General features: G+C 46.5%; 4 protein-coding genes, 2 long non-coding RNA genes and 2 pseudogenes across 21 annotated transcripts in view; 5 read left to right on the top strand and 3 right to left on the bottom strand.

Moving 5' to 3' along the window:
• SPIDR (scaffold protein involved in DNA repair) overlaps positions 1-75,802 on the top strand; it is a 351,974-nt gene extending 276,172 nt beyond the window's left edge. Inside the window, exons 11-21 of one of the 10 annotated variants that reach the window (XM_027128161.1) lie at positions 32,992-33,132; positions 52,905-52,989; positions 53,936-54,079; positions 54,171-54,230; positions 55,586-55,790; positions 57,106-57,252; positions 69,948-70,041; positions 70,734-70,858; positions 71,108-71,161; positions 71,353-71,411; positions 75,326-75,802. In XM_027128161.1, coding sequence (XP_026983962.1) covers positions 32,992-33,132; positions 52,905-52,989; positions 53,936-54,079; positions 54,171-54,230; positions 55,586-55,790; positions 57,106-57,252; positions 69,948-70,041; positions 70,734-70,858; positions 71,108-71,161; positions 71,353-71,411; positions 75,326-75,490 — 1,279 coding nt within the window. In that variant the 3' untranslated portion in view covers positions 75,491-75,802. Of the gene's footprint in view, positions 1-32,991; positions 33,133-52,904; positions 52,990-53,935; positions 54,080-54,170; positions 54,231-55,585; positions 55,791-55,891; positions 56,035-57,105; positions 57,253-58,096; positions 58,992-59,782; positions 59,861-69,947; positions 70,053-70,733; positions 70,859-71,107; positions 71,162-71,352; positions 75,012-75,325 lie in introns of those variants that run through there. The other 9 variants (XM_027128160.1, XM_027128157.1, XM_027128158.1 and 6 more) reach the window with 9 other exon arrangements.
• LOC113631582 (uncharacterized) lies at positions 31,538-31,638 on the top strand (annotated as a pseudogene).
• LOC113631395 (mortality factor 4-like protein 1 pseudogene) lies at positions 48,306-50,222 on the bottom strand (annotated as a pseudogene).
• A 446-nt stretch (positions 75,803-76,248) lies between the features above and the next one.
• CEBPD (CCAAT enhancer binding protein delta) lies at positions 76,249-77,850 on the bottom strand. The gene has a single exon (XM_027128168.1). It carries the CDS (start codon positions 77,806-77,808, stop codon positions 77,038-77,040), a length of 771 nt encoding a protein of 256 aa, XP_026983969.1. The 5' UTR covers positions 77,809-77,850; the 3' UTR covers positions 76,249-77,037.
• An 18,163-nt stretch (positions 77,851-96,013) lies between these two features.
• Positions 96,014-123,097, top strand: LOC113631569 (uncharacterized). The gene is made up of 3 exons (XR_003437439.1): positions 96,014-96,311; positions 115,420-115,573; positions 122,477-123,097. It is a non-coding gene; the product is annotated as an uncharacterized LOC113631569 (long non-coding RNA).
• LOC113631568 (uncharacterized) lies at positions 96,453-105,264 on the top strand. Its single transcript, XR_003437438.1, has 2 exons — positions 96,453-96,798; positions 102,287-105,264. It is a non-coding gene; the product is annotated as an uncharacterized LOC113631568 (long non-coding RNA).
• PRKDC (protein kinase, DNA-activated, catalytic subunit) lies at positions 107,198-257,632 on the bottom strand. 7 transcript variants are annotated; one of them, XM_027128143.1, is made up of 86 exons: positions 257,461-257,629; positions 255,587-255,663; positions 255,392-255,484; positions 255,029-255,103; positions 254,173-254,281; positions 253,642-253,754; positions 253,451-253,550; positions 242,007-242,062; positions 241,895-241,925; positions 241,286-241,443; positions 237,980-238,126; positions 236,516-236,680; positions 235,680-235,848; positions 235,262-235,311; positions 234,530-234,655; positions 233,082-233,234; positions 231,570-231,685; positions 231,058-231,217; positions 230,273-230,359; positions 229,418-229,537; positions 228,891-229,050; positions 221,896-222,002; positions 219,967-220,057; positions 218,883-219,046; positions 218,072-218,224; positions 213,485-213,592; positions 210,862-211,088; positions 202,098-202,192; positions 200,620-200,719; positions 199,354-199,487; positions 195,478-195,729; positions 193,615-193,838; positions 192,840-193,048; positions 192,409-192,541; positions 191,827-191,985; positions 190,892-191,095; positions 184,846-185,031; positions 184,354-184,458; positions 183,380-183,547; positions 180,541-180,668; positions 177,189-177,396; positions 174,190-174,368; positions 172,796-172,964; positions 172,554-172,619; positions 171,434-171,506; positions 170,316-170,464; positions 168,632-168,766; positions 168,232-168,351; positions 166,213-166,356; positions 164,800-164,951; positions 164,167-164,298; positions 163,097-163,208; positions 161,210-161,334; positions 160,953-161,102; positions 159,714-159,887; positions 159,106-159,204; positions 157,896-158,103; positions 155,870-156,059; positions 154,837-155,055; positions 151,442-151,554; positions 149,467-149,598; positions 147,554-147,733; positions 144,995-145,200; positions 142,994-143,132; positions 141,993-142,181; positions 141,200-141,424; positions 140,331-140,439; positions 138,832-138,943; positions 128,876-129,050; positions 126,089-126,263; positions 124,682-124,875; positions 123,876-124,059; positions 123,104-123,264; positions 121,002-121,213; positions 119,984-120,071; positions 119,753-119,896; positions 116,137-116,341; positions 115,219-115,286; positions 114,513-114,733; positions 114,187-114,279; positions 112,086-112,175; positions 111,828-111,899; positions 111,546-111,747; positions 110,914-111,102; positions 110,178-110,317; positions 107,198-108,746 (listed from the first exon to the last, which is right to left on the bottom strand). In XM_027128143.1, the coding sequence occupies exons 1-86, from the start codon at positions 257,612-257,614 to the stop codon at positions 108,542-108,544; spliced, it is 12,393 nt and encodes a 4,130-aa protein (XP_026983944.1). In that variant the 5' UTR covers positions 257,615-257,629; the 3' UTR covers positions 107,198-108,541. The 7 variants fall into 7 exon arrangements, with proteins under 7 accessions (XP_026983944.1, XP_026983945.1, XP_026983946.1 ...); XM_027128144.1 differs by having other exon boundaries at positions 124,682-124,872; XM_027128145.1 differs by having other exon boundaries at positions 218,883-219,043.
• Positions 257,633-258,526: 894 nt separating this feature from the next.
• On the top strand, positions 258,527-270,557 carry MCM4 (minichromosome maintenance complex component 4). The gene is made up of 17 exons (XM_027128150.1): positions 258,527-258,558; positions 258,709-258,778; positions 258,903-258,992; positions 259,115-259,278; positions 259,365-259,466; positions 260,316-260,411; positions 260,494-260,589; positions 261,944-262,082; positions 263,040-263,260; positions 264,749-264,869; positions 265,306-265,565; positions 265,886-266,251; positions 266,703-266,830; positions 267,561-267,768; positions 268,595-268,823; positions 269,213-269,346; positions 269,966-270,557. Exons 2-17 carry the CDS (start codon positions 258,715-258,717, stop codon positions 270,056-270,058), a joined length of 2,511 nt encoding a protein of 836 aa, XP_026983951.1. The 5' UTR covers positions 258,527-258,558; positions 258,709-258,714; the 3' UTR covers positions 270,059-270,557.
• Positions 270,558-288,358: the final 17,801 nt, after the last annotated feature.

The following is a 288,358-nucleotide window of genomic DNA, read 5'->3' as shown; positions in this document are numbered from 1 at the left end:
ACCCCATCCCTTGTATTGTTGCTGTCATTCATTTCACTTATGTGTAAACACACATAGGCATGTGTGTGTATGCGTAAGAAATATACATAAGCATACATAATTGAATACATTGTTGCTATTATTATTTCAAACAAACTGTTATCTATTAGATCAATTAAGAGTTAATATAAAAGTCTTTATTTTTACCTTCACTTATTCCTTCTTCAGTCCTCTTCCTTCATGTAGATCCGAGTTTCTGATCTATATCGTTCTCCTTCTCTCTAAAGAACTTGTATCATTTCTTGCAAGGCAGGTCTACTGGCAACAGATTGCCCCAATTTTTGTTTGAGAAAGTCTTTATTTCTCCTTCACTTTTTAAGGATAATTTCACAGGGTACAGAATTCTGGGTTGGTGGGGCTTTTTTCTCTCAACACTTTCGATCTTTCACTCCACTCCCTTCTTGTTTGCATGGTTTCTTAGAAGTCAGGTATAATTCTTACCTTTTTTCCTCTATAGAGAAGGTGGTTTTTTCCTCTAGCTTCTTTTGGGTTTTTTGTTTATTGTTCAGTTTTTGGCATTTATTCCTGCTTGGTGTTCTCTGAACTTCCTGGATCTGTGATTTGGTGCCTGACGTTAATTTGAGTGAGTACGTCAACTGAACGTGGAAATGGAGGTGATGACGGGAGACCCTGGAGGGGTGTCACACAGGCAGATGGAGTGTGGGACTGGGGTTTGGGAGGGGTGGTGATGACATAACGACTCAGAGTCTGTACTGCAGGTTAACATCTCAGGCCCCTAGTGTCAGCCCTGCATGTCCAGGGCAAAAAACCCTTTCATCCAGCAGAATCGTGCATTGAATAACATTTTCAGGCTATTCAAGGACGTGAAAAAAAGGCCGGGGCAACACTCCTAAGTTGTCAGTTGACATTGCAAGTAACCTCATACATTAAAAGGCTGGGTTAGGTCAAAACCTATGATACTATGAAATAATCCAGGCACTGTTTGTTTTATTCTTGGCCATGTTCATTTAGCCACATCTAGCAAAGACGGAGTAGAGAAACAGTTGTGGGTGCCAGACACCCAGATTCTTTATGCCACCAGCCAATGTGGTCTGAGGCAAGCTAAGGATCCTCGGAGCCCCACACAAGTATCTGTGAGATGAAATGATGGAAGGCTTCACCACAGCCCCTTCTAGCACTAACTAAAAGTCTGGGCGTTTTTAGCCGTGTAAAGAATTAAAATAGTGAGCATTTCTTTTTTTTTTTTTTTGCGGTACGCAGGGCTCTCACAGTTGTGGCCTCTCCCGTTGTGGAGCACAGGCTCCGGACGCGCAGGCTCAGCGGCCATGGCTCACGGGCCCAGCCGCTCCGCGGCATGTGGGATCTTCCCGGACCGGGGCACGAACCCGTGTCCCCTGCATCGGCAGGCGGACTCTCAACCACTGCGCCACCAGGGAAGCCCTGTGAGCATTTCTTTATCAGATGATTGCTTCCTTTTGGAAAGCAGTCAGTAAGGAATTATTTACATTGAATTAAGAATTTAGAATATCTGATAAGGCATTAATTTATCTCAGATTTAATGATACATTTGCACGACAAAAACTTAAGTACTCAAAGTGTGTATGTGTGCTTAAGAAATTGCTCAGAGTACTCTAGCTCTGCTTTTGAAAGTTTTCTCTGCCTCCTATATGTTATAGAGCTAAATTAAAGATCATTCGGAAAATTGGCCTCATGCACTAATAGATCCTGTGGTCCTGCCCTCCCCACGTCTGCTCAGTGGTCCCTGCACACACATCTCTGCCCATGCTGTTCAGTAAACAACTGAGAGAACCAAGCTCAGCCGGTTCATTCACAGAGTATTTGGAAAGGGCTGTCTGAGCAGCCTTGACACACTGGCTGAAGTGGGGTGAGAGGCAGTGTTGGTGTTTTCATTAGTTCTTTTTATAGCACTGAACCAGCTGTAGCTGGTTAACTCAAGCCTGGGCTCCTATTAGTGTACAGGTCTCTTAGGCAGGATAAAGGGCTTCTGATGGAAACAGATTTTGTTACTCATGATACCACCGACTGTGTTTACATGAACTCACCCAGTCTGTCATGAGATGTGATTTAAAAGGGTTCCGTTAAAACACAGGAACTCCCTGAGTGCTCTTCAAATCACCCTTGAAAACAAAAATATAGATAGCTTTCCTTATTAAAGCAGCCATCCTTCCACAGATCATGCTTCCCTTGGATGACGCTTTTGAAGAGAGCTAGGATGTTTTCCCATCAGTGTTATAAAAATTGGGTGGAGAAAGTTGTTTCTCCTCTGCCCACAGCAAGGAATCATCATCTTATAGGGGGCAGAGAATAATTTACCCAAGCATTTCTGGATAAGTTAAATAGAAGTGTTTGTATTGCTGTAGCTTTTCAAGGGGTGAACTCTGACTGAAGGCAAAATCTAACTTTTTAGACATCATTAATAGCTAGATGGAAATAAATGTATGTACATATATATTCATTTCTATCTATAGGAGTGGAAATGGGAAATAAAAACATTTTGAATGGAGAGTGTTTATTGGATTCTTGTGTGGCTTGTTTTGGGGATTAAAGGATAAACCAATTTAGCCAGTGTTCCGAAGTAGCCAAGAATCTGTGAGGCTCAGCTACTTCCTGGATCAGTTTCACCAGAAATTAGAAAATATAGTGTTCTGTTAAACCTGATTTATTGGCAGAAGTGAGCTGAGGCATTTGACGTGACGAAGTCGTGAAAACACAAGGGCTGAGATTCTTCCTGTAACAGTTGTAGCAGCTGTTTGAGGAGACGCAGCCACCTCTCACAGGATCCAGAATTGTCCTTGATTCCTCCTGATGCTTTCTTTTTCCCCAGAACAAGGGTCTGACAGGCTCAGAGATTCAGTGGTTCCGTTTGTAGGGTGGTGCTAGGGGCTGGACTGTCATCCACCTCACAGGGTTGTTTAGGAGGTTAAATGAAGTAGCAGAGGTGAGGTGCCTGGCTCACGGTGGCGTTTCGTTTTGTTCTCATTTATAGAGCGGGGCTGGCAAGTGCAGTATTTTAGGCTGTCCCAGTCCCTCCCCTCAGCCTTTGTGGTGTGAAAGCAGCTCTGGGCAAGAACGCCTGAACAGATGGGCTGGTCCCAATGAAACTTTATTTACAAAGACAGGTGGCAGGAAGAATTTGGGCCACAGGCCATAGTTTGCCAACCCATGATCTATACAAAGAGGCGAATTTCTTTATGTCTCGTATTTCCTTTGAAGGATAAAAGAGAATTTTCAGCCAGTGTTTACTATAGTTGTAACTTCCCACAGTGCTCATCAAGATAACACGTGAAGGTGTAAGTATATGCTTACGTATTTTTGAACTACATACAGAAAGAATGTGTAAAGTGCTTAATGAAGTAATATATTAATTTTCAGATAAAATGGTTCCTGTCACATGTGGTGAAATGATGTGACTGTAGAAATATCGGGATTCCTCTGTGTACTTGGCCTTCAGACGTTGAATTACAAAATGATAGAGGCAGCATAGCAAACTTAGGAGCCAAAGTAAGGTAAAAAAACCAAACCTTTATACCAGGATTTATGATTTGCGAGTGAGAGAATGAACGCGGGAAAATAGAAAGCCCAAGGAAAAAATGTAAATCAGAGTGTGGGTGGAAGCAGGGCTAATGCAGATTCGGAGAGAAACAGTGGGGAGTGGGAAGGAGCCCAGGGTTTGTGCTTCCCGCGCCATCCGTGGCGCCCCGCGGTCTCCCGACCCGGGCAGGCGGAGGGCATCGCGGCTTCCTTGCCCTGTGGCGCGCGTGCGGTGTTTCTCGAGCTTCCGCGTCCGCCGGGCCAGGCCGCCGACTCACCTGGTCCACGGGTGGGCCGCGCCCTCCGGAGCACCGGGGCAGGGGGCCGCGCGGCCGCGCGCCACCCACACCGCGTCCGGGCTCACGCGCCGGGTGCGGGGCGGCGGCAGGTCGCAGAGAAGAGGCGCCCTCTCCTGCGCCTCGTTCTCGTCCCGGCGCTGTGGCCCGGCGCCTGGCCGAACGCTCGCAGCTGAGCCGGCACCACTGGTCCGCCCTTCCGGGGATGGAGATCAGCCCACCGCGTGTGCCCCGGGGGCTCAAAGGCAGGAGAGCAGCGGTCACCGCGTGGGAAGTCACCTGCCGCCCTCAGGGGTCGGCAGGGGTCGGAGCAAGCCTGGAGCCGACCCGGCGTCCGGAGGGGAGGGCCCGAGGCAGGGGAGGTGGGCCCGCGCATCCCCGGCAGCCTCTGCATGACCCACAGGCCTTGAAACAGTGGGGACAGCAAAGGCCGCGGCCCCTGGCTTCAGGCTTTGAACTTACTCATTACGGTAGATTTGAAGGGAGGTCTGTCCTGGGGTCATACAAACCGTTCTTGAAAATAAGAATTTAGGCTTTTGTCTACAATTACGTGGGTCTTACCTCCTCATAACTCCATATTTCATGTGCTAGTTAATGGATTTTTAAAACCACACAAATAGTACTGCATATTTTTAAACCAGAAAGTAGCACAGAAAAGCACTGGATTCAGGAATCGTCACAATAGATACAGCAGGGCAAACGGTGAAAGACTGCCTTTGTATCTCAAAAACAGGTTTAGATTTATTTGTTCCGATCATATGAAAAAGGAATGAAGGGCTGATGAAGAATTCTTACTTGATTTTTCAGGGTTCACAACTCATCAGAAATTCAGAGAATCAACATATGGTTTTCATTTATAATTGTACTTTATTTTCTGGAAGGCCAGTGAAATACAGCTCCTTGATTTATATGAAATTTACTCTGTGACAAGCTAAGTCTTTCTAGTGAGACCAGAATCCAGGATTCAGCCGTTACCTCAGGCTGATCTGAGAGAACTGAAGAGCCAAATGTTTTGTTGCTTTAGATTAGTTAAGTGATGATACCGTGAGCATTTATAATATTATTTTTAAATTGGCCTTGTGAGGTTTTAAGACACAGAACTGAATGTACTGCCAGATATTTTTGCAGGAGTCACAGATGTGAGAGAGAATTCTGCACACACAGCCCCCTCCCCAACACCCAAACAGAACATATTTTGCGTTAAACCCTTTGGAATGGACTATTTTTAGAAAAATGTCAGGGGGGTTAGGAAATGTTTTTTCACAACTTTTTTCATTACATCCCATTAACAAAGAAAAATTTACATTTTAATTTAATTGTGAGATGTCCTGTACTGTGATTGCTTCTACTGCTAGTGAAATGCCAAGTTGAACTACCACCCCATCTTCGTCAAACAAACAGCAGAGTTTTACCTACTCTGAAATTTGAGAGATAACACATGGTACCCAGGCGTGGGCCAGGCTTGGCAGGACTACACCACAAGCAGCATTGCTCAACATTGCACTCTGCACTGCTTGTGCTCACAGCCCATCTTGTGCATGAAATAATGTGACCATGGAAGTGACAGCCTGGTCCATTAATATTTTTGTGTAATTTTAACAGATAAAAGCAACATGGTGACATCTATAGAAAATTTCAAAATTTGCACTAATCGAAAAATTATTCTATTCACTGTATAATCATTTTGTATATTATCTTCTAGTCTTTTTTATAATACGTCTTTTAAGCTGAAGTTATGAAACATTTTGTTCTTAGCCCAAAGAATGTCAGCACACTGTAATCATTTTTACTGCCTCTGTGCAACATTTCAATTTGACTGTGTACACAAGGGAGAAGAAAGGAAACTTGTTTGAGAACCTACAGTATGCCAAGTGCTTGTGTTTTTGTTTGCTTGTTTGAGGGGCTAATTAAGCACATAAAATATCCATGCAGTACCTGCCAGTGGCACTCTGCTCAGCAGTGATGGAAAAGGCCAGCACCTGGGAGAGGTGGGTGTGAGTTTTCCCATTGCTCAGAGGAGACCGCTAACAGGGCAGGAGGCCGGAGACTTGTCTGGGGCAGAGCTGGAACTCAGAACCGAGTCTGTGTGCCTCTGAGCAATTTGCTGTTCTAAATGTAGCAGCCAAGGTATTTCACATTCTGTAGCTACCACTGGTTATAGCATAAGCATGGTTACTCTCACTCACTCTGGTGCAGCCTGCACTGGCACTGATAATAGAAAAACTACAGGTAATATTTTTATTTGAAGTGTGAGCAGTTACTGTCAGCTGTCGAAACAGGTGGCTATAATCTGGTATTTGGAAAATTAACGTTGATAACATTGTTTCTTGATGTCTAGAACATTTTTAAACAAAAAGCCGGTCACGTATGCAGTCATAAAATTGCGTAAACTCTTTGATGAAGAAAGAAAGTAAAAGTCCCTGAGCATTTCATGTCACCTCTTGCAGCTTCTGGCCGTGTGGGTGGCAGTGCTTTTCTTAGGAAAGGGACAATAACAGGGCTAACAGCACCATGAAAACAAGGCCAACGCTACTACCTGTTGCTGGACCTCCGTGCCATGCTACCAGATGTGTATGAGATGATTTGAAAGATGGTTTTTTTTTTTTTCCTTTTTAAGACTAGACAGGGACATGTTTCTTAAAAACACACACACACACACACACACACACGAACAGGTATAAAGATGTGGGAAAGTAGATTTCAAAGATGAAGGAAAAAGAGAGGGAAGAAACATCCCTTCTAGTCAGAGATCACTGTGTAGAACTATTTGTATATTAGGACTAAAATGTTACCACTTAGAGCAAACCCAGAAGAGAGAAAACATAGGCCTTGGCTTGAGTGTGCATGTCCTGTTTTGCCTCCGACGTGCGGATGCGTCTCCCTGACCTTCCTGGGCTGTGTGAATTAGAGGAGGATGTGGCTGGGAGGCCCGTGCTGTCCTGGGTGAACAGGCACCGTCCCCGGCGGGGGCAGGAAGGTGCTGGTGAGACAGATACTCGGCTTCAGGTCTCACTGCTTCTCGTGTCCTGTGGGTCAGGGTTTATGGTAGAAGTAATGGTCATTTTCCTTATTGTACAGCAGAGCCCACAGGTGTATTTGGGGAGTGAATGCTGTAATTATGTTCAGTAGAGTTTTTCACGTTGTGTTATCTCTGGTAGGTTTTTTGTTTTTTTCTTAATTAGAATTTTTGCTGAGATCATTGGAGAGTCACATGGAGTTATAAGAAGTGATGCAGTGTAGGTTCGTGTATGTTCCACACAGTTCCATCGCCACAAAATCCCTTCTGTTGCCCTTCCATAATCACACCCCCTTCCCTCTGTCCCACCTCCCTCCCGCCCCACCCCAGTGCCTGGCAGCCGCCCATCTGTTCTCCCTTTCTATCATGTTCTCCTTTCAAGAATATTATGTAAGTGTTGTATAGATGTACAGTGTGTAAGCTTTGAGGATTGGCCTTTTTCGCGCAGCATGGTTCCCTGGAGGTCCGCCTGAGTTGTCTCTGAGCCAGTGGTGTCCGTCCCCATCTGGTGCTGAGTGTGCTCCTGGCTCTGGATGCCCTGCAGTTTGACCTAGCGTCTCACTGTTGGAGGACTTCAGGGCTGTTATGAATAAAGCTTCTGTGAGCGTCTGTGTATACAGGCTTTTGTGTGAACCTGTTTTCGTTTCTCTGGGACAAACGCCCCCGAGTGCAGTTTCTGGGTGGTAGGTCAGTTACAGGTTCAGTTCGATGAGAAGCTGCCGCACTGTTCCAGAGTGGCTGCAGCATCTGCCTTCCCGCCAGCAGTGTGTGAGGGACCCAGTCTCTGAGCAGTGTCACCAGTGCTTGGCGCTGTCACTGTGTTGTATTCAGCCGTTTTGATTGGTGCTTCTGTGTTGAATTTTAAACCAAGAGTTTTGGATTTTTAATACCTTTTATTTTCCCATGTTGGGGCCTATCATGAACTACTTTAACAAATCTGAGTTTATCTTTCTGTGGGTCCCACTGGACTATAAAGCATCAATATAAGAAATTGTTTCATTCAGGTCTGCATCCCTCACATAGAAAGTGGGGCCAGGCTCAAGTGTGGCTGACGGGAGAGGAGAGGGGACAGAGAGAGCGAGCTGTCTACTGCCTGCATTCACCAGCACTATCAGCTAATATTCACTGAGCACGTTCAAAGTACACAGCAGCATCATGGCTTGAAAAAAGCATAGTGAACTTAAGTTAGAGATGATCACAGCTAGATTCTCAGCTAGATCCTAGATGCAAAAAACAAAGAAAAGAAACTTTTCCACGTACAAAAGTGAGAGAGAAAACTCTTCATGTTCTGAGTCTCTGTAACCCTCCAAGGGAAAACCTCTACTCCTTACCTACCTGAAGTCAGCAGAGGTGTTCACTGCAGGCACTGTTTCTCTTTGAGCGTCATGCTGCCTGCCTGGCACAGGAGAGCGTGCCCTCACCCGCCCGGGACCTGTGCTGGCAGTGCCAGCTGGATCCTGGTCCTGCAGCGTTGGCTGCCTCGTCTTTCACGAGGTATTATTTGTCGACAGGATTGCAGCCTCTGGTTTCTGCTTTGCAGTTTGTTAGCCACAGAAATGAAATAGCGGAGCATTCAATGGCTAGAGGAAAGTTTGCACCATCCATGGGGATAACTAGCAAGTTTCTAGTGAATCTCTTATATTTCTGGCTGTAAAAATTAAACACCTCGCCCCAGGAAAGCATATCTATCATCAGGTAACACTTTACTTGACAGTGGGACCCCAAAGTTTGCTGTGTCATCGGTTAAAAAGAGCTGTGGAAGAACTATAAGCAAGCATCAAATATTAAAAACCAGACTACCCTAAGAAGAGGCTACTTGAGCGAAGATGCCTCTGACCCCTGGGAGGGAGTTAGGAGGCCTGCATGCAGACCCACATCCCAGGGGGTGAAGATCCCAGCGGGGGCAGACACACTCGTGGGCTTTCTGTGCGGCCGCGGGCAAGGTAGCCCGTCCACAAAGGGAGCTGTTTCCCTGTGCGCGTGGAAATTGAGTCAGGAAAGCTTTCTAAGCAATTCGTGAATGCTGTACTGAGAAATGAGGTTAAATCTAAAACTGTAGCAATTTAGAAACATGTACTAGTAACAGAAGAGTAAAATAGTCATGCTAGTCAAGAAAAATATTATCCCATTTTGCTGTATGCTTTCAACTTACACAGTGCTGTATGTCAGTTGTATCTCAATAAAACTGGAAAAAATAAAGCTAAATAAAATGGAAAACTATTATTCCTTCCAGTGCAGCGCTGATCGCCAGATCTCTACTGAAGGCTTCAGCTTGAGGGCGAGGGGTCCTGGAATCCACATAACAGCTATCATTGTCTACATGGACTGAAATAATGTCTGCCACAGATATAAACTACTTTTTGAAAGTATGTAGATGTGACTTTTCTTTTTTTTAATTAACTGAAGTTCTTACTTTACTCACATTTCCTTCGATTTTTCCTTAATGTTTTTATTCTACCCCTGGACCCCATCCAGGGACCACATCACATTGAGTGGTCATGTCTCTTTAGCCTCCTCTGGGCTGTGATAGTTTTTCTCAGACTTTCCCAGTTTTTGATGCCTTGACAGTTTCGAGGGGCACTGGTCAGGTATTTTGTAGAATCCCCTGAACCGGAGGTTATCTGATTACTCAGGATTAGACTGGGGTTTGTGGGTTCAGGGGAGGAAGCGCGCATTTTCGTCACACCGTATCAGGGTGCCTGCCGTCTGCATGCCCTGTCACTGTTGGCCTCGATTGCTGGCTGAGGTGGTCTCCACTGGGAGGTTACACCTCTCCCCTGCTCGCCCTGAAGTCCTTGGAAGGAAGTCAGTCTGTACAGCCGCCCCCTAAGGCGCGAGTTCTGACGCCCTCCGTGCCAGGGGAGTAATGATTCCGAGTTCCTCTGCAGAGCAGGTTTCTCTTCTCCCTCACTTATTTTGTCAGTTATTTAGATCAGCATGGACTCATGAGTTTTTATTTTATATTTGGATTATAACCCAACACTGTTTTACTTCGTTTGCTCAGATTGCTCCAGCTTTGGCCACTGAAGCGCCTTGTGCTGACTCCTTGTCTCTTTGATGGACTCCTGTCATTGTGGGTTTTCGGTTTGGCTTTGCTTTGTTTTCAGCATTTTCTTACTTCCTGACATTACATGATGCTCCAGGCTCATCTTGTTTGTTTCCTGCCCCAGGCCTAGAATCAGCCATATCTCCAAGGAGTTCCTTTTGTTGGAGAATGGTTTTGAGCCACAAAACACAGGAAGATTAAGAAAATACAAGTTCATTTTAAAGCATTACGGGGTTGTGACCAGCTTCAGTAGTCATGGCCAGATAGAAGCTTCAGAAAGAGGAGTGCTCAGTTCTGGAATGTTTGATGTGTAGCTCTCACCACGGGCAGCATTGTCTGTAGCCCAAGGAAAAGGTCCTTCTCGCAAAATTGTTCTCTACATAGAGCTTTCTTTAGCTTTTGTCCTCATTTCTGTCTCTGAGACAGTTTTCAGTATCATCCTCGACCTCTCTTTCCGTAGACAACACTTTTCTCACTGCTGTCACAAGGGTTTCTGGAGGAGTCTCGGTGTCTCTGCTGCGGATCCCGGCAGCCCCCCTCCCTGGTCTGCTTTGCTGGGCCTCTTAGCTGCGTGCCAGCGTCACCACGTCCCCGAACCATTTCAGGGTATTTCTGCACAGTAAGTCTCCTCTGAATGGTTTACCGTTTGTTTTATGAGACTCTGGCGCCTAGATGCTATGGTTTCTATGATCTGTGACTATGGTATTAAAAGAATGTGCATTCTCAGATACTTTTTAAAATATTGTTTGGCTGGATAAAAACTAGGTATTTTAGCTACTGGTTGCCAAATAGTAAGAGTCTTTTTTTTTTAGCATCACAAATACTGTTTTCATGAAAATTTGGGATTCTTAGCTGAGATGTATTTAGTGGTGGTTGTCTAATGAAAATTGTAGTAAGCAATAAGTAGAAGGAAAGAAAAAATTATCTGGGTACACCCTTCCTTTGTTGTGTGTGTCACTCATTTTCTCAGGACGTGTTTCCATGTAGATATTCTATAGTTCTTGACACGTAAGTAATGTTTTCTTGTATATTTTCTCCTAAGTCATCCCAACAATTATATATTAAAAGGCCCAGGTCAAAAAAAATCACGGGGTCACTGCTCTCAAGGGACTCCTGGTCTAGATACGTGAACTGGTACAGTCCTGATCTCACCTGTCTCTCAGAAACTTACAGTATTCTACAACAGTGAACACAGGTTTGTTTTGTTCATGCTTTTGTTTTTGCCTTTTTGTTTTGCCTTTCTACAACAGTGAACACAGGTTTGTTTTGTTCATGCTTTTGTTTTTGCCTTTGTGATGGTCATTCATTTATCCAGGGAAGAGTGTATACCACTCCCTTCCCCCACGATCTACTTCTCGTTGGCATCTGCATAGTTGAAGGAGTTAGGCTCGGTGACAAAGGCATCTACTCAGCTTCACATAGACAGAAAGAGGTTTACCACAGGGTTTAGAAAGCTTATAGAAGCTTTGGGAAAAGTGAAGAAACAGACTCTGTGCTGGACCTTTAGGAAAGACTCTCAAAGCAATGCTGAAGAGCCAGGCCACCGTGAGAGCCGCTGCCCCTCCCGCAGCTGCACGTCTGTGCTCCAGCTCTCCACCAACTCCGCAGCCACTCCTGGTGGTGCCTCTTTTCTGCCTTTTGACCCTTCAGAGCAATTGCCCAGACCCTGAGATCTTTGTTAATGTCATGCTTGGCAGCAGAAGTGGCAAGATCAGACCCCTCTGCCTTGGCATCACTTCTGCCTTTGATTGACAGGTCCTAAGTTGCAGGAGGAACTCTAGCTGCAGGGAACTGGAGATGCATAGAGCTTTCTTCCAGCCTCTAGAGTCTAGGAAAGCCCAAAGAAGGCAATTGGAATCCTTCACATCTACCAAAGGAGTTGCAAAGAATCGAAAAGAGAGAAGTAAAAATGTGTGAAAGAAACACAGGCACACCTCGAAGACACTGAAGGTGCAGCTCCAGACCACCACAGTAAAGCAGATATCACAATAAAGCAAGTCACACGAATGTTTTGGTTTCCCAGTGCGTATAAAAGTTATGTTTACACTACACTGTTTATTAAGTGTGCAACAGCATTATATCTAAAAAGAAATGCACGTACCCTAATTAAAAGGCACTTTATTGCAGAAAAAATGCTAACCATCATCGGAGCCTTCATTCAGCAAGTCGTGTATTTTTGCTGGTGGAGGATCTCGCTTCAGTGTTGATGGCTACTCACTGAAGGCTGGGGTTGGTGTGGCAGTTTCTTGAAATGAGGCAACAATGAAGTTTGCTGCATCGATCGACTCTTTCTTTCATAAACGATTTCTCTGGAGCTTGCTATGCTGCTCGATAGCACTTTAGCCACAGGAGAACTTCTTTCAAAATTGAAGTCAGTCCTCTCAAACCTTGCTGCTGCTTTATCAACTAAGTTTTTGTAATGTTCTAAATCCCTCGTTGCCATTTCAACAGTCTTCACAGCCTCTTCACCAGGAGTAGATTCCATCTCAAGAAATCACTTTCTTTGCAGATCCATAAGCAGCAGCTCCTCACCTGTTAAGAGTTTTATCCTGAGCTTGCAGCAATTCAGTCACATCTTCAGGCTCCACTTCTAGTTCTACTTCTCTTGTTATTTTCACCACATCTGCAGTCCTTCCTCCACTGAAGTCTTGAACCCCTCAGAGTCATCCATGAGGGTCAGAATCCACTTCTTCCAAACTCCTGTTACTGTGGACATTTTGACCTTTTCCCTTGCATGGATCATGAATGTTCTTAATGGCATCTAGAATGGAGAGTCCTTTTCAGAAGGTTTGCAGGTGACTTTGCCCAGATCCATCAGAGGAATCACTGTCAGTAGCAGCTGTAGCCTTGCAAAATGAACTTCTTAAATAATAAAACTAGAAAGTTGAGATTATTCCTTGATCCATGGGCTGCAGAGTGGATGTTGTGTTAGCAGGCATGAAAACAACATTCATTCATTGTACAACATCTTCATGAGAGCTCTTGGGTGACCAGGTGCATTGTCAATGAATATTAATATTTTGAGAGGAGTCATTTTTTCTGAGGAGTAGGTCTCAACAGTGGACTTAAAATATTCAGTAGACTATGTTGTAAACAGATGTGCTGTCATCCAGACTTTGTTGTTCTGTTTATAGAGCACAGGCAGAGTAGATTTAGCATAATTCTTAAGCGCCTTAGGATTTTCAGAATGGTCGATGCGCATTGGCTTAACTTCAAGTCACCAGCTGTTTTAGCCCGTAACAAGACAGTCAGCCTGTCCTTTGTAGCTTTGAAGCCAGGCACTGATTTCTCCTCTTTAGCTGTGAATGTCCTAGATGGCATCTTCTTCTAGTAGAAGGCTGTTTCATCTGCATTAAAGATCTGTTATTTAGTGTAACCACCGTCATGAATTATCTTTGCTAGATCATCTGGATGACCTGGTGCAGCCTCTACATCAACAGTCACTGCTTGACCTTGCACTTTTATGTCATGGAGATGACTTCTCTCCTTAAGCCTCATGAACCAACCTCTGCTAGCTTTAAACTTTTCTTCTGCACCTTCCTCACCTGTATCAGCCTTCACAGAATTGAGGAGAGTTAAATCAGCAATAAGTCTGTTTCACTTTCTTACCATTTTGTGTGTTCACTGAAGTAGCACTTTTAATTTCCTTCAAGAACTTTTCCTTTGCATTCACAGTTTGGCTGTTTGGCTCAAGAGGCCCAGCTTCTGGCCTGTCTTGGCTTTCGACATGCCTTCCTCACTAAGTGTGATCACTTCTAGCTTTTGACTTGAAGTAAGAGATATGCAACTCTTCCTTTCACTTGAACACTTAGAGGACATTGTAGGGTTATTAACTGGCCTAATTTCAATATTGTTGTATCTCAGGGAAAAGAGAGGCGTAAAGAAGGTAGAGAGACCGGGGAAATGGCCGTTGGTGGAGCAGAGTCAGAACACACAACATTTGTTGAATTTTCCATCTCATGGGTGCAGTTCGTGGCACCCCAAAACAATTACGATAGTAACATCAATGACGACTGATCACAGATCACCATAGAATAATACAATAGTAAATGAAAAGTGTGAAATATTACGAGAATTACCAAAAAGTGACCCAGAGACACAAAGTGAGCAAATGCTGTTGGCAAGATGGCACTGATAGATTTGCTTGACACTGGGTTGCTACAGACCTTCAATTTGTTTAAAAAAACGCAATATCTGCAAAGCACAATAAAGGTCAATAAAACAAGGTCTCCCTGTAGAGGAGAATAACAAAGCCCCACAGTCCTAAAATTTCATTTTAGAATGCCATTGCCATGGAATGCAGGGTGGGCAAAAAAAATTCTGTCGTTTAACTTAATGTTCTATCTTTTTAAAAGAATTCAGAGTCCCCAAATTTCTGGATACATTACTTGATAACAAGTATTAAAACTATAAAAATTTGGGACTTCCCTGGTGGTCCAGTGGTTAAGAGTCCGCCTTCCAATGCAGGGGATGTGGGTTCGATCCCTGGTCGGGGAACTAAGATCCCACATGCTGCAGGGCAACTAAGCCCACGTGCTGCAAGTACTGAGCCCATGTGCTCTGGAGCCTGGGTGCCACAACTAAAGAGAAGCCCATGCGCTGCAACAAAGAGCCCGCATGCTGCAACAAAGAGCCTGTGTGCCGCAACTAAGACCCAATGCAGCCAAAAAATTAATAAATAAAATAAATCTTTAAAAAACTGAAATTTTATGCTATAGACTACAAATGTTGAGCTTTGATGTAAAAGGGGAATTTAATTAGTAGATGCTGTTAATGATAATGGTGGTATGCATAGTTGAGGTTCACTTTAAAATTTTTTTTGAAATAAGCAAATCTTAGTACAGACATATTTCATACATTAAGAAATTAAATAAATAAAATTAATCAATTCCCACTTTTCTCTGTGCTACTTGCTGCTCTGGTGCATAAACTTGTGTTATTTCTGAATGTGTTTTTAGTCCTGTGATGTCATAAAGATCATCATAGATTCTTTCCTGCTTTATATTTGAAGGAATATTCAGTGCAACAAATTTACTTGTGTGCCTGTTCTAGGTGAGACATTTTTAAAGATTTAATGCCCAATGGCAGTGGGATTATTAAATAGTTAGTGCTCCAGAGTAATAGTGTTAAGGTTTCATAGCTCTTGAAGCTCTAGACTAACATGTGGCGGCACTAAAGCAGACACAGTGGGTGCCGCATGTGACTGAGAGCTGCTAGTCAGTGTTTAGCCTCTGGGGGATAGAAACTAACCCTGCAGGGGAGGGACCACGGAAGTGGGAAATCCCAGCCCTGGGGCTGTCTCAGCCTCTGCCAGCCCAGCATGTGCAGGACCTGGGTGAGAAGAATGAATTCCCTAAACGGCTTCTAGTTCAGTGGTGAACAGAAATGGGACACCGGCCTGCACTTTTGGGAGATCAAATCCAACCTGACCACAGCCTTTGGGGCGTAAGATCAGTGGCAGGTCTGTGTGGCAGCGTCAGGCTCAGCGTGGTGGTGTGGCCTACGTGGCATGTGCGCGCACGGATCAGCTTCCGTGGCCCTGGCTGAGGAGGCCCCCGGGCGTGCCCGGGTGTGGTGAGCGGTGACCCTGGGGAGGGCCCTGTGCCCTGAGCCAGCCCCCTGCTCCACCACTCTCAGCACCTCCTGCAGGGCAGCGTTGTTGCATCCTCTGAGACTTCTCATGAACAGTAACTCTTGTAAAATGTTAATGCTTTTCTCATTTTAAAAAAGGTTATTAAGAGAGGAAATTCAGTGAAGGTTGAAAAAGCAGTTGTGAATATGTGAGTCTGTTCATGGAAAACTCTAAAAAAAAATGTAATTTGGTGGAAGGCAAATTGTACAAATATTCCCAGGCTTTGTAATTTGGGAAATTATAAAGGTCTTGGAATGTATCTTATTCATACATGAGGAATCTGGCATATCAAATCTAGAATAGTCTCATTTGTTCTACTTTGTTCTCCTGCAGTGAAAATAACTGCCACGGTGTCGGTCTTCTCAGCCTGCATCTAACAGAGAGATAGCTGTCAAGGTATATAAAGGCCTTAAAACGTGGGTACTATGTACACAACCTGTGGGGGCGCTCCTCCTAAACAGAGTGCATTATTAAGTCACATTCAGCCCATATATACTTACTTGTGATGGAAAATACTAATATGCAGATGATTAATAGATCAATACCCTTTATTTTCTGTTCTGCTTTATGTAGTGTTCTCCATGTTTTTATAAGTGTGATCTTCTGTTTTAGAGGAAGCTGCAACTCTGTAGTTGAAATGTGTTTAGTATATTATATACAGAAGAAAAGCATTTGCCATGAAAAAGCTTTGAACTGTGTATTCAAAACATTAATAATGAAGAGTGTTATTCGCAATGGAAAGACTTTCCTTCCTGCCCCAGATGGAATGGTTGGTCAGCTCTATGCTGTCATGACCTGGTGGAGCAATACCTAACACATCCTTTCGGTTTATGAAAGGTTGGTTTTTTCCATGATATGTTTTATTCAACTGTATAAATTTTGGGGGGTCCTTCATGATAGTCAGTGACATGCAGACGCTTGTTAATCACACTGTTTAAACTCTAAGCACAGTGTCCGTGGAGTTCACATTTCTGGAACCTGTGGGCTCCACCCTCAGTCTGTCCTGGCAGGTCCTTGGCAGTGACCCCTGATAACACCAGCGCTGAGTCATGGCCAAGCCAGTGCCATGGGGTCACCAGGGAGCCAGGACCCTGGGGATTAAGCCTCCACTGCTGGCCTCCCTGGCCACCTGCTGGCAGGAGGGAGAGAGCACAGCCAAGCGCAGTGTAGATCTGCATGGAGGCCGAGGTCGCTTCCCGCCTCTTTGTAGCTAAGGGCTCACAGCTGTTTGCTGTCCTTGCGGGAAGTGACACCGTGCTGTGTACGGAGGAACTTGGGTGGGGCATCAAGGTTACCTGGAGTGACTAGGACGGGAGGCCTAGGCAGAGCCCTTGGAGGAAGGGCCTGAATGAAGAGGCGGAGCCTGCCTGAAAAGCTTCCTGTGCCCCAGGAAGCAGAAAGGGAGCTGGCCTGGCGTGGCGGGGCTCTGCGGCCCCAGGGTCCTGACGGCAGAGCCGCCCTGAGGAGGCAGGCGGCTTCCGGTTCGGGCATGGGGTGGGTGGGCCTCGTCTGTGCTTAGAGAAGAGCGCTTTGGCTGCCCCGGGTCACAGGGCATGTGGCAGAGCAGGAACCCGAGGAGGTACAAGGCCATTTCAGGAATCCAGACAGGGGAGGCTGTGGTCTGGGCAAGTGTGCTGGTGAGGAAGTGGTGAAAAGTAGAGGGATCCAGGATCTGTTTCAAAGGTGCCGACGGCTGGATGTGCGATGATGGACGGGAGGGGAGTCGGGGATGACGGCGGGGCTGCTGGTTTGACGGCAGCTCGGTTACTGGGGTGGGTGACCCGGCAGGTGCTGGGTGGAAGTGGAGAGTCCCAGTGTGTCATTGGGATCAAGGTGCCCGTGAAACACTGGGCTGGAGAAAAACAGCTGGATGTGAGCACGCAGTGGGGGAGAGGTGAGGACATGAGAGCCAGGCCCTGTGCCCAGGAGGGAGCTATCTTCTTTATTCTTCACAAAAACACCATATGATAGGTAACATCTAGCTGTTAGAAGCAGATATTAATAAGCCACTTTCTAAAGGTAAAGGGGTTTTCGGGGACTTCCCTGGCAGTCCAGCAGTTAAGGCTCTGCGCTTCCACTGCAGGGGGCGCTGGTTCTATCCCTGGTTGGGGAACTAAGATCCTGCCTGATAAGCAGTGCAGCAAAAAAAAAAAATTATAGGGGTTTTCTCCTTTAATGTAACAGACCAATGAAACAGTAGAGAAAATCCCAAATATATGTGGGAATTTCATAAATAATATACATATCTCAAAGCAATGGGGAGAGGTGAACCATACAGTAAATGGTGTAAGGACAATAGATAAGTCATCTGGGGAAAAAAATTTCTTTCAGCCCCCACTAGAATAAATTACAAATGGAGCAAAGATTTTAAACATAAAAATTAAAACTGTAATAGTTCAAAAGAAATCGCAGGAAAATTATCTTCAAGTGGAAGTTTTCTAACTGTGACTTAACATCCAAAGGTCCCAAAAGAAAATAGTAATAAATCCTATTAAATCTGCATGGTAAAGTCAAAAGTTAAAGGGCAAACTGGGAACATGCTTTTGTAATCTGTAATACAGAGCGTCAGTCTCTCTGATAAACAAAGTGTGCACAGAAATTAATAGAGAAAAATCCTCCAACCCAAGAAGCAAAAGGATATGAACACACAGTTCACGGAAAACAAGAAGCAGATGAAAATATATTGTGTCTCATGATTAAAGAAATGCAGATTAACACTTTTATCAAATTCGCAGAAATCCAAAATTTTAGTGACATCTGTTTGGTGAGGCTGAGGGGAAATGTGCCTTTGCTCTAAATGGTGGAGGGAGAATAAGTTGTCACTACTCAGGGTAGAGAGGCCGTGGGGAGTGCGTGCATGTGAGTGTACGTGGTGTGCATGAGCAAAAGCATGGATTTTAAGCATGTTATGTCTTTAACCCAGCACTTCCTCTTCTTGGAATATATCCTACAGGTACACCTGCACGCGTATGGAGTACAAGGTTATTCTTTGCCCTGTTGTTTATGATAGCAAATGTGGAAATAGCCTAAGTGGTCAGCACTAGAGGGTTAAAATTAAATCACATACAGTGGGATACTTACTGCATAGCTGTCTATGCTGCTATAAAAAAAAGAATGAGGAAGCACTGTGATCTGATACACAAACATCTATGACATTGGTTAAATACAAAAAGTAAGGAGCAGGGCGGTGTTTAAAACGTGCTGTATTCCTTGGAGATATATATGGGGGGGGGCAGGGGGAGAGAGAGAGAAACTCTGAAAGGACATGTAAAAAACAACAGTTCATTATCTATGAACTAGGGGGATGGAGGACCAGAATGTGGGGGGAAACGGTCTCACACCTCTGTGTACTTTTAAATTTTTAATTACATATTAGGAAAATAATAGGACTTTTTATACACAGTTATTGCTCTTGGAATTTCTAAACATTACAGCTGTTTTGGAAAGCAGTACATAACATATAGCAATGAAGATATATTCTTTAACCCAATAATTCTTAGAAATTTAATCCATGAGAAACACAAAAAAATCACAGATGCACACACTATTCTTCATAGTAGCAATGCCTGTAAGAATGGAAAAATAGAAGCAACGTCAGTATTCAGTATGAGGAGGATTATTTAATTATGACATATTCCATGGTATAATATCAAGCCACTGCATAACATAACGAAGAAGCCCATGTGGAAACACTCATTCAACAAGTATTTTCGTGCCTCCTCTGTCACATGCCGTTCTGGGTGTTAGGGACACAGCAATACGTAAGGCCAAAAAAGAGGAAGTGTATGCACCAATGGAACTTACATTAGATTGGGGAAGACTGGCAGCAATATAAGAAGGTAATAGTGGTTCTGACTTCAAGTAAACCTGGACGAGGGGATGGTGAAGATGGAGCGGTTGCTACTTTTACATAAGAATTGAGGAGAGCCTCGCTGAGAAGATAATATTTGAGTGAAAATCCCAAAGGAGGTGAGAGAACAAGCCATGAGGTGTTTGGGGAGAGTGTCCCAGGCAGGGGGGCGCGCATGCAAGGCTGTGAGGCAGATGAGGCTGTGTGTTTGCCAGACGGGGGAGGCCAGTGCACGAAGGTCTGGGCGGGCGGATCCCGCGAGGGTCTGGTCACGAGAAGGTCTGGAGAGCTACAGCAGGGCCTTTGATTCTTTTGTTTTGTTTTTTTAATATATATATAAGGTGTTTTTGTTTATTTATTTATTTTAATATTTATTTTGGCTGTGCTGGGTCTTCGTTGTGGCACACGGGATCTTCATAGCGGCATGTTTAGTTGCGGTGTGCAGACTCTTAGCTATGGCATGCATGTGGAATCTAGTCCCCCAGGGATTGAGCCCGGGGCCTCCCTGCATTGGGAGTATGGAGTCTTACCCCCTGGACCACCAATGAATGAATTGAAAATTTGACAAGGAATAGGATATTTACATGGTTTGAAAGTATCTCCCACACAATGTTTTTTTAATTTCAAAAGGAAAAAGTAACTTACAGTTGAGAAGCCTGACAGGCATTGCCTCAATTAAGTAATAAAACTGAACATCGTCACTATTGGGACCTACTGAAATAGCATGCCAACTGCTTAGAAGAATACAGCACCACTTCTGTGTTATCCTTACCAGTAATACATGAGCTGGATCTCATTATGAGAAAATATCAGAGAAACCCAAAGTGAGAGTTTGTGTACCACAAAATTACTGGCCTGTGTCCTTGGAGAATGTCAAGGTCATGAAAGTCAAGGAAGCCAAGGAGCCTTCTGGATCGCAGAGGATTAGAGGGGATGGCAGCTAAATGCAGCACGCAGTTCTGAGTTGTCTTCTGCTGCAAAGGGTGCGATGGACACAAACGTGTGAAGCACAGACGGGCCTGAGAGCTAGGAGGAGGGTAGACAGTGTTCATTTCCTCCCCTTTGTGGTCGTGTAGCGGTTGTTTATGTAGGAGAATTACATACGTAAATAACCTGTTTATTTATTACATACACAAATAACCTACATAAATAGGTTATTTATGTAGGAGAAAGTCCTTGTTTGTAGGATTGACCCTCACTTGAGAGTGAGTTGGGGGATAAGTGAGAGAAACAAGACCACAGTCTGCCCAGGGCTGCTGAATTGATTTGGTACATTTTGAGTAAAAACTTTCTTGGCTAAGATCCCTCCTTCCCTTCATTTATCTTGTTCTAATTTAGAACTTCACTAAGACACTGATGATTCAGGGGGAAAAAATGCTTTGTACTGTATTTAGACTTTTAGTAAATTTGAGATTGTGAGGCCTGTACTTTCTCGAAGACGACAGGAAAGTGGGCTGCAGAGCAGCAGCTGGGAGGAGACCACGCTGCGCTTCCAGGGTGCTTGTCTGCTGGTCCACACGCGAGAGCTGGTGCATGGAGGCGGCATAGACGCAGGAGGGATGCTCATCAGGGTGGGGCTGGGCGGTGGGTGTCCTGGCGCCCCGCCAGGTGGGACACTGAGGCTGGGAGGAGAGCCAGGTGTGGCTCACAGTCCTGCCACGAGGTGGATTCATACCTGAGCACCTTCCTTCCCTCTGGTATAAAGTTGTCTTCTGAAAGTGATCCCTCGTCTGCTTTCTTGAGTACAGTAAACTGAATGTGGTTTAGTCTTTGAAATTGAAATGATGTCACTATCAAATATCCTAAAACAATTTTCTGTTGCTCAGTCATGGATGTTGTGTTCTTAGGATTGAGAACTTACAAAATCAACATTGATCTTTGAAAAACAAGAAAGCCTTTCATGGATGCCTTTTGCCGAGGTAGTTTGTGTTTTATTTGGTAAGGTCAGAGCAGGTAGAACATGTACCTCTGCTTCACAAACACAGATGATTTACAAGCTGCTGCATTAGACGGGACTGGTTTCTAGGCCAGTTAGTCAGCTTCTAGTGTGAAACCCTGACTCAGAAGCCCATCATCTAAGAATGAGTATGCTGCTCCTGCTGCGTCATGAGGCCCGATGCAGGTTGATGGACTCTCAGCTGGCTCCCTCACTTGAACCACAGAACCCTGAGGATATTCCAGACTCTTCTCTTTCCTCCCAAGTCTGCACGCAACTAGTGTCACCTAGATGCACAGGAGGGTCGGATCTGTTGCATACAGTGCGGTCTTAGAGTGTCAGGGCTTCGCCCCCCACAGAGAACCCAGGTTAAGAAAGGCTGTGATGACTCTTGGTTGGTCAACATGCCATATGGCGATCCAGGGAAAGCCGTAAGATATGTGACTTACCTCGGCACTCCCAAAGCATGTGCCCCACCTGGGCGCCTTCTTCCTTACTGTGCACTCAGTCACAGACCCTAGGCTGTTCAGGTTCAGTGGTGGATGGCCGTGGAAAAGTGGGAATACCAAATGACCCTCGTTTGAGAGTGATTAGGGGATAAATGAGAGAAAATGAGACCACAGTCTCCCCAGGGCTGTTCAGTTGATTTGGCACATTTTGAGTAAAAACTTTCTTAGCCAAGATCCCTTTTTCCCTTCGTATATCTTGTTCTAATTTAGAACTTGACCAGGACACTAAAACTCCTATCCTTTGTAGCAGTGTAAAGATCTCACCTTGTAAATTACCTGTATAAAGCATCTTAATACTGATTGTTGTCCATAAGAGTAGGAGCTACTTCTTATACCTTTTGTTCCTACAAAGCCTGAATAAATGCCTGTCAATTAATTCAACTTAGTGCACCAAGCACATATTGATCATCTATAATGCACAGCTAAGGGCTGCGATGGGTACATAGGGAATAAAAAGTATGATCCCATCCTCGAGAAACTTCCAGTCAAAAAGGAGAGAGAAGAGATCTACTCAAGTTTTTATAAGATAGAGTAGAATGTGATAGAAACTAAAATAAAGGCAAAAAATAAACCATTTTGCATACAAAGAAAAAGGAAGAATTGTTTACATTATGGAATGAGAAAAATCGTGAAAGAAATGGAATTTGAGTTTGACTTTGAAAAATGAGCGTCCTTAGACAAGTGGGGTGGTAGGGAACATCAGATTCGTTTAGAGGAAGGAATGGGAACCAGGTCTCAGGTGGGGCTGAGGCTGCAGGAGCTTGGTCTTGGACTCACACATGCATGCATCCGGAGACACGCAGGAATCACTGGGGTGCCCTGGAAGGCCCGTGACTAGTTGAGTGACATGACCAACTCTGTCCCTTAAGAAAGATTACTTTAGCAGCAACCTGCAGGAGTGGCCAGAGGGAAGAATGAGGTTAAAAGATGAGTTGGGAAACACCTGCCTAATCCATGTAATAAGCAGAACAAGACAGCAAAACAGGAATGAGAAGGATGGATGATGTTAAGAAGATAAATATGGAGCAGATGGATTGGCTGCAGCAACTGGATGTGGAAAAACGGAAATAAAGATCACTGTCAAGTTTTGGAAGAGAGTGACCAGGAGAATGGTGGGGCCCAGTTACACAAAGAGGGAACGCGCAGGAAGAGCCACAGGTTTGGGCCAGAAGATACAGAGCTTTAGGAGTCCTCTGCAGGATGATGGTAAAGTAATAGAACTAGATTAGAGGCAATTCTGGCCAGTTATGCTTGCTCAGTATTCATTGGACCTAAATAAATATAGCAGCAACTTTAGTCTGTATATCCTGGGAAGAATAGATGCATTTACACAACTCTTTGCTAATGATAGACCAAAACTCTGATTAAATCCTCTCGTTTGGTGAGTTCAGACTCTTTCTTTCTTTTTAAGACCTACACTCATATACTTCATTATTTTTTTAGATATCACTGGCATGATGTATATGTTCTTTTAAAATTTATAATACCTTATATTTGTGGTCAGCAGATTTTTGACAAGGGAGACAGACATTTCAACTGTAAAAGAATAGTAATTCCAACAGAAAGCACTGAGACAACTGGATATTCCCATTCAAAAGAGTTAAGTTGACCCCTGCCTCACACCATACACAAGAATTAATTCAAAATAGACCCTAGGCCTAAACCTAAGAACTAAAACTATGAAACTCAAAAGAAAACATAGGGATATCTTCATAAACATACATATTAGGTAATTGTTTCTTACCTATGGCACCAAAAGCATATATAACAAAAGAAAAAACCATAAATGGGGCTTCATCAAAACAAAAACTTCCATGCTTCAAAGGACATTGTCAAGAAAGTAATAGACGAGCCAGAGAACAGGAGAAACTTTTTTTTTTTTTTGGTGTTACGCGGGCCTCTCACTGCTGTGACCTCTCTGGTTGCGGAGCACAGGCTCCGGACGCGCAGGCTCAGCGGCCATGGCTCACGGGCCCAGCCGCTCCACGGCATGTGGGATCTTCCCAGACCCGGGCTCGAACCCGTGTCCCCTGCATCGGCAGGCGGACTCTCAACCACTGCACCACCAGGGAAGCCCAGGAGAAACTTTTTGCAAATCACATATCTGATAGGGGACTTGTATCCAGAGTATATAAAAACTAATACAACTCAATATAAAAAGATAACCCAAATTAAAAAAATAGAGGATTTGAATGGACACTTCTCCAAAGAAGATGGCCACGAATCACTTGGTAATCAACTTCATTAGCCATCTGAAAAATGCAAATCAAAACCACAGCGGCTACCACTTCACAGCACTAGGATGGCTGTAATAAAAAAGACAGACAATAATAAGTGTCGACAAGGATTTGGAGAAATTGGAGCCCCTCATACTGGCTGGTAAAATGGTACAGACACTTTGGAAAACAGCCTGGCAGTTCCTCAAAAAGCTAAACATAGCATTACCACATGATCCAGCAGTTCTACTCCTAGGTATAAACCCAAGAAAATTGAAAACATATATCTACATAACTTCTGCACTGACATTCATAGCAGTATTATTTATAAATGCAAAAAAGTGGAAACAACCCAAATGTTCATCACCTGATGGATGGATAAACAAAATGTGACATATCCATACAGTGGAATATTATTCAGCAACAAGCAGGAGTGCAGTGCTGGCACCTGCTACACCTTGGATGCAACTTGAAAATGTTATGCTGAGTAAAAGAAGCTAGTCTCAAAAGGCCACAACTTTCATGATTCCACTTATGTGACATATTCAGAACAGGCAAATCCGTAGAGACAGAAAGTAGATGGGTGTGTTGCCAGGTACGTGGGGGAGAGGAGAACAGGGAGGCTGCATAACAGGTTGGGGTTTCCTTTTAGGGAAATATTCTGGGACTAGATAGTGCTGGTGGTGGCAGAACACGTGCGTGTACTTAACGCCACCAAATTATACACTTGAAAATGGTGAAACTGGAAATTTTATGTGTATTTTGCCGCAGTATTTTTATTTGGATGAGTTTTATGGTATGTAAGTTAGGTCTCAAGCTGTTATAAAAATAAAAGGCATAGTAGCTTGATTATTACCAGGGAGCTATGCTGAGGGAAAAAATTCAAACCCAGAGATCATATACTAGATGATTCCATTTTTATAACATTTCAAAAGTGGCCACATTTAGAAATGGAAGACAGATTAGTGGCTTCTAGATGCTGGGGATGGAGGGTAGGGAGACAGAGGGAGGTGCGTGATAAAAGGCAGCCTGAGGGGTCCTTGTGGCGGTGGATACAGGATCCTCCACAGGTGATAAAACTTCACAGCACCACACACACACATACAGGCACCAGTGGGGTGGGTGAGACCTGAACCAGGTGGTGCTTGCAGCTGTGAGGTGTCTGGTGTGATGTCTTACTGTGCCAGTCAGGGCACAGTGTGCCACTGGGGGAAAGGGGCAGAGTGTGTGAGGGTCTCACACCTGCACGTGAATCTGCACTTCCCTCCGTCGAAATTTCAATTAACAAAAATGTGTAAGAGTAGCTATGTATCTTTGAAAACTTGTTCTGGAGGCAAACTTGTATGAATGTATAAAACGTCCTCTTCTGACCTGTCTCGGCCCAGTCAAGTCTTATCTCCAGGAGTGGTAAAACCACAGTCCGAGTGCAGGACGCCAGTTATGTCCACATTATTTGTGTCCTCCTCAAAAGACCACGCTTGCAGCAGGGTTTGTTGTTTGGTTAATTTCAGCAATGCAGTATTTTCCAAAAATAAAGAGGAAGTGTAAGTGTGGAAAAGGCCTTTCTCAGGCTTCTTGCCATCCTTTAGTTAAGTGAGTTTTAGCAAAGAACGACTGTTAACTCCTTCTTGTTCACTGGTATTAGAAAGTTTCCGTGTCACACTTTTATTTTAGCAAAGAGGAAATATGATTTTTTTAATGAATAAAAACCCCATTTCTGTGCAGTAGAGATCATCCTGCTAACATCTCATGTTAGAAAGATAAACAGCAGGATTAGCTGTTTACTTTAGGAGCGTGGTCTGCTTGTTTTTCAGGAGGACACAGTGTCCTGCTGTATCTGGTTTCCCGTCTGCGCGCGGCTTGGAGCTGGGAAAGGCCCTGCCCCCTCCGCGCACCCTGCTCTTCGCCCTCTCCTCCCCTTCGGGGTCAGGTCCAAGCTCCCCTCCCAGTCTCTCTTCCCCTTTCTCTCTCTCCTGCTTCTTTTTCTCACTTCATCCTCGAATTTCTTCTGTTTCTTCCTTAGATTAGGGCTTAGTAAGGGCTTATAACATGGAGAGAAAGATCCTTGTTGATCTTCAGAGGCTGCTTCGGTTGACACTGACCTAGAATAAAACAGCCAGGCCTGACTCTGATTCCGGGAATTCTTGGTGGACTGCTCAGAACTGCTTCCATGACTCGTGTAAACATCCCACATGTCACTTCGTCTGCTTTTCTCTCGGAACGCAAGCGTTCACAGACACACACGCACACATACCCATGTTCGCTGCTTCTTTCTTGCTTTTCTTAATTTATGTATCTATGATATTGAGCCAATGAATGAAAGGAGGGAAAGTAAATATTTTTGAAAAGTTGGGGAGGGGCATTTAAAGCTTCAAAGAGGGATTATCGTCTCACTAAAACCCCCTCTGTGAATCAACAGTTTTGTTTTCCTTATTTCCTGTGCTTTGTTCTGGTACTTTCACAGCCTAACAATACATGCATTTTTAGAATTTTTAAAATGTTCTTTAATTAGCATGATGAGGCGTTCAGCTGGTAAGAGAAGGAAGGAAGCATTCTTAAAGATAAACATTAACTGCACGATGGACTTTCTACTTCCATCGTGATGTGGCCGGATGGAACCGTGCACCTCTTATCTGTATTGTTTTATGCTGCTGGGCATGTGCTGCGGAGTGTGGCTTCACTTGGCATCAGTTTTAGTCAGTTCTTCCAGCCTCACCCTCGTGGCTCAGAAATGCACAGAGTCGGGGCGCTGCAGCCGAGGGCTCTGGGGCCACGCGAGGTGTTGGTGATTCTCCATCGCTTTACCCAGAGAGGAGCTTTACTTACCGTGACCCTGGGGAGCTGGGTGGTGAGGACGGCACCACGAGGCGGATCACAAGCTGGTGTCAGGAGTGACGACGTCACGTCTGTGGCGGTGGGCCCTCTGCTGCTTCGAGCACGTTCCTCTGAGCCCCTTCACGCAGGAGATCAGCCCTTTTACAGAGGTGCACACGCCTCCTACGGGCTCAGGAGAGCTGACAAGTGATGTGACGGGAAAAAACCACCTTCTTGTCGATTAAGTGTGTTTGTAACGAGGTGGATTTGCCTGGTGGGTGAAGGAAAGCACGACGCTGAGCGCAGATTAGGTGCAGGCTCTTCGCTAGGTGCCGAGCAGATAAAGTTGCCTGGATTTAAGGGTTCCAGAGCCGAAGCTCCCAGCAGCTGGCCACGTCCCCCAGCCGCAGAGCTGAGGCAGCCCCTCCCAGGCCGCTGCCGCCCAGCACCATGTGCTGAAAACCATGAACGTGGGTGAGGGGTTTTATTTGGTGACGGTCAGTGTTTTAGGCGTGGGTGGAACACTGATCTGAAATAAGTGGTGTTCGCCTGCCAGACTGTTAGTGCGAGAGGTTTGAGCGGCGAACTCTATCTCAGGGAGCGAAGTAGTTCTGAGGCTCTTACTCTTAACCACGGACATCCCCCTTCCTCCCTGGAGACGTTCTCTCTGTGCTGGTCTAGCGTTTACCTACGCTGACCACTTCTGAAGACAGCAGTGTCCCTGTCAGGCGAGGCATGGGACTCCCGGCACCAGGGCTCAGTATGTGTGGAAAGTCACCTGCAGCCAGAGCCCGAGGTTGGCCATCGCCAGCAGCCCGGGCTGTGGAGTTGCTGGGGATCCTTGGCATCCTGGCCGGAGGGCGAACGGACGCACCCAGCCTGCTTCCCCGAGCCGAGACCCCATCTTGTGAGCGCCGACCCCTGACGTGATCTTAAAATGTCGGGTCTCCTCGTCTCCATGTGGCTAGGCCGCAGCTCATCCAGTATTTCAGGGATACTTAGGGGCAGTGCTCGTGTCGGCTGCGTGTCCTGCTGGGCTCGGCCACTCTGCTACCTCAGGGCGGGGCCCGAGCGCCTCCCGTGTGGAACTGGAACCGTCTCACCTGGCGCAGACGAGGTAACTGACGTGGCGTCCAGAGCCGGCCCCCCGTGTCCACGGGGACGGGCAGCCAGGAGCTGGCTGGTGCTGGGGCAGGGCCAGGCCCAGCCCTCCGTGCCCTGCGGCGAGCCCTGTCCTCCCCCGGGCCCGTGTCGGTCAGCTCTGTCCGTGACCTCCCGGCTCAAGTCACTTGGCTGGTCTGGATTCCCTGGCTCCTCCGCTCTGAAATGAGACCCACGTCTGGGCTGCCCACACCCGGGGCTGCGCTTCATTCTCCACTCCACTCACCTCTTCAGAAATCTTAGGCCAGTGTAGACTCTTCCGGTCCCTTGTCCATCCCCCAAGACTGTGTGCTTCAGTCTCTGCCCTGAGATGTTGCCCTCACGCAGGCCCACCTGCTGACCGAGGCCAACGGGACGCACTCGCGTGACGGCTGGGGGGCGGGTGGGGCCACGTGATGACCGGACAGGCTGGTGCCTGACGATGAGTGTCAGCCACCCAGTACTGCCAGAGCCGCAGGCTTCTTAGGAAAACAGGAAACGAATTTTATATAAAATCCCTTAATTTTTAATATTTGCTGCTAATTTTTTAAAAAAATTTAACACTTTATAAACTAAAGAAAACACATGAGCCAGTGGAGCTCAGCCTGTGAGTAGCACTTTGCAGGCCCCCTGTTTCCATCGATTAGGGCAGCGAACTCACACGCGGACCGCCGAGGCTCTCTGAAAGTGCTCGGTTCAAGCCAGCCTCCTGCCTGTGCCAGCGGTTGTATCTCTGAAACGGAGCATTTGGTCTAACGCCTGTTAGTGTCCCCCATGACTCGCCCGTGGCGGGAGGCGGGGGTGCTGGCTGGACCGGGCCAGCGATTCACCACGTGGGCCCAGGCAGCCCCCCCCCCGCCCACAAACAGGGAGCCCCCGGCACGGGCCTTTGCGCACAGCACTCCACAGCAGAGGCGCCCCTCCAGGGAGATGCCCTTGCCTCCTCCCCGTTCCCCATCCCGCCCCTTTACAAGTGCCTCGAGTTTTTAATTTTTCATAAACATAACTTTGATTTTAAATCAGGAGCAATGCATGGAAATACCCACGTAGTACATAGTCTTTCCCCTTATTACCACTTTCCCCCTGTCTTCTTTTTCTTTCTTTTGTATTATTTTCCAGCCTTCTTTCAACTTCTCAAACATGGAAAAGCTCGTTGCCATCCCAGGTTCTGTGTGTGCTGTGCTCTCTGCTCTAAGTGTGCTTCTTTCAACCCTGTGCAGGGTGGGCTTCTCTTTCTTCAGGACACAGGTTAAAGATCACCTCTTGTAAGGAGCCTTCCCTAACCACCTGGCCAGGCCATTCCACCCCAGTGCTTTCTCACAGGCTCTCTGTTATTTCCGTCCTGTAATCCCACAGCCTGTGATTGTATGTTTACCTGTGCCAGGCCTGTTCCTAGGGAGGTTCAGAGGGCACCTGCACAGGCCTGGGCCCGCAGCAGTCCTGCTGTGTTTAGCACATAAATAGACACCCCTAAGGCCAGGGCACTGTTTGGGGTACATTGACAACCCCGTATGTGCCACTGTTACTCAAAATCTTGTGACACTGATTTTGAGGCTCTGCAGCCCTCTAGACCTCGCGACATCAAGCGCTTCTGTGTCTGACCCGGTAACTTTGTATTTGGCTCAGTTCTTGTGTTCAAGCAAATCAAGATGTCTTTTAAGAAAGAAAGAACAGCTCACACGTAAGTCTACAAACTCGGAGGGTTTCCAGATGCTCTCAGAACCTGGAAATAGCGGCTACAGAGCCATTGTATTTTCTTACACGGCGCATGCTAACTATCCAGAGGATCTCCGCTTACACAGTGGATTCTCCCCTTCGCGGAGTTTCAACTGGAGAAAGCTGTAAAAAACAGTCATGTGAAGCCTCTGGAAATTGTCCTAAGGGCATACAGCAAATGGGGAAACATTCCTTCAATGGGACCAAGAAAATCTGATAAATCTCACTAAGAACAGTGAGTCTGTGGCCCTTGAGCCCTGACCGCCCCCCCAACCACTGCTACTCTGAGGCTTTACTCCAGGGAGTGCAGTCAAGAAGACAACCCCCTCCCCTCAACTCCCAGTCCAGGGCACATTTCACTCTAGGAGGGCTGCCCACTAGCATCCCTTATCCTCAGGCCCCTGTTGCAGAAGCTCAACCCCAGGTGTGGTGGGCCAAGAATACTGGCCCAGTTGTCCTACCCCAGCCCGCCACAGGGTAGATGCACCACGCAGAGAGGCTAGCGTAGAAGACCAGCGCCACCCCCCCCCCGCACCCACTCTAGAGCAGAGGTGTCAGTCCAGGCAAAGGGGGCACTGCCCAGAGGGAGACAGGTTATGGCGAAGAAGAAGAGCTCTGTAGGGCTGCATGAGATGGCGGGAGAATTCCATGCCCATGAGTGTTGTTGAAAACAATGAGGATCTTGGTGGAGAGAGGTTCAGAGAGTGCTTGTAATTTCCTGACTCTTTATCAACAAGCAAAGGACAGAGCAATGAAAAGTTAGCAGAGAGAATCAGGGAAAAGAGACCACCAAGAGCCCTCCTGGAATCACAGTCAGACTTGAGAGACAGGAAGGGTGTGCTCTCAGGAGCACTGACGGCCCGCATGGGAAGGTTGGGGTACGAGCCTCACTTCCCTGAAGGCCTCAGGACCACCTCCAACCACACTAGATGAACAGTTGGCTGCTTTGAACCAGGGGCAGCTCTGGGAAGCCAGACTTTAAAATCGCACACAGGTCTGGCCGTCTGACCTGCCCAAGGCCACATCTTCACAGGTGTGATTAGGGAGGGGAAATATGAGCTCTGGCCAAAGGAGAGGGATGAGGACAAAAACCTGCACTCCTTGAACTATGAGATCAGCCTCCAAGACACACATGTCCAGTGGTAAAGATTAAAAGTCTGACTGGCTAAGGATGCTCAAGCACAGCCTCTCACTAATAAGTGGCTTCGCTGACCTAGGGGCAGCCTCTGGGTAGCCATGTGAAAAGATGAAAACAAGAAGACAATCTGAGCAGGACCATCAGAGACTGCAGCCTGCAGGGAAGAGCTGTGCAGACAGTCACTGAGCAAGTGAGTAAACTACATCATCAACCCTTGGCGGAGAGGAGTCAAGGATCCAGAGTTGCCGCAATTTACTATCCAGCACGCCCAGTTGTCAACCAAAAATTGCAAGGTTTGCAGAGAAACAGGGAAGCATGACCCATACATGAGGGAAAAAGCAGATGATAGAAGCCGCTTCTGAAGGGCCCAGTTGTTGGACTTAGCAGACAGAGATTTTAAAACAGCCATTATAAATACGTTCAAAGAGCAGAGGGAACCATGTCTCCAGACTACAGTGTGTAGATGACAGAGTCTAATCAAAAGGAGGATATCAGTAAAAAGACACAAACTGGAAAGAACCAAATGGAAACTCTGGAGTTGGAAAGTATAATAACTGATACGAAAAATTCACTAGATAGGCTCAACAGTAGATTTGAGCTGGAAGAAGAAAGAATCCACGGACTTGGATCTAGAATAATGGAGCTAGTGCAGCCCGAAGGAGAGACAAAATGAAAAGTGCTCACTTTGACAGCACTTACACCAAAATTGGAACATACAGAGAGTAGCATAGCCCCTGTGCACATGACATGCAGATTTGGGAAGCATTGCACATTTGTAAGCCCTTTGTCAAACTTAAAACTCTTCCCCAAGAAAAGAGGATTGTAATTTCAATACGATGTTAAAACTTAATCTCAAATTGATGACTGCAGAGTATTTTAGCAATTAAAAAAAATGCTTGTGAAGACTTTTTAATAACTTAGTCTTTATGAAGAATTAAAACATACCATGATTATCTCTGCACTATTATGGAAATCTCACAAATGACAAATAAATATTCTAAGGGGAGAAAAGAATGAAGAACCTCAGAAATGTGGAACACCATTAAGTGCACCAATACACATGTAATGGGAGCGCCAGAAGGGCAGGGGAGTGGGGGAGGGAACAGAAAAGATATTTGGAGTAATAATGGCTGAAGATGGGTCAAATTGGACTGGAAAACTTTACACATCCAAGAAACTCTATGAACTTGTAGTAGGATAAACCTAAAAAGACCCGTACCCAAATGCGTCATAGTCAAAATGTTGAAAGCCAAAGATAAAGTCTTGAAAGCAGCAAGTGAAAAGTGACTCCTCGTGTAACAAGGGACTTCTCGTTAGAAACAGTGGAAGACTAGAAGGCAGTGGGACAATATTCAGAATTCTGGAAGAAACAAATAACTTACATCCCACTTTCTTTTTGACCTTTAAATCCTGAGGTTAAGTCAGTAGGATTGAACATTAATTTTTCTACTTTAGGCAACTCAGCTCCTCATTTTTGTAAAATCCAAAGGCCACCATTGTTCATCTTCATTTTGAAGTATTCTAGCTTTTCACTTGTTTGATCCAGACCTAATTATAAGCCACAGAACCCTACTCTTTGTGTAAAATTTTCTTTTTCCAGTCAACCATGAGAAATGAGTTTGTACTATATAAATGTCTTATAGCTACAACATATTAAATAATGTCACACATATGGAAATGTTAAGACTAATATATTTAAGATAGATAGGACATTCTTCTGGGTACCACCTGCTACATATTGCTCCTGAACAGACTAAAACCATATGGGCATCAGGCGAGCAGTCAGGGATATTTCCTGGTGTTCTTGGGTATAAAATATCGTATTGCAAGAAGAATTGAACATAGTAATAATTGTATGTGATTTCAATGTATTTTTTTCTCCATAGATCTGATGAAGTAAATTTTAGAAAAGTTATTGCTAGCAACATTTTGGTGATAATTTTCAAGGAATACCTATTAATATCTTTGAATATTAGTGTTTGATAAAACATAATTTGAAATGTTTTAAATGGAAGTAGATTTCTACGGTGGATCTACAGTGGATTTCTAGTGAAGGAGAAGGAAATTCTGGTCTCTGTACTGAATCAAAAACTGTCTCCTAAAAGAGCAAATGTGGATCCTTTTTTGTAGAGTCTGCCTTCTCGTGCAAGATGCCCTTGGACTCTTCAGTGAGGTGCACTCGGAGGGCGCCGTCCTGAAGGACAGGGAGTTGGAGGGCAAGTCCTGCAGGCTGGCGGGAATGAAGGTTCTGCAAAAGGTCACCAGAGGAAGGTGAGGACACCACAGTAGCATCCAGTTTGCTACAGTAACATCTGTAATTTCATTTTTAAAGACAATAAACTAGGATCCTAGAGTCTGCCTCTAAGACAAGGCCACGAGTTGGGTGGAGCCCATAAAGTACTTATGGAAGAAAAATTATCATTGACAACAAAAATAATTATGCAGGTTTAGTGATTCACAATTTTATTAAAATTAGGATTAAAAATGTCATATATATGTATTTTAATTCTAAAGTTTTTTCTTTATTTTTCCTTATCTGTACTAATAAGGCAGCTTTGCATGAGTCAGTTATGTAAGTGAAAATATAACTGAGTGAAAAGGCATTTTATAAGTGTTAAGCAAAACTCTTAATTTGTCACGTTTTTTGCTTTCCATAGCAAGAAAGCTTGTTTTCTGTCACGTTTCGTGGCTCCTCGCGCTAGATGTTTTGGGTGGCGGTGGTACGTAGATCTGGCCCCAGCGTGGGTTGTTCCATTCCAGTGAGCATCTTAATCTATGAATTAGGGAGCAGAAGAAACCTTTTCGGTGGAACGATCCAGTCATATAGAGAATTAGTGTAAACGGTGAATTTGGGTTTCTCTCATCATAGCCTCTTTCCTCAAGCAGTGTGTAATTTTAGCTGTCTTAATGCTACTGTCTTACTTAGAGCAACGTCTGAGCTTGTAACAGTGCGGGTGGGAGGAGCCGTTGGGAGGCGCCTTGGGAGGCGCCTGTTGGGAGGAGCCCTTGGGAGGCTCTGTTGGGAGGCGCCGTTGGGCTGGGCGTATGCGCTGCTCCTAGTCCAGTGGTCTGCATACCGGCCCTTCCGGCCGTGCTCCGTCCAAACTGACTGGCAGCCCGCTTTCCCCGGCCCCGCCCTGTGCCGCATGTGTCTCTCACGTGCCGCTGAGTGGCGGCTCCACCCAGGACCCTGTTTTCCTGAAGGACAGGCCCCTGTGAGCCCTGCATTGATTCATGTACACTCGGCTCGTAACAAATGCTTCGTTTTGCTTACAGGGAGGCTGTGTTACAGTGTAACTGCCTTATGGATTAGGGAGGGAGCTGCCCAGATATTTGGAAAGCTTAAGTGGGTCACATGAACCTTATCGTTTCGAAGGCTGAACCCCATGTAGTCCTCAGTTTCAGAATCACAGGCATCTGGAAAGACCGTGTGTAGTGGTGGTAAGTGAGGTGCTGCTGTGGCATTGGCCTGACGGCGTTAACCCCACCGGGGCCGTGTAGACCTCCCTGACATACATTCGGCACCAGCCTCGCACCTGAGCACGCCGGGGTACTGGGGCTCCCCATCTCGGGCGCCTCAGTGGAGCCCCTCCAGCTGGCAGGTGTCCTGGTGTCCTGCAGGCCAGAGGAGTCCACTCCTGGGGACGTACTTCCTGCTGGCGACTGGGGGACCCAACTCCAGGGAAATACTCCTGGGGACTGACAGAGCCAGGAGGGGTCCAGGGGCTTTGCTCTAAAAAGTACATGCTTTGCTACCATGATGCTATACAGCCATATGTGTACCTAATGTTTAATCTGGTTTTTGTGGGTTACACTGGAAGCCTTGCTACTATCTACAACATTGCCATAGGAAATGTTTTTTCCACGGGAAATGCACTGACTATTCTGAATAATTCATTTACAAACTTTTGGAACCCATCCATTTTTAAGTTGGACTAAAATTTGACTAAGTATTGGATACTTTTTTAGGTTGGAGTTAATTTCTTTATCCTATGTGTTTAACTTTATTTTAGCATGCAACTATCCAAATAAATATTAAGATTGTCTTTTTGTTCTTTTGGAAGCTGTATTTCTTCAAAACAAATTATTAAATAGTTTTGGAATGCTGAATGTTATAATTGCCTATTAGTGACATCATCCACTGTCAGTCATCCATCCACGGCCCAGTAAACACAAATTGTCTCTTTTCTTCCCCCCCAATTATTGTGTTTCATAGCAACTCTCATAAACCTTAACAAAATATATTTCTGATAAACCTTAATGAAATACACTTAGTTCCCAGAATTCAAGCTAAAATGATTAATTATAATTATATAATTCCAATATCTAATATAGAAAATTATTTTTTGCCATTTGGAAGATAGTTTTACGTTTGGGCTGATCGTGGAGCCTTTGAAATCTTAACTCCCCGGTCTCATCTGGTCCACAGTCACAGTGACGGAAGTCACTGCTCCCTGTGGCGCTTTGGGTGGACTGGCGGCCTTGGGGCTGGGCCTGTGCAGGGCGTCCCACCCTGTTCACCTGCCGCCTTGGGAAGAGTTGCAGGAAAACAGCTGTCATGTCTGTCGCATTTCTCTGACCGCTTTTTGGAGTTGTGTGTCCATACTGACTCGTTAGGGTGAGAAGAGTCAGAAAAATACCCTGGATGTAAAGGAAAAGACCATTTTAAAACAACACTGCTGAGGCATGTGCCTCTCCCTGGCTCTCTGCGTCCCTGGAGGACTCCAGGCTGTTTGTCCAGGGGCTGAGGCGTGTCCCCTGACCTTTGTCCTCCCAGGTGGCCTCTGCAACAGTTTAGAGGTCAGACAGGCTGAAAACTCACTTTACTTTTGTGTCTTAGTTCTGTGTATGAGCTTTATCTTTTTATTGCTGATTATTATGTGCTCTTTTTTTTTATGTGATAGGGTAATACTGAGGGAAAAAAGATTTTCTGCAACATCTTAATCCTATAAGTATGGAAAATATAGTTAGCACATTTTTGGCGGGGGAGAGGAACCTCTTTCAATTCAAAGTCCTGCTAATACTTATGTTCCTACTTGTTAAAACAAAAGCCACTAATCTGTCTAAAATACATTATTAATGTATAAGTGACTATTTTATTTAGGTCTCTTTAAGAGTAATGTACTGGAGAAGACTGTTGCAGAGCATTTAGTCGGCACTCACCGTATACAGAGGGGTCTATCTGAGTGCTGAGAATGACAGGGAAGCAACTAACAAGATCTTTGACCATGAATTGCCTCCTTTTGAACTGGAGACTAGACCTGCCCAGGGATCCTGGGCGGTTGTTGCTTTAAGTGATGGGGCCTTAAATGGCTGGTCTTTTCCTCAAATTGGTAAGATGTTATCTGTGAAGACACAAAAGTAGGATTAGGAGAAAGTATAATTCAGTCATCTGTTCGTTAAATATTTAGGACCTCTTTGTGCTATGCCCCTGGCTGGTTGCTGCTGTGCTAGAGTTTTGGGATTTATCTGAAACCACAATATACTGAAATAAAAAGTCAGCTAGACAAAGCCTTAAATCCTATTATTAGGGATTCTGCATTGATCCAAGAGAAAATTAGGGCCCCTAGGAGTTTTTGAGAGAAGAAGAGGTAATAAAAATGAAAATAGAGTTAAGATTATTCTACTCTTGTACTTTTAATAGATTTGAAATAGAAGGAGGGATTGGGCAGGGGTGCAGATTTGGAAACTTCTGCAGCAGTTGAGGGCAGGAGAAGGAAGAACGCATCACCACTGATTTTTAACTTCCAGTAGCTTCGGGGGCCAGGGGGGTGGGTGGCGCTCTCCTGGGAGCTGTGGTGATGCCAGGAGTGTAAAATAGCCCCTTTCTCCCAGAGCTCATGGACCAGCAGGAGAGCCAGGAGGAGGTCTCGAAAGACACCAACCGGCGAGTGCCAGTTACAGAGCAGCCACTTTGCCCGGCTCAGAGGGCGGGTTCAGATTTGGGAACCCTGGAGAGAACGGGAGGGGCCTGGGGCTGAGGACAGGAGGGCGGGAGGACACGCCCCCTGATCTAGCCGTCCACTCACCCCCTGGAGCGGGTCCATCTGGTCAGCTTTGAGGATAGAGTGAGGGGTTGGGCACGTCGAGGGGGGTGTATTTCAGAGAATGGTCCGATTAATAGTTACTGTTTAAATGCCAGCTTTTGTTTTAAAGGTAACAGATTAAGTACTGATAAACTTTAAGTTAGAAGCCAGGCTTAGTTAGCATGATCACAAACTAACCCCATGGTCAGGAAACAGAAGGCCGTCGAAGCCCCCATGCTGCTCCCCAGCCCGGTGCCCTTAGGGCTGTTGGTCTGGCCCGGGGTTGGGGGGGGGCGGGGGGGGGACAGAGCACTCTCCCGTCTCCGGGTGGCGCCTTTGTCTCTTGCAGCCGCTGCTTTGGGTCCAGTGCTCAGGGCTGTGTGGGATTCTCAGGACCTGTGTCCCACCAGAGGGGTATATTGTCATGTAAACTTGAGTGACATTTTAGCAATAATACACAAGCGTTAACAGTGGTCTGAGGAGCCCTGGGATGGCTCCCCCAGCTGGCCTGTGCTGTGTCCCAGCTGCTCAGCTCTGAGTCCCAGCGGTTTCTTGACATGCAGACCTGGTCTTGCCCCTCTGCATGGTGTAGACCATTGTGGATTAGGACGCCTCGTGGCCAGTGTCTGAGGCTGGCCTTCCCATCATAACGCTCTGTTTCTCGCTCACCATTGTGTTTCCTGTATGTGGCTCAATTCCTGGCACTCGAGAGGCTCATAATAAGTATTTGTGGAATGCACATTCGTTGTCTGCTTGGGTTCATCTTAGATTCTCCTCAACGAGATTTGAATGTGTACACTTGTACTTTCTGAGCAGTAATTATTGGTGCTCAATTTTAGTGGGAAGAATAGAGACTAAGTTGGTCCCAAGACCAGTGTCCAGTGCAGGGTGAGGACCACGCCTTTTGTGCACCTTGGACTCAAGACCCTGGGTCCTCCTCACTAATAAGTCTAGTGGGTAACGCCTGAGGTTGTTGTGAAAGCACTTTATCCAGGATGGGATCCCATCTTATGGAGGAGGGCCTGGATCAGGTGAGGGTGACTGGTCAGAGGTCAGGCTCCACTGTGACTTTGGGCACCAGGGCGTTGGTCTCCTGGGAGACCCTGTGTGACCCACGTACATGGAGGTGCAGCAGAGGGAGTTTTTAGGGATCGTCCAGCACAAGTCGATGCGTGTGGGTTAGGGTCGTTGTGGAGGGATCATCTCAGTTGCTCCTTTAACAGGAAATAAGCAGTGGTGAGAGCTCTCCTGGGGAAAGAAACTTCAGTGGCAATTTCCTTCCTTTGATTTCCCCTCTTCAGAAAGGCTGCCTCTTAAAGAGACAGAATTCCCTTGGGGTTTGAGGTCCAGAATCTTTTTGCTCATTGCTGTGGTTGGAAATCCTCTTTTAAGGGGACATACTTGAGAATTCTTTCATCATTTTGAAAAATAAAATTGTTGCCGGTAGGTTCACCACCCAAGTTAATGGCAGGAGAGTAAAATGTCACCGAAAGAGAATGTACTAAATCCTGAAACCAGTGATGCTCGAAGAACTGCCCGAAAAGAACGAAGCACTGACCCGTGTGAAACATGGTGCTGAGTGAAAGAAGCCCACACAAAAGGCCACACATTGTAGGATCCCGTTTATATGAAACGAACAGAACAGACAAGCCCATGGTGACAGGACGCAGGTTGGTGGTGGCCAGGAGGAGGGGAGCAGGGAGTGACCGCTGACGGGCACAGGGTCTGATGGGGTGATGGCGACATTCTGGGGCTAGACAGCACTCTGCATGTGCTAAATGCCGCTGAACTGTGCACTTCAAAATGGTTAATTTTATGTTGAGTGAATTTCACCTCAGTCCTTAAAGGGCGCGGGGATGAACTGACTGCCTAAAAAGTGTTTACACCGAGTTATAAAAACAACTACAAATGTTTCATAAGTCCAGTTGGAGAAGAACTGTTTCTAAATGAAACATCTGGGCATAATTTCACATATCTCAAAAAGACCCAACTAGGGAATAGGGGCTCAGAAAGCAAATGCCGATTATTTAACCTTAACCATAAGGGTTATTTTGGGGAAATTAGGATATATGTTTAGTAAAATGGGCACCCCTCTAAATCAGTCATTACCTTTATTGTTCAATGAACAATCCTTAAGAAAACTATTGTATATCTATCTACCTAATCAGTGATAGAGACATTGACAAAGGGGAAAACCAGCAGATTACAAAAGGCCTGACACACCCACCAGGTTGATCACAGGAAGAGGAGGGAAGAGAACCGCAGACCTCCTGAAAGAGACCTTTGAGCTGTGTAGGCCAAGCGTTAACTGTTGTCAAGATTACTGATCTAATAGTGTTTCAAAAACTATCCAGTAAAAATAAATTCACCCTTCCCTCAGTTAGGTAAAGAAGTTCTGCTCTGACTGGTCCTTGCATGTCTCTCTCCATCAGTCATTCGTTAACACAGCACCTGGGTGTGGACGCAGGGATGAACTCACAGTTCAGTCTGACTTTCCAGTGGGGAAGCACTGACAGTCTAAGAAGATTTTTGCTGGAGTGGGTGGGGCTTCGCCGAGAAGACCTTCAGGGTGTGACTTGTAGGTTCATCTGGTTGCTAGGCAGACACCCATGGAAGAGCACGTTCCCACCCATAAGTTCATTCCTGTTATCTTTTGACCAAAAATAGACTGTCATGCTGGAGCCAAGTGTTATCTAGCCTGGTGTCCTCATGTCCTCCGTAGCAGTTAATAGAGCATTCAGTAAATACCTGACTAAGAAATGAGGTCTGAACCAAAGCAAACTGTGCCAGTAGTTCTTGGCCACATAAGAATTCTTTCAGTAGCAATCTCAGAAGTGGCTCAGGGCTACCCCCTTGCTCCACCACCTTCCCCCAGTGACTGGGGGACAGAGTAGAACCCAGTTCACTTGGCGTGATTTGGCTGTGTCGGTCTGGCTGACGCGAGGGGACTTGCTGTTCAGAAGCAAACCCAAAGCTTCTGGAGGGAGCGTCGCTGGTCACTGAACGGAGGCATCAGAGGGGAAGTTGGGGGCCTTGGAACCACTGCCCCTGAGTCGCATCTTGACCCTCAGTGGTCAGCAGGACGAGTAGCTCTGCCTCCCCCCGGGGTTGGGTGGTTTGATGAGCTCACACGCGGAAGCGGCCCTGCACACCCTAAAACATGCAGAAGTAGTGGTTCTTCCCTCCCTCCTCCTCCTCTGTTTCTCTTTTCTAATTAACTGAAAAGTAAAACTCTGGCCAACATTGATGTAAGTCTTTCTTGTCTTGTTTTTACAAATAAAACAGGAAGAGAAAGATGAGTAACTTAGAAGAACTATAACTAGAAGTTGGGAGTGTTCCATTTTTTTCCAGGAAAGAAAATAAATCCAGTTGGAAATTGCTGGCCTTGTCAATTATCTGATAATAATGGGAGAGAATGGGTAATGAAGCCAGTGGAGTTAAAAAGTACAGAGAGATTTAGTTAAAACAGGGATCAAAGAAACCAGAAGGAAGATCTGCTGATACAAGAACATAAAAGCAACTGCCCCCTGTCCCTCCAGGTTAGTAATTTATCTGGTGAATTCACCTGGCAGCACAGTAAGCCTGGAATTCAGCAAATGGGCAGGAATTTTTTTTTTTTTTTTTGCTTTTTCATTCATTCCTTCTCTTACAAATCTCAATACTCCCCCTCTCCCTGCACTATTCTCACAAAAATCATAATTACCTACCAGTAGGGGACCAGTAGTTTTAAAACTTTTGAACTTAAAAAAAATAGAATCCAAAGAGGAAGCTCGTGTTAATAACAAACCAATGTGGAGCTATTCTGTTCAAAATTGGGAGGTGGTGTGTCGGGCCACCCAGCCCCCAGCCAGCTCCTAGGGCCACGTGATTGGAAAGTAAGCATTGAGGACTGATTGCAGCTCTGAACATTGCACACATCAGTAAGGTTCTTTCTCTCCCTCTCTCAGGGTAACAGCCTGTGGCAGTAGCCGTTATTGTGAGGGCCCTGGGTCATGTGATTCAGAAGCTAAGTGGGGTGTTCCTTGTTAATCTCACATATGAAGTGCAAATACTTAATTATGCTTCATTAAGTGCCTTCTCAAATTTGCAGAATCTTATGCATTTTTATCATAGGTAGAATACTCTTAAATCTTTATAAGTTTGCCAGTGAAATGCCTGTCTTTTCATGTGGGACACGGAAGAGGAAAGAAAAGAAGTTTCACTGTCACTGTAGCCCCTCTTTCCTTTCCTTCAACTCTCCAACTAGATGGCAGATTAGGTGGTGGCATCGTTCACTATAGTTCACTACAGGCATCACCCGTGATGCCACCGCCAAATTCAGGACAAAATAAATTAGTCTTTATTGAAAAACAAATTATTGTGTTGTTAAATAAAGACCCTCAAGCTCCTGAAACTAAGTAATAACTTGGCTGCACGTCTGTGAGGTGGGCCTGGAGCCCGGTCCATCAGAGTCCAGCGCCTGCATCTTTGGTGCTACAGCCTACACGTAATTACTTACAGTTTTAGGGGAATTCATTTCTGTAAATTTCCCATTTGCTTTATAGTCATAATCCCCGGCCCTCAAGTCAGAAATCTGACCATTTCTTGTCAGGGGTGTTGATGTTAGATTCTTGGTGTTTTCCATTGTTTTTGTTAAACAACAGCAGTGAGCCGTCTGTGCTGGAATTATCTTGAGTGGCCAGGAGGAGCATCAGATCCGTAGGAAATAATGACACTGGGGGCCTCAGGTCCAGTTCGGCATTTTTCTTTTCTGTTTACTTAGGCACTTATTAATGAAAATACGACTTTTAAGAAAGATCATTTTCATTACTGTTTTTTTTTAAAGCAAGAGAATTTGCTCCTCTCCCTAGAATCACTGACAGTGGAGAGGATGGTCCCGAAGGCCCCTGGACCTGGACCGGGACTGCGTGTTGTGAGCAGCCTCAGATCAGGCACTTCAGCATTATGTGCAAGGGAGGTAGTAGGACAGCCGCTGCTTTCACTGGATGCTGCTGTAAAAATAAGTCACACGAAGAGTAAAGGGAATTTAATACTCCCCTCTCCACTGGTGTTCACTCCACATCTTTCTCATGAACGTAGGCATGTCTGTAAACAAAGAAGAATGGTTGCTTTTCCCTTTGGTATCTTTAAGGGTGTCCCTTTCCAGTTTCTGCCTCTTCGCAGCAACAGACGTCAGTGTGTGCGCTCCTGTCTCCTTCTTTACGGTTCTTTATGGGGAAACACGACAGACGTATGGGCGATCCCCAGTTGCAGAGTGCAGTGAACGACTGGTAGGGCCACCCATGAAGCCACCACCAAATTCAAGGAACAAAATGTGCTGGGTGTCCAGGCATCACCCCCAGCGTGCTCCTCCTGGTGACGCCCCGTCCCCCCAAGATCACTGCAGTCCTCTGGTTTCCTCCGTGGTTTTCTTTATAGTGTTCTCTATAGTGTATAGAGAAGACAGGTTTGTCTCAGGTATCAGAGCGCACTGGTGATCAGAAAACCTGGGCTGACAGATTTTATGTGGAATGTGGCTGTTCCTGCTTCCACACTGGTGAGTAGATCATGTGACACTTTTGAAATGATAAGGACCACCTGGGAATGAGACCAGCCTAAGAACTGTCTGCAGTTCCAGATAGCAGCATGCAGCAAGAATTCCTTCCTTCCCTTGTAGCTGAGTGTGTGTGTGTGTGTGTGTGTGTGTGTGTCATTTCCTGCCGAGGTAGAACAGAAATGTGCAAAGAACTTGTTTTATGGGCTTCCCTGGTGGCGCAGTGGTTGAGAGTCCGCCTGCCGATGCAGGGGACATGGGTTCGTGCCCCGGTCCGGGAAGATCCCACATGCCGCGGAGCGGCTGGGCCCGTGAGCCATGGCCGCTGAGCCTGCGCGTCCGGAGCCTGTGCTCCGCAACGGGAGAGGCCACAACGGTGAGAGGCCCACGTACCTCAAAAAAAAAAAGAACTTGTTTTATAATACAAAGTTGCACTAGTTAATATTTTTATATCCTAGATCTTGAGGAAAGAATCTAGATTAGGAAAGATATTTTTTAATATTACTAGCAGATAGCCTACAAAATGTGAGGCCTTCCAAAGTTACAAATTTATCTTTTATAGTTATATAATTTAAGCAGTGGTTCAAAGAAGTAGTGCAGAAGGCTTAATTTCAGGTGTGTGTCTTTAATTTCCTTTCTTCAGTTTCTCTATCTGTTGAATAAAATTTGAAAAATATTGTCCTGAAATTCATTGAACTAGCCTTGGAAAATGTTTAGTAATTCCCCACATCTATAAGGTATTTGTGGGATATTCTTAGCAGAGAGTGGTCTCTGAGGTCAGAATGCCTGACCGACATGATGCCATCACTGTCTAATTCAGAAACAGTGTCATCACCCCCAAAAGAAACGCCTTCCCCACGAGCAGTCACTCCCCACCCTCCAGCCCCTGGCAACCACTAATCTGCACTCTGTCTCTGTGAATTTGCATATACTGAACACTTCGTATAAAGGAATCATCCTGGCTTCTTCCACTGCGCATCATGTTTTCGAGGTTCATCCATGTTGTATCGTGTGTCAGTACTTCACTCCTTTTTATGGCTGCCTGATACTCTGTTGTATGGATGTACCAGACTTATTTATCCATTCATCAGTTGATGCACATTTGGGTTGCTTCCATGTTACTTTCTGGCTGTCATGAATAGTAATACTGCTATGAACATTCACGATGCACATATGGACATAAGTCTTCGGTTCTCTTGGGTAGATAGCTAGAAGTGGGATTGCTGGGTCGATGCCAAAGTGTTTTCCAAAGTGACTGCCCCATTTTCCTGTCTCACCAGCATAATGATGTAGTTTAGTCGCTGATTATCTAACCTCCTCAGGATCTCAAGGTTGCCATGGCTCCCATCAGTTTGCTCATGATCTCCTGGGCCATCTGGTAGTGTCTGCTCTGGCAGCCAAACCTCTGAAGGAAATGCATTTCAGTATCAAGGCAAAAGTTTGTTTAGTTGATTCGAGGTTGTCTCGTGTGTGTATGAGGGTGACATAAAAGGACGTAAGGTGACACAAGCTACCTTCTGGAAGACAGTCGAGGGCACAGAGGGAGACGGAGGGAGGGAGGCAGATGGTAGAGAGTGGATCTTGAGTGGCGCACTTCCGGGCTTCATGGTCTCCGGGACCCCTTAATACTCGTCAAAATTACTGAGACCCCCAAGGAGATTTTTTAAATGTGGTTATATTGATCAATAACTACTATATTAGAAAATAAAATGGAAAAAATTAAATATTTATTAGTTCACCTAAAAATCCTAAAAATAAACCCATTAAATAATAACAAATAGAATTTTTATGAAAAATATTTTCTAAACCAAGACAACCTTAGTGAGAAGAGTAGCCTTATTTTATGTTCTCTGCAGATCTCTTTAATGTCTGGACTAACAGAAAACGATGGATTGTCATCTCTGCTCTGCATTCAGTCAGTCCTGTATTGTACATAGTGTAGCCTCTAGAAGACTCCACTGTACACTCACGAGAGAAGGGGAAATAAGGTCTCAGGACATAGTTCTGGCCTTGCGGGTCCCTTGAAAGGGTCTTACAGACCCAGGGGTCTCCAGACCCCACTTTCAGAATCCCTGGTCTGAAATATTCCATCTCCAGGTAATCTGTCTTATTAGAAAGCCATGAGTACTACATAACAGTAGGTACAGAGAAATTAGCAACTGCACGGAAAAATTTTAGGAACATTTTACAACCAATATAAATGCTTCGTTTAAAAAAAATATTCTGAGATCTCTGAGGATGAATTAACTCAGTGAACAGGTTGCGTCCCATCTTGAGGGTGACGTCACCATTGTGGTTTAAATCTTCTGCAGCAAATTCCACCCCACCCACACCCAAAAGAAAGTGATTCAGGCAGTCTTAGATTATCCGGTGAAGATTTGGGAGTAGTTAGATGAGGCAGTATCAGATGGAAAAATAACTCTAAAATAACATAGAAAACAGGCCTGGTGAGCAGGCGTGTCGGGGAACAACCTGGTGAGCTCAGGGAGAGCTCTCCGCCGGGCTTCCTCCCCATGGGCTGCAGCCGGGGACCTGCTTCCAGGTGACACTGGCCGTCGCCCTCGGTACAGGGAGGCTGCGCCAGTCTATAAAATCAGTGTGAAATATGTACATTCAGCATCCTTTCGGGTAGTGGTGAGGCCAGAGCCCCTGCTCCTTCCCCGTCTATCTCTGATGTTCCTAAAACTCCTCTTGCTGTCGTCCTCAGGCACACTCTGTTCTCGTGGCCTCTTCTTTGCGCCAGGCAGCCCTGCCGTGGCTGCCCCAGGACTAGCCCCGGTCCTCTTCCTCTTGTCAGAGCAGTCGAGAGCGTCGGGTTAAGGGTTAGAGGCTGCCTTTCTCAGCCAGAAATTCAGCAGTTGATGTGGGGTCTCGGCTTGATCGTTTTCCCTGGAGGGCAAACCTGGGCTCTCGTCCGTCCAGGAGAGACACCTGCATGTGGGCATCATTTCAGACTCTTACGCTGAATTTGTGAGACTTTTTTCGGAGATGGCCTCAAGTCGGTCTCCTCCCTTTGTGACTCATTTGTGTATTTTCTACTTAGATTTTTACAGCTTCCAGAATATCCCACAAACAACAAAATGCAGGCAACAGAATGGGTTTTCTCATTCTAAGAAATCAGTAACTTTGCTCCAGGTAAGTATCTCTATCTGTGTACTAACACTTAATAATCTTTGCAGCACTTTTTTCTCTCTTAGGGAGCTGGTAATTATTAAAACAACAAATCAGGGCTTCCCTGGTGGCACAGTGGTTGGGAGTCCGCCTGCCGGTGCGGGGGACACGGGTTCGTGCCCCGGTCCGGGAAGATCCCACATGCCGCGGAGCGGCTGGACCCATGAGCCATGGCCGCTGGGCCTGCGCATCCGGCGCCTGTGCTCCGCAGCGGGAGGGGCCGCAGCAGTGAGAGGCCCGCGTACCACAAAAAAACAACAAAATAGAAAATGTTTTTGAAGTTAACTACAGTGCTCTGTATTTGTAATTTTTTTACTTGCAAATGAGTTGGAAAATGTTGTCTTGTTTTGTTTTAATCAATACCCCAAGGCCTTTGCGCATGAACAAGGTATTCAGCCAGCCAGGCTTGTGTCCCAGCCTGTAGAAGGCATGTGTCCCAGACGGCTGGCTGTTTCTAGCTACCTCGTGCTGCTGCACCCTCCCAGAAGGCCTGCGCTGCTCCCACCCGCCTCAGCCGCTGCAGGTTTAGAAGTGGGAGCATCAGAGTCCTGCAGGGAGCACAGCGGGGCCAGGAGGTTTCAGGACTCACCTGCAGTGCAGATGAAGGCGTCCGCTCTGCGCCCCATCAGGCTCCAGGCCCCCCAGAGCGAACACCCAGCTCCAGAAGCACGGGGAGTGGGAGCCCCGAGGCCTGGCCCTGAGGAGCAGTATTCCCGCTGACCCGCCACCTCTGCTGCGGTCCCAAGTCTCAAGCAGTCCGGTTAGATTCAAAGAGTGTGGTGCGGCCAGCCTCCTCCGGCTCTCCTGGGGGGTCTCCCCAAGTGAAGATGTGCGAGAAGGCACCTCTTAACACTTGCAGCAGCTGGTCACACTCAGAGGCGGCCTTTGCCTTGGAGAGAGTGGAAGAGCTGAGCCCGCCCTAGAGGAGGCCCTGGGTCCTGGGCCACAGGGACTGTCTGGGGGAGTGTGCTCGGCTCCCTCCAGGGCACTCCAGTCACCAGCCGCGTTTGCCTTCGCAAAGGTCACTTTTCAAGTTTACCCACCTTTCCCACTAGGAAAGTTCATCTTTAGGTAATTTTTCTAAAAGTCTAAGATTTAGTGAAGGCAGCTGCAGTAAAAGCCTGTTGGCAGATAGATTATGACCTGTTTCTTGAGGAAATTAAGGTATCCGTTCTCCATTATTTGCTCACAAGGTTATATGGAAGACAAAGAGTATTTGAAATTTAGACTTTCCCAGACTTAGCAAATAGATAATAAAAGTCTGACTCTCTCTCAGTAGTATTCTACCACTTTCCGAAGTCACCAAGACGGCCAGTCCAGTTGGTAAAAGCAGGCGTTTAGCTTCAAGCAGATGTGCAGAGAATGACAAGGGGGTGTGTTTGTTTTTTCTCTGCAAGTCCACCTGGATTAGTAGTTTTTGTTGTCCTGGCCCAGCTTTTCTTTGAGTAGTTTCATCATCGGGCTGGGGGGTGGGGAGAAAGACGGAAGAAATGAGAGAAATTGGTCTGCACGTGACCTTTAAGTGTCAGCCTTTTTCTCTTCATCCAGCTTTGCCAGCGTTCTGTCGCCAGCATCACACCCTGACACTCTTCACGTGCTGTTTATCGTATTTGCTGTCCTGGATGTCCTCTCAGAGTTTTTTTTCTATATCAGTGTGTTTGAAGTTAAATGTTAGATTCTGGTAGGGTACTTTAAAAGTACTAAATAGACTAACCATCGCAATAAGGCAAGGAAAAGGAAAAAGACAGAAAGGAAGAAATAAAACTGTCTCTACTTTGGATGACATGATGGTCTATGTCGAAAATCCCAAGGAATCTACAAAAGAAAAAAAAAAATCCTAAAACTAGTAAGTCAGTTCAGCAAAGTAGCAGCATACAAGATTAACATTCACAAGTCAGTCACATTTCTATATACTGGCAATGAACCCTTGAAAACCAAAATTAAAAATACAGCATTTACAGTTGCCCAAAAAGGAGTATTTAGGTATAAATCTAACAAAACATGTCAGGACTTGTATGCTGCAAACTACAAAACACTGATTAAAGAAATCAGAGAAGATCTAAATAAATGGAAAGGTGTCAATGTGCGTGGAGTGGAAGACTCAACATTGTAAAGATGCTATAGTTCTCCCCAAAAGATGGTATAGGCTTGACGCAAAACCCATTAAAGTCTCAGCAAAAATTTTCGTAGATATATCCAGGCCTATTCTAAACTTTTTTTTTCTTTTTGAAATTTAAGGAAAAAATTTATTGAAGATCTGAAAAACAATTTCTAAAATATTGACTTTTCCAGAAAACTAGCTACACAATGCATTGTGTCTATCATGTTAAAACGTGATTAGACACAAATATAAAAACCATGAAACAAGCCACCATTCTTTGACAATCTGAGCAAAGATAAAATGCCTAAGGAACAACATGAATGACTTGCAAAGGATGGGCTCTTCACTGTAAGCACCATGAAAAAGCGGGGAGCACAAATGGATGAGTGTTTTCAGTTATACACACTGAATTGAACTTTTGGCACTAGGAATCAGAGCATTTTGTCATATAGCATTAACACATATTGTAAAAGTGCGTAGTGTCAAAGGAATAGAACCACCAGCATTCAAACGCAGCTTTGGCAGCTAAGCAGTGAAACACTCTACAGTACGTCTCTCTGTTGTCCGTCATTGAAAACACTGGTAGCAACTTTGAAATAAAAAAAGAAAAAAAAAAAGAAAAAAAGGAGCTGTAACCCCTTTTATTTTCTGTTTAAAATCAAACAGAAAACAAACATCATTTCTGTTATACACTAACGTTTCCAAAGTACGTCATTTGTACAAGAGAAGGGCTGACAAAAATGTGTTTACAGAGATCCAAACATGAGGGCGTACAAGCACCTCACACAGGTTTCCACTCGTACTCAGGAGGAGCCACTTCATAATCACCGGCACTAAACAGAGTTCTTTGCCAGGTGTTCTAGGAAATCATGAAGATAATTCAGTAATAAAGCAAGGCTCTTCTCATCCAGAGGTGTGTAGGCCAGCATTGCTCCAACACGTACAAATAATCTCAGTAGATGTGGCGCTGCATGCACCTTGGACATGGCGCATCAGGGTGATCTGCAAGGATGTCAGCATACCGCGGTCTCTCATGTTTGCAGAGCAGCTGAGTGCCCAGCATTACACTGAAGTGTTCCTTGATCCCTGCCACAACTTCATTAACAGCATACTCCTTATTTTCTGTGTTTCTTCAAGATGTCTTGTAGTTTGCAGAATCCTCTAGAATGGAATCCACATTCTTCTTGTCAGGAAGATAAAAGAGCTCTTTTTGCCAGGTAATTAAGTCCCAGTCTTCAACAAGCCATGGTTTTAGTTCTTCAGGAATCTTTACTTTAACTTCAACTCTGTTCATGAATGTTTCCTCATTTTCAACAGTAGAAGCTACTCGGGCCCTTTCCTCGCGAGGAGACTGAGGTGTCTCACTCGTACTACCACCGTCTCCATTTCCAGGTGTTTTCTGTTTGTTCTTTTTTGTTTTCACGCCAACATTTTTCTGTTGCAAACCAGAAGTCTTCCTTCCGGGGCAGCCCCTCTCATCTTGCCCTCTGCGTACTGCTTCTGATTGGCTTTGCTTGGAAATGCAAAGGAACTAGAGTAGATAAAACAGCTTTGAAAACAGGATAAAGTGGGAGGAATCACACCCAATTTCAAAACTTATGATATGGCTACAAGAAACTGCGGCATTGGTGGAGGGATGACTCTCTGATCAGTGGAGAGAACTTGGGAAGCGGCCTGTGGGATTATGGCCAAATGATTCCTGACCGAGGTGCAAACAAAGCAATTTGGTGGAGGAAGGATAGTCTTCAACTAACTGGACATATATGGGCAAAAAATTAATCTCAGCCTAAATCTCATACCTCACAATAGATCTTAGGTTTAAATATAAAACATAAAACTATAAAGAAAACCTTTGGGACTTATCGAGTAAAGAGTTCTGAGATGTGACAGCAAAAGCAGGACAAACTACAGACCGTGAGAAACATTTGCAAACCGTGTGTCGTAGACGGTATAGTGAAGGCTCAGAACTCAACAGTAAACACACACACACACACAGCAGTCCAGTTAGAAAATGGGCAAAGGACATGAAGAGACATTTCCAAAGAGGACATCCCATGGCAGATAAACACATGGAAAGGTGTTCGACGTCACTGTTCTTAAGAAAAAGCACGTCAAGACCGTGGTGAGATGTTACCATGCTCCTAAACAACTAAATGTGAAAAACTAAAGTGAACAACAGTGAGAGCACCGGGTGCCAGTGAGGATGTGAAGAAACCATCTCTCACATGTTGCAGGTGGGCGTGGAAGGTGGTGTGGCCCCCCAGGAGCAGAGTTGGCAGTTCCTTTAAAAACTGAACATACTTATCAGAGCAGCTGCACTCCTGGGCATTTATCCAGAGAAACAAATATCTGCATTCACACAAAAATCTGTACCCAAGTGTTTGTAATAGCCACAAACTGGAAACAACCCAGATGTTCCTCAAAGGTGAATGGTAAACGAGCTGTGTCACGTCCACACCATGGATAGCGCTGAGCAGTAAAAAGGGACAAGCTGATGATGCCACAGCAGCTGGATGGATCTCAGATACATTGTGCTGAATGACAAAAGCCAACTCAACATGCCATGCACCACACGACTCTGTTTATGCAAGGTTCTCAGAAGTTGTGTGGGTGTGTATGAGACTGTATGAGTGCTGGTTATTCGTTCACCGAGTCTCCAACCCCTCATGTGGGCTGGCGCTTCGGTGCCTATCCTTCAGCGAGCTGTGTGGAAAGAAGCAGGATGTTCAGGGCAGGAGCGGGTGGATGATCCCCGGAAGAGAGGCGCAGCGGGCCCCCAGCGTCCACCCAGTGTCCAGCCAGCTGCCTCTGAACCTCAACTGGCCCTGGTCGCCCAGCCCTGTCCAGTCACCCACACAAACAGCTGCTGTCAGGAGAGGGAGAGAGTGAACTTCCCTCGTGTGTCCCCCTTCGCTTACCGCTTTTGTGCTTGATTTGGACCCAGAATCTTGGTGTTGGCTGTAGGCCACGCCCTGTGGGCCACAATTCTGTTGTGTTTGGTGTGAGGGGCTGAAAGACCGTGGGAAGCTTTGAGTCTTGTTCTCCGTGATGCTGAGACCCTCATTCTCAGTTCTGAGTGTTTCGACTTTGTTAACCGCTGGATCCTAAGCACTTAAAATAGTACTTGCTCTTAGGGCTTCCCTGGTGGCGCAGTGGTTGAGAGCCCGCCTGCCGATGCAGGGGACACAGGTTTGTGCCCCGGTCCCGGAGGATCCCGCATACCGCGGAGCGGCTGGGCCTGTGAGCCATGGCCGCTGAGCCTGCGCGTCTGGAGCCTGTGCTCCACAACGGGAGAGGCCACAGCAGTGAGAGGCCCGTGTACCACAAAAAAAAAAAATAGTACTTGCTCTTAAATGTTGAGAGAAATAAGAATATGTAACGTTAATTATTAAGGCCACAAGCTTTTTAAAAAGTAAACAACATTATTATATATAAACATTGTTAAGGGACTTCCCTGGTAGTGCAGTGGTTAAGAATCTGCCTGCCAATGCAGGGGACACGCGTTCGAGCCCAGGTCCAGGAAGATCCCACGTACCGCGGAGCAACTAAGCCTGTGTGCCACAACTACTGAGCCTGCACTCTAGAGCCCGCAAGCCACAACTACTGAGCCCACGTGCCTAGAGCCCGTGCTCCGCAACAAGAGAAGCCACTGCAATGAGAAGGCCGCGCACAACGAAGAGTAGCCCCCGCTCGCTGCAACCAGAGAAAGCCACGTGCAGCAACAAAGACCCAACGATGAAGACCCAGTGCAGCCAAAAATAAAAATAAATAAATAAATAAATTGATTAAACATTGCTGAAACTTAAGGCAAAGTCTAAGAAGTCTTTATGATGTATATTCTTTTTTTTTTTTTGCAACTAAAACAGGATTTTTAAAATTGTGGTAAAATGTACATTACATAAAATTTTCCACCTTAGCTATTTTTAAGTGGCACTAAGTACCTTCACATTGTTGTGCGACCGTCACTACCATCCACCTCCAGAACTTTCTCATCTTCCCAAAGTGAAGCTGTGTCCCCAGGAAACACTAGCTCCCCAGCCCGTTAACCACTGTCTGTCTCTGTGAATTTGTTTGGTGTAGGGACCTCGTATAAGTGGACTCATACACTATTTGTCTTTTTGTGTCTGGCTATATTCTTTATTTTAGATAACTTATTGATAACTTTTTTATTCTATGAGTGACACATATCTGTTTTGCAAAATATAGGAAATACATAAACCGAAGGAAGAAAATAGACGTCACCTTTAAGTTCTACTCAGATAGCCACTAACAACATTTTTTTATCTTTTAGAGAGAGAGAGACATTATAATTTGTTGTCTGCTTTTCACTTAGCAGGGTATCATGAATATGTTTCCGTGTCCTTAAATATTTTCTGTGTAACCATTTCTCTTCCGCCTCTCTTCCGGGTATCGCCTCATAATTTTTTATAGTTTTTTTAGTTGAAGTATAGTTGATTTACAGGTTTCAGGTGTACAGCAAAATGGTTCAGTTATACATGTACAGATATGTATATATTCTTTTTCAGATTTTTTCCATTATAGTTACTACAATATACTGAGTGTAGTTTCCTGTGCTATACCATAGGTCCTTGTTGTTTATTTTATATATAGTAGTGTGTGTCTGTCAGTCCCAAACTCCTAATTTATACCTCTCCCTTTCCTTTCTGGTAACCGTAAGCTTGTTGTCTATGTCTGTGAGTCTATTTCTGTTTTGTAAATAAGTTCATTTGTATCATTTTTTTACATTCCACATATAAGTGATATCATATGATATTTGTCCTTCTGTTTGTGACTTACTTCACTTAGTATGTTGATTTCTAGGTCCATCCACGTTGCTGCAAATGGCATTATTTCGTTCTTTTTTATGGCTGAGTAGTATTCCATTGTATATGAGCACCACAGCTTCTTTATCCACTCCTCCATCGATGGACATTTAAGTTGCTTCCATGTCTTGGCTATTGTAAATTGTGCTGCGGTGAACATTGGGATGCATGTGTCTTTTCAAATTAGAGTTTTCTCCAGGTATATCAGAGGCATCATAATTTAATGAACAGTCTCCTTCCTGTTCTCGTGCAGTCAGGTTCCAAGGTCTGTCTGTCTGTGTGCCCGACTTCACCGTCCTGAATGGTGGCTCCTTGACGTTTGGCCTGGTGTCTGTGGAGCAGGTCTGCCTGTGAGCAGCTCACTGACCAGGCATCTCTTCTTTTTCCAGGATGACAGAGCTTTTCAGTTTGATTGACACCATGTGGCCTCCAGTGGCGCCTCTGAAAGCACCAGGCCACGGGCCAGCCTTCGAGGTAAGCCCAGCATTGCAGCGTCCCCCAACCCCACACCCCCCATCGCACCTGCTCTGTGGCCACCAGGCGCTGAGCCAGTGCCAGCCCACAGTGCACATCCCCAAGAAGCCCAGGTCCAGAGGGTACGAGCCGGTACAGAGATCCAGACCCACTCGCCTCGCTCACAGGCTGCGGCCTGGCTGCCTTCCACACGGTGCCGCGCGCATGCCTCCTGAGGTTACTTTACGTGACGCCTCTCGACCCCCATCGTCGAGGGCCACTGTGCACTGAGGGTCTCAGCCTCGCACCGAATAAGAAGCAGGTGGCTTCCCCGCCACCTTCCTGTCAGTAGTAGAACCAACACTTAGTCCCCAATTAGAGCAAAAACTCAGTAAACAAAACCCATGGGTATCGGTTCAGCCGCCAGCTCAGCCAGGGGTTTCCCTTTCCTTCCTCATCACATTGCTTATGGCAGCCAGTTGCTCACAGGTAGCAAAATCGAGCGATGAAAATGTGCCCCTACTCCCCGCCCTGAGCCCTGTCCAGCAGGCTGGCAGCGGCTGCTTTGGGCTTTAGTCCCCAAGCTGAGAACGGGGGCTGCCGTGCTTGTGTGGTAGCTGACTTCCTAGCACAGGCCGAGACAGTGGCTGTGTCCTGTGCTAGACCAGCAGCCTGGTGGTCAGGAATGCCATTTCTAGATTACTTCCAGGGAAGAAGTTTCTAAATGGTGTCTTCAGTGTACTCTGAAGAATAAACTTCTAAAATGAAATCTTGAATTGGTAATAAACTCAAAAGCACAGACGTTCTTATGCTTGTTTCCAGAGAGAAACAACATAACCCATCTCTTACAGAGCCTTCCAGAGAAACAGCCTGCATCTGTGAATAAAGAGGTCTTTATTAAAGAGTAGATTTATATTAATAGTGTATTTGAGTCTTTTAACAACACATTCGCCTTCATTTTAAACAGGAAAAAACTCATCTGCCTCCTCCTAGCTTCTGTTACGTCCTCACTGCTCATCCAAACCTGGGACAAATTGATGCAATTGAAGAAGACTCTATTTCGAAGCTTTACCAGCCTCCGATTCCCCACTTCTTAAGAGAAATTCTCCAGGTGGCGTCTTTGTTTGTACCCTGGTCTCAGTTACTTTGCTGTGTCCGTGAGCTTGGGGAGACATTCCTCTCTGTTTTCAATACCTTTCCAGACTGATGGCCCCTGTACCCGTTGCAGTTTCTATGCCAGAGTGATTTACCAAAGACCACAGGTAATCCATCTCTCTTTTCTCAAATCGTGTTGCATAGCTTATTAAAGGATAATCTCTCTCAGAAACTGCTGCAGTACCAAAAGAGAAAAACACTGTTGAACTTGAGCTGGGTGCACTCTGTGCTGACACGGTGGTCAGTCCATTCCTTGTGCAGGTGGGGCTGCAGCCCCTGGTGAAGCGCTGGGTGTGCAGCCGCCAGGGGGAACCCACCCGGCTCTCAGCCCGGGCATGTCGGCCCCTTTCTGACACAGGCAGGCTGTAGAAAGGAAGGAGCAGCTGAAGCCTCCTTTCCGGGGTGAAAGTAGGAGTCTCAGGATGGAGCTCAGCCATTTCTAAGGTCTCTTTCTTCCGCAGTCGAGAGGAGCCTGTGGTCGCTGGGAGACCTTAGGCAGCTCTCTGGGGCAGCACCCAAGTCAGAGGGCCGAGGCCAGGGGAGGGGTGCTCTCGGCCCACGAGTGCATGCCCTCAGTCCTGCAGGAGCCTCCACTGGACCTTAGCTCAGAGCTGGACAGCCGCGTGCCACAGCCACTCCCTGTTCGCTTGTAGGCACTCGAGAGAGAATCAGCACCTGTCCCGGAACTCGAGGGCTCTCATCTTCCTCCCTGTAACTTTCTCTAACTTCCTGTGTGTAATCACCCTCTCAACCACGTGAGCACTCTCCCCCACCCAAGTCACAGCTCCTGACCGTGCCGCCACCTCCTCCGCCCGGTCGTGTCAGCCGCCATGCCATGTGGGATCCGCAGCCTTCCTACAGGGGCCTTCCCAGCCAAACCCTTGTCCCCGTTTGCATCTACTGGATCCTAATGGCAGAGTGGCATTATGTCCTAATCACCTCCCGAAGGCCCCATCTCCCATTACCATCACGTCACATTGGAGTGTAGGACTCCAACGTATGAACTGGTGGGGCGGGGAGAGGCAGAGGAGGGGGACATAAACATTCAGTTCGTAACTATTCCTAACCCTTGGGAAGCTTGTATCTAGCAGGAAAGAAGAGTGTGTGTGCTGACGGTAAGGCAATGTGATGATATGTGAACACGTGGCATTGGGAGGAAGGGCATGGCTTCTTCCTGGTGGGTCAGAGGGCAGGCAGAGTGGAGCCAGGGACGGGCAGGTCTCCCCCCGCAAAGGAGCCCTTAAACCAGCTGCAAGGTGGGAGCTCACGGGGCTCAGCCGTGTCCTGGGGGCTGCTGACCAAGACAGACAAAGGCTATTGCATGTTTTGAAATACTTATTGAAATGATATCAGAAATTGTTAGTGTTAATAATAATCATCTAAGATTATTGCTTTTAAAAAATAATTTTGGCTCTAAGAAAAGCTTCTAAGTTAACAGCCTGACTGTGTCTTTGAATTATAGGTAAACAGTTCGCTTCTGGAGCCAAGGGAGCTGTGGCTGGTGGTGACCGACGTTACTCTGCAAACACAGGACGAGGGCTCGGGTCTCCCCAAAACCATGCCTGTGCGCGTGGCCCCCTCATGCGTGCTGGGCCAGGAAGTCCGGGACGCGCTCTCTGAGGCCACCTCCAAGAGCTTCTTCTTCAGGGATGCTCTCCGAGACCAGGGTATGCTTTCCTCTTACTGACGGCTCTGATGTGGTGACTGAGAGATGCCAGAAAATGGCTTTGTGGATTCTTGATGTCTCTGTCTTGCTCTGGAAATGCAGGCCCCATCCCGAAGTCCACTGCGGACAAGACCCCTGTGATGGCCACATGGACAGAACCAGAACCCCCTGCATGCAGTGCCGGCACAGCAGCAGGAGATGCCAGTGGTCACTCAAGGGTGGTCTGTTGGGGTCACACTTTACAGGTGCAGAAGCCACCTGAAGCCACTGCCTGGCGCATCACTTTTTAAAACAAATGAAAAGCTAGAACATTTAAACGCGTGCTTTCGTCCCTCAGTATCCACCCCTCTGCGGACACCAAGACCTGCAGGTGCTCAGGTCCCTTCTGTAAAATGGTGGTATCTGCATATGAGCTGCACACATCCTCCCATTTTTTTAAAAAAATAAATTTATTTATTTATTTTTGGCTGTGTTGGGTCTTCGTTGCTGTGCACGGGCTTTCTCTAGTTGCGGCGAGCGGGGGCTACCCTTTGTTGCCGTGCGTGGGCTTCTCATTGCGGTGGCTTCTCTTGTTGTGGAGCACGGGCTTTAGTAGTTGTGGCACATGGGCTCAGTAGTTGCTGCACACGGGCTCTAGAGTGCAGGCTCAGTAGTTGTGACCCATGGGCTTAGTTGCTCTGCAGCTTGTGGGATCTTCCCGGCCCAGGGCTCGAACCCGTGTCCCCTGCATTGGCAGGCAGATTCTTAACCACTGCGCCACCAGGGAAGCCCTCCTCCCACACTTTAAATCTTCTCCAGATCACTTACGATACCTAATACGATGTCAGTGCTGTGTAAATACTTGCCGGTGTGCAGCAAATTCAGATTTTGCTTTCTGGAACTTTTTTTCCAAATATTTTCCATCCACCGTTGTTTGAATCTGTGCTAGTTTGAATCTGCAGATGCAGAACCTGCAGATACAGAGACCTAACTGTATGCTTAGATTAGTCAGTACTTTTTTCCAGGAATCAAAATAGGGTCCTGCTTAGACTGTATATTTTTCAGTGTATGTAACTTGCATGACACAGGATTTGCCTTTAGGAATGGAATTTGAACGCAGTGTTTGTGTGCTCTTACAGCTTAGTGCACAAGGCTTTGGGCTTCCTTTCTGCACGGTGCCGTGTCTCTGGACACACGGGGGCCGCACAGTGGTGCCCTTGGCTCCCCCAGTCCCCCCAGCTCCCAGGTGGCTGGCAGAGGACACATCTCTACTGGCAGGAGAACTCGCTTGTTTCAAACCTCAGAGCTGCAATAATCTGAAGTGTCTCTGTTGGCAGGTCAGCTTGTTTGTGTTGCACGAACTGTCCTCCTGCTTCCAAAGCCCCAGCTGGGTGTGGCCTCTGGTGCCTGGGAGCTGACGAGCCCTGTGAGCCTCGATGAGCTGGATTCTGTCACTCGGGTCAACTCCATTTGCAGCGTCCAAGGTGGGTAGTCGATTTTGATGGAAGAGGTATTTGTATTTCCTTAAGTATCACACTTACCTTATATTCATTTGCTCATTTGTTCATCGAGTATTTGTTGCGTGCCTGACATTGGATGCGTGACAAAGACGCGACCAGAGACAGGACGGCAGCCTGCCGTGCTCTGAGTGCCTGTCGCCAAGACCTCACCTGTAGGAGGCACGGACAGGAGCCCTGAGCTGAGATGGCAGGGGAGGGGGGCTGGTCAGGTGCAGGGTGGGGGCAGGAGGAGAGCAGGGCTTACAAAGGCTGCTGACAGGGCAGGTGGATAAGCGCCAGAGTCTGGGAAGAGGCTGCAGGGGCATCTGGAGGGGCCGGAGGGGCTGCGGCCTCAGGTAGCACGCAGGGTGGGGGGCGAAACAGGGCAAGGAAGTAGATCTGCAGGTGGATTAGTCAGGAGGGAAACTGACAGGTAGGGTAACAAATTCAGTACAGGGGAGCGAGACGTGGACGGAGGGCAGGAATGTCTGTGAAAGCAATTTGCTGAATTAATTTCCAAAAAGTACAGAAATTCCAAAAGTAACATTGATGGCCTGTCTCTTCCACCCTTGGACCACTAGATTCCTGAACCCCACTGTGGTTTTTATGAACAGCAAAAGCTGTGATGCCACTGATGCTTGAATCCACGGTCCCTGTGTGCTTGTGAGATTGAGCACGTGTTCATTGCGTTGAGGCCCTTTGGATTTTCCCTTCTTTGCGTTTCCTTTTACCGTTAGTACCGAAACATAACTGCTACAGCCTGGTGGTCCTGAAGAAGGCAGGCTCTGTCACCTGTGTCCGGGTCCCCACTTTCTCATCTCTGCAACAGGGATAACAGGACTGACCCCAAAAAGGCCTTGCTGAGGAGTAAATGAGCTGGTGGCGAAGGCGGACATTCAGTGCTCCGGGCGGCAGGCGGCTGGCTGGGGGCTGGAGGCAGTGACGGCAGGGCTGGGGCGCCAGGGCCCTCAGGATTGCTCTGGCAGAGTTGGTCAAGGCCTTCCAGACAGGTGAGGGCACGTGGAGAACGCCGGGCAGCCGTGAGAGCTTCGTGTGCTGGCGGAGCGGGGCTGTCGTGGGCAGGCTGGCCCTGTGCTGTTCTGCCGTCCCCGGCCGTGTTAACGAGGTGGGATGGTCAGATTTTTGTCTTAAATGAAGCGATTCTTTCAGCACCACGGATGGATCGCCTGTGGTGCAAAGCGGGGGCTGGCTGTTGGCAGGAAGATGATTGCGCTGCTGTTTGGAGGAGCACGGGGGAGGCTGGCCGCGAGGCTGGAGGCCGAGAGGGCCAAACTCGAGCAGTCTCAGGCAGCCTGTCCACGGCCTGTGGTTTCCAGCCGCCCGCCAAGAGGCTCCCATCCCCTCACCTCTCTCAGAGCGGGGTCGCTCCCGGGCGCAGAGCAGGGAAGGATGAGAAAGCAGCCCCCAAGTGACAGTCCCCACCCCTCCCACTTTGGCTTTAGGAGACCACAGGCATCGCCACCACCCGAAGCACCATTTTATGAGAAAGTGCACCTGAAGAGCTGGCTTCCTGAGGAGGGTTTGGAACCCGACCCACTCTTACCTGCAGCCAGGGAGTAAGAAGCACAGCGGTGCAAGCAGAGGAGAATGTGTAGACACTTGTAGGGACAGAGAGAAGACCCGAGTTTTCTGAAGACCCTAATATTTTTTGTTTTTGTTTTTTGGGGTTTTTTTTGCGGTACGCGGGCCTCTCACTGCTGCGGCCTCTCCCGTTGCGGAGCACAGGCTCCGGACGCGCAGGCTCAGTGGCCACGGCTCACGGGCCCAGCCGCTCCGCGGCATGTGGGATCTTCCCGGACCGGGGCACGAACCCGCGTCCCCTGCATCGGCAGGCGGACTCCCAACCACTGCGCCCCCAGGGAAGCCCCTAATATTTTTAAAAAATAATGATTTATAGTGAGATTTACAGAACACAGACTTAACCATTTTGAAGGGAGAAGCTCAGTGGCAGTCCATTAACAGGGTTGCGCAACCACCTCCTAGTTTACATTTTGGCTTTTGTCATCCGAGTGGCTTTGAAAACAAAGTGGCAGTCTGGTTTTCAATCACAGTGTCATTGAGATGAAACTCACCCTTTTAAAGTGTACAGCTCGCTGTTTCTAGTGTGCTCACACAGTTGTGCAAGCACGCCCACTGACTAGCCCCAGAGAGGAACCCGTGTCTGTCCGCAGTCATGCCCTGTCCCCGCCCAGCCCCTGGCTTCTGCTTCTCTACCTTCAGTCTCATGGATACTCACGCACATGAATCCTGCACTGTGTGCGCCTTGGTTTCTGGCTGCTTTCACTCAGCAGAACATTTTCGAGGCATTTCTCAGGCTGCATTCCTTTCTGTGGCTGAATATTCCATTGTATGGGTAGACCCTGTTTTGTTTAAACATTCATCAGTTGATGCACATTTTTTTTGATACTGTGATTCATGCTGCTGTGAATATTCATGTAAGGCCTTTGGGTGGACGTGTATTTTCCGCTCTTTGGGTGTATTCCTGTTGTTTCAGATGGTGTTCATGTGGGCCATGATCATAAGTAGAGAACAGCGGCAGAACCAGGAAGAAGCTGTGCTCCCTCCAGAGAAGGTAACCCTTCCGAGGGACAGAACTGAGGCTGAGATTGGGCCCTCCCGGCGCAGACAGCATGACCACAGGGCAGTGTCGGGAAGCGTGGCCCACGGTGAGAGATCCAGTGTCCACTGTGGCCTCTCTGGAGAAGGGCAGTGTTGATGGAGGGTCTCTGGCCAGCAGCACCCGTGGAGCGACACCTGGGCAGTGGAGGGAGAGCTGGGCCAGCAAAGTCCTCCTTGTGCCCCCAGAGCAGAGCTCTGCGACAGGTCGCATCCCCTGTGCTTCACGTCCTCACCAGCATTTGGTGTTCGCAGGGCTTTAGATTTTAGATTGTCAGCCATTCTGACAGGTGTGTGATGGTGCCTCATTGCTATTTTAGTTTGCGTTTCCCTGACCACACGTGACGTGGAGCGACTTTCACGTGCTCATTTGCCATGCGTATATCTTCTGTGGTGAGGTGTCTGTGAAGCACTTTGGTCCATTTTTTATTCGGGTTGTTCATTTTCTTATTGTTGAGTTCTAAGAGTTTTTTCATATATTTTGGATAACAGCCCTTTGTCAGATAGGTCTTTTGCAAATATTTTTTCCTGTCCTTGGCTTGTCTCTTCATTTTCTTAACAGCGTCTGCAGACCAGTTTTAATTTTAATGAAGTCCAACATCAACTTGTTTTTTTCGTGAATTGTGCTTTTGGTGAATCTAAACACTTGTTGTCTGATCCAAGGTCACCCAGATTTTCTCCTGTTTTCTTCTAGGAGTTGTACAGTTTTGCATTTTACACTTAAGTCTATGATCCATTTTCAGTTAAATTTTGTGAAAGGTGTAAGGTCTTTCTGGATTCATTTTTTTCCCATGTGTTTTGTCAGTTGTTCTGTCACTGTTGAAAAGGCTGTCCTTTCTCTATTGAAATGTCAAAGATCAGTCGACTATATTTATGTGGGTCTATTTCTAGGCTCTCTATTCTGTTGCACTGACTTATTTGTTCTCTCACTGCTACAACACTGTCCTGATTACGGCAGCGCTGGTGTGTGTAGTCCTCCAGCGTGTTCTTCATTATTGTCTTGGCTATTCTAGGTCTTTGTCTCTTCCACATAAACTTTAAAATCGGTTTGTTGGGGGCTTCCCTGGTGGCGCAGTGGTTGAGAGTCTGCAGGGGACACGGGTTCGTGCCCGAGTCCGGGAGGATCCCGCATGCCGCGGAGCGGCTGGGCCCGTGAGCCATGGCCACTGAGCCTGCGCGTCCGGAGCCTGTGCTCCGCAACGGGAGAGGCCACAACAGTGAGAGGCCCACGTACCGCAAAAAAAAAACGGTTTGTTGGTATCCACAGAATAACTTGCTGGGATTTTGATTGGGATTGTGTCGAATCTGTAGAGCAACTTAGAAAAAATGTACATCTTAACACTGTTGAGTCTTCCTGTACGTAAACATGGAATATCTCACCGTTGATTTCTTTCAGCAGAGTTTTGTACTTTTCCTCATATAGATCTTGTACATATTTTGCTACACTTATACCTAAGTATTTCATTTATTTTAGCTAATGTAAATGGTGTTGTGTGTTTTTAATTTCAAATTCCCTCGTTTATTGTTAGTATATAGGAAAACAATTGACTTTTGTATTTTAACCTTGTATCCTACAACCTAGCTACAAACATGTTTGTAGTTCTAGATTTTTTTGTTGTTGATTCTTTGGGATATTCTACAGAGAAAACTGTCATCTGTGGACAGGAGAGTGTTTTTCTTCATTCCCGACCTGTATACATTTTATTTCCTTTTCTGGCCTCTGGCATAAACTGGGACTCCCAGCACCAGGTTGCATAGAAGCAGTGAGAGGGGACTTCCTTGCCCTGTTGCTCATCTTAAGGAGAAAGCGTCAACTTTCTTTCTCACCATTAGGTAATGATGTTCGCTGTAGGGGGTTTGTTTGTTGTCTTTTCTGCTAAAGATAATCTCTTTATTCCACACATCGAAGGAAAAGAACCCTGCTCTTCTCCTACTGCTCTCTTCCTTCCCCTGCAGTTGGTTCTGTGTGTTGCTAAGGTCAATACTGTCCTGTAGCTATAAAGCCTTGCACTTTGTCTACAGGTTGATCCTCAAAGATGAAAATCAATAAATGGTATTTTGGGACTTCCCTTCGTGGTTAAGACTTCGCCTTCCAGTGCAAGGGGTGTGGGTTCAATCCCTGGTTGGGGAGCTAAGATCCCGCATGCCTCACTGCCAAAAACACAAAACGTAACTCAGAAGCAATATTGTAACAAATTAAATAATGACTTTAAAAATGGTCCACATGAAAAAAATCTTTAAAAATGGTATTATGATTATATAAATACTTTTAGCTGAATGGGAAACTAGTCTACACACTCTAGTTCCTTTCTTCTATGGTTTTTTTCATGGAGTTTTATGTTGACTTTTATTTTCCTAGCACTGCCTGCCCTACACCCTAATTTTCTCCCAAATTCTCAAAAAACGGTGACAAATCTTTGGAGTCATCCTTTTCCTTTGTAATCTCCCCCCTGGAGCCTTCTGTCCCTCTGAACCAATCTTGACTAGTTGCTCTGTTGTCAGCTATTGTCCTGGGCCTCCCTTCTATTTATCGTTTAGGTTCGATTCATTCTTTCCTAAATCACATAACTTCTTTATTGGTTTATTCTGTCTGTAGGTTTTTTGTAAATTTCTTTACCAAGTTGTGGAAACCCCCTCTAGGCTACTGGGAGTTTTTATCATGAATGGGTGTTGGATTTTCTCCAGCACTTTTTCTGCATCTATTGATATGATCATATGATTTTTCTTTAGTCTGTTGATATGATAAATTACAGTAATTGATTTTTTAAATACTGAACCAGCCTTATAAACCTGTAATAAATCCCATTTGGTCATGGTATAATCCTTTTTTTATATAGTTGGATTAGATTGCTAATATCTTGTTAAGGGCTTTTGTAACTATGTTCATGAGAGATATTGGTCTGTAGTTTTCCTTTCATGTAATGTCTTTATCTAGATTTGATACTAGGTGAATGCTGTCCTCAGAGGATGAGTTAGGAAGTATTCCTTCTGCCACTATCTTCATGGAAGAAATTATAGAGTATTGGTATAATTCCTTTCTTAAACATGTGATAGAATTTATCAGTGAACCCGTCTGGGCCTGGTGCTTTCTGTTTGGAAGGTTATGCATTGTTGACTCAGTTGCTTTAATATAGGCCTACCTTGTTCTACTGAGCTTGGTAGATCCTGCATTTTTCACAAGTTGAAGTTCTGTGGCATCCCTGTGTCAAGCAAGTCTTCCAGTGCTATTTTTCAACAGCATTTTGCTCACTTTGTGTCTTGGTGTCACGTTTTGGTAATTTGTGCAATATTTCAGATTTTTTCATTATGACTACGTTTGCTGTGGCGATCTGTGGTCAGTGATGTTTGATGCTACTGTTACAAAAACATCATGACTTGCTGAAGGCTCAGATGATGGTTAGCATAGTTTAGCAATTAAGTGTTCTTTAATTAAGTGGGGTTTTTTAGACATAATGTATTTATTGCACACTTAATAGACTACAGTATAGTGTAGACATAACTTTTATATGCACTGGGAACCTCCCAGATCCATGTGACTCGCTTTATGGCAGTATCCGCTTTATTGTGGTGAGTGGTCTGGATCCGAGCCCACAGTATCTCTGAGGTGTGCCCGTAGGTCTCGGCCTATTCAGATCACTAGTTTCTTCTTGTGGGAGTTTTTGCAGATTGTGTCTTTCAGGGAATTGGTCCATTTCACTTAAGTTATTGAATTTGGGTGCATAGAGTTATTTCTGACATTCCTTTATTATCCTTTTAATTGTTCCTTTATTGTCCTTTTATTGCTGATCCACGGGATCAGTAATGATGGCCCCTCTTTCATTTCTGATATAAATAATTTGTTTCTTCTCTCTTTTATCCTTGGTTATCCTAGCTAGAAGTTTATTAGTTTTTATTGACCTTTTCAAAGAACCAACTTCTGGGTTTCTTGATTTTTTCCTACTGATTTCCTGTTTTCAGCGTCATTGATTCGGCTCTAATTTTTGTTATTGCTTTGTTCTCCCTACTTTGTGTTTTAGTTTGCTTATCTTTTTCTTGTTTCTTAAGATGAAAGCTTAGACTATCTATTTTAGATGTTTTCAAATATTTACATTTAGTGCTGTAAACTTCTCTAAGCACTGCTTTTGCTGCATCCCACAAGTTTTGATGTGTTTTTGTTTTCATTTAGTTCAAGGTATTTTTAAATTTCTCTTGAGATTTTTTCTTTGACCCACGTGTTATTTAGAAGTACATTGTTTAATCTCCAAATATTAGGGGGGTTTCCAGTTGTCTTTCTGTTATTGATTTCTGTTTAATTCCATCGTGGTTTAGGAGCATATTTAGTATGATTTTTATACCTTTAAATGTGTTAAGGTGTGTTTTGTGGCCCAGAATGTGGTCTGTCTGGATGAATGTCCCATGAGAGCTTGAGAGGAAGGTGTGTCCTTCTCTTGTCGGATGGAGGTGTCTGTAAACATCAGTCAGAACCGGGGAAGGTGCTACTCAGTTCAACTATGTCTTTATGATTTTCTGCCTGTGGATCTGTCGGTCACTGGTAAGGGGACTTGAAGTCTCCAAACACAATATATACAATACAGCCGTGGGCTTCCCTGGTGGCACAGTGGTTGAGAGTCCGCCTGCCGATGCGGGGGACACAGGTTTGTGCCCCGGTCCGGGAAGATCCCACGTGCCGCGGAGCGGCTGGGCCTGTGAGCCATGGCCGCTGAGCCTGCGCGTCCGGAGCCTGTGCTCCGCTGAGCCTGTGCTCCGCAATGGGAGAGGACACAACGGTGAGAGGCCCGTGTACCGCAAAAAAAAAAAAAAAACAATAAAATACAGCCATGGGTCTCTTTCTCTCCTCGCAGTTCTGTCAGTTGGCTTCACGTGGTTTTAGCAGCCTGTTGTCAGGCAGACACACATTAAGGACAGATACGTCTCCTGGGAGAACAGACCCCTTTCCCATGAGGTAACGCCCCTCTCGATCCCTGATGCCTTTCCTTGCTCCGAAGTCGGCTGTGTCTGAAATTAATGTAGCTCCAGTTTTCTCTTATTAGCATGAGCATAATATACCTTTTTCTGTCCCTTTGCTTTTCATCTCTGTGTGTCTTTGTGTTTGAAGCAGATTTCTTGTAGACACCGTAGAGATGGCTCACATTTTTTGTCCGCTCTTAAGAGGCTATTTCTTATATTTAGACCATTCACATTTAAAGTGAATATTTATATCATTGGGTTAAGATCTGTCACACGTATATTGTTTTCTGTTCCTGGCTCTTGTTTCTGTTTTTGTTTTCCATTCTCTTCCTGCCTTTTCTCATTCTTTTTTCCCGCATGGCTGCACCAGGCGGGATCTTAGTTCCCCGACCAGGGATCAAACCCAGGCCCTCGGCAGTGGAAGTGCCAGGTCCTAACCACTGGATGCCAGGGAAGTCCCTGCCATTTCTCATCTTGATTGAGCATTCTGTGTGATTCCATTTTCTCCTCTCAGTATGTCAGTTATACTTCTAGAAAAAATTTTTAGTAGTTGCCCTAGAGTTTGCAATGTACACTTAGAACCAGTCAAATCCACTTTCAGATAACACTGCCTGCTTCAGGGTGTAGCCACATTATCAATCTCTCCCTCAGTCCCTTATAACAGCTGTCATTCACTTCACTTACAAGGCATAACACTGAAGCCATCATTGTTATAGATCAGTTTAGAACCACAAAGGTTAAAGATTTTACTTTACCCCCATTTATTCCTTTTCCAGTGCCCTTCTTTTCCTTTATGTAGGTCCAATTTCTGACCTGTATCATTTCATTACCTTCATTACCATTTTAACGTTGAGCAGTCTGGGGGTCTCTCTGAAGCTGTCCTGCAGGCGTGCAGGTGGGTCAGATGGATGTGTACAGACTGTTATCACAGTGCAGCCAGGTCCTCCGAGAAGGCCCAGCTAACTAGGGATTAAGAGAAGACGAAGCCCAGCTGCAAAAACCAGGGATTGGCCCAGCCTCCCACACAGGAGCCCCCAGCCAAGGCAGAGGCCATGCAGGAACCAGCTCCCAGATGGACACAGGAACGGGACCCCCTGCCCTCCAGCCAGCCGTGGGCTGGCCCAGACTGGATTCCATCAAATCCAGGATAGCCCCTCAGCCGTGCTGTGCTCTGCCCTGCCCAGCCTGCCTCAGGAGGGGCTCTCAGCTGGCCTCAGGGTCTCCCTCGGCCGCCTGGACCTGGCAGGACAGCAGGCGTGTTCCCTGAGCAGAGCTGGGATGGACGCAGGGAGTGGCCTGTGCGTCAGTCACTCGCTGAGAACCCGCAACACCTGCCAGGAAGACGTCTCCAGGAGGTGACGGCGCCCATGGCCTCCCTGCCCAAAAGGCGGCTCCAGAGCCGCGGGGACTTCCTTCCAGTCTCTTTTTGGGGACAGCTTTGCAGTTGGTTTTATCTTCCTTGCCCCACTTGACACTTTGTATCTGCCGCTTGCTGGTGGGCGGTGATCTTCCCTGCACTGTGCAGGGGGTGCGGTCACGCAGGGGGCAGAGTCCTGTCCTCAAACCGGGTGTCGACCTTGACCTAGTAGAAGGTCCTGAGCCCCAACTTCTTTCAGCCAGAAAGAAGGGTGGGGACAGTGTGGCAGAGAGCTGGCCGCCCACGAAGGATGGGCCGGAGTGCTTCCCATAGGACCCTCAGGAAGGACCTTTCACAAAGTCGTTTTCATAAACATGGGATACACCTTCCCAAGCCTAATTACAAGAGGTTTCTGTAAATGAGACAAAGAATGTAAAGGCTTTTAACAGCAAACTGCAGCAATTTGCCAGAATTCTCAAACCCTAACAACAGTTGTTGTTTTCCTTCTGATGCTTCTTTAAGTGAATGTCCTAGATACTAAAGGTTAATAGTACAATTCCCAGCTGTCCCCTGGGTTGCCAGAAGGGATTGCCAGTGGTGTGGAGACCCCAGATGAAATGTATTTCCTCAGCCCGTGCCTCGTTCCCTAATTGGAAGGAAATTGCTTAATCCCATGTAAGTGTAAATGCTGTTAACAAAGATATTCTAGGGTAAAGGGAACTGTGGTTTGTAGCAGTCTTCTTTTTCTTAATTCATTTAGCAGACCTGCCAAGGACTGTGTGAGCCTCTGTGCTGACACCCCCTGGGGTGGGAGGCCTCCCGGCAACCTGGACTCTTGACATTCATGAAGACACACCTTCGGCTGTATTATAAGCTCTTATTGGCTTAACTTTTCATTGCTTTGACTCAATCTTGATTAGATTTGCAAGAACAATGAAATTAGCTGGGCAGCCTTTTTAAAATCAAGCTGTATTATTTTCATTTTGCAAAAGCCATTCAAGGATGCACTGCATGAATGCATTTTGATAAACTGAGCCTACTTAGTTCTCATCATTCTGTTTTATTCTCTACAAATAAATTTTCTCCTAATGTTTGTTCTAGTGGAGAATGAAATTCTTTGCTCCAAGAGTGTGAAGGATGACTCTTCTATCTTTCTGGAAACTTAGGTCACATCTTACTTTTTTTAAAATGTCTAATTTCACCACTTTTCAACAAGGATGGTCTGTGATTTGCAGTGAATCTTGATGGTATGTACAATGCTTCACATTCCAAGAAAATCAGACCAACTCAGTCCCCTGTTTAAAATTCCTTTCTGTCTCCTCATCCCTTCCAAGACCAAGTCTGGAATCCCCAGCGAGACCCTGGATGGTCCTGGCCTGCCAGCCTGCGGACTTCACAGCGGTCTCACCTGCCTCTTTTTTCTGCCTGTTTGGCCTCCAGCCCCACCTCAGGGTGAAGAGTGGGCCTGTGCCTCTCCCTACCTGCAGCCCCTCCTCGGGTCCATTCTTTCGGGAAGTCTCCCCTGACACTTAGGCCAGCCTAGAGGCCTCTCTTTTGCACCTCTGAGGGGTCTTTTCCATTTCTCAATTTAGCATGTATTTCATGGTTTTCTTTAATAAACTGATTTTTTTTAGAGCAGTTTTGGGTTCACAGCAAAACCGAGCAGAAGGTACAGCGCTTTTCCGCGTTCCCCCACCCCCATACACACACAGCCTCGCCCGCTGTCAGCATCCCCCCTGGATCGTTGCTGACCGTATCGACACGCCATCATCATCCAGAGCCCATAGCTTACAGCGGGGCTCACTCTTGGTGTTGTCGTTTTATGGATCTAGACACACTTCGGACATGTAGCCATCATTACAGCGCCACACAGAACAGTTTCCCTGGCCTAAAACCCTCTGCGCTCCGCCTCCTCAGCCCTCTCTCCCGCTTAATACCCGGAAACCACTGATCTTTTCACCATCTGTGTAGCTTTGCTTTTTCCAGTATGTCCTGTAGTTGGAATCATACAGTGTGTAGCCTTTTGAGCTTGGCTTTTTTCACTTAGTAATACGCATTTAAGGTCCCTTCACGTCTTTTCATGGCTCAAGAACTCATTTTTTAAAAATCATTGAATAACATTCCACTTTCTAGATAAACCAGAGCTTATGTATCCATCCAGCTACTGAAGGACATCTTGGTTGCTTCCATGTTTGGTAATCCTGAATAAAGCTGCTGTAAACATCACGTGCCGGTGTTGATGTGGACACACATTTTCAGCTCCTTTGTGTAAATACCAAGGAGCGAGATTGTTTGATTGTATGGTAAGACTGTGTTTAATTTTGTAAGAAGTTGCCAAACTGTCTTCCAAAGTGGCTGCACCATTTGCCTCCCCGCCAGCAGTGATGAGAGGTCCTGTTGCTCCACATCCTCACCAGCATTCGGTGCTGTCAGTGTGTGGGCTTTGGCCGTTCTCATAGGTGTGTCGCGGTGTCTCATTGCTGTGTTCATTTGCATTTCCCTCAAGACGTGATGCTGAACATCTTTTCACATGCTTTTCTCCTGTCTCTGTATCTTCTCTGGTGAGGTGTCTGTTCAAGTCTTTGGCCCAATTTTTAATCAGGTTATTCTGATTCTTATTGTTGAGGTTTTTTTTTTGTTGTTGTTTTTTTTGGGTGGGGGGGGGGGGCTGTGCTGCGCGGCATATGGGATCTTAGTTTCCCAACCAGGGCTCAAACCTGTGCTCCCTGTATTGGAAAGAGGATTCTTAACCACTGGACCACCAGGGAAGTCCCTTTACTGTTGAGTTTTAAAAGTTCTAATATACTTTGGATGGCAGTCCTTGATCAGAGTGTCTTCTGCAGATATTTTCTCCCATACTTCATGATCTTTTTACTTGTTATTTATCTGCTTTTCCAGCCTGACTGTGGCATCCATGAAAGTGTAGATTGTGGCATCTACCCTATGTTCAAAGTGCTATGTGTATATCCCACACTAAAGAGCATTGTATATGTATTTGTTTGTTGAATAAATAAATCACAAACGTTGGAGTAAAAAGGAAATGAGGGAACCAGAGAAATCACATAAGAAGAGATACTGACAAACCAATAAGCATATTTCTCTTTCCATGTCGAAGAAGTGGAGCCTAAGCTGTGGAGTTCCAGCCTTACCATCCAGCAGGCAGTGCTGCCTGTGAGCGTCAGTGCAGTGGGCGGGAGTGGGCGGCAGGGGTCGGAGGTTCTGTGGGAAGCGCCTCTGAAAGGGGTTCCACCATCTCTGTGCTCACGCGCTTGGACGCAGTAACCCCACTCCATGAGCGCATCCTAAGAGAAGGGTCCAGCACAGAAGGAGCCAGGTAGACAAATGCCCACCGCCTCGGGCTAGGGCAGTTTGGAGACCTGGTGTCCAGTCAGGAGAGTGGCCGAGAGAACCGGGACCTAAGGGGACAGCCATGCAGCAGCCTAAGGGCAGGACGAGACGGAGCAGGGATGGGGTGCTCGTCACGGCCTCAGAACATGCACGTTGGAAAAAGGCAAAAACGAAAATACTTGGTTAGTAATATGCCTGAGCTTTAAAACCTGCTCTTTGTTGTAATTTTGTGCCATGAATGGAAATTATAAAAAGCTTAGGAACATTTATATAAACTCACAAATGAGAAGCAAACCTGGGGCACCTCATGTTACCGTCTGTGACCTGAGGGGCAAAGAGAAGTTGGGGGACAGAGCCGCCTCTGAGCCCGGGTCTGCTTCCCTGGGCCTAGGCGCTGTGGTCGCCGTGGACGAGAGCACCGCCTGCTCGTGGCCTGCGTGTGACCTGTGTGGCGGTGAGAGACTGGAACGGAGGCCGGAAGACAGGTAGGGGCAGCAGCAGCAGCAGCCCGGGACCCCACTGCCTTGGGCCTCGGGCCAGGGGCCGGGCCCAGGGCACACGGAGGAGGCCGGGCGCCGTGTTTTCTCTCCTCACGACTGGGGTTCTGCGGTTCCCCGAGGCTCTTCCTGTCTTAAAAGAGAGAAGAGCCAGGTTTCCTCAGCTTCTTTGTTATCAGGCGGGAGGAAAAGACCTTGGGGCTGACGCGAACGTGAGGCACACTTGGTGACGGCACAGCCGACCTCTGCAAGCAGACACCCCTGCCCAGCCTTACCGCCCCCACCCCGGGGCCCGTCCTCGGCACCGGTCCTCCGGCCCCCCCGTGACTGTCGGAGGCACGTGCACGGGGCGTGTCATCACGTTCCTGCTTCTTGGCGCCTCACAGGTGGTGGCCTGGACAGGCCTTCCTTGGAAGCAGGAAGAAGCAGAGACACTGGTGGTGGGAGCAGGTTTGCCGTGCGGCCCTTCCCCTTGTTGGCTGCGTGGCTCAGCCGGGGGGGCCCCCACGCCAGGCGCTGCGACCGCGGAGCCCAGGCTGCTTGGGGCCTGTTCTAGGAGCCGGGTTTCTGCGCCCCCCTCTAACACAGCAGACGGACACTCGCTCGCGTGCAGGGAATGTCTGTGTGTCTGCCCGCCACCAGGCTCCCACGCTCTGTGCCTTCTTGTTTCCAAACAACAGGGGCGCCTTCTCCTGTGGGGACTGCTCCCGCGTGGTCACCTCTCCCCTCCTCAGAAGGCACCTGCAGGTCTTCCTGGACTGCCCCTTGCGACCCCAGTGCACAGTGAGGGTCAAGGTAGGAACAGGTGGGAGCTCGTGCATCTGCGTCCACCTACTGCGTGCCCCCTTCACCCGCGGCCGGGCCGGGGTGGCATCTCCTGCTCTTTTCCTGGGAAAGGGGGCAGGGCTCCCCCGAGGGGCCGCAGCCCTCCCCTGTCTGACTTAAGGCTCTGCGATGGAAGCTGGTGGCTTCGAGTCACACATCAGGCCTCGGTGGGGGATCCTTCCGGTGAGCGGGGTGGGGGTCCTGACTCCGCCCGTGGCTGTTCTTGCAGCTGCTGCAGCACAGTATCTCTTCGCTCCTGAGGTTTGCCACCTGCGAGGACGGGGTAAGTTGGGGCGCCCAGCCCAGGTGCGTGTCCTTACTCTCCTCCCCCGTGTCCCCTGGCTGCAAGGGCCCTCCATGTGCCACATGGAGCTGAGAGTCCGGACTCTCCCGAGACTCGGCTAGGCCTTCTGCTCCCTCTTCTGACTCACGCCCGCGTCTGCTAACAAGATCCTTTCCCTTTTTGGAATCGAGGTTGTTTTCTGATCGGTCTTGCAGTAGACATACGAATCTGTCCCCCAGCTTTGATTATGGTAAGTCGGTCTTGAGGTTTCAGGTTAAACCTCCTGCCATGGTTTCACGTTAATAGGACAATTACCTGAGATGCACGTTTTTCTAAATTGCTGGGTCTCTAGTCTGAGTGCCTGGAAACTTGACTTTCACTTCTCACATCTGCCCTGTTACTGTGGTGAGCTTTGTAAAGAGGTGTGAGGTGTGCTCCTCAAAGAAAGCACCGCCTGAGCACACATACCTTACCTTTGGTCCTCACATAAACGAGAGAGGTCTGTCCTTGTCAGAGCCATTTGAAAGCCCCGTAAGTGGCCTGTGGAATCGCTGAGCCCTGGAGAGAGTGCTATGTCTGTGCCCTGCTGGGATCCACAGCCAGGTGGCAGATATGGGCCAGCTTGTGAGACTGCTGTGAAAGGGGAGGCTCACACTCGCAGAACTTTGTGATGGGTTCCCGAAGCGAAATGCCAGCTCTGATGCCAGCCCGAATTTGGAGGCTCCCAGGCTGCTCTCCCGGCCACTTCCCAGTCCTGTCCCAGCCCGTCCTGGGCTTGGGGTGTCGGGGGAGAAGCAGCCCTTAACACTCTTTCATGTGCACCGGATGTCAGAGTTCGGAGTAAATTGGAATGTGGACAAATCTGTGCACAGAACCTTTAAGGATCCCTGGTCTGACTGTGGTTCCAGCTCTCATTCCTGGCCTCGCGCATCTCTTGAGAGCAACTCGGTGACCCCCGCAGCGCAAACCTTTGTCCGGGGGGCTGCTGCGTGGTGGGGATTGATGTTTGAACCCTGCTGTAGGAGGGCTTATAGACACATGTGCCTGACTGTGTGACAGTCCGTGTCAGTAAGCGTGTGTGATGCCTGGGCACGGTGCTGCCCGCTGTCCCCGTGCTGCCTCACCTCCTCCCCAGCATCCCCGTGGGCGCAGCCCATGCTGCCCGGGAGGCGTCGGGGTAGGCCCGCGGCACGCTCCCTGCCGGATGCAGAGACACTGCAGAGCGGGGCCATCGCTCTGCTCACCACCTGCAGGGTAGCCAGCCCGGGTAGGGCCCGCAGGGGCCTTGTGTGTGTTGCGCTCTCGTGGAGTCCTGCGTTTCACGGGTGGCGAGGCCGCGGTTCCTGGGACTGCGGGTGCTTAGGTGAGGCCGATGGAGTGGGTTCCAAGGTGGGGCTGCAAACGGGCACTAAAGCCGGCAGATCCGGGTCATCGGAGAACACGTTCCTCTGGAGGATGCTGGGGGAGTGCTGCTTAAGAACAGAGCGAAACGAACCCAGCAGAGCGCATGGCTGAACGCCTGGGGACGGCACCCAGAGCACCTGCCAGCCCTGCGGTTACTCAGGCACCTGCCTCCCCTGGGCCCCCAGCTCCCAGGAGGGTGGCCCTCAGCCACCTGCTCCATCCAGGGACCTGGCAGGAACCCGCGTTCACGTGTCGCTTCGGGTGGAGGCAGGCTGTGCCTCCCCCACAGTAAACTCCTGCTGCTCCTAGAGACACAAGAGGCGGGCGTGCGGCCCAGTTGGCGAGCGCCTCGGTGACCCTGCGTGGCTGCTCTGCTGTCAGAGGCGAGGCCGGTAGGACTGGGGGGGGCGCCGAGCTCCTAACCCCCCGCTACCGCCCCCCGGTCTATGCCCGGTGGATTCTCAGGCTTTACGCTGACCTGGAGGGAAGCGGACACCTTCCTTCCTACCTGTAGGAGACCTCCCGGGGGCATCGGCCACGAGGCTCATCTGGATTCTGTCGGTTTTCAGGATGAGAAGGTACATCCACCAAAATCCAGAGAATCAGATGACTTTACACGAGAACCGCGGCTCCACTCCCGGAACAAAATGTGCTGCTTCCGGGCCGGCACACACACGTGCCTTTAAAATAGAGGCACATTTTACACACGTGCGTTCGTATGACCGGCACATGTGAGTTTACTGGTGTGATTGTTTTAACTTCTCCGTCTTAACTTCTCCCCAATATAATGTATAGTGTAATGTCCATTTATAAACGAGACAGTTATTATCAAAAACTGTAGTTGCCAACCCTGACACTTTAAAAAGAGGGTTTCTGCAGACTTTTCTTCCAACGCCAAGGCCCGTGCTCGTACCCAGCCGCCTGGGCCCACACCCACGCGCAGGTGCAGCCCTCAGTAGCCAGCCCGGGTAGAAGCCCTGGGAGTGACCTTGACATCTTGGCCGCGGGAGGCCTCCCCACTGTCCAGTCGCATCCTCTCCTTCCCTCTCTCTGCCTGCCTGGACTGGCGACTCTCAGCCCTGCTTCACCTGGCGTGCCACCAGGAAAGCCGCAGCTCCCTGCGAGCCACAGTGGGGAGGCCGTGCCTGTCTCGTACGCGGGAAGACAGCCACGGCGGTGAGCTGGCTTTAGGGCAGCGTCCACATCCCAGACCGATCTGGACACTTACTGCTTCAGAATGAGCCGTCTCAAGGCTCGGTGCTTCCACACCGACTCTGCACACAGACCTGCAGTCTGGACGAGGCTCCATGGGGCAGCAGCTGGTGCCCCAAAGCTGGGCTGGTGTCCCAGGAGGCCCTTCAGTCCCCGGCTGGCTGCTGTGCTCCTGTCGGCTGGGACCTTCCTGGGCTCTGGCCAGACACCCACACGGCCTGGACGCCCTCACAGCATGTGACTGGGTCCCGAGCCGGGCAGAAGATGGGCCCCGGTCCTGACAGAGCCTGGGACACACTCAGTGCCCCTCCCCTCCCACTCTGTTCACGAGAAGCCAGTTGGCCGCCCAGCCTGGACCCAGGGGTAGGGCAGCGAGGTGCCTGTCAAGGAGCTACAGACGTGCCAGCTTTGGCCATGTTGTCTGACACCCGCCCGCCCCCACCGAGTCCCCTCTGCCAAGACACTAATGGTGGAGGGGCGAGTTAGCAGTGAGCTCAGTCACCACAGACGCCCGTCAAGTGTCTGGCACAGAGGAGGGCTGAGAGGTACTCCTGACGTTACTCTGCAAGTGGCAGCAAAGGAGTTTCCGAAAGAACACGTGACCTTCTAGGGCTTCAGTCTCCAAAGACCAATAAACCTCTATTTTCAGCCCCACCCCCAAAAGAAACTGTTCTGAGGTGTGATCCACGGAGGCCAGGAGGGCACAGCACACCTTCCCAGCCTGCTCACCTGGGGCCCCTGCCGCCCGTGGCTCTACATTCCCGTGTAGAGATGAAACTTGCCCACAATTCACCAGTTCCCTAAGACAATTCGTCCAACAATGTGAAGGAAAGGCTTTCTGTGGCATAGGAAGAGGTGTTCAGCTCAGTGCAACTCTGGGAGAAATGGGATCCTGTTAAGGAGGGAAGTTTGGGGCAAAGGAAGTCCTTTGACCAGAAGTGTTGCTCAAGTGGGGAAGTGGGATGCAGCAGCAGGCGTGATGTGTGCCTCCTGCTGGGACGCAGGGCACGGCCCTTCCCATGTGTTTCCCCCCCCAGTTTCTCTCCTAGGACGGCCAGCTGGGAGATGCACATCCTTGCACCCACTAACAAACATCGATCACAGATACTTTTAATGTTCTTGTGTAAAAACTAGCTCGGGGGCTTCCCTGGTGGTGCAGTGGTTGGGAATCCGCCTGCCGATGCGGGGGACACGGGTTTGTGCCCCGGTCCAGGAAGATCCCACATGCCGCGGAGCGGCTGGGCCCGTGAGCCATGGCCGCTGAGCCTGCGCGTCCAGAGCCTGTGCTCCGCAACGGGAGAGGCCACAACAGGGAGAGGCCCGCGTACCGAAGAAAAAAAAAAAAAAAACAAACAAAAAAACTCGGCTACCAGAAAAAAGCACTTCCTTCCTTTGCTTTTGCTGCAGCCTGTTCTCTCCTCTGGAGAGGGGTGGAGAGGGGTCATGGGCCGGGGAAGGGCCTAATGCTCTGTCTTTGGAGTCCTTAGCCGATGGGAACAGCACGCCCAGGGATGTTTGCTTTAACCAGCCTGCCTCTTATCCCTGCAGAGTTACGAGGTGAGGAGTGTCCTTGGAAAGGAGGTGGGGCCGATAACCTGTTTCGTCCGGTCCATCACCACCCGCCCGGCCAGCTGCGTGGGATTGGAGGAGGTGGAACTCCTGAGCGAGGGGGGAGCCTCTTCAGCACACGGGTGGCAGCCGCAGGATCCGTGAACTTTACAAAGTGGCTGCCAGTGGTGGTGGTTCGGTAGTTATTTGTTAACTCTAGGCAGAGTGAATGTCCTTTATGATCTTGAAGTGGAACTTCGATTGGGGCAAATGTTAGTAAAATGGCTTTGTAAACTGTAAATCAAAGTACTTCTTTCTGCGATGATATATATTTTTATTGCCTTTCTGCAAATTTAGAAACACGATAGAGCTTAAATAAGCTTGAGGTTTTCATTTTGTATTTACCTTAGACAATAATATAGTAGAAAAAGTTATTTTGTTCTACTGTAATTCTAAAGTGTTCAAATTTTACAATGATTCAACGTGTTTTTCTTATATTTCTTTTAACATTTCCCCAAAGAATTACCCTGCCGAGTGTAAACCTTTGTCCTCTATCGTCATATTACTGCTCTGCACAGTGTCCAGCCTAAGCGTTCTGCAGCTCAGTATTTTTTGGAAAATGTTCTGGGGAACTATGTCAGAGGTAAAACTGTTTCCCATAAAGTAGAGATAAAGTGACTGGCCTGATGGTAGCTCCTTACGGAGAGACTGACAGGTCTGGTTAGTCCTGCCGGGCACTGCGCAGGACTACGCTGCCACAGGAGAGCTGGGGAATCGTTCACCTTGTTGGCAGAGATCTGAGTTAAAACTAAAACCACGGATTAATCTGGACACTACAAAGATTTCGCGTTTCCTCCCTTATGACAGTGTAATAATGACAGGCCACGGTTAACTAATTACATAATATAGACGTAGCAGCCCAGACCAAGGGAGGCTGCCTAGTACCCACTCTCATGGGGGAAAGGCAACGGCTTTATTTATTCGTCCAGATTCAGCCTTGAAGCATTACCAGTACCGGGAAGGTAGCCGATTTTAAGTAGCTTTGTGACCGTCCTTTCCATCTCCTATATGACTTCTGTACTTTATGCACTTTGAAAATCTACTTGAAGCTGTCTACAGGACTGAGGGAAGCGAAAGCAAATCCCATGAAAGCCAGAATGAGTGGGACTGGTTTTCGGATAACCTGAGCCCTCCTCTCCTTGCCCCCGACTCGAGGTGGGACCCGCTCCGGCCGGTTTCCGACACGTTCCCGGGGCGCCTTCCACCCGAGCGGGTCTCGCTCGGCAAGTTAACCGGCACGTCCGCAGGTGGAGTTTGGCCTGTTGGAGAAGCAAAGCGACGGTCCTTCCAGGAACCCGGCCCCGGGGCGCACACCAGCCAGACGCGCCCTCGCGCCCTCCCCGGCCAGTCCGGAGGGCCGCGAGGGCAGGAATCAAGGTGGGTCTAACACGCCTTTATTCTTACAAATACTGTAAAAATCAGTATAAAAAAGTGAGCATGCTCAGTCTTTTCCTCGTATCTACAGTACAAAGGTTTGTCCGAAAAGTCTCTCTAACGAATGTACCTTAGCTGCCTCCTCGGGCGTAGGATGCAGAGAAGCTGCCGTCACAGTAACTTAGGGTCCACGCGGCAGCTGTCCGAGTCCCGGCCCCGCCCGGGGGTCCGGCACGGCGGTTCCAGGCACTGCGGCCGCAGCCCGCACGCGCCCCGCGTCACCGCGCGTCCGCCGCCCCCGCGCCGGGCAAAAAGGGCGCGCCGGGCAGCTGCTTGAAGAAGCGCCGCAGGCCGGCCAGGTCCCGCGTGAGCTGCTCCACGCGCTGCTGTAGCTTCTCGTTCTCGGCCGAAAGCTCCACCAGCTTCTGCTGCATCTCCTGGTTGCGCCGCTTAGCCTTGTCGCGGCTCTTGCGCACGGCGATGTTGTTGCGCTCCCGCCGCTGCCGGTACTCGGGGCTGCCGCGGTCCGGGCCCCGCTTGCCCGCTGCCTTGTCGCGCGCCGCCCCGGGAGCTGGGGGCGCGGGGCTGCGGCGCGGCGGCTCGGGCGACGCGGGCGGGGTGGGCTGCGCGGCGGCCGCCAGGCTCACCACTGTCTGCGCGCACGCGGCCACCTGCGCGGGCAGCAGCGAGCCGGGCGCGTCGCCGTCGCCCCAGTCGGGCTCGCGCTTGAGCGGTCGCGGCGCGGGGCCGGGGCCCGCGGGGCGCGTGGGGCCCCCGGGCAGCAGCTCCAGGGCGCCCGCCTTGTGGTTGCTGTTGAAGAGGTCGGCGAAGAGCTCATCGTGGCACAGCTCCAGGGTGGGCACGGCGGCCATGGAGTCGATGTAGGCGCTGAAGTCGATAGCGCTCTCGTCGTCGTACATGGCGGGCGCGGCCGGCTCGGCTCCGCGACCCAGCTTCCCCGCGCGGCCGGGCTCGTAGAAGGCGGCGGGCTCCGCAGTCCAGGGCGCGCCGCGCGCCGGGCCGTCCAGGCTGAAGAGCGCGGCGCTCATGGCGGCGTCGGGCCGACGGCGAGCGCGGTCCTCGGGCGGGCCGGGCGCCGCCTTTTCTAGCCGGACTGACGCGCACGCCCCGCCCCGCCCCGGCCGCGGACCGCGGGACCCCCGCCCGCGCGCCTCCCCCGTGCTTCCTGCCCGCCGGCCCGGCCCGCGCGGCGCTGCCGGGAACGACCCTCCCTCGGCCGCGCCTCCTCCTTCCTGCTGGTGGGTCGGGGCCTCTGCGCCCGCGGAGTCGGGGCGGAACCAGAACGGGGCCCGGGCCAGCGCGCGGACTAGGGCCCGGGGGCGCTCCCCCGCGGCTTCAGGGAATTAGGGTCTCGCGGCTTCCGGATGGCGGGGTTGGAGACGCTGCCCCGCGGGGTTCCGCCGGGTCCGGGGGTCGCTCTCCAACCCTGCGCGCCTAGGGCCGGGGGAAGCCGGGAACCACGAGCGCGCGAGAGCTCCGCGCCCCCGGAAAGCCCACGAACGCCCGGGAGCTCCACACTCAGAGCCCCGGGAGCCCCGCGACCCCGACGCTGCTTCCAGGGACACTAGAGCAGTGCCATCTTGCGGTGATGTCTTACTTCAGTCCTGTCTTTAGTTCTAGGCTCTTTTTTTTTTTTAATGCTGTTCAGTATTATTCCAAAAAGAAGTGCCTTTGGATCCAAAGCAGTGGGGTGGGTCCCCTTTAGGAGGAAAATAAGCTTTATACTAGCAGCTCTGACACGGTGTTAACTCGCTAGCTCTTCACATTGTAAAATGCAGGTAAAGACTGAACTGGCTTTGTTGGTTAACGTTTCCTACAATTTGGGTCAGGCATTTCGGGTCACTTCTATTTTTCACATCACCGTCCCTGTTCGGACCTGGTCTCTGTCCACATCCTTTCTCATTTCGTTGCTTCCCGACACCAAACGCTCCACAAGCTCCACAGTATTCCAGAGGTGACTTCTGATGACGGCACCATGGTATACTGAATAGGTTTTCTAGGAGGACAGACATAATACGCTAGAATTACTCAGGAGCCGTGATGTGGATGTCACACGATTAATTATCTATTAAAGGTAAAACCCAGGAACACTTAAGAGTGTGGTTCATGCACACCCAGAGGAAAGACATATCTATTTTGGAAGCCATAAAAACACTACTAAAGCCCTCCCCAGTCAGGGATTGCAAAATAAATACACAGAGAACCATATTCTCATGAAAATAATTCAGTGAGATGATTAGTAGATTCAGATGTCAAATTGGGATTGAGCTTGAAAGAGATGCTACGCCCATCTTTTTTTCAATGTATTAACTAGTAATGATAATGTTTAGATTTAAGAGTTTTCTTCCCTTTTACTGAAAAAGAGAAAGGAGAGGTCGTAGACCAACAAAGTAGAGATTTGTCATGACGTTTAACGGCAAGTGAAAGGCTATTAAAAATACAATAAAACAATTTAAAGTTTAGTTCTGTGACAGCAGTTGTCCACAGTCATTTCTTGAATGTCTCCACTTATTGTCTTTTCCTAACTCTACTGTTAATTTATCCGAGATAAATACAAAGTTGGTCATGATTCCTCATTGTTAGGAGTCTTGAGCCTGTGTTCTGAAAACTGTCTAAAGGAAGCAGTCAAATAAGAAAGTATTCCTTAAAAACGTCGGAGCCTTGGATTCACCCGTGTTTATGAGGACGTTGCTATGTTGAGCTTAGTTGAGTTGTTCAAATGCAGCACTTCATGTGGACTTTCTAAACACGTCCGTCCTTTAGAAACTCAGGAGGCTGGATGTGCTCCAGCTGTGGGACACTGTCGGGGTTAGGAAATCGGGCCGGCTCACTCATAACACGAAGGGGCCATACCTCAGTCCTCAAGAGGGACCACTTTCGGATGCTTCATACGGTGCAAGATATGGGGCAACAGCAGTTCTCCAAATGAAAGTCTGGAACAGTGAAAATGTTTTTGAGCAATGCCAGTGTCAAGAGGAGGGAAATTGTGACTCTAGCGCCCTCTTCAGATGATGATTCTCAACTATCAGATTAGATACTTTTGTTCATCTTCTGGCTCAGGAATAATTTTAACTGTATGATATGTTCTCATGTGTTTTGTGTCAGACAATAGTGAGGTTACAAATACAGGCTTTTCGGATAAACCTGATTTCCAGTATTTTTTGTGTGTGTGGGAAAGGAAATATGAGGGCCAAAAGAATAAAGCCCCTGGGAATTAGGGTCACACATCCTTGGCAGTGCTTTATAAAGCCTGTGTATTTTACTAAAAACCTACTGTGATGGGTAGAAAATTCTGCATTCACTTCAGCCTCTGGAATTTAAGAGACAGATCTCCCAGATTACAAAGTAGCCAGAGCTGAAAACAGTTATTTGATTCTGTGAGTCAGGTGTCCAACCTGCCATACAGTTGCACATGTTCCCAGTAATAGAACACAAGGAGGAGCGATTTGCCTTCCCAGCCTGTTATTCCTGTGAAGTGGATTCAGTCTCTCAGGCACACCTGTCAGCCCTGCCACAGCCCATTGGTAGTTTGATAGGAATGGTGCTGAATCTGTAGATTGCCTTGGGTAGTATGGTCATTTTAACAATACTGATTCTTCCCATCTGAGAACAAGGTACATCTTTCCATCTGTTTACGTCATCATCACATTCTTTCATCAACGTCTTACTTTTCAGATTATATGCCTTTTGCCTCCTTAGGTAGGTTTATTCCTAAGTATTTTATTCTTTTTGATGTGATGGTAAATGGGATTGTTTCTTTAATTTCTCTGAGATTTCATTGTTAGTGTATAGAACTGTAGCAGATTTCCATATATTTATTTTGTATCCTGTAACTTTACCAGATTCTTTGGTGAACTCTAAGAGTTTTCTGGTGGCATCTTTAGGATTTTCTCTGTATAGCAAATCGTGTCATTAGCAAACAGTGACAGTTTTGCTTCTTCCTTTCCTATTTGGATCCTTTCTTTTCTTTTTCTTCTCTGATTGCAGCGGGTAGGACTTCCAAAACTATGTTGAATAAAAGTGGTGAGAGTGGGCATCCTTGTCTTGTTCCTCATCTTAGAGGGAATGCTTTCATATCTCATAGTTGAGTGTGATGTTAACTGTGGGTTTGTCATATATGGCCTTTATTATGTTGAGGTAGGTTCCCTCTATGCCCGCTTTCTGGAGAGTTTTATCATAAATGGGTGTTGAATTTTATCAGAATCTTTTTCTGCATCTACTGAGATGATCGCATGGTTCTTCTTCTTCAATTTGCTAACCATGTTGATTTGTGGATATTGAAAAATCCTCGTATCCCTGGAATAAATCCCGCTTGATCATGGTGTATGATCTTTTTAATATATTGTTGAATATGGTTTGCTGGTATTTTGTTGAGAATTTTTGCATCTGTGTTCATCAGTGATACTGGTTTTGTGATGTCTTTGGTTTTGGTGTCAGGGTGATGGTGGCCTCATAGAATGGGTTCGGAAGTGTTTCTTCCTCTGCAATTGTTCCTCTGCAATAGTTTCAGAAGGATAGGTGTTAACTCTTCTCTAAATGTTTGGTAGAATTTGCCTGTGAAGCCATCTGGTCCCGGACTTCTATTTGTTGGGAGTTTTTATTTTTTATTTATTCATTTTCTTAAATCTATTGTTTTGGCTGCATTGGGTCTTCGTTGCTGTGCTAGGGCTTTCTCTAGTTGCAGCGAGCGAGGGCTACTGTTCATTGCAGTGTGCAGGCTTGCGGTGGCTTCTCGTGTTGTGGAGCATGGGCTCTAGGCGCATGGGCTTCAGTAGTTGCAGCATGCGGGCTCAGTAGTTGTGGCACGTGGGCCTTAGAGTGCGTGAGCTTCATCAGTCGTGGTGCCTGGGCTCTAGGGCATGTGGGCTTTAGTAGTTGTGGCTCACGGGCTCTAGAACACAGGCTCAGTAGTTGTGGCGCACGGGCTTAGTTGCTCCGTGGCATGTGGGCTCTTCCCGGATGAGGGATCGAACCCGTGTCCCCTGCATTAACAGGTGGATTCTTAACCACTGGGCCACCAGGGAAGTCCCTGTTGAGAGTTTTTAAATCACAGTTTCAATTTCAGTACTTGTGACTGGTCTGTTCGTATTTTCTATTTCTTCCTGGTTCAGTCTTGGGAGAATTTATGAATTCTGGGTTGTCCATTTTATGGCCGTATATTTGCTCATTGTAGTCTCTTACGATCTTTTCTATTTCTGTGGTGTCAATTGTAACTTCTCTTTTTCATTTCTGATCTTATTGATTTGGGCCTTCTCCCCTTTTTTTCTTGAGGAGTCTGGCTAAAGGTTTATCAATTTTGTTTAGTTTTTCAGAGAACCAGCTTTTAGTTTCATTGATCTTTTCTGTTCTTTTTTTTAAATATTTTTATTGGAGTATAATTGCTTTACAATGGTGTGTGTGTTAGTTTCTGCTTTATAACAAAGTGGATCAGCTATACATATACATCTATCCCCATATCTCTTCCCTCTTGCATCTCCCTCCCACCCTCCCTATCCCACCTCTCTAGGTGGTCACAAAGCATTGACCTGATCTCCCTGTGCTATGTGGCTGCTTCCCACTAGCTACCTGTTTTACATTTGGTAGTGTATATATGTCCATGCCACTCTCTCATTTCGTCCCAGGTTACCCTTCCCCCTCCCCATGTCCTCAAATCCATTCTCTATGTCTGCATCTTTATTCCTGTCCTGCCCCTAGCTTCTTCAGAACCTTTTTTTTTTTTTTAAGATTCTATATATATGTGGTAGTTAGCATATAGTATTTGTTTTTCTCTTTCTGACTTACTTCACTCTGTATGACAGACTCTGGGGTCCATCCACCTCACTACAAATAACTCAATTTCATTTCTTTTTATTGCTGAGTAATATTCCATTGTATATATGTGCCACATCTTCTTTATCCCTTTATCTGTCGATGGACACTTAGGTTGCTTCCATCTCCTGGCTATTGTAAATAGAGCTGCAATGAACATTTTGGTACATGATTCTTTTTGAATTATGGTTTTCTCAGGGTATGTGCCCAGTAGTGGGATTGCTGGGTCATGTGGTAGTTTTATTTTTAGTTTCTTAAGGAACCTCCATACTGTTCTCCATAGTGGCTGTATCAGTTTACATTCCCGCCAACAGTGCAAGAGTGTTCCCTTTTCTCCACACCCTCTCCAGCATTTGTTGTTTGTAGATTTTTTGATGATGGCCATTCTGACTGGTGTGAGGTGATACCTCATTGTAGTTTTGATTTGCATTTCTCTAATGATTAGTGATGTTGAGCATCCTTTCATGTGTTTGTTGGCAATCTGTATACCTTCTTTGGAGAAATGTCTATTTAGGTCTTCTGCCCATTTTTGGATTGGGTTGTTTGTTTTTTTGATATTGAGCTGCATGAGCTGCTTGTAAATTTTGGAGATTAATCCTTTGTCATTTGCTTCATTTGCAAGTATTTTCTCCCATGCTAAGGGTTGTCTTTTCGTCCTGTTTATGATGTCCTTTGCTGTGCAAAAGCTGTGCCTATTTCCTCTTCATTTGTTTGGTCTGGTGGGTTTTTACCTTGCTCCTTCATCTGCTGTGTGTTTCTCTGTCTTCTCATTTTGCTTAACTTACTGTGTTTGGGGTCTCCTTTTCACAGGCTGCAGGTTCATACTTCCCGTTGTTTTTGGTGTCTGCCCCCAGTGGCTAAGGTTGGTTCAGTGGGTTGTGTAGGCTTCCTGGTGAAGGGGTGCCTTCCTGGTGGAGGGGTGCCTTCTGGTGGATCAGGCTGGATCTTGTCTTTCTGTTGGGCGGACCACTTCTGGTGGTGTGTTTTGGGGTGTCTGTGAACTTATTATGATTTTAGGCAGCCTCTCTGCTAATGGGTGGTGTTGTGTTCCTGTCTTGCTAGTTGTTTGGCATAGGGTGTCCTGCACCGTAGCTTGCTGGTTGTTGAGTGGAGCTGCGTCTTAGTGTTGAGATGGAGATCTCTGGGAGAGCTTTTGCTGTTTGATATTACGTGGAGCTGGGAGGTCTCTTGTGGACCAATGTCCTGAACTTGGCTCTCCCACCTCAGAGGCACAGCCCTGACGCCCAGCTGGAGCACGAAGACCCTGTCAGCCACATGGCTCAGAAAAGGGAGAAAGAAAGAGAGAAAGGGAGGAAGGGAGGAAGGAGGAAGGAAATAATAAAGTTATTAAAATAAAAAATAATTATTAAAAAAATTTTAATAAAAAAAGAAAAAACAAATGGACAGACAGAACCCTAGGGAAAATGGTAAAAGCAAACCTATACAGATAAAGTCACACAAAGAAGCATACACATACACACAAAAAGAGAAAAAGGGAAAAAAAAAAAAAAATACATATATATATATATATATATATATATATGTATCATTGCTCCCAAAGTCCACCTCCTCAATTTGGGATGATTCGTTGTCTATTCATGTATTCCACAGATGCGGGTACATCAAGTTGATTGTGGGGATTTAATCCGCTGCTCCTGAGGCTGCTGGGAGAGATTTCCTTTTCTCTTCTTTGTTCTCACAGCTCCCGGGGCTCAGCTTTGGATTTGGCCCAACCTCTGTGTAGGTTGCCGGAGGGCGTCTGTTCTTTGCTCAGACAGGACGGGGTTAAAGGAGCCACTGATTCGGGGGCTCTGGCTCACTCAGGCCGGGGGGAGGGAGGGGTATGGGTGCGGGGTGAGCCTGTGGCAGCAGAGGCCAGCGTGACGTTGCCCCAGCCTGAGGCGCGCCGTGCGCTCTCCTGGGGAAGTTGTCCCTGGATCCCGGGACCCTGGCAGTGGCGGGCTGCACAGGCTCCCCGGAAGGCGGGGTGTGAGAGTGACCTGTGCTCGCACACAGGCTTCTTGGTGGCGGCAGCAGCAGCCTTAGCGTCTCATGCCCGTCTCTGGGGTCTGCGCTGTTAGCCGCGGCTCGTGCCCGTCTCTGGAGCTCATTTGTGCGGTGCTCTGAACCCCCTCTCCTCGTGCACCCCGAAACAATGGTCTCTTGCCTCTTTGGCAGGTCCAGACTTTTCCTGGACTCCCTCCCGGCTAGCCGTGGCGCACTAACCCCCTGCAGGCTGTGTTCACGCCGCCAACCCCAGTCCTCTCCCTGCGCTCCGACCGAAGCCCGAGCCTCAGCTCCCAGCCCCGCCCGCCCCAGCGGGTGAGCAGACAAGCCTCTCGGGCTGGTGAGTGCCGGTTGGCACCCATCCTCCGTGCGGGAATCTCTCCGCTCTGCCCTCTGCACCCCTGTGGCTGCACTCTCCTCCGCGGCTCTGAAGCTCCCCCCACCAACCCCCGTCTCCACCAGTGATGGGGTTTCCTAGTGTATGGAAACCTTTCCTCCTTCACAGCTCCCTCCTGGAAGTGCAGGTCCCGTCCCTATTCTTTTGTCTCTGTTTATTCGTTTTTCTTTTGCCCTCTCCAGGTATGTGGGGAGTCTCTTGCCTTTTGGGAGGTCTGAGGTCTTCTGCCAGCGTTCAGTAGGTGTTCTGTAGGAGTTGTTCCACGTGTAGATGTATTTCTGATGTATGTGAGGGGAGGAAGGTGATCTCCACGTCTTACTCCTCCATCTTGAAGGTCTCGTCTGTTGTTTTCTTCGTCTCTGTTTCATTTATTTCTGCTCTGATCTTTATGATTTCTTTCCTTCTGCTGACTTGGGTTTTGTTTGTTCTTCTTTCTCTAGTTGCTTTAGGTGTAAGGTTAGGTTGTTTATTTGAGATTTTCCTTGTTCTCTGAGGTAAGCTGTATCACTATAAGCTTCCCTCTTAGAACCACTTTTGCTGCGTTCCACAGGTTTTGGATCGTTGTGTTTTTGTTTTGTCTGTAGGTAGTTTTGATTTCCTCTTTAATCTATTCAATGATCCACTGGTTGTTTAGCAGCATAGTGTTTAGCTTCCACATGTTTGTGTTTTTTGCAATTTTTTTTCCTGTAGTTGATTTCTGGTCTCTGTACTGTTGCGTTTGGAAAAGATGCTTGATATGATTTCAGTTGTCTTAAATTTACCAAGGCTTATTTTGTGGCCTAGCATGTAATCCATCCTGGAGAATTTTCCATATGCACTTGAAAAGAATATGTATTCTGCTGCTTTAGGATGGAATGCTCTATATATATGAATTAAGTCCATGTGGTCTAATGTGTTATTTAAGGCCTGTGTTTCCTGATGGATTTTCTGTCTGGATGATCTGTCCATTAATATAAGTGGGGTGTTAAAGTCCCCCACTAGTATTGTGTTACCATCAATTTCTCCTTTTATGTCTCTTAATATTTGCCTTATATTTAGGTGCCTCCCATATGTGTATACAATTGTTGTATCTTCCTGGATGATCCCTTGATCATTATGTAGTGTCCCTCCTTGTCTCTTACAACAGTCTTTATTTTAAAGTCGATTTTGTCTGATGTAAGTATTACTACTCTGGCTTTCGATTGATTTCCACTTGCATGGAATACCTTTTTCCACTCCCTCACTTTCAGTCTGTATGTCTCTAGATCTGAAGTGAGTCTCTTGTAGGCAGAATATCAAGGGGTCTTGTTTTTGTGTCCATCAGCCACTCTGTGTCTTTTAGTTGGAGCATTAACTCTGTTGACATTTAAGGTAATCATCGATATGTATGTTCTCACTGCCATTTTGTTAATTGTTTTGGATTTGTGTAGGGTCGTTTTTCCCTTCTTTTGTTCTCTCTCATTTGATGACTAGCTTTACTGTTATGTTTGGTTTCCTTTTTCTTTTTTGGGTACATATCTATTATAGAGTTTGGGTTTGCAGTCACTGTGAGGTTTTGTATAGCAGTCTGTATGTATACATGATTGTTTTAAGTTGCTGATGGCTTAATTTCAAATGCATTTTGAAAACCCTGCATTTGTACTCTCCTCCCCTCCCAATTACTGTTTCTGCTTGCATATTTTATGTCTCATTGTTTTGTGTATCCCTTAACTGCTTATTGTGGAATAGAGACAGTCTTACTACTTTTTTCTTTTAACCTCCCTACTAGCTTGGTGTGTGGAGATTTCCTACCTTCACTGTATGTTTGCCTTTACTGGTGAGCTTTTTCATTTTGTAATTTTCTTGTTTCTAGTTGTGGCCTTTTCCTTTTCACCTAGAGAAGTTCTTTTAACATTTGTTGTAAAGCCAGTTTGATGGTACTGAACTCTTTCGGCTTTTGACTTCTCCATCAAATTTGAATGAGGGCCTTCCTGGATACATTATTCTTGGTTGTGTTTTTTCCCCTTTCATCGCTTTAAATATATCCTGCCCCTCCCTTTTGGCCAGTAGAGTTTCTGCTGAAAAACGGGCTGTCAGCCTTATGGGAATTCCCTTGTATGTTATTTCTTATCCTCTTGCTGTTTTTAATATTCTCTCTTTATCTCTTTGTCACTTTATTTAGAGTGTGTCTTGTTGTCTTACTCTTTGGGTTCATCCTGTGTGGCAGTCTCTGTGCTTCCTGGACTTGGGTGACTTGTTCCTTTCCCAGGTTAGGGATGTTTTCAGCTATTATGTCTTAAACGTATGTTCTCAGGCTCTTTCTCTTATCTCCTTCTGGGGCCTCTATAATGCAAATATTAGTGTGTTTGATGTTGTCCCAGAGGTCTCTCAAACTGTCATTTCTTTTCATACTTTTTTTTTTTTTGTTCAGTGGCAGTGATTTCCACTACTCTGTCTTCCAGCTCACTGATTTGTCCTTCTGTACTATTGATTTCTTCCAGTGTATTTTTCATTTCAGTTATCGTATTCTCCATCTGTTTGGTTACTCTTTATGTTTTCTAACTCTTTGCTCAAAACTTCTAATTTCTCACTCTGTGCATTCTTTCCCCAAATTCTTTGATCATCTTTATGATTCTCACTCTGAACCCTTTCTTGGGTAGATTGCCTGTCTCTACAACACTTAGTTTTTCTTCTGGGGTTTTTTATCTTGTTCCTTCATCTGGAACATATTCCTCTGCTACCTCATTTTGTCCAAGTTGCTATTTGTATTTTTATTGTTTGTGTTAAGTTACTTACATTTCTCAACCTTGGAGAAGTGGCCCTCTGTAGGAGACATCTTGTGTGTCCCAGCAGTGCACTGTCCTGCAGTGTCCTCCCATTACCTATATGTTCTAAGGGTTCCCCTAAGAGGGCTGCATGGGTCCTTCTGTTATGGTGGGCTGTGTGGGTGGTCTGGTGGGCTTGGTTGGCCCCTAGCCCGGTTGGTTGCCAGGACCTGCCTTGTGCAGAAGCTGCTGGCTGCCGTTTAGCGGGGCCTGGTCACGAGGCAGCTGGCTGCAGAACCCTAAGGGGCCCTGAGGCTAGTGCCGGCTCAGTGATGGGTACAGTCAGAGTCGCAAAGATTTAGGCCTGCCCATTGGAAACGGGCAGAGTTCACCCAATGGCAGGTGAACCCAGGTCCTGAGGTTAGTGCTGGACTATTGGGGTGGGGGGCAGGGGGGCTCCTGGTTCGTCAGTCACACAGTTAAGTATGCGGTGCAGGGTATGCATTGGCCTGTTGGTGGACAGGGCTGGGGCCAGATGGTCTCAGAGTAAGGTCTGGCCTGCTGTGGGCAGGCTGGGTCTGCAGGATTGAGGTTTTCTTTTGTCTGCCCCCTGGTGGATAAGGCTGGTCAAGAGGCTGGTGCAGGCTTCCTGGAGAGAAGGCCTAGTGCCTGCCTGCTGGTGGTGGAGCTGGGTCTTGGCCCTCTGGTGGGCAGGGCCATGGTTAGGCATGGCTGTGGGCTCAGGAAGTCTTCAGGCCACCTGTCTGCTGATGGGTGGGGCTATGTGCCCACCCAGTTAGTTGTCTGGCCTGAGGTGTCCCAGCACTGGAGCCTACAGGCTGTTGGGGCCAGGTCTCGGTGCTGATGAGCCAAGATGGCAACCACCAGCAGCAGTTCACACGGTAGAATGTTCCCAAATGTCTGCCACCAGTGTGTGTGTCCCATGGTGAGCCACACCCACCCCCCACCTCTGCAGGAGACTCTCCAAGACCAGCAGATGGGTCTGACCCAGGGTCCTCTCCGATTACTGCTTTTGCCCTGGTTCCTGGTATGTGTGAGACTTCGTGTGTGCCCTTTAAGAATGAAGTCTCTGTTTTCCCCAGTCCTGTGGGGCTCCCAAAATTAAGCCCCTCTGGTCTTCAAAGCCAAAATGCTCTGGGGGCTTGTCTTCCTAGTGCAGGACGCCCGGGCTGGGGAGCCTGATGTAGGGCTCAGAACTCTCACTCCTGTGGGGGAACCTCTGTAACATAATTATTCTCCAGTTTGTGGGTCGCCCACCCAGGTGTGTGGGATTTGATTATATTCGTGAGTCCGTCCCTCCTATCCATCTATCTCATTGTGGTTCCATCTTTGTCTTTAGTTGTAGAAGATCTTTTTTGGTAGCTTCCATTCTTCTTCATTGTTGGTGGCTCTGCAGATAGTTGTGATTCTGGAGTGCTCCTGAGAGGAGGGGAGCTCAGGGTCTTCGTACTCTGCCATCTCGGCCAGTCCCTCTACTGTAGTTTTTTGGTTTGTAGTTTCCGTGGGGTTCATATATGATGACCTGTAACTATACTTATTTTAAACAGGTAGTCCTTTTAAAGTTCATACGCACTCTAAAACATCTACATCTACATCTACATCCTTCCGCCACACTTTTTTAGATTTATTATTTATTATATTTTTATTTTTGGCTGGGTCAGGTCTTAGTTGCGGCACATGGGATCTTCATTGAGGCATGTGGGGTCTTTTGTGTGGTGCACGGGCTTCTCTCTACTTGTAGCGTGCAGGTTTTCTCTCTCTAGTCGTGGTGTGCCGGCTGCAGGGTGCACTGGCTCTGTAGTTGTGACGTGCGGGCTCCAGAGCACGTGGGTTCTGTAGTTTGTGGCATGTGGGCTCCAGGTGAGGCGTGCAAGCTCAGTAGCTGTGGCATGCAGGCTTAGTCGCACAGCGGCATGTGGGATCTTAAATCCCTGACCAGGGATCAAACCCGCATCTCCTGCATTTGTAAGCGGATTCTTTACCACTGGACCACCAGGGAAGTCCCAACACTTTGTGTTTTTGATGCCATATTTTACATCTTCATTTTTATCTTTACTGATTATTGTAGTTATACTTGATTTTACAAGTTTTTGTCTTTTAATCTTTGCACTAGCTTATTTAAGTGATTGATCCTCAGCCTGTAAATATATATTTGCCTTCACTAGTGGGATTTTTCCTTTCCTATAGATACTTACTCTTGTTATATAGCCTTTTCTTTCCCACTTAGAGAAGACCCTTTAACATTGCTTTTAGGGTTGCTTAGTATTGGTGAACTTTTTTAGTTTCTGCTTCTCTGGGAAGTGCTTTATCTCTCCTTCTGTTCTCAATGATAATGTTGCTGGGTAGAGTACCCTAGGTTGCATGTTTTTCCCTTTCAGCACTTTAAATATATCATGCCATTCCCTTCTGGCCACAGTTTCTGCAGAAAAATCAGCTGATAGCCTTATGGTGGTTCCCTTGTATATGCCTCTTTTTCTATTGCTGCCTTTAGATCTCTCTCTTTAACTTATTCCATTTCAATTATGATATGTCTTGGCATCAATCTATTTGTGTTCATCTTAATTGACACACACTGTGCTTCCCATAACTGATTATGTTTCATTTCTCAGGCTTGTGAAGTTTTCAGCCATAATTTTATTAAGTGCATTTTTGACCCCCTTCTATCTCTCGCTCCTCCTTCAGGGGTGTGACCTGTATAATGTGAATGTTGGAAACACTTGATGTTATCCGAAATTCCCTTTCAGGTTTTTCTTTTTGTTGTTCTGATTGGGTTATTTCCATCTTCCAGCTCACTTATGCATTCTTCTGTATCACCTAATCTGCTGTTTATTCCTTCTGTTTTTCCTTTTAGTTACTGAATTATTAATTTCTCATTTTAAAAAATAATTTTCTAGTTAAAATTCTGTGTTCATCTCTTCTTTTTCCTAATTGTTAGCATTCTCTTTTTTGTTGGTTATCTGTTTTATACACACATCAGTGTATACATGTCCATCCCAATCTCCCAGTTCATCCCACCACCACACCCACCCCGCTTTCCCACCTCGGTGTCCATACGTTCTCTACGTCCGTGTCTCTATTTCTGCCCTGCAAACCAGTTCATCTGTACCATTTTTCTAGATTCCACATATATGCTTTCATATACAATATCTGTTTTGCTTTTTCTGACTTCACTCTGTATGACAGTCTCTAGGTCCATCCACATCTCTACAAATGACCCAATTTCGTTCCTTTTTAGGGCTGAGTAATATTCCATTGTATATACGAACCACATCTTCCTAATCCATTTGCCATCGATGGGCAACCTGGTTGCTTCCATGACCTGGCTATTGTAAATACTGCTGCAGTGAATATTGGGGTGCGACTTTTTGAATTATGGTTTTCTCTGGGTATATGCCCAGTATTGGGAGTGCCGCGTCGTGTGGTAGTTCTATTTTTAGTTTTTTAAGGAACCCTCCATACTGTCCTCTAGAGTGGCTGTATCAATTTACATTCCCAACAGTGCAAGAGGGTTCCCTTTTCACCACACCCTCTCCAGCATTTGTTGTTTGTAGATTTTCTGATGATGCCCATTCTAACTGGTGTGAGGTGATACCTCACTGTAGTTTTGATTTGCATTTCTCTAATAATTAGTGGCGTTGAGCAGCTTTTCATGTGCCTCTTGGCCATCTGTATGTCTTCTTTGGAGAAATGTCTGTTTAGGTCTTCTGCCCATTTTTGGATTGGGGATTTTGTTTGTTTGTTTGTTTTTAATATTGAGCTTCATGAGTTGTGTATATATTTTGGAGGTTAATGCTCTGTCCGTTGATTCGTCTGCAGATATTTTCTCCCGTTCGGTAGGGCAGTCTTTTTCTCTTCTTTAGAGTTTCCTTTGCTGTGGAAAAGATTTTAAGTTTCATTAGGCCCCACTTGTTTATTTTTGGTTTTATATCCATTACTTTCGGAGGTGGGTCAAAAAAGATCTTGCTGTGATTTATGTCAGAGAGTTCTATGTTTTCCTCTAAGAGTTTTATAGTGTCCGGTCTTATATTTAGGTCTCTAATCCACTTTGAGTTGATTTTTGTGTATGGTGTTAAGAGAGTGTTCTAATTTCATTCTTTTACATGTGGCTGTCCAGTTTTCCAAGCACCACTTATACAAGAGGCTGTCTTTTCTCCTTTGTATATCCTTGTCTCCTTTGTCATAGATTAGTTGACCACAGGTGGGTGGGTGTATCTCTGGGCTTTCTATCCTGTGCTATTGATCTGTATTTCTGTTTTTGTGCCAGTACCATATTGTCTTGATTACTGTAGCTTTGTAGTATAGTATGAAGTTAGGGAGTCTTGTTCTTCCAGCTCCGTTTTTGTCCCCTCAAGATTGCTTTGGCTACTCGGGGTCTCTTGTGTCTCCATACAGATTTTAAGATTTTTTTGTTGTAGTTCTGTAAAAAATAAAATAAAAAAAAAAATGCCATTGGTAATTTGATAGGGATTGCACTGAATCTGTAGATTGCTGTGGGTAGTATACTCATTTTCACAATATTGATTCTTCCAATCCAAGAACGTGGTATCTCTCTCCATCTGTGTCATCTTTGATTTCTTTCATCAGTGTCTTATACTTTTCTGAGTACAGGTCTTTTACCTCCTACCTTAGGTAGGTTTATTCCTAGGTATTTTATTCTTTTTGCTGCAATGGTGAATAGGATTGTTTCCTTAATTTCCCTATCTGATCTTTCGTTGTTAGTGTATAGGGATGCAAGAGATTTCTGTGCATTAATTTTGTATCCTGCAACTTTACCAAATTCATTGATTAGCTCTAATAGTTTTCTGGTGGCATCTTTATGACTCTACGTATAGAATCATGTCATCTGCAAACAGTGACAGTTTTACTTCTTTGTTTCCAATTTGGATTCTTTTCATTTCTTTTTCTTCTCTGATTGCCGTGGCTAGGACTTCCAAAACTATGTTGAATAATAGTGGCGAGAGTGGACATCCTTGTCTTGTTCCTGATCTTAGAGGAAATGCTTTCAGTTTTTCACTATTGAGGATGATGTTTGCTGTGGGTTTGTCGTACATGGCCTTTATTATGTTGAGGTAGGTTCCCTCTGTGTCCACTTTCTGGAGAGTTTTTATCGTAAATGGGTGTTGAATTTTGTTACAAGCTTTTTCTGCATCTACTGAGATGATCATATGGTTTTTATTCTTCAATTTGTTAATATGGTGTATCACATTGATTGATTTGAGTATATTGAAGAATCCTTGCATCCCTGGGATAAACCCCACTTGATCATGGTGTATGATCCGTTTAATGTGCTGTTGGATTCTGTTTGCTAGTATTTTTTGAGGATTTTTGCATCTATGTTCATCAGTGATATTGGCCTGTAGTTTTCTTTCTTTGTGACATCCTTGTCTGGTTTTGGTTTCAGCGTGATGGTGGCCTCGTAGAATGAGTTTGGGAGTCTTCCTCCCTAGGCAATTTTTTGGAAGAGTTTGAGAAGGATGGCTGTTAGCTCTTCTCTAAATGTTTGATAGAATTCACCTGTGAAGCCATCTGGTCCTGGACTTTTGTTTGTTGAAAGATTTTTAATCACAGTTTCAATTTCGTTACTTGTGATTGATCTGTTCATATTTTCTATTTCTTCCTGGTTCAGTCTTGGAAGGTTATACCTTTCTAAGAATTTGTCCATTTCTTCCAGGTTGTCCATTTTATTGGCATAGAGTTGCTTGTAGTAGTCTCTTAGGATGCTTTGTATTTCTGCGGTGTCTGTTGTAACGTTTCCTTTTTCATTTCTAATTTTATTGATTTGAGTCCTCTCTCTCTTTTTCTTGATGAGTCTGGCTAATGGTTTACCAATTTTGTTTATCTTCTCAAAGTACCAGCTTTTAGTTTTATTGATCTTTCCTATTGTTTTCTTTGTTTCTATTTCATTTATTTCTGCTCTGATCTTTATGATTTCTTTACTTTTGCTAACTTTGGGTTTTGTTTGTTCTTCTTTCTGTAGTTCCTTTAGGTGTAACGTTCAATTATTTATTTGAGATTTTTCTTGTTTCCTGAGGTAGGCTTGTATAGCTATAAACTTCCCTCTTAGAACTGCTTTAGCTGCATCCCATAGGTTTTGGGTTGTCGTGTTTCACTGTCATTTGTCCCTAGGTGTTTTCTGATTTCCTCTGATTTCTTCAGTGATCTCTTGGTTATTTAGTAATGCACTGTTCGGCCTCCACGTGTTTGTGTTTTTTATGTTTTTTTCCCCCTGTGATTGATATCTAATCTCATAGCGCTGTGGTCAGAAAAGATGCTTGATATGATTTCAATTTTCTTAAATTTACTGAGGCTTGATTTGTGGCCCAAGATATGATCTATCCTGGAGAATGTTCCTTGTGCACTTGAGAAGAAAGTGTAATCTGCTGTTTTAGGATAGAATGCCCTATAAATATCAATTAAATCTACCTGGTCTGTAGTGTCATTTAAAGCTTGTGTTTCCTTGTTAATTTTCTGTCCACTGGTGTAAGTGAGGTGTTAAAAGTCACCCACTATTACTGTGTTACTGTCGATTTCCTCTTTTATAGCTGTTAGCATTTGCGTTATGTATTGAGGTGCTCCTGTGTTGGGTGCATATATAATTGTTTTATTTTCTTCTTGGATTGATCCCTTGATCATTATGTAGTGTCCTTCCTTGTCTCTTGTAACATTCTTTATTTGGAAGTCTATTTTATCTGATATGAGTATAGCTACTCCAGCTTTCTTTTGATGTCCGTTTGCCTGGAATATCTTTTTCCATCCCCTCACTTTGTCTTTATGTGTCCCTAGGTCTGAAGTGGGTCTCTTGTAGACAGCATATATATGGGTCTTGTTTTTGTATCTATTCAGCGAGCCTGTGTCTTTTGGTTGGAGCAATTAATCCATTCACACTTAAGGTAATTATCGATACGTATGTTCCTATTACCATTTTCTTCATTGTTTTGGGTTTGTTTTTGTAGGTCCGTTTCTTCTCTTGTGTTTCCCACTTAGAGAAGTTCCTTTAGCATTTGTTGTGGAGCTGGTTTGGTGGTGCTGAATTCTTTTAGCTTTTGCTTGTTTGTAAAGCTTCTGACTTCTCCGTCAAGTTTGAATGAAATCCTTGCTGAGTAGAGTAATCTTGGTTGTAGGTTCTTCCCTTTCATCCCTTTAAATGTATCCTGCCACTCCCTTCTGGTTTGTAGAGTTTCTGCTGAGAAATCAGGGGGTAACCTTATGGGACTCCTCTTGTATGTTGTCATTTTCCCCTTGTTGCTTTTAATAATTTTTCTTTAATTCTTGTCAGTCTGATTACTGTGTGTCTCAGCATGTTTCTCTTTGGGTTTGTCCTGCCTGGGACTCTGCGCTTCCTGGACTTGGGTGGCTGTTTCCTTTCCCAAGTTAGGGAAGTTTTTGACTATAATCTCTTCAAATCCCTCTCCCTCTCCCTCTCCCCCTCTCTCCCTCTCTCCCTCTTCTCCCTCTCTCCCCTCCTCCTCTGGGACCCCTATAATGCGAATATTGGTACATTTAATATTGTCCTACAGGTTTCTCAGGCGGTCATTTCTTCTCATTCTTTTTTCTCTATTCTGTTCTGCGGCAGTGATTTCCACCATTCTGTCTTCCAGGTCACTTATCCTTTCTTCTGCCTCAGTTATTCTGCTGTTGATTCCTTCTAGTGTAGTTTTCAGTTATTGTATTGTTCATCTGTGTTTGTTTGTTCTTTAATTCTTCTAGGTCTTTGTTAAACATTTCTTGCATCTTCTTGATCTTTGCCTCCATTCTTTTTCCGAGGTCCTGGATCATCTTCACTATCATTATTCTGAATTCTTTTTCTGAAAGGTTGCCTATCTCCACTTCATTTAGTTGTTTTTCTGGGGTTTTATCTTGTTCCTTCATCTGGTACATAGCCCTCTGCCTTTTCATTTTGTCTGTCTTTCTGTGAATGTCGTTTTCGTTCCACAGGCTGCAGGATTGTAGTTCTTCTTACTTCTGCCGTCTGCCCTCTGGTGGGTGAGGCTATCTAAGAGGCTTTTGCCAGCTTCCTGATGGGAGGGACTGGTGGTGGGTAGAGCTGGGTGTTGCTCTGCTGGGCAGAGCTCAGTAAAACTTTAATACCCGTCTGCTGATGGGTGGGGCTGGGTTCCCTCGCTTTTGGTTGTTTGGCCTGAGGTGACCCAGCACTGGAGCCTAGGCTCTTCGGTGGGGCTAATGGTGGACTCTGGGAGGGCTCATGCCAAGGAGTACTTCCCAGAACTTCTGCCGCCAGTGTCCTTGTCCCCACAGTGAGCCACAGCCACCCCCCGCCTCTGCAGGAGACCCTCCAACACTAGCAGGTAGGTCTGGTTCAGTCTCCCCCAGGGTCACTGCTCCTTCCCCTGGGTCCCGATGCGCACACTACTTTGTGTGAGCCCTCCACGAGTGGAGTCTCTTGTTTCCCCCAGTCCTGTTGAAGTCCTGCAATCAAATTCCGCGAACCTTCGAAGTCTGATTCTCTGAGAAATCCTCCTCCTGGCGCTGGACCCCCAGGTTGGGAAGCCTGACGTGGGGCTCAGAACCTTCACTCCAGTGGGTGGACTTCTGTGGTCTAAGTGTTCTCCAGTTGGTGAGTTGCCCACCCAGCAGTTATGGGATTTCATTTTATCATGATTGCACCCCTCCTACCGTCTCACTGCAGCTTCTCCTTTGTCTTTGGATGTGGGGTATCTTTTTTGGTGAGTTCCAGCGTCTTCCTGTCGATGATTGTTCAGCAGTTAGTTGTGATTCCGGTGCTCTCGTGAGAGTGAGTGCGCGTGCGTCCTTCTACTCTGCCGTCTTGAACCAATCTCTGTTAGCATCCTTGCTCTTGATGCATTGAATCCTTGCTCTTTCTTTCAACTGAGATAAACTCTTCTGCTCATTTTGCTCATCTCTCTCTGTCTCTGTTAAATTAGGTGAAACGGTTACCTCTGGCGGTCTTGAAGAGGTGTCTTTATGTGGGACGCGCCCCTGGTACAGTTTGTGTGTGTCCAGTGGCTTTGGTGGGGGAGCTGAATTTGACTGGAACCTAAGCCATGTACTCTCTCACCGTGTGCTTAGCAGCTGTCAACTTGGTAGGTGGTGGGGCTTGAGACAGAGGAGCTGGAGCTGGAGCCCCAGGGGTGGGGTGAGGCCTGCGCTGGCTCAGCTCCCACTGGGTGCTCTTTCCCCTCCCAGTATTGGTACCCTCAGTCCCGGAGGGGACCAGTGTGGACCAAGCGGGGCTGGTGTGTGTGTGTGTGTGTGTGGCGGGGGGGGGCGGGGGGGCGGTTGGCAAGGGCCAGGGCATGGGGTGTGTGGTCTGGCTGCCGTCAGAGATCTGGTCTGCGTCTGATGCGCTGCGCCTTGTGCAATTGCCAGTAATGGCTGCCCCTTCCCTGCTCAGATGCCACTTAGGGTTTGAGCCACCACAGCAGTTTGTGGCCAGGCTTCTTCCTTGGTCATGGCAGCGCTCACTCCATTGTGGAGCTGCAACACAATGCAGATGCTACTGGAGTGTTAGCTTGGTTCAGGCTGGGGTGCACACTGGGTTGGTCACAGGAAACCAGTCAGCCAGCAGTGCAGTTTCAATCTGCCGTCTCTGCCCAGCTTTGGGAGCCAGTAAAAATCCATGCACTCCGTACCAGCAGAGTTCCAGGCTTCCCACAGCCTTCCAGCCAGCCAAGGAGACTCGTCTTCCTGTTGCTGGACCCCAGGGCTGGGCACCCAATAGGCGGCTCCAACTTCCCACTCCCCAGGGAGGGTGTCTGCCCGAGTGAATCTCCCTTTTCCTCTGAGTCCCCTCCCACGGGCACAGGTCACCTGATCACGTCTCTTCCCTTCCCACCTGAAGAGTCATGGGGATCTTTCTTACAGACTTGGGTTGCACAGGAGTCTTTTTCTGCCAGTCTCCAGCTAGTTTTCAGTGACAGCTGTTCCACATGTAGATGCATTTTTGATGTGTTCATGAGGGGAGGGGAGCTCTGTGTCCTCGTTCAGCATCTTGATTCGAGTCACTAGTAGCAGCTTAAAATGTACTGTTCTACCTCTGAGATGTTTTATGTAAGCCCCATGGTAACCACAAAAGACAAAGAAAGAAAGGGGAAACAGAATATACCACCACAGAGAATAACAAATTTACAAAGGTAGGCAGAGATGGGCGGGGGGTGGGGGGGGTGCGCGGGGCACCGGGAGAGAAGCAACAGAAATACAAATCAACCAGAAAGCAAATGTTAAGGTGGCAGGAGTTAAGTCCTTACATATCAACAAATACTCTAAATGCAGATGGGCTGAACTCACCAATCAAAAGGCACCGAGTGGCTGGATATATTTTTAAAAAGACTCAACTGTATGCTGCCTACAAGAGTCCACTTGAGCCTTCAGGACGCATGTAGACTCAAAGTGACAGGACAGGAAGACGTATTCTGTGCAAGTGGAAACCAAAAGAAAACAAGGGTATCTATACTCTTATCAGACAAAACACTTACTTTATGACAAAATGGTAACAAGAGTCAAAGAAGGTCATCATTGTAAATGCTGTAAAGAGATCAATCCATCAAGTAGATGTAACAGTCGTAAGTATAAAGTATGTACGCACCCAGCATGGGAGGACCCGAATATGTTAGGCAAATACTAACAGAAATGAAGGGAAACCAGACAATAATACAGTAATCATAGGAGACCTCAGTACCACACTTTGAACAAAGGATAGATAACCCAGAAAGAAATTCAACAAGGAAATAATGGACTTGAACCAAACATTAAGCCAAATGGACCTAAGAGATAGATAGATAGATACCTCTAGAATATTCCATCCAACAGCAGCAGGATACGTTCTTATCAATGGCACATGGTACCCTCTCAAGGACATCATGTGACAGGGCATAAAACAAGTCTTAGAAAGCCTAAGATGACTGAAATCATATGAAGTATGTTTTCTGACCACCATGGTATGAAACTAGAAATCGAAAACATGAGAAAAGCTGAAAAATCTAGAAATATGTAGAAACTAAACAACACACTCCTGAACAAAGATTATCTCAAAACAAATGAAAATGGAAACAGCATACCCAAAAGTACGGGACACTGCCAAAGCAGTTCAGTGAGGGAAGTTTAGTTAAAAATGCATATATTAACATTTTAAGATCACAAATAAACAGTACAACTTTATACCTTAAAGAACTAGAAAAAGAAGAATAAGAGCAAAGTTAACATAAGGAAGGAAATAATAAAGATCACAGCCAAAATAAAAGAAATAGAAATGAGTAAAATGATAGAAAAGATCAATAAGAGCTGGTTTTCCAAAAAGATAAAATTGACAAATCCTTAGTGGAACTAAGAAAAAAAGGGAGAAGACTCAAAATCAGAAATGTAAGAGAAGAAATTCAAATGGACACTAAAGAAATACACAGGATCATAAGGGACTACTAAGAACAAGTATACACCAACAAATTGGACAACCTAGAAGAAACGGGTAAGTTCCTAGATTGATTCAACTTATCAAGACTGAACCAGAAAGAAAAAGTCTGAACAAGCCAATAATGAGTAAGGAGCTTGTATGAGTAATCAGAAATCTCCCAATACAGAAAACACCAGGACCAGATGGTTTCATTGGAGAATTCTACCAAACGTTTAGCGAAGAATTACCACCTACCATTCTCAAACGCTCCTGAAAAACTGAAGAGCAGGGAGCACTTCCAAACACATTCTACGAGGCCCAGCATTGCTCTGATACCATAGCCAGATAAGGACACTTCAAGAAAAGAGAACTCTAGACTAATATTCCTGATGAACACAGATGCAAAATTCCTCAACAAAATATTAGCAAACCAAATTCAAGAACTTATTAAAAGGATTATAAACCATGATCAAGTGAGATTTTTCCCTAGGATACAGGGCTGGTTCAACATACACAAATCAATAAATGTGATAAAACCACATTAACAGAATGAAAGGGAACAGTCACAGGATCATCTCAACAGATGTAGATAGTGCACTTAACAAAATACAGCATCATTTTATAATAGTAAAAAGCTTCAGCATATTGGGGGTAGAAGGAAAAAGCCGCAACCTAATAAAAGCCATATGCAGTAAACCCACAGCCAAAATTATGCTCAATGCATAAAAAAAAATTAAAGCCTTTACTCTAAGATCAGTAACAAGACAAGGGTATTCACTCTCACAAATTGTTCAACGCAGTCCTAGCTAGAGGAATCAAGCAAGACCAAGAAAAGCTATCCAAATCTGAAAGAGAGCAGCAAAATTGTCACTGTTTGCAGGTGATATAATCTTATCTATTAAAAACCCCACAGACTCAACTTTAGAAACTACTGATATAATAAATGAACTCAGTAAATTTGCAAGATATAAAAATCAATACATAGAAATAAGCTTCATTTCTATACACTGAGAATGAAACATCAAAAACAATAAAATGCCTGGGAATAAATTTAACCAAGGAAGTGAATGAAAGATGTACAATGAAAATGAAAATTATAACTTTGCTGAAAGAAACCGAAGAAGACACGAACAAGTGGAGGGACATCCTGTGTTCATTCATCAGTTGGAAGAGTTCATATCGTTAGAATTTTCACGCTACCCAAAGCCGTCCATTCATTCAATGCAATCTCTATACAAATCTCAATGGCATTTTTCACAGAAAAAGGAAAAGATCCTAAAATTTGTATGAAACCACAAAAGACCCCAAATAGTGAAAGCAGTGATGAGAAAGAAAAACAAAACCAGATGTATCACACTTCCTGATTTCAAAGTATACTAGAAAGCAACAGTAAGTAAAACACTATGGGACTGGCATAAAAAGAGACACACAGACCAGTGGAACACAACAGTGACCTCAGAATTAACCCCCCACATATATGGTCAACTAATATTTGATAAGGGAGCCAAGAATGTCCAATGGGAAAAGGAAGGTCTTTTCAACAAGTAGTGTTGAGAAAAGTTAACAAACACATAAGAAAAATGAAACGGGACACCTATCTTACGCCACTCACAAAAATTAACTTGAAGTAGATTGAATACTCAAATATTAAGACCTAAAATCATAAAACACTTAGAAGAAAACATAGGTGGTAAGCTCCTTGACAGCAGTCTCGGATTTGGCGACAAAAGCAAAAATAAACAAGTGAAACTACATTAAACTAAAAAGCTTCTGCACAGCAAAGGAAACCATCAACAAAAAAAGAGGCAACCTACCAAATGGGAGAAGTTATTTGCAAATTATATATTTGATCAGGGGCTAACATCCAAAATATGTAAAGAACTCATACAATTCAACAGCAGAAGAACAAACAATACAGTTTAAAGTGGGCCGAGGGAACTCTTGTGCACTGCTGGTGGGAATGTAAATTGGTGCAGCCACTGTAGAAAACAATATGGAGCTTCCTCAAATAACTAAAAACAGAGCTACCATACGATCCAGCAATTCAATTCTGGGTATTTATTAAAAGGAAATAAAACATTACCTTGAAAAGACGTACACACCCCCCGTGTTTATCGTAGCATTATTTACAATAGCCAACACATGGAATATCCCATTAATGGACAAATGGATAAAGAAAAAGTGGTACAGGTACTCCCTGCTTTCCAAAAGTTTGCATTATACCACTTTGCTTTTACAAAAGACTTACATCAGTACAGTAATGGCTTTTTTCATAAAGGCGAAAATCTTCTTTGGATTTCTTTTGGTTAGTGAAAACAGGTACTAATGTGGGACTTCTGTAAAAGCGGCATAATTTGAACTTCAGAAAAGCGGGGGATGCTCTTCTCTTTATACCATTTTGCTTAGGAAAGTTTTCACAGGAACGCTCTACTTTCGGATAGCAGGGCAAACTGTGTGTGTGCACGAATATTATTCAGCTATAAAAAAGGAAATCTTGCCATTTGCGACAACACGGATGGACCTTGAGGGCATTACACTAAGTGAAATAAGTCAGACGTGGAAAGACAACCGTATGACCTCACTTGTATGTGGCATGTAAAACGAAACAAAACAAACTCGTATGTCAAACACACACAGATCTGTGGTTGTCAGAGGTGGGGATCAAGGGATGGGCACAACGGGTGAGTGGTCAAAAGGTACAAACTTCCAGTTATAAAGTCGGCCAGTCCTAGGGATGTAACACACAGCACGACAATAAATAACACACGTAACACAAGGTTATGTACTGATCAGTCAATGAGACTGTTGTGACCAGAGGCCCCCAATAATCTAAACTATTTCCCCCTGGAGCACTGGTTCAGTATTCACCAGTTCAGTGTCTGTGTTGATGTTACAGAACGTCACTAGTGTGAAGAAAAAGAATCAACTATAATTTAAATAACTTAAAATCCAGGTGTTCAGTCACATCAGCCACATCTAAAGGGCTTGATGGCCAATGTGGCAGCCATACTGCACAGATTCAGAACATTTCCATCACTGCACGAAGTGGGTGTCAAGCAGTGCTGTTGTAGCGCATTACTCCTCTGGGCCTGGCCACAGGCAGCCTCTTCCTAGCGCCCTGGGGGGCTGTTTCTCTCACTGTACACTGCGGACCTTTATATACAAACATCGCCTTCCCTTCTCAGCTGGAAAGTCCTCGTGGTTGGCCTCTCATACAGTGCACGTCTGTGCCTTGCCCAGGGATCTGCAAATAGTAGTTCCACACAGGAGCTCTGCAAGTTCCTGACAACCATGAGTCAGAGGAGATCATCTGAGCCATGTCATGGAGAAGGCAGAGTAGGGCCCTCTGAGAATCAGTACCTCCACTGAAGCTACCAACAAGCTGGCAGAATAATGGCAGAACCAACGTCTTTGGAATGCTGGATTCAGATCAGATACTTACAGAAACCAGGGGAAGGTGCTGGGAAAACTCGGTGAGTGCAGTAGCACTGTTCTGTGCTTGCCTGCCACCCCAGCTCCCAGCTGCCAGCAGAGACCATGCCCCTGGTGTGGGTTGCCGGTTCTGGGCACAAGGGGTGGGGTGGCCATAGGGACCTTGCTCTTCTAAATGCACAAATGTCGTTGTGCATTTGACCTGTCTGGTAGTGACCTGAGGGGCCGGCACAGAGCCTTCCCTTGCTTTGCTCTTTCAGCTCCAGCCACTTCCAGGAGGCACGAATCAAAAGCATTTAAAGACTACCCATGCTATCCACGGGCAGCTGGGGCGAGCAGCAGACGGAACAACCACCTAGACGGGAGGAGGCTACGGAGGAGGGTCCTTGGGGGAACGAGGGCTTCAAAGGCTGCCTAGTGCATTTGCACGCCAAACCCTGACACGAGCTCAGAAGAGTACTGACAACACTGACACTTACACCACTCCTTGGGCTCTAAGGTGAAAGCTGGAGTGGAGTCGCAGGCAGCCTGGCTGAGCACTGAAGGAGCAGCCCAAAACCAACCTGCAAAGTGCGGGAGGAGATCTTTTTGGTGCTGGGTGTTTAAGGAAATCTCGTAACTATATAAATAAATCTTGGTGTGTTACTTCTCTTTTTATTTATATGATTTAAAAGACAAGTGCATAAAACTAATTATAAATCTAATGTTAATGGGGATACAGTATTCTAAGATGTAACTTGTGATGGCAACAGTAACAGCATCAAGTGGGAGAGAGGACAGAGCTGTACAGGAGCAGGGTTTTTGCGAAGCTGTTGGAACCAGTATCAATTCAAACTATATTGTTATCAATTCAGGATGTTAATTATAGTCATCAGAATAACCACTAAGAAAAAACTTAAAAACACACAGAAGGTGGGAATTGAAATGATACATTAGCAAAACCAAATCAAACACAAAAGGAAACAGTTTTGGAAAAAATTGGGGGGAAAAGATGAAACTCGTAGAAAACAAATGGAAATAAGATAGAAATAGGTACTCCCTAATTTAGAAGTTGCTTTATATTTAAGCAGATTAAATTCACCAGAGGTACTGGCAACATGGATTATAAAAGCATAAGCCAATTATATACTATCTACAAGCGACTCATTTTAGAGCCAAAGTCACAAACAGATTGAAAGTACGGAAACATGTTTTCCACGCATTAATAACCAGTAGAAAGCTGGCATGATATGTATATAGCTGATTCACTGTTATACAGCAGAAACTAACAAACACACCATTGTAAAGCAATTATACTCTAATAAAGATGTTTAAAAAACTAATAAAATAAAATGAAAACAAAACAAAAAAAGAAAGCTGGCATGGCTACTAGTATCAGGAAATAGACTCTTAAGTCACAACCTGTTACAGGAGACCAAAAAGGGGCATTATATACTGATAAAGTCAATCCATCAAAAAGACATTGCAGTTATAAAGATGCACACACCAAACAGCAGGACCCACCCCCACCCAAATCCAGGAAGCAAAGTTTGACAGAACTGAAGGGAGAAACAGACCTACATTAACAGCTGAAGACCTCAACACCCCAATTTTAATACTGGGCACACAGAACATCTAGACAGAAGAATAAGGAAACAGAGGACCTGAACCCCACATACCAGCCAGACCTAACAGACACGCACAGAACTCTCCACCCACGACCACAGAGCACACTCCTCTCAGTGCACTGGAACATTCTCCAGGATAGACCACATGTTAGGCCACCAAACAAGTCTCCATAAATTAAGAAAGATTAAAATCTTACGAAATATCTTCTCTAACCAAATGCAATAAAGCTAGAGATCCATAAAGAAGGAAAAGTGAAAGATTCCAAATATGTGGAAATTAAACACCATAGTCTTAAGACACCCAAATCAAAAATGAAACCACGAGGAAAATTAGAAAACACTTTGAGACAAAGGAAAACAAAAACACAGCATACCAAAATTTAAGGAATGTAGCAAAAACAATGGTCAGACTTGTTGACAAAAATTCAATCAACAATCAAATGAAGAAAGAAAAAAGGGAATTTTATTCAAGCCAAACTGAGGATTCTGAGAACTGTTCCACCTGTTTAGAAATCCAAGGCACAGTCAGACATTTTTGAGACGAAGGATCGTGTATATAACAATGACATACTGGTATTTTATAGAAACGTCACCACAATACATAGTCCAGGTAAGCACGTACAAAGGAGCAGCGTGTCACCGTGACCCCAACAGAGCTGGGAAAGAGTGCTATTCTTTCAAGAAGTTACACTGCTAGCATCAGAAGGAAAGGAACAGTGATCTTTGTGGTTGAGCGGCCGCTCCGCCTTTGAGGAGCTCTGGTTAATGTGCAATGCGACACACACTGCATGTTAGGGGGGCATGGAGGAGACCTGGACACACACACAAGAAGAATTTTTAAATCTTTCTTGTCCTGCCTTAAAATATAAATTTCATTTCACCACACTTTAGTGCCTACATTAAAAAAGAAAGATTGCAAATGAGTAACCTAACGCTACCCCTTTAGGAACTAAGGAAAGGAAGAGCAAACTCAACTCAATGCCAGTAAACTGAGAAAATAGTCAAGATTAGAAGCACAGATAAAACAGAGCACAGAAAAAGAGATGCAACAAAACCAAACATTGGTGCCTTGAAGAGCTCAACAAAATTGACACACCTCTTTCCAGACTGATTCAGAAAAAAAAAACTCAAATAACTAGTATCAAAAATGAAAGTGGGGGGCTTCCCTGGTGGCGCAGTGGTTGAGAGTCCGCCTGCTGATGCAGGGGACATGGGTTCGTGCCCCAGTCCGGGAAGATCCCACATGCCGCGGAGCGGCTGGGCCCGTAAGCCATGGCCGCTGAGCCTGCGCGTCTGGAGCCTGTGCTCCGCAAGGGGAGAGGCCACAACGGTGAGAGGCCCGCATACCACCAAAAAAAAAAAAAAAAAAAAAGTGGGGACATCATCTACCTTACAGAAATAAAAATGCCAACTTATCAAAAGTTCCTAGAAACATAAATTACCAAAACTGTCTCAAGTAATAGAAAATCTGAAGAGATCTGCAACAAGAGACTTCATCAGTAATAGAAAAAACCTCCCCAAAAGAAAAGGATGGCTTTACTGGTGAATTGTACCAAACCCTGAAAGAATTAACACCAATCCTTCTCAAACTCTTCCAGAAAATATCAGAGAAGGGAACACTCCCGAACTCGTTCTATGAACCCAGCATTACCCTGATACCAAAGCCAGACAGAGAGGCCCCATAAGAGAATTATAGACTAATAACCCTTATGGGCACTGATGCAAAGATCCTCAACAAAATACGAGGAAATGGAATCCAACCTCAGAGTAAAAGGATTTCTCACCATGGCCAGGTGGGATTTGTCCCAGCACTGCAAGGGTGATTCAACATCTAGCATCAGGCTTCCCTGGTGGCGCAGTGGTTAAGAAACTGCCTGCCAATGCAGGGGACGTGGGTTCGAGCCCTGGCCTGCAAAGATCCAACATGCCACGGAGCAACTAAGCCCCTGCGCCACAACTACTGAGCCTGCGCTCTAGAGCCCACGAGCCCATGTGCCTAGAGCCCGTGCTCCGCAACAAAGAGTAGCCCCTGCTCGCCACAACCAGAGAAAAGCCCACGTGCAGCAACGAAGACCCAACGCGGCCAAAAATTAAATTAAAAAGAAAATCTAGTATCGAATGTTGTAATATACAACTTTAACAAAGGAGAAAAAACACAGGTTCATCTCAACTGATGCAAAAAAAGTATTTGACAAAATTCAACACCATTTCATGATAAAAACACACAGCAAACTAAGACTAGAAGGGAACTTCTTCAGCACGACAAAGGACATTGCTGAAAACCCACAGATGACATCACACTCACTGGTGAAAGGTGAAAACGTTCCCCTGAGATCAGAAACAAGACAAGGATGCCCTCTTTCACCACTGCTATTCAACACTGTACTGGATGTTCTAGCCAGATCAATCAGGCAAGAAAAAAAGAAAAAATATACAAATTGGAAAAGCAGAAGTAAAACCGTCTCTATCACAGACAACATGATCCTGTATACGAAAAGTCCCAAAGATAACACAAAGTAAGTACTAGAGCTAATAAATTAATCCAGCAAAGTTTCAAGAGAAAAGATCACCACACAAAGGCAGCTGTGTTCCTCTACACCAGCAATGACAATCCAAAACGGAAACTGGGAAACTCTGTAAATACATAATATCTACAAATATACAGCAGCATCCAAAAGAATACTAAGAATAAATTTAAACAAGGAAACTGAAAAGTAGAAACATCAAAAACCAGTAAAAATGACAAAACACTGCTGAAAGAAATTAAAGACAAATAAAAGGAAAGACACTGTGTTCATGGACTGGAAGCCTTAATATTGTTAAATAGCAAAACTACCTAAAGCCATCTACAGATTCAGTGCAATCCCTATCAAAATTCCAATGGCCTTTGCTTTTTTGAAAAGCCAGTCCTTAAATTCTTCAATTTCATGATGTTCAAAGAGAATAAGTACAAACCCCACAGCTGTGCTGTCACTTCAATATACAGACAATATTTCAAAGTTCACAAACACCTATCTTAGCGGAAGTTACTGGTCATCAACAGCACTTCAAAAATTCTTGCAAGTGGATGAAATAATTTTTATTTTAGAAAGTGTTTACAGTTTACATCTTTACTCTTTCCCCACGATTTTATTTTGTCGACTGGAAGCTGTGTGTAGGCGTCCCGTCCTAAGGGAACTTGGAATTTTTTTGTTTTTTTTTCTTTAAATGTTTCAGCCACGCTGCACAGCATGCTGGACGTCTCAGTTCCCTGACCAGGGATCGAACCCAAGCCCCCTGCAGTGGAAGCATGGAGTCTTAACCACTGGACCACTGGGGAAGTCCCCATAAACGTTTCTTATTAATGCCATAATGCATTCAACCTGTATCTATCAGAATAAGTTTGTCAAGCAATACAATGAAATAATTATAAGATGAAGTGTTTGCTTGTGAAACTGCATAAAAGCTATACACTACTTTGGGAAAAAAACTTTTAATGTTCCTTAGTCTTAAGACTTACTATTTCCCAAAATCATACAAGAGTTTCTAACTAGAAATGTTTGAAAAAACAGTAACAAAAAGCTCAAAGCCCACCTGAAATCGGCTCCGGGTGGGGACAGAGGCCCTTCGAGTGCAGAGGAAGCTGCTTCTGTAACTTGGTCTGGCTGCTCTAGAACGCATGTTTTATCTCCAAATAAGGATTCATTTCAAACAGGGATTTCTTTTATTTTCCTAGAACCCGAATGCTTAGTGCTATCCCTACTTTCATACTTGGAATTTCTGAAGCTTTCCTGAGTCTGGGATGCAAAGCTCTTTCATCCACCTTCCCGTTGTGATCAGAGTAGCAAAAGTGAGTGCTGAGACCAAGGTTTTTCCCTCCCCTAAACACTTTCCCTTCTAGAGAACAGTTCTGTCATAAAATGTCAAAACTAGAAGAGAAAAATGTGAAAGGGAAAAACCTACAAAAATATCCTAAAATGTCAAATACAATCATTTCTAAATGTAATAAGCCATAATCATAGCCTGACCTTATTCCTGTGCTGCTAATGTGACTCTCACAGAGTCTCCGGGACGAAGTCTTCCGGGTGTGATTTCCATGGTGCCGTGAGGCAGGTCGCAGACGCTCACGTGCACAGTGAACTCCCACGGCTCTCGGTCCGCTCACAGCACTCGCCATCTGCTCCGCTCTCGATTCCGTGCTCTGCACGAGTCTGCCCTTCTACATCCATTTTAACCCTAACCTGACCTATGATTATGGCCTAGTCATTCACCCATGCCAGCATTCACTTCTTCATCATGACCTAGATTAAACTCGGGATACAACTCTGGTGCTTCGGGACGATGAGCCCACTGATTGCCTGGATCAAAGTTTAGGACACTTTCTCCACACGCATGCCCCTTCTCTGCTGACTCCCCAGGACCTCACATCCAGGGCTCCCACCCTTCCCAAGTTCTGCCAAGGATGTTGGGGTCTGTTGCCTGGTCAATCAAGCACTTCACCTGGGCCTCTTCTGAAAGTCCACTGCCTGGCTCCTGGGCACGGATGTTGTGATCTCTGCTTCCTTGCGCTACAGCGATGTAATGCTCAAAGGCAGGCACCTTCTCATGGCCCAGAAGTAACTCATCACTGGAAAAAAGATTAAACAAACATGAAGACACAAACCACACACGATTTTTCCTGTCCAAACCAGACATTCCCTCTCACCACGCAGAATATTTTGTTGCTCATAACCTTAAAGCCAAGAGATTCGATCTGCAGGAAACCAGAACGTGATGGATGCTGGGAACGCCTGTCTTCACGTGTCTGTGTGGACTCACTTTTACTTCGCTTGGGTTAGTACCCAGAATGGAACGCAGGGTCCTATGGTACCCCACGTTTAACTCTTTGAGGAACTGCCACACCTCCCCACAGTGGCTGCAGCATTTTACCTTCCCAGCAGAAACACCGAGGGCTTCGACTTCTCCAGCCCTCAGAACAACTCGCTATGTTCCATTTTTTGATTCCAACAGTTCTAGTGGGTGTGAAGTGGAATCCCACTGCATTTATCTGATGACTAATGATGGTCAGCATCTTGCCATGTGCTTGTTGGCCATCTGTGTGTCTTCTTTAGAGCAACGTCCGTTCAGGTACTATGGTCATTTTTTAATTGGGTGGTCTTTTTATTATTCAGCGGTAAGGGTTTTTTATGTATTCTGTACACAAGTCCCTTAGCAGCTGTATGACTTTCAAATGTTTTCTCCCATTCTGTGGGCTGTATTTTTACTTTCCTGATGGTAAGCACTAAAGTTTTCAATTTTGATTAATTTATCTGTTTTTTCCTTTTCTTGTTTGTGCTTTTCCTGTTATACTTAAGAGTGCCAAATTGTCACTGCCAAATCCCAGGTCCTAAAGATTTACCCGTGTTTCTTCCTAAGTATTTTACAGTTTTAGCTCTTACAGTTAGCTCTTTGATCCACTTTGAATTAACTTTGTATGTGGTGGGAGGTGGAGGTTCCACCTTCATTCCTTTGCCATTTGTTGGAAAGACCACCGAATGGTCTCGGCACCTTTGTCGAAAAACAGCTGACCACAGACAGCCTTTTATTGTTAATTAAATGGGAAAGTCCAACTCTTTTTCCTTCTTGTGAATCATTTCTACAAATTCCTGTTTGTTTTAGACCTCAACCAGAAAAATGTGAAAGCTGTGTTAACGGTAACCCGATTTGCACACTTGTTAATGAGCCGCCACCGTGCTCTCCGCACCTCGGGGCTATGCCGCCAGGGTCCCATTTGTCCTGAAAAAGGACAAGAGTAAGTTTAAAACCTAAATCTCCTCGGGCAGGTAAAGATATTCATGCAACAGTCTAGGAATGCGGTGCAGGGACCCCAGGCAGACTGGGAAGGGCTCCAGAGTTAGGACCTTGCAGGGCGGTGGAGAGGCCGGCCTCCTCAGGCCGTGGCCCTCCATCTGTCAGTGCCGACACCACAGGCCGAGGATAAACATATGGTGTTCATTGGTTCTTCCGGAAACGCCAGTGTGTTGGTGTGTGTTTGTTTCTTCCACAAATAACGTCTTACCAGGTAATAACTGCTGGATTGGCACCTGCTAACTTTCTCTTAGCATGATGTATCTTCTGCCGGGGATACCAGTTTTTTTCAGTTACATTTATTTCTTGAATCCATGATCCTCCTTTTCTTAGCATTTTCTGTTCAAAATTCTAAAGGAAAGGAACATGATTTTTTTTTCTCTGCTTAACAGTATACATGATCACATTCACACAGATTCAACAAGTAACGATCTTAAAATAAACAGAATCTCTGACTGGGGAGGGCGCCGCAGCTTTTTATGCACTCTCACGGCAGCACAGATAACAGTGACCACGACCGTGAGGGTCTTACCCTTAGGCTTAAAGGATCCCTCCCTGTGGAGGCTGCCATTGCTGTGCTCCCTTTTGGGGGGCAGTATCGTGAAGAACCCTTGAGATTTAAGAAAGCACGATCTGTCTTTATGATCAAGGAGGACTGTGTGTGGAACAGATTTTAAACTAAAACTTGTCTCAGAAAAACCAAACCCACCATCACCAAAGGGTTAAAAATACTCTCAAGTCAGTTTCCTCCAAACAAAAGGAACGTCTCATCTGCTTTTCAAGCCAAGCCAATGATCCCAAGTGTTCATTCTGAGAAAGTGCTGTACAAAACAGTAAGTATTTTAGTAATCAACACAACGCGACACATTCCCACCAGGTAACAGGAGATGTGGGTCAATCACAGGCACGCTGTAACAAAGGCACAAAGTGCGAAGAGACCACCGCACCTTCCAGTCAAAGGACGGCTCCTTCACAAACACGTCCATGGCGGTGGTGAGCAGGTCTGGGCGCGAGCGGAAAGCCCTCAGCGCACACACCATGGTGCTGCCCACGAGCCCCGTTTCTTTCAGTGGTAGCATCAGGGTGATAAACTGGCGAGTCAGACGGAAAGGCATCAGCTCAGGGACCGGCAGAAACTACAGAGAAAAGGACGTGTGAGAAGCAGTGGATGCGAGGGAGGGCCCTTCCACGGCTGTCGCTCACGCGTGGGGAGCACACCAGCTCCTGCCACACAGATGTGAAGTCACTGTGCCCACGAGCAATGACACGGCCATGGAGACGGAGACTCGGAGCTTGATGTCAGGGAGGGTGTGCTTCACATCCACGCAGGATGTTTCCATAACGGGGCTTCATAGAACCTCCTACCTTTTTACAGGATCACGTTTCTCTTAGCTCCGATTATCTAATCTATCAGCACACCTTCCACAACCTGTCTGCACAAGGCTGAAACACAGCTGAGATTTTCCCTTTCCACAAGAATGACAACATCAATGACCATGCAAACCGACTGTATGCAGAGCGGTCGCGGTCGCAAAGCCCCAGGGCAACTCCAGCCCAGAGCGGAGAAGGGCACACTCACCTGGGTGGCTGATCCGAAAGCATGTCCGAAGTCGATCCCGATCACGCCGCCCGTCTCCAAGCTCACCATGAAGTTGTTCAGGTGCCTGTCTCCGATGCCCAAGATCCAGTGGCTGACGCACAGGAGAGCGTGGGAGCTGGCAAAGTGGTTGCGGAGAGCCAGGAAGGCCTCGGGGCCGGTGCTCATCTTCAGGAAGGCCCGCCTGCAGGGGGACAGCCGTGTGGCCTCTGCCCTCTGCCCTCTGCCCCCAGCCCCCGTGAGCAAAGTCGGGAATACTCTTACTTTAAGAGATCGGCCGGCACTTTACTTTCTCTTTTTCTAAAAGATGTGACTGTTTCAGTGCGACTAGCTCCCCTATGATTTAATAATAGGAAATGTCCGATTAGAACGTCTCATGACTGGAAATTTAAACCTCTTTGTTATATTGAAGCTCGAATATCAGATAACAGCTAGATTTTGATGATCTGAGGCAACACTTGCTAAGAAACAAAAGTGAATACGCAACTTTGAGAAGAGTGAACTGGTCGGTGCAACACATACTTGAACATGAGCGCGTAGGCCCCAGGGTCACACCTTCCCGACATCCTCCTCAGCCAGTCTCTATACTCAGACGCTGGTGCCCAGGCATCACTAACAAGTAGGGAAAGAGAAATCAGCATTAGGAAGATGTCCAGGGTTGCTGATTTCAGAGGCAAACATCACCAGGAATTCACTGAAAAGTAGTGAAGAGTCAGGGAAAATAAACGTGACTTTAATCATATTTAATATTAGCACTGAACTCCGGCTACTCTGGGTCTAGGATTTCCACACACCATTATCCATTCTTAATCACTCCTCAAGAACCATGGCTATCTCCTGTTCAAAAGTTCAGGCGCAGAACCACCAGATACAATAAACGTCCCACTTCACACACAGGAACAAGATGAGCTGACGACGCAGGCATAGGGTCCCACACGCCTGACCCTGGGCGGGACCCCTCGCAGCAGGACAGCACCACATGCAACTTGTTTAAAGCACGTAAATCACTAAAGAAGCAAAATGACCACAAGCTACTTGTTGAAGACAGCCTGTCTGCTTCTGTCATTAAACACTGCCACGCTTGTTTTTTCTTTTAAACCATTTCCAGTATGCAGACACAGACAAAATCCACAGTGAGTGCCAAAAAGTATCTTCCTAAATGACGATGGGTTTGAATTGAGTTTGAAAAGCTTGTCTGCCATAATGTTCCACAGGCAAAGGCAGTGTGGGGGCGGGTGGGAACGCTGTGTCACATGTATGTTTAGCCACTTCTGCGTCTGCATCAAAAGTTTTAAGTTTTCCTTAAAAAAAAAAATAATAATAATAATCACTAAAGACAGAACAACTTCACAATATGTTACTTAGTAGTTGAATCCCTTAAGGTGAATCTTTTCTGAGTTGCTACTACATTAATTTCACAAAGAGACCACTCCATTTCCATCTAAATTCTCTCCTAGTTTCAACCGGATAAAAGTCTTTAGGTTGGAAAACTGCAACATGTAAATTAAGAAAAAAACAGCAATGATCTTAGGAATGGGGGCTTGAAGTGCCTTGTTTTAAAAAGGTAGTGGGAAGTAATGTATACAATTCCATATGTGAAAAGCACTTTATACTCCTTGGACACCTGTGTTTACCGGATGCCAGCCTCCCATCTTACAAGTGGGAGGCGGCGGGCGGGGGCCGTGGGAACCGGGAAGGTCGCCTGTGCGAGTGGCTCGGGCCCCCTGGGCGTCAGCACAAGCACAGCGAGAGGGGGGACTCCTGGCCCCAGAGTGCCGGTGCTGCAGGGGCAGCAGGAACAACTTTAGGCAAAAGACTCAAGTGAATGGAAGTAACGGTAAACACTGCCCCACGTAGCAACTACTGTCCAGGAACGAGAGCGTGACCGATGAGAACACCGGCCCCGCGCAGGTGCTCTCAGGAAGGGGCAGGAGTCCAGTAAGGAGAATCTCCTCCCCCGCCAGCCTAACGCTGGTCCCCCAAACGTGCCAACCCTTGCTTCAAAACGGCTGTAAGCCATGCTGTCCTTAGTTTTCTTTACAGAACAAGGAACAAATTTTTTAAAAAACTTCCTGATTGAAAAATAACATGCTCATCGTAGGAAACCTGGAAAATAAAAAAGGATAAAGGAAAACAGAAAAAGCACCTGATTCATGACCTGGACCTACTCGCCCACCTGCGCCCCCCACAGGCCGGGGCAGCCTCACCTCTCCAGCCTCAGCTGCCTCGTCTGTACAGAGGTGACAACGATACTCACCTTCTTGCTTTTTGTAAGAAATAAATGACTTCATACACATTAAGAACTGAGACTAGTGCCACAGAAAATGTATAATTAAATGTTAGCTGCTAACCTTACTGTTTTATTTTCCTCAAAGAGTCTTCTTCCCCAAAGTTAATCCTTTTTTAAAAATTATGATAAAATATATGCAACTACTGTTGAGAACCCCGGACTCCATTTCCTTTGTTCACCCATGGAGAGGCAGATTAAAGTACAGGCCAGGTAGCGGCCAAGGGCGCCAATGAAAGGGCCTGAAAATTCAGGTCCCTGGAGGCGGGGTGGAGGTGACCTGTGGGCTGGGGCGGCCGGGCAGGGCCGGGGCAGGGCCCTGGGACTCCAGGTCACCTGGTGTAGGCCGCCTTCTCCTCCCGTGACATGCTGCTCAGAAGGAGTTCCTTCAAGGTGCAGGTGCTTTCGATCCATTCAATTAGCCCCAACCTGAACGGAGAGAACAGTCATGAACACCCCTGCCCTCGCTTCTCTAGAACACAGTTCTTCCCTTTCTCCACGAGGATGAACATCACGGGCTGAGCAGCATCTGTGCTGTTGGCCTCTGTCCCGTGACACCTAGAACCCGAACCGTCACGGGACCCCCTCCTCCCCTTCCCAACAAAACCCCTTCCGGTCCTGTGCCCCCTGCGCCCCCATCGCCCGCAGGGGGCTCTGCGCACCTGGAGGTCATGGGCACCACGCGGTAGGTGGTCACCTGCAGGCCCCTCTGGCCACAGGCGGCGTCGCGGGCGAGCACCCCGTTCATGACCTGCAGCAGCTGGCAGACGCGCTGGTCCTGCCGCAGGTCCTCCCCGCCCTTCACCAGGAAGGCGTACTCGCGCTCGTCGTGCCCGCGGACCACGATGCGCATTGGTCTCCTGAGCGAGGCCATCACTTTCACCTTTAAAGGTCAAACGAAACAGCGTTTTCAGATGGGCCCGGGTCTCATCACCAGAGGGGAGACGAGGCCTGGGGCACGCCCTCCAGGGACACAGGAGGGCAACAGAGCAAAGGACAAGCGAGGGCACTGAGTCTCCTGGTCCCTGTTCCTGCCCGGCTGCAGTGCCAAGAGGTGCCCGGTTCCCGGTGACAAGTGAAGAGCTTATAGACACGCGTCCTCGGGGACAAGCCACACACGACACGTCCACTCGCTGCAGGACTTAGGGCTCACACGTTTGTCACACACACACACACACACACAGTTTATTCTTCGAGTTCACTAGGTCCTTCAACATGACTGATGTTGGAAGACTGGAAACATTAAGGTCAGTAAATTCCCATCAGAAAACTCGTAACACAACCCTCAGAGAACCCCGTGCGCTTGAGACCGACATGGGGAGTGAGCTGCCTCTCCTGGAACCTGAGGAGCTGACGCCCAGCACCTACCCGCTCGTCGAAGCCGGCGATGCGGACGTGGTACTCGGGCATCGGCTTCCCTCTGCCGTCGTACTGACCTGGGACAAACCACAGAAGCCTGACTCAGAGGCTGCACCCTGCATTTAAAACACACCCACTGGTCTAACAGGAGGGGAGTTATAACTCCAAGTTTTCACTGGACGTATTTTTTTAAATGCTGCCATTTCTCAGTTTGACAGGCTAGTGGACGCCGCTTCCCGTTCGGGTGGAGCAGACAAAGGCAAACAGGGACAGCAGCGCCCCGGGCGAACACCCGTGCTGTTTCCAGCGGAGTCAAGCTGCATGTCAGGAGGCTCTGTTTTCAGTGGTTTTTTTGAAACTCATGGTATGTGATGCGCAGCTGTTAATAACAACAAAGGAAACTGTTTCTCCAAATCCCTTTCTCCCCACTGGAATAAGGACCTAAGTGACCACAGTGAAACACTCGGTCTGGCAAATTCCACGGTGAAGACAGGGCAGGTCCTCAGTGCCACTCTAGCGTCCCTCCTACCGGCACGTCATGTACCATCATCTTGCTGCTTTAGGTGGGACCAGCGCACACCCCACAAAGCCGTGTGCAGCCACACCGCGTTTTACTGCACTTCTCAGATGCTGCAGTTCCTACCATGCGCGGGTAGGTTCGGAGGACATTACCAGCTACCGTTATTAGTAGGTGGACGTCTGAGCGCTTGTCTTAACCAGGAATATGACTAGACGTTTAATAAGCGTACTACTCACAGTAATTATAGATTTTCCTAATGATGAAAAATATGTGGAATTTAAAATTCTTTTTAAAGAAAGAAAACTGTCAAGATCCCGATTTCACCATCTCAGAATCAAAAGTGCCGGCTGCAGCACGACTCTCTTCCAAGCACCCTCCTGCCCACCCCCGCCGCGCGGTGAACTCACCAGGAACCTCTAGCTCGGCCCTCAGGAACTCCGCCCTGAAGCTGCTCATCCAGGGCGAGCACTCCTTCAGGTTCCCTGGCGCCTTCGAGGCCCTGCTCATCCTCCCAAGCAGCGAGCTGGTGATGCTGCGGAAGTCCTGGAGCCTCATGCCAGGGAGCTTAGAGCCTCCTCTGCCGAAGTGTTCATCAAATTCTTTCCCAAAAGCCTGAAATTAATGATAATTTACCTGAAATATTAATGTTTAGCTGAACTTCTGAAAAAGTTCCAGGCTCACGAATCTTCATAATAAACAGGGGCTCAAGTGGTATTGGGTTTTTCCTGCACTTTTAACTGACAGTTTCACTCTCCTTGAATGTTTCAACTCTCTTAAAGCACAGGAGGCTGCCTTTGTTTTTGTCTTTGTGCGCCTTTGAGAAGATGGAAAGGATGACAGTCAGCGGTGACTTCTGAGCATAAATTCTTAATAAGGGCTTTAAATACATGGGGAAATCCTTTAACCTCTGTGTCCGTTGTACAGCTGCTGATCTGCACCATCATGACAATGGGAGTAAGTAGGAACAAAGTACAAAATAAAGGACATAATTCAATGGAAATGAACAGCCCAGGGACTGCCCTGCTGGCGCGGTGGTTAAGAATCCGCCTGCCGATGCAGGGGACACGGGTTCGAGCCCTGGTCCGGGAAGATTCCACATGCCGCGGAGCAACTTAGCCCGTGCACCACCACTATTGAGCCTGCACTCTAGAGCCCGTGCTCCACAACAAGAGAAGCCACCACAATGAGAAGCCCGCGCACCGCAACAAAGAGCAGCGCCCGCTCACGACAACTTGAGAAAGCCCGCACGCAACAACAAAGACCCAAACACAGCCAAAAACAAATAAACAAATTTTTAAAAAATGAACAGCCCGAAGTTCTTCCTCGCAGCAAAGAGAAAAACATAAGAAAAAAACACTTTCCCTTAGTGAGGGTCTTTCAAGCCATTATTTTGGATCAAGAACCAGTATAAATAGCATTTGGGTAAGTTGTATTTCTAGAAGCGATTATTATTAGAAGTTCCCTATCCTGGAATATATCAAATCATTCTTTGTATTAGTTTCTACTCAAATATTTATTTAAATTATAACCCTGATATCAAAATTTAAAAAACAAGGGCTTCCGTGGTGGCGCAGTGGTTGAGAGTCCACCTGCCGATGCAGGGGACACGGGTTCGTGCCGCGGTCCGGGAAGATCCCACATGCCGCGGAGCGGCCGGAGCCTGTGCTCCGCAACGGGAGAGGCCACAACGGTGAGAGGCCCGCGTACCGCAAAAAAAAAAAAAAAAAAAATTTTAAAAGAACAAGAAACAAAACTCAAGAGTATTACTAACAGTGACCTAAGGTGTCAAGATTCACCTGATCATCTTTAATTAGAAATGTTTTCCCAAATGTAGAACTAACCCCACATCATGAGCCTGGTATAAATGAAATATAAGCTCTGTTTTAGACAATCCACTACAGGAAAATTAACATATATAAAACACAGTTCTTCCTCGGTCTATAAATGGACTGAAAGTATAGAAACAGTCTGCAATCCTTAGAATGAAGGGAAAGATCAATCCGCATTTCCCAGCATAACCAGCACCAGCACTGATCCAGACGGCACAACGCCCCTAAGGGCCCCCTAGACTGAAACCTGAGGCAGTTCTGCTTTAGCGGATTAATATTTGAATTAACCGACGCAAATTGTGTGCTGATTTGGTGCGAAGCAGAAAGTTCCAGATGGACTGTCCCGGGTACTAGGAAGCAAGCTCTGGACAAACCGCGGCTGCAGCTGTAGGGAGGCTTCTGCCGGGCTCGGCCCTGCTGGGCGCGCGGAGGGCTGAGCTTGGCCGGGACAAAGCCCGCCAGGGTGCGGTTTCCAGGGTGGGGCCAACAGGCAGGCCCCCACCCCCCCTCCACAGGAAGCTCACGGCGACCCCTCTGCCGCCCTCTCGGTTGGCCCTGGGCCGGCCACGTGCTTAGCACAAGCGGCGTGGCTCAGAACAAGGCCTGGCGAGCCCCAGACCCTGGCCGATTTCACACGTCAAGCCTGTTGAGGCCGCCATCCCTGCTGCCCGCCCGCTGCCCGCCGGGGCTGCTCCTGCGCTGTGACCGCAGAGGCTGGCGCGGCCCCAGCTGGGGACAGGGCGGACGCAAGCGCCTTCCCACCGACGGTTCCCGCTGTGGCCGCGGGCCCGCCGCCCTTCAGTACCTTCTCGGGATGTGGGTTGCCCGCCGGGGACCTGCAGTCACTGGGCAGCAGTGCTGTGAGGCTGACCTGATAGGACATGGGGTCGAACACGCGTCATAAAATGCAGTACGTGCCGAGGTTTAGGGTTTTACTGTCACTTGAGACACAGCCCGGGACACGTTAGGCAGCAGGTAGTCCTGTCTGTTCCCACATTCAGACAGTTAAGGGAAGCTCCCCGAAGCAGGGACGACTCCCCCAGCCCTCCCTCTGGAGGTCAGAACCGTCCCCCACCCGTGTATCCAGAGACGCCAGCGGTGGGCTCCGCGGGCAGAGGTGAGTGGAGTCAGCCCTGCCCCCGAGTCTGACTCAGGAGGGCGCCCCGGAGTCACTGTGCCTACTGCACAGGAGCATCGCTCAGTGGACAAGGGACACACAGGCTGTGGAGCAACCCCCAGCACCCAGAGGGGAGGCACCGACACAGGCTGCAGCACGCGTGCCGCTGAGTGAAAGAAGCCGGGCCCCGCGGGACTTGTCCACGCGGAAGGTTGGGCAGGCGAGCCCCCGGGGGCCGGCAGAGCAGGGAGGGGCGGGGACGGGGCTGTTCCGGGGAGCGGCGGGAAAACAGCGAACCCTCGGGCACCGCACACTGTGACTGCACGCGCGGCAGGGCGTGTGACCTACATCTCGCTGAAGCACTTGGTACACCCCCAAGGGACAGAGACGCTCCTCTGCACCAGAGACGCGCGACTGGTGAGCACCGGGGCTCCTACACGCTCTTTATAAAGCTTCTTGAGGTTTCGTGAACAGAAGCGGTTTCACCAAATTGTCAAAACGAACTCAGCGTGACAAACGCAGGAGAGGTGCACACAGGTGCAGACGGAGGAGGCCCACCCCCGTCCCGGGGGTGGGGGGGCGGGGGTGGGAGGGGCCAGGCGGGGAGCACCGCGTGCGTTCTCTCCCTTCCAAGTCTGGAGCAACTCTGAAACTGGAGCTCACACTGACGCCACAGCTCTGTCCACACAGCACGTGTCAGGTGGCCCCGTGAACTCTCGGAGCCTTGGACAGAACTAAGTGCTCACAAAATGGTTACAACCTGCGGCAAATACAAACGTTTTCCTGGTCCGATACCCAAATCACTCTGAGGATTAAAAACATTAAACTACACATAACCTTCATATCTAAGAATCTGGCCATGAAGAACAGAATGTAACAGAAACCCTGAGGTTTTACCTGTGCCCCACTTGCCACTGTCTGACCTAACACACGCCATCAGTATCTAACAGACACAAATCTAAGGGAAGTTTACAAATTCAACAGACATTTTAAAACCAGAAGTATTAACACACCAGCAAATAGAAGCCCTCGTCTTCATAATGACTGTAATCACCAAGCGGCTGCACCCCCCCGTACCTGGATAAACCTCCTTCGAAAACTCCCGAGACCCGGAGCCTGTGGGTCTCCCAAGGCCGCGTACATTCTCTCATACATCCTCTCAAGGTTCTTCTTATTTACAGGGTTCTTTTCTAGTTCAAGCTTGACGTCCTCCGTCCAGTCCTGTGCAGAAAAAAAGACACGTCAAGTTGGACTGCAGGCAGGTTGCACTGAGCCCGTGTCTTACGTGCGGGAAGCTGTTAACGCTACCTTAAAGAGCATCTCAGGGCTGGAGAGCTGCTCCAGAGCGTTAATGAAGTCCTGAACCACTCCTTCTCGATCTAACTTAGCTTTAATCCTACAAAAAATGACCAGGTTTAGGTGCTCAAACATCTTCCAAAGATCAAGGCCTATAATTTTTATGTATATATAATTATATTTATATATAAAACAATACATAACCAACTACACAGTCTAGGGAAGGAGCAATTTAAAAATTATCTCCAAAACAGATGAAGCACAAAGTGTGTCCTGTATCAAGAGATGAGATGAAAACAAATTCTCAACATTTTGGCGCCCACGATCTCAAGTTCAAAAGGCCCCGCTTCTCAACAAACTTTCAACATTTCTCTCTGCTTTCTTTCTTTCTAAGGAAGCGATCACGCGGCAGCTGCCTCTGCTGAGACACAGGAGGGCACCACAGGGTGGGTGGGTTGCACGGCTGGCCCATCAGCGAGCCGGGATGAGGGCTGTGCCCCCCAGCCTTGTCCCACTCTAAATAATGAGGCAAATCAGCTCTTGACAGAGAAGGGCAACTAAAATGCCGTGCATTTACCAAGTATTCTTTCTGAAGTAAAACACTGCTGCCGGCTCTGGCAACTGTCCTCACTTACAAATCAACTGAAGAAGCGAAAAGGACACCTGGGCAGTTTACTGACTTAACGAAGAAGGGGGGGCTTCCCGGTGATTTTAAATTACAGAACAATTTCAGGAACTGATTCCAAAAAGCATCTCATCTAGTCCGTCTCAACCAACAGATTACTAATGGTTAGCATAACCATCTCATGAATAACATTTTAAGATGAACTGTGTTTACAAAAGGAAATAAATTCTACAGCAAATAACACACCAGGGCAGATGCACCCAACAGACAGACATCTAGGCCTCCTGCCCTCCACGGCAGCTCTAATTCATCTGAGGACACACATAAGCGTCCCTGTGTCTGCTTTGACCACAGACGTTTCGATAACCTTTCAGTGTTGGATGGACCTAATTTTTCTTGTGTCACCTGGCCACAAAGTCCTTGTTCTTATGGCCAGCAGAAGTGTCTCTGAAGGCGTAGCTTTCACTGCTTATCATGAACGGGTACACGATGGCCTGCGGGTAGTGGTCGGCGATGTCCGCTACGGTGCGCTGGACGGCGACCCCCTCCTCCTTGTCTAGCAAGGCCACCATGTGGCTGACCCAGCCGATGAAGTGCCAGCAAGGAATGGAAGAAATCTGAAACGGAAAGAAGTGAGTGATGAGCGGCACATGCAGCGCCCTCCCTTACAGAAGTGTGCTGTGTCCAGTATCAAAACATAGCTGTATCTGCTACCGGCACTATAAAAACTGACAGACGTGTAGACAGAAAGTCTTCTCAGCCCTCTCAGTTCCGACCCACTGGGAACCATCGATTCTTCTGGGCCTTTTCAGGGCGTGTGCACGTGGGCCCTTTCTTCAGAAGAATGGACCTGGAGGAGACTTGCTGTTGCTGGCTTTTCTTAGATCTGCCTCATTCCTTTTAACAGCTGTACCATATTCTGCTTCATTTCACAAGGGCTCTATGATGAACTTTCAGGGTACCTGCAATTTTTGCTATCCAGATACTACAATGCACAACCCTATGTTTATCTCTTTGTACTTGTGCTATATACCCATAGGAGAAATTCCTAAATGAGTTCCTAAATTCCTTTTTACTTTTAATGTGAACTTTAACAACTGTAAAAAACATTGCTAAATTTCCCTCCAAGATTTTTCAAATTTCCACTTCTAAAAGCGTAGTAGATCGACTACTTTCCAAAATCCTTTCCGACACTTGACGTGATCCATTTTTAAAATCTATTGTCAATCTGACAGTTTTTAAAATCTATTTTCAATCTGAGAAGTGAAAGATACCTAACTTTAATTTGCGCGTCTCATCATTAGCGAGGCTGGGCAGTCAGCGTTTACCTGCATTACGTGCTTTAACCACACGTGCGACGCCCCTTGCTACGAGTCTGTCTGTTGCAGACAGCGGAGACGCCTGCTCTCCATCTCCAGTATGTGTTGCAAATTTTTTCTCCCAGTTTTTTTTCTTAACTTTGTATATAGCATTTTTTTAACAATAGAAGCGTCAAGTTATTTTCCTCTATAGCTCCTGGGTTTTGTCTCTTAACTCCAAGACCATTTTCAGATTTTGCTCAGGTTTTCCTCTAATGCTTTTCCAGGTGTTTATTTCAAGATAAACTTCGCTGCACTTGGAATGCTGGTATAAAGCCAGGAAGGACGGGAGGCTTGGGGGCCCTCAGTGCAAGGCCAGCTGCCCATCTCAAGGGTCATGACAACATCGACCCACCACTCCGTTCGTTTCCACACAAACTCAAAATGCTATTTTTATCATATACAAGTATGATTTGGGGGAAAAAAAGAACCATAACTTACTGAAATATTTCTTTACTTATCTTTGAGGAAAATGCATGTGTACCGCATTTCATACCGAATTTACTTTAATCTCCTGTGTAGGACCTACTGAAAACCCTCACCTGTCCAAGCGCACAGAGAACTGACTGCGGGCTCAGCGACCAGCACCGTCTACAGACCTGCTGTGCACCCCTTCTGAGCTATTACGTCATCAACTCAAAGCCTGGCCCTGTCTTCCAGTTAAACATCCACGAAGTCGCTAAGGAGGCTTTCTGATAACCCTCCCCTTTTTCCCCAATGCAGCCCCAGTGGAGAGGCCGGGATGGGGTGAGAGCGGGCAAGCGGGACGTGGGGCAGGAGCCCTGGGGGTTCCCGAGATGTGGAGTGTGGGGGGATGGCACCTGAAACGTCCCCCTTTTCTTGCTGCTGAACAGTGACCTGAGCATAAGGCCCCTGGACGTACAGACGCAGCTCAGCCCTGAGGGGCAGCCAGCTCCGGGTGGAGGTCTCACCTCCTCCCGTCTCGGTCCTCGTTCAGACACGGCCTTCGTGTCAACACCCACAGAGCAAAGTGGGTGCATGGGAACACTCCCTTACACGGTTTTCAATGACACATGTTGTTGGGATGGAGCAAAACTCAGTGGTTATGAAAAGCCATTAACACACGCACCCCACACAACACATCTGTTAGTTCGGTCAAGTCCCCTCCGCCTGAAGGAAGACACCGACCTCTCTGGTCATGAGGCCCAGGGTCTCCTCTGGATACAGCTCAACGATCTGGAGGAGTCTGGGGAACTTCAGCCTGGCCTCGCTGGAGTGTAACTTCAGAGCTTTCAGCATTTTGTCCACCACGAGGGCCGGATACGTGCGCAGTTCTGCAGCGTCCAGGACTACCGGGGACAGGAGAGGAGAGACGTGGTCACTACCCACACACAGACACGAGTGGCATACTCAGCGCTGGCTGCTCTCCCCCGGGCTTCCTTTCTAACAACTACTGCAGCTCAGCAGACGGTCTCGGACTGCATGTAAGAGCTCCTCTCTGGGACTTCCCTGGTGGCGCAGTGGTTGAGAGTCTGCCTGCTGATGCAGGGGACACAGGTTCGTGTGGTCCAGGAAGATCCCACATGCCACGGAGCGGCTGGGCCCGTGAGCCTGAGCTCCGCAACGGAAGAGGCTGCAACAGTGAGAGGCCCGTGTACCGCAAAAAAAAAAAAAAGAGCTCCTCTCTGACGCTGACCTCTGCTACCGGGTGAAGTAGTTTGCTTCCTGGGCTGGAACACGAGGGGTGGCCACAGGAGCTGGTCAGACACGCGCCAGGGAAGCAGACGGAGGGAGGGACGGAGACGCCCAACTCCGGTCCCACACCGGCTGTGGGGCATGGCCATGTCACAGCCTCTTAAACAGACAAGCCGTCTCTTAGAACACATGCCACTGAAAAACACACAGGAGAGCACAGGACCCGCAAGACCCTATATCTCCGGCGGGCACGCGCGGGGCTCACCGGGGGGGCCCTCCTCCTGCTTGCGGAGCCGCTGGTCACAGAACTCCACCAGCGCCAGGTAAGCCGCCACCAGCCCGCATGCAGGCTCCTGGCCCCGCGCCGAGCACCCGGCCTCCTCCTGTGCTGCCGTCCGCACGGCCTCAGAAAGGTAGTGGAACGCTCTCTGGTACAGGCCTGCCGCAACCTGGAATGCAGAGACCCCGGCAGGCTGTGAGCGAGACCAAGCTTCCTGAAGACCCTGCCCCCCTGGGACCCGTCAGCCACCGGTAAACAGAAAGCCACTCGAGGGCAGAGCCAGGTCTGCCTGGACTGGGAAAGAGACGCCGGCCCTACGCCATCTCGGCGCCTGAACACCAACACGCGGGGCGTGGCTCAGGAAGGGCTGGAGGCTGGGGACACAAGTGGCGCGGGGAGCACGTGGGAACTCACAAACACACAGAACCACCTGAGCAGTGCCAACAGAGCAGGTGCTACACAAAAAAGCAGAAAAGCTGATTCTGCCCATAAGCTAGCGGGGCATCTGAATGGTGGCCAGTGGTGAGATTCCACTAACGAGATTCACGGGAGAACCGTCCACATCAAGCCAACACAGACTTCTCGCTATTAACACTAAAAGAAGGGTGTCGTTCAAATAAACAGGAAACACGGGGAGTAGGTCATTTTTCCAATAAGAAACCTGACTGCGTGTAACTGTCGAATGTGTCTTGAAAACACAAAGCGAGACGTGTCATTTCTTTCATGTAGCGGAGCCTGCGCGGTCGAGACAAACACACGACACGCAGCGCTCAGGCTCCCAGCGTCACTACCTTCTCTGCATCCTCTGAACTGGATCCCGAGAGCTCCACGACGCTCCTGGCCTTGCTCTCCTCGATCCCAGCGAGGCAGGTGGGCTCACTGCTGAGAGCGTCGGCCATGATCTTGTACGCTGTGCCCACGAGAATGTTATGGTCACGGGACGCCACAACGTTTCTGCTCAAGTAGCTTGATGTGTTCTCACCTGCTGGATTACACACACGCACACAGGATTTTTTGAGAACTGAGTGAGTGACGTAAGTTACAAAGAAGATATTCATAGTGTTCAAAGGTTGTTTTCTATTAAGAAACTAAAAGAAATCTTGAAGGTATAAGAAACTGACTTCAAACGTTGACTCGAGAATCTCTTGAACTCACATTAACGAACAATGTTCTTTGTCACCAGCGACCACGGCCCACCGAGGCTCAACAATTAAAACACCAAATAAACTTTCATTCAAGCATCACCCTTCTGCATTTTGTCCAAGCACTTCTTTGTGTTAACAGAGAACAGAAAGTGTGCTTCCTAATGCATTCGTGCATGTACATCAATAACGCAGATTTTTAAACTGATGCTGTGACCTACAGCTGACAAAGCAACAGAGACCACCGCAGTCCAAGGTCTAGTACTATGTCCGGCCGTGTGGCTCTGGGCAAGCCTACAGCGTGCAGAGGTCGAGAAGAGAAAGGGCCGTCACCCGGCAAGTCCTGCACGCACACCACCTGCTCCTCCAGGAGACGCTTACTTCACAGGGCCGTGACCGACGGCAGCCAGTCATTATCACGAGAACCGAGTGCCGTCTTCACGGCAGCAAACTCCTCCTGCCCCCCCAGAAAAGCCTATAAAAAGAGCTGAGCAGTCACGGCGTCATTTTCCGATCCTGGGATCAACGTGGAAAGTGCTTCCCCATCCTGCCCACGAGTCGGGCTCGGGACCGGCGGGAGGCCGCAGGAAAGCCCCGCCGTGCACCTGGGACATGCACACGAGACCCGGGACCCACACACGGGGTTCCCGCTCAGCCTTACAGGCCACGTCATCACAGACAGAAGAACTGAGGAGGAAAAAGGCTCTCATGGCTAATTGTTTGAGGCAGTTCTTATATGTAAACATAAAGTTTTCAAAATAATTAAACTGTTACACCCAAAATTTGGCTAAGTCTTAAAGAGAACATTTTAGAACTTCAACTTTAGTTTACAGATGAAGAAACAAAAGCTCCAGGAGTCCCATGCGGTAGCATTACACCCATTAGCGTTAGCACCCACCCATTACATTACACAGCACCTTGGCGCCGCATGTTCAACAAATACTTAATAAAAGTTTTACAAATTTAATTCCCAACTGTCAGATAAAGCAGCACAAAGGATACTGCGAGAAGACACACAGCCACAACACAAACTGTGGGAGGAGAAGAGCCTCGTACCCAGCAGGGGCACCGTCTTCAGCGCCGCGCAGAGCTGCTCGGGCGGGCGCTGGGCCCGGGCCCGGCCGTGGCTGAGCCGGCAGTAGCTCTGCACCCACTTCACGAGCCAGTCCTCCCGTGTTTTTGACTCTCTGTGCAGCTCCTTCAGCAGTTTCAAGGCAAGCGAGAAATTATTCTACATGGCGGAAGAGAGAAAGCAGAAAGATGACACAGGAGGATGATGAGAAGTCAAGTCTCTGTACGAGAGGAGCTTCTCGCTGGCCCGCAGTGACCCATCACCTTAGCTTTATCGCGGGGACAGATACACAGTCCAGAGTCTCCGGGACACTCACGCAGTGGGGCACTCACGGCTGCCGTCTGATTCCGGGACTCTGTCGTCCGCCAAGAAACCCTCCAACCACAGGCATCTGCTCCCCTTCTGCCCCGGGTCTGCCCATTCTGGACACTTCCTACCCAGGGAGTCAGCTGTGCTCTGACTTTGTGTCTGGTGGTGTATATCAGAACTTCACCCCTTGCTGTGGCTGCGTAACATGCTACTGCATGCATAAACCACAGTTTATTTATCTGTTTATCTACTGATAAACCTTCGCATTGTTGCCACCTTTTGGCTATTCTGAATAATGCTCTTTTTTCTAATTTCAATGAACATAAAGAATCTGTATACAGATTTCTGTGTGGACGTTAAGTTTTCATTTCTCTTGGGTATATACCGAGGAGGGGAACTGCTGGGTGAAATGGTAACCCTCTGGCTTTTGGAGGAGCTGCCAGACTGATCTCCACGGTGGCTGCACTGCTCACCTCCCTGCACGGAGGGCCGTCCCTCTACTCCAGCCGTTCTGTGGGTGTGCGGCGGGACCTGGCTGTGGTTTGACCTACATCCTCCTGATGACTCGTGGTGCTGAGTGTCTTTTCTTTCCTTCTTTCTCTCTCTCTCCCTCTCTTTCTTTCGCCATGCCACATGGCTTGCGGGATCTTAAGTTCCCCAACCAGGGATCGAACCCGTGCCCCCTGCAGTGGAAGTGCGGAGTCCTAACCAGGAAGTTAGGAAGTCCACTTCCCTGGACCGCCAGGGAAGTGCCCTGAGTGTCTTTTCATGTGCGTACTGGCCACTTGTGTGTCTTCTTGTGAGAAATGTCTATTCAGATCCTTTGCCTGTTTTCTCGCTGGGTTGTTTGGCTTTATGTTGTTCGGTTGCAAAGAGTTATTTATGTATTCTGGGTAAGCGGACCCTTACCAGATACACGATTTCCAAATATTTTTTCCCATCATGTGGGTTCTCTCTTCACTTTCTTGAGTGTGCCATTTGAGGCACAGAAGTTTTTAGTTTTAATATACGTTTCTCTGTTTTTTATTTAGTTGGTTGTTTGGGGATGTCTTTTACATCTAATTCTCTGCTGAGCTTCAAGGACACTGACATCAGTCCTATGCGTCCTTGTTACGACCCTTCCAACCACTCAGGCCAAAAGTCCAGCCACCCTTGTCATTCCTGCAGTCTCTGGCCTTATTACATCTGCGTATAAGAGTGTACATTTCACACAGTTCTCATCCCCACCAGCACGTCCAAGATCTTCGATGACCTCCTAGTCTCCAGTCCCTAGTTCTGGGCCACATGCTCTACAACCCACCTCAAACCAGCATCACGAGACAAGCCGTCCGCCCACGGCGGCGTCCACAATTCCCAGTTTCTCCCCTTGGGATTCTGTTTAAACGTATCTCCGTACCTTCCTCTCCTACCACCCCCAAATGCCCCCCCCTCCATGGGGCCCTCCTGCCCCCTCTTCTTGTGCCCTGCCCCCAGCAGCGGGGAGCACCCACTGCACCCCCGCCCCGGGATGCACCCCTCACTTCCTGCTGAGAGGCCACATGCACCACCTCAGCCCCGGGCCCCGGCCACTCCCTGCTGCACCCGGAGCTGAGGGGATGGAGGGCGAAATGGCTAGGGCCTGCTGGAAAAACAGCATCTCCTTTTTCTCTGCAGGAAACAGTGAGGGAAGACACTACCTGAGTCCAGAAAGTGGGGAGGGGGCACGACTTGAAACACCCACAGCATCCACAACTTCAAGGGGAGAGCCTGGGGAGACCAGGCGAGGGGGCAGGGCCTCCTCGGTGGAGTATCTGAGAGCATCTGAAGGCCAGCTCGTCCAGAACTGAACGCAGGGAACTGACAGAGTTATTACTTCCTTTATTCACTTAGGCTGCTGTTATGGGAAATATAAAAACTCCTGATACAAGACCCATCTCAAAGAAACACCTATAAATGAGCCTTTAAACCCACAAAACAAATATTAATTATTTGTACTAGAATAATATTCTTTGCTTTATAATAGCAATCAATATAGGGTCATTAAAGCAGCAAGCTCCCCTAGTATATCCAAATATGATTTAATTACATGAAAAATATAATTTAATACAGTTGAAATGCTTATATGCGACTTTTAAGCAAACCGCACTTTTATCAAGAAAGGACCTTATTATCAAATGATAGATTTCCACAAACTAAACCTAAATATAATTTGTTACTACCTGGCAAGCATTCATTTTGTTAAACAAGAGAAAACCTTTTCTTTATAAGTAAAGCAGAGAATAATCATTTTGAAATGATTAACAAGTGTATAATAAACTTTAGAGGCTTTCTGGAAATTTTTAAGTAAGTATTTCTTCAAGTGTACTTCCTTATAGAGAAAAAAAAATACTAACTACTCAACTATCTCTAAGCTTCAGATTTTAAAGAAAAGCTAAGTTTAAAGAACGCCAGTTTTGGATCGTCCGTGCCCCGGGCGCGCCCACCTGCTTCCGTGCACTCTCCACCATCTGCAGCCTCATGGAGAACTTGCAGCTGGCGATCAGAGACCGAGCAGCTTCCTCCGGAGCCTGCACGCCCGTCCCGTCCGCATCCTCACTCACACCACCATCGTCCGGAAGGAGAGTGAGCTTCTCCTCTATTTTGCTGAGAAAGAAACATCTACATGAAACAAAGAAAAATAAGAATTAATGCCGGACTCATAAAAGAAATCTCTGACACTCAGGAAGCTGCTGGACAGCATTCAGACAGAAATTCTACAGTTGTTAAAATTTTGCTCATTTTTTAGACTATAAATATACACTCTCAGAACTGGACTTAACCCCCATTTTAATTAACCAGCTCTTGGAAGATCACTGAGGGTATTTCAACGCAATTTTCCAGACAGCATCTACTGCTTCCACCTCCACAAAGTAAAGTAAAGTATGCACACGCGCAACCTGCTCTCTCAACAAATGGACAGCACACCCCGTGTTGAGTCAACACCATTTTTCTCCTTTTATCTCTGAATCTAAAGTCTTCGTCACATACGTGGACAGTGTCAAGCAGCGGGCAGGTTACTACCACCGAGAACAACGGCTGTATCACATGGACGGCCAGAAGGTTATTCTTATTTGTATCATGATTTACATATTTGACTTGGTTCCCATGATTCTAGTTTCATTATTTTCATTGTCAGTAACACGGACAAAGGACCTGAACATACAAAATTCACCCCAATTAATAACTAACTTTCTGTGCATCTGCAGACTAATTTCAATTTCTTAGAAACACTGTAGCCAGATAAACTAGCAAGTCTCACACCTCTCTTGCTTATTTTTTTCAGTTTTTCCCAACAAGCAGCCTCCCCAGCCACGGATCCGCTCCTGTGCTCCTGACCCCATGACCACCATGCAAGTGCCCACTTCCTTCCCAAGAGCTAAACAAGCAAAGGTGGTGGACCCTGGGTGCTGGGTAAACACCTGGAGAAGCAACGCATGAACAGGAATGTCACCCTGCGGCGTGAACGAGGGCCTGGGCTCCCAGAAAGTGGGGCAGCAGGGGACAAGGACATGCCGTCACCAGCGAGAAGAGTGCATTCCACTCCACAAGGCAGAGTAGCCAGGAAGTCCCAGAGGGAGGGCACAGGTGAAACAAAGGTGGTATCCGCCATGCTCTTGTGTCAGCTCTTGGAGGAAGGAGCCCAGAAAGAGCCATCTTGGTAAAAGTGACAGAGCCCTGGCTCTGGTGAGGCCACAGGAGGCGCCACAGCCGCCCTTCTGCTGGTGACGGCTAGAAACGGGGTAGTATGCAATCACAACCACCCTGGGGTCTGAGGGTCAGCAAGAGACGGCCACCTTCAAGGACGCGGAGACCAGGAGAAGGTTCTGCCACTGTGGTGAGTGTCCTGCTTTTCTCTGTCTTCTCCCAGTTCTGCCATAAGGACAACCACAACGTGGAGCGTGGCAGCCTGAGTACGAAGACTCTGAAAGAAGCAAGCCCTGTTGTGTTGTGCCCGGAGGAACCAAAGGCTGCAAAGGGAACCCTGCAGGGGAGAGAGCGGACAAGGGAGCCTCTAGCTCCAAACAAGAAGCCGCGTGGGCCGTGGCTACCCCGCGACGGGCACGTGTGCAGGACTGACTTGAGAGCTGAACTGAGACCTGAGCCAGGAGAAAGCGAGAGCCCAGGTGCAAGTCTAAGGGGCTAGCTGCTGTAGGGTCAGAACAGTCCACGTCCCCTGGGAGCTGTAAAGGGGCTCAGTCTACACACTTTCTAGGACACAAGCCAAAATTCACCAAAATCCAAAGAACCCAAGAAAATGTGCCTGTTTTCAGTGACAAGGACAGTAAGCAGATGTCGACTCTGAGATGACCAATAGGTCGGCAAAGGTCATACAAGGACCTTTAAACAGCTATTTTAACTATCTCTAAGGGGTCTAGAAAAATACACATGGAATAAACGAAAAGTAGGTATCTCAGCAGAGAGGGAGTGTAAAAAGAGCCAAATAGAAATTCTACTGAAAAGTACCTGGAATAAAACATTCACTAGACAGAATTAAAAGAGGAAACAACAGTGAGTTTGAAGACAGATCAATAGAAATGATCTAATCTGAAGAATAAAGAGAAAAAAGATTGAATGAAAGTGAACCTGTGGGACAATGTCAAAAGGTCTAATATATGTGTAATTGGCATCCCACAAACAAGAAAAATTGGGGCAAAAAAAATACTTGAAGAAACAGTAACAGAAAATTTCCCAAATTTGGTGACATATATGTACAGATTCAAGAAGCTTGGAGAAGCTCAAACTGGATAAATTCAAAGAAAACCATACACAGACACATCATAATTAAACTGATAACCAACAATTAAAAAAACAATCTTGACACTGGCCCCCAAATATGACACATTACATATTGGGGAATAACCATTTGAACAAGCATGACCTTCCCTTTTGAAACATAGAGGACAAATGATCCCCCAGTACTCTATACCCCGAGAAAATATTCTTCAGGAATGAAGTGAAATAAAGACATCTCAGGCAAAGGAAAAGCAAGAGAATTCATCACAGGCAGACCTGAATTCCAAGAACTGCTAAAGGAAAATCTTCAGCTGAAGGGAAATATTAGAGGAAAACTTGGATCTTCAGGAACAAATGATAAGCATCAAAAATGGTGAGTGCAGGGCCTTCCCTGGTGGTCCAGTGGTTAAGACTCCGCCCTTCCACTGCAGGGGGCACGGGTTCAATCCTGGTTGGGGAACTAAGATCCCACATGCCATGCAGCATGGCCCGTCCGCAAAAAAAAAAGGAAAGGAAAGGAAAGGAAAAAAGAGAGAGAGAGAGAAAGAAAGAAAAAGAAATGGTGAGTATAAAAGACTGTTCCTTGTAAGTTCTGAATCATGTTAGACTATTTAGAGCAAAAATATATTATCTGTTAATATTTTCACTGTTACTTCATATATATATATATATATATATATATACATATACATATACACATGAAGTACACACGTCAATATGTCTTTACTGCAACATAAGCTAAAGTGCACATTTCATCAGGAAGACACAGCAATTATCAACATGTATGTGCCTAATAACTGATTATTAGGCAAACAGACAATTCTACAATCACAGTAGGAGGTTTTGAAATCCCAATCTCAACAGCAGATGGAACTAAACAAAAAAATCACTAAAGACATGGAAGATCTGAAAAACACAATTGACCACCTCGATCTAAATGAAAATTATAAACATTCTGCAGTCCAAGAACTGCAGAATACACAGGATTTTCAAGTGCACATGGTATATTTACTAAAGTAGACCATACACTTGGTCATAAAACAAGTCTCAATAAATTTAAAAAGGGTGAAACCATACAGTGTGTGTTTATAACCACAAGGAGTTAATTCAGAAATCAATAAATAAGAGACACAGAAAACTCACTTCTAACTATTTCATGGATCAAAAACCGTGTGCCACAACTACTGAGCCTGCGCTCTAGAGCCTGCAAGCCACATCTACTGAAGCCCGCACACCTAGAGCCCGTGCTCCACGACAGGAGAAGCCACTGCAATGAGAAGCCCGCGCACCACAACGAAGAGTAGCCCCCACTCGCCACAACTAGAGAAAGCCTGTGCACAGCAACAAAGACCCAACACAGCCAAAAATAAATAAATTTTTAAAAAAAGCAACATATTACATCATGAACACAGCAAAGACAAGTGATGTCACCACACCACAAACAGCAAAGATAAGTGACATCATCCAGATCGTGACACAGGTCATTCTCGACCTCGGTCCCCCTCACAGGAAAACCAACCAACAACTCTCAAGGACAAGACAGCACTGGGAAAATCCCACAACATGGGGATGAGGTGAAAACAGCCCCACACCCCAGGGACTGGGAGGGACCCCACTTGAAGGGTCACTGGGACCGCAGCCAGGGCCCCCGAGTCTACGGTTTCTCCAGTGGGAAGAGGAAAGCCCAGGGCTGTGGGTCTCACCTCCCAGGCATCGCGGGGCTCAGGGTATGACAGAAGACGGGGTGGGGCTTACAGCTACCAGGGCTGGGATCCTGCCAGGCAGTCCCAGCAGAGCCCGAGCAGAAATGCTGACCAGTGGCTTCACGTGCCTGAGCCGACACGGTGGCCCAGTCTGACCAGGGAGCTGGGCAGGACGCGCGTCTGCCCGATTCAGGACCCAAACAACGAGCCTTGCTGGCCTGCAGCGTGTTCTGCCCTCTGCCTGGGCAGGGAGCTAATTCACAGCCCCACCCACCTGACTGGGAAACCCAGCCGGAGCTCGGGGTACCTGCATAGCCCACCCTGCGACCCTGCTCACAGCAGCACGTGCTCAGAGCGCCTGCCGGTGGACACAGCCAGGACTCCGGCCCAGCAGTCCAGGGGCTTGGCTCACGGTTCTGCTCCATTTGGTTCCCAAACAAGAGTTTGGCCAGCCGGGGGCCTGCATGGTGGCCCCTCGCGCACGGGCAGGGAAACCAACCTGCCGAAGAGCCTTCAGCTCGCCTAGCCGGGGAACCTCACCAGAGCACGTGGGGAAACCCCACAGCCCAGTGCACAGTGGTGCTGGAGCCTCTCCCTTCCCGTCTGCAGAGTCAAACCGGTGGCCTGCCTAGCCAGGGAATTCGCTGTGCGGTCCCGCCTGATCTGGGTCCCCAAACGATGAGTTATGCTGGCCCTGGGGCCAGCTTGGCTGCCTCCCCCAACCCCCCGGGGCAGTACCCCACCTACTGCTGAGCATAGCACCCAGTCCCGGCCACCTAGGAAGCCTGACCAGAGAATGCAGGCAACACAGAGCCATGCTACAGCTGCGCTGGGGCAGGACCCCAGTCCTACCCAACTGTCCTGGGCCAGCGGCACCCCGACCCCCAACCTCAGAGCTCAGGCAGCAGCCTCACCCCAAATACACAACAGCAGGTCCCACCTGCCCAAGGAAGCTACCAGCTGGCACGTCCAGAGCCCCAGGCTGAGCTGACTGGTGAAAGACTATCTCTGCAAAGTCTGAACAAGACCATTTACTCAGATGCGTAGATACCAACGTAGGGAACCAAGGATCACGAAAAATCAGCTAACTGTGATGCCACCCAAGGAGACTAACGAAGCTCCACACCTGACCCTAAAGAATGGAGACCTGTGAGCTGTGGACAAGAGTTCAGAATAACCCACTTACAGAAGCTAGTGAGCTACAGGAAAGCACAGACGACTACGTGACATTAGGAAAACAATGCATGAACAAAACGAGAGTTTAACAAAAAGACAAAAACCATCAAAAAACAGAAACAGGAATCCTGGAACTGAAGAATTCAACAGAGAGCTTCAAAAGCAGATTCAACCATGCAGCAGATTCAATGAAATTATCCAGTCAGGGGAGCAAAAGAAAACAGAATGAAAAAGAGTGTAGCAGCGCGTAAGAGAAACAACACACCCATTATAAAAATCCCAGAAGGAGAAGAGATAAAGAAAAAGACAAAGTACATTTAAAGCAATAATGGTTGAAAACTTCCCTAACCTGAGGAGAGATATGGACACCCAGATCCTTGAATCCCAAAAGACCCCAACAATGCAGGGGGCCAGGGTTCGATCCCTGGTCAGGGAACTAGGTCCCACATGCTTGTGGCAATTAAGAGTTCGCGAGCCACAACTAAGGAGCCCACGTGCTGCCACTAAGGAGCCCTCGAGCTGCAACTAAGAAGCCTGCCTGCCGTAACTAAGGAGCCTGCCTGCCGCAACTAAGGAGCCCAACTGCCGCAACTAAGGAGCCCACCTGCTGCAACGAAGACTCAGTGCAACCAAATAAATAAATAAATATTTGGAGGGGAAAAAAAAAGAACCCAACTAGGTTGAATCCAAACAGGGGTACACCAAGACACATTACAACTGAAGTGTCCAAAGTCCAAGACAAAGACTTTTGGAAGCAGCAAGAGAAAGGCGACATGTCACACAAGGGAACCCTCCCACCCTCCACCCAGTAAGACTATAGGCAAAGTCCTCAAAAGAAACATTTCAGGACAGGAGAGAATGGGGTGATACATTCAAAATATTGAAAGAAAAAAAGAATTGTCAACCAAGAATACTGTATCTGGCAAAGCCGTCCTTCAGAAATGAAGAAGAGATAAACAAAAGCTGAGGGAGTCCATTACCAGACCTGCCTGCCTTACAAGAAAGCTAAAGGGAGTTCTTCAAGCAGAACTGTGATGTTAATTAACATCACAGAAACATATGAAGTTAGTATATAACTCACTGGTAATGGCAAATATAAAACCAAAGTCGAATTCTCTAATATGGCAGTGGTGGTATGTAATTCACTGACAACTCTAGTTTAAAACTTAAAAAACAAATGTATTAAATATAACCATAACTTCAATAATCTGGTATTGGATGCATGATATAAAAATATGTAAACTGTAACATCAATAACCTAAAATGTAAGAGGGATGAGGACACAAAAGCATAATAAAGTTTAAGAATGTTATCACAGTTAAGTTGTTATCAGCTTAAAATCAGGTGTTACAAGATAGTTTACGTAAGCCTTGTGGTAAACACAGGAAAAAACTATAGTAGTCACACAAAAGATCACGATAAAGAAGTCAAAGCACACCAAACAAAAAGTCATCCATCAAATCACACAAAAAGAGAACAGGGTAAGCAACAAGGGGTAATGAACCCACAAAACTGTCAGAGAACAATTAACAACAAAAATAGCAACAGTAAGCCTTACCTACTGATAATTACTTCAAATGTAAATGGTTTAGATTCTCCAAGCGATTAAAAAAAACAAGATCCAGGGAGTTACGTCTCGGTCCAGTGGTTAGGACCCCCCAGCACTTTCACTGCCGTAGTCCAGGTTCAATCCCTGGTCAGGAACAAAGATCCCACAGGCCATGAGGCACGGGGCCGGAAGAAAAAAGAAAAAAAAAAGATCTCCAACGATATGCTGCCTACAATACACTCACTTTCGCTCTGAAGACACACTGACAAGAGTGGGAGAGATATTTCAAGCAAATGGGAACCTAAAAAAAGCAGGGGTCGCTATACTATACCAGACAAAATAGACTTTAAGCTAACAATGGTAAAAAGATACAAGGAAGGTAATTACATGATGATAAAGGGGCCAACTGCCAATCTGTCAAGAAAATACAACGATTGTAAATATTTATGCACCAAACAACGAAGTACCTAGGTATATAGGGCAAATACTAATAGAACTAAAAGGAGAAATAAACAGCAATACAATAATAGTTGGGGGTTTTAATACCACTGTCAACAATGGACAGATCACCCAGACAGAAAATCAATAAGGAAATAGCAGATTTGAACAATATTATAGACACACACACACACAATAAAACAGAAAAACAACATGATCAGTTAAATAGATGCAGAAAAAGCATTTGGCAAAATTCAACACCATTCATGATAAAACAAAACTTTCAGAACAGTACATGAACAGCAAATAACCAGAAAATACAATGAAAAAAACAACCCTCCGTTCACAACAGTGCTGAAAAAACCATACATACTTAGGAGCAAATCTAACAAAAGACAGCTAAGATCTCCAGATGGAAAAAATACAAATCTTTGAAATTAAAGAGGACCTAAATAAACGGAGAGACATACCATATTCATGAATTGGAGAACTCTACACTGTTAAGACAGCAATTCCCAAAGTTGATCTAGAGGCAACAAAATCCCAAACTCTGTTTTTCTTTTTTCTCTGGTAGAAATTGATAAGCAGATACTCAAATGTATATAAAAATGTAAGCAACCTAAAATAAACAAAGCAGTTTTCATAAAGGAAACAAAGTTGGAGAACTCACCCTATCTGATTTAAGACTTACTATAAAGCATCAGTAATGAAGACAGTGTGATATTGTGAACAGATATGCATATAAGTCAAGGAACAGAACACAGCATTCAAACAGACCCACAGACACAACCGTCACTGACTTCCAGAAAAGGTGCCAAGGCAATTCAGTGACACAAAGTAAGACTTCTGAACAAACGGGACTGGACAACTAGCTGTCCATATGGAAAAAATGAACATGTATCCCTACCTCATACCATCTACAAGAATTATCTTCCACTTGGGGCTTCCCTGGTGGCGCAGTGGTTGAGAGTCCACCTGCCGATGCAGGGGACGCGGGTTCGTGCCCCGGTCCGGGAGGATCCCACATGCCGTGGAGCGGCTGGGCCCATGAGCCATGGCCGCTGGGCCTGCGCGTCCAGAGCCTGTGCTCCGCAACGGGAGAGGCCGCAATGGTGAGAGGCCCGCGTACCGCAAAAAAAAAAAAATCTTCCACTGGATCATAGACCTAAATGTAAGAACTAAAACTACAACATTTCTAGAAGGAAACACAGGAGGATAATTTTGCAAGATGAGCCTGGAGGGACTTCCCTGCTGGCACAGTGGTTAAGACCCCGTGCTCCCAATGCAGGGGGCTCGGGGTTTGATCCCTGGTCAGGGAACTAGATCCCACATGCATGCTGCAACTAAGGAGCTGGAAAGCCACAACTAAGGAGCCCACCTGCCGCAATAAGACCCGGCACAAGGCTGGTCTGGGCTAAAGTCATCCACAGACACAGAACACGGAGGAGTAGGTCTCATCAGAAGCAGGATACAGGCATGTCTCAAAACATCTCCCACACTGCTTGTTAGTTGCAGAGGAGAAAACAGGGCTTGTACACCAGCAAGACCAGACATAGTATTAACCAGGCAATCAACACTGCTACCACTAGTAAAAGGCAGGTGGACACTCTGCGCTTCCAGATGTGAAACCGCAGGACGAATACTCCACGTCAGTGGCATTCTGGCCATGGGTAATTCACCTGAAGATAATCAGGAGGACACACAGCCAAACCTAAACTGAAGAAGATTCCCCAGAAGTGTCAGTGTCATGAGGACCTGTCCAGATTAGGGGAGACCAGAAAGATACATCAACTAGATGTGTACATGACTCTGCACTGGATCCTGTCTTAAAAGACAAATTGCTTTAAAGGACGTTAATGGGACAACTGACAGAACTGAAATTGAGGCTGTAGATTAAAATGAAAACAGAGAAGCTACTACTGTACTGTGGTTCTAAGAATATACTCTTCTTCTTAGGAAAGGTACACCGATAAACAAAGAGGTAAAGAAATAGATGTATGCAACTTACCCTCAAATGGTTCCGAAAATAAATATATGTATGTGGAGAGAAAGAAAAAAATGCTAACGCGGCAACATGTTAAAAAATGTTAAAAAAAAAAAAAAAGTGTATCTGGGTAAAAGGTACACAGGAGAGTTCTACTTTTCTTGTAACCTTTTTTATAGGTAAGAACTTGTCTCAAAATAAAAAGTAAAAAATTTGAAAAATAAAAAGTATAAAAAGTAAAATTTTAAAAAGCTGTAGTATCAGAGGAAACAGGGTCCAACGGCAAGAATGCCAAACGTGGGATCACAGTCCTTCAGTCCTACTGACTGTGTGTTTTTGAATAAAATAACTCACAACCGCTCTGGCTCTATTACCTCTTCTCCGACACATATAGTTAATACCTGCCTAGGATTAACCAGGGCCGTTACAGGTGAGGAAAAGAATCTCAGATCTGGCGAAGTGATGAATACAGCACGTAACAGAGCTGGGAGGTAGGAGGTGGGAGTGTCAAAAGTCCAGGTTATAATAACAGAATAACAAGAAGTTGTTAAGCAGTATCTTCTTTGCCGCCATGTCACTCGCCCACATTCAGCCCTGAGACAGGAGCAGAGGGGACGCCCCTGCCTTCTCTCCCCGCCCAGCACGGAATGGACCAGGGCACAAAGACGCACGGAGAGTACTGCCAGGACAACCTCAGTGCAAACTGGCCCACGAGGCTCAGACCCCACATTTGTCTAAACCACAGTTTGGGAGAAAAGCTATTCTGGCAACTTCAAAAAAGAAACCACCTTCAACTCAGAAGGCTCAGCATCTCACCGATTCGTGATGATGTCATCCCAGACGTTCATGGGGTCCATTTTAGCATCCGGATATCTACTTGTCCAGGTTTTTAGAAGCCTCTTAAGGGGAAGGTGAGATGACAAATTGCCTAAAAATAATATCAGAGTGTGACTATGTCCACGGCTCAGTGACCAGACCACCTTACAAAGCGCAGCTGTCAAGTTTCTTGTCCAAATTTAGACGTTTTGTCTTATCTTTCACAACAGGAGCAAAAGCTACCTTATTTTAAATATTCTGGCATTAAAACTCAATTTCTTCGGGCCACAGAGGGAAGATGAGGAAATAAAACACACACAGTTTTTACATTTAGCCCAGGCCCACAATCCTCCATCCACGGTTCCAAAATCTAAAAAGCACTGAAAACTGACATGTTTGTCACAGAGTTGCAGCCAATTTTCCTGTGTGCAAAATCTGATCTGAATCATCACAGGGCAACTTACAGTCTGTTTACGCCACTCGTGGCGACACCCACCCAGGCGGTGGACAGCCATCAGTCGTGGGCTGACGGGCCACTGCACACAAGGCCCAACCCAGTATGCACACTAGGTCGCTGGAGATAACCCCCAAAAGACCTGGCCTCGAGGGCTTCGGTAAAGGGATTCATGATAACCCTCATGAAATTTAAATTTCACACTGCTAATGTTTAAAGCTTTGGTTTTCTTTCAGCTTAAATCACAGTCCTGAGCTCAGAATCTGGATCCTTCATGTATTAGCTTAGGCAAGTTATTTAATCTCTGATGCCCTACAAAACGAGAAGAAAGGATCTACATCTCATAAGGCTGTTATAAAAACTAGAAAATATAGAGAAAAGAGATCAACGTAGCTCCTGGGATAGTACATTGTTAATAATAATGTATTTGAAACATCATTCTCCAAATTTAAAATAGAGGACAGCTAGGTAGATAGTTCTGAATACCAATTCTTATTAGTACTCTGAAAAGCCTACAAAACTGAAATTCAGATTTACAGTCAAGACGTTACCTCTGACTCTGGGTGGCCTCCCATCAGCACCAGGATAAAACCTACTCGTCGGCGGCAGAAAGGCCTTCCAGGTCCGGGCATTGCCGCCCTCGGCCTCACCGTACCAGCTGGCACCCAGGACAGAAGCTCTGGCACCTCAGGGTCAGGCCGGTCCTCTGCGAGCTCCTCTCTCCCGACCACGCCCAACTCGGGGTCCTGCCGGCCGGGTGCTGTCACCCCAGTTTCTCATGGGGCCCTGGACCTGCCTCTGTCTCTGTGGGTGCCATGCGTCAGACCACTACTCCTTGGAAGCTTCTCCAGTGCCCAGAATCGCGCTTGACCATGTTAAACACTTACCTCAACAATCCCAAATACATACATTTGTAAAATAAACCCAACGCAGTTTCTAACCCATACAGTAAGAAACATGTACTATCACTAGGCAAACAGATCAGAAGCCAAAGCTCTTCCAAAATTATAAAAGAAAACCAAGGTAGGTATAAACTGAACGTTACCTTGTTTGCTAACAAAGCTGATGAACTCCTGGATTTCTATGAACGTCTGCACAGACTGCAACTTGGTGAGTCTACTTCTGTGTAAGAGGACATCAATACTAGCGTAATTCTGAAAGAAGTTAGTTAGCATTGGTTACAAGTCAACTTACTGCATTAGATTTGAACACAGTTCTCAACATGAAACAGCAGCTACCCTATAAACACATCAGTTACACAGGACGTCTCAGAGTGGTTAATAATTAGGTCATGGGAGCAATTAACAAATGGTGTAATTTTCTTTTTTAATTTAGGTTTTCAACTGCATTTCAGTTCAACAAAATCAATAAAAGTAATACAATCGGGTACTGCTGCCTCTATTTGCCACCAATTCTTAAAAATCACAACATCCTATAATGTAAAACTGCCAACTACAGAAGCCAATCTTCCTTCTTCGATAAACTTCGAGTGTACTACTCAACCTCAAACACATTTGAAAAGTAGAATAAAGGCAGTGAACATCCATATATGGCAACGACAGATGTTCACAGACTCTACACAAGACACGGCTTTCACAACAGAACGAGCCGACACCAAAGGAGAACACAGAGCCGGGACTGGCGGGGCCTCTGCTCTCAGGCGCTCGTCCACAGCCAGAGAAAGGAAACCCCACGGGGACACAAGACGCGGAACTTTCTAAAACAGAGAAAGGCACTAAAACGCCCCAGGACCAAGGCCGGTGTGCACAGGCCTCAGGGGAACAAGGACGCGAGGAGGGTGGGCCCGTCACGCGGTCGGTCAGGGGAACCTGCTGCTGTGATTCCCACCCAGGAGTTCACCGATGTCAGAAAGGTCACAGAGATGGCACACCCCCGGCTGGGATGTCATATTACCTGCAAAAACATCTGAATGCAGTTTCTGATGTAATACTCGGCCCTGTCGACGTCATCTTGCAGGAGGTAGAGGAGACTCAGCTCCTGGCTGTAGCGGAGCTCGAGCAGGGCCCTCCGCAGCTCCGAGGTCACCGCCTCGTCCACGAAGGTCAGCAGGGCCTGGTCACCCTCCCCACGGAGCAGGGACTTGAGCCTGCTGCGGATCATGTGTGGCAGGCAGGTCTCCTGAGGAGCAAGAATCTCATCACCACGGCATCTCTGGTGTCATTTTATAGGTCCAGGTGCCAACGTGATGGTGCTTAATGCTTCAAATGTTAAAGCACCTAAGGCTACAAATTTTAAAACAAGTTCATCTAAAGTGGTTCATTTTATAACCACAAAATACATAGGAACACGGTCTACAGAAAATGGCAACTACTTGTAGCTGAAAGACAACTGGACGTCTGGTACAAAGAGAGGGACCTCCAGGCACAGCCGAGGAGAGCAGTGCGGACGGGCCAGGCGGGCCCAGCGAGACTGCAATGCCGCGCAGACACAACAGGAAATGTTCTCCTGGTGGTCACGCCAGGGATGCTGACGTTCATTTTTAAAGGCCTCCGCTCACTCTGAAAGGCTGAGCTAAAAGCAGTGAGCAGTTTATTATGCAGTTTGGGGGGTGTCTGGTCGTATAAATACCCTAATGCTGCACAACTACTGCCCTGTTTTTGAACACTTCTAAACAACCTGACTAATGAGAGCACACCTGACCATCTAAAACATTTATTTCCGTGACCTCAGACATGACCCCACACACCTGATAGAAGGGTTCACTCCACATCCTGCTGAGATCTGGGGCACCCTCGCCGTCAGCACTGGCCGTGGAGCAGTACGCCAGCGATTTCCATTCGGCAAGCTGGTTGTAACACTCGAGGGATGCAAGTTCCCAGAAGTCCTTCTCGGCTTCCGTGGGCTCACCGTCTGCCCACTCTTGTTTATTGAGGGCCTGGTAAGATTATTTTACAAAGTTGCAAACAGTACAAGTGAAAACATTTGCACTGTAGGCTGTGTAACATTCGTACTAAGAACAACCATTTTCAGATTTATGACAAGAGGAGAAAAAAGGGAAAACAGAGTAACTTGAGTGGAATCTAATAGTCAAATGAGTATTAAAAACCCCAGCCAAGAGGGAACCACGTCTCTGGGAAACTTAACAATGAAGCCAGTGAATAAGCTGAAGACTTTAAATGACCCATAATTTGATGTAAATACTGTAGATTATTTACTACTTACAGAGTTCTTAGAATGAAAATTAGAAAATAAGACGTTTACAGAAAATTGCAGAAGATTCCACCACCTGGATCTCTCGCACAGGCCGCAGACCTGAACTCCAAGTATGTACCTGCTACACATCCACACTCGGCCACCGGTAGCTCAAACACAAACCTGAACTTCAGTCATGTTCCCAAAACCAACTCTTACCTACCTCTTTATAAATTTTTTACTTCCTGAATGAACACAATCTACTCAAATGGCAATTACATAATACCAGATACTGAAGTAACATCTTACAATTTTATCGTACTTGGTAAAACATGCTTTCTTTTATTCAGTGATGTTTTCTTAAAAAGAGTAAGGGATAACAATACTTAGCTCACATGCGGTTATTATGAAGCCATTTTCTGATGCTAATCTTTGTGTAAATTCTAAGGAATAAAAGCTGAAATACTTGAAGCTCTAAATTCTAAAGCTAACAATTTTTCCATTCAGAGAACAAAAGTGTTTAAGCAACTAGCACTTGCTAGAGATCAACTTTACCTCGTTATACAGCCGCGCAGCTTCAGAATAATCACTTCTCGCTTCTGCTAGTAACGCGTCCTGTGTGATCTGCTTTGTTCCTATCTCACTGCTGAAAATACCACGGAGGGTGTCATACTCTCCAATCGACCTGTACAGCCTATAAAACAAACCAAAAGAAAAAAAAAGTCCAAATCAATGAATGCCCCAGTATTTTTTAAGTCTTTACTCTAATGAAATGATATTAAATCAAGATGTCATATATTATAATTAACCAAAAAAGATACGTTATTCTTGTTTTGTAAAAATATGAAATCTTAAAAGTTTTGAAGTTACCATTAAGTTTTACTACTTTAGCCGTACTGAAGGCAGGAGTTATTCTACAGCGCATTTGAAGTAAAATCTGAAAATTACAGGTTTACAATGCGTAAGTTGACTCATTAAATGCGCCTGTTCTGTGTTAATTCATTGCTGAGACACTGCTCTTATCTGTGGTAACCTATCTGGAATCCTTGTCTAGTCCTAAAATTTGGAATGTAGTTAAGAACCCCAAAGCAGGTAAATTAGTCCTGGTCCTAGAGATGCCACGTTTTACTCCACGTTCTATGGTCTTCTCGATTCTACTGACAGCCTGGACACGGGCTAGAGCATTCATCTCTGCCGTTAACACAAACCTGCTGGTCCGTCAGCCAAGCTCCCCCTTTAAGGTAGTCTCAAGTGTTCAGTAAGTTCGTTCCCTTCTCTCTAGAGACTTCTTCCCACCTTCTGAGTCTCCACACAAATGTCCTCTCTTCCTAACCCTGCAGTCGCCTGACCACCGAGCTGAGGACCACTCCCCTCCTGGTCTTCCTGAGTTTGGTGCTTCCCTGGGTATGAAATTTCACGTGTTTATTACATCAAAAAAGCCCCACGGGTTCTCTTTCAGAGCCCACTGACTCCAAATTTAGATCAAAAAAATCTAATAGCTATAGCTCTCTTACTGCCCTGCTCATGGGGAGTTAAAGGTAACAAATCAGAGGCAGAGGTAGGGAGGTGGGAAAATAGCCCACGGCCCAGGAGTCCAAGAGGAGACGAAGCTACCAGCATTCTCCAGGAATTCAGAAAACACACCAGCCTTAGGTCCACCCTACACTGGCCCCCGGTCCCTGGACCACATACGCTGTACCGTGGTCAAAACAATGATGTGGGACTTCCCTGGTGGTCCAGTGGCAAAGACCCCGTGCTCCCAATGCACGGGGCCCGTGTTCGACCCCTGGTCTGGGAACTAGATCCCACATGCATGTCGCAACTAAGAGCGGGTTCGCATGCCACAACTAAAGATCCCGCACACTACAACGAAGAGCCGGCACAAGCCAAATGAACAATTAAAAGTAAATAAATATTAAAAAAAAATTCTGTTTGAAAGGAATGCACAAACGTAATATAAAAAGTGTGAGGAAGCATTAATAAAGCTAGAAAAAAAATGTTTAAAAGTTTAGGCCCTTAAAAGCTGTGCGCTTCGTTTATGCAGACAACACCCAAGACCCGAGACTCTGCTCCCTGAAATTCCCAAGCGCACAAGGCGTCACTACTGCCCATGGCCATGCCAGACACAAGAGGGTAGGAATGCCCACGGGCAGAAGCAGCCCCCGCAGAGGCCCCTCCTCCTGCCCAGGGTGCCGCCCGCGCCGCTGGCGGTGTCTAACCCGCGCTGTGCTGCTGCCGGCACCCGGCGCAGCGCCTCGCTACCCACCACGGCACTCAGTTCAGAGAGACAGGAGCGACCATGCAACAGCGGCGAGGCAAGAAACCCCGCTCTCACTTCCACTCTTACACCCAGAACCCGAAGACCTAAAAACCAGTGTTACAGAAAAGAAGCGCAAGTGAAATTTCACCCGAATCCAGCATCCTCAGAATTAGGCACTGGCTTTCTTATGATAAAGCCTCACGTAACCGAAACAGAATTTGTTTTTCCCAAATAAACGAAGTAACTGTATCAGATATATCGGCCTCGGCCCCAGTGGGGTCGGGGCCCAGGCGTACCTGGCGAGCTCCATCCATCTGCCGACGGTGGGGGAGAGGTCGGGCCTGCCCCGAGCGCGCTTGGCAGGAGGATCCTGGGGCAGCAGGTGCAGCAGCGCTTCCTCCAGCAGGTGGATGGCCCCCGGCTGCTGCAGGCCCGCCAGGCCGGCGCTGCCGACCACGGCCGGGTCCAGGCTCAGCAGGTCGGTGTGTCTGCAGCTGACCTCCTGCGAAGACAGACACAGCAGCCCTCTAGCCCACGGTTCCCCAGCCACCTCTGCCAGCGAGGACCTCGTTCTGCTAAGCACGAAGGTCTGACATTCGTGGTGGAGAAAGCACAAGCTCCTCTGTGTGATTCTGTTAAGCCTTCCCCCACTTGCTCAGAGGAGGAAATGATCTCTCCTTACTGCACACTTCCAATCCAGGATTAATTGAGAGCAACAATGTCACTAGAGGACAGTGAGAGTTTTACACATTTGCTGTATGTCCAGACCACAACCGCAGCTTCCCGGAACGTATACCCTGGAGAGACGAGGAGAGCATCTGAGACACAAAGATCGCACACCCAGTCACTGCAGAGTAGGTGCGCTCACCCCCACTACCTGGCAGCCTCCTCACGTCTCCCCACCCCGGGGGCTCACGTGCTCAGCAACACGGAATGGAGGGCTTCGGGAATTATCATGTTGACCTTTACTTTGTAACTCTCAATTTCAGAGTTCTGTATACGCAAAAATAACGAAAAGTGAGCCCCAAACCAATAGAGAGAACAGTATGGCTAGTAGGACAGCATCTCATGACGACAGACCTGCGTCTGCATGGACATGTGGAAGGGCACCTGCCTCCCGCCCTGCGAAGCTGCTGGGCCCGGAACCCTCACTGAGACTGACCGGCTACCACCGAGCCAACTTGCATTCGACACCAGGGGTCTTGGAAGAACACAGATTCTCCAAAGCAAGCAAACAAGCAAAAATGCTTGTCACTCTTAGCAGGAGCTAGTGGTACAGGAAAGAAAATCCAAACAAAATTCTATTTCCATGAACAACACAGCAGGACTTCCCTGCTGGCGCAGTGGTTAAGAATCTGCCTGCCAATGCAGGGGACACGGGTTCGAGCCCTGGTCCGGGAGGATCCCACGTGCCACGGAGCAACTAAGTCCGTGCACCACAACTACTCAGCCTGCGCTCTAGAGCCCGTGAGCCACAACTACTGAAGCCTGTGTGCTCCAGGGCCCGCGTGCTGCAACTACTGAAGCCTGCACGCCTACAGCCTGTGCTCCGCAACAAGAGAAGCCACTGCAATGAGAAGCCCACGCACCACAACTACTGAGCCTGCGCTCTAGAGCCTGCACGCCACAACTACTGAGCCCACGCACCACAACTACTGAGCCCACTCACCACAACTACTGAAGCCCGCGCACCTAGAGCCCGTGCTCCACAACAAGAGAAGCCACCGCAATGAGCAGCCCGTGCACCTCAACCAAGAGTAGCTCCCCGCTCGCCGCAACTTGAGACAGCCCGCACGCAGCAACAAAGACCCAACACAGCAAAAAATAAATAAAATTAAATCTTTAAAAATCAAAATTGCTTCGGGATAAAATGTAAAGAGAAACTTATTTTGAAATACCGGCTGATTCAATATAACTTCTCAAGTCTTGTCTTTGGCATCACCAGGAGAAAACCAATGAAGGAATTCTACTTGTAAATTATAAACCAATAAAAATAGAGTATATAAAAACAAACTGTATTAACAGTTTCACGCTACAACAAAAAAGTACGAAGTAAGAATACTAAGTACTTCATCTCCGGATTTATTACCCAATCAGTTTGCAAACCAAAGCTACTGATAAATAACACTAAAGAATGTAATTTTTAAATTACTCCAGGGAGATAACTAGTTACAAAAATACTGAAATGAATCCAACGGATTTTCTATTAGGGACTTTTGTAACGATCCATGGTTTGAACAGCAAAGAAAACATTTCTTACATGAAAGAGTAATCTTCCAGTAAGTGTGTTTAGTCCTACAAAAGTCTGTCTACACTAGTTCTCTGCTCGAAGAGCACAGCCTTCAAAGCCTTCTCTGAGGGCGGCCTCACAGCGCCCATGACAGTGCACAGCCCACCCCGGCCGAGAGGCGGCCTGCCGACCTGCCTCTCCTCAGCCTGCACCACCCCGGGCTTCTGCATCACTTGGCCCTCGTGCCCTTCTGCCTCTGCCTGTTCACCGCCTGGCCCGAGCCCGCCTGTGCCTCCGTCCCCTGCCCACAGCCAGGCACGGGCTGCACCCATGTCCCCAGAGGCCGGCAGGAGGACTGGGCGCCGCGCGACACGCAGGTGCGAGCAGAACACTGAGGGGACTGGCTGGTTTAAGACCTGAACAATTTTATGTCAAGTTTGATTTCATCACTCCATCATATGTAAGTTTTTTTTTAATACAAATAAATTGCGTCTAACCATCTGGGAGGAAGCGGCCCCATCACAGGACACGTGCTCTGTTAAAACCCTCGTTTCAACTAAGAAGCCAACGGAGTCGCTAGATGCCGGCGTGTGAAGGGCGGGAGACAGTGCGCGTGCGGCCTCACCTGGATACAGGACACAAGCGGAGGGAAGAAGAGGAAGGTGGTGCTGAGCAAGTGAGTGAAGTCCTGCAGCAGCTTCTGGGTGGCGCCACGCCTCTCAGACGCGGTCCTGTGCTTGTCCGTCTCCTTCAGGATCCCGGAGCACAGGCTGCTGAAGAGCTGCTTCGCGACGAGCGGATCCCTCTGTAGGACATTCCGGAGGAGCACAGACGGGGTGACTCACCCACAGCACCGGAGCCGAACCCAAACACACAAGCCGCTGCCCACACGGCCACGCCGACAGCCGCAGCCGTCGACGGGGAGGATTCAGAACTTAACCCAGCACATCTGTTTGACACGTCTTATAAAAGGCACGATGGCACGGATTCCGGACCCAGAGTACAGACTCAGAAGTTGGCTCAAGTCCTGCGTGAGTCTGGACCTGCGGGTCCCTGCCCCGGGCCAGGGGGACACAGGGCTGTCCCTGGGGACTGACAGCAGCCTGGAGACATTGGAAAACGGCCCTGAGCTTAGACGACAGGCCAGAGCCCCGTCACCGTGGCCATTTAATCCCTTGACGCCAGCAGGAGCCGCCTCCGTCCTGCGTGGTGGGTGGCCAGACTGACGGACACAGCCCGTCCCTCCCACTGTCCCCGGGCACAGACCCCAGTGCTGAGAATGGCTCCCAGCAGGCAGCGTCTACATTTTTAAAATGAAGGCATGAAAGCAAGAATAAATAAAATTTTAAAATTATTTTGTTTGGTAAAAGCTGTTTCTGAATAAAAACTATAATTTGATTTTTCTTTATTTTATGTTGGTCATTACTCTATTTTAGGTAACGTATTTGTCTTATAAAAAGTCATAATGGTTCTTATATAAAATTTTAGAAAATACGCATCAGGAAACAAGAAGACAATAAATATTGCCCGTCATTCCACTCCACAGAGACGGTTACTGCCAGGTGGGCCTCTCACTCTGCTACGTGGGGTCCACTTAGTCTGTCAGGGGGCTTCCACGTCTACACCCACTGACTCTTGTGCACAAATTCCTTCCTCTACACGTGAATCTGCACGTGGGACAAGCGGCCCAGAACCTCACACACACACACACAACAGTGCTGCAGCGAAGTGGTGGGACTCGCGCGTCTGTGATCTGGTCACACTGGGGGTTCACTCAGGTGCTCCGGTGACGTGAGCCGTCCCCACGGAGGGAAGCTGGGGGAGGGGACGCAGGACTTGGGCTATTTTTGCAAATTCCTGTCACTCTGTAATTATTTAAACAAAAATCTTACCAAGCAGTAATGGGCTACACAGACATAATCTATTACTATCATCAACGTTAGTACTGCCAGTTAAGTGCTAAGGCATCATGTTTCAGCACCTATAGCATAGTCATATATTACATGATATACATGATACCCTTCGATTATAAACAGTACTTCAATTAAAGTCAAAGAAACCTTAATCAGACTTTGCAGGGATAAATATCCTGCTTCTGTCAAAGAATTCAGTGAGAAAACTTCACTCACTCCCAGTACACTTATCCCCTAATGTCTGAGAAAAGTACTCCCCGTCCCCGGCTAATAAGAGAATTACCAGAGAAGGATACTGATCCCACTGTCGCTCTCTCGATCCTCCCCCGAAAGAGGATTTTGTATAATCAATGATTTAAGTGACTTAGCAACTTACACACTGTTTCATTCCCACTGACATTACTGGTGAGAAAAACAGACTCAGTGTGTGACTGGCACACAGAGACACTGGGCCCAGAGCAAAGTGTCTCGATGGTACCCCGTGTCAGGGTCTCACAGAGCTAGGAAGCGGCAGAGCCATGACTCGGGACAAGGCCCTTCACTGAGCCCACCGTGTGGGACAAATCAGCACCTCTGCCCTGCACAGAGGCTGCCCTGCGAGCATGAGGTGGGTTCCAGCACCGACCTGGGCCACTGCCTGCAAGGGGGTGATAAGGCTGCTGTGCGGAATCTGGATGTCAGGAAGGTCTCCACGACGGTAACTTCTGTACAGGATGACGTGGGCCTCGTGCTTCATTTTTAACTCACTCTTCATCTCCTATAGTCGTTAGCAACGGAGGAGGATTAGAATTCTCAGTTAAGAATACCAGTAGCCGGCTTCCCTGGTGGCGCAGTGGTTGGGAGTCCGCCTGCCGATGCAGGGGACGCGGGTTCGTGCCCCGGTCCGGGAAGATCCCACATGCCGCAGAGCGGCTGGGCCCGTGAGCCATGGCCGCTGAGCCTGCACGTCCGGAGCCTGTGCTCCGCAACGGGAGAGGCCACAGAAGTGAGAGGCCCGCATACCACAAAAAAAAAAAGAAAAAAAAGAATACCAGTAGCGTGTGAGCTATGAAACTGTCAGCGCCCACCACTAACAGAAAAGTGAATCAGGGACTTCCCTGGCGGTCCAGCGGTTAAGACTTTGCCTTCCAATGCAGGGGGTGCAGGTTCGATCCCTGGTCCCACATGCCTCGTGGCCAAAAAACCAAAACAGAAAACAGAAGCAATATTGTAATGAATTCAATAAAGACTTTAAAAATGGTCCTCATCAAAAAATCTCTTGCAAAAAAAAAAAGTGAATCAATGACAATTTCTAACCAAGACGGTTTAGTCACTACGCTTTACCAGTCTGGCAAATGATAAATCCAGAACAAAAACCACTGTCAGATGAACAGTGAAGATTATTTAAATATTTATTACAAAGAAATCTGAGTTTCTCTGAAATCAGAGAACTTGATTTAAAACTTTTTAAAGCCATAAACGAGAGGCTGTGTTTCCAGTCTGACAAACCTCGCGATGAGCCCCACCCTGCCGGCCCTGCTCTCCCCACACGGGGCCCACGCGACGCTGCCGGGAACGCACCTCTGCAGCTGCTCCCTCCGCAGGGACCGTCTCTGCGGAGCCCCCCGCCCCGGCCTCTTTAACAGGCTCCCCAGCGTGCTCATCTCCTGGTTAGTTTCCGGTGCTGCCCCTGCTTTCTGTCTGCTGTACGCACCGGACCACAGCTCTGCCATCAAGCACTCAGGTGACACGCCCCCAGCTGGCGAGCGCGCCCAACACCGAGCGCGGGTCATCCCCACCCTCTCCCTGAGACCCTCGGGGGTCAGCCCAGTGCCTATGCCCCCAAGCCCGCTCCTGGCTCCCCAGAAGCCCAGGCAGGATTCAGACTGAACGAGGGGCTCGCAGCTCAAACGCCTCCGGTGGAATGGGGTGGGCGACAGGCCTGAAGTGTTGCATTAGTTGCGCTGGTTGCCACAGTTACAGGGATGAGAGGGAGGTGAAAGCACGTTTTCTTTCCACAGGAGACCCAGGGGAACCATTCGACCACCCCGTGCTCAAATTTGGAAGTTAAGTGGCTGAGGATTTAAGCTGAGTTAGAACAAGACAGGGCTTTCACTCACAATCTGGCCCTGTAACAGCTGGGCATCATCACTGATCTGTATCTCGCACTGGAGCCAGGGCTACACAAACTCTCCCGTCACGTCCACATTTTGAGGAACGTCCAGCCACCGGTTCGTGCCACACGCGTGGCTGCAGCGGGCAGCTCAGCCCCAGCCCTTCTCCTCGCCCACCCCCGTGGCACCTCCAGCAGCACACCCCCTGCTCACAACGGCTTGCTGGTCCCGAGCTGGGTCAGGGCTCCGGCCTCGGCGTCGAGAGGGGCTGAAGCTGGGAGGCGGGACCCCAGGGGGACGGGCGGTCCCGTCTCCACCGTGTGGAGAAAGCCCGTCTGTCCAGAGAGAGCAGCCCCCGAGGGGAGGGCGGACCGCAGCAGCTCAGGGGACCCCCAGTGGGCTGCCGCCACAGTCGGACTCTAGACCGACAGGGAGCCTGTGTCCTTGGCACACGTCCTCTGACAGACAACAGCCATTTCTGATCAAATGCTAGAAAGAGACACAAACCTTCTCTCGCTTTTGCTCAGCCACACCTTTCCTGGCATAAATCAAACTCAGTTTTTCTCGGTCCTTTAGAAACCGTCTGCGTAATCGCAATATTTCTGCCCGATTGTCTGGACCTGAAGAACAGAAAACAGGCTGGTTATTCGCGGCCGACTTTGTCCTCCTCCCCAGAATCCCTGACACAAAAGCGAGGCTGTCTCTGAGCTCCATCTTTTACCTCCCCTTAGTTTTGTTCTCAAAACAAAGCCGCACAGGAAACCGCTGACCACTTCGGGAAGCTGGCGAACAGCAAGTCGTGCCGCCTCGGTGCCGACCGAGGGCCGTGCGGAGAGAACCAGCAGAGGCCAGACAGCACCCGGGGACAGCGGAGGGGGCTCGGGGACGCAAGGCTGGGGCAGAAACCCTGGGGGCTGTGAGGACTCCTGGAACCCGGGGCCGCCCCGGCACCAGGCCCTGGGCCTGCAGGCAGGAGGGTGGAGATCTGGCCTCTAGGGAACCAACCAGCACAAAAGGGGGGCTTCTGCGCCATGGTGGAGGCCAGTCAGCACACACCCAACATGCAGCTACCACTCCAGACACTGTTTATCGCCCTGGCTGGAACACAGCAAAAAGCCGAAAGTCACCAGTCGCTTGAGGAAAGCTTCAAATAGGAAAAACAGAACCAAACTATAGCAAAAGAGCAAAAGCTGAAAGCAGGCCGTCTAGGAAAGAAATTCAAAAAATGATCATTTATCAGAAAGAGCAGAGTAGATATTGCAACAGTGGACCGATGGGATGGCCAGAGACCAAAAAGGCTCATGGAAACTAAAAACAGGATGCCATCACTTGAAAGTATAGGTTAGAAGATAAGGTTAAAGACATGCCCCAGAATACAGAACGAAAAGGGTAAAAACAGGGACTTCCCTGGTGGTCCAGTGGTAAAGAATCCACCTTCCATGGCAGGGGACGCAGGTTCGATCCCTGGTCGGGGAACTAAGATCCTACATGTCGGGGCAGGGGGGTGGGCAACTAAGCCCACGCGCCTCAACAAGAGATCCCGTGTGCCTCAACGTCCCACATGCCACAACCAAGACCCAACGCAGCCAAAATTTAAAAATAAATAAATAAATAAAATATATTTTTTAAAAAGGGTAAAAACAGAAAATTGGATAATCCATTAGGTCTGATAGTCAAACAGAATCCCAAAAAGAGAAAACTGACACTTGGAAATCATCATCAAAATCATCCACGGGAGAGGACGGAACCCTTTTCATAACGGAAAAGAACACGAAAAAGAACGCATATACATACATGTATATGCGTAACTGAATCACTCTGCTGTACAGTAGAAAGTAATGCAACGTTGTAAATCAACTATACTTCAATAAATTTTTTTAAAAAATAAATAAAATAAAATGTCTAGAGCAATGAAAAACAAAAACGAAACAAACAAAAAAATCACCCAAGCAAAAATATTCCAGAACCGGAAACAGGAGTTAGCAGCCTGAAAGGGCCTTCCTCAGCCCAGGAAAATGGACTAAAACAGACCTGCACCTAAGGACCCTTTTGTGACGTTTCCTAAAACTGGTCTTAAAGAGAAGATCCTGAGAGCATCTCCAGAGTAAATACCCTGTCCTCACAAAGGACCATGACGAGGCCACACCAGGCTCCTCAGAGCCCAGAGCTCTGTCCCCACAAGCACCAGTGCCTGCAAAGCAGTGAATAGCATCACGTCACAAGAGCCACCGTGCTGACCCCTACCCTGGAAGGTCTCTGGGGAGGTGCCCCCCAGGAGGACCAGACCGAGGAAGGACAGTCCGGGGCCAGCAGCCTGGACGCAGTACTCGGAGGCTCAAGGGAGATTTCACATAGACAACAGCTGTGCAACACAGAGGACACTAGGGGACAAATATGTAGAAAGCCAAACATCTAAAGAAAATAGTCATGTACACAAGAAGCTGCTCCTGTAACTTTGTTTGAAATAATGAGCTAAAAGAAAAAAAGAAAAGAAAAAAAAAGGAAAGGGGAAGAAAAGAAAAAAAAAAACCCTAAATGTCCATAAACAGAGTATTGACAGTCTCTTGTATATTCATTCTACTGAATCCTATGCAATGATTTAAAATAAACTTGTGCCAGGTGTATCAATATGGATAAACAATACTGAAGAAAAAGTGTGCGTGTAGAAAATAGAAACATTTTATAATATTTTATAAAACATGCAGAGCAATGCCTTACTTTTTTATGAATATAAGTTATGAATAAAAGTACATAAATTATCTGTGGAAATGAGCTACACAAAATTCAGGATTGAAGATTACCTCTGGGAAGATTATGGAGGGGAGTGAAATACAATTCGGGAGAGTTTTTCTTTAGGGTTTTTTTTTTAACTGAAGTAATTGTGGCAAAAGTTAAATTTGGTAAAGCCTGGCTGTGGATACAGGGATGTCAAATATACTATTTTTATTTTGTCTATATCTGAAATATTTCATAATTATAAAAATATAAATATGAAAAGAAGTCTGTTGGTTTAGAAACCTGAATGGCTGACACCTGGCAAATAAAGTTGGTAGAAGTAAAAAAAGAAAAAGAAAACAGTCATACACTCAATACCCTGTGATAGGCCATAACGGAAAAGAATATTAAAAAAGAGCATCTGTGTGTGTAAGCGAGTCACTGTGCCGCACAGCAGAGGCCGGTGCAACACTGTAAATCACTACACGTCAATAAAAAAGAAAGAAAGAAAGAAAGAAAGTAGCCATTAATACCCAGGAAAAATTACTGCACAAGAAAGGAAAACAGGCCCACGTGACCCCAGCTCAGGCGTGAACTGCTCAGGCACGTGCGTGAGCCCAGGGCTAGGGCACGCGCTTCCCACAAGTGGGTGCAGGGCGGGCGAGGGCTGGGGACGCAGAGCCAGAGAGAGTGACTGAGACCCAAAGGAAAGGGGCAATAAAAACGCCAACCGGAGCTGTAGAAGCCGCACGAGAGACCTGGCCGAGGGCGGATGCCATCGCTTCCCGCGAGTCTGGGGCGGCTGGCCTGTCTGCTGGCTCCCCGCCTGAGCCGGGGCTCCTCCCAGGGCCCCCAGCCCACCCCGTCAGCCTCCTTACCTGCCCCCGCCCCGGCCCCGAGCTGACCGCCTGTGTCCTCACTCCCCACCGCCCAGGCCTGGCCTGACCCCTCTCCACCCCACCCGGACCTCAACTCTCTGAGGCTCAGCCTCTACATCCTACCTCCTCTTGTGACCCCTAAACTTCCAGAAAGTCACTAAGCGACGGGGCTGTGCCCACTTTACTCAACCACTTTCTGGACCCCGAACCGTGCTTCCACAGTGCTGGGCGCCACGCGGGGGCCGGGACGCGGGGACAGCCATAGGCTCACGGAGGCGCGCGTTTCAACACACCTCGGCGACCGCCTACCTTTTGCTCCGTTGTCCACCTCGTCCCCTGGGAGGCACAGCCTTTTCTTCCCGAAGTCGGGTCCCACTGACTTCGGGGCTGCCCCGCGCAACCCCTCAGGCCTCTTGTGGGCAAACAGCAAGGACGAGGACGAGGGCGAGGACTCGGTGGCGGGGGCCGAGCCGTCCCCCAGCGGGTCAATGCTGCCCCCGGTCAGCCAGTGGCAGGAGCCTCTTCCCCCTGCAAACAGGCGTGACAGGCGCGTCAGGGCAGTGGGGACACGCCGGGGACATGCCACTCGAGAGCAGAGGCCGCCGCCTGGCAGCAGCGACCAAGACGGGAGCCGGCCAGGTCCCCGCGGGAAGACCCGGGCGGCGGGCTCCCGTGTCCTCAACGTGAGAAGCGGGAGACATGTCACCTGCTCCTAAGAATGATACTGTGTCTGCGACAAGGTACTAAGGTCCGTGATTTCTAGCATCAGTGTCGTAAAAGTTCCACACTAACTGTCCAAATCACTCCTATTTCTAGAACCAACAGAATGTGAAGAAATCCCATGAAGGAAAAGCACTAAAGAATTTACATAAAACCACTTCGGGATTTCACTCTACAACTTGTACTCTGCTGATCAAAGGAACCAGCTGACTCATTTGAGAAAAGAAAGTTTAATGAACTACAAACACAGTAGATGAATTTGGTTCAGCTCTGCTTTGCTTCTGAGGTAATAAGGGGTTTTAAACATGATGCACTAAACGAAACCAAAACGTATATGTACTAAGACTTTTTCTGCTTTCTCCAATCAGAAATAACCCTTTTCTTCCCTTTCTTGGCTGTGGTGGACACAGGACGGCCATCGGACTCCACGCTTCCAAGCGCCCAGCATGCCTGCTGGCTGAGCAGCCGTCCGCACCTCCACCCCCAGGACTGTCCCCACGGGACTCCTGCCCCCGCCCACCCCCCGAGTCTGTCCTCAGGAACTCAGCCCCCCTCCTCCTTCACGTCTTCTGGGGGGGGCCCTGCTGCCCCGACAGCCGGCGCCCCGCGGCAGACGCGTTACCTGCACTCTGTGTGGGTGTGAAGTCGAGCTGCTGCTGGGTGGCCCGGACCTGCCCGGCCAGCCCCCGCCGAGCCGAGAGGGGCCCATCCTGCGTCCGGGTCTGGAGCGCACTCTGGGAGGCCTGGGTCTCCAGGAACATCGGAGTGAGGACCGCGCTCCGACAGCGCCAGTCGGGATCAACAGAATACTCCTGCACACGAGAGTTTCAGGTGAAGCAGTGGCCCTTCTCAGCAACACTCAAATGCTTTATTTAAAATCTAATGGTCCCATCAGCACATACGTACTATAACTTCGTGTGTCTCCGTGAGAAGTAGCTTAAGAACCTTTTCAAACTGAGTTTTAACGGAACAGTTATCTGCCAACTAGACAAGCCCATCAGTACTGGGGAGGAAAAAACCCTTTCCTACTCCTCCGCACTCTGCATCCAGAGGCTCACTCCCACCCTCGGGAAACGCCTCAGCTCCTCTGAGCACCCAGTCCCCACCCGGCGCCCAGACCGCCAGGCACTGGGGACACGGGGGTGGCAGGGCGGGCTCTGCTCCAGGAGCTCTGAGTCAACGTGCAAATCGCCACCGGGGCTGCTGGGCCGAGGCGCCAACGGGCATCTACGGGGGTGGCGGGAGGGGAGAGAGGAACAGCTACGTGGAGGCTGAAGGGACGAGGGTGCGCCGCGCGCAGGGTGACGCACAGGCGGTGTCTCAGGAAGAACGTGCGTGGATTCCAAATAACATCAGGAAGCCAGCACGCTGGTCGTCAGGGCAACACTGACCAAAGCACAGCGAGACATCACCTTGCACCTGTCAGGATGGCTGTCATCAGAAGGGGGCCCTGTGCACTGCTGTTGGGGCTGTAAGCTGGTGCAGCCACCGTGGAAAACAGTGTGGAGCTTCCTCAGGAAACTAAAAATACAACTACCATACGATCCAGCAATTCCACGCCTGTGTATTTATCCAAAGAGAACAAAAACACTAATTTGAAAAGATACAGGCACCCTAGGACTTCCCTGGTGGCACAGTGGTTAAGAATCTGCCGGCCAGTGCAGGGAACATGGGTTTGAGCCCTGGTCCGGGAAGACCCCACATGCCGTGGAGCAACTAAGCCCGCGAGCCACAGCTACTGAGTCCGTGTGCCACAACTACTGAAGCCCGCGGGCCTAGAGCCCGTGCTCCGCAACGAGACACCACCGCAATGAGAAGCCCGCGCACCACAACAAAGAGTAGGCCCCACTCACCGCAATTAGAGAAAGCCTGCGCGTGGCAACAAAGACCCAACGCAGCAAAAAAAAAAAAAAAAAAAAAAAAGATACAGGCACCCTAACGTTCATAGCAGCACTATTTACAATAGCCTAGACATGGGAACAACCTAAGGGTCCATCGCCAGATGAATGGATAAAGAAGATGTGGTGTACGTACACACACACACACACAGACACGCACACACAATGGAATACTGCTCAGCCCTGAAAAACAATGACATCCTGCCATTTGTCAACAACATGGATGGACCTTGAAGGCTACACGAAATAAGTCAGAGAGAAAGACAAATACTGTATGGTCTTATTCATATGTAGAATCTGGAACAAAAAACAAACCAAGCTTATAAAAACAGAGAGCAGACTGGTGGTGGTGAGGGGTAGGGGGTGGGAGAAATGGGTAAAGGGGGTCAAAAGATACAAACCTCCAGTTATAAAAGAAGTAAGTCCTAGGGTGCAATGTACACATGGTGACTACTGTTAACAACACTGTGCTGCGTATTTGAAAGCTGCTGAGAGAGTAGAGCTTGCAAGTTCTCATCACAAGAAGAAAATGTGTAACTGGGAGGTGACGGATGTTAACTGGATTTATTGTGGTGATGACTTTGTAATACATAAAAACACCGAATCATTACCACATACACCTGAAACTAATCCAATGCTATACTTCATTTATACCTCAATTAAAGAAAAGAGAAAGACGTTTAACACTAGTGGACAATGTCTGCTGAGCAACAGGCAGGGAAAGCTCAGATCACAGGGGTGAGAGCTCACCTGAAACTCACACTCCGACAGAGGGTGCTCGAACACGGGACTGCGGAAGTCGGGGCTCACGCTGGTCATTTCAAGCAGAAAATCTGTCGCTAAACTTAAGAAGCGCACTTCTATCTTCGGAGAATATAAGGAATTTAGGGCCAGCAAGCGGTCCAAGGTGTTTGACGGCAACCTAGTTTCATGGCTCCAGAAGTTCCGAATCATTAATCTGAAGGGCAGAGAGGAAAGAAGAGAAGGAGGCCTGTACGTGTGCCCGGCAGGGAAGGCATCTCCCGCCGCCCCCCCGCCCCCGCCAGAGCTCAACGCAGGGCAACCATAGGCAAAACTGTGTCAACAGGGTAAGCTGACTTACAAACAATGTATGTGCTGAAGGGGAGAAATATTCCAAAATGTTAGCATTATTTAGCAAGAGGTGAAACTAGGTGATGTTATTCCCATCTCTCTTACCTGGGAAGTTTTCAAAGATGAGAATACAACATTAGATATATTGAAACTGAGAAAACATTGAAAGAAATTACATATATAGTCCTTCATTGCCTTGCTAATAAGACAATTCACTCCAAAAGTCAGCGCTATACAATATTCAAAACATAATATGAATATAAAATATTCAAACCATTCTGGTTAAAAACCAGATTAGGCTTTATACTTTGTGAAGGTTTAAGAAATCCAAATACAATTTTTAATGAATTAAAAATTCCAACACAGTTAAAAGTCAGTTGATATACAGAATCATACAAAAAAGTCTACACTGCTCCTTATGCAATGTAATGTAATTAGCCCTCGGGGAGAACAACTGTCCTCTCTCCACGTGTGATTACACTGTAGCATCCTCCAATTTCCAAGGTTTCAAACATGTCATCCGATACTGATACATACAGTGAGATCTCACTCTGGGTTAAAAGGGAAACAATAACCCACTTTTTATTACAGATTTCTCATCTTGAAATGCTGTATGTCACGGCACAGCAGAGAGAGTGTGAACCCATGCCACTTTTTCAAGGCTTTTATGTTAAAGTAACGTGTCAGGATTTTTAGGTCTTAATATGATTTGAAATACATTTTTATTACACATTATGGAAGCAAGAGGCAGAGAAAACGCTGATACTGCAAATGTGCTTCCAACACCTCTGAAAGACCCCACACTGGCCAAGAACGAGACCCCCTGAGTATGCCCGCCCAGCCCAGCTGTTGCAGGAGGGGCACATACTGAAGGCCGGGATTCTCGTCGGTCAATCCTTGGATCAACACGTCTTTCGCCAACTTGAATACTTCTTGGGAGTCATCATCTGCCTGGCTCTCTGGATCTCTGAGAAAAGTAACAAAACGACAAATCCATTGATGCTCCTTCTGTTGCTTTTGTTCAACCCCAAGAGCACTGTCCAGAATTGAAGAAACAAAACCTGCCTCTTCCCGCGAACTTCCAAACCCACCCTCCAGCACCTGCACCCTGACACGGGCCCTTGGTGCGGCTGGGGGAACAGGGCCACAGAGACCCCATGAGGAATGGCGTGGTCGCAGCCCCAAAGGAGGAAACATCCCAGCAGCCCCTTTCCTTAATCTTGTCAGACTGTAAAGGGATAACTATGGAAACAAGTTACACTTTCAGCTCAACCCATAATGCCACGCTCTGAACATTTCCCACAGATAACACAAAATCAATTAAGGTAAGGATATATTTCAATACACTAAACTTGTTTCAGTTATTAATGACATATTTTTAAATACTTTATCGTTCATCTTAATCGTTCCAGACTGCTAAAGGCACCCAAACGGTCCCCCAAAGACAGCGCCGTAAACTGTCAGAGCGGAGCTCACCGGTAGTTGTCGTGAACCCACATGAGGATACTGTACATCTGCTCCCGGCACAGAGCGGAGGGGTGAGACAGGAACTCTGCCACAGGGCTCAGGAGTCCCCGGAGCTCCACGGGCTTCAATCTTGCCATCAGCTTGTAAATTATGTCCAAACACACTTTCTGTCTCTCGTCGTCTCTACGGTAAGAGGGATTTTTAAAAACACACAAATTCGACAGTTGTTATTACTAAACTTTCAGATATGACAGGTAACTTTTCCTTTTTTGTGATGTTCTGTGTTTCAAAATATGATATTAGGGCTTCCCTGGTGGCACAGTGGTTGAGAGCCCGCCTGCCAATGCAGGGGACGCGGGTTTGTGCCCTGGTCCGGGAAGATCCCACATGCCGCGGAGCGGCTGGGCCCGTGAGCCATGGCCACTGAGCCTGCACGTCCAGAGCCTGTGCTCCGCAACGGGAGAGGCCACAACAGTGAGAGGCCCGCGTACCGCAAAAAAAAAAACAAAAATATATATATTATAGGTAATACTACACTTATATAAAAATTACATTCTTGAAAATAATTATCGCGGGCTAGATTATTAAAAGTAAATTAACAACATGGTATCTTGCCTGGATCCTAGAATAGAAAAAGGGCGTCAGTGAGGAAACTGCTGAATGCAAATAAAGTCCAGCCTTGTTCACAGATATGTACTAACGTTAACTCCTTGGTTGTGACAAACTCACCGTGATTATGTAAGATGGGGAACCTGGTGAAAGGTGTGTGGGAATCCTACGTACTATCTCTTACCTTTTCTGTAAAAATAAAATTATTCCAAAATAAAAAGTTCATTTTCAAAAACCCGGTGATGTCAAACAAAATAAGCTAAACAGAAAGGATGTTATGACTTTAAAAAATGGCTTCAAGTGCTAGTCACGCATTGGCGTGTCAAGCAGGGGGTTAGGTGCAGCCTGGGTCCTGACGGGGTGCACACCTGCTTCCTCGTGTGTCTTCCTGCTTAAATAAGCACCAGCTGAATGCTCTATACACAGCAGATACTTAGTAAGCACTGAATGGAGAAAATCAGGACACAACGACACGGTTCATCACTATGTAAAAACGTGCACACAGGCAAGACGAGAAAAGACGCAGATGCAGAGGGAACACACACCCACGTAGCGACAACCTACAAGTGCCTTGAGTGGAGGGGAACGGCTGAGCAAAGGGACGTTTTACGAGCCAGCTGCATCCGAGGACGCACTCACCTGTGCCTCATGAGCTGCGCGAAACCCCTGCTCTCTAACTGCAGGTACAGGTCCGCCCTCTCGTCTGCACGACACAGCACCACCTCCAGGCAGAGCGTCTTCATCACGCCGTGGGCCCGCGGCAGCAGGAGAAGCACGGAGCTCATGAACCTGGGCAGCGGGCAAGGTCGGTGAGGAGAGGTGGCGCTGACCCCCACCACCACCCCCCATACCCCCCCGCCCCGAGGCAGGAGCAGGGAGGCGGCGCTGACCCCCACCTGTCGGCAAGAGGAGGGAAGTTCTTGGCGGCTCTGTTCAAGCACATGATAAATTTGTCCTCCGCCGTGTGCTGATGCCGCTTCAACTGCTTTACCACCATTTCACACACAGACTCCTCCAGCGTCTGAAAGATTAAGCTTTGTCTCAAATACACACCAGGTGGGAACTTCGGTTAAGTACAGCGTCACAAGGTGGAGGCCGCGGGGGGCTCTGAGCACTGGGCACCTCCAGAGGCTAGGGGGCTGTGGCCACATGCCAGGCATCAGAACGATCAAGATTATACTTCCTTCTGACACCAGAACGCTGCCAGCAAGTCATTTGAGAAGCTGAATGAAAACCAGTGACTCAGTTTCAGAGAACTCGAGCTGCACGCGCCCTGCCCATCCCCCTGCACCTGCCCTCCCCCGCCACAGGTCCCCGGCTCCCCCACAGCCTGTGCCCACCAGGGAGCAAGTGCCCAGCCATAGAACACGGCACCCTGACGGCATGGAACAATGAGGGAGCACAAGGGGTGCTCGGGACCGGAGCCCACGGTCCAGGGGCCAGGCTGGTCAGTGGTCAGAACACGAGTGACCCCTACTTCTGTGTTCCACTCTGCTTTCCAAACTTCTACACTAAATCAATGATGCCATTTTATATTCAGAAAAGAACTATGTAAAACAAGAGGGTTTATCATTCCCATTAAGTTGAAATTTAAGTCATGAGAGATCAAGCCCGGACTCTGCCGTAATGTGCTCCACCCATGGTGAAAATTAAGCATATTATGTAAATTGAAACCCACCATTAAAGGACATTAGAATCTTATCGTTACAAGATTGTGAATTTGAATACGTTTTTATTTTACAAAAATAGCTAGTAGTCCCAAAAATAAATTATAAGTGAAGTTTGATTTTCTTGGTGGGGGGAGGGCGTTCTATTTCCTTTTAGCTTAATTTAATTTTGCTAAATGTTCTAAATCCAAATAAATGCCTTACTGGTGAAATGGGCAGGGGTCCAATATACTGTGGGCGGCCTTGGTGCCCTCGGGACGCCCTGGCTTCTCCCAGGTCGCTCCTCGCCCTGGCTCCTTGCAGGAGGGGAGGGGACTGGAGACAGGAATTTGGGGACCACGAGCAAAGGCAGTTCTCAAGCCGTGAGGCCGGGGGAGCAGACACGGCAGCGAAGGAGAGGGCAGAGTGTCCTGCAGGCAGTGACAAAGGGCCGAGGACTGGTCCAGCGTGCCGTCCTGGGCAGGCTGCAACCCGGCGTCCTGTCACCGTGGGGGACAGCTCTGCAGGCCCAGCATGCTAAGCCACGGGGGACAGACACACGGTAGTAAGTCACAGCCTGCCATTTCCATACACGGCCCACGCGGTTCTACGCACGTCTTCATGATAACTTATGGAGAATGTGTGCCGTGCTTAGAGACGCAACCAGGCCCTTCCCACAGTCGTGCAGAGTGGGCAGGGCAGAGATGGAGAGCCCTTCCCTGAGAAGCCCTCTCCTACCCAACAGCTACATTACGTCCAAAAGTACAAGGGGAGGGCTCTACCCGTTTACTTCGCCTGAACCACAGCAAGGCTCTACCAGGGCAGTTTCTCCAAAAGGGACTCCTGAGGCCAAGTTCAGAGGAGTGAAAGCTGCTTACATACTCATATCCTGATTTTTACAATAAAAAGAAAGTTACCACCTTTACATGCTTTGCCAAGTTTCCAAGAGTCCAAAATAAAAAAAAATCACGTCTTTTTAAAAAACTGAGCACTGTACATAGTAGGAAAGAGAGTAAAATCATAATAAATCCAGAATGCCCACTTTGGTTTCCTAGTGTAGAGGCTACAAGTATCAAGGGCCATGTCAAGTCAAAACTGAAAAACAAGTATTTATATAAAAGTGCACAACACACTCACCTTTTCTTTCCCGGTAAGGTATCGAAGAATAAGTCCCAGAACTTCTGCTGCTGCCGCGTACACCTCTTTATATTTGACAAAGGACATGTTATTGACCAAAGGTTGGAAGTATCTACGACAAATGTAGAAAGTAAGTAAGCATACCACCACCCATCCCGTTGTCTGACAGAAGCGTATCACGACTTCACTCCCCACGCCCAGAGATGAATGGCACCTGAACAGGGGGCCCAGAACACCTGTGCGGCTCCAGGTGCAGAGGCATAGAAGCTCTGACACGGCTGTGGAGGCTCGGCCTGCCGGGCCTGCAGTGAAATCAGCTGCGACCTGAGATCTGACCCCGTTAGAGGTGTCTATACCACAGGAGAAGGACATGCAGAGACTCGGGGGTGGGGGAGATGCTCCCCAGCCTCATGACAGCAGGACGTGAACTCAGAGAAGTCACTTGTCCAAAAGTTAACCACTTCCCGTTGACCCTGTGTTGGGCCGCACGTCCATCTGTGACACCAGGCGACTGGCGCCCCCGGTGCCGCAGAGGCTGACCCTGGAGGACCAATGAGAGAGCAAGAACTTCCAAAGAGACGGGAAACGTCGGCAGACAGGAACTCGACCAAGCAGCCAGCTCTGCACGGACCCCAGCTCCTCTCTGTGCAGTTAGGACTGTCCTGCTAAAGCCCCTCCATGTGGACCCCCCGGGCGATGAGGGGCCGGAGGCTGCAGCGGTGGCAGAGCCACAGCGAAGGGCAGCAGGGCCCGGCCACCTGCTTCGCGGTCATGACCCTGACGTGAAGCTCTCCAGAGCTCACGCTGCTTTCAGGAATCAAGGGGGAAAATGTCGCTTTAGAAAATAACAAAAAGAGCTAACACCGTGTCTGCCAAAACTGCGGGAAAAAATTACACTCATTTTTGAAAACTCACTTCCCTCATTCACTCCACTAACATATTTCTTCAAAATATTTTTAACATGGGTCCGAGTCCTTAAATTTACCAACATTAAACAATATTCCAGTCTCCAGTCCGATTCAGGTACACTCTAACCAAAAAAAAAAACAAGCCGAAAACACGATACTTACTTTACACTTTCTATGCCACATTTTGGGTCGTATGGAGGCAAGTCATTGGCCATTACAATTCCTAATAACTGAATTCCTATGGAATTGTCTTTAGAATTAGGGTCTTTACTGGAAAACTTTTCAAACATTAACCTGAAACATGAGCATAAAGGAACAGTATAACTCGTCACACATAAGAAGCTGGAAGACAAACATAAAACTTTCTGTGGCTAATTTTCAGGGTAAGAAATACTCCTTTTCCCACCCTCTTTGTTCACACCCAGGTTACTGTGCCTTTGCAACACAGGCACTAAGTACTAATTACCATTTAATTACTGGTCCTAATCTCCCCTCGGTTGACACCTTTCGGCAGTTTTAGTTTGCCCCAGGTTGTGCCGGCAGGAATCACCCCTGGGGGGCAGTGAAGGGCAGGGTAAACCCCACACCTGCAGACGATGGCCGCCCAGAGGTGCTTCTAGTAAGGAACGCGGAGCCTGCATTCATTAGTGGCAACATTCCACCTACCTGTAGATTCCACTTCGGATCACATTCCTCCTTCTACCCATTCAAGTAATTTTCACTGTAATCATCGCGCACAACGTGCTAGGTGTAAAAGATCTTTAAACGACATTGCAAAATCTAGTAAATTTATACCTGTAAGGGATGGATAAACAATCCTTCCAGCACTCAACAAGCGTCTTTATAATTTCAAGGTTATGTCGAAACACAGCTCTTTTTTGATGAAAAACGTGTTTCATTAGAAAATGAAGCAATCGATTTGCTAACACTTCATCTTTGGGGACCCCCTAAAAAGGTATAGAAATTCTATGTAAATACGTAGCACTGCATTCTGGGAAAGCATTTTTTGACCCGAAAGTCGATTTATAAAAGAAAGCTGGCATTCAACGAGGAGTCTGCTTCATGGTTAAAGCCACCTGTGCGACTGTAACTCGAAGGCTTTACCTAGCGGGCCTCCACCCAGCAGGCGGAGAGGCCACCAGGGCCCTGCAGCACCCCTGCCCCCACCAGACACTCGTACCCTCCCCAGGGCCTCTGCTGGGACCTCCCTATGGGGAAGATGCCCCCCACCCACCCACTGCGTTCCTCCCAACCCCAGGGTCCCACCAAACTGCTGGAGCTCCCTCTACCATGAGATGACACCCACATCTGTGCTGGCCCCCTGACCCTTGACCGGGGAGGCTGTTCCATGGGGTACAGGGAATGGGTGTCATGGGGAGGGAAGACGCGCTTCCTCTGGTTTCAGCCTCTTGCTCAGACTACTGCAACGAGTGGTGAAAGGTTCACTGTGACTTTCACCCTGGCTGGTGCTCTAATCAGTTATCCTGACACCTGGCAGCTCACTCTCCTAGCCCAGCTGAACGCCTGACGTCTGAATCAACCTCTTTCAATGGCTCCTCAGTTAGACTTGGTTTGCTGCGAAATGAGACGGGCACATCCCGACACAAACACGTGGGACAGCTCCGTGGACACACGTTATGTTTAATTAGGGCCATTCCAAGACATCTTTCCATGAGGACTCTGGACACTATTAGTGCTGATGTCTTTAAGCCAGCGGGCAGAGCTCCAGCACACAGACCCACACTGCGCCAGGACTGGCCATGCCCTTCTCCAGGGGCACCTCCTTAGCAATCTCAGCCATCACAGGCCACCGTCACACTCTGGGAGTAGGGAGGCTGGCAAGACGAATGCCAGAGGCTCATGACCTCAGTCAGAGGAGGCGTTTTCAGAACCTCACACTCAGGGTCTACAGACGTTTATTTTACACGTACTTTTAATAAACCAATGATCAGTTTCCAAGTTCCTAGCAAGTTAAAGCAATGAGCAAAACAGCACAAATACCTGATAGCTTAAAACTAAAAGCAAGGCTGGAGGAATTAACGAAAGCAGACCAAACAAGACACAACTGAGGCAGTAAAACGAAGCCGCCTGGGACAGCAGCAGCGCAGACGGGCATGACCCAGGCTGGAAACACCGAGGACGGACAGGAGCCTGGATCACGCCCAGCGCTGCTCTGGGAGAGGACACCAAAGACGCATCTGCTCTCACCACAGGAGTTGCTACTCCCGTCCATGAAAGAACCGTGGCCACGATCTCAACCACCATGTAGTGGATCCCGCCCCCAACGTTGTTTTCAGAGACCACCAGCTGCAGCAGGGGGCCGATCCAGTGCTTCGCGTGAGGCCGGAAGACCTAGGTGAGAGTTCAAAGGTCACATGTCACAGGAATGCCCTGAGTAACCAAGATGTGAGTTCAGGAACATCATTCTACGTTACGACTTGACCTAAATTCAAAACAGGTGTAAATGCCAACAAGCATGCTGCTTAATTTGATTAGATTCTCAGCTGAAGTCTTTCCTCATGGGTCCTGAAACCACAGCTCAAAGGAAATGGATTCTTATAGATCTGCTCTTTGCTTAAAACCCTTCTGCTATACCTACGCTCGGAGAAATAAAAACGAAGGCATTCTACACCAACCTCTCCCCATCTGAGCAACATGCAGCCCTGGAGGATCCTACTTTTACCGGCTGCAAATGCACAGGGTAAATTAGAAAAGAGAATATAAAAATTAGGTGCATGAGGCTAATTTGTTTTTTCATTTCTTCCCATGCTGTAGAAGTCGTTCTGCTACATCCTACACACGCCCAAGATCTCTGAGATCCTAAGCGTCTCCATACACTCAATTCCATTTAATCTATTTCAGAAATTGCAGACTGAAGCGTAACTCAGACTAGCAACCTTCTTCCCCTCTGCCACCTTCTTTTTCCAAATGTTTTCTCATCTGCTCTCACAGCTTAAATCTGTGTGGTCGCAAATTGTTTCTGCTCATGTACTCCATAGGTGTAAAAAAAGTTTACACTCTCCACGTATGTCTACTGGCTTATTTATAAATTTAAAATATAAACTTCTTTCCTATATTATTAAACTGTAAGAAAAGGACAAATTTAAGGCTCAAGCTTTAAAAACAGCTGTAAACACAAGTTCTCATCTTTCATTCCACAGGACAATGGGCCCCCGCCGTTCCCGAGCTCTGGGAGTGTGCGATGCTGCAGCGCCACCTGCAGTGATTCCAGAGGCACCCCATGCCACACGTGTAAGCACAGCCTAGCAGCCCCCTTATCGAACCAAAAACCAGACACCAGCTCCCTTCTGCCAGCCATCAAGTCAGCACCTACAGCAGCACCAGCTGGAAATCATGTGTGAACCCCAAGTACTGTGGGCTGAACTGTGAGCCGCAAAAGGATGCCGAGGTCCTCCTAACTCCCCGTATCTGTAAATGTGACCTTATTTAGAAACGGGGTCTTGGAAGATCGTCGAGTTAAAAAGAAAGTCATCAGGGTGGGCCTTAACCCTAAGTAACAGCGTCTTTATGAAAAGGGAAACTTTTACACATGAGGCAGGTGTGCACACCGAGGGAGAATTCTCGACCACCCACAGGCCAAGAGATGCCCGCAGCCCCCAGCGGCTGGGAGAGGCCCAGTCACAGCTTCAGCAGCAACCACCCAGCCGACACCCTGGCCTTGGGCTTCTGGCTCCAGCGCAAATGGGCTCGTGGTTTCTGTTGCCTGAGCCCCGCAGCTAGAAATCAAGTGTTACCCTGAGGGAGGGGCCCTGCTGCAGCCCCAGGCCAGGCCTCTTCTCTGCTCAAGGGCCTTGAGGGCCTTGCCGTCTGCTGCCTGGGAGGGCCCTCCTCCCAGCCCCCTTCAGCGGCTCCCTCTGCCTTTGCACAGCCCCCTCTCCAACGGATAAACACAGCAATGATATGCGTTACCGGGAATCTTTCCCCACTTTCTTTGCTGCTGTAAACCAGGAAGGCTGGCAGCCATAAGAAAACTGCCAACACATATACTTCCTAACACAGGTCACTTCTAACTCGAAAGAAGTTAATTTACGTGTTTTACAAGAAGATGATAGAAGAACGATGCTGCGCAAATAACCCAAGTGGGCACACTGATTCAGAGGACAACGCCACGCTCTGACCCTTCACATCCTTCTTCACTGCGGGTATGTTTTTTAAGTAGATGCATGTAATTGCAAAGAATTTTTAAAGAAATCATAAATTACTTACTTCCTCTGTATTAATAACAAGCTTGGCTAAGAAGAGACGGATATTTAATGATACTGATGGATTTCCTAGTTTGTCGTGAAGAAATTTCATCCATGGAGGAAGACTTCTTGGCACTGAACCCTGAAATAATACACTCAAAATTACTTCAGTTAAAAAAAAAAAAAAAAAAATTACTTCAGTAAGGAAGTGGAACCAAACAGCTTCGTATTTTGACACTATGAGACAACAATGACAGGGCAGGAGACGAGTGACAAGACATCACGTGTCTGAGACGGAACCCGGTTTAGGCTTCGATGTGAACCGCTCGCTCTCAGCGTGACAGGGCGAGCAGCGGTGAGCGAGACCGGGAAGATCAGTGCGCCTGCGAACCCACACTGCAGCCCCGGCTCAGCCCAGGCACCTCTTCTGGCCGAGTGGCCTGCAGCCTCTGCATGTGCCGGACCAGGGCCGCCATGGGGGCCATGCACTCGTGCCGATTTAGCTCGTCCATCTCCAGCTCCAGCACGTCGCCTGGGACCTCGGGGTCTGGACGCTCCTGGGGAGGGAGAGGCCGGTGAGGTGGCAGCCCACAGCGCGCTGCTCCGAGAAGAGCTCTCACGCAGGGGACCTCACGTCTCCGCGTGTCCTCGGGAACTACCCCATCCCCCCGCCCCCGGCCACACTGGCTCTCCTCCAGGCTCGCGCTCAGGTCAGGGTGTCACTGCAGACACTGCTGCTTCAGACCAAGTTCAGTCGTGTGAGTCCCGACGGGCCCAGACCCTCTACATCTTGAGAGCCGCAGCCTGCATCATTCTTCGTTGCCACTTTATGTAGGAAGTAGAGCTACTGAAGCAGAATTATAGAATAAATTTTTACCGATTTTTCTCAGTACTTTGAAAAACTTTGTAAACTCCTTAATTTGCCCTAAAATTTCAATCAATAATAGAACAAAACTTTTAAAACATTCTTGATCCTTTTTAAGAAAAAAGAGCAGGAATAATCATTTTATAAGTGTGATGCTGAACTGAGGTTTTACATACACATATGGTGTATTTCACACACACACAACTGATCTGGGTGGTTCCTAGCACAGATCGCTTCCAGGAAAGAACAGCGTAAGAAACGCTGAGAGCACAGTTTGGATAAAGGTCGGCCTAGGCTACTAAATGCTTGTGGAGAGTGGGCAGAAAAAGGAATAAAAAAGGCCCTAGTGAATTCCGTCATTCTGTCTGCCCTGGTGGCAGTAACTACTCCAGAACATCTCCCAAGACGGACAGCCCTGGACACGTACTCCTCTCACAACCTCCGTGCCCGTGGTGTCTGGCCCCAGGCGATGGGTAACGTCTACAAACTGGGGCAGAAGAGAGAGGCGGGGTGTCACGGGTTAGTGACAGCAGGCTCACTCAGCACCGAACAGTAACCGACACACAACCAGGGTCACGGGAGATGAGAGAGACAGGCGCACCCAGCAAGCCCCCCGGAGAGGCGGGAAAGGAGTGCGTGGCCACGGACGGCCGTACCTGGGCCCACTCAGCACGTGGGCGGCCAGAGACACCGCCACGCGAGGGGCCGCTCACGGGGCAGGCTGCCTGCAGAGCTGGCACGGGGCAGGGGGTGGGAGGCGGGGTGGGGTGGGGGGGAGGGTTCCCTCTGAAAGAATGACCAGCGTGAGGTCAGCCCAAGCTAGAAACGGAGTGCTGTGCCAGAAAAGCGGCTCTGTGAGCTGTGGACGACCCCGCGAGCTGCTGGACCCCGGAAGAGAGACTGAGCTCAACCTCCCAAAGCAGCCGTCAGACCCAGTGCACCCCCTGCCCGTCACCAGAGCCCACCCTTCAGGGAGGAGGCTCTGCTCAGGCCGGGGCACTGACAGCAAACACCCCTCCCGGGGGCGGGAACGGACAACAGTCAGCCAGCGCGGTCAGCTCTCTTGGGAGGGCCTCACGCAGCTCTGATGCAAACACTGACCTGACCGCGGGAGGAGCCCGGCTAACGTGAACCCGCCCTGTATGCTGGCGGGGTCAGACGCTGAACCCCAGGACGAGAGGCCGGCGCCCTGCCACCCCGAGGCTCCCCTTGCCCCCCAGACAACAATGTTCAGTAATCACCCGTCTCCAGAAACGGCCGGCGGTGGACTGAGGGTCTTGGGAGCCATACGAGTAGCTCTGAACTCCAGTACAAAAGTCGAACTGACTCATCTCCTCACTCAGGCTACTGTCTGCCAGATACGACAAGGAAGACATATAACACGGGCCGCCTGAAGCAAAAAAAGAAGGAACTACATTTACTCAAACTAGTAAGAAATGGGTTTCTCTACGCTCAAGTGATACCCGGATACCTGCACCGAAGGCGTTCATCAAACCTGCGGCTCTCACTCACCACCCGGATCCACAAGCAAAAAGAGCCTGGGGGGACCTCCTTGCACTCTGTCCCCACTGAGCAGTTACTCTCTGCGGCAAACCAAGGCATGAAGTCGAACTAGATCCAGTTTTTGGATGTGATGCTAACAGAACTTCTTGCACTGAAAATTCTGATGATGTACACTCTGCCCATAAAGCCTAACGTAAATGCTGCAAGAGATACTGCTGAGAACTAACTAATTCAAAGTATGTAAGGGACTTAACTGGTCCAGATTTTATCCTCAAATCAAGAAGAAAAAAAAGCTATGAAGAAAATGAAGCAAAAAATTGAAACTAGGAGCGTGTCGAGGGAGAGAGAGTTGATTCTAAACAGGGAGGCTAGGAGAACTTCCTTCAGAGGAAGGGGCCATGCTGGCCTCTGGGGCCGAGATTAGTCCACCTAGGGGAACAGCACAGCAAACGCCCTGGGGCGCAGGGAGCAGACATGGGTATAGCGGGGAGGTGGGAGCCGATGGGAGGTTTGGAGGAGAGGAGGGGCAGGATGGGACTGTACTTTCACACAGGGTTCTGAAAGTATCTAAATAACACACAAACATAATCCAAACACAAGCAAATAAATGCAGGTCAATCTTGCTTTTGTTAAAAAAGCGTACCACACCTGAGCCCCCTCTGGCCACCTCGAGATGTTTCTGTGCTGTTAAAGTTTAACTAACTAACTGCATTTCTTTCAAAGTACAATTCCATTTGCCACTTGAAAATGAAAATTTTCAAATTCAGTTTCAACGTTGGGGTATTTAAAGTATTGTCTATTTATATAACAAAGACCAACTACTGGAATCTTTCTCATCATTTTAAAAACGTCCTACCTGAGTCCCCATTTGCTGCTTCCCTGGCTTCTCTCCTAATTTCAATGTACCTCTTCTTTCTTTCCATAGGAACCTATTAGGCAAAAACAGACAATTTAAGATTTCTTAGAATCGTGGTCACATATTTCCTATTTTAGTAGCAATCTGGCAAAAATCACAAATATTAACTTTTAAGCAAAAACTTTAACCAAACTTAAAAGCACTGAAAACCCCCTACAAAGACAGGCGGGCGCCCTTCAGGAAGGCCCCCCACCCCAGCCGGGTGCCAGGAGCTGGTGCCCCCCTCGGGCTCTGGGACCCACGTGGGCTGCACCCCTCCAGCCACAGGCCTGGGGACCCACCGTCTGCACTTATGAGCCTCAGCTCCCTGGACTGCACAGTCATAACAGGTCACAGTACCTCACGGCTGCGGCGGAGTTCACAAGTAATGCACGGTTAAGTGTCTGAAGGCTTAACGGACGTGTGTGTTTATTATTTCATGTCTTTAGTTCTTTGAACACAGGCCTAGAAATAACTTGCCAGTCTTGTTCCAAAAGGGCTCAAGGCGGGAAGCAAGCACTGGCCTGAACCTGTGAGCCACCAGGCAGATTACGAGGGGCGGAGGCCAGAACACCAGCCCGCCCCCCAGGCCCCGCTCGCTCTGCCCACCCTCCCGCCCACCGGGCTGTGAAAGGCTGCTGCCCCCCAGCCTCTGCTGAGCTCGACTGAGCCTGAGCTTGGCTCCTTTGCCAGAGCATCTTCCCCGCAAGACGTCTGCTCCCGGCGCCCGAGATGTGCCGACCCTCCCACCAGGGCCCCTAGGGCCTAACCCTGTATCGGGGTGGATCTCAACATCACTGACCAGAGGAACTTCAGAAAACAACTTCAGGGATGTGTCCTAAGAGCTCCTTTCAGTGGCATTTTCTCTCCTTTACAAGTTGAGGGAAAACCTGAGTCATGACCAATTTTTTGTAGTTGCCTGAGATTGTATCTCCGGTCAAACTGTAAGAAGCTGCCAGTGTTTACAGTGTACAGCAGACTTGAGTACTGGGCAGTTAATGTTCAGCGCAATGTGTGTGTTTCTCTATAAGCATTTGCTAAGTGTTCGTAGCCTGGAAACACCACGAAAACTTTCACTCACCTCCACTTCTATGGGAAACGTGTAGCAGCGCTTCAGGTCTATCAGATTTTCAAAAATGAGCAAGTTCTGTGAATGCAAAGCCCCACATGAAGATGCCTGAGTGCCAGGTGGTGATGCCGGGCGCTGACGCCACCCCGGGGTCCCGCCCTCCGCGTCCGCATGCAGGGCTGGAGGAGCACACCCACCGCGGCTCGGGCAGCGCAGACCCCGGGCAGCCCGGCCGGCAGTCGGGAGGGGCCTACCTTCTCCGGCTTCTCACTGAACAGGAAGCCCTGGTAAAACTTGAGCTCGGTGAAGACACAGCGGATGGCGGCGATGGCGCAGTTGTAGGCGGCACAGTGGTACAGCCGCCTGCGCTCCAGCAGCTGGGCCTCCCCCGCCATGTTCTCCGTGAAGGCGTCATGGCACAGCCTGCGGGCAGCCGGGCGAGTGTCAGTCCATCCAGGGGGGTGAGCCGGCCCCACGGGCGCCCACACCCACACCTACCGGGGCTGCAACAAGCCGGGTGGGCAGTGGCCCAGCCTGAGGGGCAGGAAGGGCTCTACCAGGCGGGGCCTGAACTGACCCTGGGGAAGCAGCATACGGGCACTGTGAGGGCATGGAGGGGTGGCAGCGGCGGAGGCAGGGGTGGCTGCCACACCCAGGAGCCCGGTCTCGCCCTGCCAGCTGCGGCCAGCCACCGTGAGCACGTGAGCACGGTGTGCACGTGAGCACGGTGCAGTCAGAACACGGCCACCCCACATCTACGCTGCTGCCAGCTGCTCCACAGGGCCCAGGAAGCCGGAGCAGTTACTGCCCAGCCCTCGAGGGGAGAAGCCTGCCGGCCCCTGCTACTAGGACGCGGTCCCTCTGAAGGGCTTCAGGCTGGGAAACAAAACAATCAGGTTCCTGTAACATATGGACGGTCACTCTGGCAGCAGGGCTGAGAGCGGCAGGCCTCGGGGTGGGGAGACTTATTACGCAGGAGGCCACTGAGGCGCTTCACCAGCAACCCCAGTGCCACACGAGCCACTGGTTCCAGGAGCCCCGCGGACATAATCCACCAGCTCTGGGGCCGGCAGGGTGTGTGCAGAGGTTGAAGAGATTCAGAAGGAAAAATAACACGACCCCCAAGACGCTCATGGTGACAACGTCATCCACTGAGGAGGACATGAGAGGAGAGGGTTGGAGGAGCTGAAGGTGAGCCTGCAGAGACCTGGCACACCGGTGCCCGACACTCAGAGGAGCCTCACCAGAAGGCCGGCTTCGGAGGAAATGGATCTGACTACTTTGTGCGTTACGAAACGTCTGCTTAGAAGTATGTGACACTCCTTTAATTTTGAATGACAGAAAAAATAAAATACACTAAATCCCTCCTTACTGTGAATCATACCACTAGAAACATATCAAGCTGTTGAGGGAGAAAAGACAGTAGGAAAAAACAGTAAAAGAAAAAGCTTTACTCTGCATAGAAGATGTGTCTAGGATAGAACGTTACCCAATAACATGCTGAATTAACGTCCACCTAAGTAGTCTGTACATAGGAAAACTATAAAAATTCGTTTAAACATTTATTCACATCATATACATGCGTAAAAATATACGCATCACAGATATTAACAAATTAAATACAATCCGAAATTAAGTAAACCCTTACTTGATGAGGGTCTTTGTAAGCTCATTTCCTTCTGGGACACGCGAGCCGTGGAACACCTGATTAATTTTAGATTCCTTGGAGTGAACATCACCTTTCGGAAGACGAGAGTACATCACATCGAGCAGCTTATAGTAGCCCATCTTCTTGGTGATTTGAGTATCAAAGGAAGATTCATTCAGCTAAGAAAAGATAACATGAAAAGTATTTTACTGACTAAATGAAATTTAATACTCAACGCCCTTTACATTGAAAATAATTTTAACAAAGATGTTAAACCACTTCAACAAGAGGTAGCCCAAGAGCTAAAACGTGGATGTAAGTGTTGATGTGTTCTACTTAGTGTGGCAGCAAGTACTGACTTCATCTCAGTGAAACTCATTTGGGACTTCTGGCCTCCAAAGCTGTGAGAGGATAAACTTGTGCTCTAGGCCACCAAGCTTATGGTGATTTATTACGGCAGGTTAAGGAAACTAATACACATTTTGGTACCAAGAGCTGGAGCTCTACTGCAACAAATGAAAAAAATACGTTAAGTGGCTTTGGAATTGAGCAGAGGGTAGAGGTAGAAAAAATTTTTGCCATGCATGACAGAAAAGGCCTAGCTTGCCCTGTAGAGACCACTGTTAGGAAATATCGACATTAAAGGCACTGCTGGCGAGGACTCAGAAGGAAGTGAACAGAAAGCCAATGTTGTCTTAGGGAATGCCCGTCACCATAAACATATTTTTATTAGAAATATGGACATTAAAGTAGTTGCTGGTGAGGTCTCAAAAGGAAATAAGTACCAGATTTTTGGAAACTGGAGGACAGAGGATCCTTGTTAGGCGGCTAACAAGAAAACTTAGCTGAACAGTGTTCTGAAGTGCAGAAAGCAGAACTTGCAGGCTGTGCACTTGAATACTGAGCTGAGAGGATTTCCAAGTAAATTTGCTGGAGGTACTGCCTGGCTTCTCCTTTGCCGCTTATAATAGAATGTGAGGTGTGAGAAATTACTTGAGACAAAAACAGTCAAGCAAAAAGAACCAGAACTTGATGACCTGGGAAGTTCTCAGCCCGTGCAGACTGCAGAAGACGCTAGCGTCAGGAGACTGGCTGCTGGGAAAGCATGCTTCGGCGAGAAGCCTGAGGGCATGGCTGAAGAAACGAAGCCTGTGGCTCACGGCTGCGCTCGGCCACCTCACAGAAGCCACGCACAGGGAAGGGACTCTCCTATCTCACAGAGGGAATCTCCAGAATAAGCATGAAAGAGACAGAAGGTTTCTGAGAATGTTACACCAGATGAACTGAAAGGGACAGAGACAAAATGAAATGGAAAAAAGGATGTTGTACTCCCCAAATTCTACAGGCAACAGACAGACAAAGCTACTCAGCCGCAAACACCTGCTAACCTTCAAGAAAAAAGAAGAATGACTCCAAGGATGGAGTCTCTGCCCAGAAGGCAGAGCACCAGGCCACAGAGCATTATTCCCAGGTCTTGAAACCTAATGGATTTGCCCAGCCGGATTTTAAACTTGCTTTGGAAAACAGACTCCTTCCTTCCATTTCTCCTATTTGGAACAGGAATGTCTATAATTACCTTCCTATGCCTGTCCCACCACTGTGTTTTGGAAGCAAATAATCTGTTTTCTAGTTTCACAGGTTCAAAAATGGAGAGAGGTTGGCCCCAAGATGGATCACACCCAAAACCTACCCATATCTGGTTTATATGATTTAGATGATGAGATTTGGGACTTTGTGCTAATAATATTTAGATGAGGTTTTGGACTTATAAGTTGATGTTGTAATGGGTTTAGACTGTGTCAGGCTGAATAAAGCCCCAAAAAGATACCCACATTCCAATGCCTCAGACCTGTGACTGTTACCTTGTACAACAGAAGGGATGAGACAGGTGAAATGAAGCAAAGGATTCTGAGAAGATTATCCAAGTGGGCCCGAAATGCAATCATATTTACAGGCAGGAGGCAGAGAGAGACTAGACAGAACTGCGGAAGCTGGAAGCACCTAAATGTCCATCGACAGAGGAGTGGATAGAGAAGCTGAAGCTGTGGTGCACAGATACGATGGAGTACTACTCAGCCATGAAAAGAATGAAATAATGCCATTTGCAGCAACACGGATGGACCCAGACATAATCATACTAAGTGAAGTCAGACAAAGACAAACACCATATGTATCACTTATATGTGGAATCTAAAGTATGACACAAATGAACTTAGTTACAAATCAGAAACAGACTCACAGGCACAGAGAACAGACTGGTGGTTACCAAGGGGGAGGGGAGGCGGAGCGGATAAATTGGGAGTTTGGGATTAGCAGATACAAACCACTACACATACAACAGATAAACAACAAGGACCTACTGTATAGCACAGGAAACATTCAGTACCTTGCAATAAACCATAATGGAAAAGAATTTGAAAAAGAACAGACACATGTACATGTATAACTGAAACACTTTGGTGTGCACCTGAAACTAACACAACACTGTAAGTCAACTACACTTCAATAAAAGAAGAAAAATGGCAGACTGTTTAAAACAGAAGAGGAGGACGACGAAGCCAAGTGACCTGAGAAGCACGGGAAGGGGCACCGTGGCCACGAGCCAAGGGGTGCTGGTGCCTCTGGAGGCTGTTGGCAGGGTGAGCAGTCTCCTCCCCAGAGCCTCCAGAGCAAGTGCAGCCCCAGGAAACGGTTTCTGATTTCTGGTCTCCAGAGAAGATACAGATTTTCTGATTTCTATTTCTATTCAGGTTCTGATTTCTATTTCTCCAGAGAAAATAAAGGCCTGTGGCTCTAAGCCACATCTGTGGTCCCCTGTGACAGCAGCCTGAGGAAACTAACGCAGACACCACGTGCCTGCAGGCTGAGACCAGGACATGGAGGCGACGCTCCCTGAGCTGCAGACGCCCTTGACTGAACACATGGCAGTTTCTAACGACACTGACCATGGAGACCTGTCAACTCTTATTAACATTCAATTTAATAACAGACTACGATACCTTTACAAATCTGGACTTCAACACATCAATGGCATCCACCACAATGCTGCTAAAGAAGTCTCTCAAAGCACTCAAGTCACAGTGCCACAACAGAGTGAGGAGAACGCGGTCCACAGTCGCTTGGCGGGTGACGCTGGGAAGGAGGTCATCCCTCCTGAACATCCCGTACACACTATCCAGAAGCCCTAACTGCGTTGCACATGAACTCCTAAGAAAAAGAGAAAATTACATGCACATTCAGGCTTGCAACAAATATTTCATGACGGCCTACTACATTCCAAGCAAAGTGAACGCCAATGACTATGAATCAGAAAAATACCTTTAAAGATCATATGTATAAAAACCAGGAAATACAAGAAGCATTTATACATAGGTCATGTTATTTTACTCATCCCCAGAAATCCTCATGCCTATTTAGACATTAGGAAAAAGAATTTTTTTCATTTACTTTCAATATGGTCTTTCTGGAAGGCTTTGGAAGAGACTCAGCCTCGACACCATCATGTATCCCAGAACCTGAAACTCATGAATCCTGATCAGACAATTCCAGCCTCTTCCTCAGTAATGAACCACCATTCCTACTTGCCAGGCAGAGAGAATTCAGCTGGCCCTTTGTTTTCTCATCTGGGTAACACGGTATATGAATGATCACCTATACAATTCCGTCTATACATCTATTAATTAAGAATAGCGTTAGCTTCCCCGCCTATAAAAATAAGAGGTTAGGACTGAATGATCATTAAAATCCTTTCCAGTTCTAAAATCTCGATGCTCAGAAGTTAGCTATGACCCAGAGCAAAAATACTGGATTTGAACGTCATTCAGTCACAAAAATTTGAGGTTGCAGGACACCCCTAGATCTACATGGGCTCTGCAATATTCATCTGGACATTGTCCTAGATTTCAATTCTCTCAAGGAGCATCCTGCTTTGAGCACAGTGGAGATGCACAGCCCTTACACAGAAACCTAAAGGAAAGAGGAGGAAAAGGAAAAGAGCATAAATGGGCCAACAGATGGGTTTACTGAAAAATAAATGCAAATGAGCATTAAATATATGAATATATGTTCCATTTTACTCATAATAAAAGAAATACAAATTAGAGCAACACTGAGAAATCCTTTCTCCCCTATTAACGCTGGAAAAAATCCAAATGTTTGACAATATACTCTATTGGCAAGACTGTGATGAAACATACTTTCATCCACTGCTGGAAGGAATGCAAATAATACAGCCTCCAAAAGGGGATGTGGGGATATCTAGCAAAGTCACAAATGCATTTACCTTTTCACTCACATTTACAAATCCACTCCAGAGCTACACTGGCAAAATACAACATGACATGTGCACAGGGCTGTTCGCTATGCCATTATTCTCATCAGCAAAAGACTGACCAAAAGCCCATCAGTAGGGGCTGCTTCAAAATACTTGGTACTTCCACACAGTGAATAATTACACAGTTGTTTAAAAAAAAAAAAGGAAAGCAGAAGATCTCTACGTGCTGATTTAGCATGATCTGCAGAAAACATGAAGTAGAAAGAAAGGTGAAAGGGCAGAAGACGATAGGAGAGGGAAGCAAGGCTCCTGAATGTAGCGCATTACGTACTTCTAACGTTCGAATCACGTATGTATTTTACATATTCAATAAGAAAATTAAGTCAAAAAAAAAACACAAAAACTTCTAAGATCTGAAAATGAATTAAAGCATACCTAATGAATTGGTATAATAACTGCACATTGAAAAACACTTTCAAGTGATTCTGGAACACAAAATTTGACTGTATATCCTCAGAGAATATATTCTAAGTAAATTATAAATAAAATTTAAAATGTTAACTTCTTCCAGCTATGATTATTCTTAGTAGTAATACTGGTAGTGTTAGTTTTGAAAATATTTTATGTGTATTATAGGATAAAGCAATTAAATACTGGTGAAATGTTATTAAAAACAACACTGAACAGAAAATAATTAAAATCTACAATGTAAGGGAAAAATAATAAAAGTAATAAAAAACCCATAACGTTAAGATTGAAAGGAAAGTATCAGGATATTTTTCTTTTCCTTAAAACAAACAAAACTATTCCTCAGTACAGCACTAACCAGTAGTAGTGCTATAACCCAGTAGCACTAAGTTCGCCGAGGACCCAGCCTGTGGTCTCTAGGTGCCGTTTCACGGGGCTCTCTAGAGAAACAGCTTGACTCTGGGTCAAGGTGAGCCTGCGGTGATCTGCTGAGCCAGAAGACATGTATAAGACATCAGAGATTAAGGAAGGCTGCCCAAGAACCTAGGAGCCGGCCGCCATGGACTCCCACTGCCACAGATGGGAACAGTGTGAACATAAAAAAGAATAACAACTGCCACTGATTGAAATTTACTTGTTTTGTTTTTAAAAGTTCTAAAACTGAAAAATATTAACTAATTTTCACAGAGACAACTGTAGCATTGGAGTAAGTTTTAGAACTGGGATGTGGAAAATCCTCCAATTTTGTCTCTCTTTTTCAAAATTGTTTTGGCTGTTAAGGGGTATTTTGCATTTCCATATAAATATTAGGAACTGCCAGTCAATTCCTGTACCCGAAAAATGAGGCTTGCTGGAATCTGGATATGGAGTGCATTAAACCTAGCAATTTGAATAGAACTGCCATGTTAACAATATTGCATCTTCCAACTCATGAGCATGGACTATCTCTCCATTTACTTAGATCTTTAATTTTTTAATTTCCTTCAGCAATAGGTTGTAATTTTTGCTGTACAAGTCTTGTGCTTCTTGTGTTAAGTTTATTCCCAAGTGTTTTATTCTTTTTGGTGCCATTATGAATGGTATTACATTTGTAATTATAGTGTCAAACGTTCTCTGTTCATAAACAGAACTACCACTGACATTAGAATACTATGTATTCTGAATCCGACAAATTTTCTACGATTGTTTATTGGTTCGAACAGTTTCTTGTAGATCTTTAGGATTCTCTGCCTTGTGCCATCTGTGAGTAGAAACAGTTATACTTCTTTCTTTCCAAGTTGACTGCCTTTTATTTCTTTTGCTTGCCTGACTGCAATGGCTAGAACCTCCAGGACTATGTTGGATAGAAAAGAACAGACGTCCTCGCCTTGTTCCCAACTTTGGAGGAAAATTCAGCCTTTCACTATTAACTATTTTGTTGGCTACTGGTTTTTCATAGATGATCTTTTGCAAGTTTTATCATCGATGAGTAAATGAGCACTGGATTTTGTCAAAACTTTATCTGCATCTACTGAAATAATGCACTCATCGTTTTCAAGAACAGAGATGATAATCTCCCACAGAAATAAAACACATATGGTTCCTGGAATCCCAGACGAGGAATGACTCACTTTCTGGCTATCTTCCTGAAAGTGGATTGAAATAACTCTTCCATAACATGCTGTTGCTCCCGACAAAGAATTTCTGTCATCAGCTCCAACAACACGGGACTCTGCGATAACTCCAATGCATCCAGAAGCTAGAGAAGAAACACACACCAATAATAATGACGATGATGATGATAATAATTGCATTGGATTTGTTTTTTGACAGTTCAAATAAAAAGGGAAAGCAAATTATAACAATTTCACAAAGATTAACAAATGCTAATATATGTCATTTTTGCAGCTATGGAATGCCTGGCATATAACAATGTTCGTTAAATATTTGAGTTTTGATTCTCTCAAAGTTTTGCAGATATTCTTCCTCCAACCGTGTTTGGGGCCCTCTCTTCACCTCCACAAGGCCTCTCCTCGGCTCTGGGCCCTCTGGGGGCGGCAGCGTGCGCCCTTCACACCACCCTCACTGCACAGCACACACACTCCAGGCTGTGGGTCCCGTGTTCTCATCTCACCTCCCATCTTCCATCTCCATGTCCTTTTGCTCTACTCTCTAGGAGACAGCTGCAATCTTATCTTCCATTTGGTGAAGGTTTTTAAATTTTTCTTTTGTGTATTTAATTTCCAAGAGCGCTTTCTTGTTCTAGTTCATGCACTTGATATACTGTCTCTCCTCTCTGAAGCTGCTCTGAACAGTCTCTTCGACGTTCTTATCTCGACTTGTTGCCTCTGCTCCCTCTGAGTTCCTTTCTCCTGTTGGTTTACACCTTTCTTAGACTGGAATCTTTCTTCAAAGGTGCCGCGACTGTCTGCACTTGCATTTACGTTAAGGGAAAGTACTAAAGATCTACCCAGAACCTTTGTGGACGTGACAACCATCTGCTGGCAGATTGCTGGGGAGCAGGAAACTCAGATGGTACCAGCATGATGGCGCAGAAAGAACACACCATTCGACAGAGAAATGAGGAGGTTACCACGTCAACCAGGCCACCAGATGCGAGGTCGCTCACAAGGGGACGTGCACGACACCTGCCTCCAGGTGTGGGGTTGTTGCCAGAAGGGTTAGCCTGAATCTCACAGCCAAGCTTGAAGCCTAACTTCCAGTTTAGAGGAAACACAGAGGGTGAGGAAAGCCAAAACGCACCTCAAGGGAGCAATCAGACAAACAGGACAGCATCCGAGAGACGCGCTCGGGCTACTTCCAAAACCCAGTGTCGCAGAGAAATAAAAGGGATGGGGGTGAAGCAGTCCTGGATTTAAAGACACCAGAGACATGACATTCGAGCCAATCGTTAATTAGATCCTGGTTTGAAAAATCCAGCCAAACACAGGGACATCTGGAGAAACGTGACCGTGGACGAAACAGCACAGGGTCTGAGAGCAGCGAGAATTTTCTTGGGCCTGGTATCAGCGTGGTGCCTGCCTCTCAGGAACTGCTGCTGAAACATTCAGGAGTGAAGCACCAGGATGTCTGCAGCTAACTCGCAAGCGTTTCAGTCAGAACACACACGCACACACAGACAAAGCAAACAGGACAAAAAGTTAACTGCTGAATACAAGAGGCGGTTATATGGATGCTTGTTGACTATTCTTCCAACTTCTCTGTATGTTGGAAAGAAAAAAGTCACATCAGGGTAGGGAGGAGAGAACCCATGTGGATGGGTGGTTTGTAAACAGCCTTTCCGTGTGGCTGCGTGGCTTCTGTACAGGATGGTGACTGGGTCCCACAGACCAGAGACCCAGGAATGAGCTGGAAACCTTTTAAGGCTAGACTCAGAATCACAAGCATCACTTCCACTGCATTATTTTCTTGTTACTAGTGAGTCCTTAAGGACAACCCATATGCAACAGGAGAAAAATCAGACTACGTTGCTCAAAATGTATGACGTCTCTTTTTTCCCCATGTGACGGAAAGTCACACCATAAAAACATGTGGACGGGATACACTGGTGCAGACATCCTTGGAGAGTATGTGTATCTCTACCCTGGCACTTATTACAGTGTGTTTTAATCATCGTTTCTTCCTTACTTTACTATAAGCTCCTTGAAAACAAGACAGTATCTTTATTATTGTTGAGTCCATCACGAGTATGGGCGACCACCACCTACCCTCTCTCCAATGGTGATTCTCTCGTTTTCCCTACTGGCTGGCCCCTGAGTTTTAGCTGAGTATACTGCTGCCCAAAATAAGAACATTCACAGTCTCACTCGCTTGTATGCGGCAAGTGGGTTATCAGCAGAATTAATACGTGCAAGGTCTGGATTAAGCCCTTAAAGGAAAGGGATGCTCTCTCCTGCCCTCTCCTCCCTCCTGTTGGCTAGAACGGACAAGATAGGAGCTGGATCAGCCAACCTGGACAAGGTAGATGCTACGTGTGGGGGACAACAGAAAAGAAGAAGGTAAAGGAGACGGGGTCCCTGTAGAGGATCTAGAACTGTACAGGAGGGAGAGAACCTAGCTTCTTGGCTAAGCCCCCGGTGTTTCGGGAACTTACGCTGTATATTAACTAAGTGATACCCACTAGATATTTCTCAAATGACCACTAGTCAACTAAACTTCAGAAACTGCACCATAGGTGATATTCTATTTCTTAGCTCTCTTCGGTATTATTCTTCAAAGCTTATACATTACACATAAAATATTTCACAATTTTTAAATGGGAGAAAAATTAGCCCCAAAGGATTCAGGTACACATCGGCCCCCACAGACAAGCTTTCAAAATGAGTTAAAATGAATCCTTCGAGTTAGAACACTCTCTGACTCTGAATATTTCACTAACTTCTTTTCACCAAGAAATGTTAACAGGAAACAAGCAGTGCTTAATTTTAGTTGCAACTACTAAAAACTAACCTTTTTCATACAGTCCGCGTAGTTATTGTATCGCAGAGTCCCCGGGGGAAACTCTTCAGACTTCATAGGGAAATTAGAAACAATGAACTTCCCGAGAACGTGCTTCAGCTCCTGCAGATGGCCTCCAGTGAGACTGGTGAAGAATGGGAGCAGAATCACAGCCTGGCCCTGCAGAGCGAGCGCAACATGAGACTGGCTTAGGGATTCCACACAACGAGTGCAACGACTGCTTTCTAAAGACTGCGCCAAGAAAGCACCACACGTGTGCACTCCGGGCCCACTTCAGGACACCTCCTCGGCAGCGTCAAACCCACCAGCAAGACGCGGCCTGGCCCTCGGCTTCCACTCTCGGGCTCGCGGGCTGAGGCAGGGCTGTCCCGTGTGAGCACAGGACAGGGCAGCCTGACTCTGCGTGTGGATCTCCTCTGCAAACGCAGCCTCTACTAGAAGCGCGCTGCCTGAGTTCTGTGAGAAAAGACTATTGTGAATACCCTACGGGGCGACTGCGGAACTCAGGGCTTCAGAGCACTCGGTGTGCTTCCTTCCTCCCTTGGGTAGCAGGTCAGTTCCCAGACCTCCTCATGTTGAGAAATGTGAAACCTGACTAATCACATACAGCAGAAAATTCCAAAGAAATACCCTCATGATCCACTACAAAGATGGTTTTCAGGAAGGCCACACTTTACTGGAGTGTAAAATCTAATTACTACAGGACTTTAAAATTACAAAATCTGTTAAGTTCTTGACCCTAAAAGTAAGAGAGATATTTTCTGTTATTAATTAACAGAAAGATGACTGAGGGCCACAGAAGCTGGTGACAGGTACCCGGGCGTCACTGTGCTGGTCTCTCTGCTTCTGAATATGTCTGAAATTTTCCATAATAAGAAAACAGAAAATATCACAAATACACAAAAATACAGAACAGGAAAAAAAATGGGGAACATAATCTGAAAAACATCTTTTCAACCACTTACCTTTAAATGTAGACCCAAATTCGGATCAGCAAGTAGACTAACATACGTTGTAAAAACTTCTGGGAATGCGCTGTGATTTGTATTAAAAGATACAGATGAATCAATCTAAAGGAGGGAAAATGAAAACACATTTCTACATTATGCCTCTAATTTCCTTTAATACATTTTTCCGTTTTTAAATTTCAGAAATGACCTATACATTTGTTCTTGGGCGTCAACAGCATTTCAACAATTCCTGTTCTGAAATATTTTAAAACTATCTGCTAAGACAATGCACGTAAAGCTACACTGAGAAGATAAAGAATAAGAAATGAAAATGAGAATAAAAGATAATTACGTAAAATAATGGAAAAGTATAAAATATAAAGTAATCAGCAATTGTCCAAGTTATTTTTTATTTGTCAAACCAATGAGCTTTTCAAGAAGCCTCCACCGAACTTTTAAAGACATAAGCGACAGACGCAGCTACATTTTCAAGGTCTCTCAGAATACCTGCAGAATTTTTGCCAGCAAGGTCAGCACGGCCATTTTGCTGTCCGGGGCAGCATCCCTGGCCCACCACGGGCCGCAGCTCCTCCAGCTCTGCAGGATGGCACCCACCAGTTCCAGGCCTTGGTGCTTCTGACTGGCTCGGTCCCGGAAGCTCTGATCCAACAGGCCATTCAGAACGGCGCTCACCTGAGACAGCGCGGGGTGAAGCAAGAACTCTTACCATCAAGGCTGACAGACACGCAACAGAATTTACTGTCATTTTTCAAAGCTATTCTTGGAAAATGAAGATGCTATTCCTAGAACAGCTGTTTACTTCACAACTCCTCATATCTGAAAACAGCACTTTAACATGTAAATTTTCCCACAAAGGCATACGGTGGTCCCCTTTATGAAATAATGCTTAAACTGCTATCTGTTGTTTTCTTGGTCGGGGCCATTCTCCATGGCAGGGGAAATCAGCTCTCTCTGGTCACTATCACCACCAGATGCACTCATACATGCACACACACACAGGCACGCACACAGGGACATACACACGCTTAGAAACAGCACACACACACATGCACACACGGAAACGCACAGAGTGAAACACACACATGCACACGCACACAGGGACACATGGACACGGGCACGCAAGGGCACAGGGAGGTACATGCACATCTCCTGTCCTACTGCCTTCCCAACAGTGATCTCCTAAATTCGGTTAGATTAATTCAATATTCCTGCTGTTGTGACAGGTAGCTCCGCTCACAGATGATCCGAGCTGAGTACTAGCACACATTTCCTTCCTCACATAACATTTTGATCTCCCTGAAGTGAGTACCTGACGCTTGAACAACTCGGGTTTGAACTGCGTGGGTGCACTTAACGTGGAAACGCACACTACGGCGCCGCGCGGTCTACAGGAGGGGGATCCGTGGACACGAGGGCCGACTGTACAGACAGTTGTACGTGGACGTTCGTCTGGCAGAGGGACAGCACCCCAGCTCCCCCACCCCTTAGCTGTTCTCAACGTGACTGTCACTGTTGTCATCAAACTCTCCCAAATTCACTACGTCTCCTCTAGACGTGCAAACGCATCAGGGAGGCTGTGAGCCATCTCTGGGGCACCACCTCGGGAGGGTCAGGGACACCAGTCCGGGTCTTGAGTGGAGGTCACCACCCCCCGCCCCCAGGAGACTCGTCGGCAAACTTCCCAGACCCCACGCCCTCCTTTTTCCCAGCTTCTGCTCCATCTCAGTGGAGAACTTCCCCCGGCAGCTTCCCAGCAGGAGGAGCACAGGACACAGACCCCCATGGGGACCTGGCACACCTGAAACACCTGCACTCGGCTCTCACTCATAATCGTTAATCCTTCCCACTCAGGTGAGAAGTACTCTTTCCAAAACTGTGCACGAAATCTGGCTCACTGTCTCCCAGGCTGCACTCTGCTGTTGCAAAGACAACCGTCATCCAGGTTCCTGATACTTTTGAAAGACCTTTGGGTTTTTTCTCTTGTAGAAACTTTTCAGCATCTTCTCTCCTGGGGAACCCCCAAGGTTTCAAATTTTCAAGAAGTGTGCTCCGTGTGGAGCTGTTTCCATACAATGCACTGGACATTCAATGGCCTTTTCCATCTGGAACTCAGAATGGTCATTCCTGAAACGTTATCCATGAAGCCTCTACTTGGCTCGTCCTCTGTCAGGGGTGGAGGCCATGGAGCTGGACCCTGTAGATAGATTCCAAGTTTCCTCATCGCTTCTCCATTTTCTGATTTGTAACCTTACTCTACTCTCCTTGAGAGTTCCTGAATTTTATCTTCCAAATCCACTTCATCCTTAATTTGTGATGTGTATGTTTAATTCACAAATTTTCTTTCTTGTTCTCTGATATTCCTTCTCAATAGCGATTCTTGTTTCACGGATACAGTGCCTTCTCTCACCTCTGAAGTTTCTTTCTTTGTACACCCCATCTCACTGAATAATCTCTGTTTCAGGTGCCTTTTCCCTGCCCGTCCTTTCAGAAGCCCTTTCCTGAATAATCTCTGTTTCAAGTGCCTTTTCCCTGCCTGTCCTTTCAGAAGCCCTTTCCTGAATAATCTCTGTTTCAAGTGCCTTTTCCCTGCCTGTCCTTTCAGAAGCCCTTTCCTGGAGCGCCTGGTGCTTCACAGTGGTCGGTACCCACTGAGGAACGGACAGAAGCGTGAGCAGCGGGCAGGGCTCACCAGCAGCGAGGACACTGGAAGTAGATCTAGTTGGGCTGGGATAACGGTATCTTGATTTTCTCTTAGGCTTTTCAGCACAGTCTGAAATCCTGCCTGAGGGTGTATCTAGCTGACTGTGTTCTGAGAGCCAAATTGAAGAAAATGGCCTAACGCCTCAAGGTTCAGAACTTGGACAGGCTTTCACTTAATTCCCCAGAAGGTATCCTTACATCACAAAGGATCATAAAAAGACCACTAGGAACAATTATACACCAACAAACTGGACAACCTGGAAGAAACAAATAAATTCCTAGAAACAAACAACCTACCAAGACTGAATCATGGAGAAATAATCTGAACAGACCAATTACTAGCAAGGAGATTGAATCAGTAATCAAAACATCCCAACAAACAAAAGTCCAGAATCAGATGGCTTCAATAGCAAATTCTACCAAACAATCAAAGAAGAACTAACACCTTCTCAAATTCTGCCAAAGAAGTGGGCGGGGAGGGGGGCACGGAGGAAGCACTTTCAAACTCATTTTACATGGCCAGCGTCACCCTGACACCAACACCAGACGAGGACACCTCAAGAAAAGAAAATTACAGGGAAATATCCCTGAGGAACACAGATGCAAATATCCTCAACAGAGTGTAAGCAACGCAAATTCCGCAGCACATTAGAAGGGCCACACACCATGATCAAGCGGGGTTTACCCCAGGTACGCAAGGATGGTCCAGTGTCTGCAAATCAATCAAGGTGACACACCACAGTAACAAAACAGAGGTTAAAAATCATCGGATCATCTCAACAGATGCAGAAAAGCATTTGACAAAACTCAACGTCCATTCATGATAAAAACTCTCAACAAACAGGTACAGAGGGAATGTACCTCAGCATAATAAAGGCCATATATGACAAGTCCACAGCTAACATCATACTCAACAGTGGAAAGCTGTAAGCGTTTCCCCTAAGATCAGGAAAAAGACTAGGATGCCCACTCTCGCCACTTTCATTCAACACAATTTCAACATAATATTGGAAGTTCTAGTCATAGCAGTCAGACAAGAAAAAGAAATAAAAGGTATCCTTTCACTCAGAAAAAGCAGAACAGTCTCTATCTGGAGATGATAGGATATATAGAAAACCCTCAAGACTACCAAAAAACTGTTAAAACTAAGCTAAAAATGTAGTGAAGATACAGTATACAAAATCAATATACAATTATAACATTCTACATAACAGTATGAATACATAATAGTTCTCAAAAAGATTTGAGAACATAAATAAATGTTTGGATAAATTGAGAGACAGACTATAGACAACGGGGCTGAATTTTTTTAGAGGCCACCTTGGTTTCAATATGCTCTACACACATTGTACCGCCACTCAAAATCCCTGTGTGCTGTGGAGAGGGCTGCAGGAAACTTGGCAAAACGATTCTAAATTTCACTTTAAAGAAAATGTGTAAGTATAGCTTGAAGAATTCTGAAAAACAAAAATACTAAGAAGGAACACTGCCTTACCAGATGTTAAAGTGTATTTTAAAATTGCTGAAATTAAAACAACGTGGTACTGGCTGAAAAACAGATAGGTAAGTAACAAATTAAACAACCTCCGACCTAAATTTGTATAGAGATTCGGATCTGAAAAAGTTAGAAACTTGAATTAATGAGGAAAATATCCATTTGTGAATGAATGTTTGTCCAATATATATCTATTTAGGAAAAAATATTTCTACAGTGCTGTTTGCATTACTTCCATTTGTTTAAAAAAGAAATTATAAAAGTAACAGAAGAAAACATGGGCAGATAGATTTTAGGGATAGTATTGGGATGGAGAAAGCCTTTCTAAGTATGACATGAAAAACAGATCAACTGAAAAGAAGACTGGTATCTTCTTTAACTATAAAAAACCAAATACTTCTGTACAGAATAAACACTCCAACTGAGAAAGACAAATGGTCAGTAGGAAAAAGGACTTTCTGCATACATGACAGACAGAGGTCTGCTACACTTAGTATACAAAAATTTTACAAATTAATAAGAAAATACAGGGCTCCCCTGGTGGCGCAGTGGTTGAGAGTCCGCCTGCCAATGCAGGCAACGCGGGTTCGTGCCCTGGTCCGGGAGGATCCCGCATGCCGCGGAGTGGACCTGTGAGCCATGGCCGCTGAGCCTGCGTGTCCGGAGCCTGTGCTCCGCAACGGGAGAGGCCACAACAGTGAGAGGCCCGCGCACCGCAAAAAAAAAAAAAAGAAAGAAAATACAACCCAAGAGAAAAATGGCAAAACACAAAACTACGGCATACACCAGAAACACGCTGGCTGCTCAAAAAAAATCAGTGTGAAACCAAGATCAGAAGAATTGAGGAACTAACGTTAAACTTGGGGATAAAAGTACAAAGTGGGATTCTCACCACTGGAGTAGTACAGTGCTTTTGCTATGGTTCAAAGCATTTCAAACTTCACTACGTTGCTTAAAGAAATACCTGGGTTGTATACTGTGATTCTAATCTTCACTAAAGATGTTTCTTTAGAAAAAAGGTATCTTTACCCTCAACTATGCCCAGGGTCCCCCAGACAAGAGGGTCTGCGCCTCCAGCCTCCTGCACCTCGCAAGGACAGGGAGAGCCCACGGGAGCCGGCTAACAGTCACCCGATTCCCCCACTGCTCCAGGCCGCCTGCACACCAAGGCCTCACTGCAGCCTTCTCGGACTCTGAAGTCTGTTACTGCTTGTCCTTTTGCTTTCTAGCTTCCAAAATGTTGTCACTCTTGTCTTTTCTCCTTTTCTGTATCCTTTAAGACTGTGTTTTCAAAAAAACAAACCACACTGTAGAGGGATCTAGGGAGGAGGTGGCGATAAATGAGTATGGTTTCTTCCCCATAAGTCTGAAGAGCTTACAAGCTCGAAATGCTGTATTTCCTGAGTGTTGTGGGTCTACTGCAATTTTATTTCAAACTTCTAAAAATACAAATTTCTAGTGCAATCTACAAAATCTTCCCCTACAAGAGACAACTAGCACTGCTTGGAATAAAAGCTTATTAACTCAGCAGGAAATTATGCCTCTCCCTGAGAATGATCATTCCAACAGTTAATTTTTGATTGTCTACCGACCAAGTTAAATTTCAAAATTTTGTGTTTAGCAAACAAATCAACTATATATTAAATATTGATCTGGAATTCCTTGGCGCAGTGGTTAAGAATCCGCCAGCCAATGCAGGGGACACAGGTTCGAGCCCTAGTCCAGGAAGATCCCACACACCGCGGAACAACTAAGCCCACGTGCCACAACTACTCAGCCTGTGCTCTAGAGCCTGCGCGCCACAACTACTGGAGCCCACGCACCACAACTACTGAAGCCCGCGGGCCTAGAGCCCGTGCTCTGCAACAAGAGAGGCCACCGCAATGAGAAGCCCGCGCACCGCTACAAAGAGTAGCCCCCGCTCACCACAACTAGAGAAAGCCCGCACACAGCAATGAAGACCCAACACAGCCATAAATAAATAAATAAATGTATTAAAAAAATATATTGATCTGCACAGGTTCAATCTGAGGGGGCAAAGGGACTACAGCAGGAACACGTGGGAAATGAGGACTCAGCCTCGAGACCATGGAAGCCATGAACAGGGAGGACTGCGGCACATCAGGACCAGCCGCGGCCGGTGGGAATGAAAAGGCAGGCCGGCCTTTCCAGGGATGGAACCCGTACCCCCCTGCATTTGAATGCGAAGTCTTAACCACTGGACCAGCAGGGAAGTCCCTCACTTTGTTTTACTGATGTATTATTTCAGGCATACAGCAACCCTTTTATAAGCATTACTAAAGAAAATATACTGTATTAAAAGGAAAAATCCATTACCATTTTGGGATTATCCACAGACGATTTCATGAGCTCCAATACAGCAACATCTAGATTTTTCAACAGTTCAGTGTTGATTGTTTCTGAGAACAAGCTGTAGAAATACTGTCCGTGAGAGAAGCTGATGATGTTCCTCTGGGACCCTCCTGAGGATGGCATGGACACCACCGCCGTGTCCAGGAGAAGACCCACCAGGTGCTCACACTGCAAAGAGGAAAGAGAAGGGCTGTGGCACACGACTCCCCGGGCGGCTGTGAGCTCTGACAGCAGAGAACAGAGTCAGCAGGGGCCTGGTCCTGGGAGGCCTGGGTTGGTCTAACTGCAGGCGTTCAACATGGCTCCACTTTCCAGGTCTTACTTTGGGCGAGAACTCTCTCCCTGACCCACGTGTCTCCCAGTGCTCCACAGAATCTCGTGGCTGTGGCTTTGAGGGGAGAGTCTAGGAAGGCTGAGGACTGTTTGCACTCAGTGGACAAAGGGGCACGAGAAGGGGAGGTGGGTGCACTGCGGAACCACAGCTAGAGAGACTGTGAGGCCAGCCCTGCACAGCTCAGAAGGCCCTGAGCACTTTGTGGGGTGTCTGGAATGCTCCTCCAGGGCCTCTCCCACATCAGCCTCTGAAGAGTTGCCCAGGATGGAGGAAGCAGAGGCCACTGTGTCAACACAGGTCGGCTTTGCAGTCACAAATTGCTCTCTGCCTGAAGGCCTTTTGGAAATAAACTGGGATAGACAAAACTTCAGCTTAAGAAGGTCATTCTACTCCTTTTATATTAAAAATAAAAAAAAACTTTTAGAAAGTCATCTCTGGTAAATCAGGTAAAGTCCTTTTGCAGCTAGGAAGTTACCCAGCTAAATTTCCGTTTGCAGAGACGCTGCATGTGAGTGATGCCTGACATCACTGGGACAGCACACGTGCACACAGCTGTTTTTCCTACCTGTCCTCCACAAGCAAAGGCCAACTCCAGAAGTCCATTGGCGAGCCGCTTGCAGCTGGGGTCCAGTGAGGGCAGGCACTGCCCTTCGACTCCAGGTGCGATGCTTTTATAAACCAGGGAGAGAAGCTTTGTGCCGAGAGAATGCGGCTGATCTGCAGACTAGAATAAAGCAACACTGAAATACCCAACAGTGAGGTATGACATAGAAAAACACAATCTCACACCTTTCATTAATACAAATCCACGCTCACCAACACTGACCACTGCCTTCCAACTGTCAGGAACACTTTCACGCACCTCTGACTCCCGGCCACACAGGCACAAGAGCAGCTAGTGCCTAAAGGTCTTCAGAAGGTGCTGGAAATATTCAAGTGGCCTTTATTTTCATTTTACATTAATAAACTTTTACACTTACTGTCATATTTACACTCTAGGCAACACTGCCACGTGTGGAGCAAGTATTTCTCTAATTTCTATCTCGGCATGCTCTGTACATTAACGGATATTTTAAAAAGGCTATAAATGAATCGACAAACTGGCATAACGAGCTAAGAGAAATGTAAAACAAACTGGCACAGTTACCTGCGATGGCGCTATAACATGCAGAAAGCCAGCCCCGTGAAGCTGCTTCCAGGCCGACACGACAGACGCCAGCTCGGCCCGACTAGCGTGAGCGTCCAGGCCATAAAGGTCAACAGTGCAGAGCTCATCAATGCTGGCCGTGCAGGGAAAACAAAAGGAAGCCAGGTGAGTGCCGGTCTCATGACGTTACAGGACACTGAAGACTGTGTGCGTCCTGCTGCAATGTATTTACTAGCTTCCCGGTGCCCCAGTCCGCCGCCAGGTCCTGGACAGCAAACCCAGGTTAAGCAAACTAGGGTGCGTGCCAATGCCGCAGGGACCACTCGGTGCCACCCGCAGGCTGTCTGCTGCCCTGAGGGCTAAGCCATGGAGGGGCCTCTGTGCCCCGCCCTCACCCCCACCCCGCCCCGAGGCTGCCCTGGAAGCCCCACCTCCGTGTCGTGACCTCCTCCCTGAGGCATGCCTCCAGCGCAGCGCAGTGCGGGGACGTCTTCAGGGCCTTCAGAAGGCCCACGCACACACTGGGGAGGTGGTCCGTCACCGGGAAGTCCCCGACGTTGAAGCCCACGCTCGAGGGCGCACACAGTGTTCTCACCAGGAGCTTCGTAAGGTCTGCGCTGCACGAATCCTTCCCAAGGAGCTGCACAGACACACCCATCGGTCAGCGTTGGGACTTTCACCGCAGTGGACGGCCCAACAAGCGGGAAGGATGGGGTGGCGCTCAGACAGCACACAGTTCAGGCTCTGCGGTCCCTAGGTCTCCGCCGCGTGGACCTGACTGCCGTCACGGCGGAAGAGCAACCGTGGACCACACGTGGACAGGAGGGCCCGGAGGTGTCCCAGAGAAACCTTCACAGGCTGGCGCCGTGGGCTTCCAGCCCTGGCAGAGGCAGGGCCTGGCGCATAGTAGGCGCTGAGCGGGCACTGACGGGATGCGGGTCTCAGCCTCACAGACACATTTACAAATGCTGGCTGATGCGCATTTCGTCAGGCAGATGCTTGATCACAGCATAACACACAGTAGCCAATAAACATCTAGGAAAACTGTGTCTTATGTGCACAGTGAGAATCTGAAGCACATGCAGAGTTTTATCATTATTTTCAAGAAGAGACAACTCCTATAGCAAGGGAAAGTTCTAAGAAGGCCAGAACCACCAGTGGGTAGCCAAGCACAGGCTCCTTGATCAGGGCAGCGGGCGGGCCTACCTTCCAGCTGTCTGGGGAGGTGCCAAGCAGCGTTGTGGAGAACTCCAGGACCCGGACCACCACCGTGCATTTGCTGTAATTGTATCTTTCTGCCTCCTGTGGGCTGGGTCTGTCACCTGCGGCCCCGGCACCAAAGCACTTTTCTGCCGCCGTGATATCATGCAGAGCAATGCTTTCTAAGAAGAAAGCCACTGCTTTCCAAAGTGAAGACTGTGTTTCAGCACCTAGAAAAAATTGTATTAAAATGTTAACATACACTTCCTTCTAAACCCACTAAGATTAACGTAAAGTTCCGTCTTTAAGTATAGGTGTGATATACTTTCAGTCAAAATTTTAAAAGTTTTAATAAAAGCTGAATAAAACAGCACTTATTTATTCTCATTTCAAAACACCACCTGAACAGAACTCAACTGCAGACTCGTACAGTAAGAACACACCTACGGAAGGTTAGGTCTTGGCTCTCAAACACTACCATGGGACCATAAATTAACATGATCTTTCTGAAGGGCTATTTGCCAAATCGTACTAAAAGCTTAAAAACACGTGCACACCAATTTCTATCAAAGGCTTAAAAGCTCATATGCTTTGATCCAGCACTGAAATTGTATCCTTGGGAAATAATGGGAGAATTGCAAAGATGTGCTTTGAAGATGTTAATTTTAGCATTGTTCTTAATAATAAAAAAATAGGAGCAGCCTAAATGTCCTTCAGAGGGCAACGGAGAGACACGCCACGGCAGTGGCCTTTACGCAGGAGGCTGCGACTGGCGTCCTATGGGATCAATTTCAGATCAACTCCCCAGCGGGTTTCTCCCAAAACTCGCGAGTGTGAGACACGCTCCGCCACAGGAAGGACGGACATGCTGTTCTCCACTCCGCAATCCGAGCACAGCTCACCGTTCTGGGGTAAAGGCAGGGGACACGTGACAACAATGGTGCACAAGCCAGGGGAGTGAACAAAGGTGGCGGCTGGTTAGGTCCTCTAGGGTGACGGCTTCCAGGTCTTTGTTCTCCTTAGATTTAAGGAAGGTGATCAAACTGTCAACTGACAGGTCATTATGTATTCAAAAAACTGGGAGAAAATGTGTTCAGAACTGCATTCTCAAACACCAGAGACCCTGAACCCAACAGGCCAGGGGCCGTCTGACTCCTCCCAACCCCGTCACCTCTGACAGGCCTGCGGAGAGAAGAGCAGGCCCTCTGCTCAGACGCCGCCCCGGCTGGAACGGAGACCCCCCCCCGCCCCCCCCCCCCCCCCACAAACAGTCATGCAAAGAGCACAGCCCATTCTGAGGGCAAGTCTGAGGCTCCGCCCACGGTACGGGGCGGCAGGAGAACGGCCAGCTGCTCCGAGAACCCTGAAGCAGAGAGCACACCTGCCAGGCGACAGCCGGCTCCAGGTGCTGCTTCCCAGGGGACACCATTCCCAGAGCCAGCGCCTGCCCTCGTGGGCCACCGGGGTCCCCAGGGGGACAGAGCCTGCCCAGCACTCACATCCCACCCGCCTGACGTCCTTTGCAAACAACACCGTCACTACCGCACTACAACAGAGAAGCTCCAGGGACAGAAAGATGCGAGAAAACTAAAGACCCGCTCCACAGAGACATGGCACAAGATCAGAGGGCCTCAGGAAAACCTCAGAAGGTTACTCTGCACAAGGGTCACTGAGAACCTGTGCACAGGGCAAGAAAGCAGCACAGACTCCGGGCGGGGAGCCCCCCACCCTCACTGTGAGCTTGGAGACGCAGGCAGAGCTGAAGAAATGACACCCCGTGATCCTGTCCAACCAAAACCCCACCCATCTTGGCCCCGGCATGGTTCCAGGCAGAGCCGGACGGTGCTGACCCAGGGAGGCTCTACCCACCCAGGAGCTGGGCGGCACCAAGGGTCCCTGCGCCCAGGAAGGTGTTGTAGCACTCCAGCGCAGCCAGCAGCGCGTCCATCCACTGCAGCGTGGCACGCAGGCTGAACGGCCCGCGCAGCTGGCGGAGGGTGGGCTGGGTGAGGATGCCGGCTGGCGGACCGCAGGCTCCTCCGCCCTCAAATGCGTTTATGAGGAAGGAAATGCCTTCCTTCTGGATCAGGTCTCTCAGCCACAGGGAAGGGGATTTGTTGCCTTAAAAGAGAAATAAGATTAAAACACACATATAAATCACTTTCATGTAGTTAAAATCACTTGATCTAATCACTGTACCTAATTAAAAACAGCATCTCCCAATAATAAGAAACAAAAATTAAAAGTGTGGTATGTTAAAAATGTAATCAGACCAGAACAAGACAGGCAATATCACAATATTTCAAATAGTTTTCCATAAATGTCCCACATAAACGACCTACCAGTGCACTGAAATTCCAAAATGATCCAGGATAGTCTTATTTTAACCACAGCACTCACAACTTGCTCACTGTACTTACTGTCAAGAAAGTATTTCCACCAAAAGCCATTATCTTCAGTTTCTTTAAACATTATTAACATAGTCGGATACCACCTGAATACCTATAAACTTCATACTCTTTCTCTTGCCTTTTTTCTTGAAAGTCATTATTGCTTTTTTTACGGAATAAACACAGAGCAGTCAGACACTCCAGCCCCTCTGCCTGTGCCACTGGCGGCCGCGGGGACCAGGCCTCGCCAGGCTGCTTCCTCGTCCACGGTGAGACGCACACAGTATCTACCTCTGAGGTTGTCACCAAGGTGAAGTGAACTGAAGCAGTTAATATCTGAAAAAACACTTAGAATAGCATCTACCACGTGGTAAGTGCCGTGCTTATTAAATAAAAGAGTCAAATGATCTGCTTTTGAAAAGATATTTTTCTTTTAGGTATTAATCATTTTCTAAATTAAAGAAAAAAACATTAAAGTGTATTTTGTATGCTCTGAAATCAGTGGCTGTGAAAAGGTCAAGTCATTCTGACCCTAATGAAGGTACAGAAGAATCCAAAACAGTAATGTAATTCTGATGCAAAAGAAGAACTGGGGGCTTCCCTGGTGGTGCAGTGGTTAAGAATCCACCTGCCGATGCAGGGGACGTGCGTTCGAGCCCTGGTCTGGGAAGATCCCACGTGCCACGGAGCAACTAAGCCCATGAGCCACAACTACTGAGCCTGCGTCCTGGAGCCCGTGCACCACAACTACTGAGCCTGCGCTCTAGAGCCCGTGAGCCACAACTACTGAAGCCCGTGCGCCTAGAGCCCGTGCTCCACAACAGGAGAAGCCACCGCAATGAGAAGCCCGCGCACCACAACGAAGAGTAGCCCCCACTCTCCACAACTAGAGAAAGCCTGCACGCAGCAACAAAGACCCAATGTAGCCAAAAATAAATAAATAAATAAATTTATTTTAAAAAAAAGAAGAAATTTTTTTTTACTGTGTCAAAAATACCTCTCACAAGCTATATAAGTAAAAGACTAGTACCATGTTTTCAGGGGTTGTTTTAGGAAGAAATATTAAACTTTCCATTATTTTCACTAAGAAGAAATGAATAAAACTGTAACCATGAGTGAAGAACACTACTATATTTAAATTCTACGTCGAGTGCTAGCTAAGAGCGGCAGAAGAGGACGTGCAGAAAGGAAGGACCTGGGAAGACAGGTCTAGAGGGAAGCAAGACAAGTCGAGGATTGGGGGGGGCCCTCCCCACTGTGAGGTGGTCTCTGTCTCTCTGCCTCTCCACCCAATCCGCCCCCACTCCCCGGTGTCGGCATCGGAAGGCCCCGACACGCAGCGGGGACACACCTGCACCTGTCATAACGTCCCATGGGTCTGGGTGTCCACATACCCGGCCCGACCACGCACACGGTACTACTGCAGGACACGGGACCTTCAAAATCACAGGGGCAAAGTCAAAGAAGAGGGCAGACACCCCACTGGAAGACACAGAAGAGGTGAGTCACGGTGGTAGCAGGGCAAGGTTCACCAGTACTCAGCATCCTGTGCTTACTAACAAAGACCACTCTGAGAGGCAGAGCGCTATTACTTCCCTGAAAGTATGTAGCAGGCAGCTACGAAGAAGAGCAGCGGAAACGTCTGCGATCAGCCAAGCTGACGCCGCTGGAACCGCGGGGCCTGCAGCCAGCAGTGCTACCTCCGCAGTCTGGGCCTTAGTTTCCTCTAAAAATAAGGAGAAGATGCCCCGCCTTCCATCCCATCCACTCTTCACTGACTTCGTTGTGAGAATGACAACAGGTAAAGCAAACTTGTTAACTAAAAGCAGTAAGCGTATATAAAATACTAATAATGTTTTTAAAACAATTCTCTACATTAAAAAAACAAATATACATTTCTACCATATACGTAAAATTATAGTCTAGTAGATAATTACATCCTCTGTATTTATATGGTATACGTAATGCATAGTATGAATACAATCACAACATACAGTATGCAGAATATATAGTATTTAACATAACGCATTCCACAGTATACATCATGTTCGAGCATAACACATGCAGCACCCTTCTAAGTCTCAGAATGACATGCAGTCATTTCCACCTGCTGCCCCTGAAGCAGCCCCGCAGAGGCACTCCAAGCCCCTTGCTCAAGAGAACCAGCTCACGGTCCGCTGTGTGCGGGCACCTCCTCACCCAGATGCACATGCCCTGGTTCTGGACTAGTGCCTGGTGCACGTGAAGGGGAGCCAGGGCCGGAGTCTGTCCTGGGGCACAGCTTCCCCATGCCTGAGCTACCAAACCCCACACCTGAGCTACCAATACATTTATTCCTGAGAAATTTAGAAATTGTCTCAAGTCTCTTAAGTAGTTTAATGGTTTAGTACAGTAACGACTGAAAAGCATAGGTCCATTGCTTTCCTTTAATACCAAATGATCTGAGATCATTCAGACTTAGGAGTCTGGCAATTCCTTATTAATTACAGGCCAAAAAACACAACTGCATTACTTCATTAACTATTTTTTTAATATATATAACTGTTTTTTTTAAATTTATACTTGGCTGCATTGAGTCTGCTGCTGCACGTGGCTTGCTCTAGTTGTGGCGAGCAGGGGCTACTCTTCCTTGCGGTGCGTGGGCTTCTCATTGCGGTGGCTTCTCTTGTTGAGGAGCATGGGCTCTAGGCATGAGGGCTTCAGTAGTTGCAGCACGCAGGCTCAGCAGTTGTGGCTCGCAGGCTCTAGAGCACAAGCTCAGTAGTTGCGGCACACAGGCTCAGTAGTTGTGACTTGCGAGCTCTAGAGCACAGGCTCAGTAGTTGTGGCGCACGGGCTTAGTTGCTCTGCGGCATGCGGGATCTTCCCGGACCAGGGCTTGAACCCGTGTCCCCTGCACTGGCAGGCAGATTCTTCACCACTGCGCCACCAGGGAAGTCCCGCTTCATTAACTATTAATAAGATTTCTAAACCTTAATTGAATATCGTGTTAACTACTATGGTCATCCAATCCTTCCTTCTTTCTTTTAAGTGGGACAGAAAAGCAAAGATGCGGAATAAAAGGTACTAGGAAATTCTAAGTTCACCTCTTCTGTATCGTCTAACATCAAAAGCATTTTTTTCTTTTCTTCTATAAATCTTTGAGAAATGTACAGCCATAATTCATCACCTGTTTTACAAATGATCTGTAATGATTATTTTTTGTACTTATTCTTTGTATGTATTAGAGCGTACTTATTTTTATATTTATTAGAACATATTACATTTATCTAAATAATGGAAATATCATGTTTTATATAAGTGCGTCTCTAAACTACTAGCAAAAGTCATTTATAGGGCATAAAGACCATCATACCTGGCAACAAAGGAACAAACTTATAAAAGAGTTCTATGGACTTGTGTCGACATTCTGTCTGGGGCCTCCCACAATTGGAGAAAAGCCACTGGACCACGTCTGATAAACACAAGGGTGCCGTAGGTGGAAAGCCTCTGCATGGAGAATACATGTATTTAATATTCACACTCCAACATTCAGCATTTAGCTGGCCCCAGAGTCTAAAAACCATACATTCAATTTTGCTACCCTGATACATGTAGAAACCATATTTAAAGGCATTCAATTTATTTTTAGTGTATTATCATTAGAATACAATCAAAACATCACAGGTGAAATAGGTCCTAAATGCTGCCTTCCTTTTATTTTTTTAATTGAGGGAAAATTAAAAAGCATTTCTTAAAAGATCAGCACCAAGTCTTTGCATGTTCCCTTTTCAATGCACTGTAAACTGAAAGGGGGTTTAGGTTCTGAAGTAGTGCTTCTCAAACTGTGGTCCCTGGACCAGCTACATCAGTATTAGCTTGGCAGAAAGGCAAATTCTCAGCCCCACCCTAAACCTACTGAAGCCAATTCCAGAGCAAGGCCCAGCGACCTGTACTGTATGTAACCAGACCCCAAGGTAATTCTACTGCTCAAGTGTGAGCATGAATGACCTGGAGAGATGTCATACTCGCGGCAGAATCTGGAAGAATCAATTTTAAAACCACAGACGGAGTATTAATGACCAGTCTACAGGCTATGCTTCTGCAGAGTGGTGGGCGCCAGCAGACACCAGAGCCCCCAGACCCCTGCACAGACCTGGGGGAAGAGGCATGGCACACCCGCACCCCGTCTGAGAAAGAGACCTTGCCGGGATGGAAATGGGAGCAAAGACTGGAAACCACTGGGCAATAAGCCAGCCTTGGTTTTGAGTGGCTTTATTTCATAATCTGCAACCTCATTCTGTCAAAATCCTACTATTTTAATATTTTAGTTCTTACATTTCAAATCTACTCCATAACAAACAGCTCATGCAGATTCCAAGCAAATAATTCCACACCAAATTCGTATTCAGAATTAGTGCAGACAAATGTCTCAGTTACAAAGCTGATTTTCAAGTTGTATCCACTATCCCAACCAAGATGACACCTTAAACAAAGCACTTTCAAACATAAAACTTTTAAGTTACTTTGGAAAATTGACTCTTTATACTTCCACAAATTCCTCCTGGATTCTCCTGTGTTAACTGAGAATTAGTTTTATGTTCGGGGGAAAGAAAAAGAAAAAGGAAGCAACATCACCTACCGGGGACAGCGTCGCTTTTTTGCTTTGTTTAAAGAAACGTGCTTCTTCTCGACGATGCGCCCCAGGTGATCGATAGCATCGCAGCATTGCTGAACTGTACCTGCTCTCAACACAAACAGAGATTGCTGAAGGAGATCTACAGCTGATCATCATTAACAAAGTAGTACTACAGGCTTATTGGCCTAGTTTTGTAATTAAAAAGGTGATTTTACAAAAGACTGTTTTTCATCCCTCAAAATACAACACTGCACATCCAAATACAAAACCCATGTTTAAGATCGCAGGACAGCAAGGCACAGCCTTGCGTACAGGTCTGAGATGGAAGGGCTCTGCAGGTGTTACAAAACCCACAAAGCAGGCCAGAGCCCGTGCACCCCACTGAAGGCTATTATTTCAGGGGGTCAGTTCCTTGACCCGCACTTTTCTCATGTAGGTTAAACTATATTACAGTTAATAATACAGCCACTGCAGGAGAAGAAGAGAAATAAAATAGTAAAACCATCTACAGGCGTCTAGGGTTATTCAGGAAAGGGGCCTCACACAGCCTATTTTGACCTCTGTTACCAAGGAAGTTTTCTTTCTACACTTTTTAACTATGGCAGTGATTTTTTAAAGAGTAAAATTTCATCTACGCCTTTTAGCTATGGCAGTGATTTTAAAAGAGTAAAATTTCACTTGTTGAGAAAATTCCCCTATATACGATGTCAAGATAAGGCAATTTTAAGCTAATGACGGCTGACGGCAGGACTGAATTTTAAGTGTTTTTGCTCATGAGTAGGGCTATCACCATGGAGGACAACAGAGCTTCAATCTGTCAAAAAATGAGAGACACCACCATTTGGCAAGTGAGAGGGGGTCCCCACGGCACCCGCTGCGAGAGCCACATCAGGGTCCACACGCCCCGGGCCAGACGCCCTGCAGACTGAGCGGGGAGATGCCAGGAAGTTTTCCAGCCCCAGAACTCCTAGGTAGTCCCGACAGCTTCTGGACAGAAGTTAACTGCAAAGACGATCATTTATTACTCTCTTTGCCACTTCAGCATATTTCTGACTTAGTATTTTAAAATGACGTCTTAGTTACTGTCAAAATAGCCTTATTACAATTCTGTAAGGAAACCTACTTTCTACCTTCTAGGTGTCATTAGTGAATTCAGAGACAAGGGCCAGCTTTCTTTAGCTCGTGTCAGCTGTGCACTTTCACTGGAGCTTCACAGCAGGGCTGCCCCACCTGCCCTGGCCAGGATCCCTGACCAACCAGGGGTCAAGCTGAGTGGATGCCAGGGGACACGGCGAGTCGTAGAGGAGGCACTGAAGCCTCTTGTAACAAGCGGGTTTGAGGCAGCAGAGGGCCCCACCTCCCCTTCACTTATCACCCTAAACGGGGATGTGAGGAGAAGACAGCACCTTACGAGGGGGTGACCCAGGCCCCCGCATGGACAGGCTCGCTGCGCACACACAGAGAGCCCGAATGGGACCTACCCAAGGACCTCTCATCCGCATGTGCTAAGGCCAGGCTTTCCACGTATGTAACCAAGGCTTCAAACACAAACTGTTCTACCAGAGACTCTTCCTCCCTGAAAAATAAAGAATATTGAGCCTTATCTGAGAAGACAATAAAACAGAAACAATGAAGGGAAAAAGTTATGTTATTAAAGAATACGTACCTTAATGAAATTTGTCTTTAAAAATGCCACAAATCTTTTAAAACATAAAACCTAAAACACTTCTGAAAGAAGAAAACCTGGTCAAAAACAGACCAAGAGGCACGGGCTTTTTTACTGTTACAAGCACCCTCCTCACCTGTGGACCTGCTCACAGCACATAACCTAAAACCTAAAGCCACTGTTCTGACCACACTCCACACACCTCATCAAAATTACATGTAGCAGAAAAGAAGACCTGGTACTACGTCCACATTTTTTTAAAAAACGGAATTTTAGAAGTTCTCTACCGGGGCTTCCCTGGTGGCACAGTGGTTGAGGGTCTGCCTGCTAATGCAGGGGACGCGGGTTCAGGCCCTGGTCTGGGAGGATCCCACGTGCCGCGGAGCAACTAGGCCCATGAGCCACAACTACTGAGCCTGTGCATCTGAAGCCTGTGCTGCGCAACGGGAGAGGCCACAATAGTGAGAGGCCCACGCGCTGCGATGAAGAGTGGTCCCCGCTTGCCACAACTAGAGAAAGCCCTCGCACAGAAACTGAAACCCAACACAGCAAAAATAAATAAATTAAAAAAAAAAGTTCTCTACCTATCCAAAAGTAAGTTAACATCAACAGTCATCTCTGGGCCTTTTACAAGCATATCCGCCACATGTGAACAACTACCTGGACCACAATATCTGTGGACCAACCACTGACGTCACACTCATGGGCAGGTCACAGGCACAGGCCAGCCTCTCCCTGGAAAATCTGTTCCTCAGTGACACAGGACAGTGAATGATTAAGCACACAACGCCAGGCAGGGGCACTAAGGCTCATGAGCGCTCTAGCTGTGTGACCAAGTGCAGGGTCACTGCTCCACCTCTGAGGTGGTGATTTCCTGAAACAGGACCAGAGTGAGGAACCAGCAGGCACTGGAGGGTGGGGGGGGGACTGAGAACAGGACCGCACACCGCTGTTTGGTTTGGGAGGACTATCACCCTAATTTTTTAAATTTGAATCCTAGAGGGGGACCCACAAGCTCCAAGCGCCCGCCACGACACCCCACCACACACCCAGATGTGACACTGACACTAAAGGGCATCGCGCTGTGGGCCACGAAGGCGGATGCAGCACAGGAGTCGGAGCTAGGGGCCAAGGCTCACCTGGAAGAGCGACGTGCGGCCAGACCATAGAAGGGGGGGTTGGGGTCAGAGTCCCAGGCTGGCTACAGTAGCTTGTATCTTAGATGCCAAAACCATTTGAAGTAGCAAGGAGGAAATGACACGACCAAATGATACTCCAAATCCACGATCCCCAAGGAAAGCTCTCCAAAACAGTTCATGAGCTTGCAGGATGGAAGCACCCTAACTTGCACTTACATCACTCAACACACAATCCCTCGAACACGGTTCCCTCGGGCATCATTTCTCAAAGCCACCCGGAATGCAGTCCAGCAAATCCGAGCATCCGAGAAAGACGGCAACAGGGGAAAGGCAACAAGGCCCAACAGGACGGAGGGGGGAGTGCGCGGGCGCACAGTCGGGTCAGACAGGGTGGGCGAGTGGGGCGGAGAGGAGCTCTCCACCCCGACAGACCCAAAGGAGCCAGGCCCAACGACCCCCTGCGTGACGCTGCCCTCCAGCCCAGGTTCAGCCTGGACTGTCGACTGCGCTCACTGACCCCACGAGAGAATTCTGCTCTGACCTGCTCCTGACACCCAAGTCAGGCCACTGGGGTCTCAGAAGCAGAAACTAAAGGGCAGTCCACATTCTTGGACGGTACTTCTCCCCAATGTCAGTTGTGGGTCCACTTCACACATTTCTAGAGAGCTCGGCTTCCCAGGACTAACGATGGACTTTGTCAACCTAATTCCTTGGACCAGGCTCCTGTCCTCTGAGAAGCTGAAGCCAGTCTCTGTTCAGCAGTTTCCCAGGATCCTTTACCTGACAGTGAAAACACTGACCCAAACTTCCCTGGCCGTGTCTATGCCTAACAGCTGCTTTCCGAAACCAAGAGCACACCGATTAGGGTACATACCAATATACAGAGAATGAAACAAAACAGCAAAGCAAGGGAACAAGTGACATCCAAGTCAGGAGAAGGATTACCTTAGGGCAGGGCGGATCTAAAATACTGATAATGCTCCACTTCTAAAGCTAGGTGGTCAATATGCGGGCACTTCTGTTGCTATTATTATTATACAAACTTTACACATTTTAGGGCTTTCAAATTGAGGCATAACTGACATACGTTGCATCAGTTTCAGGTGCACAACGTAGCAGTTCGCTATTTGTACATGTTACAAAACCATCACTGCAAGCCTAGTCAACATCAGTCACCACACCTACTTACAACATGTTGTACCTTGTGATAAGAACTTTTAATATCTTCTCTCTCAGCAGCTTCCATATATAGGATACAGTGGTATTAACTGTAGTCATCATGCTGTGCATCACTCCACCAGGACTTACTTCTTTTATAACTTAAAATGTGTAGCTTTGGTCCCCTTCGCCCACTGCTCTGAGCCCCCAGCCCTGGCTTTAGCAACCGCCAATCTGTTCTCTGTATCTGTGAGCTTGTTTGTTTGCTGTTGTTGTTTACAATTTCATATATAAGTGAGATCACACAGTATTTGTCTTATTCTGTCTGACTTATCTCACTTAGCATAATGCCCACTAGGTCCATCCATGTTGTCACAAATGGCAAGATTTTCTTCTTTTTTATGGCTGAGTAATATTCGTGTGTGTGTGTGTGTGTGTGTGTGTGTGTGTGTGTGTGTGTGTGTGTGTGTGTGTGTGTGTGTGTGTGTGTGTGTGTGTGTATGTGTGTGTGTGTGTGTGTGTGTGTGTGTGTGTGTGTGTGTGTGTGTATTAGATATTCTATATCCATTCATCTCTCAATAGGCACTTAGGTTGCTTCCATGTCTTGGCTATTACAAATAATGCTGCAATGAACATGGGGGTGCATAAATCTCCTCAAATTAGCGTTTTCATTTTCTTCGGATAAATACCCAGGGGTGGAATTGCTGGATTGTATGGTAGTTCTATTTTTAATTTTTTGAGGAACCTCCACACTATTTTCCACAGTGGCTACACGAATTTACATTCCCGTCAACAGTGCACGAGGGTTCCCTTTTCTCCACACCCTCACTAGCATTTGGTATTTGTAGACTTTTTGATGACGGCCATTCTGACCAGTGTGAGGTGATACCTCATTGTGGTTTTGATCTGCATTTCCCTGATGATTAGTGATGTTAAGCATCTTTTCACGTACCTGTTGGCCATTTCTATGTCTTTTTTGGGAAAATGTCTTGTCAGATATTCTGCTCATTTTTCTAATCAGATTTTTTGCCATTGAGCTCTCTATATATTTTGGACATTAACCCTTTATTAGATATATGATTTGCAACTATATTCTCCCATTCAGTAGGTTGCCTTTTCATTTTGTTGACCGTTTGCTGTGCAGAAGTTTTTAGTTGGATGTAATCCCACTTGTCTATTTTTGCTTTTGGTGTCAGATTCAAAAAATCATCCCTAAGACCTATGTCAGGAAGCTTACCAGACCTATGTCAGGGAGCTTACCACCTATGTTTTCTTCTAGGAGTTTTATGGTTTCAGGTCTTACGTTCAAATCTTTACTCCATTTTGAGTTAGTTTTTGTGAATGGTGTAAGACAGGGGTCCAGTTCTCGCAACACCATTTATTGAAGAGGCTGTCTTTCTCCACTGTGTATTCCTGGCTCCTCTGTCATAAAATTAATTGACCATAAGTGTGTGGATTTATTTCTGGGCATTCTGTTCTGTTCCAATGATCTATGTGACTGTATTTCTGCCAACACCATGTTGTTTTGATTACTATAACTTTGTACAGTAGTTGGAAATCAGGAAGCGTGATGCTTCCAGCCTTGTTCTTTTTCAGGATTGCTTTGACTTTTCAGGGTCTTTGTGGTTCCATACAAATTTTAGGACTGTTTGCCCTATTTCTGTGAAAAAAGCCATTGGAATTTTGATAGGGATTGCACTCAATCTGAAGATTGCTTTGGGTAGTGTGGAAATTTTAACAATATTAATTCTTCCAATCCATGAGCACAGAATATCTATTTATTTGTGTCTTCTTCAATTTCTGTCATCCATGTCTTACAGTTGTCAGTGTACAGGTCTTTCACCCCCTTGGTTAAATTTATCCCTAGGTATTTTATTCCTCTTGATACAGCTGTAAATGAGATTGTTTTCTTTTTCTTTTTTTTTTTTTTTTTTTTTTGGTGCGTTGGGTCTTCTTTGTTGCTGCGCGTGGGCTTTCTCTAGTTGCGGTGAGCGGGGACTATTCTCTGTTGCGGTGCGCAGGCTTCTCACTGCAGTGGCTTCTCTTGTTGCAGAGCACAGGCTGTAGGCGTGCAGGCTTCAGTGGTTACAGCACGCAGGCCCTAGAGCACACAGGCTTCAGTAGTTGTGGCTCACGGGCTCTAGAGCACAAGCTCAGTAGTTGTGGCGCACAGGCTTAGTTGCTCCGCAGCATGTCGGATCTTCCCGGACCAGGGCTCGAACCCATGTCCCCTGCATTGGCAGGCGGATTCTTAACCACTGTGCCACTGGGGAAGTCCTGAGATTGTTTTCTTAATTTCAATTTCTGATTGTTCATTATGAGTACATAGACAGGCAACAGACTTTTGTATACTGATTTTGTATCCTGCAATTTTACTGAGTTTATTAGTTCTAACAGTTTTATTGGTGGAGTCTTTAGGGTTTTCTATCTGTAATATCATGTCATCTGCAAATAGTGACAATTTTACATGTTTTTAAACATTCTTCTATACACACAGGTTTCACAATTTAAAAAACTAGAAGGAAAAAACGTATCAAAATACCAAGGGCATTTTTCACAGAACTAGAATAATTTTAAATTTTGTATGGAAATACAAAAGACGCCAAATAGCCAAAACAATCTTGAGAAAGAATAACAGAGCTGGAGGCATCACGCTCCCTGACTTCAGACTATAGCGTATGGTAATCAAAACAGCACGGTATTAGCACAAAACAGATGTATAGATCAATGGAACAGAGCAGAGAGCCCAGAAATAAGCCCACGCACTTATGGTCAATTAATCTATGACAAAGGAGGCAAGAATATACAATGCAGAAAAGACAGTCTCTTCAATAACTGGTGCTGGGAAAACCGGACAGCTACACGTAGAAGAATGAAATTAGAACATTCATTCTCTAACAGCATACAAAAAAAATAAACTCAAAATGGATTAAACACCTAAGCGTACGACTGGAAACCTTAAAACTCCTAGAAGAAAATACAGACAGAACACTCTCTGACATAAATTGTAGCAATGTTTTCTGTCTCCTAAAGCAAAGAAAACAAAAAGAAACAAAGGAGGCCTAATTAAACCTAAAAACTTCTGCACAGCAAAGGAAACCATCAACAAAACAAAATGACAACCTACTGAACGGGAGAAAATATCTGCAAATGATAAGATGAATATAGGGCTAATATCCAAAATATACAAACAGCTCAAACAGCTCAGTATCAAAAAAACAAAGACCTGAATAGACATTTTTGCAAAGAAGACACACAGATAGCCAACAGGCATATGAAAAGATGCTCAACATGGTTAATCATCAGGGAAGTACAATCAAAACCACAATGAGACATCACCTCACACGTGGCAGATGACTATCACCAAAAAGACCGCAAATAACAAGTACTGGCGAGGATGCGGAGAAAAGTGCGCCTCATGCGCTGTGCGTGGGAATGTAAATTAGTGCAGCCACTGCGGAGAACAGTGTGGAGATTCCTCAAAAAACTAAAAATAGAGCTACCATACAGCCCAGCAATTCCACTCCTGGGTATTTATCCAAAAAACCCAAAAACACTTATTTGAAAAACTACATGCACCCCACTGTTCATAGCAGCACTATTCACAATTGCCAAGACATGGAAACAACCTAAGTGTCCATCAACAATGTGTCCAACAATGGATAAAGACGATGTGGTAAGGGACTTCCCTGGCAGTCCAGTGGTTAGGACTCCGTGCTTCCACTGCAGGGGGCACAGGTTAGATCCCTGGTCAGGCCGAAGAAATAAATAAATAAAAGATGTGGTAAATATATACAATGAATGTTACTCAGCCATAAAAAAGAATGAAAATAATTCCATTTGCAGCTACATGGATGGACCTACAGAGTATTATGCTTAGTGAAATACACCAGATGAATACTGTATGATACCACTTGTATGAGAACTCTAAAAAATAAAACAAACATATGTATATAACAAAACAGAACCAGACTCACAGATATAAAGAACAAATTAGTGGTTACCAGAGGGAAGGAGGAGGGGCAAAATAGGGGTAGGGGACTTAGAGACACAAACTACTATGCATAAAACAGATAAGCAACCAGGATATAATGTACAGCACAGGAAAACAGCCAATATTTTATAATAACTATAAATGGAGCATAACCTTTAAAAATTGTGAATCACTACACTGTACACCTGAAACATACATTTTACATCAACTATACCTCAACTAAAAAAATCAACACAGTGGCTTCAAACTCCAGTCGATTTTTTTTTTCTTTGCGGCACGCGGGCCCCTCACCGCTGCGGCCTGCCCCCCGCTGCCGTGGAGCACAGGCTCCGGACACGCAGGCCCAGTGGCCACGGCCCACGGGCCCAGTCGCTCGGCGGCAGGCAGGATCCCCCCAGACCAGGGCACGAACCCACACCCCCTACATCAGCAGGCGGACCCCCAACCACTGCGCCACCAGGGAAGCCCTCCAGTCGATTTTCATACAAACGTGCACATGCCCACACACATGCAGAGACAGATTCCTATCCATCCAGCTATCCTCTCTCTATCCATCTACCACCGATCTATCCATCCAACCATCTAAAATCTATCTACTTATCATCCACCTACCTCTCCAACCATCATCCACCCATCCATCCATCATCCATCCATTGTCCGTCCACCCATCCATCTATCCACCCATCCATCATCCATCCATCCATCCACCATTCATCCATCTATCCACCCATCCATCCAACTAAAATCTATCTACTTATCATCCACCTACCTCTCCAACCATCATCCACCCATCCATCCATCATCCATCCATCTATCCACCCATCCATCATCCATCCATCCATCCACCCATCCATCCAACTAAAATCTATCTACTTATCATCCACCTACCTCTCCATCCATCATCCATCCCTCCATCATCCATCCATCATCTTATTTTCACAACTGCTCCCCTCATCACTAACCCAACTGCCAATTCCTGAGAGAAGCTATTCTGACCAAATGAGGTCAGATTCCTCATTATAAGGTTCCTTAGTAATCATGTACCACTACTTAATTTTTTTTTTCCCATGCTGCACAGTAGTGGGATCTTAGTTCCCCGACCAGGTATTGAACCCAGGCAGCCGGCAATGAAAGTGCAGTGTCCTAACCACTGGACCGCCAGGGAATTCCCTGTACCGCTACTTAAAAGCACTAATTCCAGCTACAGATTTCACCTTTATCTTTGTGATTGGTTGAATATTATCTACCTGTCTTTAAAATGCAGCCCTCACGAAGGGCTACATCTTTGTATCTCCAGCATTTGGCATGATGCCTGGCACATAACAGTCTGACCTAGCAAACAGTACTAAATGAACAAACGAACAAACACTACTACAACCTTAGGTCAGGGACTATCTTGTCCTTGGACTGTGAAACCACCCCGTCACTGGTGTCCTGGCCCTCAGACCCACTCCCCACACAGCTACTGGCAGGAGAATTTGGGGAGGAGTCTAACCGTGCCGCTCCCTGCTCCCACTATCCAGGACTCGCTGTCTCTGGAAGTGGCCTTCACATCTTAACTCCACAAAGAGAGGCTCCTGGCCAGTCTCATTTCACTCCCTTCCAAACCTCAAACTCCACAGCAAGGAGTAGAAAATGACTTCGTCTCCGTACATACTGTCCTCTTATCTCTGCCCTGTCCCTCTGACCTGAAATGCTTGGGCCAGTTTCCACTCATCCCCTAAGCCTCATCCCAAGTATAAATGGAACAGGAGGCCAGGAGGTACAGGAGGCCAGGAGGTACAGGATGCCAGGAGGTACAGGAGGCCAGGAGGTACAGGAAACCTCCCCTAACCTACTCAAACCATGTCAGACACTCCTCTTCTGTGCTTCAAAAGACTGTGTATTATGGCTCTTGTTGCACTTTCCAGACTGTGTACTATTATGCTTCAATGTAGATCTCAACACGTTCTGAGCCTCTTCTTGAATGCAAACATCATTTTAATTCATTATTTAATCCCCAGAAAATAGCACAGCATCCAGCATGTTAACTATTTACTAAATGCTTGATATATGACTACATGGATACATAAACAGTGAGTCACTTTACAAAATCACTATTGAATATTTAGAGATCTTAGACCGCATGCCGTAACGAAAAGATCCCACAGGCCCCAACAAAGATCCCGTTTGCTGCAACTAAGACCCGACACAGCCAAAAAAAGAAAAGGAAAATAAATAAATATTTAAAAACAAAAAAAAGAAAATTTAAAGATCTTTACACCTTCCCTGTCAGGTAACTTACGTACCTGAATTCCCTGTAGATATTATTAAAAGCAAGTGATGCTCCCAGTCTCTTGAAAGCATTGGGGTGAAGTGCAAAGCTGTACAGTCGCTTGAAAAGTGATTTGGTGTTTACGGGACTGTTTTCCTGCTGCTGCGGTGTTGTCTGCTTAATGGACCATTTGAGGAATTCTTGAATACACCGACCACAAAAATCTCTTAAAGTACTGTCAAAGGGGTCCACAATTCCATCCTGAAACAAAGCATAAAATGACAACTGAATACCTTGGTCTGCCTCTGAGCATAAATGAAGTATGTTATGAAAATTAATTTAGAGCACTATTAAGGAAAAAAACAGACACTAGTCAAACCAATCTGTCTAGAATCTAGACTCTAATAACAAATTCCTTGTGACATAATGAAAAGTTTCTTCTAAACAAATTAAGAAACTGAAAAATACACGAAAAAAAGAGAATACTTTAATTGTACAGCAACAAAGCAGACTTTCCTTCCCCTGAAGAAACACAATGATTATATCCTAAAAACTTCTGTTGATTCTACCTCATAACATTATCTGAAATGCTTTATTTATTGAGGATAAATAGAGTAAGACCCTTGCAAGTTTCAAGGAAACTGTAACGCTACACAAAGAAAAATCATAGAGGTGTGGTTCTAAAAGTAGGACCTTCTATCAGAGCAGTCTCCAGAAAGGCACAGTCTCTAAATACTTGAAAAAACAGCTAAGGAAATTTGAGTGCTTTTGTTTCTCTCTTAGATCCACAAAGGAAAAGTTTAACTTGAGAAAGTACACGGAAACTGAAATAAGGGGATTCTTTCTAACATGCCTGGTTCCTTGCTACATGCAAAATCTTTGATCACAGCGCAAATTAGAATTCACAGAGGTGATGGTAATGCACCGCGGAAACGGGCAGAGGAGCGGACAGCAGGGACACAAGTGCACTGGAGTGCACCAGCCTCCACCTCCGCCTTCACCTTTTCTTTTCTTTCCGTAAACCCTCTCATGTTACATTTCCATTCCCACCTGCTTTTTTCCTGAAGCTCTGACTTAAGCTACCTTCAAGGATCAAAAGGGGAAAAGGAACAGCTAAGATAGAAACTTCAGAACAGAAACATTAGAATAAATCCGTCTGAATGAAATAAGCCACAAGTTAAATTTAATTAAATGGATCTGTCATAGACAGGTTTCACACTAGACACTGCAGGGAATTAAACCACAGGTACAATGATGTCATCATCCTAATTACAAATGTTCAGTAACTCCCACTGCCCACAAGTGGCAGCCAGTTAGGCAACCTCTGAGAGGGAAAGGAGCTGTGTTAGTAACTACACACACAACAGGGGCAACAGGGACAACAGGGCTGGCCTGGGCAAACTGCAACAGATAGTGGTCCTACATGCAACGACACACCTCATTTCAAACTTAACAGAAAGTGACCCACAAATTCAAACAAATCAGTCTGCAAAAACATGGGATTAAAGGATGTTTGTTTGCACAAACTTGCTATGTGTTCAACTGGGCATTTTTTTAAAAAATTTATTTATCTATTTTTGGCTGTGTTGGGTCTTTGTTGCTGCGCGCGGGCTTTCTCTAGTTGTGGCGAGCAGGGGCTACTCTTCCTTGCGGCGCATGGGCTTCTCGTTGCGGTGGCTTCTCTTGTTGCAGAGCATGGGCTCTAGGCACTCGGGCTTCAGTAGTTGTGGCTCGCAGGCTCAGTAGTTGTGGCTCGTGGGCTCTAGAGCACAGGCTCAGTAGTTGTGGCACACGGGCTTAGTTGCTCTGCGGCATGTGGGATCTTCCTGGACCAGGGCTCGAACCCGTGTCCCCTGCATTGGCAGGCGGATTCTTAACCACTGCACCACCAGGGAAGTCCCTCAACTGGGGATTTTGATTCCAAAGTCAGTATATGCCAAAACAAAAGTACGGGTTGAAATAATAGGTAAATATCAATTAAGATGATATTTAAAGAAATCAAATGTAGTTATTTGCACGAGTTCAGAATATTAAAATCAAATCAGTGTGGAAAGACAGTAAGGCTTTAGCCGACCTCACTGCCTCTGCCCGCAGTGAGCCAGTGACCCCACCCTAACAATTCCACCTCTGCTGTCTCAGGATAGTTCTATGTACACGGTGAACTGCGATGTCTAGGAGTTTTGAGTTGCTGAATCTGAATGCAGGAGAAAACAGAACCAGCTCAAAAAATTCCTTTTACTCTGAACTAGTATACTATAGTTAAAAAAAAAAAAAAAAAGAGGATACTGCAACTCTGATAGAAGTCCAAGAACATTCTTATTCACCCTTTCCACCCTCAACACACACACACACACACACACACACACACACACACACACACACAGCCTTAATGTAGATGAAGTTTGTCAAATTTATAACCATCCTCCCAAAAGGAACAAAACAAAAACATCTATGTGCTTGTAGCTATTTAAAAGTATCCCTTAATAAACAGCACCTTGTTCATTAAATGCCATCTCACCAAAACAAAAGAAAAGAGATGATCCAATCTAGCTAGATGTTACATTTTGATACCTTGACAGGTAGCTTTTCTCAAAGTTCTGAGTATTGATCACATATAACCAGTTGATGGGAATGGCAGGACAGGAACCATTACTCACCAGTATTGTTTCTAGTAAGGCAACAGTGTCCTGACTCTCAAATTTCTTATTGTTGGTGAACCAGTGAATCAGCTGCATAACTAGAGGTTCATACAGTTGCCTTGGCACCTGAAGGAGTAATAACATCAGAATTTACTTTTTTCATGTAAATTTTATATCAGAGACAGTTCCATTTATACGACAGGAGCAAAATTAAGCATAATACTACTGTGGTTATATTAGTTTCCTTCTCTAGTTAAATTCTGTGACGAACATGGTCTAACTTCTTCCTAAGAGTCCGGCAAAGAAAAAATACGCATCCCCAAACTTACTGTTCCTCTAACGAGGAGGGCAATTAGGGTCGACAGTGATGGTATTTATCATTCATCCTGATTAACCTGATCCTGAGCTAAACAGAAGGCATTCGGTTCACAACCCCGTGGGGACAAAGCAGAAAGCCAGGTCAGGGCTTCCCTCCGCGCAATAGTTGAGAGTCCGCCTGCCGATGCAGGGGACACGGGTTCGTGCCCCGGTCCGGGAAGATCCCACATGCCGCGGAGTGGCTCGGCCCGTGAGCCATGGCCGCTGAGCCTGCGCGTCCGGAGCCTGTGCTCCACAACGGGAGAGGCCACAGCAGTGAGAGGCCCGTGTACCGCAAAAAAAAAAAAAGCCAGGTCAGCGTCCTCTGCATAGAGACTTCCAGGCTGTATCACAGAACAAGAGAAGAGGCACCTCCCCCTCGGCTGCCTGCCGAGAAGGAAGGGAAACTAGTCTTTACTCCGTGGAGATGCGGGTTCTCACCCCAACCTTCTCAAATGTAAATACAGTCTCTCCCGGGCCCAGAGAGCCCTGTGGGTGTCTGGCTCCTACAGTCTAGGGTGGCTCCCAGGCCTGGAGAGCTTTACTGTCCTTTTGGATCAGAGCAATTTCCTGAGACAAACGGTTATGCATCTAACCCTCATTCTCTACGAACAGTAAATGTTCACAGCCCGAGTGAAGGGGAACATTCCCGGTCTTCCTGTCTCACAAGGCTGGCCCTACAGGAGCACTGAGAAATCCAGGGGAGTTCTACTTCCCCGCTGATACTCAGCTTAAGAACAAAGCACGTGGTACGGACACCACATCAAAAGTCACGTGAGGGAGGTCCCTGGCAGTCCAGTGGGGGACCATGTACTTCCACTGCAGTGGGTGTGGGTTCCATCACTGGTCAGGGAACTAGGATCCCACATAACGCCTGCTGCGGCCAAAAAATAAAATAAAATTTAAAAATTAAAAAACAACAACAAAAATCACGTGAAATGTCTGGGGCTCAGACTAAACAACAAGTTCTTACACCTGGGTATTTCTCCAAAAAATATCTTTCTAAACTTTGAAGCAACTTTTAGACTTAATCAAAGTAAAAGAATCTTACCTTTTAGTTTGGAAATTTAACCTGGTCTTAAAGCATCACTTTTTTTCCCCCAAAAGAATTATTTTGTATTCTTAGAACATAAATTATACATATGTACACACACACCATTTATAGAACATGTAGAAAACCATCCAACTACAATCCTACATCCAAAAGGTAACCACTGTTAACATTCAAAACCACTGTTAACTCAGTATATTTATACACGTTTAAATATATGTATACACGTGTGTAAAAATATACACTTTTGTAACCACTTTTCTGCCCCTTAATTTTGAATACTTTTCATGTAAATACATAAGCTATATCAGTATCTTTATTAGATGCCTGCTATCTCATATATGGATAAACCATGATCCAGTTACCCAACCCTGTTGTTAGAAATGCAGTATTTCTAGTTTATGTCTGTCTTATACACACCACTCTGAACACCTCTCTGGACAAGGGCTGCTGTCCACACTCCCACCTGCCAGGACTCACAAGCCCCTTTCCCTACAAGCTTGGCAGCACTAAACACTGCCAATTTTTAAAATATTTGACAACTGCTGCAATCCATACCATTTTAATTTGAATTTCCTTATCTACTAAAAAGGTTGAATATTTAAAACATATTTAATTGGCCATATGTACTTCTGTGTTCACGAGCTGCCCACTTTTGTTCTCTATCCATTTGCCCATTTTAAAATCTTATCATCTTCAGCACAATGTGGGGAAAAAAAAATTTCCCTACATCATGTATATGTCAAAACTGTGGGTTTGTGCCATTCAGTGGTTTTAAATACTTATAAAGTCAGAACTATCAACACACTAACAGTTTTCTTCCACAGATCTCCCTTCAATACCTTGTATGAAAATTTCCCTTTCTACACAAACTGTATGGAAAGACACCTATAATATAATGATAAAATCCACCCAAGCAGAAATCACATTTACATAAAAGAAAGCATTTTTGAATGCTGTAATCCTTTTTATCTGTACAACAAAATTTATATGTATGCTTATAAAAAATTTATATAAAATTTATACGTATGCTATGTTTTACAAAGATCTAGGAGTATATTCACCAAACTTTCGGCAGAGGATACACTGGCTTTTCCTGAGGAATAATGGTGGGAAAGGGGTGATGACATGGAGGTTCACTTTTAGCATCATATGTTTCTATATTAATTAGTATATTTTACCAATGAAAAAGACCATCCCAATCCAAAGACACAAACAGACATGCTATAATTCATCACATTTTTCTATAATATTTTTAGAGTTTATTTTTCCTTCTAAATCTTTTTAATTTGAAATTAACCTCTCATGTTAGTCAAATGCTATAATAGAATTTATTAAATGTTCCATTTCTCACTAACTTAAAAAGCCCCTTTTACCACACATACAGTATTTATGTGTACACATGGGTCCACTTGCCAACTGCCAGACAGTCCCACTGACATATCTGTGCACAAGTTCAACCCCATTATAATTAACGTGACTTCTTCTTAATATCTGTTAGGGCAAGACACCCTTCAGTACCTGACCCTGCCAAAATTTTTCTTGGTTAGGCTCTAGCAATTATTCTTCCAGATTACTTTTGACGTTCAAAATGAAATTAATTCTGGGCTTTGCTGGAACAATACCAAACTTACTGAACGATCTGGAAAGAGCTCGAATTTTTTCAATACTGGTTCTTTTTTTTTTTGGCCACGCCACCCAGCTTGCGGGATCTCAGTTCCCTGACCAGGGATCAAACCCGGGCTACCTGCAGGGGAAGTACCAAGTCCTAACCACTGGACTGCCAGGGAATTCCCTCAATATTGATTCTTCAAGTACACAGCACTTTCATTTTATATTCATAAAATATATGTTTGCCTGGCACACTAAAGTTTATTCCTAGATGTTTTATTTTACTTCATTTTATTTTTTACACTGCGCCATGCAGCTTGCAGGATCTCAGTTCCCCAACCAGGGACTGAACCTGGGCCATAGCAGTGAAAGCCCAGAATCCTATCCACTAGGCCACAAGGGAACTCCCCCAGATGTTTTATTATTATTACATTTTTTGATGCTGTTATGAATGCTATGTTGTAAACACATTTTCCAAGTGGTCAAAGCTACAATAGAATATAAGACATATTAGAACACTGATATATGAGAATTCTATTTTGTAATTCATCAGCTTTCTCCTTTATTAATTCTTAGATTTATCAGTTGATACTCTGGGCTTTCCATATTTTTTTAAAACTATATTCAAAATAATTTTTTTCCTTCCTTTCTCCGACGTCCCTGACCTCAGGGACCTCATGGCCTGATGAGAGACCCAGAGGTTAACCAGTGCAAATTAACTTATGAAACACAGACGAAGCCATTCTGAGCAACCACTCCATGCACAGGCCCGGGTCGGGGCTGGAGGTGCCTGTGAACAGGCCACGCCACGTCTCACCCCAGCACCCACCTCAGCCGAAGCACGAGGCGGCATCACTGCATCACGGCTGGGCAGGATTTGGCTGTGATATTCAGGTAAACATTCTTCATCATTTTTTTAAAGACAAAATTAAACGATTCCTGATTTACCAAAACAAAATACCTTCTTGGCCTATATGAAGAGAATCGTTGCTTATGAAACCTATTTCTGTGGTAAATTTCCAGTTTTACCCCAAAATCCTATTTAATCATGGCGCATTTTAAGGCACTACTGGATTCGTTCACATATATACTGAAGGATATTCCATGTATATTTATAGGTGAGTTTTTCATTTAGTTTTCTTTTTTATGCGTGCACCCTTATATCAGGGTTCCGCCAGCTTCATAAAATAAAGAATCTGAATGTCTTCCGTGACCCAGCAGCAAAGGAGAATTCTGTCCCAAAAGCCCCAAGGAAGAGATGACCTGCTGACATCTCCAAGCGCCCCCGACTGCTGGCCACGGCCCCTCCTCTCTTCTTCACCCCTAAGTGACAGAGCCGGTAGTAAAATCAGCCTTAGGGGCTAGACTCTCGTAATTAATTCCTTAATTAATTACTCTCCTAACTTAATTCCTTAGGGCCTATCCCTGAGGAATTAAGCCAGAGTCGGAAGGGCAGCAGCCAGGTAGCAGGTTTTCAAAGACCCCAGAGTGGTCCCAATGTGCAGCAAGCCTTGACCATCACTGAACTAGACAGGACTTTTTAAAAAAATTCTGCAACTGTTTCAAACTCAAAGTCATGCACTTACCTGATCTACATCACATGCCAGTCGAAGCAGCACAGGAAAAGTGCGCTTATAGAGCTGGTACATGGGTGGGGGGCCCAGGCCACTGTCAGGCATCTGAGTGGCTTTTCCCAGCATAAACATGACAATGCTGTGCAGAAGTTCACAGGCCGCAACCTGAAACAGGCCAGGGTGGACTTAACAAAGGTTAAGAGCATTTTGAAATGCTACACAATGTAGCCCTTTAGAAAGGAAACCTTCTGCAGCAGATAACTATCCCACCCAAAATAAATGAACGGCAAGTGGTACTTCTTGTGTAAAGTTCATGCTTCCGTTCACTTTGAGCTGGAGCCAACAGTGAAGAACTGAGATTTAAAAGATTTAGACATCAGGACTAATACACTCATAAGAAACATATCCATGCTGCCGCAACACAGAACTCTGCTTCATGTGTTAGCACATTTTCAACTGTCACTTTCAGTAAATACATTTTTAAAGCACGAATTTTGGAAATGTACAGATTAATATAAAGACTTGAGATAATCTGTTTCTAATCTCCCAGGTTGAAGAGAGAATCAAGCACAGACTAAAAATCACTTTTCAATGCCCTTTGTACTATTTTCTATTATGAAGAGTTCTGGTATATTAATGTTTTGCCAGGTTATCATCTATTATTCAGATAATTTATGTTTAACTTCCATTTTCCAAGGACACGTACTTCTGATAACTGAACAGTTTCCTGATTACTATACTAGAGAAAATACAAAATCCGTGAAACACAATACGTGTTTCCTAATGAATACACGTCTAACCACAGCAGGTGATCAGTGAGTACTTTGGTTTGTCTGTCAGCGGCCGAGAGCGCCAGCTCTGTGACACGTGGCAGGAATGGGTCCAGGTGGATGATGGGCTTCATGTCCGCGAAGGGCACCGCGAAGCCAAGCCTCCTCTCTCTGTCCCAGGCCACACAGCGCCTGGCTCTCTCCTCGGGGGACACTGCTGTCAGAGAGATGCAGAGCGCTTTCGGTCAGTCCCTCCTCGCTCCAGGACAGCCCCTGGCTCACCCCCTCCTGCTCTGTTTACCACACGTGTACAAACCACTACACACTGTTTCTGAATTTGACTTAAAGGCAAACTATTGTTAAACAAGTCTAATAGTCTGCAATGTTTAATTTCCAATTTCAGTAAGAGTTACTCTTCTGTGGAAAAATGATAAATGAACAATACTTTAATTAAGTATCTCCTCTTTATAGCACTTATTTTCCTAACAGCGGTTCTGACTTCTAAAATGCCAAAATCACCAATACATTTAATATGAAATTTTAAAGGTAAAAGTACCAATTTTTACTAATCAAACATGCTAATTCCGGGCTTCCCTGGTGGCGCAGTGGTTGAGAGTCCGCCTGCCGATGCAGGGGACACGGGTTCGTGCCCCGGTCCGGGAGGATCCCACATGCCGCGGAGCGGCTGGGCCCGTGAGCCATGGCCGCTGAGCCTGTGGGTCCGGAGCCTGTGCTCCGCAACGGGAGAGGCCACAACAGTGAGAGGCCTGCGCACCGCAAAAAAAAAAAAAAAAAAAATGCTAATTCCAATCAAAAACAACTTAAATTATCCAAATATTAAGGATATCAGGTTAAAAAAGATAACTTTGAACTCCTGACACAACGTTTAATATAAAGGTGCATCAAGCTAGATTCTGCTTCAAAAAGGAAAAGACATCAGACTCCAGTGAGCGAGCACAAGAGCCACACGGGCTGCAGGGCACAGTGGGAGCACCCACTCCACCAGGCAAAATATGGCTCTTCATAATCTTACCTGAAAACACATAAATGACATATAGGAGAAAATATCAGAACACACCATGACCTGTATGCATCCAAATACATCCATGGGGTTAATGTGCTTTAAGGAAAGGTCACCTGTTATGAGGTTTTTGCTGATCTGTCCCCCAAGACGGCCAAGCACTTGCACAACCTGAACCCGTATTTCTTCTAAGGACAGCGCTTCATGCTGCAAACATGGTGACAAGTTAAACATTAGAGAGAGTCATGAGCTGAAAGAAAAACTGCTCTACCACCCTCTCCATTGTTGACGCCTCCAATGGCTCATTATATCCTACACGGCACTGCAGTTAATTTTATTTTAAATTCATGAAAAGAAGCCACATCTCTTCCAATTTTGCAGTTCTGTCCGTTTCCTAGACCATCGGTTCCAAAGTTTTGGCAAGAGCCTTCACACCCTTAAAAAATACTGACGCTCCCCAAAGAACTTCTGTTTATGTAGGTCGTATTTACCAGTATTTATCATAAGTTGAAACTTAGATATTATTTAAATAGTTATCATTTTATTTAAAAACACTGAACCCATGACATGTTAACAAACGATATGCTTTTAGGAAAAGTAACGATATATTCCAAATAAACAACCTCAGGCAAGTGGTACTGTTTCCCATTTTCACATTTGTGACAGACTTGCTGTTGGGCTGTAACTGGAAAAGAAGGAGTATTTTAGTAGTCTTTCTAGATAACTGGGGTTTTTCTCTGATACGGCTCCACAACTGCAGTGGAAGTTTCTTAAAGGCTGGTCACAAAGCAGACTCTGAGACCACAGCAGCGAAGACTATGGAGCCTCTACTACGTTAAAACCCACGGGCTTATCTTGCTCTCTGTGGATTTTCACCCACACGCAATTTGGGAAGATAACGTACTGTTCATCTGACAACAATGGTTCCCTGGGTCATGCAGATCTTCCACATGTTGATGCATTTCACTGTACATGTGAAAACATCACAGTCGTTAAGTACTGAGAAGCTGCCCAGCTCATGATGGTTACAAGTCTTGCAAAATTTTAATTTTCACTTAAAAGCTTGAATTGTGTCACTGGCAACCAACACTCTCAGAAGTTTTCTTTGAAGTGACAGGCTCGCTCTCTGTCTTGGAGAAAACGCCTGCGAGATACTGAGCAGCCAGGCTGTCTACCCCAGTAAACGGTGTTCACAAGGGAAGGGCTGCTCGGCGCACCCCTGCTCCAGCACACGGGATGGCACACAACGTGTGCTCAAGGGTCGAGGCTTAAGGAGGCGCTAGGGAACCAACGCACCACCCACCACTGCACAGTGCAAACGTCGACGCGTGAAAATACTGATAGTTCTGGCCTTGCACCCGGGGACCCCAGGGCCCACCTAGGGAAATGGGGTCCTGTGTCTGTAAAGAAATGTGCAAAACTAGAGGCACGCTCAAGTAACTTTACCTTCCTTTACTTATATGTGATAAGATAATTTAAAACCTTTAGACACCATTTCTAGTTTCATCCAGGTCTCCCAATCAAAAGCTGTCAAAAATATCGAGATGGGAGGAACTTTCCCTAGAGCTTGCGATATCAGTTCTAGATATTAAAAGTTTTTCAAATTTCCTTTTTCACATCATACTTAAAAATATTTTCCCTACACTAACTCAATTTTCTCTGTTTACATCATTTTTATCTGTCACATTATGTGCCACATCTAAAAAAACTGGTCTCAAGAAATTATCACTGGAAAAAAAACATAAAACCTGCCATGAACTGAACTTGACAATATGTATTTCAGATTTAATCAGTAAATGAGTCAATCTTACATATCCATAATATCACTACTGCAATTGCTTATTCCAAACAAGAAAACAAGACAATAAACCCGTTAATATAGTTTACATTTTTACTGTAAATATATATTGAAATTATTTCTATATTGTACTCTAATTGATACATAAGAACAACTAATATTTTAAGTGAAGACTTTTCCTTTTCACGAGCATTAGAATCTGGTCTCTCCGTTATTTAAGGTAAAGAAGATACAAAAGATTTCTTACCGATGAAACGTTCTTTGCCCTTTTCAGATGCTTTAACACATCTCTAGTAAATCCTTTCTGGGCGGCCCGAGAGAGTGCTGACACTTCCCAGTTATTCCTGGTCTCATCTATCAACAGTAAACAAAAGTCAATTTTAAACAGCACCATTCATTTATTTAATTAATACAAGGGAAAACACACTACACTGCTATAGAAAGACATTAAAATGCTAAAGTGAGATTAAAAATGAAATTTCTAGAACAACAATATTAACAGTGGTTATCTTAGTTTTAAATACCACTGCTGACTAAAAGAAACACAGTTCCTTGGAGAAGTGGCTGACTCCCAGGCTGGGTAGACTGTGCTGGTGAGAAGCGCCAGGAGGGGGCACTGCTCAGGGAGGGGCACACTCCCACGAGTCCCACACAAGTCACATCTGGGACAGGCTGTGCGCAGATATCAGTGGGAGCAGGAAAGGGCTGGACCCACTGAGAATATAAGGATCCACAAGTCCCTCCTGACAGGCAGAAATAATGGGTGAAAAAAGTTATTTCTCACCGCAGAGTGCCAACTAGATAAAAGGAATCATGGAGCTGGAACATCACCATTGTGCCACTTTTACAGTAATAATCAACTCAGAAGAATCACCAATGGACAGACACTAAAACCATCACAGTGAGACATCCCTGAGGAATCAGAACACTTACAGCTGTGAAGGAGCTGCCATTCGACAATCATAAACTTCTACAGAACGTGCACGTTTAGCACAAAACTTTCCCTCCCGAACCACTTCATGGTAAGGTACCAATCTGACGCCACCGCCCCTGAACGGTGCGGGTCCTAAAGGAGCCGGTCCCACGTGACAGCCACACCACAGCCCAGATGAGGGTGCCAAGCTGCAGACGCGGCCCCCAATCACCCCCACCCCCAGTCAGGCTCCACTCGGCCCTAACAACGTCTCAGCTTAGAACCACAGGTTACACTTAGTTGTCTTGTCTTTTTCATCTCCTTTAAGGGAAACAGTTCTTCAGTTTCCTGGAGTTTCATGACTTGGACATTTACAAAATTAGATGCCTCCATCTGGGTTTGTCTGATGTTTTCTCATGACTGCGTTCAGGTTATAGAAACCATTTGCAGCGTCTCGCTAGTCCTTTATTAATAAAGCCCTTGCACCTGCTCACTTTCTCTCAGTGGAGTCACACTTCTCCCAGTGCTGAGACAGCCTGGGAGGACCCTCACAGGGGCTATACCCCAGCACGCCTCTCCTGACCCCCAGAAGTGACACCCGCTGACGGCAGAGCCTGACTCCCCTCTGCTTTCTGTTTCCCATCTGTGAGTCTGCGGTGCAGGCTTGCTGCCCATGCCCCATGAGCTAGGCCCCGGGTGGGAACAATCACTAAGAACTGGGGTTTTGGTCTTGGACCTTCTGCAGGTGGATATTAGAAATCTACCCTCTGGTGGCCCCAGATGAAAAGAGGATCTGGTTTTTATTTAGTCTTTATTAAAATGTTTTGGAGCTCAAATTAGTTAAGAATTTTGTACACTGGGAAAAACAACTCTCTGAGATGTGGACTGGTCAAGTGTTTTTTATCTGTCTATGACTCAAACTGTGGGACTGAAGCCATAAACCCTCATGTGTCTGCGTGTCACCTAAGCCCTGAATTGAGAACAACCTGACTTCTCCTTGTGAGTGTGCTGTTCTCCTGTATTTGGAAAGTATTAAGAAATTAGATTATTAAGTCTCTTAAAGGAGCTCTGTTCTTATTTATACAAATAAATAAGCTTATATAAAATGAATATTCCTAAAATTATCTGAAAATTTAAAAATTGGACTTATAATACTTTAAATGTGCCAAACTTTAAAAAAAATGCTATAGTCACTAACTCAGAAGCATTTCAGAAATCCATATTCACATAATAAAGGCACATCTTCAGTAAATGAGACAAATTTCATGATTTTAGTTTAAATAAATGTGTTTTCCTATCAGGGTTAAGTACAATACAAGCATACGTCTTATTCTACTTGGGTTTGTTTTTCCTATACTTACTTACATACTTATTATACTTATCCAGGCTTACAAAGCCAACAAGCTTTGTTATTATGGTACAAGACACACAAAATAACACCACCAACCGTCTGCAGAATTTTTTCTTCATCTCAAACAGCCCTACATAACTTTTTTTTTTTGCGGTATGCGGGCCTCTCACTGTTGTGGCCTTTCCTGTCGCAGAGCACAGGCTCCGGACGCGCAGGCTCAGCGGCCATGGCTCACGGGCCCAGCCGCTCCGCGGCATGTGGGATCTTCCCGGACCGGGGCACGAACCTGTGTCCCCTGCATCGACAGGCGGACTCTCAACCACTGCGCCACCACGAAAGCCCCCTACATAACTTTTAAGATCATGATAAATGCAGTAAGTTTATGTTCAACTAAACGGAATCACTGGACAAACTTTTTACTTCCCCAGTAATTACGTTTTGTAGCATGTCAACTGGAAGATAATTTCTATGATCTGCAGCCTTGAAACCTTGGACTGAGTTAATTAGTAAATCATCATTGAACACCCACGTAATTTCTAAGTAAAACAGAATACCGAAACACTGATTGCTAAGCAACATTTTTTTTTTCTTTCTTTTTTTTTGGCTATGCCGCGCAATTGGTGGGATCTTAGTTCCCCAACTGGGAATTGAACCCAGGCCCCCCTGCAGTGGAAGCGCCAAGTCCTAACCACTGGACTGCCAGGGAAGTCCCACTAGGCATCATTTCTAAGTCTGTGTGCTCTGCTTCCTGCTTTCTAGGCCATGAGGAGATGAGGCATGCTGCGTGTGGTACCACGCCGGATGGATGCAGCTACAGGTGGGTGTCACGTGTGCTCACAAGCTCCGAGCCTGAGAAACTCCAAGACCTCAGCAGACACTTCTCAAAACCATCCAGTCCGCGTTTCCTCAGTCCAAGAGAAGTCTGGCAGAGAGTTGTAACTGATACGCGGATGAGGCTGCAGTAGAAGTAGGAGGGCACGCTTCTGACTTTCAGGGAGGGTGAGCTGCTCTGCTGCTCACGAAGCAGCGAGTCTCGGCTTCTTGGTGTCCGGCCATCTTTCCACAACCGGGACTCACTAAGAGCTCACGGATTTTTGCTTTTGTGGGTTACAACTAGCAACAGTCAGCATACTGGAAGCAGAACCTACTTTTGTAAAGACCTACTGATCTATTTGAAGACTGCATGTTAACACACACGACACCTTAGTATTCCTCTGAAAACAGCTGGATCTCATGGACTCCCTGCGAGACCCGCTGTTTCAAGTTGTGTCAGTGGGTCCCAGAACATGACAAAACTTGGAAAGGTAACACCTGAGTCTGAGAAGAGGCTATGAAATGTGTTACATTCTTAGCAAAGTTCACTCAGTCTTAAAGGACGTGCTTCTCTGCCTTACTGATCAATGCCTTTGTCTGTAACAGGCAAAGTTACTCTTTACTTTCTGTGGAATCCACAAGGGAGCAAGGCTTGAATCTTATCAGAAGCACTTTGAGCGAAAGGCTCAGGCCTTGCACCTCTGTCAGAAGCGGCACAGAGCGGCACTGGGCTCTCAGCAAAGCACATAAGGAGGCGTGCTGGCCACTGGCCCCACTGCTGGCCAGCAGGCTGACGACTGTCTGCCAGGGTCTCCACTGTAAAGCTGCCATCTGCACCCTTGGTGAGTAACATGTGTTGTGGGGTGAGGTAGGCAGGATTTTAAGGTAGCCCCATGACCCTCCCCAGTGTTACCCCTGTGACTGTGTTTCCTTACAGAACAAAGGCAGGTCTAATCTAATCACACGAGCCTCTTAAAAGCAGAGTTTCCTCCAGCGGATGCAGGAGGAAGGGGCACAGCCTCAGAGCCTAAGGATTCAAGGTGCACCGTTGGCTGTGAAGGTGGAGGGCCAAAGGCAAGGGGCGGGCCAAGCCGGGACCACCAGCCAGCAAGGAAATGGGGCCTTGGACGCCGCCGACACCCTGCATGAACCTGAGGGCCCTCCCCAGAGTGCCCGGAGAAGGGCCAGGCCGGCCCAGCCAGCCCCGAGCAGAGGAGCGGCTAAGCCCACCTAGGCTTCTGACCCAGAGGACGGGGAAACGACAGATGGTGTTTCAGCCGCTGGCCCTGTGGTGACTTGTTACACAGCAAGAAGAAGCACACGACGAGGCTTTCCGTCTACTCGCTGACTTGTAACTGTACACACGCAAGAGTCCTACAAGATTCAGTGGATCTCGATCTCTTTCTGGGACACTCTGCCTCGATGCTCAGATTATCCCAAGTTGGCCCGTGACATTTCCCATCATTCTTAGAACACTTCCTTGATTTCTGCATGTTTCAGAAAACATAATATTCTAGGTTCCTCTTATACTTTCCCTGTGCAGGCTGGAAGCAGCCATTTCTCCAAAGCCACAACCTGGGGACTGGTTTTCTCGCTGCTACAAAGGTACCACTAGCCCCAGGCAGCCCCTTCCAACGGACAGAAGGACAACAGGTGTGCACCTTGCACGTTCCACTTCACCCACCCACACAGGTGTGCGGGCGCCTGTGCACGTGTGCAGAAGCAGTGAGGCCCGGGACGGGAGGCAGGGCTCTTTAGCTCTTTCTCCCTCTCCCCTCACTGTCCTTGATCCAGCTGTTAATGTGGCTGACGTCCCGTATGCCGCCCTCCTCGCCTGCTTGGATACCCTGCCCCCCCGGGGGCCCCCCGGTGCCCACCCTCCTCGGCACCGACCACTGGAGGAGGACCTCACTGGGAAGACGGCCACTCGCAATCAGAGAACGGAGCGGCTCCCGCTAACCACAGGCCCGTGGGCATGACCGTGACGGCACCACCTGCCATTGGTCCTGGGGGCCCCTCACGTGAGAGGACATCAGACAAGCCCAGCTGGAAGGACCTCCTCCCAAATCACGGCCCGCAACCTTCAACAACATCAACGTCATGAGAACTGTCCCACACGAAAGGACGCCCAGAGGCACGACAACTAAACGCAAGGCCCAGGCTGAATTCTGGCCCCGGAAAAACGCAGCTGGAAGCACAGCTACGAAGGAAGTTAATGGGGCAGCCGAGCCATGTGCACACGGGCTGCAGAGGAGGAGAGTGAGGCAGCCATGTCACCCTTCCTGACCTTGACCACGACGACGCTGTGGTCACGCACAGGAAACACACATCGCAGTATTCAGGCATACACGTCTGTGATGCCTGCAACTTACTCACAAAAGGTTCGGGAAAAAACATCACGTATAAACACGCACACATATTATCACACGATACAGAGAAAGCACATACAGTGACAAAGCAAGCGGGACACAATTTAGCTGCTAAACCTGCAGACAGAGCAGACAGGAGCTCTCTTCACTATGAATGCCACTGTTCTGGAAGTTTAGTATCGTATCAAAGAAAACATTACTAAAAACAGTCTTTCAGGTTGTGGATTTTCTGCTGTTAGTTTACTTACTCTCTGCTTTTCCCTATCTCCTAATTACCTGGAGAACGACCATTTCTCAATAACTAAATTCTCTGCTTAAAGGATCACAGTAATGTCCCGTATTAACTGAAAAGAAATACAAATCTTTTCAATGAGCTCACTGACAGAACTAAATTCAAAAGAGCAAATGAAAGGACCACAAAGATACCTACTAACAGATACATTCAATTCCTTTAACCATGTCCACGTGTGTTCAGTGAACTACTCAAATAGCAGCACTCCTTATAAGAAGTGAATTTTAAAAGCCTAAATAAGAGACAAACATCAACTACTTTTTTTTCCCTAAATACTTATCCCGAAACTGTGACTCTTTCTTCATGAACTCTGAATATGCATTGAGGTGCCATAAAAACCAGACACAGTGAATGAAATTTGTCACACACTTTTCATTTACGGTTTCTAAACCAACAGTATTTGAGCTGAACAATAAAATAATGATTTACGTAGATGGAATTTTACGAATTAACACTTGATTTTCTACTTTGCTGGCAGGGGCATTTCAATTCTTACCAGTACTTCAGGGTTCTTCTCCAACATGAACCCTTCTTTTTGCTCATCTGATCACAATGTCCATTTCCACTCTGGTTCAAGGAAATTTGACCCCCCTCAATTCTATGTAATACTGTTCTTGGCTAGTACAACTTTGGCCTGGGGACTTCCCTGGTGACACAGTGATTAGCAATCCACCTGCCAACAAAGGGGACATGGGTCGAGCCCTGGTCTGGGAAGATCCCACATGCCGCGGAGCAACTAAGCCCATGTGCCACAACTACTGAGCCTGCGCTCTAGAGCCCGCGAGCCACAACTACTGATGCCCCCGCGCCTAGAGCCCGTGCTCCGCAACAAGAGAAGCCACTGCAATGAGAAGCCCGCACATAGCAACGAAGGGTAGCTACTGCTCGCTGCAACCAGAGAAAGCCTGCACACAGCAATGAAGACCAACGCAGCCAAAAATAAATTAATTTTTTAAAAACCTCCAATCCATTAAAAAAAAAGAAAAGAAAAAAATTTTGCCTGGCCAGATGAATTTTTTCTTTGAATCTTTTCCCAAACCTACTTCTTGTATGACAATTCTTCTGAACTAACATTAGTACTAAATCAGTTATATCTGAAAAACCAATAAAAAATCAGGTGAGATTAGGTCAAAATACAAAATTACTATTGGATTTCCTTATAGTTTTAATTCCTGTTTGATTTGTCAAACAAAAGTGTCTTTGCAAGGCAGTATGTTAGAATCTATAAGGAGCTCAAAATATTTAAGACTGACTTCTTGCCCTTGGAAGATTTTATAAATCTTGGTAGGATGTAAGTGACTAAAATAAAAAGTAGGTTTAATACCTCAGTTATACTTCTTATGTCCCAATTATATTGAAATGAATTGGGGAGATCACAAAAATATCAAACATATTTTGAATATGTTGGGTTCAAATTTCAGAAGTTGCAAAAATGAAAATACGTAGTCTTATAGGTATTACATTGCCATTTTAAGATACATGTCAAAATTCTTCTAAACCTTACCTGATAAGGCTGAAGTTTTCAGATATCCATCAAGGCTGGGTAAAATGTCCTTATAATAGGGCTGAATTACATGTTTGCCGATGTAAACTGACCATTCTTCTAGGGCATTCAGGCCGACTTCTGCCAATGGGGTATAGCTCAGGCCCAGTTTAAAAGCCATCTGTATGTGAGTACAAACAAGGTAATGAAACACAAGGAATATGAGATTCAAAAAGGGTTTCTAACGGCAAGCCTTTCCTCTGCCAGAACCAGACAGGCTGGAGGGAAGGGTACACTAAGGCCCCCTCAGGAAGGCCTGCCGGCGGGTGTCACTGCACACCTGCAGCACAGAGAGGGCTGAATCCTCACCCCCCACCCCCAGGGGCCCTCAGAGAGGACCAGCCAGGGTCCCTCCCCAAAGCTGCTCAGTGGCAGAAGCAGAACATGAACCAGGGTGTCTGACGGGTGAGCGCCTGCTGGGACTGCCATGCTTTCCAGGAAACAGGACACTGCACAAGAGATGCGTCTGCTCGGGACGATGCACCCACCTGCAAGGCAGGGACATAGGCTCTGACATCAAGTTCGATGATGTCGTGTGGCAGGGACAGGACAAAGGTCAAACAGGAGGCCAGGAGTTCATCTTTGTACTGCTTCATTTTAACTGACACCTTAGCAAGAAAGACGACAAGAACATCAGTGCTGCACACCTGAAGAGAGCCTTCAATTTCACAATCAACTACAAGAAACCCTATTCGCAAATAGGGAAAATGATCACGGGGCCTTTATCTGACACAGCCACGTTCATTTAAAAAGTAAGCACTGATCTCCAGGAAAAGTTCATTTGTTGAGTACTTAATTTCCATTATGTGGAAGAGCTAAAGAATCTATTAACTTTGAGTTGTCATCACTCAATTTTAAGAAACCTCAGGGGACTCTGGAAGCACAGAGATATCCTCTGTTAGTGATTTTAACCCCTTAATCCCCACATGGAGTAAGCAGCCCATTTTTAAGTAATTAGATCATTTATAGGATTTTTCTCAACATACATTTTTTTTAAACATCTTTATTGCATTATAACTGCTCTACAATGGTGTGTTAGTTTCTGCTGTGTAACAAAGTGAATCAGCTATACATATACATATGTCCCCATATCTCCTCCCTCTTGCGTCTCCCTCCCACCCTCCCTATCCCACCCCTCTAGGTGGTCACAAAGCACCGAGCTGATCTCCCTGTGCTATGCGGCTGCTTCCCACTAGCTATCTATTTTACATTTGGTAGTGTATACATATGTCCATGCCACTCTCTCACTTCGTCCCAGCTTCCCCTTCCCCCTCCCTGTGTCCTCAAGTCCATTCAATTTTAAATAACCCATGACAACACTGGATAAATCATTTGAAAATTACCTCTTTACCAAATTTCGCAAACAAAGCAAAGCAAAAAGACTTTTCTGGGTCCTCAGAAGACTGTTTCTGACTCTTTGGACCAACACCCTGTCAAACAAAACAGGGAATTAGTTCAGTGAATGATAACCAGGTAATCCTGTGTCCTAATCCGGCAGTTCCCAGCCTTCCTTCCAAGGGGAACCCATTTTCATGTTGCTCAGGCCTCATGCAGAGGGGAAGTGAAATCAGCCCTGAAAACGTTTCAGGCAGAGGCCAGCGAGAAACCGAGTGGGAGGTGGGGGGGCTTGCCGGTCAAGACCCAAGGCCTAAGTCTGCTCCCTGCCCCGGGGTTCTGATGCGCACACCTGTGGGCTGAAACACTGCTCACGCCCAGAGCCCCCAGACACAAACCCAGGTCCTCTCCAACCTCACGTGCCACCAGATCCCCTGGGCGGCCTGGGCACAGGCTGCTGGGCAGCGGCCCAGAGCTCCTGACGAGGTGAGCCTGGAGAGGGTGTGAGTGGTGCTAGTGATGCCGGAGCCCCAGCACCCAGCACCCCATGAGAGCCCCTGCAGAGCCAACGTCATCAGCCAGGTGTTGTAAATCAAAACAGAAAATGCTACTGGTTAAACTTTAAAGAGTGTCATCCAATTGCCACTCACATTATGTCTTTCAAAATACAAATAAAATTAGTAGACTTTAAAACTGCAATATGCTATCATGTTGCATTTTAGAAGGTATTTATACACACTCATGCAACCTAAGAAACACAGGAATATTCAGTGTCCTTCAAAAAAACACTTACCTCAAAATATTTTATTTTCTTGGCATTTCTCACAGCAATAGATAGCAATTTGTAGAAACCACTAATGAATGGCAACCGTGTAGACTGCAGAATTAATTCATATGCAAAGGAGTATACCCATGGCTCAAAAAATTCTACATGTTTCTCAGGAAGAATCTCCCTGTAAAAACAAATGTAAAGCTCAATGTAGAAATTCTCATCATGTACTATTTTTATTCAGCTTTGGATATAAGAGACATAATCAAAACAAAATCATAATCTATGATTCCATTATATATCATTTTCAAGAATATCTATATTCTTTGTTTTCCCCACCTGAGGACCTTTTAAATGTATTTTTTTAAATAGATAAATTTCAGCTGCTACATTTAAATATATTTTAAGTTTCATACAAGCAATTTTAGATTTTAAGTCCTACTATTTCATTTCTTATATCTACATAAGTGATTTTCCTATATTACAGCCAATAATTGATAATTTCCACTCTTGAACAAATAGCATTTTTTAAATACCTGCAAAATTCCACCAGGTTGATGAAAGCTAAAAAATCTTTAGGTTTAGCAGGATGCAAGTTAGCAGCTGGATCTGAAGTCGGGCTCACCCAAAGGCCAGCAGCTTCATTTTCATGCTTAAAAATTAATGGCACCAAAAAAACACTGTTAACATTCAATCGTTCAACAAATGACTCAGCAAGTGACTCCACAGCCAAGGCCTGAGTCTTTGAGGAAGGAATGCAAAACTGAGGAGGTACAGACGGGCCTCGGAAGCTCACAGTAGGATCAAAATGACGGGACCACAGAACGTGTGGCACGGGCGGCCACAGGGGACACCGACGGGGGAATAAAGGTGCACACACAGAGAGACAGGGTAGGTGGGGACTACAACTTCTCACAGGAGCAGTGACGCCGGACAGAGGCAGAAGCTCACAACACAGAAAGGGTCAGTAATGACATGTAGCTTTCAAAATGAGAAACAGAGGAACAGTTACTACTATTAGGTAACACAGAAATATTAACATGTTCAGTCTGTGTTTCAGATTCAGGTGGAAATGTCAAGGGCAAGGCTGGAGTCTAGACCCATTTGGGAAATGCTAATCTCAGAGGCGACAGCTGACCTGGCGGACAGTGCAAGGGGAGCAGAAGACACAGAGACTAGGACATGTGCTCCAAAAGCAGGTGTGTGGCCGACAGTCTCGGGGAGGCCCTCTGGGCATGTTTATGAAATTATTTTAGACGTAAATAAATAAAAAGCCTTAAAGAGCAACAGACCACCCCCAGTGTCCCCTTCTCGTGTAAAGGCATCACGAGTGCAGCCAGGCTGACGAGGCCCAGGGCCCACCTCTGCCCCTGCAGGAACCCCTGACCAAGTGGCCTCGGGCTCGGCCATGGAAGCCAATAGGCAAAGTCGACTGAAGGAACCATGGGCTCAGCAGCGAACTGAGTGTGTTCCACAGAGTCCACGCCCACTGACTCTAGCTTCATCACCTGAGTGTCTTATGATGAGGACTCCTCAGAGCGGACAGCAGCTCTGAGCCGGCAGCTTCACGCCAGGTCCCATCTTTGAGCCGGCCAGGAAAACTGCCTTAAGAACACAGGAGCAGGGAGTCTTCCCTGTCCGCGTTGGCCTACCTTCTACTGACTCCAGAGCACAGAGCTTGGAGCCTCCTCGGGTATCAACCAGAGGAACGCCAGGTTTCCCGATCCTACTGCAAAAGGCCACCTCTACACTAAGTAAGACTTGACTCTGCTATTGCTGAGGAATGAGTAACAATCCTAACAACTTTTTCCAAAGAGTTGCTTTAACTTATTAAACATATAAACTACTATCTAGTAGTTCTGAACAATCTAGTACAGAATATTTTCTACGCATTAGGCAATGCAAATAAAAAAGTATCAAGGACACGTATTAATGCTAATAAACCAATGTCCTGCGATGTCCACAGGTGTGAGATTTGCTCATACTGCAGCGGCAGAGGGAGTTAGTACAAAAAGGATACAAAATTATTACTGACAAGCCCTTCTAACCTCTTGTTCCCCAACACTCTGCTTTTCCAGTGTAAGATCCAATTTCTCGATAATCTTCAAAACTGATTTTACAAATTCATCATACAGCAAACGATTCAGACTTGGAAGGGAGGAATTCACAAAGAGAAATGCTTCATCTGCTAAAAGAGAATCCTTAAAATAAAGAAAATAATAAATTTCAACATACTGTGCCAAAAAGTATCAGTACCAGTATTAAATAAGCATTATGATACATAAAGATGTGTACGTATATTTAGGTATTATGGAAACTCCTGTGTAAACTATAGCAGATTTACCTCAAAGTTTTCAAGCTGGAAAATGTAGATTCCTTCCTAAATTATTAGGACAATACCATTTCAGTCAGATACGACTTAACGCAGTCATGTAACAAACACAAACAGTAGTAAATGAGAAGATTTAGGCCAATCCTTGTCAAAGTATTTACCACATTAATGTGTGTGTGTGTGTGTGTGTGTGTACACACATCTGTATACTATACATGGTGTGTCTATGTGCAATTGCACATGCATGTACATACGCACATATACACGTGTGCACATATAAATACGCATGTACTCACAGATACATGCATGCATACATATGTACAAATATATATCTATTCTCAGAATGGATTTAAAGTATTATAATCTATTATTTCTTTAAAACTGAAATATTCTACCTTTCCAAAAATATGGACCAATTACTCTGCCTTTACTCAAATAGTCTATGAAACTTAACCTCAAAATGTATCTAACATCACATATAAGAAAGCATATTTTAGGTAAAATTATTAACACTGTTATACTATTTTACCTCAATAAGAAAAACTCCTAAGATTTTTCACAGGATAGGAACCATCTATTGACAAACACTGCTTTTCCTAGTCTATGAATGCTTTGTCAAAGACCATGTTAAACGGTGGCCAGAACCTGGCTTAGAGCAGACACCGCTGAAACACCTGCCAGAAACGTAGGAGGCGTGATTCTGACCGTGACAAACAGCCGTGCACCCATCTCCTTTGTACCTACTACATCAACCGGATTTACCTTCAGCTTTAGCAAATAAAAAGAGCACAGCTCTCCCGCGGTGATAACACTGCCTGCCATGTTCTTTTTATCCACCAGCCTGGGTCTGTCTGAAAGAACAACTCTGCACCAATTACACTCTGTATGCTGCTTCTTTGCTGAAACGAGGACTCAGCTATGGTAATTCATTAATTTTAAATGAGTTCTATGATTTTGTTCTTTTTATTTGATTTTTTTCAAGTCTCACTTTAACTATCCTAACTTACACTGTTTTAATTTTTCATTACCTGAAGTACTTAAAAAAAAAAAGCCCTATTGAAAGTTAGTAAAATATACTTCTGAAGTAATTCTTAGGTGTAAAACTATGGAAACTAGTAAAGAGGAACTAAGGTACTTCTGTGGCTTTAAAATGGTCGTTTTTACCATCATCTGGTCACAGCTCAGGAGATTTCTAAAAAGATCCAAATAGTCTCTGTAGGTGGGCACCCGCCATTTGCCGGTTCTAGCTTCCCCCGACACACGACAGTCCTCAGACTCGGGCTCAGCACCCTGGTGGAAAGACAAACATCCCACACTGAGGGCGGATCGGAGAACAGCGGCGCTGCTGCACTTCTGCTTTCTGCTGTCAGAGTTCTCTGAGCTAAAAGAGCCCCAGCTGCAGACCCTAATTTGCTTGAGGAAGATAGTATATTATGAAAGCATAATAAAAAGGCTGGGGAAAAGTCACAATTTTCTAACTAGGACTAAAACAGTGATGCACTAACAAGTGTTTCAAAACAATATCCAAGGTATGTGTTATGAATAATTTACCTCAACTTCTTATACAGAGCTCTCATCTCATCCTATTTCCTGTTAACTTAAAGTAACTAAGACATGCCTCCCATAATATACCTAAGTATTTTGTCCTACAGCTTCAAGAGAAAAAGATCCCTTTTTGTAAAAATGTATTTATAGTAGTAAGGTTATGTTTAAGGATGTCTCATAACCATCACCGGAAAAAGTACTTAGGTATTACAGCCTATACTTTCAAAATGTAGCTAATGGCTAATAACAAAAAAACCACTTTTGTATATTTACAGACTAAAAACTCCAGCAACATCTTTAGCTTTCAAGATGACAAAAGACTAACTTTCAAATCATACATTCAGAATTTACCTTTTGAAGGATCACTGGTTTAGAACATATTCTGATTAAACCTTGATGCACTATAAAAAGAAAATGAAAACAAAAAAGAAAAATATAACCACTCAATTAAAATGACAGCCATTATCTTTTTGAACATAACTTACCTCTCAAATTTTTCTCTAAGTTTGGTAATATCTTTAGTTTTAATTTTTTTTCTTTTTTTTCTTTTGTTTTAAATTTTAGACTATTAAGATTCAAAATCAAAAGAAAGGAAAAAAATTCAAAAAATGGATAGAAAAAGGATATTTTGGTCCACCAAAATATTAGGAGTTCTCCAAGAGGCATCAAAAGATACAAAAGAATTTGGCAACCAGATGTTCTTTATATCAAACAACATGTTAAGTATTAACCATTCATCATCCTCAAAACAAGTAAATTCCAAACTCACCCATAGTACTAATGCAATTCCAGAGAACTGGTCCTTTTTCTGCCAAGGCCAGGAAAACTTTCACTATGGCTTTACAACACACCAACTGCATTTTTGGACCGTACTGGGGGAAACTGTCTATCTGCACGACCACGAGGTGCTCCAGAACTGGCATGTGCACCTCAGGAACCTGCCAGAAAGGAGAGCACACGAAGAGCGAGGGCAGGCAATGAATAACTACAGGGACCATACAGACAGTCACAGTAAACACAATGCCATTAGACACGTATCAGATGAATGAAAAACCAGGATTATTACCTAATCTGCTAATTTGTTGCTGTAATTATCTAAAAAAAAAATCAGAGTAACTGTCTAAATGATACTTAAGGTGCAATTCTACCCCAAGCAGCAATCTTAATCTTTTAGAAAGATAAAAAGTAACAAATAATTTTTCCTACTTTGGGAACAAAAAGTCAAGTTTCATGACAAAAACCATACCGATACAAAATACTAACTAAAAATGCCACCTTGGGGACTTCCCTGGTGCTCCAGTGGATAAGACTCCGTGCTCCCAATGCAAGGGGCCCAGGTTCAATCCCTATTCGGGGAACTAGACCCTACAGGCATGCCACAACTAGGGAGCCCGCCTGCTACAACTAAGGAGCCCACGTGCCACAACTAAGACCCGGTACAACCCAATAAATAAATATAAATAAAGATATTAGAAAAAAAAGGTCACCTTGCCCACAATGTGCCCCTACTGAATGCATATAACTCCTGCTACGCCATCAAATTACCTGAAGAACGGAGGTTAAACAGTCACAACTGTACTCCGTTTAACCAACTATCTCACTCACCGTATCAAGGTGAAGCAAGACACTGGCAACAGACTGGAGGAAACTGGGCATCTGGTAGACGTGGTCCTCGGCCGTGTCTGTCTCGGTGAGGAACAGCTGCCGGCAGCGCTGAACAAGCTCCACGAACATGAAGCCAACGTCTTCTGCGTTTATAACCTTGCAAGGCTTTAGGGAAGGAAAACAAGCCTCTGTCAACCTTACCAACTTCAAAATAATGGTGTTTAAGGTGTCGTGTTAAGCCATGTTGTTATAAATTGAATGTTAACAAGCTTTTTAATGGAGAAGAAATGCAGATATAAAATACAGTGTATGTTCTACAGATGCTTTCTGAAATATCTGTAAGTACATTCTGCACAGCTATTAATACACAACACACCTACTGAACCCTGTGTTCTAGGCACTGGGAAGACAGTAGTTATCAAAGACAACTGGGTGCAGGCCCTCCCCAGAGGCCAGTCGCCCAGAGGAAGGGACAGACCCAAACCACGGAGGCACAGCACACGGCACCCAGAGGCACCTTCCTCACTCACGCACCCGGCTGTGCCGTCCTCCGCCCGGCCGCATGCTCCCGAGCCCCCTTAGACTTCGGCTCGAGTCCCTCCTCCACGAGACTCTGGCCCCTGTATCTTTGCCGCGTCCTCTCCCTTCCTCCCTGTTGGCCATGCTCTGGCTACACTACGTCACCACAACGAACAAGTCCCAGCTGGCCAGACCTCAGGGTCTGAAGCTGTGAAGCCCAGGCTCTCGGTCACCTCTGAGCCTTCTCACACACTGTTTCTTCTGCCCTAAGTACACTGAAAGGAGCCGCAGAGACAAGTGGAGATAAAGGTTTATTTTTAAGGGGAAAGGATCATCTGGAAACAAATGAGGAAGCACGAGGGAAGGAGTGAGGAGTGGTGTGGAGGGCTGGAAACAGACGCACAGACCCTACAGCAGGGAAGCAGCCCTGGGAGGCAGATCTGCAGAGGCAGGGAGTGACGCCCTCTGTCGAGTGGAAGCACCCAAGGCGACGGTCAATGTCCCTAAACAGACCTCACGCAGGCACAGGGAGGGGCTCTCGCTAGCGCGCCAAGCGTCACCACCAAACTGCACCTCATCAACAACAGGCAGCGTGGCAGTGGGTAAAACGTGCTGTTTCTCATCTTCAGGTCGGAGTTATGTCTTGGTTCTGTCAACTGTTCGCTGTGTGCCCTTTCACGAGTTACCTAATTTCTCTGGGCCTCAGTTTCCTCACCAGTAAAGTGGAATCATATTCCTAAAAGCTTGTGGGAGAGTTATGAGTATTTGAGATAATACACATACAGAATCCCATTACAGAGCAGGCACTGAAAAAAACAAGTTAATAACAAAACAAGTAAGAACAATATTCTCACAAGTGTGAGATGCTATTCAAAATACAATAAAGTACATTCCTTTACACACTCAAGTGAAACTAAAAAGACGAGAGTAAATTAATGGGCATACCCCTGCAAAGAGTCCATATCCTCGAACGGCGATGGACAAGTCCTTGCTGTTTGCGTCCACGTTTCTGATGATGCCATAGAACTGCTCCATGAAGTACCGCAGCTTACTTCTGTGCGTCTCTGCGTTGTTCGCTACCATAAAAGAAAGCTGCAATGGCATAATGTTTACTTTAGAGACACTTCTACGAAAACAAAGGAATCTATCCAAATGTGAAAAGGCTAGAACTGCTGAGTAAGACATTATCAATGTGTTGTCACAGTTCCACAGTTGTTTTACTCATAAAGAACCATTTCTTCCATCTGCTTGCTTAGTCTCCAACAGCTTCAGAAAAGGCACTTTCTCAAGTAAGCCTTTATTATACGTGATGCTTTTACTAGAGAAAGGGACTGAAAGAGACCAGGAAGATGCAGGAAGACGTTTGCACAAAACACAGGCTCTGGACGAAAGCTCCCTGATGAAGCAGAAGGCATCTTTAGACTCATCTGTGACTCATGGTGACACAGAGCTGGGCAGCCCAGCGGCCGGTGAGTTCAGTCACCAACAGACTGGGACCCACAGGAGAGAACATGGGGATGGCTCAAAACTAAAAATCAGAAAGACAAGTGTCTTATGTGCCTTTCTGAGTACAGGTTTTTTACCTCCTTAGGTAGTTTTATTCTTCCTTAGGTAGGTATTTTATTCTTTTTGTTGCAATGCTGAATGGTATTGTTTCCTTAATTTCTCTTTCTGATCTTCTGTTGTTAGTGTATAGGAATGCAAGAGATTTCTGTGCATTAATTTTGTATCCTGCAACTTCACCAACTTCATTGATTAGCTCTAGTAGTTTTCTGGTGGCATCTTTAGGATTCTCTATGTATAGTATGATGTCATCTGCAAACAGTGACAGTTTTACTTCTTTTCCAATTTGTATACCTTTTATTTCCTTTTCTTCTCTGACTGCCGTGGCTAGAACTTCCAAAACTATGTTGAATAATAGTGGCGAGAGTGGACATGCTTGTCTTGTTCCTGATCTTAGAGGAAATGCTTTCAGTTTTTCACCGAGAATGACGTTTCCTGTGGGTTTGTCGTATATGGCCTTTATTATGTTGAGGTATGTTCCCTCTATACCCACTTTCTGGAGAGTTTTTATCATAAATAGGTGTTGAATTCTATCAAAAGCTTTTTCTGCATCTATTGAGATGATCATATGGTTTTTATTCTTCAATTTGTTAATGTGGTTTATCACATTGATTGATTTGCATATACTGAAAAATCCTTGCATCCCTGGGATAAATCCCACTTCATCGTGGTGTATGACACAAACAGATGGAGAGATATACCATGTTCTTGGATTGGAAGAATCAATATTGTGAAAATGACTATACTACCCAAAGCATTCTACAGATTCAATGCAATCCCTATCAAATTACCAGTGGCATTTTTTACAAAATTAGAACAAAAAAATCTTAAAATTTGTATGGAGACATAAAAGACCCCAAAGAGCCAAAACAGTCTTGAGAGAAAAAAAAACGGAGCTGGAGGAATCAGACTCCCGGACTTCAGACTATACTACAAAGCTACAGTAATCAAGATAATATGGTACTGGCACAAAAACAGAAATACAGATCAATGGAACAGGATAGAAAGCCCAGAGATAAACCCACACACCTATGGTCAACTAATCTATGACAAAAGAGGCAAGAATATACAATGGAAAAAAGACAGTCTCTTCAATAAGTGGTGCTGGGAAAACTGGACAGCCACATGTATAAGAATGAAATTAGAACACTCCCTAACACCATACACAAAAATAAACTGGAAATGGATTAAAGACCTAAATATAAGACCAGACACTATAAAACTCTTGGAGGAAAACATAGGAAGAACACTCTTTGACATAAATCACAGCAAGATCTTTTTTGACCCACCTCCTAGAGTAATGGAAATAAAAACAAAAATAAACAAATGGGACCTAATGAAACTTAAAAGCTTTTGCACAGGGCTTCCCTGGTGGCGCAGTGGTTGAGGGTCCGCCTGCCGATGCAGGGGACACGGGTTTGTGCCCCGGTCTGGAAAGATCCCACATGCCCCAGAGCAGTTGGGCCTGTGAGCCATGGCCACTGAGCCCATGCGTCTGGAGCCTGTGCTCCGCAGCGGGAGAGGCCACAACAGTGAGAGGTACCACAAAAAAAAAAAAAAAAAAAAAAAGAATGGCAAATCACTACAGGAAAAAAAAATCATCAACAGTCACCACGGAAATTCAAATTAAAATCACAGTAGGGTAATACTGTACACCCATCAGACGGGCTGAAATTAAAGACTGGCAATACTAGGTGCTGGCAAGAACGTGGGGTGGCTGGAACTTACCGGTGGGGATGGAAAACGGTGCAAACGGTTTGAAAAGGAGTTTAGCAGTCGCTCATAAACTGCAACCTATGCCTACCATGCACCCCAGCAAAGCCCCTTCTAGGTGTCTGCTCCAGAGCCATGAGAACAGTCGGCAAGGGTGCTGCTCACCAATGCCCTCAGCTGCTCCCGCTACAAGAGCCCCCGCAACCCAACCCCTGGTAGCCATGCGTCTGCTGCTGCATCTGGGACTCTATTTCTGTTTTGTGGATGGGTTCATTTGTACCCTTTTTTAGATTCCACATGTAAGTGCTATTTTATGAAAAAATAAAATAAAATAAAATAAAGCAGTAAAACGCCCCAGGAGTCCCTACAGGAGCTGTGGGATATGCCTACAGCAGGACAGCAGCTGTGCCCCAGGTGTGTGAGGACTCCCAATGCCGCTCTTCAGAATGTCCATCAGCGCCGCCCCAGCCAGTCTCATTCCCACCACCAGCCCACCCCTTGGGTGTTTCCAGCTGCCACTGGGCACTCAGAACCACAGCACCTGCTCCTTGGCCAATGGAGACACCCAGCCACCTGCAGGCTCCCCCTGCACCCACACCCCGGCTGGACCTGGACCCCAGGGCAGGTGGGCTCATCTCCGTCACGAAGCCACAGAGACACAAGCATCTTGTCTTAACATGGCAGCTGACGCTGACCCCCACCCTCACTGGGCCACCGGCTCCAGGGAGCCCTGGCCTCCCAACCGTCTCTCCCTGCCGCCACTTCTTCTATCCAACCTTGGCTCTGAGGCCCTGATCCGATCTGGCATCTTCTGAGCTTTCTTCCAGACCTGCTGCCACCCATGCGGCTGATGGATAAGCATGCTTTTTCTTTAAGTACCACGGAAGCCAATGGATCAACTTGTATTTACTTTTCAAACGTTCACGCACAAGATTGGAATTTAATTTTGTGCATAGAAAGAATTTTAAACAGTACCTGTTTCAGGAAAGATTCCAGAGCTGAATATGCAGCTTTTTTCAATTCTGTATTTGTGTGGCTACACCATTTCGACAGTATTTCAAATAAGGAAACGTAGTTGTCCAGGAGGCAGGTGCTAAACTGAGATGCATGCAGGGTAAATATGGACAGGCCAGCTGCAAATACAAAATACATCACGTTTAAAATAAGACGACAAAGGGCGGAACAAAGAGCTAAGAAAAAGCTTCAGGCACACGTCAAATTAAAACTGTGCTCACAAAGGAGGCTCCAGTGGTCCCCGAGACCTCTGATGCCTCCATCCTCCATCTGAATCGACAGGCCCGTGACTCCCAAAACAAAGGTCGGAAGTAGGATCAGGGTTTATTCAGATAAAGTCAGAATCAAACAATCTGGATCCCCTGAGAGTTGCTCTGAAGAGATTTTTTCTGCAATCATGTGATCTAAGTGTGACCATCTCAACCAGCGCCCAAGAGGCCCCGTCATAACCACGTGGGAGCCTCACAGGTGTCATTGCACTGACTTTCACTCACAGTTTAAGCAAACATTCACTCAATGCACTAACTTAATAATCTGAAACATTCCACCTCATTAAATAAAGGATCTTACCCAAAGGCACCGCGTATCTCTTCAGATCAATCTATTAAAAAAAAAATTTACCATCAATGTTTGACAATCACAAGGCTCAGCTAAAAAGAATTAGAGGAACATTAAATCTCACCTGAGGACAGATTGCCTTTAGTGCAAAATCAAAAATCTCCCTTGAAGTCTGGGGATCTGGGGAAAAACAGAAAGCAGCCCTGTCACACAGCATAATCGTATCATCTGACCAAGCTCACAAGGTATTAAGACTAACAGCTCTGTTTCAGACAGCACGGCCTCCTCCTCCCTCACCTGGCTTCATCCGACGGACCCTTAAACACTCTGTCCCGCTTGTGCTCTGACAGCGACTGCCTGTGCTGAGCTGGACTCTGCTCTGGTCTCTTGGCATCAGCCTCCTCCAGAGGAGCCCCCCTCAGGCATCCTGCGGGCCTCTCTGCCCAGGCTCCCGAGCTGACCCTGCCCACACACACAGCTGTACACATCGTGTCTCGGGAGGCTGCCAAGGCCGTGTCTTGAGACCTCCTTTCTCCCACAGGACCCAGTCCTACGTGGTGCACGCACGCTAAGTGTGGATGCTGCACAGCGGCCACAGCTACACACGTCCAGGACGAAAAGCCAGGTTCTGGCCTGCAGCTCAGTAAACAGTGGACGGACTTCAGCTGCTCACTGCCACCAAGAATCATGGCTCTCGGCGCTGCACTAACGCACACCTCAGCCGAAGCAGGCAGGCAGACCTCATAAACATCAAGGCCCAGACCTGTTCCTCACAGAAAAATCACCGCGCGGAAGCCCCTCTCACACTGACCCCGCATTCTATGCGACCTCACCCCTCCCCAGCACTCTGCAGCAGGCAGCCCAGCTCTCGTGACCCCGACCACAGCCGGCAGCCTGGACGCCCGGGAACCCACTGCTCCCGCTGCCCGGAACATCCTCCCCAGCCCCTCCCCAGCCGGCCCCTCGCCACCCTGCAGGCCTTTGCCTCTCGTCACCTCCCCAGAAAGAACCGTGGGCTGTGCACCTCCTCCATCTCTCCATGCTCCAGATTCCCACCCACAGCACCCGGCGTGCATGCACAAATGAACCCTGAAATCTGCGGAGCTTGTGCTCCTCGTCTGTCTTCTCACCACGCTGAGCTCACGATGGCAGGAACCCGGGGATTCCCATCTCTGAGCCCAGCACCCAATCCATCACTCTTCAGACAGAAGACACCCAGGAAAGACGTGCTCTATGAACAAATATATTAGTACTGAGTACTAATACTAACCGCCTGAAGTTACGTAATCACAGCGTGACCATAAACTGCAAATTTTAGCCTCATACCAAGGCTTAAATCCCAGTCCTGCCACGTGCTGGTTACATTAGTTTCCTGTCGCTGCTGTAACCAATTATCACAAACTCAGAGGCTTAAAACTACACAAACTTATTACCACACAGTTCTGGAGGTGAGAAATCTGAAACCAAGATCACGGCTACAAGTAGAAAACTCTCTGAAAACGCCCTGGGACCAGCAGGACAGACCATGCACAGCTGAAGGCAGAAAGGAGCACCCACGCAGAGGAGCCGGCGCAGCGTGGCCTCTGCTCCCCCAGCACTGCGACCGCAGGGTCCGGACCCACATCGGGCTCCCCAGCTGGAGACCCTGCACCCGCATGACGAGCCCCCAGAACATCCGGAGAGCCAGGGGACTGCAGGGAACGAGAGCCGCTCCCCCCGAGGCCCACAGCACAGGGGCTGCAGCTCGAAAAGCGCCTGGGTCTCCTCTCCCATGAAGGAGTGGCATGGACTCACTCCAAATCGTGTGCCAGAGGGGCAGGACTCTGCTGGCACGTTCTCAGGGTCCCCAGGGGCTGGCGGGCACCAGATGCTAGCTGTGGGAGCCCTGCCCTCCACCGAGCTGGCTGGGTACCACCAGCCCCTTTCTGACTCCCCATCTTACCCGTCAGCCCCGCTCACCCCACCCGGTTTCAGCTGCGGACCCACCATGGCCTGCGCTCCTCCCAAGCAGCCCCCGCCCCACCAGTCCTGGTGCGTGCCCTCGGCCGGCACCAGAGCCCCTCCAAATCCACCCCTGCCTGGCCAGACACCTCTGGCCAGCACCAGCATCCCCCAACGTGGCTCCTGCCCCAAGGGCTGGCCGCACACACCGGAGCACCAGCAACAGCTGCATCCGGGCCTCAGAGCCCAGCGCACACGGTAGCGCACGGGAGGCCAGCCTGGCCCGGCCACACAGGGGACGCTCCTGGGGCACCCGGCTCCAATGCAGTCTGGGGGCACTGCACTACCGGGCCCCACAGGGCACCTTCTATACCAAGACCAGGAAATGCAGCTGACCTACCAAATACACAGAAACAAACACACAGAATCAGGCAAGATGAGGAGCCGAAGGAACGTGTCCCCTCCTGCCCTGCTGACGGGAAAGTAAACTGCTGCAGCCACTGAGGAAAACTGTGCGGCGGCTCCCCAAAACTCAAAAATAAAACTACCACATGATCGAACTACAATCCTGCAGCCTGTGGAAGGAAAACCACATTCACAGAAAGACAGACAAAATGAAAAGGCAGAGAACTTTGTACCAGATGAAGAAACAAGACAAGACCCCAGGAAAACCACTAAATGAAGTGGAGATAGGCAACCTTCCAGAATAAAAATTCAAAATAATGACAGTGAAGATGACCCAGAAGCTCAGAAAAAGAATGGAGGCAAAGATGGAGAAGATGCAAGAAATGTTTAACAAAGACGTAGAGCAATTAAAGAACAGATACCTAAAAGAATTAAAGAACAAACAAACAGGGATGAACAATACAGTAAGTGAAATGAAAAATACACTAGAAGGAATGAATAGCAGAATAACTGAGACAGAAGAACGGTAAGTGACCTGGAAGACAGAATGGTGGAATTCACTGCCACAGAACAGAACAAAGACAAAAGAATGAAAAGAAATGAAGACAGCCTAAGAGACCTCTGGGACAACATTAAATGCACCAACATTCACATAATAGGGGTCCCAGAAGGAGAAGAGAGAGAGAAAGGACCCGAGAAAATATCTGAAGAGATTGTAGTCGAAAACATCCCTAACATCGAAAAGGAAACAGCCACCCAATTCCAGGAAACGCACAGTGTCCCAGGCAGGATAAACCCAAGGAGAAACATGCCGAGATTCATAGTAATCAAATGGACAAAAATTAAAGACAAAGAAAAATTATTGAAAGAAACAAGGGAAACCAACAAATAATATACAAGGGAACTCCCATAAGGTTAACAGCTGATTTCTCAGCAGAAACTCTACAAGCCAGAAGGGAGTGGCATGATATATTTACAGTGATGAAAAGGAAGAACCTACAACGAAGATTACTCTACCCAACAAGGATCTCATTCAGATTCGACGGAGAAATCAAAAGCTTTACAGACAAGCAAAAGCTAAGAGAATTTGGCATCACCAAACCAGCTGTACAACAAAGGCTAGAGGAACTTCTCTAAGTGGGAAACACAAGAGAAGAAAAGGACCTACAAAAACAAACCCATAACAAATAAGAAAATGGTTATAAGAACATGCATATCAATAATTACCTTAAGTGTGAATGGATTAAATGCTCCAACCAAAAGACACAGGCTCGCTAAATAGATACGAAAACAAGACCCACATATAAGCTGTCTACAAGAGACCCACCTCAGACCTAGGGATACATACAGACTGAAAGTGAGGGGATGTAAAAAGATATTCCATGCAGATGGAAATCGAAAGAAAACTGGGGTAGTAATACTCATATCAGATAAAATAGACTTTAAAATAAAGAATGTTACAAAGGACAAGGAAGGACACTACATAATGATCAAGGAATCAAACCAAGAAAAAGATATAACAATTATAAATATGTATGCACCCAACATAGGAGCACCTCAATCCATATGGCAAATGCTAAATAACAACCATGAAAAGAGAAATCGACAATATCACAGTAATAGTAGGGGACTTTAACACCCCACTTACACCAATGGGCAGATCAAACAGAAAATAAATAAGGAAACACAAGCTTTAAATGATACATTAAACAAGAGGGACTTAACTAATATTTATAGGAAATTCCATCCAAAAACAGCAGATTACACTTTCTTCTCAAGTGCACACGTAACATTCTCCAGGATAGATCACATCTTGGGTCACAAATCAAGCCTCGGTAAATTTAAGAAAACTGAAATAATATCAATCATCTTTTCTGACCGCAACTTTATGAGATTAGAAATCAATTACAGGGAAAAGAAACATAAAAAACACAAACACATGGAGGTTGAACAATACATTACTAAATAACCAAGAGATCACTGAAGAAATCAAAGAGGAAATCAAAAAATACCTAGAGACAAATGACAGTGAAAACATGATGATCCAAAACCTATGGGATGCAGCTAAAGCAGTTCTAAGGGGGAAGTTTATAGCAATACAGGCCTACCCAGGAAACAAGAAAATTTTCAAATAAACAATCTAACCTTACACCTGAAGGAACTAGAGGAAGAACAAACAGAACCCAAAGTTAGTAGAAGGAAAGAAATCATAAAGATCAGAGCGGAAATAAATGAAACAGGAACAAAGAAAACAATAACAAAGATCAAGAAAACTAAAAGCTGGTTCTTTGAGAAGATAAACAAAATTGATAAACCTTTAGCCAGACTCATCAAAAAAAAGAGGGAGAAGACTCAAATCAATAAAATTAGAAAAGAAAAAGCAGAAGTAACAACAGAAACGGCAGAAATACAAAGCATCATAAGAGACTACTACAAGCAACTCTATGCCAATAAAATGGACAACCTAGAAGAAATGGACAAATTCTCAGAAAGGTATAAACTTCCAAGACTGAACCAAGAAGCAATAGAAAATATGAACAGACCAATCACAAGTAATGAAACTGAAACTGTGATTAAAAATTTTCCAACAAACAAAAGTCCAGGACCAGATGGCTTCATAGGTGAATTCTATCAAACATTTAGAGAAGCGCTAACACCCATCCTTCTCAAACTCTTCCAAAAAACTGCAGAGGGAGGAAGACTTCCAAACTCATTCTATGAGGCCACCATCATGCTGATACCAAAACCAGACAAAGACACTACAAAAAAAGAAAATTACAGGCCAATATCACCGATGAATATAAATGCAAAAGTTCTCAACAAAATACTAGCAAACAGAATCCAACAACATATTGAAAGGATCATACACCATGATCAACTGGGATTTATCCCAGGGATGCAAGGATTCTTCAATATATGCAAATCTATCAATGTGATACACCATATCAACAAACTGAAGAATAAAAACCACATGATCATCTCAATAGATGCAGACAAAGCTTGTAACAAAATTCAACACTCATTTATGATAAAAACTCTCCAGAAAGTGGGCACAGAGGGAACCTACCTCAACATAATAAAGGCCATGTATGACAAACCCACAGCAGACAGCTTTCTCAATGGTGAAAAACTGAAAGCATTTCCTCTAAGATCAGGAACAAGACAAGAATGTCCATTCTCACCACTATTATTCAACATAGTTTGGAAGTCCTAGCCACAGCAATCAGAGAAGAAAAAATAAATAAAAGGAATACAAATTGGAAAAGAAGTAAAACTGTCACTGTTTGCAAATGACATCATACTATACATAGAGAATCCTAAAAATGCCACCAGAAAACTACTAGAGCTAATCAATGAATGTGGCAAAGTTGCAGGATATAAAATTAATACACAGAAATCTCTTGCATTCCTATATACTAACAACAAAAGATCAGATAGAGAAATCAAGGAAACAACACCATTCACCACTGCAACAAAAAGAATAAAATACCTAGGAATGAACCTGCCTAAGGAGGTAAAAGACCTGGTGTCAGAAAACTATAAGACACTGATGAAAGAACAAAGATGACACAAACAGATGGAGACATATATCACATTCTTGGATTAGAAGAATCAATATTGTGAAAATGACTACTACACCCAAAGCAATCTACAGATTCAATGCAACCCCTATCAAATTACCAGTGGCATTTTTTACAAAACTAGAACAAAAAATCTTAAAATGTGTATGGAGACATAAAAGACCCCGAATAGCCAAAGTAGTCTTGAGGGAAAAAAACTGAGCTGGAGGAATCAGGCTCCTGGACTTCAGACTATATTACAAAGCTACAGTAATCAAGACAATATGGTACTGGCACAAAAACAGAAATATAGGTCAATGCAACAGGATAGAAAGTCCAGAGATAAACACACACACCTATGGTCAACTAATATATAACAAAGGAGGCAAGGATATACAATGGAGAAAAGACAGCCTCTTCAATAAGTGGTGCTGGGAAAACTGGACAGCTACATGTAAAAGAATGAAATTAGAAATTAACACCATATACACAAATAAACTCAAAATGGATTAGAGACCTAAATGTAAAACCGGACACTAGAAAACTCTTAGAGAAAAACATCGGAAGAACACTCTTTGACATAAATCACAGCAAAATCTTTTTTGATCCACCTCCTAGAGTAATGGAAATAAAAACAAAAATAAACAAATGGGGCGTAATGAAACTTAAAAGCTTTTGCAAAACAAAGGAAACTACAAACAAGATGAAAAGACAACCCTCAGAATGGAAGAAAATATTTGCAAACGAATCAACAGACGAAGAGCATTAATCTCCAAAATACATAAACAGCTCATGCAGCTCAATACTTAAAAAAAATGAAAAACCCAATCCAAAAATGGGCAGAAGACCTAAATAAACATTTCCAAAGAAGACACACAGATGGCCAAGAGGCACATGAAAAGCTGCTCAATATCACTAATTATTAGAGAAATGTAAATCAAAACTACAATGAGGTATCACCTCACAACAATTAGAATGGGCACCATCAAAAAATCTACAAACAACAAATGCTGATGAGGGTGTGGAGAAAAGGGAACCCTCTTGCACTGTTGGTGGGAATGTAAATTGATACAGCCACTATGGAGAACAGTATGGAGGTGTCTTAAAAACTGAAAACAGAATTACCATATAAACCAGCAATCCCACTACTGGGCATATACCCAGAGAAAGCCATAATTCAAAAAGACACATGCACCCCAATGTTCATTGCAGCACTACTTACAATAGCCAGGTCATGGAAGCAACCTAAATGCTCATTGACAGACAAATGGATAAAGAAGATGTGGGGGATTCCCTGGTGGCACAGTGGTTGAGAGCCCGCCTGCCAATGCAGGGGACACGGGTTTGTGCCCCGGTCCGGGAAGATCTCACATGCCGTGGAGTGGCTGGTCCTGTGAGCCACGGACGCTGAGCCTGTGTGTCCGGAGCCTGTGCTCCGCAACGGGAGAGGCCACAGCAGTGAGAGGCCCGCGTACCGCAAAAAAAAAAAAAGAAAAAAGATGTGGTACATATATATGAAATATCACTCAGCCATAAAAAGGAACAAACTTGGGTCATTTGTAGAGACGTGGATGGATCTAGAGACTGTCATACAGAGTAAAGTAAGTCAGAAAGAGAAAAACAAATATAGTATATTAATGCATATATGTGAACCTAGAAAAATGGTACAGATGAACTGGTTTGCAGGGCAGAAAGAGATAAAGACAGAGAACAAACGTACGGACACCAAGGGGGTACAGTGGCAGCGGGGTGGTGGTGGTGGTGGGATGAATTGGGAGATTGGGATTGACACATATACACCAATATGTATTAAATAGATAACTAATAAGAACCTGCTGTATAAAAAAATAAAATGCAAAAATTCAAAAAATAAATAACCACCACAGGATCCAGCAATTTCACTTCTGTGTATTTACCCAAAGAAAACGAAAATACTAATTAGAAAAAATATATGCACTCCAGTGTTCAAAACAGCATTATTTACAACAGCAAAATATGGAAGCAATCTAAGTGCCCATGGATAAATAAATGGATTTAAAAAAAGTGAATATTTATGTATATATACATATTTGTAGGAATACTATTCAGCCATAAGAAACAAAGAAGTCTTGCCATCTGCAACTACATGGATGGGCCTAGAGAGTATTATGCTAAGTGAAGTAAGTCACACAGAAAGACAAACACCATGTATTTGTCTCACTTATATGTGGAATCTAAAAAACAAATGTACAAACAAAACAGAAACAGACAGATACAGAGAGCAAACTGCATGTTGCCAGAGGGAACAGAGGTGGGAGGATGAGTGAAACAGGTGAAGGAGATTAAGAGCCACAAACTTCCCATTGTGAAGTAAGTCAGTCTCGAGGATGTGACACACAACATGGGAAATACAGTCAATAATATCATAATAGCTTCGTTTGGTGACATATGGTTACTAGACTCGTCGAGGTGATCATTTCCAAAGGTATTTCATCGTCAGATCACTATGCTGTATGCCTGAAACTAACATAATATTGTATTGCAACTATACTTCATTTAAAAAAATAAAATAGGGAATTCCCTGACGGTTCAGCGGTTAGGACTCAGCACTTTCACTGCCAGGGCCCGAGTTCAATCCCTGGTCAGGGAACTTAGATGCTGCAAGCCATGAGGCACGCCCGGAAAAAAAAAAAAAAAGGAAAAAATAAAATATAACATAAAGTCAAGGTGTCATCAGGATGTGTTCTTTCCTAGAGGCTTTCAGGGCTACCTTCACCTGACTCTAGAGGCCGCTCGCTCTCCTTGGCTCCAGGCCCCTTCTCCATCCTCAAAGCCAGCTTCTCCCGACACAGGGACCATGCAGCCTCCCTCACCCCTGTTTAAGTACCTTTGTGATCATACTGGGTCCACCTGGATAACCTCATGTCACAGTCAGGTGATGACCAACCTTAATCCCGTGTGCCACCTGACTCCCCTTTGTGATATAACCTAAGTCACAGGTGCTGCGATTAGAATGAGGACGTCTTTGGAAGCCATTATTCTGCCCACCTTGCTACTTGAGTGACTTTGGAGAAGTTTCTTAGTTCTAGTTTTCTGATCTATGAAAGAAAGATATTATCACCTACCTTAGTGAGTTATTTCAGGAATTTTCCTTGCAGTATGAATAGAATAATCTCTAGCACACAGTAAATAAGCAGTAAGTGCTATTATTTTTCTTGTTCGCCAAACGTCAATTAATATAGGAAGCAAGGACAAAAAGAAATAAGCAACATTACCTGCCACCACGGTCAAGTGACAAAATAAACATACAACCTGGTAGATTAAAAATACGCCACAGGGGCTTCCCTGGTGGCGCAGTGGTTGAGAGTCCGCCTGCCGATGCAGGGAACACGGGTTCGTGCCCCGGTCCGGGAGGATCCCACATGCCGCGGAGCGGCTGGGCCCGTGAGCCATGGCCGCTGGGCCTGCACGTCCGGAGCCTGTGCTCCACAGCAGGAGAGGCCACAACGGTGAGAGGCCCGCGTACCGAGAAAAATAAATAAATAAATAAAATAAAATAAAATAAAATAAATAAATAAATAAATAAAAATACGTCACAGAAAGTGCTGTCACAGAGAGGACTACAGAAGCCCAAGAAGTTACCCACACAGGGGGAGCATAAAGCCTTCAGAAAACAGATCTTTGAGCAGGAACCTCACAGGGTGGGAAGCTGGCCACAGACATGGATCAAAGAGAGAGGAGACCGAGGAAGGGAAAGCAGGTGGAGCTGCGCCAGTGTACCGGGTCAGAGGCAACAGAGACGGGGTGAACAGGAACACTAGGTGGAAACATCTGGAACTGCTGTTTTCACAGGCCAAAATCACTGGATACTGGCAATTTCTTAAGTTTCAATTTAATAAAAGCAAACACATGCTGGAGGTAGAAAAATTTGGCAATTATCTGAACAAAACACGGTAAGGAAGGGCAAACAGATTTTTTTCTTGTGAAGAATTTATGGGGTTTTATTTGTCTTATAAAAAGAAATGAATTTCCTAAAGCTTACAATGCTGTCATAGCTAGATTATCCTCTAAACTTTTAATTTTGAGATACTATAGAACACTACTGACGGCTACGTAGAAAATTGTATTAAACACAGTTTAAAATCAATGGGTAAGGATGTCCCGCATAAGAATTACAAAATGCTAATGAAGAAAATCAAATCAATGCTAATGAAGGAAATCTGCGCTAAACAAGCGAAGAGGTGCACTGTGCTCTTGGACTGGAAGATTCAACGTGGTAAAGATATCAACTCTCCCCTAAGTGATCTACCGGTTTAGCACAACGACCATCAAAATCCAAGCAAGGCTTTTCAGACACAGACCAACTCATTTTAAGACTGACGTGGAAAAGCACAGACTTTATAACACCAAAATGATTTTTAAAAGGAAGAATAAAATGCGAGGACTTAATGGCACCCGACATTTAATGCTCACTATATAGTTATATCAAAAAGACAGTGTGCTGTTGGCAGGGGAACAGACACACAGACCAACAGAAAAGAGAACCAAGGACTGACCCACACAAACTATTTTCTACACAGGCACGCAACGATTCAGTGACCTGGCAACGATCTCCTGGAGATGCCACCAAAATCACAGGCAACCGAAGAAAAAACAGATGAACTGGACTTCATCAAAATAAACAACTTCTGCACATCAAATGGCACAATCAACAGAGTGAAAAGGCAATCCATGGAACAGGAGAAAATATTTGCAAATCATGTATCTGATAAGGAACTGATATGCAGAATATACAAATAACCCCTACAACTCAGTAACAAAAAGTCAAATGATCTGACTCTTTAAATGGGCAAAGAACTTGAACAGACATCTCTCCCAAGAAGAGAGGGAGTGCAACGGGCACTTGTGAAAAAACTCAACACCATCAGCCATCAGGGAGATGCAGTGAGATACCACCGCACACCCACTACGATGGCTATGATCAAACAACAGAAAACAACAAGTACTGGTGAGGATGCAGAGAAACTGTGCATTGCTGGTGGGAACGTAAATTAGTGCAGCCCCTGTGGAAAACACTAAGGCGATTACTCGAAAAATTAAATATAGAACTAACACATGGTCCAGCAAGCCCACTTCTGGGGATATACCCCCAAAATGAAAGCAGGGACTTTAGGTATTTGCACACCCATTTTCCGGCAGCATTATTCACAAGTCAAAAAGTAGAAGCAACCCAAGTGTTCACTGAGAGGGGAGGAAGGAGGGGGAGGGGAGGAGGGAGCAGGGGGAGGGGAGGGGGGAGCAGGGGGAGGTGGCTGTGGCCATAAAAGGGGAGCATGAAGGATCCTCCTGGCGACAGGCTGCTCAGTATCCTGGCTGCCATGGTGCATACACGAGTCCACACCTGCTAAAACTGCACAAAACTAAACCCAACACACAAATGTGTGCACACGAAGCATGTGGAATCTGAGCAAGGCCCACAGATTTTATCAGGCTGTGCTATCGTGCTACAGCTATGACAGACGTCATCAGGAGACGCCGGGTGAAGGACACATGGAATCTCTCTACTGTCTCTCCCAGCCGCATGCGAATCCACACCTGGTATAAACGTTCAAAAACATACACAGTAATTCATTTTAGACCAGTAGCTTCTGAATAAAGAAACTCAAGCACCATCAAGCGATACCTTCTTCCATGGATTTAGTGAAGTTACACAGAAGCGAAGCCAGTCCCTTCAGACACCCTGCCAGAACCGGAAGTTTGGGCTCTCTCACTGTTGATGTCATCTGAAAGGAGAGTTTTAACACGATATCATTAAAAGAGAAAAATTCACCAGATATATGTAAGCAGAAAAAAAGATCATAAAGTTTATCATACCTGGGTCTTAAGTTCACCCAGAAAAGCCCGGAAGAGTTTATCTGAATTATTTACCATCTCACTAGGATGAACTTCGCCTAATACTCCTAGGAGTTCATATATCTTTTCTAAAACTGAAAGATAAATTTTAGACAAATTTAGGCCTAAAATTACTTAAATAAATTAAACAAAAATGCACAAATAAGAAAATGAAAGGATGTTCAGTTCAAAATAATTTCACGATAAGCCACACAAAATATCTAGTTTTATGTACTGAATCTTCCATGATATGTTTTATGCAAATTTATTATTATAAACTAAATTACATTTGACACGCGTTGTGAGTTTTCCATTAAAAGAAATCTTTTGTAAAGATTACAATTTTTATAAGACTTCACACATTGTTTCTTGTCTCCATTTTGGTTTGTTTTCAGTAAAAAGAATTCATCTGTAAAGCACATAAATACCATGGCAGAGAAAACCTACGTTTTATGCTAATAACTGTTTAATTTGTTAAAATATTTTTTTAAATAACATTTAAACACAGCTCACCTGTATCTGGTATTTTTGTTTTCAATGCAAGTTCTCCATAGAACTTGCTAAATAACTCTCCAACTCTAAATTCATCCATGAGGCTCGAACTTCTCAAAGTCTGAAGTAACTGAAAGAACACAAGGTAGCCGAGTGTACAGAGGCAGCAGCAAAAAGGCTTCCATCTACCGCACCTGCTCACACACAGCGGACCTCCACACCCACGTGTCTCTAGGGCACTCACTCTCCGCCTCTCAGGACTCTTATCCAGCCACGTTATTTGGGAGGATGGGTTGAGGTGGGTGGTGAAAACACAGGGGCTACAAAGGGGAAGGGGAGGTAGACTTAATTTCACCTTCCCAAGAAAGGTATACTATAACTAGACACATGTTCTCAGAGACATATTAAGACAAGGACCAACAAGACCCAAAGAAATTCTAAAAGAGAGACACATCTAAACAGATACCTAGATGAGAGTGAGCCCAATGACCACTTACACAGAACACACAGACCCATCCCAGTGTAAGGTTTTAGGAAAACATTCAAAGACACAATGAGATGAACTTTCGCAATTCTTAGCAGCGGTTAGGTTTTCACGGTAAGGGTAAGAGTAATGGAGGGGCAGTCAATTCCTTACACTCCGCGCTACCTTCCCTTCATACCCCTCACAACCGAACTTCTCCCTTTGCTACCCAGAAGGGTGTGAGGGCAAAATACCAAGGTTGTTATTGGGTGATGGCTGGGAAACATGCATCTTCTCCACACATCAATGTGATTCTACAACATCTCTCACCCAAAACATAACCCAAAACTCCAATTTTCAGCTCAAGATATATATTTAATAGAAAACACATGCGCTTAGAAATGTTTTAATTACCTTAATAAGAAGTTCTAGGGCTGGAATTTTACACTTAGCAGCTTTATCTTTTGTATAAACACTGGTACAAGTATTCTAGGTTTTAAAAGGAGACATAACAAAATCATCAATAAGACCTTAGTTCTTGTAACTAAGACTTAACAGCTAAAACTACGCCTGGGAGGAGCGATATATTACAATTTAATACTTTCCACAAGGGCCTTAGCTCATTAAATTTTTTAAAAAATAGCCACTTAATTTCTAACACAATCAAGCAAAAATAAACTCCCCAACAAGAAAGGCAGAAATAAAATTAAGTTTAACTTAACATCATAAGTTAAGAGGGACATTGGTATAAAACGAGGTATGTTTTTTCCCCCTTACCTTAACATCGAGAGAATAATGTGTGACCTTCTGGCCAATTTTCTCTAAGAAAACACATAAAAACTTTAGGGCTTCTTCTCTACAATCACGAAACTATAATAAAAAAATAAACATTACAGAAACACGGCTAAGAAAAAAAGTCACCTCAACATGAAGGAATATACTAGAAGAGTAAAGTGAAAATCTTCAACTTACTTCATCAACGCTAAGTGATTTCCGAACAAATACAAGCAAACCAAAATCTTTGGAAAAAACTAAGGACGTGTGTAATGCTGGAAAAAACAAACAAACAAAACAAATAAGAGAGCTGCCAAGGTACTCCATAAACCCACCCTAAAGGTGTTGCTTGTTTCTCAATTCAGCCTCTTAAGTGATAAAACACTAGCCTAAGGCTGCCGTATTTTGACAAGGAAAATGGGAAATTCTAGATGTTCCACAGCAATGAGGTAGGCAGAATAATGGCCCCAAAGATGGCAGAACCCTAATTCCTAGTGTCACACCTGTGAATATGCTACCTTTACATGGTGAATGAAAATCAGGTTGCTAATCAGCTGACCCTAAACTGGTGAGCACCCTGGGCCATCAGGTGGGCCCAATGCAATCACAAGGGCCCTCACAAGTGGGAGAGGGAGTAAGGAGAGGGAGTACAGGAAAGCAGGACAGATTCCAAGCATGTCACTTGACCCTCTGCTGCTGGCTTTGAAGATGGAGGAAGGGGGAGGGGGGCAGCGTAATCCAAGAAATGCAGGGGTCTTCTAGAAGCAAGGAACGCCAGCAAGGAAAAAGGGACCTCAGTGCTGCAACTGCAAGGAACTGAAGTCTGCTAACAACCTGAATGAAAAAGGGAAAGAATTCTCCCTCAGAGCCTTCAGAAAAAGGAAAGTGGCCCTACCTGCTGCCTTGGTTTCAGCTTGATGAGACCCGTGCTGGGCTTCCAACCACACAACTATAAGACTGACAAATCTGCGCTGTTGTAAACACCAAGCCAGTGGCACGTTTTAGCACCAACAGAAAACTAGTACACTCCCCTCTAATCTCTCAAGTGAAAGGACACAGCCTGAATATGCAGAGTGAACCTGGGACTGCTTTACGAAACGTTACTAAAGGAACAAAAGTGAACTCCTAGAACTCAGACTAGAAAGCATTTACACGATGATGCTGCTGTTCGGTCATTAATTTCCCCATTAATACACCCCTGACAACATATAAGCACTGCACAGCATCTTCTTCAAGACTTTGCTTACTGTATTTCTCCACCTTATTCAACAATGACTTTCTTAGGAAGAAAATCTCATCTACCTTCTAATTAAGCGGACACAACATGAAGAGTCTGCTTACTTGCGGCTTTAAAAGGGAATAACACTGGGACTTCCCTGGTGGCGCAGTGGTCAAGCATCCGCCTGCCGACGCGGGTTCGAGCCCTGGGCCGGCCCGTGCGCCACAACTACTGAGCCTGCGCTCTAGAGCCCGCGCTCCACAAGAGAAGCCACCGCAGTGAGAAGCCCGTGCACAGCAACGAAGAGCAGCCCCCGCTCGCTGCAACTACAGAAAGCCCGCGCGCAGCAACGAAGACCCAACGCAGCCAAAAATAAACGAAATAAAAAAATAAGATTCACTTTCTCTTTTTTAAAAAAAAGGGAATATCACAGATGTTTTCACGCGATGACACACTTAAAAATGCTGAAATGAGGCACTTTTGCTGCAAAAGTGAAAGTTCTCATCTAGGTATTGCTAAAGAATTAAAAGAACAGCATGGCTTGCTTCTCAGCAAACACAGGGGTTTGGAAAAGGTGCTGGTGGGTTTAGGCGACACTGAGGTGGAAGAAAATACTCTCCTCTCGTTGTCCCTCCCCACCGCGGATAGCAATGATACCAAATTCGGGTCATTTTCACCACCTTTGGTTTTAAAATACCTTTCCTCCGCCGTTAAGAAAAGAAGAAGCTGACAAACCACTTTTACACACATCACGAATTCCGACCAGCCCGTTCAAGCACCGCCCGAGGCGCCCACGCCGGACCCGCAAGGGCTGCCGGGCTACGGGCTGTCGGAAGCCCGGAGCCGTACCCACCCAGCAGCGCAGGGCCGGAGCTCAGCACGCACTCCTGCCCCAGGCCCCGCAGCAGCTGACAACTGGCCATCGCCGCTCCGCAGCGGTCGGCCGCGGACAAGGACTCCTGTAACTGAAGCAGAGTACCCCTCACGCCAGACCCGGCGTCCGCCATGACGCCCAGCAACACCCACGCGTGCGCACACGACACCCGGGCCTTAAGTGCCTAGTGGAACGGGGCGGGGGCGGAACTTCCGGTGCGTGAGCACAGCTGTCCGGGCCCGGAAGTGCCCCTGAGGCAGGGGGCGGGGTCCTGCGAGGGGCGGGGCCTTAGCGGGGTGAAGGGAGCGGGGTCCTCGGCGAGTGAGCACATCCGGCCCGGGCGCAGAAGTGCCCCGGGGGCGAGCGCGGGCGCGAGCGCTGGAACCTTGTCGAAGACCATCGCGGAGGGAGCCCTCCCTGCAGGGTCAACGGCTTAGACGTGCATTAAGATAGAGGCAGGCTTATGAATGTGTGGCCCACAGTACACTTAGCACAATACGTCAAAACTCGGGGAGAATCAGGAATCCAACCGCTCGACCTCCGGAAATAGATGCGGAGGACAGGTGGCGAATTGGAGTTGACTGAGTGCCCGAGGCAGAAAGAAACAGGCTACGGCTCGGGTCGGGAGCCACAGCTAGCACTTGATAAGGAGGGCCGGGGGCGGGGGGGGGGGGGGGGGGGGAGGGGGGCGGCGGGGGGGGGGGGGGGGGGGGGGGGGGGGGGGGGTGTCGTTTGGATTCCCAAGGAACACAGGAGCGGCTCCTCCTTAGGCACGCCCTGTAGAGGCCAGCCCCCGAACGGTGTCCGGCGGCCTCCGCAGATTTCCCGCGAAATCGCATTCCGGCTTTGGACAAGACCACCGGAGCGGGGGAGCCCCGAGCGAGTTGTGCGTCGGTGTCCCGCGAGGCGCGGGGCGGCCGTCAGGTCCCCCCTGCCGCTGCACAGTGGTGCCTCCCGGAAGCGGGGCTGCGCGAGGGCGCTGCTGCGATTGGTGGGCCGCCGCTGGGGGCGGAAACAACGGTGCCGCCGGCGGGAAACCTGGCCCCTGCTGAAGCGGAGCGGGAGCGCGACCCTTAGGTGGGGCTGGGTCCGGCCGGCTCGGAAGGCGGGGGTCTGCCGGGGTCGGCGGTGCTGGGGGGAGGGCCGAGGGGCGGGGGGCCGGAGCGAGGGGAGACGGGCGGGGGTCTTCAGGGAGCGCCCCCGCGAGCCCGCGTCTCTGTCGCGCAGCCCGCCATGTCGTCCCCGGCGTCCACTCCGAGCCGCCGCGGCTCCCGGCGGGCCGCCCCCGCTCAGCCACGTGAGTGTCCGCGTACGGCCGTGCCCCGCGGGGTCCTCGGGGAGGCAGGGCGGGCGGTGCCGTGTCAGCCCCGTTCGGCCCCAGTGCCGCCCGCGCCGACGCCGCCGTGCCCGTTCCCCCACAGGTCAGGACCCGCTGTCGTCGGGAGAGCCTCGGCCGCTGCCCGCGTCGCCCGGCGCAGAGCCCCGCAGCCCACCCCGCGCGCAGCCCGCAGGTGCGCTGTCCGCTCGGGCATGGGGGGCCCGCAGGGCCGGGGGGGCGGGGGGGGCCGGGCGGGGGGAGCGGACGTCCCGCAGGGGTCCTCGCCGTGCTCACCCCCGTGGACGCGGTCCCCAGCCGCCCCCTTGGACCTGGACGTGAGCTCGCCGCTGACCTACGGCACCCCCAGCTCACGGGTGGAGGGCACCCCGAGAAGCGGCGTGCGCGGCACGCCTGTGCGGCAGAGGCCCGACCTGGGCTCGGCGCGGAAAGGGCTGCAGGTGGACCTGCACTCGGACGGGGTGAGTGCGGGGCCGCTCGGGGCGCGGTGGGCCGCGCGAGGTGGGTCGTCCCCCGCAAACCTGCTCCCGTCGCCTTTCCTGTGCAGCCGGCCGCAGAGGATATAGTGGCGAGCGAGCAGTCTTTGGGCCAAAAACTCGTGATTTGGGGAACAGATGTAAATGTGGCAACGTGCAAAGAAAACTTTCAGGTGAGGTTCCATTCCTCGGGGCTCCGGAGATGAGGGGGAAAGTACTTGTCACCTCCATCCACGTGACCCCGGTATTTAGGAGCAGATCTTCACGTGGCTCAGAATTGGTGGTGTCTTTTTCAGTTTTTAGGAAAAAGAAAAACACCTACGTTTGTCTCCAAATTCTGACACCGTTCCTAGTTCCTAGTTTCCTTTTTTTGAGGTATAGTTGACTTATAGTAATGCGGTAGTTTCGTGTGTACAGCAAAGTGACGTACAGCAAAGTGATTCGGTTATACTTCTCTTTCTGATTATGTCCCATTATAGGTTATTATAAGATTTTGAATGTAATTCTTCGGGCTGTACAGTAAATTCCTGTTGCTTTTCTACTTTACAGCTGGTAGTTTGTGTCTGTTAATCCCATACTTCTAATTGATCCCTCCTTCCCTCCCTCCCTCCCCCCTCCCCCTGCTCTTTGGTAACCATGTTTGTTTCCTGTGTCTGTGAGTCTGTATTGTATATGGATTCATTTGTGTTACTTTTTAGATTCCACGTGAAAATGGTATATAGTATTTGCCTTTATCTGACCTATGTCACTAAGTATAATATTGTCTAGGTGCACCCATGTTACTGCAGATGGCAAATTTCATTCTCTTTTATGGCTGAGTAATATTCCATTATGTGTATACATATACAAATCTGTATATATCACACGTTCTTAAGCTAATTGTCTATAAATGGGCACTTGGGCTGTTTCCAGGTCTTAGCTAACTTGAAAAGATGAGTGGCCCCCAGCATTCATAACTTTTATTTTGAGTAGTTGCTGGTTCCTAACTGCATTAAGCTTACTGTTTCTCTCCCCACGCTAAGAGATTTCTTCAGCGTTTCATCGATCCTCTGGCTAGAGAAGAAGAAAGCATTGGCATAGACGTGACTGAGCCTCTGTACATGCAGCGACTTGGGGAGGTAATGAAATACAGTAACCTGAATATTCAAACTAGGGGTTGAAATGGTTAGCAGGATATAATTTGTTTGTTCTGCCCTGTAGATTAACGTTATTGGAGAGCCGTTTTTAAACGTAAACTGTGAACATATAAGATCATTCGACACAAATCTATACAGACAGCTCATCTGCTACCCACAGGTAACAATTTGCCATTGAACTTGGGGGTCTGCAGTAAACATCTAGAAGATCTGCAGGGTTTCTGGACAGTAGGGTTTCCTTAGTAACAGAGAATATGCCTCCAAAGCACCTTTTGGGGGGCGGGGGTTGCCGCATGGCATGTGGGATCTTAGTTCCCCAACCAAGGATCGAACCCATGCCCTCTGCAGTGGAAGCGAGGAGCCCTGACCACTGGACCGCCAGGGAGGTCCCCCCAAACCTCTTAAAACCATGTTCTGTCTTCTTTAAGATGAACACTTTTCCACACGTTAACATTAGAAATCGGGGTGTGTGTTACTGTTGACGGCATGTCATCGTTTGGTTGGCAGCGTTTTTTAGTACATAAAACAGTGGTGACTCACAATTGACAGCTTGTTGGGTTTGATGACTTAAAACATTAAAAACACACACACCTGCCTTCTCTAACAAGTTGGGTTAACCATACTGCAGTCTTCTCTGGGCTTAAGCTCAGGCTTTATCAACAAAGCATCAGCTACGTTGATTCTAGCTTTAGGCTTTGGAGGCAGGCAGACTTGGTTTTAAGTCTTGATTTTGCTGCTTAATAGCTGTGTAACCTTGGTCCAGTTCCTCAGCTTCCCAGAGGCTGTTTCCTTATCTGCAAAATGGGGAACAGGTGTTAACAAGTTGGAATAATTATGATTTAACCCATTTTGATATCATTCTGTTATGGAAGAAAAGTAAGACCTGAAAGTATGAGCTTCTGTTGCCAATTAAAAGCCTACAGTCATGCCAGCACATCCTGAAGGCACAATTATACGTCTTATCTCATTTTTTTTAATTAATTTATTTACTTTTGGCTGCATTGGGTCTTCATTGCTACGTGCAGGCTTTCTCTAGTTGAGGAGAGCGGGAGCTACTCTTGGTTGCGGTACGCAGGCTTCTCACTGCGGTGGCTCCTCTTGCTGTGGAGCACGGGCTCTAGGGGCGCGGGCTTCAGTAGTTGTGGCTCGTGGGCTCTAGAGCGCAGGCTCAGTAGTTGTGGTGCACGGGCTTAGTTGCTCCGCGGCACATGGGATCTTCCTGGACCAGGGCTCGAACCCGTGTGCCCTGCATTGGCAGGGGCATTCTTAAGCACTGCGCCACCAGGGAAGTCCATGTCTCATCTCATTTAACTCTAGTGAGAAGATGCAGAGGTGAGAGATTTCAGTGTGCCCAAGGGTTTACAAATAGCATGTGTGATTTTATAGGGTAATGCTTTTGGATTATGCCATATTCTTTTTGTTTTTATGCCTTGCTAACATGAATTGCTTTATTAGATTTAACCCTAAGATAAAAATACAAACACAGCTTGGCACCGTTATACTTGTTTTTAAAGGAAGTTATCCCAACTTTCGACATGGCTGTCAATGAGATCTTCTTTGACCGCTATCCTGACTCAATCTTAGAACATCAGATTCAAGTAAGACCGTTCAACGCATTGAAGACTAAGAATATGAGGAACCTGAATCCAGAAGGTAATATTTTTTTCCAATTTAATGAGATATAGTTGACATATAGAAGATAACGTTTGTAATAGCAAGAGAGCACATTCCGTGAAAGTCACTTCATCAAGGAACTTTAAAGAAGTTGGTGACAGCGACGGTGGCGGACTGTGGGTTGACAGGAGCCAGTTGCAGGCTCAGTTACCCCATATGCTTCTGAACCCACCATACCTTTTTAACTAAACTGAAATTATATAAAAGATGCTGTAACTCTTGATACTTTTCTATTTTAAGATGAACTGATCCAGTTATGATAGTTTTACAGTTATTTTACTAAGAAGGCAGTCCCTCAGAATCAAAGTAGAAGACAAGTATAAAATGTGATCCGTGCCCTGAAGCATAAGGAGGAAATCTAGTCTGGAAAGGAAGAGAAGAGGCAGAAGAACAGAGCAGGAGTGTCTCAGCCCAGGGAGAGACGGAGCATGCTGGGCCCCAGTGGGAGGACTTTGTGGTGAAAGATTTGGAAAGCAGACTTGAAACATCCTATTATGTTATTTATTGGGGGAAATGCTATGTCAGGGGCCCCGGTTACTACTGGGACAGGTAAGTCTCTGAACCCTCCACGTATAGTGGGCGTGACTATGGAGAAGATTATCACGAGTGCGTGGGCTGTGACAGCCACTTCACAGGTCCGGTCGTCCCCAGGCAGCCTCGGGTCGGCCTAGCTCGGCAAGGGTCAGTAGACTTAAGGGGTTGAGAGGGAGCACACTGGTCACAGGAGGGACATCCTAGGCCAGAGCTGAGGGTACCCAGCGAGATGTTCGTGCTCTGGCCGTAGTGTCTCCCTGTGACCCCCGCCATCCCAGCACCTCCATTCCTCCAGTGAGGTTCTCCCAGGCTGGACAGCAGAGCCAGACCCGCCCCAGCTGGCCTCCAGCTTGGGGAGGCCCACGCCCAGCCGGGACGAGCTGCCCTCTCCCCGCCTTGCAGACATCGACCAGCTCATCGCCATCAGCGGCATGGTGATCAGGACGTCCCAGCTGATTCCAGAGATGCAGGAGGCCTTCTTCCAGTGCCAGGTGTGCGCCCAAACGGCCCGGGTGGAGATAGACCGCGGTCGCATCGCCGAGCCCTGCGTGTGCGAGCGCTGCCACACCAGCCACAGCATGGCGCTCATCCACAACCGCTCCGTCTTCTCCGACAAGCAAATGGTGCGTGGCCCCTGCCCCCCTCCACGTGCCCCATCCTCATTCTGCCCCAGCCAGGTCCTCAAAAGCCAGGTGTAACTTGTCCACTCATGCAGCCCTGAAACCATGCTTCCTGGTGGGTTGAGCAGCTTCATTCCTCCTCGGAGAGCAGGTGTGTTAGAGGGCGAAGCTGGGCACTCGGTGTGCCTGAGGCCCCAGCCTTGGGCCAGCAGCACTGCTGTACCGCCCATGGGCACCTGTGCGCTGTGTTCCACGCTTGTCATAGGGGAGGAGTGCATTCTCCAACTGAATATCTTAAGTTCAGTGTCATTCGTGATTTATTAAGTCAAATTTAACACGAGATGCTTCTACGGGAAATACTTAAGATTGTAGAATGTAAGAGTGTATACATTAAGAACAGTAAACGCCGTTTGATTAAATTCTGACACTTGGCAGTTCTACCACGGGTAAAGAATGGGCTGAGAAGTTTTGCCAAAGTTTTTCTCACAAACTATTGCCTAGGGAGTTCGACCTTGTAGCTCTTTATTCATGAAAAATTTTAAGATGCAGATTAAAATGCCAGAGAAAGGCAGAAAACCATTTATTTACTGCAATTGTAATGGTATAAAGTATGCATAAGGAGTGAAGAATTTTTTGATTTTTTTAGTGTTTAAGCAATCTTAACTTTAAGTGGAGAGAATGAGTTCAAAGTATAGGACAAGAGATAGTTTCCCTTATTGGGAGTCACTAGGAGAACACTAACGCGTGTGAAAAGCGTCCACTTCCTTGCTGATGGAAGGGTCATCGAGGTGAGAAGCTTTCTGCGCACGTGGGCACCAGTTCCTGGGCCTGGGTGCTCCGAGGCTCCGCCGGCAGACTCGCTGCCGTCCTCCGGCTCCTCCAGGCCTCCTCGGGGCCCTTGCACTTGCTGTCCTGTCGCTGAGAGCACGTGGCCCCTCCCTGACAGCCTCCCCTCTGCCCGGTGGTCACCTGGTTTGAGAACGGCCTTCCCTGCCCTTGACGGTGGGAAGCGCAGCCTCCACCCCCGCCCCTTGCTCCCTCCTGTCTTCTGCCACCACACCTGGCACTGCCAGGACTGTGTGTGTCCCTCCGCTCTGGGGCAGAGTCCCCAGCATCCGGGACGGAGTGCTGTGGGTGAGTCGATGTCACCAGGAGGACAGGCAAGAGTTTGGGAGGCACGGTGACCTGAACGGGGGGTGCTTCTCCACCCAGAAGCGCACTGGGGGCAGCGTCCAGAAGGAACTAGAAACACAAGCCGACGCGGATGCAGACGTGCCCGCCACAGCCTTAATACGGGGAAAAACAGCCCTGGCATCCCCGCCCCCACACGGGGCAGCCTCTAAACGAACAACCGCCTCAGAATGCACGCCCTGGGTTTCCAGAGGTGGAAACAGAGCGAGGTCCCAGGGGCAGCAGAGGCGCTGCTGTCGGAGTGGCTGGGTGGGCAGAGCTCTGGGTCTATCCTGAGGCATCTGCCCCCCACCCTCTCAGATCAAGCTCCAGGAGTCCCCTGAAGACATGCCCGCAGGGCAGACGCCGCACACGGTCGTCCTCGCCGCTCACAATGACCTCGTGGACAAGGTCCAGCCTGGGGACAGAGTGCACGTCACAGGTGAGGGGCTCCAGAGTCAGCCCTGTGACCTGGTCGGGGATGCCTGGCCTGGGGCTGCTGTTCCCAGCGCCTGCCTTTGACCTCCGACATGGCCCCTGCCCAGACGGTAGGCTGTCTCCCTGTTATTGTCTGAAATAACTTGTGAGGGACCTTCAGTATTTGAGCTCTTCAGGTTTCATTTCTTTCTAGGTTTTTGGTACGGGATTTAGGTACTTTCTTTCAGGTAGTTATTGGTAATTCCTTACATTCGGTTTAAGAGAAATGAAACTTCTGTTTCAAACTGCGATGCATCGAACACAGAGGTGAGCAGGTGGCGTGTGGAGGCAGTGGTCCCGGGTCAACCTCACTGGCTCTGCTCAGAGCCCCCCGGAGCCCTGCCTCCCCCGTGCTCCAGGCCGAGGTCGGGCAGGTGAGAGTGTGTCCTTTGTGCCCTCAGGCATCTACCGAGCGGTCCCCATTCGCGTCAATCCCAGGGTGAGCAACGTGAAGTCTGTCTACAAAACCCACATCGACGTCATTCACTATCGGAAAACCGACTCGAAGCGTCTGCACGGCCTCGACGAAGAAGCAGAGCAGAAACTTTTTTCAGAGAAGCGTGTGGAATTGCTTAAGGAGCTTTCCAGAAAACCAGACATTTATGAGAGACTCGCTTCCGCCTTGGCTCCGAGCATTTATGAGCATGAAGATATAAAGAAGGTAACAGACTGATGGGCTTCTCACTTGTGGCTGGGCTTGAGAGCTCTCGGGTCAGACAGTGTGGACACCCCGGAAAGGATGAGCCTCGGCCCGTTGGGCCGAGCAGGGCCCGCCGCCTGCCTTGGCTGTTGGTGCTGAGAATGGTCGGCATCCTCGTGTCGTTTCCAGGCACAGAAGCCGCCATGGGGTGGGTGGGGTCCGGGCCCCTATGGCATCCGTGCCCCAGAGCTGACTCGCAGCCGCTCCCGTCCTCTGATCTCTTCATTGTCGCCCTTTGTCCATCTGAGCACTGAGATCTGTCTGTCTGTCCGCCCGTCCAGGGAATCCTGCTTCAGCTCTTTGGCGGGACAAGAAAGGATTTCAGTCACACAGGAAGGGGCAAGTTCCGCGCCGAGATCAACATCCTGCTTTGCGGGGACCCAGGGACCAGCAAGTCCCAGCTGCTGCAGTACGTGTACAACCTGGTCCCCCGGGGCCAGTACACGTCCGGGAAGGGCTCAAGCGCCGTGGGCCTCACCGCCTACGTCATGAAGGACCCTGAGACACGGCAGCTCGTGCTGCAGACCGGCGCCCTGGTGCTGAGTGACAACGGCATCTGCTGCATCGATGAGTTCGACAAGATGAACGAGAGCACACGCTCTGTCCTGCACGAGGTCATGGAGCAGCAGACGCTCTCCATCGCCAAGGTCAGTCGCCCGTTCTGTCCCAGCGTGGACACAGTTGGGGTGTCGGGGGGCTTGAACCTCAGCATCTGTGGAACCTGCAGCTTGGGAAACTGGCCAACACTTCTGTTAGGTCCCAGCTCCGTCTCAGTATTTTCCACAGGATCCTCTTTCCTCCTTTGTGCTGTCCTAACTCTCTCATGTGTGGTACTCGTAGAACTTGAGTCTGTCCTAATGCAAGGGGTTTGGTTACTGAAAAAGACGCAGTCGCAGCAAACGTTCACCTACAGCTCGGTCCTTGGCTTGACTCAGCGCCCAGGGCTGTCCCCAGGGGGACGCCTGTGCAGAAGTCACCTGTGCCGGGTGACGTGGCTCATGGTGACGGCGGATCCCTGGCAGAGGGCACGCGGGCGGAGGTGGCTCAGTTCCTGCTGGCCTCGGGGCGAGGTTTCTAACCACACTGTCCCTCCACCAGGCTGGGATTATCTGTCAGCTTAACGCCCGCACCTCCATCCTGGCAGCCGCAAACCCTATCGAGTCTCAGTGGAATCCGAAAAAAACCACCATTGAGAACATCCAGCTGCCCCACACACTGTTGTCAAGGTACGAAAACACGTTTTCATAGAATAGATGGTCTCACTTTGCTCATCTGTGGAACGTTCAGGGTGAGCTTGAGAAGGAAATACAAGGCAGAGCCCAGCTGATGTCATAAACTCTTCAGGCCAACACAAAGCCTGAAGACATGCCCGCGGGGGGCATGTCTGCTTGGTCACGGGTTTTCCAGGCAAGGACGGTGTGTTTTTCTGCTCACCTTGATGCGTACTTGTTTTTTGGAGCAATTAGGGCCTTTCACCTTCATCCTTTCAGAAACCCACCTCTCGCTGCTCTCGGTCTTAAAGCTGCTGTAGAGAATCAACAAAGTGCAGAGAGCGGTTTTACACAGTAGATAAGGGTCTGAAAATTAAACTTGTGGAAGGGGAGTCATGTAGTCCATACTTTTTCTTCAAAGATAGATATGTTTAGACTTTGATTACTTGACTGTTCTAACAGATAGTTCCTTCTCCCCAAAAGAGTTGAATGTATTTTCATTCGTATCTTCCGGTCTTCAGAATTACAGCAGCGTTTCCCTTGGGAGCATCTTGCTTCTGGCTCAGCTTTCAGTGCCCGGTATTCCCGGGCAGAAGGGGCCTGCGGGGCCGGGGTAGGGGAACCGGAGGCCCGGGCTCCTCAGGCCGCCTGGGCAGGACACGCCTGCCTCCCTTGCGGACCCCGGGGTCCACGCACAGGTACGTGGGTGTCCCAGTTGGGAAAACTGTTCACGATGTTTTCTCAGGTTTGACTTGATCTTCCTCATGCTGGACCCTCAGGACGAAGCGTATGACCGGCGTCTGGCTCACCACCTGGTGTCCCTGTACTTCCGGAGCGAGGAGCAGGCACAGGAGGAGGTCATGGACATGGCGGTGCTCAGGGACTACATCGCCTACGCGCGCAGTGCCGTCCTGCCGCGGCTGAGCCAGGACGCCAGCCAGGCCCTCATCGAGGTACCTGCGGCCCAGAGCGCAGCGGGGGGCTGCTCAGCCTCTAAAACGGCCTCTGAAACTTCTATGACTGTCTTCCCTCCTGTGTTGCAAAATCGACTTTTCCAGATGTAGAAAGGGGAAAAGGATTCATTTCTACACATTGTGCACACTCTTTTTATATTTAAATACTTGTAAGCACAGTGTATTTAAGACCAGGATACCTGAGTTGAAATATAGGTGATGCTACTTAGTGACCTTGTAATTCTGGTCTCTGGGCTGCATTTGCTCGTTTCTAAAAAATTAAGTATTTTAAGTACACTTCTTAGTACCTTTTAAGTGGGCAGCAGTGCATGATGACATATACCCAGTAGACATTGTGACACTAAGAAGGTTCCTGGTGCTTTGATGGGCTTTACATCCTGACAAAGCCCTGAAGATGCTCAAGTGAAAGTTACAAGTGATAACGCGGTTTTCCGTCTCTGTCATCTTGAAGGAGTTACGTCATCCACGTATGGGTTTAGACAATTTACCTCCTGCGTGTTGCCCCGCTAATCCTTGGCCTGCTCCTCGCAGGGGTGTAAACAAACAGACCAGAGTCCTCAGCTGCCCTTCCCAACGCCGTGTCCTCTGGGTGCCGGGCTTCGCACACCCTTGCTGCCCGGTCCCGTCCTGAAGCTGCACCTGCGCCTCCCCCAGACGAGGCTCGAGGCCCAAGGCTGCACCCGCTCTCGCTCCCCTCAGGACCTACCTGCCCAGGGGGTTATTTAACGGGAGCCCGACTGGCCAGAGTCCAGGCGCGACCCTCAGGTCATCGTGTGAGGAGTTGGCGTGTCCCCTGTCTCGCCAGGCTTACGTGGACATGAGGAAGGTGGGCAGCAGCCGAGGGATGGTGTCTGCGTACCCCCGACAGCTGGAGTCGCTGACCCGCTTGGCCGAAGCCCACGCCAAGGTGCGGTTTTCCAGCAAGGTGGAGGCGATCGACGTCGAGGAGGCCAAGCGCCTGCACCGGGAGGCCCTGAAGCAGTCGGCGACCGACCCGCGGACGGGCATCGTGGACATCTCCATCCTCACCACAGGTGGGGCTGCGCGGGCCCTCTGAGCACGTGACGGGGGTGCCGAGGAGGTAGATGTTGGCGCACGTGACCTGGTCCTGTCCTGCCCGCCCTCCGGGCACCACGCCCCTGGAGGAGCGGTTCTTCCCCAGAGAGCGCGGCTCGCTTCTGTGCTCATTGCCTGGACTGTCTCAGTGGAAAGGAGCAGCTATAAATAAGCTCTTCAGAAACTGGGAACAGAATTCAGAACTTGCTCCGACTGTCCCCTAACCTTATTTGCTGACATGACTAAACAGTTTTTTTTTTTTTTTTAAGAGTATAGTTGATTTATGACTAAAGAAATATTAATGGAAGTTTGAAACACTTTTGCTTCCTTAGAGCAAAAACGTCTTCACTAATTTCTTTTAAATCAGGAATGAGTGCCACCTCTCGTAAACGGAAAGAAGAGTTAGCTGAAGCTTTGAAAAAGCTTATTTTATCCAAGGGCAGAACGCCAGCCCTGAAATACCAGCAACTTTTTGAAGATATTCGGGGACAGTCTGATATAGTAAGTGTTTATGTGTATATTTTGTTTAATAGAGTTTTCTTTTCCCTTGATGCTGCTTTAAAGTTTTTTTCTAATTTTTTTCCTTCGTTTGTAGTTTAAGTAATAAATTGTTTAAGTAGTTACAGATAAAGAAGAGAAGTGAGATCACCACCCACCATCAGGGAATGATTGCGATGAGAATTTTGTCGGGCTTTCAGTTTTCTGTGTGGATGTGGATGCATGGTTTTGAGCCGTGTCAGTTAGTACTCTTAGCTTCATCTGTGACGCAGAATCCACTTCACGACTTACGCACTTTATTTACCTCATGCCTCCCCCGTGAGTTACTTAACCATTTGGTGGGCACTTAGAGCATTTGCAGTCTCTTGCTGTTACAAGGAAAGCTGAGTTCATGGCAAGAGCTCTGCTGGTCGGGTCCAGCCTTGCCTGCTGCCCTAACGCCCTCCCTTCCTGGCCCTTGGCAGGAAATGTTTGCCACTCCCAAGACGGAGCGTTAAGACGTGTGTACAGCCACCAGGAAGGAAGGAGACTCCGGTGGTTCTTTAACTTGGAAACCATTGTGTCTCTAAGTGGGGAGGGCAGCTCCACGTGTCCAATTCTTTTTCTCTTCTCTTCCCCAAAGGCAATCACCAAGGATATGTTTGAAGAAGCGCTGCGTGCCTTGGCGGATGATGACTTCTTGACGGTAACTGGGAAGACGGTGCGCCTGCTCTGAAGCCCCACGAGCAGCGCCGGTCACCGCCCCGCCGCCGGTGGGAGAAAGAGCCTCAAAGTCATTACTTGGCTGCATAAAAATTTTCTAACCGGGGTTCCGTTTTCTAGGGAAGCGTGTATGTTCATCTTTTTAACATTTTAAGTGAAGAGCACTGTGCCAGCTCATGAGCATGATATAGTACGACTGTTTTCTTCAAGTGCCGTTTGTTTAGCACCAGGTTTGAGCTGTGTGTAGGCACAGACAGCAGGGTGCCATCTTCTCTGGAGACAGCGGTCTGGGTCATGGTTTTGTGCTGGACTTTGTCGTGGCCATTGGAGATGCTCGGGTGTTCACATCCCTCCTGTGGGGAGGTGCACGCCAGCGCTGTCCCCACTGAGTCCTCAAGGCTTGTTCTCTTGGCTACATGAGGCTGGAAATGATGGGTTCCGTGTCACTGCTTTCTACTGCTTCACCCTAATATGTAAAACTTTTTCCTCAATAAATGATAGAATAAGTAATACTTGGTTATCAGGCATTATTTTTCATTAAGAAAAAAGCTTTAATAAACACTGCTTTCATGGAAATTCGTGACAGTAAGTATTTTGTGTAAGTCATAAACTCACTAAGATATAATACATTTCATCTTATTCAAAAGTTATTTCAATTCTAGCAGTCATTCTCATAAAACCACCATAGGCTGAAATCTCAGGTGGAGGTAACTATGGTAACAAGTAATCCCTGGAACATTCAAGTCTACATGAGTTTGGCCTTTTTTAGAATCAACATTCATTAGCAAAGCATTCATGGAAAGTGATAGATCTGAGTGTTTGAACAGCCTTAAAATGCTAATGTGGGCGTGGGATTCAGAGGTCATCTGAGCAGCTCCGGCGGTCCCCATTCTGTCCTGGGGGTCACGGTGCCTCAGCAGCAGTCAGGCTGGGGCATCACCAGAGGGTGCGAGAGATGAGTCTGAAATGAAAACCGCTGAATCTTCTGAGTAGAACTCTGTCCGGTGCTGCGCACGCTTCCAGAATTGGGCCGAGAAGGGAGACCGTTGGGGAGAGGAGTCTGAGGCCACGCGCTGAGCGGTTCCCAGCCCGAGTTGCTCAAGGTGGCTGGTTCTCAGGCCACTGACGAGCTGTGGACAGCACACACTACACCGGGGCCCACAGTGTGCAGGGCGTTGTGAGGCCAAGTTCCCTGAACCAACTGGGAAATGTCCCGGGGCCACGGCGAGAGCTGATCTTCCCCCCAAACTGCATTCTGAGTAAGGTCACAACAAGAGTGCCTTCTTGCACAATTACAAGCTAAGTGAGAGAGCACTGCTGCAGACTTCCCAGGTGGTCCAGTGGCTAAGACTTCCAGGTTCCCAATGCAGGGGGCCCGGGTTCGACCCCTGGTTGGGGAATTGGATCCCACATGCATGCCGCAACTGAAGATTCCCACACACGGCAAATGAAGATCCCGCGTGTCGCAACTAAGACCTGGCACGGTCAAAATAAATACTAAAAAAACCCAAAACAAACAGCATTGCTGCCATCAGGTTCTGGAGCTGCTTCCTTTACACAGTTCTGTAGATCATAGATGAGTGATACGGGAAATAAAGACAGGCTTTCACCAAAGTGAACCCTCCGCCTGCAGTCATGGCTAGAACATAGGAAGTTAAGTGACGAGTATGCTCAGTACCCGAACCTTCTGGGGCGCTCCTATCTGGTGACTAAGATGCTTTCCCCCTGAGGTAACACAGTAGTGATATTTTTTTAAACCTTGTTATTCAATACCAACATGGAACTTACGGCTGCAAATAAAGTTTGATTTTACGGGAATCTGAGTTGAATTAACATAATGAGGCTTCCGTTATGGTGGATCTAAACTTATTCAATTGGGTGCATTTCCGGTCACTTGTGGAATTGCGACGTGGTCTGGGGGGGCTCCGAGAGCCAGGAGGGGCTCATCCTGTCAGGGCAGAGCCGACAGATGCCTGTTGGGTGTCTGTAGGCAGCGGAGCAGGAGAGGAAGAGGGTGAGTCACGGGAGAGCTCTGCCCTTGGAGGCCGAGCCTCCGCACTTACCCTCAGGAGTATCGGGGCAGGAAAGACGGCACCTTCCCCGGCACCTTCCCGTTCGTAGAAGGTGGTTTGTTGGCACAGATGTGGGCTGCCCAGGCCAGATCCTGGCTCCTCTTCCTCCCAGTCTTCAGTGCTTACGACTGGCACATGGTCAGTGCCCGACCACGTTCCTGTGAACAAAATAAGTAGAATGTAGGTTTTTCTTATGAGGACAATACAATTCAGCTCAATTCCTACAAATATATGTTTTAAATGTTACAGTATAATGTAATTGCATTTAAATTTTTCCCTCCAATTTTGACCCTGAAAGATACCCAGACCTGCTAGTTGGAGCAGCCTTACCTGATTCACACACATACACAAGCCACTGTACTCCCAGTATCCATCACAAATATAACCAACTCCACCCGAGGAATCAAACACCAGCAAGAATGAAGAAACCCAGAAGGTAATGACTCACTCTTAGCACAAGGTTAGGAAATATTTAGTTTAAGAAAGTGCTGTTACTTATTAAATTTGAGGTCATTTCTTAAAATGCCTCTGCAATTTAATTTTTTAAACTTTTTGAAATAAGTTTCAGGCTTACAAAAAAGGTTAGTAAAATTCCCATTTACCTTTCACTCAAATTCCTTTGTTACATTTCCTCGAACCTGCTTTTATCATTATCTATAAAGTTTTTTTAATTATTCGAGACTAACTTATAGACAGGATGCCCCTTTACTTATAAATACTTCCTAAAAACCATGTATATCCTAAAACAAGTAACCTTACTTTATATAATAACCACAAAATAATTTCATAACGATCGAAAAATTAAGGGATTTCCCTGGCTGTCCAGTGGTTAAGAATCATGCTTCCACTGCAGAGGGCACAGTTTCGATCCCTGGTTGGGGAACTAAGATCCCGCATGCCGCGTGGTGGCACGGCCAAAAAACACGAAATAATTTTTTTTTTTAATTAATACTGTTACCCAATCTACAGACATTCATATTTCATCAATTGTCTCAATGATGCTCATAGCAAAACTAAAAAAATACATGTTTCTGCTTCAGGATCACAAGCCACATTTTTAAAAAATATTTATTTATTTGTTTGCACTGGGTCTTAGTTGTGGCAGGTGGGCTCCTCAGTTGAGGCTCGAGGGCTCCTTTGTTGCGGCATGCATGTGGGATCTAGTTCCCCGACCAGGGCTCGAACCCAGGCCCCCTGCACTGGGACCGTGGAGTCTTACCCACTGCACCACCAGGGAGGCCCCACAAGTTGCCCTCCTCAGCTGCCCGCTGCTGCCTGGGCCCCTTCAGGGCTTCCTACAACACCTGCCCCATGATCTGAGCTGCGACCCTTTCCTAAAGAGGCCCCTCCCTAACCACCTGCCCCAAAGAACAGAGCCAGCAGCCACCTGTGCCGCTCTTATTGTTACCCTGTTTGCTTTTCAGCACTTATCATGGTGGGAAATTGTCTCATATATGTATTTAAGAGTTTGCTGTTAGTCTGCTTCCATTAGCACAGAAGCTCCATGAAGGCAGGGACTTTTTCCAAGGCAATTACAAATTTTCCAGATAAAAAGAGAAATCTATAAAACCTCATGGGCCCCATGATCATTGCAGCATTATTCACAGTAGCCAAGACATGGAAACAACCTGTGTGTCCATTGATGGATGAATGGATAAAAAAGATGTGAAATTTTATATATATATATATATATATTTATATATATGTATGTAACTATACACACAATGGAATATTATTCATCCATAAAAAGGAAGGAAATCCTGCCATTTGTGACAACATGGATGGACCTAGAGGGTATTATGCTAAGTGAGATAAGTCAGACAGAGAAAGACTAATGCTGTTATGATCTCACTTACATGTGGAATCTAAAAACAAAAAACCTCAGGGGTGTTTATCCTTTGGATTCTCCTCTCACTGCTCTCTATTGTTGCAAATGGCAAGTTATAAACTTTAAAATCCGTTTCCCTTTCTTCCCAGGCTTTATCAGCCTCTGCAGAGACGGAGCGATGGACTCCGTGTTTTATTTAACAAACACGCCTCGCTCAGCCACGTGCCGTGTCCTCCCTTCCCAGCAGCCCCGCGGGGAAGTGCTGCTCCCATTCCACAGGCACATCTCTGCGGCCCCCGAACTGGGAGGGCTGGAGGAAGACACCGGTCCAGCTCTTTCCCCCGCGAAAGAGAATCCGCTGATGCAGCCGCCTCCCCTTGGCGGTGTCTCCTCGCGCTGAGGGCTGAAATGCAGGGCCGATCTCTGCAAGGGTAGGAGGCTGTCTGCCGGGAAGGCGCAGCCTTCCGCAGCGTCTGTTCCAGAACCACCTGGGAGCAGTGGGACAGGTGGGCCCTGCTTTGCCCCAACAGAACAGCATAGCCTTTACATGGAAGCATCTGATTCGGCGACGTTTTCGGCTTGTAACGTTCAGCAGCCCCTGACTTCTCTCCTGCTGCTCAGATGCCTGGGCTTCTGGCACAGGCTCTTCGACCTTCAGTGGGATTTCACAGGCAAAGTGTGTGATCTGATGGCTTGAAGTACTGTGAACCCTAAACACACAATCTCACAAAAATGAAAACAGTCTTTCCTTAGTTGGAAAATTATATTGTAACACAATATTATATAACATACAGCATCTGTGCTAAGGCTTCCTATAAGCTATCTGCTGTGATTATTTCAAACAGGGTTTACAGTAAAAGATCCCTGAAAACTGTTTCTACCTGATCAGATACATTCTGAACTTTGGAGGAACCAGAGGGCCAAACTCAAGCTCGGCGATGTGTATTTTAAGTGCATGAAACCTCTTCCCCCTGAACCATGGAGCTTTGCAAAGGGCTAAAGCGCTAGAGAATAATGATTTAATTGGCAACATGCTCCTCCTCAGGACTTTGGCATTATTATAGCAAAACCACATTGGACTCAGGAATAAACTTTAATGACTGTTTCTTACAAGACTCCTGTAAATTAAAAAAGGATACAGTAAAGGCAGGCAAAGAAGTAGAAATTATGGTCACAGCAGAAAGCTTCAGCACCAGGCACAGCCCGTCCTTGGTTACTCAGTAACCGTCGCCAAGCGTTGATAACATCGCTCCTTGTGACCCTACCCAATCCTCCCAGCTGCTCTGTCCCAGAACCTAAACTTGCCGAATTATCCCAGCTGGCACTGTAACTCTGGAGTTTCCTGTCAAAATGCAAAATATCTGGAAGGACTTATACATCAAAACACTGTCAAATGTGAAATTTTGCTCAGAATGAATTTGTAAGTGAGAAGGGCCTTCAGAAGAAAAGATGCCAGGTTGGCGAATTATCAAGCGTGTGAAACACTCTGCTCACTTATTCTCAGTATCAGATTTCCAGATTGTAGATAATCCTACATAAACTCAACTTCTCATGGATAAAGAACAGACAGTTCCATGAAATAGGCTTTGACTGTGGGGTCCAGGTGCTTTCCAAACTGTTGATTTTACACATTAATGATTCTTTTAGAACAAGGTTAATGTCATGGTAAACTATTCTGTTGCTTAATTAGTAGCTGTTATTAAAGAAAATAGAACTTCATCCACCAAGGAAAGACTGATTCATGTTGTTGATAAGCCCGTGTGTTTAAAATAATAATAATTTGCTTTTACATCTTGTGCCCTCTGCATATTAACAACTAGATATGAAGGTTGCACAGATATATCAAATTTTTTATTGAGGTACAGTTGATTTACAATATCATTTTACCTTCAGGTGCACAACATAGTGATTCACAATTTTTAGAGGTTATGCTCCATTTATAGTTATTATAAAATACTGGCTATATTCCTGTGCTGTACAGTATAATGTTAGCCTATTTATTTACACATAGTAGTTTATGCCTCTAACTCTTCCATGACCCCTACTATGCCCCCCTCACTGGTAACCACTGGTTTGTTCTCTACATCTGTGAGTCTGTTTCTTTTTTGTTATATTCACTAGTTTGTTTTACTTTTTAGAGTCATATAAATATCTCTGACTTATTTCACTCAGCATAAAACCCTCCAGGTCCATCCATGTTGCTGCAAATGGCAAGGTTTCATTCTTTTTCATAGCTGAGTAATACTCAATTGTCTGTTGAACGACACTTAGGTTGCTTCCATATCTTGGCTATTGTAAACAATGCTGTAGTGAATATTGGGGTGCATGTATCTTTTTCAATTAGTGTTTTTGTTTTCTTTTCAGGATATGTACCTGGAAGTGGAATTGCAGGCAGCTCTATGTTTAGTTTTTTGAGGCACCTCCAGGCTGTTTTCCACAGCAGCTGCACCAAGTTGCACTCCTACCAACAGTGCACGGGGGCTTCTTTTCTCCACATCTTCACCAGCACTTGGCCGTTTGTTGTCTTTTTGATGACAGCCATTCTGACAGGTGTGAGGTGGTGTCTCGTTGTGGTTTTGATTGCATTTCCCTGATGATTAACCATGTCGAGCATCTTCTCATGTGCCTGTTGGCCATCTGTGTGTCTTCTTTGGAAAAATGTCTCAGATAAACTTAAGATGAAATATACATCAAAGAGGAGCAAAATAGAATTTTTTCCACTTTGTCCAACTCCAACGCCACTTAGGAGCAGAGCTCTTTGCCCCTGAATTTCAGATAATACTACAGACGCAGAAGCAGCAGCTGATCCGTGCGGGCAGCAAGGCACTCTCCTTCCCTGACTCTAAGGACAGAGCAGCATCTCTTCCTGCAGAAACAGCTTCCTGTTTGTGGGACCTACCACGTGCAGTCCTTCAATGACCCCCAAAGCTGCTAAGTAGGACCTTCATTCCTCAGGCTGGCAGGGGCCCGTGTCCAGCTCCCCAGCTGCTGTGGGCTGAATGTTGAGTCTCCCTAAAATTCCTACATTGAAGCTTAATGCCCAAAGTGATGGTATTAGCGGGTGGGCATATGGGAGGTGATTGCAGAGCCCCACAATGGGAGTACTGCCCTCATAACAGAGACCCGAGAGCGACCATCCCAAGAGGATACAGTTGGCTTTCTGCAACCCTGGGAGAGGGCTCTCACCAGCCCCTGAACCTGCTGGTGCCACGATCCTGGACTTGCCAGCCCCCAGAACCATGAAAGATAAGCTTCTGTCGCGTATAAGCCACCCATTCTCTGGTACTTTATTTTGTGATAGCAGTCCAAGTGGACGAAGGTGCCAACCTTCCTTCAGCTGCCCCCCATTCACCTCTGGGTGTGTCATGCTCCCCCTCACTTGGTGCTTCTGCACAAAATGCCTTCTCTGAGCAACTCCCACCTGTTCTACAAAATCAGGAAGCTTCTCCGGTCCCCCCGCCGCCCTGCATCCTCCTCGCTGGGACGTTTGCTCTGCAGCGCCGTGCTTTCTGTACCTGCTGCTGTGGGTCTCATCGTTCCTCCCCAGGACCCAGTGCAGGGCCTGAGTGCTTGATGGAAGTGGAATAAATACATAAATACGACTGGAATGCCATGAGCTCTTACTGAAATTCACTGTATGGAATATAAATAAAGCTCCTTGCTGTTGGTAAAATTTTTTAAAAGATATAATCAAGACACTGAGACAGATAAAATGACAGTGTCAAAGGTTTTAACTTACTAGTTAATCAGAGAATCAATAAGAAATTACGACTGGGTCAAGTAAAAAATGGAAGAAAATTGGTATTAATTTATAAACTGAAGCAAAATGGGACTATACACAGGGAATAATCTATGGGAATCACTGGACACAATTTGTATTTCTATGGACAAAAATCATGGCCATTATTACCAGTTTTTTACAAATTAATGAGTTGTAAAATAGCTCAAAGACAGAAAAAAGAGCAGAGAACCTGCAGAATCAGGTCACCCAGACAACGTTTCCTTCACATACACCCAGTGCACTTCTCAGTTCATTTCAAAGTCTTTTACAATTTTTCCTTTTACTTCTTTAAGTCTGAAACTGTCAGAAGCATTAAAAAATTTCAAGTGTTGGGACTTCCCTGGTGGTCCAGTGGCTAGGACTCTGCACTCCCAATGCAGGGGGCCTGGGTGTGATCCCAGGTCAGGGAACTAGATCTCGCATGCATGCCACAACTATGAGCCTGTGTGCCACAACTACAGGCCTGCATGCCACAACTACAAGCCCACGTGCCACAACTATGAGCCCGCATGCCGTAAGTAAAAAAAAATGAACGATCCCGCACACGGCAATAAAGATCCCACATGCCACAAATAAGACCCAGTGCAGTCAAATAAATAAATGAATTAATATTTTTTTAAAAAGTTGTTTAAAAAAAATTTCAAGTGTTGTATAAATGGCAAGAGCAGAGACAGTAATCGAAACATCTATTTCAACCATCAGAAGATACACTTAGTTCTGAAAATAGCATGTGAAAAAAGTACTCTACTTTAGATCAAGGTGGAAAAGAGAAAGCAAAGAGTGAAGTCACTGTAAGTTCAGAAGTATCTAAAATAATTAGACATATATACATACACATTACCCCTATGAAAGCCATTTATGAACTGGAAATAATCTAAAATATGTTTCATAAATCCTGCTGACATATCTTCAAGCATAAAATTATGGTTTGAATGGTAAAAAGAGGCTCTGTGCAAACCAACATGATGAGTGTCCTCAACTGTGCACGTTGAATTCTTAGACAGACAACAGGCAGGAGACGTCATTTGTGCTCAAAATTAGAGCACAGTCCAGTGACCTCACACGAGCATTCACAGCCTCCTGACTTGCCAACAAACAGACTATTCAGTTAGTTCTCGGGTTGTAAGTATTCTGTACGTGTGGTGGCTGTGTTGGCTGTCAGCCTGGTCAAGCTGGGACTGTGTTTCGTGGAATTCCGTTCCCTGGATTGTCTGGGCTGGGCTGGCCCAGGAGGCGTCTGCCGGAGACCAAGGGGCAGTAAGGGAGCAGCCGTTCCGTCAGCAGGTGCACTCCCCCCTGGGCCCAGAGCTGCCTGCTCACCTGTTGGCGGAGGAAGGCCCCTCCCCCAGGAGCAGCTGTGAGCACAGCCCCGATAGCAAGGGCACCGCCTTCCCTGCAGGTCCTGGCAACGCCCGTCTGCCCAAGCTGCTCTGCTGTCTGCTGACCTGCAGGGACACCACTGTATTTCCATCTTAAGGCTGCGTCTTCCAATCCATGAGCATGGGCTGACTTTCCATTTATGCATGTCTTCTTTAGTTTCTTTCAGCAATGTTTTCAACACTGCTCAGCGTACAAGCTTTTCTCCTCCTTGGTTAAATTTATTCCTATTTCTTATGCCATTATAAATGAAATGGTTTTCATAATTTCCATCACAAATTGTTTACTGTTAGTGTATAGAAATGCAACTGACTTTTGTGTGTTGATTTTGTATCCTGCTACTTTGCTGAATTAGGTTCTTAGTTCCAAAAGTTTTTTTGTGTGTGGAAGTTTTAGGATTTTTCTACAAGATCATGTCATCAGCAAACAGAGATAATTTTATTTATTTCTTTCAAATTTGGATAAGTTTTACCCCTTTATCTTGCCTAACTGTTCTAAAACTTCCAATAATGCATTAAATGGAAGCAGCAAAGTGAGCAACCTTATTGCTGATCTTATGGGAAAGCTTTCAGTCTTTCACCACTGAGAATGTTGTTAGCTACAAGTTTTTCATATGTGGCCTTATGATCTTGAGGAAGTTTCCTTCTATTTCTAGTTTTTTTGAGTGTCTTTATCACGGAAGGGTGTTAAATTTTGTCAAATGCTTTCACTGCATGAATAAGGATTACAATGTGATTTTTTTCCTTCATTCTATTAATGTGGTGTATCATGTGAACAAACTTTGCATTACTGGAATATAACCCAGTTAGTCATGGTGTATAATCCTTGTACTATGCTGATTTCAGCTTATGGTATTTTGTTGAGAATTTTTACATCAATATCCATAAGGGTTAATGGTCTGCCGTTTCCTATTCTTGCTGTCTTTGTCTGGCTTTGGTATCGTGTAATGCTGACATCACAGAATGCATTAGAAAGTGTTCCCTCCTCTTTAATTTTTGGGAAGCATTTGAGAGGATCGGCATTAATTCTTTAGATGTTTGGTAAAATTCACCAGTGAAGCCATCTGATCCAGGGCTTTTCTTTGTTAGGAAATTTTTTTTATTACTGATTCAATCTTCTTACTGGTTACAGGTTTATTCAGAGTTTCTATTTCTTCATAATTCAGTTTCAGGAGATTGTGTGTTTCTAGGAATCTGTCCATTTCCTCTAGGTTATCTCATTTGTTAGTGTACAATTGTTCATAGCAGTCTCTTACAATCCTTTCTTATCTCTGTATAATCATTAGTTATATCCCCACTTTTATTTCTGATTTTAGTCATTTGAGTCTTCTTTTTTCCTTAGTCAGTCTAGCTAAAGTTTTGTCAGTTTTGTTTATCTTCTCAAAGAGCCATCTTCAGATTTCATTGGTTTTATTGTCTTCCTAGTCTCTATTTTGTTTTCCTACACTCTAATCTTTATTGTTTTGTTCCTGTTTCTTTCCTCTGTTAGCTTTGGGCTTAGTTTGTGCTTCCTTTGCTAGTCCCTTAAGCTGTATAATTGGGTTATTAATCTGAGATCTTTCTTCTTTTTTAATGTATGTGTTTACAGCTATACAGTTCCCTCTTTACACCGCTTTCACCACATCCCGTTAAGTTTTGCTATACTGTATTCTCGGGAAATTAAAAAATTTCCCTTGTGATTGCTCTTTTGACACACTGGTTGTTTCAGAGTGTATTGTTTAATTTCTACATATTTGTGAATTATCCAGTTTTCCTTCTGTTAATGATTTAAGTTTCATTTCATTGTGATAAGAAAAGATACTCAGCATGATTCCAATCTTTTAAAAATTTGTTTGACTTATTTTGTGACAGACAGTCTATCCTGCAGACTGTTCCATGTGCATTTGAGAAAACCATGGGTGATGCTGTTGTTGAGTGAAGTGTCCTACTCGTCCACAGTATTGTTCAGTCTTCTATTTCTTTCCTGATCTTTTGCTTGGTGGTTGTCTCCATTATCAGAAGTGGTGTACTGAAGACTCCAACTGTTATACAGAACTGTTATTTCTGCTTTTAAGACACAAAGGAGGAGCTAGTGATGTAAACTTGATGCCCACTCAAAGAATGAGGAAGAAGGTGGTCTTCTCCCCCTCCCCACTTTTCCTTTGATGGTAAAAATGTAGCTCACTTAGTTCTCAGGGTGGAGCCCTCTTGCCTGCCCACTTGTAGCCTTCACAAGTGTCCTATACTAATCAGATCCACTGCTTACCTCCCACTGTGTCCCTCACTGAATTCTTTCTGTGCTGGGACATGAAGAACATGAGCTGCATTAATTCCTGAGACCAGTTGTGTGGTTTCAGTTGGAATGAGAAGACTGATGATTAATATTCCCCCAACATCACCCTGTTACCTCATCACCAGTCAGAAGAATGTCCATGAGCTGATCCCACACCCTGCGACCCTCACCCCTAATGTTGCCTTAAAAACCCTTCCCTGAAAGTCCTCAGGGAGTTTGGGTCCTTTGAGCACTAGCTGCCTGTTCTCCTTGCTTGGCGCCTGTGAGTAAACACTGTACTTTCCTTCACCACAACCAGGTAGATTGGCTTTGCTGCACATCAGGTGAGCAAACCAGAGTTCGGTTCAGTAACATAAGGATTAATTTAGGCTGATTATTTTTTTAAAATATTTTTTTGGCTGTGTTGGGTCTTAGTTGCAGCACGTGGGATCTTTGTCGAGGCATGCGAGATCTTTCATTGTGGTGTGCGGGTTTTCTCTCTCTAGTCGTGGTGTGCAGGCTCCAGGGCGCATGGGCTCGTAGTTGTGGTGTGCAGCCTCCAGAGCACATGGGCTCTGTAATTTGCAGCATGCAGGCTCTCTCACTGAGGTGCGCAAGCTCAGTAGTTGTGGCGCATGGGATTAGTTGCCCTGCAGCATGTGGGATCTTAGTTCTCTGACCAGGGATCAAATCCGTGTCCCCTGTATTGGGAGGCAGATTCTTTACCACTGGACCACCAGGGAAGTCCCTAGGATGATTATTTTTAAGGCCCAAAAGACTCAGGAAGAACCTCTGGCCTTTCCCCTAACTGCCTAAAGATATAGATAGAGGAACTTGTTCTAGGAAGAGTCCTGGAAGCAGACAAATGTCCAAAATTAAGAGAATGGCTTGATAATGTGATAAATATTTTAAAGCCTTTAAAATTATAATTATGAAGATTGAGTGGAAAAATATTTTTTACTGAAAGTAGTAAATAATATATAGAATATAAGAAGAATTATAAAAATGTTTATCTGAAAGGTGTATAAGAAACTAAAAGTAGGGACTTCCCTGGTAGCACAGTGGTTAAGACTCTGCGCTCCCAATGCAGGGGGCCCGGGTTTGATCCCTGGCCAGGGAACTAGATCCTGAATGCATGCTGCAGCTAAGAGTTCACAAGCCACAACTAAGGAGCTGGCGAGCCACAACTAAGGAGCCCGCCTGCCACAACTAAGACCTGGTGCAACCGAATTGAAAAAAAAAAAAGAAACTAAAAGTGGATGTGTTAAAGAAATAGTCATGAATAAATTATTACAGAATTATTAACAAAATATTTTATGTTGCTATCTCTTTTCTTTAAAAAAGAAAAAGAGGGCTTCCCTGATGGCACAGTGGTTGAGAGTCTGCCTGCCGATGCAGGGGACGTGGGTTCGTGCCCCAGTCCGGGAAGATACCACATGCCGTGGAGCGGCTGGGCCCGTGAGCCATGGCTGCTGAGCCTGCGCATTTGGAGCCTGTGCTCCGTAATGGGAGAGGCCACAACAGTGAGAGGCCCGCATAGCACACACACAAAAAAAAAAACAGAAAAAAAAAAAGGAATTTACATATCTAGGAAATTTATGACTTTATGTCAGATCCTCCCTCTCAAGGAGTTCTATGTAACCCCGAGTCACCTCCCTACTTTTAGCATATGCAGTTCACATTATTTCAGTGGTTGTCCATTCTTCCCAGCTATGGACTTAAAACTTCAAACATTACCAATGTTCCTCAGAATCCCCTTCATAGAAAAAAAAAACAACAACAAGGGAGTAACAACAAATTCCATCTGTATTATCTTGGTTTTCATTATCTCCTGTTTATTTAGATTTAAGAATGCTCCAGCTGCTGAATGTGAGGAAGAAGAATGGACCCACTGAATGTGGACCTAACACCATGACAACCAGTCAGTATTCTAACAGGAGGAGGAGAATTGAGAGCGCTGACACGTTAATCTTGGCACTGTCGTGAAAACGCTTACTTACGGGGTTCTGGGTTTGAACAGTCAGCTCTCAGTACACAGTGAATAATGAGTCTACTTTCACCCTACCACTTTGCCTGCCAGGACACTTCAGAAAGGATGCACTACGTCTGGGGGTGGCTGGAATGGATAGCAGAAATTTGTAGTCCTTCCCCTGGGAGGTTGCTCTAGCAGAGCACAGCCAGCAATAATCCCTGTCCAAATCCCAGGTGATGGGATCTGATCAGCCTGAGAACAGGGGAACCTCTAGAGGTACTGGCAAGAGACTGCAAGAAGCGGGCAGGGATGATGTTCAGCTGAGATGTACTGGGAGGGAAAGAGGTCCAAGTAGAAGCAATGGCCAGTGACAAGACCCTGGAGTGGTTGTGAATCTTCATTGTTGGAGGGATAGTGAGGAAGCACACGGGTTGGGTAAGAAAGAGCGAAGAGGAGAGGAGTAGGAGGTGAAGATGGGAGATAAGGGAGCAGGCATGGGAATAGACCATGTAGAGCCTTCCAGGCCATTGCAAGAACTTCAGCTGAGTATGACGAAAGCCACTGGAGAATTTTTATTTTAAATAGTTTTTTTTTTTAAAGCAGTCTAGGTTCATAGCAAAACTGAGTGATTTCCCATATATGTCCCTCCCCCACACGTGCATAGTGTCCCCCATTATCAACACCCCTGACCAGATGGTAAACTTGTTACAATAAACCTACACTGATGCATCATAATCACCCAAAGCCCACAGTTTATATTATGGTTCACTCTCTGTGTTGTACACTCCATGGGCTTGGACAAATGTATAATGACATGTATCCACCATTATAACATCATACAGAGTAGTTCCACTGCCCTAAAAGTCCTCTGTGCTCTGCGTACTCATCCCTCCCTCTCCCGTAACTCCTAGCAACCACTGATCTTTTTATTGTCTCCACAGTTGTGACTTTTCCAGAATGTCCTACAGTATGTAGCCTTTTTCAGATTAGCTTCCTTCACTTAATATACAGTAATATGCATTTGTTTCTTCCCTGGCTTTTCATGACTTCATAGCTCATTTTTTAAAGCACTGAATAATATTCCACTGTCTATATACTGTACATCACAGTTTATGTATCCATTCACCTACTAACATCTTGGCTGCTTCCAAGTTTTGGCAATCATGAATAAAGCTACTATAAACATTAATGTGTACGTTTTGAGTGAACATAAGTTTTCAACTCCTTTGGGTAAATATCAAGGAGCAAAACTGCTGGATTATATAGGAAGAGTATATTTAGTTTTGTAAGAAACTGCCAGACTGCTTCCAAAGTGACTGCACCAGTTTAAAATTTTTATTTATTTATTTACTTACTTGGCTGCATCGGGTCCTAGTTGTGGCACGTGGGCTCTTTGTTGCTGTGTGTGGGATCTTCCTTGCTGCATGCAGGATCTTTAGTTGTGGCATGCGAACGCTTAGTTGCATCATGTGGGATCTAGTTCCCCAACCAGGGATCAAACCCTGGCCCCCTGCGATGGGAGCACGGAGTCTTAACCACTGTGCCACCAGGGAAGCCCCGGATGCACCATTTTTCATCCTCACCAGCAACAAATGAGAATTCCTGTGGCTCCACATCCTCACTGGCATCTGGTGCTATCAGTGCTCTGGGTTTGGCCATTCTAATAGGTGTGTAGCAATATCTCATTGCTGTTTTAGTTTGCCTTTCCCTGATGACATATGTTCTGCATCTTTTCATGTGCTATCTGCCATCAGTATTTCTTCTTTGGTGAGGTGTCTGCTAAGGTCTTTAGCTCACTTTTCAATCAGATTGTTTGTTTTCTTATTGTTGAGTTTTAAAAGTTCTTATAATTTGATAAGAGTCCTTTATGAGATGGGTCTTTTATAAATATTTCTCCTGTCTGTGGCTTGTCTTTTCATTCTCTTGACAGTGTTTTTTTGCAAAGCAGAAAATTTTAACTTAAGTCCAGCTTATCAGTTCTTTCATGGATGGTACCTTCAGTGTCTTACCTAAAAAGTCATTGCCAAGCCCAAGGTCATCTAGGCTTTTTCCTATGTTAACTTCTAGGAATTTTATGGTATTGCATTATATACTTCAGTCTGTGATCCATTTCAAGTTAATATTTGTGAAGGGCGTAAGGTCTGTGTCTAGAATCTTTTTTTTTTTTGCACCTGGATGTTCAGTTGCTCAAGTATCATTTGTTGAAAAGACTACCTTTGCTCCATTGTATTGCCTTTGCTGCCTGTCAAAGATCAGTTGACTCTATTTATATAGGTCTATTTATGGACTCTCTATTCTGTTCCATTTATCAATTCTTTCACCAATACGATTTTGTCTTCGTCACAGAAGCTTCGTAGAAAGTCTTGAATTCAAACAGGGTCAGTCCTCCAACTTTGCTCTTTTCCTTTAATATTGTGTTGGCTACCCTGGGTCTTTGCCTCTTGGTATAAACTTTAGAATCAGGATACATACTGGGATTTTGATCGGGATCACACTGAATCTATAGATTAATTTGGAAAGAACTGACATCCTGATGATATTGAGTTTTCCTATCCAAGAACATGAAATATCTCTCCATTTATTTATTTCTTCTTTGATTTTGTTTATCAGAGTTTTGTAAGTTTACTCAGATAGATCTTATATGTAGTTAGGTTTGTAACTAAGTAATTTGGGGGGTGCTTATATTAGCACTGTTTTTAATTTCAAACTCCACTTGATCATTACTGATACATAGAAAAGTGATAGACTTTTGTATGATAACTTTGTATCCTGCAACTTTTCTATAATTGCTTATTAGTTCCAGATTTTCTTGTTGATTCTTTCAGATATTCTACATAGGAAATCATGTCATTGGCAAACAAATAAGTTTCTTTCTTTCTTCTCCAGTACAGTGTTGAAAAGGAGTGGTGAGAAGGGGCATCCTTGTCTTTTTCTTGATCTTAGTGGAAAATCTAGTTTGTTAGCTTTATCATGTCAGCTGTTGGCTTTTTGCAGATATTCTTCATCAGGTTGAGGAAGTCCCCTCTATTCCTATTTTACTGATAACTTTTGTCATGAATGAGTGTTGGATTTTATCATATGCTTTTCTGTATCTATTGATATGATCATGTGGCTTTTGTTTATAACCTATTGATATGATGAATTACATTGATTTTTGAATGTTGAAATAGCCTTGCATCCCTGAGATAAATCCCACTTGGTTATGGTGTGTAATTCTTTTTATACATTGTTGAATTCGATTTGCTAATTTTTTTTTTTGTTTTTTGTTTGTTTTTGTGGCACACGGGCCTCTCACTGTTGTGGCCTCTTCCATTACGGTGCACAGGCTCTGGACACGCAGGCTCAGCGGCCATGGCTCACGGGCCCAGCCGCTCCGTGGCATGTGGGATCTTCCCAGACCGGGGCACGAGCCCGTGTCCCCTGCATCGGCAGGCGGACTCTCAACCACTGCGCCACCAGGGAAGCCCTATTTGCTAATATTTTGTTGAGGATTTTTGCATCTATGTTGAAGAGATAGATTGGTTTGTAGTTTTCTTTTCTTATAATGTCTTTGGTTTTGCTAGTAGGGTAATGCTGACCTCACAGAATGAGGTAGGAAGTATTCCCTCTGTTCTATCTTCTGAAAGAGTTTGTAGAGAATTGGTATAATTTTTTCCTTAAATGTCTGATAGAATTGACCAGTAAAATTGGTGGGCCTGGTGCTTTCTGTTTTGGAAAGTTACCGATTGTTGATTTTTCTTCTTTAGTGTATAGGTCTATAATATATAGAGAGACCTATGCGCACTATTTTGTCTGTAAGCTTTGGCAAATTGTATCTTTCAAGGAATTGGTCCATTTCATCTGGGTTGTCAAATTTGGGGCATAGATTTGTTCATAGTCTTCCTTTATTATCCTTTTAATGTCAATAGGATTTGTAGTGATGTGCCCTCTTTCATTTCTGGTACTAGTAATATGTGTCTTCTGTCTGTCTTGTTAGCCTGGCTAGAGGCTTATTGATCTTTTCAAAGAACCAGATTTTAGTTTTGTTGATTTTCTCTATGGATTTCCTGTTTTCAATTTCATTGCTTTCTACTCTTAATTTTTATTATTTCTTTACTTCTGCTTACTTTGGATTTAATTGGCTCTTTTTCTGGTTTCCTAAGGTGGAAGCTTAGATGACTGATTTCACTTCTCTCTTCTTTTCTAACATTGCATGCAATGCTCAAAATTTCCCTCTAAGTACTGCTCTAACCGTATCCCACAAATTTTGACAAGTTCTGTTTTCATTTTTTAAAAAGCTTTATAGCAATCCCAGGAATTCTCTGGCATTACAGTGGTTAGGACTCGGTACTTTCACTGCCAGGGCCTGGGTTCAATCCCTGGTCAGGGCACTGAGATCCCACAAGCCTCACAGCGTTGCCCAAAAAAAAAAAAAAAAAAGCTTTATACCAATCCCTATCAAAATACCAATGGCATTTTTCACAGAACTAGAATAATTCTAAAATTTGTATGGAATCAAAAAAAGACCCTGAATAGCCAAAGCAATCTTGAGAAAGAAGAACAGAGCTGGAGGCATCACACTCCTAGACTTCAGACTATACTACAGAGCTACATTAGTCAAAACAGTATGATGCTATCATTCAGTCCTCACCCATCAGTTGCTGATGAGGCAACTAAGATCTACAGAGGGCTGCACAGTTTGATAATGAAGACAGGATTAGTCCAGGTCTAACAATTTCCATTAAATGAGCTGTGTGGAAACACCAGTGTATGCGAGTGAGGTTTCCCTTTCTCCTGGACTGTCATCTGTCTCTCTGGTTTCCTCCTCTGTCCCTAACCCAGGGTCCACAAGGTAAAGGCACTTACAAACACCACTGGCTTACCAGTAGGCTGATGTACAGATGCTTCTGCCAAAACAGTGAGTCCAAATAAACTTTTTGACAAAACAAACACCAAAAACAGTATGAAATGAGCACAAAAACAGGCACATAGATCCATGGGACAGAATGGAGAGCCCAGAAATAAACCATGCATTTGTGGTCAATTAATCTACA

Source organism: Aethalodelphis obliquidens, unplaced genomic scaffold, assembly GCF_003676395.1.
Source record: "Aethalodelphis obliquidens isolate GAN/ISIS:26980383/991018 unplaced genomic scaffold, ASM367639v1 scaffold33, whole genome shotgun sequence".
Taxonomy (NCBI): domain Eukaryota; kingdom Metazoa; phylum Chordata; class Mammalia; order Artiodactyla; family Delphinidae; genus Aethalodelphis; species Aethalodelphis obliquidens.
The sequence above is the reverse complement of the archived record's forward strand: the minus strand, read 5'-3'. Positions and strand labels throughout refer to the sequence as shown.

Bases quoted from the DNA above. Each gene is read 5' to 3' on its own strand.
- PRKDC (XM_027128143.1), bottom strand. From the start codon at position 257,614: ATGGCGGACGCCGGGTCTGGCGTGAGGGGTACTCTGCTTCAGTTACAG. The intron at 121,214-123,103 runs GTCGGTGTCTTC...TTTCCGTTTCAG, and splicing joins TGGGCCTCATGACCAGAGAG to ATTTCTTCCATTCCTTGCTG. The intron at 111,900-112,085 runs GTATGTGTTGCA...ATTAAATCATAG, and splicing joins GCCTACGCGCTCATGTTCAA to GGGAGCTAGTCGCACTGAAA.
- CEBPD (XM_027128168.1), bottom strand. From the start codon at position 77,808: ATGAGCGCCGCGCTCTTCAGCCTGGACGGCCCGGCGCGCGGCGCGCCC.
- MCM4 (XM_027128150.1), top strand. From the start codon at position 258,715: ATGTCGTCCCCGGCGTCCACTCCGAGCCGCCGCGGCTCCCGGCGGGCC. The intron at 266,252-266,702 runs GTCAGTCGCCCG...TCCCTCCACCAG, and splicing joins AGACGCTCTCCATCGCCAAG to GCTGGGATTATCTGTCAGCT. The intron at 267,769-268,594 runs GTACCTGCGGCC...CTGTCTCGCCAG, and splicing joins CCAGCCAGGCCCTCATCGAG to GCTTACGTGGACATGAGGAA.